This window comes from Scatophagus argus, chromosome 11 (assembly GCF_020382885.2).
Source record: "Scatophagus argus isolate fScaArg1 chromosome 11, fScaArg1.pri, whole genome shotgun sequence".
Taxonomy (NCBI): domain Eukaryota; kingdom Metazoa; phylum Chordata; class Actinopteri; family Scatophagidae; genus Scatophagus; species Scatophagus argus.
This window is the reverse complement of record NC_058503.1, coordinates 17,280,400-17,568,757: the sequence shown is the minus strand read 5'-3', so window position 1 is coordinate 17,568,757 and position 288,358 is coordinate 17,280,400. Positions and strand designations below refer to the sequence as shown.

Sequence of the window (288,358 nt, the reverse complement as noted above, 5' to 3'; positions counted from 1 at the left end):
ATGTGATCTGGACCAGGAGCCATCCTCATTTCCCTGGTCCAGAACACATTTTAAGAGCTCTCTAACACATTTCTGCCCAATGAAAAAAAAAAAATATTTTCATGATTTTCAGTGGGAACTTGCAAAAGCCATTAAAGCTCAGTGCAGTGAGAACCGCCTGCAGGACGTCAGGGCCCTTTTTTTAAGGTAAAAGTTGCTGCTTTTCTTTGACAAAATCCTTTATAAAGTTTTTTCAAAAAAAATGCTGCTGAGTAAAAGTAAAAACTAACGTACAAAATTGGCCCTTACAATATTAAAAAAAAACTGGAGTAATGTGGTCTCACAGTTATAACGTTGTACTGCACATCTGGAAAGACACTGTGAAAAGCTAATGATGTAATCTTTAGTACCTCAATACATTTAAATTATAGCAATAGACCCAATAAAGAAAGACCCACAGCTGCAAAAGGAAATGTAATAAGATGCAAGGAGTAACAAATGACATTCAAGCCCTTCTGGCTGAGATATAGCAGCTACAATCCATGGGGATAGGTGGGTGGGCGATAATGTCTTCCCACAGGCCCCAACTGAGCCCAGCACCCAACTCCCCATAGGAGAGAAGATAGGTTCAGCACACACACACACACACACACACACACACACACAAACAGCGTAGTTATTCACCCCAGAGACTCCTGAGCTGTACAGGTGAGACCACACATGTATCACTTCAATTTATCATTCTCACAGGGCAGGCTTTACAGAATACGCCGTAGCTGTGCAAGATCAGCTGATATGAAGCATGGCCAGATGCTGGCATCCCAGCCAGCCTGCTGTCCTGAGATGGCAAAGGTGCAAATCAGGGATTAAGTCATTGTGGCTTGCAGCAAATATAAACAAACATGGCATCAGTATGCTCCAACACAACTTTGCTATCTCTGTCCTGAAAGGCACAGAGTGACTGCTTATTTTACATTTCTAGGCACATACTTGAAACGGGTCTGTTGGTTTTCATCTTGGTGCTTTTATTTAAAACTTAAAAGCAGCTCACTAATTTCAGCGTTTAATTGTCTGTAGCGGCAGATTGGTCAAGTACCACACTCTAATATTAAGTTTCATTTAATGGACATTAATGACATGCTGCTTGCTGAAGTAAAGCCCAAAAACATGATGGGAAACTGTAATATTTGCTTCCTGTTACTGTCATTTATAACTGTAACATGTTTGCATATTTAGATGTTAATAAAGTTTACAACAGTTTAAATCGCACATCCAGATGTAAGATGTACAGCAGAGAAATGTTTGGGTAATAATTATTAGCCAGAGCTGCCCGAAGAGTCTTTTTGTCAGTGCACTGCAAGCTGATCAGCTAAACGTGACAAAATTGAGTCTCGTCAAGTATGCATGCAGTTCAGCACAATTTCTTCAGGACACGCTAAAATAATATCATGAGAGTTTTTAGCTTTTTCTGAGCTCTCAGCTCATTTCTTGTTACCATTTGATCAACGATAATGTTGATTTAGGTCACATGCTTTCCATTATCACAAATGAACACATGCATTTAAATGCTGCAAGAAAGCAGGAAGGTGGATCTTGAGTTGAAATTATATTGTCATACATATTAATTTTATAATGCTGTGCCAATCAATGAATATACATTTCATTCACTAACATGCTGTGAGGTCTTTCCCTGGGTAGGCAGTGACCTTTCAATGTGGTATAGCAGTAAGTACACTATAATTCAAAAGTTTAGGGCAGGGATGGGCAAACTTTTTGGCTCAAGGGCCACACAGGGTTTTAAAATTTGACAGATGGTCTGGGCCAGTAGTAGATTGAGGGGGGTGGACTAATATAAATTACCTGTGAAACCCATTAGCTAAAAAAAGAAAACTTTTATTCAATTTCAGTGGGAACAGTGTTGTTGGTCACCCTTTTTTGCCAGCACATCGAGGTTTGGTGTCAGTTTAGTTGTCACTTGGCCACATAGTGTCACTACTGAGGGAGTAACTGAGCATGGAAAGCAAATAAAACCCTTGCTGCAGCCACACAGCCAGTCCTTCTTTTAAACAGGACTGGCTAAAAGTTTTAAAAGTTTATGTAATCTTTTGCTTCCACCACTGGGTGAGATCCTGCAGGTCAGGTATTGGTTTCCAATTAGTGACCACGGTTTTCTTTATAGAAGAATGCTGTGTATGATAAAGCTATTTTTATTCTGATCTCTGACATTATTGTCATTCATTCACCATGGAGCAGTCACTGAGGTAAGGAAAATAATATGAAAGTGCATGAACTCAGCAAGGAGAAGACCAAAAGCTTGCCTTTAGATAAATTGATGGATGATCACTTTAACAGAGGAAGCAATTTAAAAAGCACTGTAAGAAGAGAAGCCAAATCTATGGGAACTAAATTCCAGACGGCATTAAATTACATTTGGTTTGGTTCCTAAAACCTGTCCTCATAGTTTAAATCTTCACAGGCATAGGGCAGCACTAAATTTAACTCCACTATATTAAAATCAAACATCCAATACTGCATGCACCAAATGAAACAGTACAAATTCACCCTGGCTTCAAGCATTGTATCACTTTAAAGTGAGAGACAATAATTGGTTGCAAAAAGCTGCACTGGTCTTCAGAACCCAGTGCTCAAAAAAGTGGATATTGTAGCTGTGGATAAACAGAGGTGCTGCTCAATACAAATGCAAACACAGCACATTTCTGTGGTGAGGATGGACAGCCAGAGAAGAAACCTATTTAATCCAGGCAAGGCAAATCAGGAGAGGGAGAGATATGGTGGCCTTTGAACCCAGACACTAGCTTGCCTTAGCAGTTGTCACCATCAGCAAAAAAAAAGTCAACTCCCAAAATAGGTCACACTCCATATGCGTCAGCTTGCACCACTGTACATAATGACCACAGACGCTTTCTGTATCAGCTATAAAACAAACACTGGTGTAGATTGATGGAATCTTATGAGACCATGGACCATCTAGTGCTTTTTCCAGTGATTACTTTGGACTAGCTGTAGAATAGTAAAAATGTATACTCTCACTTTGTTCAATGCAAGATGCACTAGTAGTTCTGAAGTCTCTAGATAGCTGTGCCAATGATCCTTACAAATACTGTTCAGCTGAAGGGAGTATATCTTACAAAATGTACTTATTTTCTAACATGAGGGAAATGTGAGGCAGTTAAAGTAAATGGAGGGTGATCACTGTGTGCCTTATCTACTTCACACTGCAAAGTTATTCCCAAATTTTGCTTGTTTTCATTTCATTGCTCCCAACTGACAAAGCCTTTGCTCTCTCAGTCTTCTATTGTCAGACACAGCTGAAGCCGTGTCTCGCCAATTAGAGGAGGAAGATACTCGGGAAGTCATCCTGCTATGTCTCTCTACATTTCAGACTGGATAATAGCTCGAATATGCCGGTGGCTAGGAGAGTCATATAGGGTACAGTCTGTCAAGAGAATATGTGCACTGTTGGAATTGATCAATAGTTTGTACTGTGCTATCCACAGATGGTTGCAGTCAGAATAGCTTACATATAGAGACATCATCACATGATGGGCTTGTTTCACTATCAGTCATCAGTGTTCTTTTTTTTGATTACGTTATGTTGTCACTTGCAACAAACATATTGGGACACCTGACCATTATACCAACAGGGACGTCAATGGCATTGGGCTCTAAATACAAAGACATTAATATGGAGTTAGTTCCCCTCTTTGCAACAACAGCAGCTTCTGCTCTTCTGGGAAGGATTTCCACAAGATTTTGGAGTGTTTCTCTGGGAAGTTTTGCCCATTCATACAGTAGAGCCTTTTTGAGGTCAGGCACTGATGTTGGAGAAAAAGTCGTGCCTTGCAATCTTTGTTCCAGACTATCCCAGAGGTGTTCGTTGGGGTTGAGATCAGAACTCTGTGCTGGCCAGTCAAGTTCTTCTGCACCAAACTCATCCAACCATGTCTATATGAATCTTGCTTTGTGCACTGGGGCACAGTCATGCTGGAATAGAAAAGGGCCTTCCCTAAACTGTTGGCACAAAGTTGGAAGCATAGCATTGTCCAAAATGTCTTGGTATGCTGAAGCATTAAGATTTCCCTTCACTGGAAGTCAGGGGCCAAGCCCAGCCCCTGATAAACCGTCCCATATCACACCTGAATTCAATAATAAGGACTTGTGTCCATATAGTGTATATACTGTCATCATTCACTCATTCCCCACTCAGCAAATAAGGTGTAAGTACAAGTACCTGTGCTTCAAACTACGGCACTGTACTTACCCCTCTAGTGTCAGTCAAGTTAGAAAAGATGTAATGTTGAATTAGACTTTCAAAATAAAGCTTGCTGAGAGACATCTTGCATACTATGAGTTTTGAACTGTTAGCATTGTGGAACAGACACACACACAGTTTGACAGCTCATTCTCATTTCAGTCCTTTCCCAAGATGCATCAGGCAAGTGTTTTCAGCTGCTTTTATATGTTAAAAACAGCCACATAAACTAAATCTGCTATATACACATCTCCACCAAGGCAGACAAAGTTAACTAGCTGTTGAACATAATGAAGAATTTTGCAGCTAAAGAGCAAAATATTTTTGGAGACCAAACCAGAGTTACGAGGAGAATGAACATGCACTCATCAGGCGACAAAATCTTACCTTGTGTCTGCTGAATGTGGACATTTAGCATCTGTTGGCCAACCCGTAATGAATTTAAAATATGACAATAGGCCAGTTTTCAGTTATCAGTTTAACCATCTTAAAGATGGCCTTTTGGTTCTAAAAGCTTAAAATACCATAATAAGTTCAGTTCTAAGTATTTTCACTTTCACTAGATAATCTAAAGTAATGTAAGTAGTAAGAGAAACCCTTGCTGTTTCTATGATGCTAGCTCACACACAAAAAAATACAAATCGCACACATATGATCTCCTCCACAGACATTTTTCCACAGTTGATATAGATCAAACCCTGTGTTACATTTTTCTTGTAAGACTCTTGGCTAATCAGTTTGGAGCTAACAGGTAAATTTTTCTCATATTTGCAAAATTCTTGACCTTTGACTCCTCCCCTTTTCGAATATTCTGAATCAATCTCACAATCCCCTGCTTCTTCCCATTGCCTTGAGAAGCCATTCATTTGTTTCACAGTGAGAATTAATATGGGCTTAAATCTAATGTGCTGCTCCATGGTTGGAGAGGCTTCACCCATAGGAGGAGTCTTCAGTGCTGCATAGCCAAAATGTCACCATATCTTTGAAGGTCTTGGTCCTTTTCTATTAATCTTTTCAGTCAGATCGAGGGCTGTTGGAATGTCTCTTTCTTTCCTGATGGTGCTCTCATTTCAAATGGCATCTTCCCGACTCGTGCAACCAGAGCGCCTTAGAACGCCATCTCACACTTTGCATGGCTTTATTATGCGTGAACTCTGGCATGATTGGTATGTTGTGGGTCAGCTTCAAATGACAATATACGCAGCCATTTTATCCACTGTTTAATGTCAGCAACCATGTAATAGATGACTCCATTTCTCACCACATCCTTCTCCTTCTTCATGCTTCTGTCAGACCTGCGTGAATGTGTGAAGTGTGGAAATCACTGTGTTTTGCAAAATGTGTGATGTGTGTTGTCATCAGCAACTCGTTAGGATGCTGTATCTGTTATCACTGTATTTCTGGGCTTATATTAACAAGTGTAGCACTTTATCGCATGTTCCTTAGTCACATAATGAGACAAATAGAGAGGATTAATCAAAACAATATTGTCCTCAAAAATAGTGTCTGCTTATTGTTAAATGTGGTCCAGTTTTTAGCTCAAGCATGTTCTCAAAGATGAATGATTTAATGAGTTAGGACGTTTTGTGATGAATAATTTAATACATTTTGATAATTGATCAAATAAGTTGATTGCAGTCATCTGCCTGCACAACACGACCTTAGTCTCATTCCAGTCATTTTAAAGCTACAAACACTTAACTTGAGGCCCAAAATGGATCATTTGTTCAGATTTTCCTGCCTCCTCCCACCCCAGCACATGTCACTCATCTTGACAAGCTGTCTACCTTGAAGCAGAATCTACCCTGAAGCTATGGTAACCAGCATTCACAAGGCCTCCACAGTTGCTAGAAAAGCAGTCAGTGCTTTCAATCTGCAGTGAACACTTCTGATATAAAGGAAATCTTAAAAAAAAAAAATCTGATTTATTAGCTTTTAAGTTTGGAGCCTATACATAGGCTATATACACTCCACAACGTGATAAATTTCAGGTGAATTTGGAGTAACTACACACAGAGATCTAAGAGAGGGCATAGATAATAATAATGGATTCCATAAACAATTCACAGCTGACTGTCGGAACAAACTGTGATATAGCAAGTCAATGTCCTAATGCGGAAAAATAAAGGATAAAGGTCCATCAGTGTACACATCTGGACATGTTGCTGCACCTTACACTTTCCATAGAGGATGCAAAAGTGGTTGCCGAAAGTTAAGCTTTGTGAGTGTCCATTAATTATTGATTAGTGGGTTTCTCAAAGTGTCGCTTTCCCCCCATCCCCCCCAACCAAGAAACCAAAATTGATTCTTGGTGAAAGCAAAACAAACACAGAGACACACACTTCGCACACTTTGTTTACCCAACTATCCCCAAGAATGATTTGTCAAACTATAGGAATAACGTGTCTCACCTTTGCAGAGAGAACAGTTACTCACACAAGAGGTCTCTTGATAGGAAAACCAAAATGACCAATGCAGCCTTTTTATGTTTAGGGCACCTTCCAAGCATATTGCATAATTTATATTGTGTTAGTGTGAGTGTTTTATGAAACATCATATTTCTGTTAAAGACCATTCCGTTGACATTCAGAGTCTCGTATTAGAACAGCGTTATGTCCTCCATGAAATATTAATGTTTAATCCCTTCTAATAAGCTGCAGTTAAAGGCAGCAGCATGTTAAATCAATTTGATTGGCTCCTTTTGTCTTGTATGCTCATTACTCTGTGATGCTCTATGACTTTTTTGAGCTTTGGTGTTAAGACAGTGGCTCTTTCAGGAAAGTTGTGTGGTTAAAAAGCATGAATCCAAGCACTCTGCCTCTCCTTTGTTCCTCATGAATATAATGGCTCTGCCTGTCCTTTACCAAGTCATGCTCACTGGGAATAAGAGGGAAGAGGAGGCTTTTATCTGTTGATAATCAGACCAGTAAGCTCTCCTTAAAGTGCTCTTTTGGGATATTACTCATTTTTAAGCACATGCTTTATGTGAAGGTAATCTAGCAAATAATACAAATTTTAATCACTAGCATGATCGTGGACATGGGTGCATAGGTGAATTAAAACAGAGGCATCAAAATTCAGTGGGGGCTTGCTGGAAGAAGTGGGAGGTGGAGGCAAAGACTAAATCATTGAACATTTGTATGCAGAGGCAGATGCTCTGCATTTTAAACAAGCAGGGGTGTGTTAAGGTTAAATATTCAGGACCAAATACTTACCCTAGATTTCTCATAAACAAAACAGACCTGCAAACTTAAAGGGTTTTCAGCTCTTAACTACAGCGGATGTGCAAATACAGCTTATCCGAAGAGATATAATGCAAACAAATTGTAGTTCTGTACAGGTGCACACCACTTGGATGTTTTGTACTTTTGTACTGTGTTAATTGTAGTTTGACAAAATATATAATTCATTTCAATTTTTTGCAGTATTAGATACTTGTGGCAGTTTGTCCTTGACAGTGTCTCTCTTGAAGAATAGGAAATCAGCGTGGGTGAGATCCTCTCAGGGTTTCTGCCTGTCTTTGACATTTTACCCACTGAGATTGTCCTGCTTATCTATCTGCCTAACTGCAAAATATGGCAATTACTCAAGAGTCTTTTAAATGTGAGGTGATTTGGATTGTGTATGCCACTGAACGCAATCACTCCCAATTCTATTACGATCTCTCTCTGCTTCTTTTGCTCCCTCAGTCTTTCTCACACACATACTTTCATGCACACACACACTGGGTCATAAGCTCTGAGAAACACCTGGGAAGACTGTGACAGAAATTGTTGTTCTGCCCCGCATTTGCATTCCTTTATTAACATAAAGTATGTTGACAAAAGCTAAGAAAGATGGTGTTAAACCCCAGGGACTGTCCTCCCAGGTGAGGCCAAAGCTGGGAGATAACCAGCAGCTCCAATGATGAAATGACTCCATCTGAAATCTAAGTTGAACGTTTAATTTATGAGGGATGTAAGCCCCGCTAACTTCAAAAGGACATGGCAATTAGAGGGAAACTTCAAAGCCTAAATAACTGCATGCATAAGCAAATATTATAAGGTGGATTTCAGTGACAGGTGCACAGAGCTGTATTTCATATTTTATCAGTAAAGGTCAAATGGAGAGTGTCATTTATGATAAATTCTGAAGGCTTTATGTCTGATTTGATGTATGCTTTGAGATAAATGGCACACCTGCAGTATATGAACTTGTACAATTCTCATGTTATGTGATCTGATTGGATCGGGGTGAAAAAACCTGTGTGGGGATGCTTGGTAACTAATAATAATGGATAATCAATCCAGTGGCCTTTTTAGCCATTGCAATGCTGTTCAGTCATTCAATTGATACTGAAACATTTGTTAGCTCTTCATTAATTGGCTTTTAGTCCCTTCAGCAACTTTATTGGACAGTTTTACCAGATTCTGTGAACAACAAATAACTGTGAAAGACCCACAAGTAGCTGGTGAAACCCAACCTGGATCTGCAAGTCTTTCTGAATGCTGAGGGGACTGCATGTGCCCATGTAGGCTTGGATTATCCATGCTTTAGCTTAGCCAAAGGTGTGAAGATTAAATACAGCAGGTGGCCCGAGGCCGGCAGACTTGACCTGTGGGACCAAACAAACTGTTATGTTTAAGTCCGGAGGCTCAGTCAGATCAGGTTCAGGTGAGATTTATTCCTCAACCTACCGTGGTTTAACTCCAGGGGCCACCCTCTAAACCTGCTATAAATCAACACTGCTCCTTGTGTGGAGCAGCGCTTGTTTCATCTAATTCTTAATTTATTATTTTGTATTGTGACTTCAGGCTAGTGGTACATATATTTGGGAATATCAAGGATTGGAGACAAATGGTTCCCAAGTCATTCAGCACACACACGCACACACGCACACATATACACTCTCTCTCTCTTTCACTCTCACACACTCACACACACACACACACACACACACAGACTGCTTCACCCTAATTAAACATGGACAGTCATCCAAATTGTATAATTGACTTGGCATATGAAAGGTACACATTGGAGACAGATTTATTCCCTATAATTCTTGTCACCTTGGTGCAATTTCTCAATCGCTTTGGACACTTGAACCTGTAATTATTATGTAACAGAATATTGTTTTTGTATGAATTTAACTCAGAAACAACAGCTTTGAATTTACATATACTACAATGTGTGTTATCACTTGTCAGCATATTTGAACATGCTTAAATTCAACTTTAGCACAGCCACTTTAAGTCATCTTCTCTAGAGATATAAAATCTGTTTTTGTCTATACCACAGGGAAAAAATGTTAAATTGGCTTCGCTCATGTATGTCTGTTACTTGAATCACTCTGCTGGACGGTAAAATAATTTAATGGGGAACTGTGATTATCTGTGGAAAGTCATGCTTTAGTCTTTCTTTGCTGCCTTTCAAGTAATGTGATCATAGGCCAATATTTAATTTGCCTGTTAAAGCTGAACAAGGTCAGAAAACTGCATACTGTGAGTGCTTGTTTGGTGCATACCCTTTTCTGCTTTCTGCGATGTCAAAGAAAGACTGGATCTAAGCAGTAAATCCAGCTATTTAAAGCAGACACAGCACGCTTTTGGTGATTTTCTCTCATTTAGGGTCAGGGTTTCTCAAGGGCTCAGCTTTAGTCTTAAGTTGTATTTAACGTGAGTTGGAAGATTGAGTTTTTTCTGCAATTTTAAAAGATCTGTTTAAAATAAAGCTGTAAATATCTAGCTAGACTCAAAGCAAAAAGAAACTGCAAAAACCTTGGGAAATATGGACGGAAACACACCAAGCCAGTACAGTGTGACAGTGAGCCAGTACAACTAGAACCTACTGAAAATGCCTTTTTTGTTTCCATTTTCAATGTCACATTGTGACAATGATGTGCTCAAGGTCTAGTCAGGTTAAGGCACACAAACCCCTTGGGTAGACTCAAGAAAAGATCAGTTTATGTTTGATTTAAAATAACTGGGTTTGTCATGGGGCAGCACTGTGGTGCAGTGGTTAGCCCTCACAGCAAGAGGGTTCTAGGATCGAATCCCAGTCTGGGCCCTTCTGTGCGGAGTGTGCATGTTCTCCCTGTGCCTGTGTGGATTTTCTCCGGGTATTCTAGTTCCCTCCCACAATTAGGTTAACTGGCTACTCTGCATTGCCCCTAGGTATGAGTGTGTGCATGTGTGATTGTCTGTCTTTGTGTGTCAGCCCTGTGATTGACTGGTGACCCAGTCCAGGGTGAACCCCACTTCATGCCCATAGTCAGCTGGGATAGGCTCCAGCCTATCCCGACCCTGACGGATAAGCAGTGTAGAAAATGGATGGATGGATTTGTCATCACAAACATGGCTGAAAAATGCTGGTCTGTTTCAAAAAGCATGGTTTTGTTGCTGCAAAATGTCTTGATGGTCGCTAATATGGCCTGATTTTGTTTGTCTATGTGGAGTTTGCATGTTCTCCCTGTGCCTGCGTGGGTTTTCACCGGCTATATATATATATATATATATATATATATATATATGGACCCTTCATGTAGTGAGCAGCTCAGTGTTGAATATTTACTCGCTACCAGAGCTGGAGATCAGCCCTAGCTGCAGCCTTGAACTTCCTCACATAGTAAACACGACACTGATGACATGGTTCACTCTCTGTGGAGTTGCCATTGACCCTGCAATAACTGATTTTCTTGAGGGGGGGACTTCTTTGGTCATATTAAGTGTAGATGAAAAAGAAATGGAAAAGATGCAGCTAAAATGGACAATATTAAAAGCCGAAAAGAACTGGAGGAAAGTGTGGCTGAAAGCTGCAAAATTAGTTCACAAGCATCAGACATGGATCATTAAAAAAAAAAAACGTAGCATGGATACCTTCATTACTTGTATAGCTACTTGTTTATCATCTTTAAAGTACACCAAAATAAAATGAATACAAAATATATTCCTTTATGTCAGAGTGAAAATGTTATTAAGTTAGAAAACCTTCTTTGAAAGTTTGTTTATGATCACAATAGAACATCAGAGTGATGGAAAAATTATAGGCTGTCTTTACAATTGGCAACACACTCAAAAACTGTTAAAAACCTTTTTGTACAATATGAATGTCATTCTTGGTGCAATAAAGAAAGAAGAATATGCATGCTTGAGCAGCCTCGAGATGATTCAAGTCACAAATCCCAAGTGTAATTAGCTCTTAAGCCATCCAACATGACTACAGTCTTCAAATCCTGACAGGTGTGATTAGTAATAAATTATGAAATGAAGATGTGACCCCACTGTCTTGTCTAAATAGAAGCAAATTTTGCGTTTGACATTATAAGGACTTTGTTCACAGGGATTCGTGTTAAAGCTCCTTGATTTAGAGGAATGAAAGTTGGATTTGTGACATCAAAGTTCAAGTTAATTTTACTGAAATACCATTGCTGTATGAAAAAGATCATGCCTATCTCTGCTGACAGGATTTTTTCACTGCTCGTTGGTAAAACCATTGCACACAGTAATGTAATGACAAAAATGGTGATTTGCCCCAGCGCTGAAGTACAAATATGTCAGCCCTGGCTCTCTTCCACAGTTTCACTTCACTACAAAATGTTACCTTGAGATTAAGTCCTGAAACTGTGGCATTAAAATGAGAAATCAATCAACAACCCTGACAAATATTATTGCCTCCTCTTGGCAGAAGAGCCGCCGTTGCTTCGATCCTAAACCTCACCACAGTGATCAATCATCTATATGAGCTCCTGGATAAGTCAGTAGCCAGCAGTATCAACCTGAATTTCCAACAGAGAGGAGTAGGAAATGCTTTGATGTTTTCATCAAGAACTAAATGTGTCATTATTACAATGCACACTCCTCCATCTCTTTAAATAGAGGGAAAGCAACAGAGCTACAAATGTACAAGGGTCTGATGCACCTCACACTGCATAACACATGGGAAACTACAAACGTTCTTAACAAACACAGATGTCATAACCAGCATGCTGTTGGCAGACATTTCATGTCAAATGCAGATAACATAATAACAATACTTTCAAAACTTGGCTGACAATAAATGGACGATGATTGAGTTCCAACAGACAGGGACTGGAAAGATGGTCTTCATATAGTACAAATATTAGTATTAGGAAGATCCATATGTATTCTGCCAATATCCACAACACACACAGAAAATGTTTTTACTTTGCTCACCATGTTTTTGAACACCGTAAAAGAAACTGAAGGTTGTGACAAATGCAACCAAAACAAGCTTGTATGTTCTTCAGAAGAGTCATTCTCTCAGGAAATTGTACACAAACACGGGAGGAAGCTTTTTTCTGAATTTGTGGAACCTCAGATGGTGGAAAATTGCCCGGCTGACACACAAGCACTGAGGTTCCATTTTATGGTCTGATGATTACCACCAAGCTGGATATCATTTTCCATTGCTCTCCCTTGTAAAGTCTGTATTCCTATATTCCATCTAGGCAGTGCTTATATCTGTCACCCATTTTCCAAAATCCCAACTCATTCATATGAAAATTATATCTAATTCTATTGTAAAGCAGTAACAAAATATTTTTTTTTCCTATACAAAGTGGTGTTTTAGTCTTCCAACTGGTGTCCCAAAATAAGAGCAAACACAGAACCATGATAAAATTACAGTGCAGTGTAAGTTTTGAGTTTTGTTTAGATTGATCAATTGGTCAGCATAGCCATGATTGATTTGGCAATGTAATGTATTTTAAACTAATCAGAGTTATAGATGTCTTCTTTTTGGACCAATAACTGACCCTGTTAGGTATAAAACAGCAAATGGTTTCAGGAAAACATCACAGACTTTAAACCCTGTATAGTATTGATGTATAATGGCCTGCTTTAAAGTACATACTATATTGGTCAATGTTCTCACTGTGGCCTGATTTTCTTCTTTTATTTCTTACTTCTCCTCACATATCGGTTGTTTTGGGAACAAAAGGATTGATTTTTCAAGGTTTTAAATAAGTAACTGTTGTAAATACAGCATTGAGAAAAAGATTTGATTGAGACGAGTGAGTTGTATTGCATGATCCATTGTGATATGTGGCATTGATGTTACGTTTATGTCATATGGCTTTGTGGGCATTTAATGCAAGTGTCTGACAAATGCTAGTGCCTTGATCCTGTTTAGTGTGTGTTGCAGGTCCTTGGCTGGGTGCAGTTGAAGTTATTCAAGCCTGCCAGCCTTGATGCCAGTGTGTAAATCCCTTTCACCTCTAACCAAGCTCTGTTTGTTTTTTGAATAGACAAAGCATGCTGATATTTGCTACAGTCATAACACATTCATCCATCATTGATACTGACTTTCACACCTCATTACATTTATTATTACCCATTTTAATACCTTTCACGTTGTAATTGCTGTTTGGCAGGCATCTTCCTCCTTTGCTGTGTAACAATTCAGGATTTTTGCTGTCTGTTTTGAGGACAATCCTTGGAATTCTGGTCAACTAAACCAAATCTGGTTTAGATGAGCCCTTTCTTTGACCATAACTCAAATTTTATTGGCTGTGCAGGGAAAAATTCCTTTAAAAGGGAGAAAGGTCCTAACTGCATAACTGATTCCCTCTTGTCACTGTCACGTAAGATTAATATGCCAAGTTTGTTGCACTTTAACGTGTTGAGCTTGTTTATGTTTGGCAGCCTGTTTTTCTTGGTGTTAGTGGCCAAAGAGACTGTCTGTTGCACAGCTGTTATCTGGCTGCGGATATTGGAAAATAAGTGTTTGTCCACCTGTGCATGTGCATTTCCTGACAGCTTGATTCCACCAAGCACAGCTGCGTCGTGTTCCGGCTGCAACATGGCTTGTGATTCCACCAGTCGCTATACGCGGCCCAGAAGCAGCTCTGCCCCTCAGAGAATATCAGTCTAGTCAATTTTTGACAGAAGGTCCATCAAGTTGCACAGAGCAGATTGAGCCAGGCAGGAAGTCAAACAAAGAGAACGACGTAGAGAATCTGTTCTATTTTCAAAATAAAACACGCCACGCAGACTTTTAAATATCACATTAAAACAGATAAAAATAGAAACAGTTTAACTATGTTGCCTTCTTATCCATGGTAGAAGTATAACATTTAAATAAGAATCAACAAGATATGAGCAAGTCATCAAAACGGGGCAGGTTTTGATGACTTGATTCCTCTCTTCTGAGACGAATGAAGCTGTGTGGAGGACACATCAAAGCGTTTTGCAGCCAAAAAATAGATAAAAAGATAAAATTATTGCAGATAATGCAGTTATCATAATTATTCCATCTAAAAGGTTGTATCTGTCTCAAAAAGAAAGATTCTTTTCATTACAGCTTAGGTATTGTTATCCTGGTTTTGGCCATAGTTTGTATTAGTTCAGTTCTAAAAGCAATTAAACAATACAACAATTATACTTTATATATTGTTGAGATCTGTAGATTTAGTAGATGTTTTTCTTTCATATAAGTTGGCTAACTTCAGGGTTTGTTCAAAGCTTGAATAGCTTTAAGTAGCTGTTGCTAAGAGTTCTGCAGTGGCCACTCATAATATTGACAATACTTAGAAAATATGCACAAAATACCAGCAGTTACGATTAAATTTGTGCTATTTAATGTTAGTTCAAGAAACTCAGAGGCCACCAGATTTTCTGGTGTTTGCCTTACATGCATTTTAGTCAGTTTCAGGATGGTGTTTTTGTGCCATCATAACAGCAATTCAATTAACATCCAACAAAAACAAAACTCCATTTTAATTGCATTGCAGCTAACCAGAGAACTAAATGATGTGATGAAATTTAGAGATCCCTCACAGGGTTGGACAGCGACTGTCCTAGTGACTTAATTGCCTTGAAGAATATTAATTCTGGCTGTATTTCTACACCTGAAAAAGCTCTACTGTTTGATCACAGTGACCTATATTCCTATAGCTCTATTGCCAATGTGCTCATTGTCACATTTCCTGTGCAATGGAGCACCTCAGGTGACTTTTTCTTAATGGTGTGGAGTCCCTATTCCCTTTCATCTCGATGTGGCAAAGACATGTTCTCACGAAATTGTTCAAGATCATAGGACTAATAGGGATTCTGTAGACCATCCCTCTATCATTATTTCTTCATCTTGTTGAACTTGGATTTGCTTTCCAGTCTAATTTGATCTGTTGTAAAGATATAGTGACATTGAGAATGTGTAAGTCCAACCATCACATGTTAAATTAAATTAAATTCAAACAAATTATATTGTAACAAAGAACGAGAGATGTCATGTTCTTCAGGGAGAAAAATGAATTCTTCAGCCTGTCAATGATGGTAACTGGTGCTGATGAGTTACTTCTCTGTGGCTTATATACCCAGTCCTCATTTAAATGCAACCAGACTCAAAAGCAGCCAATCGCTCATCAGTCCATGAAGAGGACATGCTATTTTTCTAACCAAAACGTTCATCGCTATATATAATTTCCTTATATACAGCAGTCAAAAACACTGAAAATATGGAAATAGGTATGCAGTTATTACTGACAGTGTATGTGTTGTCCTTTGCTTCCAGCAAAAAACTACTGTTCACTACAATGATTCATACATGCTCCTTTTCTGAAACATTTGACCCTTTTTCCTACATTCCCTGACCCAAAACTCCACAGCAAAACTTCTATACAATATCCTAGACTCTCTCTAATGTCCTTAGGAGGGCTCTGAGCGGTTCAGGCAGTCATGTGTTACCATGTACAAACAAGTGCTGTCAAAATTCACACAAATAATGCACCAAAGGAAGGAGTGGGAAGTCAAGTTCTGTCAAAACTGAAGAGATTATGATAATGTTTTTTATGCACTCATGCCCTCAAGACACTCTAATGGGGAGTAAGTGGAGTAATTTACTGCTAACTTTTTTTTCTTCTGCATTTGTTTTGGGATCATATTTGTGTTCACAGAGATATAATTGAATAAGAATTCACCACTTATTTTTGCTGCTCAAGGCCAGAACACAAAGCTCAGTTCAGAGTGGGTGTAGCTGACTCAAACTGAATTATCATATGGAGCAACCCGCTTAGAAAACAGGGTGGGTTTAGGAGTGAGCCGTTATTATACATTAGCAATTGGTGATATTGAGGTAGTTCAGAGGATAGTAGTATGACCAAACTTCGTCTTGATCCTTTAAAGCAGTCCCCTCCTCCATCATGATATACTACAGAGATCCAGGTTTCCATGTGTTCTGTCTGGACCTACTGCTGTGGTCCTGTTTGGTGCCCACTGATATTGTTGTTATTATTATAATAATTATTCTTATTAGTAGTAGTAATAGTGGTCATATTTCTAGTCATCAGTGGTTCTTTTTGAGACAAGCTTCTTAAGCTTCTTTACCCGCGATTTTCAGCTTGATCATTTAAAGTTAGCTTGAGCCTAATTAAACTGTCTTACACTTTTTAAAATGTAAAGCACAGTATATTCAGATACAAGAGTAAACAATCATTTGATTGTTTTTAAATAGCTCAAAATGCATCCTTTTCAAATATTCTGAATTTTGTTAACCTCTTCCATCTTCAGCCTAATTAATAGATTAAGAACCACTCAAGCATACTATTTCAACTCTAGTAGTCATGTATGAATTTCTACATAATTACTGATATGAATTTATCATAAAGAAAGAATCTACTATTTGTCATAGAAATTTAAATACGTCAGAACCCACATTGTATTAGCAGTAGTTGAGTTGAATGTGATTTTTCTTTTTATCATATACATTATAATTTCATTTCATCCAAAGCAACTTGCTACAAGTGCATTAAACACTGAAGATAAAAATTATTATCGTTATTGTTGTTGTTGATGTTTATGTTGCAGTCTGAACAGGTGGGCCCGTACAGTCGGGGAGCAGCAACTGAAAGGGCGGTGTAGAGCATAGTAGTTTTGCTGTAGTGTGTGGTTTGACTGTGTCTTGAATGTAGGATGGGTCTCAGCCATATCAGTGTCTGAACTGGGTTAAAGCATCCAAAGGTAGCAAGTGCAGAGTGCAGAAGGGTGGTGATCAAGTATCAGAACCAGATTCCTTGCACCATGTGTTGGGGACAAACTAGAATCTCTATGGTAATGGAGATGTCAAAGGCAGAATATGACTTCCCTATAAGGAAGAGCAGCTCAGCTGTGAGAGCAACAGAACCAAGTGACTTGGTGTAAAAAGATCATTTTAATGCACACATTTACCATTGAACTACATTCAATTTTACTTTAACATTTTGTCAATATCAAACCTACACTGACAATGAGCAATTTTGAGTCAAACTGTAAGAAAAATAAAACATGGATAGAAACTAATTGGACTGCTATTGAGATAAACAATGATAGTGACATGGAAAATCTATTCCCATTGTTCTCACATCTATCTCCTTTCCACCACTAACCTACCATATTTCACAGATTAATCCGTTAGCCCAATACATAATGTCCATCCTCTCCACAGCGATCAGTTGTCCCCATTTTTACTCAACTGTGTGTCCTGATGTATTCTCATGAGGATTTGTCCTGCTTCGGTTGAGAAAAACTCCCAAGACTGCATATCAAGCTCACTTTTCTTGAGTAAAATGCTCCCTTTGTGCAGCTCCACTAACTAATCAGCAAAGAACATGACATCTTCCTTGTACAGGGCCTTGTCTTTGATTTGGCTGCTTGTATTACTTGAACTGTCTGCTTGAATTTTAGAACCATTATATTAACTTTTAGAAAAGTAAAACAACTTGGTTGTGTGCTGCCAGCTAGCCTGTGAGCCTTTGATGATGAATGGTGTCAGGAAGATGCTGGCTGGCTTCTCTCCATGAAATTTTATATTTTTAGATTTTAGATTTTAGACTTTTAAATTCTATATTTTTCCACTTGTTGGGTACCTCATCTGAAGACTGATAGGTGGCTCGACTCTTTTGATGAGTGACGCTAAACAGAAATGACATATTTTTGAGTGACATTTTCCTTTCATGTTGCTTACCTAGACATTTTGTTATGTCACAGACACCATTACATCGCTATGGACACCACACCAACGATGACCTCTATTCAGCATCTCTGTCCACACAAGCAGCTTGCTGTGGGCTGCCAGGGGCCAGCCAACCAGGCTGACTGACAGCAGAAATTTACTGCACCAAAGTATTTTCAACATTAATTTAATTTATAATTCATTGATTTCGTTTCCCAGTCCATTTTAGCAAGAGAGGAGAATCTGAAACTCGTCGACAGTGAGTGTAGACATAGCTAATGAGTTAAAAACATATATACAGCCAAACTGGGTGATTTAAATAGCTGTGCAGATTAAACTTTACTAAAGGCAACACAAATACACTCAGATCAGAAAAAAATGTAGGGTTTCTGTGGTTACTGACCGTGGAGATAACTTAAAAACCTTCCACTAAAGTATAAATTGAAAATGATGCGACTGCTAAATGTTGAGGGTTGAGCAACATCAAAAGTGTTAAGCGACCTGCCATAAATGAACCTGAAAAATCCTCTCTGAATGCCAAAGTAATCCTAATTTTCAAGAAGTCTTCTTCCAACTTAACTTCAGGTTCTCGGTTTTAATGGAAAAGCATATTTTTTTCATTTCCTTTTTTAAAACATGACCTTGATTGTTCCATAATTCAAACTATTATTGGTTATGTAACCAGTTCACGTAACCGTGATGACCTAGATCTAGCAATCACAACAAAGCAGTCAGTGTAGCCCAAACCATAATTTTCTCCTTGAACCTAACTTATATAACTGAATCTTAACCATAGCAATATGCTACTGACAGTGTTTTGTAGCTGTTGTCATCTTCATGATAGGGGCATCAGATCAGAAAAAACTTCTGTGTTCTTATAGAGCATGACCAAACGACATAGTACACATAGACATTTGTATCCAGACAAGCCTCTGAACGGGGCTGCTTTTCAGGATCTGGGCTTGGCCCCTTGCTTACAGTGAAGGGAAATCTCAAGCAGCTCTTCAGCATACCAAGACATTTTGGACAATGCTATGCTTCCAACTTTGTGTCAACAGTTTGGGGAAGGCCCTTTTCTATTCCAGCATGACTGTGCCCCAGTGCACAAAGCAAAGTCCATAAAGATGTGGTTGAATGAGGTTAGTACGGAAGAACTTTTGTTTTCTTTTGTCTATATAGAGTATTTTGTCGTTTAGAATCAGAACCAGAATCAGGATTTCCTTTATTTATCCCCGAGGGGAAATTCTTTAATTTAAATTTGGTTTAATTTAATGGACAAATTGTCTTCTTTTTTCCTCTAAAGCACAGGTAAATGTAAAGGTCCAGTGTGTGGGATCTGGGGGACTTTATTGGCAGAGTAGAATACTCATTATTTTGTTATCTATAACCACCTGTAGCTAAAAATTGTGTTTTTGTTATCTTATAATGGACACTTCATTCTGGCATTGCACAGCATGTTTCTGCGACCACATTCTCATCCCAGCTCATGAGATACCAGCACTTTGTCACGGGGGCTCATCCCACCTCATAAGGTACCATTTGGTGCCTGTGGCAGATGCTTAAAACCTTCCCTTCACCATGGGGTGTGCTGAAGTAGCGTTTGCCTCGTAATGACACTAAGTTTGTTTCTGGTAGGTAGACATACCAAACTCCTTAAAAAGGGAAAGGGTATTCAGTTGGATAAATTCTGCAACCTCAACACTAGATGCCACTAAATCCTCTATACTAGTCCTTTAAATATATACACTGTTATCGCTGTAAAAGCTCTTATAAACTATTGATAATCATTTTCTGGCTATCAAAGAACTGAATTTACCCAAAATGGCCAGGAACTACACATATTCTGCTGTGCCTCATTCAGCACTGCTGTGTCTACACTCCCATTTATTCATGGGTATTCTCACATTGTACTTGTAGCTTCAATAGTCTTATAATATATCCTGAGACCTCAGTCTAAATAAATTTTTCATCTGCCCCATCTGTGCATTGGCCCACTTTGTGTCTTTTTCTGACACAGTGTTTATGTGTAACAATAATCTTGAAGCTATCATTGATCTAATTAAAACAATCTAATTAAAATGGACTTGGCTCATCTGAGATTTGTGTTTTGAGTTTGTTTGAGTTTAGCTCTGAACTCTATGGTTACACAGCTGGGAGTAAGCTTTGGAGGATATGATTAGTTTTGTTTCATTAGAAAACTGGGTGCCACATTAATGTGCGTCAAAGTGTTTGTTCTTGCTCTCATTAACCCCACAGGCATTAGCGCTGTGATGATGTTGTATTATAATTTCCACGTATGAAACAGGGCTCAGCTGTGATACACTCAACCAGTGTGCAAACACCAGAAAAGCTGTGGTTTTCATTGTCATTAACCCGAAGAAGGAAAGAGTAACTTGGGAAACTGTTTGGTATTTCCTGTCAACTCTTCCTCTAAAATCTACATTGCTTTGAGGGAAGTTTTTGCAAATGTTTTCTACACAACATATAAAAGTATCATCAAATATAAAATGACAGCGAAGCATGTTTTTAAAGTGGTCTCTGGAAGTGTGCTAAGTGGAGAAAAGGACAATAAGCCATTTCAACTGCTAAGTCCTAAATTCACAGATTTTATCTACAGACTTCTAAATGTCTTCATATGTCAGAGATGAACACAATGTGCTCCTGATTAAACGTTATTGCTTTTTATGTCTGACATAAGTCATCAACAAAGGCAGAGCAGTAAAAAAAAGAAAAAGAAAAAGCAATTGATATGGTTGGCGGGAGGTCTGAGCTCAAGCTGAAATTGGGCATTAAAATGACACAGTCCATTGCTCCTACTCGCAATATTCCTCATCATGTCAAGGGAGTGAGACTGTGAGACTGTACAATTAATGCTTACGAGCAGAGACTCGGCTCATTCAGTCCCCCCACTCCTCTTGTATCCCAGACAACCCACAGTAAAAAATAACCCTATTTAATTAGACTCTTGTTTTTGTGTTGTGTTGTGTTATCACTTACATGAAAATTAGGTGGAAGTTATAAAAGACACAGTAATTGATTAGATAGGGATTATACAATATACCTCATTGGAATGGGAAATGAAAGGGCAGATTCCCAAAAGTTATTTTTACCAATTTGTACATGTCAGCCTCCTGCACATTGCTGTGACAACTTGGCATGTCTGATTATCATCAGTGCTTTGCTGTGGGCTTCAAATGTGCATCTATCCATGTCTCATATCATAGCATCAGAGCAGTCTATTTCCAGAAAGTCTTTGGTCACTTCCCTGAGTAGTTTTTGGTTAAATGAACCTGCCTGTCTTCAGCACTGTCTGCCATAAACTACATCTGTCTGTTCCACTGTTGGCTTTGACTACAGTTTAGCTGTCACTCGTCACCTACTGAGTGAGACCACTCATGCAGAGAGACACTTTTTGAGACACAGCAGCTTTAGAGACAGCACATTTTGGACTGAAGGGCATTTAAAATGACTGGAAGGAATTTGGTAGTTGTTTTTATGGGCACCGGGATCTCCCAGTATATTCTCCCAGGATGAGGTCAGATGACTTTCCGATATGTGCGGCGCTCATGTGATACCAGTGCTTTTGTTTATCTCACACCGCACAGAAATGTAATTTCTTTTGCTTTCGTGGTGATAAATTATGTTTATAAGAATGTGTGGAGAGAATTTATTATCTAGCTGTTTTCAATTCATTTACACAAAGGGAGAAAAATTGACCTCTAGTCCTTTCAGACACAATAACAAGCATTTAGTAGCTCATAATACAATACAAACAGACATGGTGTTCTCACGAAGGTTTTTGCAAATCAAAACTTCAGCATCAGGAAAATACAGTTTCTAAAATCATTTTGCAATGCAATCAAAACTGCAACTAGGTCAGAGAAAAGAACCGGAGACATAATGTAATGCAGCTTCTTCCTAAACTCAGTCATAATGTGAATATTTTGGCCTAAAGATATCTGCATGCCTTTACTTCATGTTTTGCTTTGTTTGTTTGCTTTATTTGTTTTTGTTTGTTATTTTGTTTTTGTTTTTTGTTGCATACAAAGGACTCTTTCTTGTTGAGTCCTACTTTTCCGATATGTAAGATTTTGGTAAGGTTGGAAAGAAAAGAGAGAGCATATAAATTAAATCTGCACAGTCAAATTGATGGTAAACCCCTTGACTGCCTGCCTGAACAGATGGCATTACAATATGAGGACAGCACTATTAACAGATCTATCCATTTTGTGTCTGTGTCGAGAGAGTATCATATCACTGCAGAGGGGTTTACCGAGCCAAGATTATCAGATGGGCACTCCAACTTTCATGTGAAAAGGGAGTTGATCTTTGCTGAACAGACAGCATACACAGTTACATTCTGTGTTCTGCTGTCACCAACTGGCTACTGTTTTATTTTTATCTGTTGATTATCACTAAGAACATAATACAAAAACCTCGCCCCCATCCATGCTATGAAGACTGCAGAAATGTGCATTGGATTTGTATTTTGGCATTCTCTCTTTGTCCAGACTCCAGAACCACTTTGCAGTGAAAGTTAAGTGCTGCATGAATATTTCAGATCCCCATTGTCTAATTGCACTTAATTAGAGTTATTAAGAATTTAAAGGTTGTTTCTCAGTGAATCTAGAGATGAAGTGGTAGCTGTCATTTTTGTGTTGAAATTTAGCAAAAAGACTCTTTGTTGTCAAAAGCCCCTTATGCATTTGCATTTAAAAGTTGCCCACTGGAACATTACATTTATAGGAACACTGGTAGGGAGGATGAGAATAATTTTCAAAATGGACATTATTTGATGGACCTCAAATTGCTCCTTTGTACTCTAGCCTAAAAGCTTCTCCAGATATAGCTAAATGCCAAATATTAATCACATACTAGAGACATTAAAAGAAGAAAAGAAAAAAGGTTTAACTCTAATAGTATTACCCACAGACACTTACTTATTTTAAAGTGCATCTGCCGAACAAAAGGCTTTTGTGTGTTTTTGAGATGACCCCTGTTCTATGTAGCAAGTTAAAAAAAATACATAGAACTGATAAGGCTTTTCAATTAAATCAAAGAAACACATTTCTTGATTTTAAATCTGAAGATCAAGCTTACATAAATTCCACTCTCACATCCGTGCAATATTCAAGATGTCACAGGGGACAACAGCCTATTAGCTTACTGTAGCTAACTTAAACCTTAAGACTGAAAAAACAGTTCTTTTCAGGGTAACACAATCCATCCAGCAGCACTTCCAAAGCTCAGTAACTAACACTAAACTAGCCGACTGCTAGTTTAGAGTGGTCTGGTTTTGAGGCATGTTTACAATGATAATAACTTCATAAAACAAAAATTAACAAGATTATACAGCATGTAATAATAACGAGGCACATTCAACTGGTAATATAACTGAACAAAGACAGCAAGCTTAGCAACACTATGGCATCTACGAGTTAGACAACCAAATATTCAGCTGTCAATAACCATCAAACTCTGTCCCTGTACCAGATTACATATGTGTAAAATTCACTTACATTTCATAGTCACATGCCAGGTATGGGATAGGTAAAGCCAAGAATTGAAACTATCTAATATTCATATTGTTATGGTTTTGATGATTGAATGAAAACTGTCATTTAGTGTCAGTATGATGGAGAAGTAAAACATGTCAGCTCCTAAAGACGTCAAGTCTCCCTTGTGAGCAGATAAAAGCAGATTTAAGTGTTTATTAATTATTATTTCTTAACATTTATGACTCCCTGTGTGGGCACGTGTTAGTGGAGTGTTCTTATAGGAGAGTTTTAGAAATGTGGAAGAATTGGGCATTTTGGGTATTTTTACCGTAGCTTAACAATCATCGGCATGCGAGCTTCACAAAGAACAGAATAAATGTCAGAAGAGAGAAAAATGTCTTTACAAGCTTTCAGTAATGAACGCCAAAATGCCAAAGCGCCAAAGCGCCAAATAAAGAACCAAATGTTTTTGTCATCACACTCTGAACAATGGAGTTAAATTGAATGCTACTTTCTTGATATACACATTTTAAAAATGCAAGCCAAATACAAGATACACAAGCCACACTCCAAGGTTGACACGAATGCAAAACGTTTGCTGGCTGTGGTGTACTTCAGCACCATAAGTAATGATTATTGCCAAACAAAGGCTTACAGTATACGTTTTGTTTTTTTGTTTGTTTTTTATTTTACTGCAATCTGTGGTCAGCACATTCTGTCTAAATAAAGTTCACTGCAAAGGGCAGTAATCTTTTGAGAAGGTAAAGGGAGTCTTTGCCTGGTTACCAAGGCTCTCACTCCTTGAGACAAAATGTTTAGCCTCAGAGGTATTTCACAATTCACCACAAATTTCTGTACCTACATTGAAAAATAATTTTCACACACAATAATAGTAATAAGAATAACTGAAATTCTTTTTCTCTCATGTCTGCTCGAGCGAGACCAAAGACTAAGTCTGCTATTTTTTTAGAATAGGATACTAAGGATCTGTCTGGATATAGAGATGGTCCTGGCCCTGTAGTGTCAGTGAAAACACAGAAAGTCAGGATGACTAACTTTCACTTTTTAGCGTAAACCCAATAACATAGGGCTCAACAAATAAAGAGCAGAGTATTATCAAAGTGAAAATATCAACCTTTCAAACTTCAATCCACAGATATATTGAAATAAAAAAACAAAAACAACATTGGGACTTCTTGGCCACTGATGACATACTGGGGAGTGCTTTTAAAGTTAAACCACAAATGTCGTAAAACAACAGAAGGAATTAGTGTCAAAGGAAATCAACAACTGAACTCAAATATACTTGGTTAACCGATACAGGCACACAGAGGCCATTTTAGGTCATTTTATTCCATTTCTATGCAATCTAATTAATCAAACTCCCCTTGAATAAAAGGCCATTGATTATAAGATGTTCCAAAAACAAGCGTGCCATTAGGCAAGGAATAGCATTATCATCATATCAGCTTATCAAAGATTGTTTTGCCACACTCCTCAGCATCTCATACAGATACACAACATATCCTGTAGAGTCTGTATGTGATGCAAAAAGCCCTCCTGCCACAAAGCTTTTCTAACACATGGCTGACGTGAAATACTTGCCTGGATGAGGAGATTGACCTCGGCTCTTAGTACCTAAACTTACTCTGGTGTCAAGAACTATTTTGAGTTGTTTTATACAGCAGTATACATATATTCATATAAACATTTTCTGATGTTTCTTTTCTTGTATCAGACAGGTTTGAGGTTTGACTAGGTAGCTCTAATACCAAAAATACAAAGAGGTGGAAGCAAAGACTAGCACTGTGAAGGAGAGTGTAGTGTCAAACACATTCAAGAATAGCTGCAATGACATTTGTTGCTACTCTGGACACTGAAGAAAAGCCACACCTCCCAGACACTAAATTCATTGACATTCAAACCACACCATACAGACTCCTGCAATTTAAAAATGGCTTGCAACAACTCCACTCGTTGCTTCACAGCAGCACTTTAAGAGCTTGAGAGAAAATAAAAACTTTGCTTTAATCTCTACTGGATTCAAAAACTGTAACATCGCATTGTATCAAAAAACACTAACTAAGTAAACGTCAACATCATGTAGTGTCTATAGACGCCCTCAGGGTCATAAGAAAAGTCTTTTTGTCCCAAATTGAGTTAAGAAACAGGCAAAAGTGAGTCACTTGAGAAGCTTCTGTGACAGGGCTGAGCATTTTGAGGTAACTTTTACAGTATAATGAGATCATTTTAATTTTTGTCAATGATGATTGTCAACTGTTCTGATCCCCACGCAGACACCTTGTAGAAAACGTTCATTCTACAGTAATTCAGCAGTCCCTGTTGAACCTGCACTTGTTGGCCCAGATACAATTTCAAATTTGTTAAAAGCATCAATAACTTGTGAGGGCACATGAATCCAAACCAGACTGTATTGCTCTGTGTTATTGTGTTTATTTGGTTGTGTTGTTTTTCTTTTGTTTTGTTTTTTCTTTCTTGAGTTTAACTGAAAACTTATACAGTTTTTCCTACTTGATCGCACTTTTCTGAGGAGAAGAAAAAACATCTCAATTGACAACGAGCTGTGTTTTTGCAAGAAGGATAGGTTGACCTCATTAACACGGTGCATCCCAGTGTGTTATTAAAATCCTCCATACCCCACACTTGCAGTCTTAATGGGCACTTCAGGACTGCAGTTAATTACCAGAAATCTGTAACACAAGTACAAACCTGGAAAAAATCCACAGAGCGCAAGTGTGATTATTGGGACAGAGCCAAAATTTCCATTTGCTGCCGTCAGTGATGTCTCTGGATGTTCTGTATCGCATTACTATAAGTCTTTTGTTCAACATTTTCCTTTAGTACTGAGGACAAAGCGGAAACTAATACAAAGTCACCCTCAATTATTGCTGACAGGACTGGAGAGTGCGGAAACAGAATATATTTTGCCATCATGTGATAATTTGTCTTTGTATTAAATACATTTTTGCAGATTTCTGTGTGATGTAACCCAGCTTTAAAAACATGTTTTTAATTATTAGAGATGCCTAAAAACATCTTGCAATGACTTAGCTCTTTTCTGCTTAGAGATGCTTCGGTCAAAGTCTTCATAGAAATAATATAGGTTGATATTTATATGCCTGTAGTCCCTAATATAAATATTGACTACATTTCTCAGCACATGCTGGAGATAGCAGTGCCTCCACAATGTCAGACAACTTTGTTAACCCTGTTCCATCTCCCTCTGGTGCCACATCAAGTAAAGCAAAATTACCATCTCCAATACCACCAATGGTCCTTTGCTGCATATCTCTGCAAGGTTGTCTTTGATTTATTGTATTTGTCTTAAAGCTGAATGGAAATAATTATTTTTATTTTTTTTTTATTTTTTTATTTTTATTTTTTTGAATGTTGATAGTGGAATGATAATATTCCCTTGTTCAAATAATAAAAGTAAGACACTCCGGGCAACTAAATTTCAGAATACATAATGCCATTCTCGCAGTCGTGCATTAAATTTTCAAATAACCTGAAAGTATAATTAATAATTGTTAGCAGAGTTTTGTCTTTTCCCAGATACACTCACAATTTTATGCTACCTTGCTAAATCTGCCATAGTTTTTCAATTCCTTATGGTTTTTCTGTTTTTTCTGGATTTTCATAAGATGCTAACGTGATTCTGATGTCGAATGTATTTCTCAGAGGAGCTCTTGATCAACTTCACAGTTTGTCATCAGGTTACAGAGAGACCTTGCTGGTTGCTGTATGATGATAAATGAGGCTGTATGGCTTTTAATGAGACTATATAACCCTTCTAATGTCAATATTTAGCAGCTTTTAAATATGTTCTGTTCAGATTTCTCAAATATGACCCCCATTTCTCATTGCTATCTTTGCTTAAAATATTAGGCAAATTGAATTAATGTTTACAGTACAGAACTGTCAAAAAGCGACACTGAAGGGCTGAACCCCAATGCAGAGTCACAAAAAGGCAGGAATGCAGAAGTCCAAAACAATAGCCTTTTAAATTTCAATCAAAAACTCAAAACAGCACACATTTTCTGTGGCAACGGAAAAAATACTGTGGAAACAAAAAACATGGCATGACAAGACAAAAGCAATTCCTGGCATGGTGACAAAGCAAATCCTGACATGAAGACAAACAGCAAGTACAAATTCAAATGTAACAAACCGACAAACATGGCTGGGAAGACAAGAACTAAATAGACAAGACAATAAGACACAGGTGCAACACATTAGGGAGGAGAAAGAAATCAGGATAAACTAAAGCAAAGCTACACAGGAAACAGACACACAGGGGAAGTGAAACTTTCAAAATGACATGGGACAAGACATGACAAAAACCTGGAACATAATACATGAAAACACATGACAAGACAAGCATAAAACGTGACATGAGGTCTAGAAACCAGAAGACAAAACAACCAAAACACAAGGCGTGACAAGTACAACAAAGCAACATCAGCAATGAATTTATCTTTCAAATAAGTATTTTCTATGGAGGAAATTCTGGTGTTCTGAGGGTTTTTTTTACTCTTTTGCCACCAATTTGTTCAATATTAAAGATGCATCCTTTGTCTGCCTGTTTAGTCCTGCAATATAAAGAGACAAGAACAAGTAAATCTGAACCCATGGCCTTTTAAATACATTCTGTGCCTGGAAGAGACATGGCGTGTTGATGTCACAGATCAAGTGGTTTAACTGGCCTCATACGTAAATGCAGACATGCATGACTTCATGAATGACTTTATTCTTTTTCTTGCATTTAGTATTCCATGATGTATCTGAACTGTGCAAGAAAGAATGCGTGCATGCATTAATGCATCAACAGTATGTTAATGCAGGCAACAGTTAAGTTGTTATTTCAATCATCATGATTATTGATGATGTTCATGTCTTCTTCATAGTTCACCTGTAATTAAAAGACAGGCCTAAAGATGATGGTCACAGATATCCAAATCCACGATTTGACTTTAGATTTTAAAATCCTGATTTTTAAATTCCTGATTCTACTTTCTATTAAAACACTTCAGCATTAACAGCTATAATCATTGCTCTAGTGTGTCTCAAGTTGCAAAAATCAACAGACCATTGGTTTTATGCTCTGACAACTGCCATTTACATTTTCAATTAGAAAGATATTATGTAAGTGTTATATAACCGCCATACTTGTACTGTAACTGGGTTTGACACTGTTTAAATGAAGAGGGGTGTGACTCAGCGTCACATCTGACAGACAGACAATAAAGAAAACAGCTCTATCAAATCACAGAAAACAATGAAGCAAACAGCAACAAAATATACGTCACCTAAAACCAGCACCGCAAAAAACTCAATTCATCATCGCATAAAGAAAGCAAATCAATACTGATGTGTATGTGAGTGTGTTAATCCCAAAGTCTCAGCATCCAATCCAACCAGTTAAAAGTCAGTTTTGTTTTCCCCACAAGCACAAACAGTTCAATCCAAACCAGTTCATGACCTCAAAAAGAAAGACAAGTCTGGGGTTTAACTCTCATCCCCAAAAAGAGGAAAAAGTCTATACATACTCAATCAATCATTTTGATCAATTTTTAATTTAAACTTAAATCCTATATTTCAAGTCCATTTGATATCCTGATGTTATTATGTAAGATAAAGTGAAAAGTAAAGACGGTTCTACACTTCTGCCATCCCATGGTGTTTTTCAGGATTTTCTCATAACGCAGCAACAAATAGAAGGAACAGAAACCCATAATGGCCACTCCGTTATATTCGGTGTACTGAGATGGAGGTGATGTTGGCAAGGCAGCTTTTTACTATCTCTCCATTTAGAGGGTGTGAAGATCAAAGTGGGGAGGGGGGAGGTGGCTCATTCCCATCCCACCCAAGTGAGATTAAAAACGTTGAATCCCAAATACAGACACCTTCTCTGAGGAGAAATCCCTGCGGAAGAAGTTCATTCCCCAGAGTGGCTGGATGGTAGGAACCTCACCCTTTGATAAGCTATCATGAGCTGCCTCTGCTCTCAATCAGTACATATCCACCCTGCTGCATGACTCCTGCGCTCTTGATTTTCTGCCTCAGCGATGAGAGGCAGCATCAATACCATTTCCACCTCACACTGCCTTGAGAGAAGGTCTATTCGCTCTGAAATGAATTGAGAATTCTTCAAAAGAAATTGGAAATACTCTAAACTGTTAAAATAAGTAAAAATCCATGAACGTTTTCATTCTTTATACAATAGGATTTGTCCTTAATATCTCTAACATTTGATAACTTCCTAATAGAAAAGCTTCTGGCAGGAAAGCAAAAAAAATATTTTCTTAACCATCCATTTTGCTAAAATTGACATGTTTATTTGACTTGTTTGGTAAAAATGTCTTTTCAGAGGCTGCATCAGTCGCCACATGGCATAAAATTTAATGAGTAATAATTGAGTTTAATAATTGAGTGTTTAAGGCCAAAGACGAAAATAGTTGCATTGAGCCAGAAACAGCACTAAACTAGTTAAGGTTGCTTTTCACTAAGAATTCTTTTTATGCTTTTTCCTTTTTTTCTCAAATAAATCTTTAATCTGAATAAACCTCTGTGGGATGAGGTATTGTGAAAATACATGGCAGTCAAAGTTACATTTTCCCCTGTGTATATGAGGTTTTATATACAGTACAAAAGAGGAAATACAATAAATTAAATATTTTCTAAGCAAAGCAAATATGGGGCTTGATTAATACATATCAATATCATTCCTCAGAGATGACTACCACACTTTTGAACTGAAAACCTGAAGATGACAATCTAAGGTTATCCCTGGGGGAGAACTGGAGCCTAACATCCACTGACTGTTCATTAGCAACACAGTTTCTATCTTACAGCATCTGCAGCATCATTTCAGAATAACAGATGAGAAAACCATGCAGCTGGAGCTGTAATTTTTATTTTCTGATCTGTCAGTAGCCACACCACCTGCCACTGGAGGCAGCTTCATCTGTCACATACCATTTTCTGTGGCTTAACCATTTTTAATTCAGCATTCAATTAAATGGCTTTACTTGTCCTCAGTGGGGCAGTTAGAAAACACTGTCCTCAGTATGTGGGTCATTACTGATCTTTCCATAATGATAAAACTATATTAGTTTTTTCCCACCTATACTGTCAAATAGGCCAATATATGAGGGAAGATTAATTTTCTTCTCATTTTGTGCTTTCTTTCTTTAAAAAATAACACTGCATGTACAAACACATTGTGTTCGTTACTTGTACAGAATTCAGCTTATGACTTTAACTGTTGCCCTAGAGCTACTTGTACCATGTAGTTCTGTCACTGCCCATCAAAATATCTACAATAGTAATTATGGCCAGAGAGTTCATGCTTATTTTTCATTACTTTACAAAATAAACAAATTAATTATGCTTTAGAAATAACTCTCCTAGTTAACAAGTAATAAAGCAATAATTTAAATTCACATCCAGAGTTCATACAAGGTGCACTGCACAGTTTGCAAGAGAATAGAAATCAGGACATCAAAGTCAGGCGTTAAGTCTAATTTAAGCAGACACCGAGGAAGATCAGTGAAGGAAGATGTTTCACGGAAAGTACATATTTTGAATTAATCTACTGTGCAATAAAAGGAAGTGATCTGTCATTACAATCTACCCAGAGAAACTTAGCCTCTGAAATTTGATTTTCTCAGCAAGTAAATTATCAGTGTGGGACTGAGGCATGCAGGACAGGACAGCTGACAGTCCTTGAGTGTCCCTCCTCCTCTTATGGCATACCTGAATGAAAGGAATGGACATTTGCTTATGCATACTTATTTTGTTAATTATGCCTCCATTATGTGTAGCCATGCCCATAATGATTCAGAAGTAAACAGATGTCATACCAAGGACACTAGAGGGGAACTGTGGGTGTGGTGCCATTACCTGAAATGACTTTCCGTCTGATCATTTGTGTCCCATTGACTTTGAGGCATAGTGTGATAAACTAATATAATGTGGAACTGAATGGAACCATTAACCCATTATATGTAAGCAGATGTACGATTGGACAGATGTTGCTTGTTAGTTTCATTCAGATTGAATGAATGTGTTACTATATACAAGCTCTTAATAAGATTACTGCAGATGTTTGGGGGTTTTTTTTATTTTTTTGTAGATGGATGGGGGACATTTATAGGATTACTATTGACACCGCAGGAAAACTTCCAAACAACTTCCTAAAAGATCATAATGAAATTATGAATAAAATGAGTAACCTAACCTTGTATGTGTGCAAAACTAGTAGATCAAAATCTGACACCAGGGTTCATGGACAGTATTACAAATCGATAAACATATTCTGCTGGCTAGTAGATTATAATAAGCTGCTCGTTCATATGTCAGCTTAGAGACTCACTTCATATTCCTGTGGCTGTGAAATAAAAATCATCTCCTTATGAATTGGAAATCAGACCTTTCAGACCCTATGTGTTTTCAGAATGAAGCACAAGCCAACCTCTAACCACTGCATATGTTTGTGGAACCATAAGCCAGCACACCAAGAGATTCACCGTGATATGGGTTTATCGATAACAGATCGTTTTACTTCGGTTTTTAATGTGTGTTTGTTGTATTCTGCTTTGTTTATTTCCTTTCGATCTAGGAAATTGTTGCTGGGTATCAGTATAAGGCTTCCACCCCCTGCATGAGACTCTGACGACACTGGACAGCACCTTCAGTGGCAGGATGCTTCACCCCAAGTGTGTGGAGGAACGTTACAGCAGGTCCTTCCTCCCTGCTGCTGTGAGACTGTACAACCAGCACCAGACCGCATGCACTCCACCTCTAACTGAACTTTGGTAAGCCATTGTGCAATAATCCCCCATCTCATTGTAATGAAGAAACATAATTAATATGGAATAAGCTGCAGTATGTAAACAGCAATCCAATCAATTCATTATTAGTGTTTTTGTTGACAATAAGGAAAACTTAGAATATTGCAAGCTTTTTTTAATATTTACAGCTATGTCATGACTGTCTGCCATTCTGATTTAATTATCTACCATCATACTCATAATTATCTACTACTACACATAATTAAAGTGTTAAAATGACTTCAGCCAGAAAAACATTTTTTTAATGCTTCATGCTTCAAAGACTGGACACAAAACTGGGAAACAAAAAAAAGAGAAAAACAACAAAAGAACCCAAAATTGTAGGATGGGCATGTACCCTGGACACTATAGTGATGGCTGTGTCTTGCACTATATTATGCAATCAGATTAATTAAAAATCATCGTCATCATCATCAAATGAGTGACAAATATATGGCTGAAGGGTTCCTGCTTTAGACTGCCTGAACATTTTGCAGGAAAGCTGAAGAAAATAAAGTGTCTCTTTGATTCCTGTGTAAAGAATGAGGATAAAGTGTTAGAATGCGTAAACGAAATGATCAAAAATAAAATAAAAGAAATTTGTAACTTTCAGACAAGAAATGGGATTCCACAGCAGCAATGGATACAGGGTGGGTGTTGTGTTGATTGTGTGCAAGTAATTTCTTCCTTTGTTGATTTTATGTTTGGATTTGCATTGCAAAGAGAATTACCTGCTCATTGTTTGTTCTTTATCGAGATAATGCCTGACTCATTTTATCAAGGGCCTGTTTGCATACCATTTTTGAAAAATAAAAGCAGCAGAAACCACATCTGCTAAACTGTATGCCGTATAGCAAGTACACTCTGAAATATACTCCACAAAGTGGCATCCGAATGGCACCATTAGTACTTGATATGCGATTTAATGAAGATTGCATCTATGTAGATTGCAGATTAGTTTACACAAAATCTTATATAATCACTCAAAGGGGCTAGGTGTTAACAGAGAACAAAGAACATGACCAATCAAAATGCAGATTTTTGAAAAGGCATCCATGCCGAAAGAAGATGTGTAAACAATATTTTTTTTTCAAATACTATTTTTGGATAATTTCAAGGGAATGAATGACAAATTAACGTGGGGGATAACCACTCTCCACCACTTTCAGTCACCTTGTAAATGACATATTGTGTATTCCTCTACCATAAGCAAAACATCTTGCCAACAAACAAAGGGTTCATAGGGCTCCATTGTTGTTTGTAGTTATTGAATCATTTTGATCATCAAAATCATCCACAGTGGACTTGATTCCACGACTGCATATGATAAAAGAGGAGCACCAATAAACTGATCTAACACGGCAGTGATGGCATTACAATTCACGTGCTCAGTACAATATACAACTTCATATCTACTTTGATCAGATCCTCTTCTTGTTGATTCTGTCTGTGTCCATTATGAGGTGGAAGCATCCTTTTTGGGCTTAACAATTAGCCACTCGAGCTGAAACACTTGCATTCTCTCATTCTCATTCTCTATGCCTAAAAATTGAACTCAAATGAATGGCAATTATTGTTATAATTAGGAGCAACTGATGGCTGGCAGTGGTGCTCAACCAGTTAGCCTTATTTATACAGTACATCTCTTTGGTACAGGGAGGACAGTCAGAAATATCCCCAGACCTCTGAAGCCTCTTTTTGGTCTGAAGGCTTGCTATCTTTCATACAAACATAAAGGGGCTGAATTTTGAATTTATGTATTAAAAAGCTATATGAATCAATTGTACACTGAAGGTAACAACACTAAGCAGTGGCTCAGAGGCCCAGAAGGTCTTTAGCTTTTGTAATATAACTTTAATTGCAAGAGTTCTTGAGTTGTTCCCAGAGCAATAGTGTTTGTAGTTATTGTATTTGCTTATTTCCAATTGTGCTTTATTATATCAGAGATAATCAGCCTAAACGTTTCCTACTATGAAAATGAAATCACATATATAGCAGAGCAGCTATCTTATGTTGTTTGACAGAAATGATTGCATATCAGCTAAGCAAAGTTTATGTTATGAACTATGTGAAGGAAACAATATGGACTGTCAGAATAATCTGTGGCATAGATGTGCTGAGCTCAATAGGGTTTTTGTTGAACATAGATCTGGAAAGTTGTTTTATTTTATCAAATACTCTTTCTTTTTTTTCTTTTTTTTTTTTTTTTTGCATATTACCAACACCAACTGTTGAGTGACATAGCATGGGATGCATAGATAAGCCCATTTGCGTTAGTACAACAGATAAAGTGACAGGATGTCTTGGTGGCTGATGAGGTTCAGAATGTTGTAATCATTCCTGGTTTAAGTGCAGCAGGGAACCTACATTGTATGTATGCCTTCTTCCCTCTCCCATCATTTCTTGCCTCATTGCTACTTTCCACTATGAAAATAACTCACCAAATCATACAGAAGAAGTAAATCAAATATCTACATGTACGTCATAATGAGAAAGGAATCAGTCAAAGTCACTCACTCAGACAGAAATGTTGCCTACTCTGCTGCTCTGCAGAGATTTATTGCCTCATCTAGCTTATTGTTTCAGTTTTCTTTTTTCTTTTTTTTTCTCTATTTTTCTCAAACTGGTGGAGATCAAAACTGAGCTAACAGTAGAATGACTTGATATTGGGTGTACAGATATTTTTTTTTTTTTTTAATCAACCGGTCCAACTTTGTTTTTGGTTGAAAATAAGAGAAAAATAACTAAGAGAAAAAAATCAGAAAAGAAAGAAGTTTATATAATAATAAATCAGGGAACAAATGAGAAATGAATGAGGAGCTACCTGCTAGGTAACCATTGGCTAATATAGAATAGCTAATGATTAGTTAATGATTAGCTAATTAACAAACAAGTGAGAATGAACCAGGTATGACTTGAAAGGCAACGAATAGTTAGTAAGTACTTCCTCAATAATTTCCAGCGGAGGACAATATGGTAGATAATGATGTGTTACTGGAGATGTGGAGATTCTACTTAATAAAAAAAATACCAGCCAGTGAATGGCACAAAACTTCTATCAGCTCATTCCTTAATAATTACCTAAATATTAGTTACAACTTTTGTTCACTTCAGTTAATGATACGTAAAACTGAGTAGTTCATCATTTCTTCATCATTATATTTTTATTACTTACACTATTTGTATCCCCTTATGTAAAGTGATACATCATACTGAGTGGTTACTGAGTATCGAATCATTACTCTAGGAAAAGAAAGAGATAACCTAGCTTAACGTAAAGGCATAGTTAGTGCATTTTTGAAGTGACATTGTATGAAATTGTGTTATCTGCAGTAGATTCATCTACTGTGATTGTGTACTCCTACCCACCTCAGAAAAGGGATATCCCCTCAGGTTAAGTTAGGCTGTGTTTTTCACCGGCTTTAGAAAAGATTCAGTACTCAGTAACCTCTCGGTATGGTGCACCACTTTACTTGAGGGAAGTAATATAGAGATAATGATGAAGTAATGATCTACTACGTAGTATCTGCTCAGTATTATGTATGACTATTGAGATGCACAAGAATAGTAACTAATAAATTAATAAATAAGTCATCAGTAGTTTGTTATTAACTCATTATTAGTTATCAAGCAGTGAAATTCTTATTCATTGCTCACTTGTTTCCTGGTAACTGCTCAAAATTTTGTGCAACTTGCTGTAAAGTGTTATCCCTTTTTTATTTATTTGAAAGCAACAGAACAAATCCATCACAAGTCATTGCATTAGTTTTTCAATTTAATTTTGCAAACTGCCTCAGTTGTATTTTACTGCCAAACTGAGAGTTCTCAGTCATTAACAACATGAACAACAATGAAGGCCAAAATCAATTCAGCAGTCCTCTGAAGATGTAATCCCTTCTTACCCTAAACTCTAATCAATGTAACAAGCTTGCTTGCTTTGGGTCCAAGTTAGCTCTGTATCCAGTTGCGCTTATATAACTTTGTCTATATTGTTGGCCTTACACTTTCTGGTCGAAAACAGCAATAGTTGTACTTCTAAACATCTTAAGTTTGTTAATTTGTCAATATGTTCCCCTGGCTGATACAGTGTGGAATACACAAAATCAATACAACAATCAGTGAGTTTTAGAAATGACAAGGGTGGAGCAGGGAGCTGAAAAGATGACATTTCAGCTCTTGCTGTTCCAAGAATTATGTGGCTACCTGTGGAAGAGAGATGATGTTTTTATCATCCACCTGATCCTGCATAATAACAAAGAGAAGAACAGTGATACCAAATAAAAGAACTTGGTGTGACAAAGCCCTAACTATCCAAACAGCATTGCTATGATCTAATGAAACTACTGAAACGATAACAGCTTCACCAAAACTCAGACCTCAATCACTGTTAGTATAAAAAAATTCCATGTCGATGTGTGCAGCGTATCACATATTTCCTTGGCCCTATTCCAAAAAGAGAAAACCACAAAGGACCAAAGCAGTACACCACAAGAGAAAAGAGCACACACACACACGCGCGCACACACACACACACACACAGGCTGAGCCTCAAAAGGAGGGAGAAAAGCTCTTTTCTTCTTTTTCTTTTTTCTTTAATGACGGGTCACAACCAACATGGTAGGCACAGCATGACAGGCAATCATTGCTTGTGATTTAAGGTGGTCATATGTGATATGTGCACATCCATCTGATATTCTGATTAATGGTTTCATAGTACAGCATATAGAAAAAAATATGATTCAATATGCTACAATGAACTGAAAATATATGTATGTTTAAATGCATGCTAATGTATCAGACCTTTATAAATGCAAAACATATTACCATTGCATAGGCGTGAAGTCTCAGGAGTGTGCCTGGGCTGTTGCAGCAGCCAGACTCCTGCCCTGAAGGTGGTGTGAATTTCCCTGGCAAAGCTCGGTGATTGGCACCGGATGGATGAGTGCAGCCTAAGGCAGTCCAGTGTTGCTGGATATCAATCACTGTTGATAAATAGCCCTCTCCACTGAAAACAAATGCCTTCTTTTACCGCTGATTTAGATGAAGCAGCCAAGGGACATCAACATCCCATTGGTCTGACTTGGTCTCTCTGCCCATAAAAAGTACACCTGTTAGACATCTTTTAGTATCAAAACAAATGTCCTCTGAAAAGCTGGCAAGCTTAACATTACATTTCCCATCTACGCCATCACCCACATGAAATGACAGTTTTTTTACATGTGTTAGACAATGGCATATTAATTTCTCTTGAGTTTATCACTGCCTTGGACTGCCCCCCTCTTTCAGTTCCCTTTTACTATCATTCACCCACAGAGGCTCTTCCTCACTCGCAGTAGAAAGGCAGGGTTAAATCTAAATAGGTAATTATCTGGCTTATGTATAGCAGAGAGAAGGAGCAAGAGAGGCAGGTCCAATTCAAGCCCACTTCTCAGCACAAGAATATTAATTGCTGTTTCACCTTGTGTCTCGGGCCTTTATTGGATCCCCCTTGTTTTCCCAAACAAGACCAAATTAGGGCAGCTTGTTCTCTTCCCGCACTCACCCATTGATTGTTTATTTAACAGGTTAGCATTTTAGAGGGGCTTCATCTCAGGCATTATTAATTGAGTCCCTAAACTGACAATAAATACTTTTTTTTTTCTCCTATACTTTTCCTATGTGTGTGTGTGTGTGTGTCTCTGTGTGTGTGTGTGTCAGAGAGAGAGAAAGACTGGTTGCCCTATACTTATCCTTGCCTCTCACTAGCTGAATAGACATCTCTTTCTGGTGGCTTACTGCCCCCAGTAGGCCATAACAGTGAAAACCAAAACCAAATGAATGAGGATGGACTCAAGCAGTTGTCTTGCTCATTAAAGGCACTGGCGTGGAGCAAATATTATCTTGTACTTGGCATAAATTCAAACAAGTGTTCAAAATAGACCTCAGATTTGTAACTTGTAAAAACTTTCAGTTTCTAAATACAGAATGTTGCATGTGTGTGGGTGTAAAAACTAGTCATTTGGAATAAATCTATAAAAGTGTCCAAAATTAATTTGTGGCATCACGGACTCTGCAGTTTGTTGTGCCCTGATTTACTCACTTTCTATTATTATAACATGGCAACTTTGATTCAGACAGGTATGTCCACAAAGAGACATGAATTAATTAAAAACTACACTAAATTACAATCAGTGATGGGCGTTACTTGCACACTTGCATAGAACAGAGACATTCTTAATGGTACAAGTAAAGCCTTTTTCCTTTTCCTCCTGTGATAAGTCTGTTACAGCCTTCGCTGTATCACTCCAAGTGACAGTTTAGGAGGGCCGAAAGTCCTCAACCTCATTTTGCCATTAGCTTCTTTATTTGTCTGTATATTAATTTGCATTACCTCAAATGCTATTAAAATCCCCAAGCTGGCACATAGGAGGTGCAATGAACCGCAATAAATAGACTGCTGAACAAGTTTAGTGAGAGGATGCGTCTGCACAAAATCATATATGCACCTTAATTGGATTAAAGATATGCAACCCTGACAGATTCACGATTTTAGTATTTTATGGTGCACATGGACAGTTCAAACACATTCTTCTTATTGATCACACATCACATCTAATTTCTCTCTCAGCGGGTGTCTGATTTGCCTGAGGTCATACCACCTCACCTCCTGTCTCAGTTTGGTTTGGAGCCTCTTGACTGACTAGTAACAAATGATCATCCTTCTGGCTGCTCTCTGGATGAAATAACCCACCGTGGCTGGCTGCAGCTCCCATACAGACCTAAAGGAGGGGGAGATGACTGGAGATGGATTCCCTCTGTCATTCTCCACTCGAGCATGCCAGACTCTATTTGAAGAGATGAGCCATGTTTGAGTCCACGTCTCTAATTAGCCACATAGGCCTTTTGCCTTGCTCAGAGAGCTATTATACTGCCTAACATCTACTGCAGAGCTCTGAAAGGAAATAACGAACACTCTCAGTTTAAATAAGCCATTGTCTTCAGGTCCAAAATAAATGAGAGCACAGAATTGCATTTTGTAAAGATTTGCAAGTATGGTAATATCATTATAAGGAGATGTGGTATGTGTGCATAATCTAGAGTGTCCCGTAACAATGAGGGAAATGCCAGAGAACTGGGTCTCAGATGATTAAGGGCCGCCTCTTTCCCCAGGCGTGTTCGTCTCTAGAGACACATCATCTTCCTGATAGTTTCCAGGCTGAGCTTCGGCCCTCCGACAGATGACAGAGAGAGGCGCCCAGTTACTCTTCCCTTGTCTGGTTTAGAAGGGTAGACCACTGCATCCAGTTTTATTTATTTTACAAATGACTCTATCTCTAGGCGTCGGTGTTTGACTTCACAGCTGGATGATTGAGAGGGTGTAGAACTGATCTGATCTCCCTCTCTTCCTGTCCTTCTGTTGTAATTTTTTTCTTTGCAGATGCTTAAAATTCACAAAGCCTCCTCCCATTAGTGTCAAAACAGGAATTTTCTTCACTTGCCAGCTCTCATAGAACATGCCGCTAATCACATTTTATCTGGTCCTCGTTTCAGTTCTTATTCTATTAAAAGATACCTTTATGTAATCAAGAAGCCTCTGTTTGTTTCTGTCTTTCATTAGTTTTTTTTCTTCAACAGACAAAAACATGATCCTTTATTTTCTAGTTAACCAACACAGGTGCTTGCGGTAGTGAAAAAATAGAATGAAGCATAGATTGTCCCTGCCTAGAGGCAATTACCAACTTCTCCTTGGCAGCACATAACATCACAGGATAGTTATTTCTAATTGTTGCCCTGGTATTTGTTTTTCTTTTCTTTTCTTTTCTTTTCTTTTCTTTTCTTTTCTTTGCTTTGCTTTGCTTTGCTTTGCTTTGCTTTGCTTTGCTTTGCTTTGCTTGCCTCCTATGGAGACTGACCAATATGGAGAGGAAATGTCAAGCGTAAGGCAGGGAACAGATGAGAGAAACAGCAGAAAAGAGAGACAAAAGCAGCACAAAGCCTGCACTCAGACCCACTCATGCAAGAAATGGAAAGAAAAAATAAGATCCACACTTTTTTCTCCACGTTTCCCTGGAGAGGTCACCTCTTCTCACAGTTGCATGGTGAAAGCGGTCAGATGTGTGTGAGGTGTTACATCCTTGTTCTGATTGTTAACAAGATCAAAGCCTAATTACAGCCAGACAGAATATGTTATAGATTTATTTTTTAGATTTTAGGGCTCCAACTGTACAGCCCCAGGTTGCAGAAAGACTTGAACTAAGTTTTCATGAGGATTTCCTGTTATCACTTGATGAGTGCAGTGGCCTTGAAACACATGAAGTAAATACAAGCAGCTACACTGTTACATGTTATTAACTTGCCTGCCTCATGGTCTAATTACTGCTTCATTATATGCCAACTATTACATATTATTTAAATATAGATTTTGCTACAATGTCTCTTGGAGGATGCTAAAATATTTCAGAATATATATATATATATATATATATATTACAGAAGTACACAGTACAACGTGTGATACTTCAGATGTAAGACCACACCCTGTTTGGCTCAGTGACAAGGGCCAGTAAATAATCATTGAGTTTCAGAAGATTTGTGTCGCTATCATCGACATCTGCAGCAGGAACTCAACTGCTTTGCGTAAGTAGTGCATAAGTACTACAATTAACATAAAAATAGCCAAGGCACAAAGCTTTTGCTGTTCATTTTATTGTGTCAATCAAACAGCATGAGCAATTTCTCAGGAGATATGCTGAGGTAACAATTTATGAAGACTGACAGTCTGGTTGAGATGATGTGTGAAAGGAATGATGGCCACATAAGAGAAAAAGGTGCCACTTGCACCTAAAAATATACATGATTTCCACTGGAGAAAGAAAATGTTTGACATTCGTGTCATTTATCCACATTATAATATCTCTGGTGGCCTCCTTTTGGAGATCACTTTCAGTCTTTAGCAGCATTTTAAAGTCTCTTGTAGACTTCACCATATTAAAGGAAGTATGTCTCTCTTTTTCCTTTTTCTACTAACAAGATGATGTTACTGTAAGCATTTTCATATGAGTTGACAGGGACTGAATGAACTGACACAAAGCCTCTGGGATATGGTGTTCTGTCTTTATTCTTTGAAGATTTGGCTTTGATAACATGCTGGCATTTATCCACAGTAAACACAGGCTTCTCAATACTAAAATGTACATGGCATCTAAATAAGCCTCTGGCTGAGATCCGTTGTGAATATGCAATGGACAAAAAGACTCAGTGTCAGACAACAAGTCAGACTGCTAGCTTAATTATAAAGGGAGATCTTGGTGATGTATTGGCGTTTTTGAGGTAGAAACATGGACATCAAAGGTAGATTGAGCACTTGCAGTTTGACCTCTTCGAGACCTCTTTTTTTTCATGGGTTTTTTTTTAAATAAATAAATTGTAGTTTTAGCACAACCTGCCCTGCTGAACAGATACCGACTGAATCAAAGTATCTTAAGATTGACGCTCCTCTGTGATGAACTCTACCTTCCTTCTCTCCCGGTTTCCTGCCACAGTGGCGTTCACCGTGTGGTCACTAAGTCTTTCTCTGGTGAAATTGCTTTGGATTCATTCATTTTAGGCTCCAGCTGCTACTTACAGTAGAATTGATGGGAGTAGGTGTGTGTGTGTGTGTGTCTAACACTCATAACAATAAAATGAATGAAGCTCAGGCTTCCACAAATTGCCTGCAGCATCTTATTTTCTGTTGTTATTTTTTTTGAGCAGATCTTTGTTAACTCAGGGACTTGATCACTGCTGTAAGCGCATCACGTGTCAGTAATAAACATATGTGACAAAAACAAAGTGATGCATATAGTTATATATGGATTTAAAGTTTAGTGCAAAGAATTCTGGACAGATTTGGTTCTCATGTTGACATCATGGTTATAGCCTTGAATAAAGGTACTCGCATGGACAAAAATCACAAGTGCCAGTACTCACTGGCCTTATATTCTAATAATTTTTTTTCTCACCAGTTTATCAGCAGCAATAAATCTTACCTTCAAAGGTTGCTGTTAGTCTTTTTCTGTGGTGCTGCTGTGTGGTATTTTATTAGGTGTTTGGTTTACACTCTTTGAAAAGATGGGGTGGATAAGATATTACATTTTCCAGCACCTCACCATTTTGGGGGGCGCAATTTTAGTTGGATAGAAATCTGTAGTGGTTTGGTTTAAGTCCCCCGGGGCTTAAGTGAACATAATTTCAGAGATATCATAGTCATGTCTCATGGGTCCAAACAGAAGCTCTTATGCAGGCATACTGACACAGCTCTGGTCAAGACACCAAGTTTTCCCTGTGTTCCTTTTTGCTTTCCCTGTTTCCTACTCTCCTTTTTCTAAGTGTGTGTGTGTGTGTGTGTATGTTTGTTTGTGTTGTGGGCGCAGCTTGCAGACACCTGGCTCATGGTTAATCTCCACACCTGTCTACAATCAACTCATCAGATCACAGCGTAAGCCACCAACTGTTCCACCTATAAACTGAAAAATTCTCCAATGTCACAAACAAAGCGCAGGGGTCAAGTTCAGTGACACGAGTTAGCTGTCTAATTCGAGTCACTGAAGCCTAGAAGACAGCTCACTGCTACGTCACTCAGGGCAGCCATGCAATTAAGTATATGTAACTTTAATTATTGATATAATTTTACTAAGTATGTTATGTAAAAATTCGTCCACCTCCATCTCCATACAGTTGCCATGGCTATAAAGACCAAAACCTTGTACCAAACTGTAAATGTGTTTATTTCTGCAGTGAAGTCCAGTATTGTAACATGGAGTCTTATGGGCAATGACTCACTTTTGAAGCCAACCACCAGTGGCCATTGGAGGAACTTCGCTTTTTGGCACTGTTGGCTTGTTGCTTGGTTCCGCCTTATAAGTGGTGGTCACTCTCTTGGTCTCTCTGTTTATGGTATTCTTGAAATTGTTTTGCTTGAATTTCTCGTCTTGTTTCTTTGTGCCTTTTGCTAATTGTCTCCAGTGCCTGAGATCACGGTGCCAACTCCATCATTCATCCATCAGCCCACATGACTCCAGCCTTCAAGCTGTCAGCCTCTGTCTTTCTCCTTCCCCATCTGCCTGCCCACCCACTGGTGTCATTAGCCTTATCACTGGCATATTTCATTGTAATAAACTCACTTTTATCACGCTGCAACTGTATATGTATGCTTTTGGGTCCAGTTAAAACTCGGACTTAGCACATACCACAACAATAACGTTGACAAAAATATTCTTTGAGAATTTTTTTAATTAATAAAATAAACTCAATATATACACTTATAGACAAAGTGGTAAACTAACCCACTGTCCACTTAAGTTTTGACAATACTGTTTCCTCTTGTTTGAACCTTTTCTCACATTCTCTGAAATAGCCATTAAGCAGATATTGCAAGGTCATGGCCAGTTTCTACCTGCTGTTACTGAATGTATTGAGCAATGTGTAGGGAGCAGGACCTCTGCAAAGGTTGCTTAAACTCCACTGAGACTCTATATTTCACCAACGTCTCCTGGAGAAATTTCTCAAACTGCCAGGCTGTAACAACACTTTGTCAATTTGGACACTTGAGGTCAAACATGTATGTTTGTGGCTCCACAAGGTGCTCTGTTGACGACGGTGAAATTCACCCCTGTGCCAATAGCTCCTTACCAAGTCTGAACTGGCAAGAATGTAAATTCAAGCTTTGGAGGGATAGTTTCACAACTGAATATGCCTATTTGCTTTCTCTTTTAGAGTTTGTGCATTAAATATAATGCCTGAGCCAGGAGGCTTTCAGTTTAGGTTAGCATTGGGATTGGAAGCAGGGCTGTAGCTTTGCTGTGGCAAAGATATACTGTATTTCTTGGCAAAAAGCTGTGGCTTTTTGGAGTCTCACATGCTTGTCTTAAAATCTTAAGTGGTGAGAAGAATTAATTACAGCATGTAACCTCACCATAAAAACCAAAACATAGTATTGTTCCTTTTCTGTTTTTGTCCTCCAAATTAAACAGATGAAATAAAAAGTGTTAGAGAACTTTACAGATGATGTATGGTTATTTTTTACTTTGAACAGAGCCAGGTTAGTGATTTTTGACTGTTTTCAGTCTGTATGCAAATTTAAACTAATCATTTTCCCGTTTTAGTCAGGAGTGACCTCAGTCATTGGTTTGTGGACTAGAGTTTTAAAGCCTTGAGTTTGGCTTTTTGACTGCCACCGTCTTGGGTTTTTAGAGCCAACAGACTATTTTTTCACCAGAGAATGAAACTGGAGAGGGTACGTATTGCTGCACCTCTATCCTTTTTGGAGCTGAGTGAGAACCTGAGGACATAACATGGTAGCAATTAGTCTATCACAAGGTAGCAATGTCTTAAAGCATATCCAACTTGATCTTCTACTCCACTCTTAATGGGACCATAATTTACAAAATGTATACATTGTATTGTAATGGAGAACACTTGAAACTAGTGACTGATTGGGAATATGTTTTCTGAGTTAACAAATCAAGTGATAAGTGGGGTAATTTTTCCATAAGCATACATAGAAGCCAGTGGAGTTGCTCCCAGCTGGACATCAGAAAGAACGATTGCTTCACCTTTTAGACTCGCAAGCTCTGACCACTACTATCTTTGGTTCATAGTCTGATGTTACTGTAGAGAGAGATGTACCAACCTTCTTTTTTGCTCTCAGAAAGAAAGAGAACAAATAAATTTCCCAGGATATCAAACTATTCCTTCAATCAGCAACAAAATAGCCAACTGGCATTTTCATTTTCTCAAATTCTGAAACCTCATCTTGTTTGCTTCCTCTGAATGGTGGGATATGTACAGACTTATGCTGAGAGCCTTTGCCTTCGTTAGTGGTTCTTTTCCAAATGACAAAGGCTGCCGTTGCTACCTGTGGAGAATAGAAAGTCCATACAAACACAGAGATGTGTGAGTCTATCAGTTAAAGGAAATTCTGAAAAAAAAACACTGCTTTGAAGAAGTGAATAGTTCTGAAAAAACCCACAAACATTCTTCTCAACCATAAGCAGCAAAGTACAACAAACATCACCTAGCTGGTGTAAACTTCTGCAGACATTACGTGAAATAATAAGGGTGCTACACATAACCACCGATTTCTCCCAAACAAGCATTACTTCAACATCAGATTCATATTTCACATATCATTTAAGTCTCTCTGGCCTCAGTATTTTAATGGTATTCAAGAGATGCCTTGCAGTGAAAGCTGATGCACTAAATTACCTAGCGATGCACAGAAACATTGTCTCAAATTGTGAAGATGAGAATATTTTCAATGCTCTAATGATGCTTTTTATACACCTGTATACGCATTCCCTCTCCATATCGCTTTCTTTCTCATATGTGTAAGTAAACACAGAGTGTAGCACAATTTTCAAAAGAATACCTCTGCTGGTATTGATGTCTGCATATGTTTCTATCTGTCTGTATTTCTAAAAGCAGTCCTACTGCGTATGAATTGCTTTCACATGCAACTTATTTCATTGGCCATTACATTTTGGTGGATAGTCAGGGCTGAGAGCCAAGGTTTTCCAGGAACATACAATGGTTGTAAAATCTTCTGGCTTCCCAACTTGGAAAGTTGAAAAGAAAAAACAAACTCCTCACCATTAGTAGCCTCAAATACATCTTCATTTCCAGAGGTACAGTCATCACAACTCTCCAACATCAAAGAAAATTCTGCTCTGTGGTGATGGGAATAGTGGGGAACCATCTGCAAGATATCCTATCTGCAAGGGGCCAAGAAGAGATGTTGGCAAGATCCCTGGAGTAAGTTGGATTGGTCCCAAACACATGAGCCACTGTTGAGAATGGGAGGAGAAAAACTCCCCTGAGGTCCAGGGCAGGTGTGAAACATTTTTTTGCTGTTTTGTTGTGCTCTAGTCTTTGATATCAAAACTTCACAATAGGTGTAAAAACACCATACGATACAGTTCATCCAAGTTCAGTGCAGTTAGAAGGTTGAGCGTTCCTAAATTGTGTGCAGGAAAAAGCATGACCAGGTGTCTGTTAAAAGCTTCATAAAAATCTCATAAATGTCTACTAAAACACAAATAAGAGCCAAACTCTGTTTAGCGGTACTCAATCATTCAGTTTCACCTAACATCAGGTAATAAGACAATGCAGATGGAGCCACTTCACTAGTAGAAGGTTAACAGATGAGACTGGAGTTCTGAAACAGGATAAAGTTAATTTATATATGTAAACGTCTCGTCTCGTCTTCCCCTACTTATCCAGCGTTGCAGGGAAGCCCAGACTGTTCTCTCCTCGGCCACTTTCACCGACTCGTCTTCCGGGGGATACCAAGGCATTCCCAGGTCAGACGAGAGATATAATCCCTCCATCATGTCCTGGATCTGCCCCGGGGTCTCCTCCCGCATCAACATGCCCGAAACAACTCCCCAGTTCCTCAGCAACTTCCTCCCGAGTGATGGGAGAGCCTCCCCCCCTTGCCCCCTGGCTCTGTTTCCACCAAGGAATGCATTTGGTTGAATTAAGGAGATCCTCGATGTGCTCCTTCCATCCTTAGTTGAGGTCAGCAACTCTCCACTCACACTGTAAACAGTGTGGCCAAAGGGCTGCTTCCCCTTCCTGAGTCACCGAACAGTTTGCCAGAATTTCGTTGGGGCCAACCGAAAGTCTTTCTCCGTGGTCTCAACAAACTCCTCCCATACCGGGGTTTTTGTTTCCGTGACTGCCCGAGCCGTGCATCGTCTGGCCTACCGGTAGTTGTCATCTGCCTCAGGACTCCCACAAGCCAGTCATGCCCTGTAGCTTGATGCCACCTTTCACCCACAGTGTCCACCAGCAGGTTGGAAGATTGCCGCTGCGACCAGCATCAGAGATCTTCTGACCACGGCAGCGAACTGCCGGCTCTGCAATGGCATCGTGGAACATGGCCCGCTCGGACTGCATGTCCCCCACCACCCCTGGGATACTGTCAAAGCTCTGCCACCTAAGGCAGAGTTGAAGACCACTCTGACCGGGTCGTCAGCCAGACATTCTCAGCAAACCCGCACTGTTCGTTTAGGTCTGTCACGTCTCTCCGGCTTCCTCCCCCTCCACATGATCCAATTCACCACTGGGTGGTGATAAGTCGACAGCTCTGCTCCCCTGTTTACCCGAGTGTCCAGAACATATGGCCGTAGATCCACTGATGCAACTCCAAAGTCAAACATCGACCTGCAACCTAGGGTGTCCGGGTGCCAGGTGCACCTGTGGACACCCTTATGTTTGAACTTGGTGTGAGGTATGGACAAACTGTGACTAGCGCAGAAGTCCAATAACTGAACACTACTTGTGTTCAGATCGGGCAGGCCATTCCTCCCAGTCACACCCCACCAGGTCACACTGTCATTGCCCACATGAGCATTGAAGTACCCCAGTAGAATAATGGAATCCCCGGTAGTTGCATCTTCGAACACCTGTCCCAGGGACTCCTAAAAGGGTGGGTACTCTGAACTGTCATTTGGTGCATAAGCACAAACAACAGTCATCATCCGTTCCCCACCGTTCTCTGTTTTCAGAAACATGCATCTGATAGTCACCTTTAGAGGCTGTTAGCAGAGGAACATTCTCACATTGATCTGCTCCCACTAACCAGGCATAACTCTGGCCACAATAAACTCAGAAAAAATGAATTTCTGAAAAAAACAATTCTGAAATCAGTTAACCTGTCTCATCACATGATAGCTGCCTTACAATGTTGTTTACATCCAGGTCAATACTAAATTTTGCTATGGGACAAATGTCTTGAACTACTACCCCTGACTTTTCAATCCTTTAAACATTTTATCTTTTCTCAGTAATGCAGATATCTGAATCCAAACTGATTGATCAAAATTCTTGCAACATGAGGTATGTTCATCAAGCTGCTGCTGGAGTGGAAGGAAGACAGGTGTGCTCTGTTTTCGCAATCAGCCTGGCAATTAATCCCTCTATACAGGACCAACAGCCGCAGCATCCTTAACAAGCGACGGGATTATTGAGAGATGCAATTAAGATCTCGATGGGAAATCTTTGTCCGACTCACACAGATGGGACTGTGGCCACACCTCTACACATACATGCCTTATACTCTATACTTAAACTGTGAAGTGGAAAGCTCACCTTGAGTCATGAGAGATGACTTTGTCATCAGTTTATTCGTTTGTGCGTGTGTCAGAGTTGGTTACTGGCAATTACCTGCTGCCTATACTGCTGCAAACCAATTATCACATGCAAATTAATAAAACCGGTGTAGGATTATCTTTGGAATAATACACTGAAAAATCACAAAGATTAAGCAGCTCTCACTCTCAGATCCTTCAGTGCACAAAGCAAAGGATCCACAGTTCAAAGCATATTTCTCATTTTATATTCAACATGCAAACAACAGTAGAAAAATAACCAGTATACCTCAGTTAAGAATAAGGTCAATGATGTCTCATATCAGATTCATTTTAAAATTATCCGGCAGAACATTGTAGTTGAGTGTTGAGCAAAGTAAGAACAGACATTGCAAGGTCAATTTTACTCACTATAGAGAAAAAATGATGGAAATAATAAGAGCAGCAAGCAGTATTTAAAAAAAAAAAAAAACAACAACAAAAAACAAAAAAAAAAAGTGGTGCATGAGGGGTTTGCCAATACAGAGGGTTCCAGCAAAAAGAATGTGAAGTCATCCTGTAGAAAGGCTGAACTAGACTCAATCTTTGCTGCAACACATACAAAGTCATTAGCAAGACAAATCAAATGCATACTAAACTCATACCTGGAGGATTACTTTGCAGAACAACCAAATCAACCAAACTACTGTTTACTGTCTGAGAGTATTGCAGCACTTTGGAGTCTTTTCCGTTACTCATACTGGGCTTACTAGAACCCATTTAATGTCTCTCTGGCATCTGAAGCAATGCGCTCCCATGGCACAGCCCCATGTTGTTTGAACAGAAAGCTGTTGTATTGTAGTAAGGCTGTAGTAAGCCAATAGTATTACACAAGTGGAAAATTGGTACCGAATTTGTACCAGGGTTTGATCAATATGTTAATGAATAAGTTAACGCATGCATATGTTGAAAACGGTTTTAGTAGGTTAAACAAAAGCAATAACATGAGTGTGAAGATTTATTGCAAAGTTAAATATAGCTGACCCATATTCAAGCAACTTTAACTCAGTCCACTATACGTACATGCATGCACTACATAACACATTCTGCAGGAGTACAACAGTCCTGTAGTGTTGCATAATGTGCTGATACTAGAAAGGCATTGCAGTATGCTGCCATTAACAGTACAATATATGTTATTTAATTAGTACCAGTACTTTAAGAATGTGTGTTTTGAGAGATGGAGAGTCGTATTATGAGTTGTATCGACAGTTAATATAAGGTAATATACAAGTCAATGATATAAACCATGATCACGTGCCCTCAAATTTAAGTCTAACAACTGTGATTTAGTTTGTAACAAGAGAACTTTTCCTCTTTTTTGTCACCATTGGAGTTTGATGAAGCAATTAGGGGCAATGACAACCGTTTCATCTGGCTTTAGCCCTTCAGTTGTGCAAGCTCAGTGTTTACACAGATACAGCTTTACAACTTTCAGGCTGCTAAAAATCAGGTATTTAAAAAACATCTTTTATAAATGTTGAATTTAGACTCAATCAGTGCTAGTAACGATAATCATGGCGTGTACGTTTTTGTCAATAATTATTTCTATTTCTAGAAAGTGAGTTCAACGGAGCACAGAACCACATCTTTGATTTGCCTTTTAATTAATAATTTAAAAAAAATCGAAGACAATGTTCTGTCTTTTATAAGACATACAGTATATTATTCCCTTACTTTACCTGATGTTTAACATTTGTGACATGGTATTCTTTCAGACCGAAATTGTAGGTATTGTTTTGAAGATAAGAACTTTGCTATTGTGACAGTACTGCAGTCTATTATTTGGTCATTGCTTCTTGCAAACAGCTGAGTGTTCACTGGTCAGCAAGTGGAGAGTAGGTTTCAGAAAGCTTTCTTAATTGCTCCATCGGTCAACCTTGTAACTCTTTTCATGTCCCCTGTGTTCTCAATGCTTTTATGTGTATCTCCAATTATGGCCATCTGATTCCCCCACACACTCTGTAGACATACTCTCTACACACTCACAAATCTGTCCTCGCTCTTCTGCTTTCCTCTGTCAATGGACCGTCTTTACAGAGTAAGGACACACCACTCACTCCCATTGTAATGACCTCCACAGAGACCCGGTGAAGCTGTTTTTAAATCCCCGGTTGTTTGTTGCTATACACAGTAAATAAAGACTTGTGACACAGTCTGGGGTGAAGATCAGCCCCTTCTTTTCATTTTCTATGCCAGCCAGAGATGCCAACTTCTAGATGAGGGGTCATTTGCAAATACTACAAAGGATACAGCAGCGCTGGGTCCCAAAACATTTTCAAAGACCCTTTCAAGCACTGTTGAAGCTTATAATTAGTGTGCAGCGACTTATGCCACATTCGCATCACATACAATCCAGTGTGTGCACAAGCTGCCAGTGAAGAAAAACATTTACCTCAGCCTCATAGCGGTAATTAAAAGTGTGATGTGATAATTTCCAAGGCCCTATATCTCCCACCTGGTGTCCAATATTGCAAAAGTGTGTCAACACAATAAACTCAACCATTAATCAAAGAGTGTTAGCCATCCAGGGTAATGGAAATCAAAAATTATTGGTGATAATACAAAACATTAATACAGCAACTATTTATGGCAACAGAGCCAATGGTAGAGTCTTGCAGTGATAAAAATTCTCTTGCAAGGATCCAACATATTACACACATCATAGAGCAGGGCTGCAACAGAGGGCAACATCTCCCATCTTCACATGCAGAACTTAGATACAAAAATGAAAAATGTTTGTAATTGTGCTGTGGTAGACACATTAAAGAACAGAATAAATAAATGTTTAACTACATTCAAACTTTTAACAAATAGATGTTCTTTTTTTCCAAATTCAGTAAATATTTGATTAATCTCCAATATTAACCATTCTCTTTATTCAATAAATGTTGAAAATGTTCCAGTATTTACAAAATGTGTCTGAAGTTCTGTTCATTTAATGAATATTCAGCCTGATAGCCAGAATAAAATGTTGGCATTGTACATTTCTGCAAACCATGGATATGTTTAATTTGAATGTTGTACAACAACATTCCTACAATATGTATTCTTTATATTCAGATTACATGCAAATGAGCTGATCATTTATTCGGTTGATTTGGTTGTTAATATTTTTAGATTTTTCTTTGCATTATTAGTGCGTTTTTGCAAAGGGTGAACTCCTCTTATCCTCCCTTTCTGATGTTCCTATTCAACAACAAATGGGTCGTGAATTTTAGATTTAGAATTTTAGGAATTTCTACATTTCATATATTATCTTTTAATTACATTTCATAGTATAGCAAGTGTCATTCTGTATAATGTTCTGGTGTCATCTGGTGGAGTCAATGGAAATAATAGTCGAGGTAAACCTTTGTCTGCTTTGTCTGCTGTTGTTTGTAGTTGCAAGTCATAAAACCAAAACAAAAAGCTACAAGAAGCGAATTTTCTGAGCGCTTTTCAATGACAAACAGTTATTTCATAGACAGTGAATATAGAAACAGCTTTAGCCAAAGAAGTAAAAAAAAAAAAAAAATATTTCAACTATTGCTAATGTCTCCATGTTCAATACTCATTCATACTTTCAGAATATTCACAACAGTGCTTTTAAAAAAGCAATTTAGACAAAGAGCATTCTTCCCAGGGGTACCTTTTAGGTTCAATAAGTCACCGTTCCTGTGGTGTGTATGAAAAATCTGTATTGTAGAATGCACTTGAAAGTTTCCTAAAGTGGAGAAAATTGGCCTTCTAATGACATGCTGTCAGTAATGAATGTCAGTGACCAGATGCTTGCACACAGGCTGAAAATGAAATTGGCACTTTTCTAACAGCATTCCAGACACAACGACTCGCTACCTCACATTTAATCTGTCACACACAGCCATTATATGCACCAGTGGGGATTATGACAAAAAGATCTGCATCCTTTCGAGCGACCCTGTGCTCTGTGGTTGATAAAAAACAAATCCCAGGAAGTCATTGGGATCCATTAGAATCACTTCTGGGCTGTCATCTGTCTGACATATACTAACTCTCACTGACAGCCACAGATTCACTGACATCTTTGGGTAATGGAGGAATCAGCACTATAAGGCCACATTAATCCTGGTTAAAAAAATAAATAAATAAATAACCGGAGACGTTGTCAGTTAACCCTGGCTTAAATTGGCCAGTGCTCAAGTTAGGAGAGATAACAGAGATGATAAATGCTAAATTTTACTTTACCAGCTGACTAATAGCATCCAATCATATTCATACAAGCATACATCTAAGCTCATATCAGTGACATTTGCTGCTGAAATTCCCTTCACTCCCCAAACCCTTCTGAAACTTAAATGACTGAATAGCACAATTAATGACTCCCTAAACAACTTAGACCATGACAGGTGTAGCAGGCTTTAGCCGAGACATGGGTAAAGTTGAAAACGGTTGGTTAGGTTTACGCACCAAAACTACTTGGTTAGGTTTAGGAAAAGGTTGATTTGGTTGAGGAAAAGATCCCAGTCTGAGACAAATATTACTTTAGATACATAAAGTTAAGTATTTAACTTTGATGTTAAAATAACTATCGTGTTGACTTTTAGTTTCGCATGGGACAAAATAGCAGTTGCCTTGATGAAAGTCCTGCTTTTGTTTGATCCATCAGTTCATCCTGACTTGTCTGACTTCCTTCTTAGCTACCAACACCATCTAATTACTACACCCAGCAATAAAAATAAGGGCTGTACTAAGCTACTTGCACAGTTGACCGCTATGTCCATTTTTCTTGTGAGAACAGGCCACCTATTGTGTTTACTATGATTTAATGATTAATGTTTAAGACTTGGAGCAGAGTCTTCGTTGCTGCTCTGATTCTTTGAGAGCTCCTTGAAAGAGCAGAATGTTTTCTGCACAAGGCCATTCTTATTAGTGAGATTTACCATCGAGGTTTGGCACTTTGAGTGACACAAAATATTGCCTGGCAACCATTAGCAGTGACCTTTCATTTTGGTGCTGGCTTTTATGGTTGCCATTATGAGATGTTATCATGATCATTGCTTTTATAGCCTCATTTGCTTCAAACTTATTTGAAAAGATGAATGTAATTTCAAAGACGCCAGTCACCCTGCAAATACTCATGTTCACCCTTGTAAAAGCATAAGACACTGAATCTTGACATTGAATCTTGACTATAATGCGCATTATTACAATAAGCAGGCAATTAGAGACTTCCACTGTCCACTAAAGATTAAATTTTACTATTGAGATTTGAAGAAATGCTGTATCACTGCTGAACTAAAGTATCAGAATCTTAAATATTCAGGAGGATGAGGAACAGAGTAACCCCTCTAGGCCTCATAAAAGCAACATTGAGCTAATTAGGCCTAACTCTCTGCTTCCGAACTGCAAGCAAGGTTTCAGGAACATAGTAAAGCCTCCTCAGGGCCTCCCTTAGCCTGATATCTGTCTCCTGCATTAGCTACACTCCTGGAACACTGCAGGGTGCAACAATCAATAAAGAGCAGCCTCATAAATTGGAAATATCTCCTCCATAAAAATCCATACCAGTTATTGTTTTAAAACTGGCTGGTCATGGTAGAACTACTTGATTTAAATGCATTAAATGCTAAATGACACCACATCTTACAGTTGGAAAGGTAATGGTTTTAATCTTCTATAATGGTCCCAGGGGGCTAACTGAGTCCCACCAATTTCCTGATAAATCACACAAATACCTAAGTGCTTCAAATAATGTACACTATGTTTGACTGGAGAGAGGGGAGACTACATGTTTTCCTTACGTTTCATTACATTCAAGAGAAGTACTGGAGCAAAGAACAAACAAAGACCATTACATGGTGTTAAGCTTTCTAAACTCTTCATCATAATTTTTTGACTAATGACATTTAGCCATAGTCAGAAAAACACCCCCTTAGAGATTTCTGAAACTAGCTCAGAAGAGTTGTCTTCTCTGATAAATTTGTTGGCTTAAAGAGACATTGTCAGGATAACTTGATTACACATTTTACATGTGAAACATCCAAATTCACATGGGGCTAGAAATCAAAAATCTGTGGAAAATATGTAGACTTAAAGAACCTTAAATAACTCCTAAATCCATTTTTTTTTCTTAGTGTCTTGTCTTTTGTGCAATGACCTTCAAGTGGCAAATGAAATTACTGAACGTAGAGAACAGGAGGCTAGAAAGCATCTTGACTTGCAGTCTCATATTGTGCTGCCGGGTGCTCTTTAGCTAAAGAACAGTCTTAATAATGCGGGTCAAAACACAAGCACTGAAAACTCACCCTGAAATGAGTTCAAATACCAACAGTAGGTCTCGGGCACAGCTTTCAGTGGCCTAAAAATGACCCAAAGAAACAGAAGAAATGTGGCTACTTAGAGCAAGAACAGAGAAGGAACTCCACAAAAGTGAGGGTGAAAAGATCATCACTATATCTCAGTGCCAAATGCTTGAATAATCAAGCTGCTTTATCAATGTTTGTGGTTCTTTTGTTTCCAGCAGGAGTAAAGTGAGTGGAAAACTCAGAAATTCAGCAGTGAAATAAGTAACTGAGTCTCTGATATTGATCACTGACCCTATTAACCTCTTTTTCAGTTAGATTAATCCGGGTATCTGTCCTTTAATGATCATTATGGTTTTATCGAGCATGGGAGGAAGAGAAGTGTCACTGCTCAGATGTGCAAGTTAAGGTGATGTGATGTGGTACATCCCCAGAGACAAACTCTTTCCTATCTGGTTTCTCCCTCTCTCTCCACTCTCATGTCTCCATGATGTCTCCATCTCTGCTGCTATCAGTTAATGAAGCCCAGTCTGGAGCGTGGAGCAGCACTAAACCAATCAGCATGACATACATGAAGAGCGGTGGGGACTGTGGAATTTGCAGACAGTGGGACACTTGCAGGCAGTCAGCTTGGTTGCATCCGGTTTGTGATCTGATAGTCTATCTTTGACTCTACTTACCAAATGGGAAAACCTAAATATGGTAATAGTATATATAGCCTCCAGATTTATTGTATGCTATGTGGGCACCAAGGAGGCATGTTGCTGGAGTGTAAAAAAGCCATCTGTAATTGAGTGGGCAGCAAGACCTCTAAAATGAAAAAAAAGTGAAAAATGACAAAGATAGCGGTGGAGGAATATTCCCTAACGGTGTCTGCATTGCACCAAGAAAGAAGACTCAAGCCCTCTGGGTGGAGGGTGCAGTCAGGTTCACCGAATTCCCCACAAGCCTATCAGTCTGAATATGACTTCTCCAGAGGTAGTGGATCCCCCACGCTCAGCTGTCTGCGGTGAGCTGTTTTTCTCTCCGGGGGTAATTTGTGGCACCACATAGTGAGACATCAATTCTTTCTGACGTGTTGCGTGGAGAAAATAGGAACGTTTAAAGGCCTTTATTTGTCATCGTTTTTCCTCAGACAAATTTATTACCACAGAGGTTGCTGGCCTTGAGGCACCCAGCTCAGGGTTATTGTATATCTTTTTCATGCTCATGTGAGTGGGTCTCTCTGCTCCGGATTGGACTTTGTAAACGCAGTACTTGTATGCTCTCAGTTGAATGGAAGTGACACTCTGTTGTACTTTCACTTGTGTTATATGGTGATAATGCAGATAACTGCACAACGCAGCTATTTTGATGATCTGGTTTAAACAAAATGGTGTATGGCACACTGGACAAACTGTTAATACGCTAAGTGGGCTGCATGACAAATATCATAAAAGTGTGAATATCGCTGCGTGCAAATTAGCAGCACTGTGGAATATATTAAACACATGATACCTAATTTATTCATATCTTTGATATCACAGCAGTTCCAACTTGCAGCAGCCTCCAAAAGGTTGGCATCAAAGTTAAGAACGAATATCGGGTGCAGCCAGCTTCCATGTCAATTTGACTTGGTTTCTCAAACTTCTCGCTTGAATAAATACTCCATCTGTCTAAGCTGATCTCATCACCAACATTGCATCTAATCCTCCTCCTTAGACGTCAGACTGCACCCACTGATGATTTTCCTCCAAGTCAGCCTGGGTCTCTCTGTGGAATCTAACCTCACCAAGAAATGAACAGCTTCCAAGGTGACATTTTCCTTTGATCCCTCTCCACACAGTGGACTTCTCATTCTATGCAGAAATTTTTCATTGTTACTAGATGTGGTGCACAAATCCAGCCTCACGTGGTTTAATCTATTTTTGCCTTGACATATGCTCATATGTATGAACAGTCACGTACGCAAAGCTGTGCACATGTGCACACACATAAACATAACACACTTAATGCTATCATACACAGTCACATATGGATGTAGATATACAGACATGGACAGAAACAGCAACGATAAACTTAGACAGAAACACACACATTTTCCAACCTCTTCAGTAACTGAGAGGAGTAGAGGAAGCTCACAAAGGGAGTAATGTAGCACCAGGGAAAATGCCAAGTGTCTTATTAGTGGTTTAGTAGAGATGGCTGGGAATCGATGAGCGACCCCACTGGTCACAACACAGCACTCCCAGAGATACACATCACGGCACTCAGTCTGTACAATCCATCATAGCATGACAAAAAAAAAAGAAAGAAAACTCTTCCACAGCTAAAGACTTTCTCCCTCATCCCTTCCTTCTGTTCATCGCTTTGGGAGAGACGTGAGAGTGCTGCCAAGCAAAGGCACGAGCAACATAAGGAGTCCCTTATTTTCTGCTTTGGTCCTTGGAGATGACTCCTTTATCCCACCTCCATACTACAGACAACTTTTCTTTACAAAAGTTGTTTTTTTTCATGTTGTTCTAGAAACACTTTTGACCAAGAAAAAACTTTTCTTTGAATCCTTTTAGTGAATGATCAAGGAAATGCTGTTCCTGTTTCAACCCTGAAGATGTACACGTGTATATCAAAGTACCGAGTTGGTACAGACATTGTAGCAGTAATGCTAACAGTACAAAGCAACTGCCTAAACAGTGATTTGCAGTACTCAATGGCAGAAATATGGCTGCCTTCTTTGTGCAGTCGAATACTTCACATTGAAAATATCTGATCCTTTCATAGATGCAGGGGGGGTCATGACTGTCACTCTTTTAAAGGCAACTAATCATATATTGGCTTGTCACAGACAAAAGCACTTATCTTCACAATTATCCAATCTCTCACTAAAATATCTTCCCACAATGCATCATGGGTTAATTTTTACTCAATAAACTCAAATTAAGCAGACATTAAAAAAGAATTAATTCTGTCTCATGGCCATCGCATTTTTCCCTTCTCATGGGTTTTCTTGAGTCTCTTTCTCTTCTTGCCTTGAAGCTGACTTGATTTTAAAGGCTGGTGCTCCATGCAGCAAAAATGACACCCAGTATGATTAGTGAAAGATTAAAATGGTTACAGACCAGTCAATATGACATATTTCCATTTTTTTCCCTCTCATTCCTATGTCTCTTTTACATCATTAGGCAAGCTGTAGTGAAGTTAATGAAGATGGGATGAACAGAGTAATTCCACATGAAAGGTGTGCAGAAAGCATGGCAGAGGTGTACCAGACAGAGAAACAGCTGGTAGAAGAAGAGCTGCTGTGATTCTTGTCATCTTCCACACTGCACTGACACTTAAACGAGGCTCGGTCTTACCATGACTTCCTGATTTAACTTTGTCCATACCTGCACTCAGACAGAAAATGAGCTCTAAAATGCCAAGGTGGCTCAAGGGACCCATTGTTAAGTGTTACTCAGTAGAGCCACTGAAATTGCTGCCTGCCATAAACAGCACAGCAGACACTCCACTGGCTACTCCGAAGCCCTGCTCACCTGGGACAAATATTATTCGGGAATGTGAAGCGATTTGTCATAATTTTGTGTTCTGCTGGTGATTTCAGTCTAGTGTGAAGGTGCCATGCGGTTTGAGAAGTTAAAATTCCCCTGCAAATTATGCATTTCACATTGCTGAATAGTAATAATAATATCAACAATAAGTTTCATTTCTGTGACACTTTGCAGTCAGCAATGCTAGAGAGTAACATGGGGGTTTGTTTACTACTGCCACTTGAATGCACCTTGAAATCCCTGTCGGTGCTCACATGCTCTGCCGTATACAAACCAAAGTAGATTTCAGAGTTAACGAGGTGTACATGAATGCACTGTCATGATGTCTCTGTACCCTGTATGAGGATCAGACTCCAAAACGGACAGAAGCTCACCAGTGAATAACAAGACAGTGCAGCTTTTTTTTATTTATTTTTTTTATTCGCTGGCTACTTTAGTAGAAACATTTACCTCCCAGTGTAGCAGACAGCCTTCAGAGGTTTACTCACCAAACTGAAAATCTGCCAACATTGAGAGCTTAGCAGGTGTTCATTTTGAAACCATGGTGTCACCATTAGTTGATTCAGAGAATGAAGGGGGGGGAGTATCAAGTATTTTCTATTTGAAAGGCTAACGGTGTTTAAGTCAAAGTTGAGATGCAGGGGTTTTTTTTCTTTTTTGTAATTTGTTCAGTTCAAGTCCACACATCTGATATAAAGTAGTTAAAACTGTACATTTCTACTTGTCACGAAGCATTTTTTTTACATTGTTGTATTGGTACTGTTTCTTAAGGAAAGGATCTGAATGCTTTTTTTTTCCACCCAGAACTCAGGATTATCAGGATCTAATTGAGGATTAAGAAGGTCCTGCATCTTACATCTTACCATGACCTGGTAAGTGATAGCATCTTTTTATTTTGTACTTCTTTTTTTTCTTTCACTAGTACAATTCTTTCCTCATTGTGGTGTTTATATAGAGAAACTTTTAGCAATCAGTTTTTGTACAGTCTCAGTCTTTTCCTAAATTAGTCAGCAATAATGAAAACTGAGGAGTGATCCATTCAACATACAGGAGGAGGTTCCTCAAACATATTATCAGACATGAGCACTGACATTCCATCATAATTTCTTTTTTGCTGTCTATGGTATCTGCTCATAACACCACCATATGCTAACATATAAGGAAAGACTGGCTGTGGTGAAGAAAACAATTATCAGGCATAGATTAAGGTAATGGAAAGGTTATGGTTGTAGTTACTCTAGGTCCATGACTGGACACAAACTTCTGCAAATTCGAACTCTCTACACATCCATCTAGCATCATTAGGGCCTTTAGGAAACACAATATCATAAACATACACCTCTGGAGGGTGTGAAGTGTATAAATTCAGATCGTCGACACAACTGTAAGTGGATCTTCAAGGTGTTCAAATAAGCATGCAACTAGACAAAGAGCCGCTGCTTGTCAACTTAAAGGTTTTCAATGTGTACCATTGTGCCAGGATCTGGATCTATACACTTCCTGCTATCTTTACCATTTTTCTACCTTTAGAAATATTGCACAGCAGCACCATGGGACTCGGTTTTCCGGTCCTCCTGCATCAAATAATGATCTTGGCTGAAGAAATGCCTGCAGTAAAAATGAATAAATATCCATCAATTCTTTGTCCCATGTATTTTATTTCCTTTATTTTCAGTAATGAGAATATTTTGTCACTTCTCGTGCCCCACCTTAAGGTGACAATGAGTTTCAACTTTTCTTAACAGAAATCCATCTGTCACAGTTATTAGATATACAGACACTATACAGAGCGAGATCAATAGAAGAATTCTTCCTGTGCAAAAAACTTTCTTTGTCAGTGTGTTTATGATAGCATTTGTGTGGTTTTGAGTTTCCCAATGGCAAAACACATAAACATTTAGTCAGTTGAGTGTTTTGAATTTCCCTCCTCCATCTTATGTTTTTTTTGTTTGTTTGGTTTTTTTTTGGCAGCTGCAGTTAAAGAAACCCACACCGCAAACAAAAACGGCAGGTAAGGCGACCCTTGTGCTGTAAAAGCAAACACCTTGTAAATGCTGGGTGACTCGCTGGTCTATAGATTGTAGATCTGTTAAAATACACATTTACTGATCTGTCTACACATTTCCAAATTTCAGGACGCTTCCAAATATAAATGCAGACTGGTAGACATTTTAAGACATTCACAAGTCTGATTATGCACGCACACATCCTGAATACATGTTTGCATGCTCAGTACACATTTAAAGATTCTTTATTTATACAAACACGGATTGTAATACAGTTGCACAACCCTCTACTCACATTTGTAAACAGTTTTGCTTTAATAATGGCCCCTTAGCCCAGCGCTTTCCAAAGGTTACAAAACTCTCCAGCTGCTACCTTTGAAGCTCATAAATTCATTCAATATGTAGAAAAACAGTTTGGGGTTTGCATGTCAGTCTTGGATGTGCTGTGACTTTGTGGGGTCTTTTGACACCAAGAGGTTGCCAAGCAGCTGGCTTAGATAACTATATCCTGGTTGTGGATTCATATTTACCGAGCAGAGTCAATATTCTCGTCCGACTCTCCAAAAGAAATTAATTTCATGAAAGCAAAAGTATTTTGCACTTTTGACCTAAACATACCTTAAATGTCCTGATTTTATTTTTCCTGATGTTAATCAGTGTTACAGCTTTCAATGAATAGCTGTAACACTGATTAACATTTAGAATATTAAAAATGCTGAGTTAAAGATATAATATGTATCTTCTTGAATTAAAATGCTCTTAATAATGACTGGACCTTTGTTACACATTTTGTTGAGCTGTGCACTTATATTCTAACAAATGTTTTTGACAATGTTCATACAAACCCAGCCACTGTAACTTGCAGTAGAGAGAGAGAGTGAGGAAGTAAGTGTACAAAACATGACTAAAACATAAAAAATACCTCCTGTTATCCCACAATACTTCATCAGACTTGATCATTGTTTTAACTGAGACACAACAGCGGCAGAAATTACATTCTGTACATTTAACATCAAGCTTAAAGTGTGAGATGAAATCAAGTATTTGATAAATGGAATTTTTTTATCTGTTGCTGGTGTTAGACGGAAAGACAGACAATATCAAAGTCCCGAGGATTCATGCTTTAGGGAACCTGAATGTCTGTGCAAAATTTCAAAGCGATCCATTCAGTAGTTGTTGGGATATTTCACTCTGAAGCAATATGTTGCGCTACAGACCAGTAGTCAAACAGATGGACTACCAGACTGACATCAGCATCCCTAAAGCCATGCCGCTAGCGAGACTAAAAAAGAAAAAAACAAACAGCACACAGCCATACTGTGACAAAGAGAAAGTCACATCCCAGGCCTAACAACAGACACAGGATGGAGGTGGTAAAAGGGACAAAAGACGAGCTCGTCCCTGCCATGAATCCAACTTAGGTCAACTGTCTCATCAGTATTCTGCTGAGGCCCTCTTTCACATGTATTTTCATCTTTTATGGAAACCTTCAAATGTGTATTAGAACATCTCAAGTGGAAAACTTGTGGCGCTTTCCCTTGTAACCTCACTGAAATATTTTTTTGTATTTGAGGCAGTGCCAATAAAGACATCAAATAATGTTTGATTTCACAACTTCTCAAGGATGAAGAGTGTGCACAAATGTCAATACATATATATAATATCAATATGAAAAAATGTTTGTGAAGAGTTTTGCCTCCTGAAATTAGCGGACAGTATGTTGCAAACAACAAGAGGCCAATAAAGAAATTATTAAAACATCAGGAGAAATCAGAACATTTGAAGCATTTTTTAGTTTTTGCACAAGAACAGCACTTCTTTTACTTTTATTCTTGGATACTGTGTATTTTAGGCCACGTGACTACATTTGAAAGTACATATTTTTCTCTTGGTTTAAAAAGGAAACATTACAAAGCAAGTATTTTACTTTGGTGAAAGCAAGTATCCATCCACGTTTTTGAAATAGTCACCCAGTTACCAGATGATGGTGGAAACTGTCAGTTTGTTCATCTTCTTTCAGTTCCGGTCTCTCAGCTCTCAGGTAATTGTGATTCTATAGGCGAGCTGCTATTGTATAACAGGTATACCTCATCAGCCATTTATTCCAAGGGAGCTTTACTTGCCCTCACTCCTCACAAAGTGAATACTGGTTCTTAAGTAACATTTGTCATTTGTATTCAGTGATGTGTCATTTAAATGCTATTAGGCATAGAGAAAGCGTCACTGAAAGCACGTTACATGAAAAACACCAGTGAATCATTATGTGTTTACAGGACACAGGCGTAGTGAATCATATTCTGCCTGTGAGGGAATACAGATGTGACATGTCCATAATTATCATGTAGCAGAACACCAGATAGAGAACAACATTTTAGAGGCTTTTTCTTTTTAACTACACGGAAGCATTTTGGTCCATGGTTGGGTTTGAGTGGCAGTGACGCGGACGTAGATGCAGGCTGTGCAGGCACATCTTGGACTTAATCTCAATCTTTGAATCATTTGCAGACCACAACGCAGTGCAGCCGATGCTTTTTACAACAGAAAATATAAATCACCTTGGATATCACAATGCGAACTGGAGCAGAGGCTTGCCTTTTCTTTGATCAGTCCTGTGAGACCTGGATGGATAGCACCTCGTCTAGAAAGGAGCAATATATTACCTGAATAACTGCTTGATTTCTTACTTATACATGGCCCATTGTTACATAATTGCAGTGTAATTTTCCAACCCTGGTGCACATAGTATGTAAATGTTGTACTTCTTTGAGTCCATCCTAATACCTAAGGGACATTGCTATGTACATGTACAAAAGGCCATCCAGCAGTGAAGCAAATGGGAAACAGAAAGCCTGCTGATTAGCATGGAGATGGAAAATGCTGCTGTGGAGCCAAACTTCAGCTAATCCCACAGCGGCTGGTTGGGTCAGCACCTCCCAAACAAACACAATGAATGGTCACATTGCAAGAAGCCAAACAACGTCCATTTAAACATTTCATAAGATGCATAAAAAATGGATGAAACACCAACAGTATGGTTGGTGTTATCCACCAAGATAATTAAACAGCTGTAAACAATAGATGAAGCCTGCAGTGCAGCTTCCCACCAACACATCAGATAACAAACCCTTTGCAGCAAGTATATGTCAGAGGCCACAATGCCAGAAGTGATGAGGTGCAATGTCAACCCAAAGGACCCACATTCACAATCTGTTATTTCAAATTTATGTAAAAACAGCAGCGCAGTCTGTTCGGTGCTGATGATAATCTTGCAAGACATAATTTCACAGAGCGGTTCAAAGAGCAGTTCTACTACAATGAACTACAGCTCAACTTTGACTTACACATGTTTTTGAAGTTGGCGCAGGACTAGTTTGCAATATTACTCATATCATACCTGTCAGAGACAAACACAGCAGCAATACGCCCACAGCATGGAGGCCTGCTGTGTTGAAGCTTCTAACAACACATCCAAATGTGCTTCAACTGGATTCATTCATCTTTAATGGCACACACACAACTTAAGTTTCTGATGCAATTATTACCCGCACACCTCATGCAGATATCTGAGCAGTAATTTTGACCGTATCCTGTTGTTCACTGGTTTACGTAATCTCTAATGGATCGTTACTTTCAAGCCTACCAGTATTGACATGAGTTATGAGTTATGACTCATCAGATGGGGTGATTATTGCCTCTTTCGTCTTAATCTGGCTTGGCCACAGCCTAAAATGTTGCACTGAGTTGTTTAGAATTGGGCTGTTTTGTCCTGCTTTTTGACTCACCAATCTGGCTAGTGTGCTCTGTTTTTATATATGTTATCTTGCTTTATATATTAATATACTGATTCTAAATCGTAAGACTGTCTGATAATCAGCTGCTCATTTGTGAACATCCCGTTTTTACTCCTCATGTTCTGGTGTTCTGGAGATTTTCAAGGGGGATGGGAAGATGAGAAACAGGATATGGAAAATCTAACTATTCCCAAGGGTATAAAATCATATTCAAAAGTAAACCAAAAGGGACTCGACCACAGGCAGACTTCACCCAAATAGTTCTGAGGATAATAAGACCCTGTTGACCTGTACAGACTGATTATACCACCAATTAACGAGCAGTCAGAAGAGCCAGGAAGAGTAACTCACGCCCATTCATGAATTCTCACTTCACATAATCTTGCTTGCACATACGATCTAGAGAGTCCACTCAGATCTAATTGAGTACCAAGACCCAAGACCCGCCACAGTTACTGCTGGAATCTACCCAATCTGATTAAACTCAACATAAGCTGGACCTGGACCAATTCAGGGCAGGGTTCAGGTCTCCAGTGCTGTGAACCTAGTGAAGCTACAAAGACCTGTAATCAGAAATATCTTCCGCACTGGACTCATCACAAGAGGCTCTTATGTCCTCAGCGGGCACGAAACAGACATTTAAAAGTATCTGACTTTCACACATGAACTGACCTGCTTTTTAGAGGCATGTCTTCCTTTTAAATATAGATTTAATTGTCTTGCATTTCTTCAAAGAAACTGCATGTCTCCATCGCTCCTGGTAATTTTTAGTGCATGTATTTTTTTTCTTTTGTTATTCTGCAAGAGACTTAGATTCAGATTCATTTTAGACACTCAAATTAGAGGCTGCAGATACCTGGTGGCCGTATAGGCAGAAAATCAGCTGAGATCCCTCCCAGGCCCTCATATATGCAAAGCTGTTGTGTATGCCGGTAAGAATCAGACATGAGTCTTAACTGTGACACATCCTACTACCATCATCATCAACAACACCATTTAGCATTTAAAAGCATTACATAAACAACTATATAAAATAACATTGTATGTGGTTATATAAGGCCTTAACAATATTCATCAAGAACCATAACTCCTGTTGCACAGATAATGAAGGACAGCATAGTAAAACACAGTTATAATGACTTAAACATATCCTTTTATTTGTTTATAGCTCTATTATAGTTTTAAACATTAATTAACATTAATTAAAAGGATCAAATCTGAAGTTGTGTTGTTGTGTTGTGTTGTGTTGTAAAGGATATTTTAAAAACAAAGGTGAATATAAGCACCACGTGAGAACATTATTTTGTTTATTCTGCAGCGCGGTTTGAAACAGCACGGCTACAGATGGTGAGAAAACTCCAGCTTAGGATGAAACACACAAGGTGTAAAACTTCTCAACTGAATGAAAAAAAAAATTGTGGTTTGTTAAAAAATATGGAGCACTCTCACTATTATCCTGCTTTAAAAGTGGTCAAAAAAATGATTTAAGCTGCCAACAGAAGAGATTCCAAAGTAGGCAGCTTTCATTCAGTAAGTAGATGTTAAATTTTAAATAATGACATTTGCAAATATACTCGACCAGCTCTGATGTTGCCTGTGATATGCATTACAGCCTGCGCCACAGGTACATGGGAAGACTTCATACATCCACTGCATATGAATAAACTGCAACATGAATCACTGAGCAAAAAAAGAAGCACAGAGAAACAGACATAATTGTGTGAAAATTGTTACCATTATTACTTCCGTTCTGCTTTCAACATTTCAAACTGTCATCACGCTGAAGATGCATCACAGTTCACTTTGGGAAGCAGGTTTAGTTCTTTCTAAATTACAGAGAAGGTGTAGTGAGCCACAATTATTTTGTAAATTACAAAACAACAGTAATTATAGTACCTTCAACAGTGTTCCATTTATAAATGGAAATACTTTCTGACAGACTAAATGGACATTCCTTTCCAGAAAGATTCGGTTGTCAGGCTGTTATTGCTCATCCAAATACAGGTCTGATCCGCTCTGTTGGACATGTGATGGGCTTTACCGAACGCATCACCTGCAACTGTAGGAGCTTGTGTAGCGTACTGCGTGACGTGCTCTAATTCTCACTGTTTGCTTTAACATCAAATCAGCGTGACCGGCCTCTTTCATTAATTCAAGCCACAATGAAGAGGCACATCAGATCCTGCTAATGAGTTTGTGTCTCCTGTGTAACTGACAGGACAGGGATAATTTGTGTACACCACCAGTCTCTCTCACTGCGTAATGTGGGAATGAGATCTGCACGCCCATTAAAAACTGTCACATGTTTATGTAGGAGGTTGTTCGACAACACTGCCTCACAGCTTGGTTTCCCATTTTCTACATTGATCGAGCATAATTAGATCACAGGTGCAACACGTGGATTCTGACATTATTGACTGTTTTTAGCCATCAAAAGGAATAACCTGAGCTTTGAAAGCTAGTCTGTCTAATATTATTCACTGGATTAGATTATTTGGGACATTTTATCAACTACATCAACCTGTTCTTATTTTCTGCTCCATCAGTCATCTCAAGACCCCTAGAGATTTATTTTGTGTTTGGATTTGGAGGGAGGGCTAACTCCTAGGTCAGGATGCACTTCACTATAAAAGGATGCTGCACTTTCCCATGCAGAACATTCAAAATTCAAAAAGTATTTCACCAGAATACTAGCATCAGTCAGGGAATATAGTCCTAATAATAACAATAATAAAGGATGCAAAACATATATATTAAAAATAAGTCTCTGGGATCAAACAACTTTGGGAAATTTGTAATTTCAATGTCCAAATTATATGGAATGGAATTATATGTCCAAGTTTATATATTCATTAAGATGAACACACACCATCTGTGTCATCTAATTCTAATGAAAAATACTCTTATTTGATCATTAACATTTTGTATCTATTCTTTCGTTAAAGAATTAACAAGACGTTGAACGTGTATGAAAGGGCTTCAGCTTATTACACGGAGTGCTGAGCCCACTGACAGACTCTTCCATTACACGTTAACCACTGTGGATCTGTTGTACAGTAGATGTCCTGATACACCGAGAATTTGCTGAGGGAGCACCTTGCTGTTTTTAAAAGACAGAGAAAAGAAGAGTTGGCTCAAATAGACTCTCTTTTCGCCCACTAACAGTCATTTGTGCTGCAATGTGAAGCCGCTGAAAGTTTGGCTATTACAGCCGCACAGCGCAGGTAAGAAGAAGTATGGATTGTTGCTGCCTGACAGTCCAAATAGGTTTGCTTTTTTCTTCTGACAGTGAAAAAAGAAACAATACACTGCTTAGCTCTAAAATGACTAACATAATACCAAGTACGTCAATATGGCCAAATTCAGTATTTTCCAAAAAGATCCGTGTTATAGTTGAGAAAGTTGACAATAACTGGTTATGTGTTTTTGAGTTTCTTTTGCCACTCACATGTCAGTTAATGTGTTGGCACTTTAGATTGAAGTGCTCAATTCAGGCTACAGGGTATTTCTTCCCAATTTACAGTGTAATTATTTGTACTGAGGATGTGCCACGGTACATAGAGGTACATACAGTTCTGATTTTAACAAGGGATTGGAACTGTTTATCCATAAATGCATCACAGCCCTCTGTGCACTGCTGCCCTTATTATTATTTTCCTCACCCCTGCCTATCAGACAGCCTCAGTCTGCCATTGCCATGACCTACTATGCAACAATCTGCTGTTTGGGAGGAATTTAAAGAGAATTTATTCAATACATATTTTTATTTACTGCTGGACATTCATTCCAATATGAGAATAACCACCCATGAGAGCAGCACACAGGTCACAAGTGTGAGAGTTTCCTCCATGGAGCAGTTATTAAGGGATCCTACAGAGTTTTGTAACAATAAGATGATTGTTTGTGATTTGGCATCAGGTCTGTTCAGTGTTGATTGAACGTTAGTGTTAGGAGAGACATACTGAGTTAGGAAAGTTAGGAAATGACCCACAGTTCATTGAATCATTTTTTAAATTTGATACTGTGCATTGACTCTGTATTTTTGCCCATGAATGCCCAAATCAAGTGAACACCACAAAGACAATGACTGCCACAAAAATCACTTTTATTGAGCTTGTTTTAGTGATTACTGTGATGTAATAGGCTACTGTCATCTGTTGAATGTAGGCACAAACCACAACGAAATACAGCACTGTCCTGCTGCAAATTGTTGTGTATGTTATACCAACAGCACACAGTCCTGAGGGATCAGTATTTACATACACATTGGTGATAACATAACAACATAACATCTATATATATATATATGTATGTACACATTATACACACTGTATGTCTACCATGACTTGGTACACTGTAAGAAATGATTCTGTGGTCATGTAGATTTGAATTAATCAGAATCAGAATTCCTTTACTTATCCCCAAGGGGAAATTCTTTTTTGTACAGGCATTGCACGTGCAGTTTTCCCAACCAAGAAAGAAAGTGAAAGATATAAAAATAGGATAAACAACAAGATAAGTATGAATCTAAAAAAATACAGGTATTTACATGTGTAGTATAAATCTAAAAATACAGATATTTACGTGTGAAACATATATACATTGTATATATGGGCAGTCGTGGATCAGCGGTTAGGGTGTCGGACCTGTAACCGGTGGATCGCTGGTTCGATTCCCCGTCCCGGTGTCCATGGCTGAGGTACCCTTGAGCAAGGTACCTAACCCCCACTGCTCCCCGGGCGCTGCACGCGGTCGCCCACTGCCCCGGGTTTGCTGTGTGTGTGTGCACGTCACTTGGGTGGGTTAAATGCAGAGAACAAATTTCGTTGGAGTGAGTTCCCTCCAATGACAAAAATATGTCACTTTATATAAAAGTATGTGTGTTAATGTGGTTAAATATATTCAGTATAATTGTATTTTTGATTTTGAGGCAAATATTGTTTGGAATGTTTGGAATAAAATACACCCATTATAGTTGAATAAAATATAAGTATTATGTTAATCTAATTCCAAATAGAGAGAATATTGAGTGAATTGAAATTAATATAATCAGGCAAATTTTAACTGAAAAGCACTTCCTGTGAAAGTGTGCTTTTTTAATGCAGCAAGTTATTATCTACATACCCCAGTAACACAGGATATCTCTAAATAGGCTAATCTTGTGCAGCGCATGCGCATCAAATCTACTCTTACTTATTTTCCGGGTGTAAATGATTGACGGGTATCATGTTCCGCCCTCTTCATTTACTGACCATTTGGGCAGACTTCATGTAGCCCACAGGCCGATCGGTTCTGACCAATCAGCAGCGAGCTGGCGTCGGTGAAATGATTGACAGGTGTCGTTTCACGCCCCGTGATTTACTTGTCATTTGGGCTGATTGAAGAAGAAGAAAAAGAAAAATGGCGGGCGCTAACATGAATGAGGAGGATCATCTTCTTAATAATCTGTTTTCTTCAATGTCCTCTGAAGAAAAAAACATGTCAAAACGGTGCGTGTGTGTGTACGTGCGCAAGCATATAAATATACGTATATAAATGTAATATATATATTGAGAGAGAGAGAGAGAAATGAGAATGTTACTTTTACTTTAGCTTGCAACTCTATGGCTATAATATATTTGTTAGCCCACCCAATCATTTTCAGCACCAGCCGCCACTGATCTGTCCACAACACATTTTCCTAAATGTGGAGCTTGTTTTGTCTTCCCGGGCAGGTAACATAACTTCACTTTGTTGTTTCGCTGTTTTGTTGCAACTTGCAAATGTGACGTTAGGTTACCTAAACGGTGTTACATTTTAGAGCCGCAGTTTTAGTTCTTTTCATGCGTAACTGCTAATTTTAGCGCGGTTAGCACTTAACGTTAGCAGGAGGGGAGGAGGCTTAGCATGGCACAAACTTTCTCATTTTACAGCTAAACAGTACACTAAAGACGTTTTTGAAAACACGTTAGGAACAGAATACTGTTTCATATCTGATTAGCTGTGTTTAGTTTGAGTTTCGTGAGTCGGCCCCCGAACTCCATTGGAAAAAACGGACATTTAAAAAAACAAAAACAAAACACGACTGGTAATGAATGGCTTGTTCACTCGTCATTTAAGTTATATTTTTGCTCAAATACGTCCACAATTACCCGCAAAATAGTTGCCGAATCAAACAATGTCTCCTACGGATACTTTTTTTTTTTTTTAAATCATCATCATTTTGTTCGTCTTGAAGGCTTATTTTAACTTGTGTATTTTTATAGGGGAGTTCTGCATGACTTTAGGCTTTGGGGCTGTAGTTTGCTTTCGGCGCCTTCGGCGGACACTCCCCCAGCGTCCGGGAGCAGATTCTTCTTTTAACGATTTTGAAACATAATTTTACGTACTTTAAAGATTTTTTTTAAATCGTTATACGTTTGCTTAGTGGTTAATAGCACATTTCTGTTAAATTTCAATTATCTCATTAAAATGCTTGAAATTTCACCTACTCCTCCTTATTTGTCTAACATGGTTTTCCACAAAAAAAGTTTCAATTATGTCATTAAAATTCTTAAAATTACATCTAACTCTCCCTCATTAAAAAAAAAATCCAGAATGTATAAATATGCAAATATTTTGGAGGGGAACTTCAAGTACTCTGACAGTGGCAAAAAGTATTGAATGTTAGACAGTTTATACGAAAGAGTTTTAAGGGGCTAAGAACTGATGTGATACCTTTGTCTGTTTTGTTGCCTTTGTGTTTCAGATCGATGGAGAATTTTAAAGAACCACTGCTGTACATCTGGAGCCGAAATTTATGTCTGCATTAGACCATCACACTCCGCCAAGCTACAAGCTACTGAGACTATTTCGTGCCAAAGGTGGAGCACTTGGAAGAAGACTGGAGATCATAATGAACCCACTGGAGGTACAATACTTTTCAAAATTAGAAGTAGCTTTGTTCCATAAAATTTCCAAATGATATGAGTAAGGACATCAAACTGGACGATAGACAGTTGTCCTCCAGAAATTAGCTGCTGCCCTAATACAATGAATAACTATTCAGTGGGGCAATATTGAATACATGAAACATTTGGTGGTTATTTGTGATTGGTGATTGACTTGTACATTTGTTGCATTCCTGTAGAGATTCTCACAAATCTCGACAAAGAATTCAATGTAGGTGAACTTAATTTGCATTAACTTAATTCAAGGACCATAATTCCTTAATTCCTCAAGTAGGTGCTGTGGTCAAGTAGATTGACACAGATCTGTGACCTTTGCTTTTGTTGTATCTTTTTTTTAATAGCGTCAGTGCTCCTTGTCATAAATTCTCCAAATCTCTGAACTCAACTAGAGGGATGAACACTATCAGAATCAGAATCAGAATCAGAATCAGAATTCCTTTATTAATCCCTGGAGGGAAATTCTTGTTTTTACAGACATTGCACATGCAGTATTCCCGACTATTCTTGTAGACTATAAAAAACATCAAAATAAAGAACAATTTGAAACCAAGGACTGGAAAATAAAATGTAATGAAATAGATTTAAAAGCTATGAAAACAATAATGAATGTATTGTCTAGTAATGCAATATGCTTGCAATATATTTCTGACAGTTTTATACTAAGACACTTACAATTTCATGTTGCAGGCCACTGAGAACTTGGAGGAACTTGAACGGCTCATAATGGCAATTACTGTGACCCAAAAGCCTGGAGGTTCTACAAGCAACAGTCCAAAGAACATTGGAATTGTCATAGAGAGCGTGGAAGTCATCACAGGACTTGGAGGTATTGCAAGGGCTTTCTCTGTCCTCCTTGGTTTGACCTATGCGCAGAATCTTGATTATCCCAGACAGCTGAATTTCACCTTTGAGGTATTCCAAAAGCTTTTCTTGGAACTAGATGATTCAAAGCTGTCAAACAAAGTCCGGTCCCTCAAAAGCAAGCTTCTAGCTTGAAATGAGACTGTAGTTGCTGTAGTTGGAGTCTTATTCCATGAATGTCAGTGACATTTCTATTGTGGTTAGTTCAAAGTACAAATGTTTTTTACTTCGAACACATTAGACTTTTCTGCTTTTGTTTTGGTACATGCACTTCTGGAGGATTTTTCTTTAAGATCATTATTGATCCAATTTAGTGGCTAAGTGAGGTGAGAAAGCATGTAAACACATGTTTATGGATTGTGGTTTTTCAAGGATTCAAGGAGCTTTATTGTCATTTCACACATGTAGAAACATGAGGTGGAACGAAATTAGTTTCCCTGGTCCCAGTATAAGCCCAATAACTTACAAATATGTAATACTATTAATATAAAACAAAACTATATACATATTAAAAACAACCAGGATAAAAAAAGATATAAACAGTGGCAGGGGTGGAAGCAATATTTACAGTGGTATTGTGCAAATGAAAGAGTAGTGCAAATCTGAAACGAGTAGTGCAAAGAAAATCGTTTTACAAAATAGTTTGAAGTCGGCATTCTGTCCTTTTCAAATTTCTGGTTTGAAATCCAAGATCTAACTTCTGGCTTGAAATGAGACTGGTTGCAGTGTACACTGTTGTGCTACAATGTGTCGAAAGCACAAAAGTTAATTGTTAAAAACAAAACAAAAAAAAGTCTTACTTGAGTATTTGTGTAGTTACTTTCTAGGCCATAGACCAGTTATCCCTAAGAAAGAAGAATATTTAGATTTAATTCATTGCATTGATTGAATTCAAATTAATGTACAGATTAATGGAGATGATTATTACTCAGATATATATTATTGATATGTATAAATTAAATTAATTTTTAATAGTATTATTTGCACATTAGGTAGTTTCTTTTTCAAATCAACTCAGTATTTTTGTTTAGGTTTTAATTAATTCTGTACTGTTTCCTTTTGAATCTACTGGATAAGGGTCTCATTTAATTAATATTTACTCAATACCAAACATTGTGAAATATAATTAATAATATTGCTTGTAATCTGTAGCCTCACAGTGTATGCATCATGCAGTGTTTACTTTTACACACCCAAAGAAGTAGTTTTATTTATGTATTTATTTATCCATTAATTAATTTTTTTGATCAGCTTCCCTGCGTTTGCTTAATGTGTGGGCGCTCGAGCAACAGATCACCCATGTGATCAGTGCATTTAACTGTCCGTGCCTTTTTTACACCTTGACAGGACATAAAATCGATAATTTTCTACCTCTTGGCTGTGAGGTGAACACTCCTGGTTTTCACTTGAGCTGTACTTACTGAGAAATCTCGGTATAACTATACTCTGTGGCAACAATGAGAAGCAGCCTGTGTACTTACAGCGTACACATAAACCTGGACCACCAGGAAGCTGTAATAATCTTTAAGTACAGTGTTTGCACCCCATACTGCAAGGTGGCCTACTTTAAAACACACTAAAATGCAGTATAGGTTACAGGCCTACAGTATGTTACCCTGAGCCTTTGCTTGTTCCAAAAGTAAATATACACTGAAGGTTTTTAGGGACTGAGTTTGGTTTTTCATTGTTGGGAAGTAGCTTGTTGTCATTTCAAAATAAATCACAGCAGATTCATAAGATGCAATGTAAAACTCATTACCCATACTGATTACTCATACTGAACCTTGTAATAAAATATCAATTATATAAATTAATTTTGTGTTCCCAGATTGTTATCCCTTTATCATCTTGTTCCCTCCTGCCTATATGTATGTATTTATATATGAAATGCTACTTGTTTTTATCCGTAAATGATAGAGATAAGCTTTGCTCTTCATTAAATCTCGAATCTTTTATAGATTATGTTAACTTAGTAAAGCTGTTAACATATAAAAGTTGTTCTAAAAACAAACATACAAATAATTGCAGAAACCATTCAATAATTCTTCAAGAACGTATTCAATAAGACCCGATTCGTTTTGTGTCATCACCAGTGAATGAAGCCTAGTATAGTGAGAGCACAAGACTGAGTGGTTGGTACAGAATACCAAGGCTGCCATCCCATGGTCGAAGAGTGAACGTGTCTCCCCTGCGAGACGCACCATGCAGACAGCAGGATATGGCACAGTCGCTAAAATAGGAGTTATTCTCTGTCCATTGCATTTATCTTACAGGTCGAGCACAATTCCACCGAGTCTGTTTCTCTTTCTGTATAATGAAGGACTGTGATGGTGCTTTATCACTTGAACATCCTCATCCCCAACATTAGCTCAGATATAATGAGGGTTACTCCGAGGACGGGGGCCCTCTCTACAGAATGATAAAAGACCCAAGAGTGCACCAGTGACACTGCATCGGTCATTAGCCTGGCTCACTTTGCCCTTTCATATATTTCTAAATAAATGCCTTCCTGTGGGTTTAACAGACCACCTAATCTGCCTACTTAGAGGTACAGGGGAAAGAGTGGAAATCCAGAGAGGTAAGTGTCACGCAGGTAAATGTGCTTATCAGAGCTGTGACACGTTTAGCCTCTCTGGTGGAAATGCAGCCACAAGCCACCAGTGACCTAAACTGCCGAGGGATTTATGTGTTTATGTGGGGCATGCAATAAATGTGGAACAGTAGTTGCCATTAATGTTACAGGTTTAAATCCCCACAGCACTTCTTTCTGCACTCACCCTTTTAAAGGTGAACACTGAATTTAAGAATTCACCTGATGTTGGCCTGTCTGATCAATACTTGTAAATAAACAATTCAATCCTAAAGGCCAGAGAAGTAACGGTCTTATCTCTGATGCTGTTAAGATGCACAGCCGGGAGCTGCTGCAGAGCCAACAAATGGGCCATTGATTTGAAGACATCAGGGATATTTAAGTGTTGACACCAAAGGGGACGTAAAACCACAACAGTGCAGACAAAGATTAACTTTCAATTCCCCGATTATTCTGCCAAATAGAAATATCACAGTAAACCGTCCATCCCTGCAGGAATAATGGAGACTTTAAAATAAAGCAGAATAAGGTCACTATAAACTCCTGAGGATGAGAGACACAAATAGGAATTCTGCAGGAATGTAAAAGCATTAAGTTAAACCATCTCGGCACACAAACTGCTTTCTCACATTTAGTTATGGAGGACATGAAGTCTCAGTGAAAGTCAGTGGTTCTTCCCTCCTCTGAGAAAACAAATAGTAAAAACACATCTACATATTTTCAAAGTGATATATTGTTGGTCTCTGGCCATTGATGCAGTCAGCTCCGTTTTCCCGATGGGTTTTAGTGACCCAGCCTATCTGTGGGGGTTCAGCAAGGCCAGCTCATAACTGCTTCATCTTGAGGGTGAAGTTTCAGTCATCCTGCCATGTAAGATAAGCCTGGAAGGTTAATAAAAAATGGTGCTGATAAATCACTGTCAAGAAAACAGGCTGTTGGCTCTCTTTTCTAAATGGCAGAAGAACAATCAATGCAAAGTGAGTAACTGCTGGGTTATTTGACTAAACTGGGGCACAGAATGTCCCAAAGGGAACAGGAAAAGACAACCGTAACATTTCACTTCTGAGGCTAGTGCCAAACTACTCTGTGTCCATACAATAAGTAAAGAGAATTGTTCCATAACCTCCAGCAGCCAGCAGAGGGCAACATGCAGCACTAAAGCTACTGCTGAGAGCCAATTTTGCCAATTCACAACCATGCATGTCCAGCATTTACAAAGAAAAAAAGCATTTATTCAGCAACACTTGCTACAGGGATAAAAGCACACTCACAGCTGTAGGAAGTAAAGGGGGGGTTGTTACAAAGGATGGTTTAGGCAGTGGCAGAAACATCATTTTCACTGTAGCAATTGATTAAACAACAGTTGGCACACTCGTCAAAACTTCACTCACACAAACACAGAAAAGGTCCTAGGATTTCCTGATATATGCACACACTCGGTAAGATAACACACACTGTACATCCACATAATTTGACTTTGTGATTTTGTTGGCACAAACTGTTGAAAAAGCTTCAGCATGACTCAAGTCAACGTTGTAGCGATCTGAAATGTAGTGCATGTTATTCAAAACAGATAAAAAAAAAAAACAAACAGACTTTTTTAAAAGATCTTATTGATTATAATGCAGGGACCAGAAGTGTGATGGCCTCTTGGATTGTCAACACGAGTCTAGAAGGGTGGGAAAGGTCTGATTACATGAACATGACAGAGCACCGTCAAGACAAAACAGGTCTGGTCTCTCCTTGCTGCTAAGTTATCAACACTAAAATACTAGCAACCAGATTTCATCCTTCTTCTCTAACAAAGCCCTGTGAGCTCCGAAAAATGATAAATTTGAAGTTCTGTAAATTTGTTAGTCTGTGATTTACAGTCACCAAAGACTGCAATTTGCAGCAGCTGAAAAAAAGCCAAGCATTTTAGGATTGATTTGTAGTAATCATAAGAGGCCTGACAAAAATGTAATAAAATAACCCTGTTTGGTAACAAGTCCGCTGATTGCACAGGCTGATTTTTGTGTGGTCGGAAAATCACATATCACTGGATGCCCACAGCAAAACTGTGGCCTCAAGGGCTCAAAAATGAAAACTTCTGAAGCGTCAAGTTTCAAATTCCAAACATGCTCTGAAAGCATAGACATCAGAGACTGGACAGATGAATGAACGAGGCAAACAACTTCTATAGGCAAGAAATTCAGCGAAATCATAAATGATTACAAATATGACAAACAGCAGCATTAGAGTTCTTTGTAGATTGATGGAGTCTGTAATAACAGACTAACAATTATGAAGGTTAAGATTAAGAGCAAGTGAAGACATTAAGAGCACTGTTTACTTGACGAAGACTCAACAATTCTGGTGTAAAACACACTGAACCAAAGTCAAAGGCAGTACACTCGCTGAGTTAAACTGGAAAATGTCTTGAGCAGCAGAGTTAGTGTCAGTGGCAGTTTGGTCATTGGCTTATTAAGAGCCATCAAGTACTGCAGTCCCAGTCAGAGCAGTGGTTACCTTCCAATGAATCGGCAACTCAGCTTCATTAATTAAAAATGACAAAAAAAATTGCTTGAGATTGTTCTAAACACTAAACTACTACCAGCTATTAAAAACTGAATTTGAATGGCAAAGGCAAGGACGCTCTGCTTTGTTCCCCAACTTTAATTATAGTGTGGGTTATTAAGGTCCATGAGTTCAAAGTAAACAGCATCTTTCTCTGAAGCTCTTCTTGTTCTTCTTGTTCTTTCCTTTTCCGTTTTTGTCTTTGTTTTCTGACATTTTCTTGCCTCGTACTTCACGCATGAGGTCAAAGAATACCTGGAGAGAAAAAAAATAAGGAATCCACACTTTTAATATGGTATTTTTAGAATGAAAATCTGGTATAACAACAGAATAAAAATCTCATATTTCAAAGTACATGATTTTATAGTAATGTACTTAATATGATATTTTCTGTGTGAACACACCTTGTCCACATTGGCTCTTGTTTTGGCTGATGTCTCTACATACTGGACGCCCCACTCCTCGGCCTTCCCTCGGCCCTCATCCACGGACACCTGCCTACGCTCCTCCAAGTCCGACTTGTTCCCTACGAGCAGGAGAGGGATCTTGTCCTCTTCCGCCTTAACCCGCAAGATCTGTTCCCTGTCAGCACAGCAGTCAAAGTCTTTTGATTGTTATAAAATCTAAGAAAGACTAACAGTTAATTCAATAAAATTTTACATGTGTACTGAGAAACAGAACCTTGCTAAGTTTTAAGGTGTGCTTCTTGTCAAAAATGTCCCTGTGCTCTTTTAAACTGCTTGAACTGTTTCCTAATTAACAACACTAAATGTGTCAAATGCTTCTGACTGACAGCAAATGATGACAGACATTTTAATTGTGGTTCAGCAATGTTTTGGAGGTATACATCATTCTACAGTGCTATTACTGAAATCTACATCTGAGCTTCAGTATTTTGTTTGTCCCAACAATGAAGAGAGGCTGTGCAAGAACGCCTGTCTCAACAGGTCCACACCGACACTCTTCTCTGTCTACAAATATTATGTAACACACTACAGAAAATCATTAAAGCAGAGCTGAGGTGCAGGTTAGATTTTGTAAATGCTGAGCTCTTAAAAACAATCCTCTTACCTGGATTTACATTACAAAACAAGTATGTTTTTGGTCCCACAAAGAGAGAGATCAGTTCAGGTGCAGTACCTGAACTCCACAGTGGCAGAGAAGGACTCATGCTCTGTGATGGAGAAGACCAGCAGGAAGCCCTCCCCGCTGCGAAAATAGTTGTCCCTGATGGCAGCATAGTCCTCCTGGCCGGCTGTGTCCAGGATATCGATCTGGACCTCCTCCCCATCCAGAACCACCTTCTTCCTGTAGCTGTCTGCTTTGGTGGGCTCGTAGTCCTCCACAAACTGGGGATTAAAAAAAAAAAACAAAAAACATAAGACATACTAAGTAAATTGTATTTGCACACCTCAGGCATGAAACATCAGTAAAGTAAGAGCTACTGCATGCTACATGGGTTAAAATGGAAGCGTGTCTGGGCCATCTAAAGGATATCAGACGGATGACTGAAAAATGCAACTAATTTGCTGCTCCATAGGACAACCAAACCATAAATACTGTCACACTAAACAACATCTGTGGACTAGACAAAAGTGTACTTTTTAAAAGAATCTCTAAGCTAACCTTTGAGTACTTTTGTAGCACCTTTGTGATGTAGGAGCCTTGTCGCCTTGAACCCATGGAAGTTTCAAGTTGTCTACAGGGGTGTGCTGACTCACCTCATCATACATGAACTGCAGGGTGAGGGCTGACTTCCCCACTCCTCCACTGCCCACCATTATCACCTTGTGCAGTGCCAGAGAGCTCTGGTTTTTACTTTTACTGGTCGCCATCACTGGATTCTTCTTTGCGTCTCTTTCAAACGGGCGCACAGACAAACCCACGCATACACTCTGTCTCCAGACACTCTGACACAACCTGTGAATGACAAAAGTGGAAACATTTCAGTGCCTGCAGTGAATAACCTCCGTATGGACAGAACAAGTGTGTGGATACATGCGGGTACAGATGGCAGTCGTTATTCAGCAGCTTTCACTACGACAGTAACTTGCTGTGCCAAGGCGCTAGGCTTTGCTCCAACAAATCTCGAATCCTAACCCCCACCCTTCCCATTAAAGTGCCAAATTGCCCACTTATGAATCCTAGAACTTTATAAAGTTCGCCATCAAAAGGTCATCGCAGCTGATCAGAAGTAATGAAGCAATCATTCTCCACTGCAAGACGGCATTTAGGAATGCATTAAAGTAGGGCATCATGTGCTAACCTCATCATAATGAAGGGAAACGTCACCGGACATCTATCTGCACGGTGTGGGCCCTGCCCTCAGAGGCTGAAAGCTCAGTCTATCGCTTTCCCTGGACTTCCATCTTCTACCTCTTGTCAGAAACAACTTCCACCAGAGTGCAAGCTAACTATGGTGTAAATGGCTGCCTGTCATGTCATTACTTGCCCAGTCTTTGGATGGACACGAAATGACTGTATTGAAAATGTGAGGCGTGTACAGAAGAATCAAAAGTCAAAACAAGCATCAATCGGTCGTTAGCAGCCACCTACTGGCAGGATATATTTCAATTAAGACTATTTTGGTTATTGTATCTTTGACCTGAAGGTCAACTAACCCATTAGATTAGTCTGAATTAGGGAATGACTGCTTAAAAAAACATATCTAGTGTACCATGTTTGACATTAAAATGATTCCTCATATTATGCAGACATTTGTTTTATATTGTGACAATTACCAGTCACATTTGAAAATATAAAAGTTCAGTATTTATTAATTTAATTAATTTATTTAAGAACTTGCATGATGACACAGACATTCTAACAGTTACAAAACCTTGCTGTCATCATGAGTGATCTTGTAGGGAAGTATGCAAGGGCCTGTTTCTATACATAGAAAATATGTTTTCATGTAGTTCATCTGATTATCTTCATTTACTGACTGCAGACCATCAAATCTGTGAGGACTTAACTTGGGGTCTCACTGAAAAGAAATTAAAAATATTCTTTATCATAATTGCTGACACTGGCAAATAATTGGATATGGCAGAAATTAGATTACAATAATACAGACAATGATGGCCTTTAAAGATGGTTTAATCCCTCAGAGACAGAGCCTTGCAGACACAAAATGAAACAAAAGTGCAGTTTAGCCTGCTGAGACTATCTCTGGGGGATCAACCAAACAGCCGGTATCCTTTGTTCTTCTGATGCAGCAAAAATCCAAGGCCATCATTTCCTGTGTACTAACCTACTGACACACTCTTCTGCCTTCTGTCTGATTAATGGTAATGACGCTTCATTTTCGACTGTTAACCCTTCTGCACATTCTGACCTCTGGGTTTTAGATGTTAACTCTTGCCTTTGTTATCTGGCCTCCACCCTCAGCAATCATGTTGATTGTTCAACAGTAAGTACTCAGCAGAAAGCCAATACGCAGCCACTTAATACCTTCACTACCAGCTATGAACAGTCAAATGCACAGTAAAGCATCTAACCATAATGTCAACAGATGTCAGATTACAGAAATACAAACTGTCATTTTGAAGCAACAGAACAAGAGTTGTGACAGAAGCTTGGTATCCTGAAATTCTGGCTGTCGGATGACTCAATGCTGTTGATGTCACATCACATAAGCCGTTGTCTTCATTTGCCTTTACCATTTTTTCCCTCTTATAATTTTATCTGCATCTGTTCAGAGAAAGATTACTCCCCTCCTTTTCGGATGTCACACTAATGAGAGTACCGGGCTGATTCATAGCACAGCAAAATCGGCTCCACCCCAAAAGTAAACATTTCACTCGAGCTCATTCGGTGAGATGAGTCTGCATGGAGTTAAACTGACAAGGCTTTTAGGTTTTTTTGTTTTTTTTTTTACATTAAGGTTTTTTAAATGTACAGAAAATGTCACAAGCCCCACAAGAAACAGTTTCCACATTCATGTGTAACTGTGCATGTGAGCACTTGCAGCATTTCCTCATTTTGTCAAAAAATGCAGAGGGGTACATGTGCTTCACATAAAATATACTTGAGTACGCCAGCTACAGTGTGATGGCTATGGGTGGTGAGGAAGTGGCATCATGGTTCCACTCTGCTTGACTGAGAAGTGAAGCCTGACCTGTGCTCTTCCTGTCTTTGTTATCAGTAACCAGGCCAGTGAAAGGGCTCATACGAAGGATATCCACACAAACATACACACGCAGAAAGAACTAACGCCAAACTCAGCACTTATGCATGGAGGTCACTTTTTAAATTATTCACTTGTAACCCACTTCCCTGCACTTGTACACACAGAGATCCCAGAGCTATAAATAAAGCAATCATAGTTAATAAACTCAAGGCAGAGTACATATATGTACTATATATGCCTGGCACAAGAAAGAGCTTAGTGTAAATGTTCTAAAGGAAGTTCAGACCTTAAAGGAGGAGCAGCACCATATTTCCATCAGCAGTAGTTCACCATAAGGTAGATGCAGGGTTATAATTGAGGGCATTGGCAAAAGAGGAATTAATATTTAGGCTTGACCCACATATGGAACCGGAGTCTGCTGGGTACTGGTCCTTTTTCTGGGGTGTAGGTTTAAGGGGTATACTCTAACAGACCACTCTGGATGCAAAACCCATAAAATATAGATGACACCAGTGCAGTGTGGGTTACAGGAATTCATTAAGATTTCCTTTGGAGAGTAAGCCAGTGTTCCCTAAATGCTTGTCTTAACACTTGAGAATGGATGTGCCAAGGATTGCCAGAACTCCCACAGATACCGATCAAAGATCACAGCAAACAGACAGAGCCAAAGAACCCACGTTGATGCTACCAAGCCTTGCAAATAGGTCAGTTACCCGACATAGGATGTAACCACCAAGCACCCATGCTCTTATGTGTGATTCAACTGCTTAAGCACCAATCATAATCAGCTGATGTCCATCGCAAATGGTTTTTCAATCAATTGGCTCATTCTAATGACATTAAAATTGTAAGTTTTGCATGCATTCTTATTTTTCCTGCTTATGTGCAGATCTTGTTCTTTAGGTATGATCTGACACTGAGCCCTCTTTTAACAGTACAAGGGTTAGCATAGTGATGATCAAATTCAACACGATGTATTGAAATTCCTCTCTCAGCAAAGCAGAATCAGTGAATTAATGAGCTCGTGTCAATTCAAGATGTCCGAGCCATAGTTTCAGTCTCTTTTCCAGAGGTCACGGGAGTGAGGGGGATTTTCTCTTCCCATCTGATGGAGAAAACAGACTTGTTGTAGCTGAATTACATCTCACCTAATGCCAAAGACCAGAGGGAGATTAGCTCAGTGTGGCTGTTTCTCTCATCAGCAGTACTGTACAAATCAGTCAGCCAAAACAATCCGAGGCAGCTGAGAATGGGTGTGGCAGAACTGGAACATTGATATTGCGCTAATACTATGTAAATATCTAATAGATGTTGCAGGATGTGATGTCACTGAAGGAAATTCACTGAACAATATTGCAATATTTATCCTACTTGCAAAACTTGATGTGCCTCTCCATTTTCTCTCTTACAACACTAACTCATGTCATATCTAAACATGTCCACAACCACAACAACCAAGACAGTACTGCTTCCAGCAATACAAAACTCCCTTACAAATGCACAGGCTGAAAATAAAAACTCTTTGCTATGCCTCATGCAATTTGTACCACTCCTTGACCGAAATGTGCTTCATTAGTACTCCTGCAATTGTTAAGGGTCCCCTCGCCTGAGCTGCCCATCTAACTAGACATATTACAACTAACTGTGGAGAAAACATAATCCAAATGAGTCACCTCAGTCATGTGTAACACAAACAATTAGGATTCAAGATCTTAAGGTTTGTCTATCAGAGAACAACTAAAAAAATGCAAGACATAACAGTTCTAATAATAATCAACTCCAGTGGTAAACAGGAAATGATTTGGTCTACTTAAAAAAAGACGTTATAGAGCAGCTAGGAAGAATTTTCCAAAAAGCACCCCGGATGCATACTAACAACCCTTGGTCAGGAAAACGCACAGAGGAGCTTTTGACAAAACCATGCAGCGGTGAACTAAATCCTCTCAGTGGTACAATCCTTCCTACACCAAGAGCTTTTTCAAATACGTTTCTATTCCAACCCCGTTTCCCTTTCTTATTCATATAGAAAGTATTGTCAAGGTGCAAATGTAGTGCAGTCTTCACCTATTCCATTCAGCTGTCAGAACAATGACAAAACATGACACTGTATTGTGGTACGGTATATATAGGGCAAACACATTACTACACTGTGACTGTTTCAGAAGTTCTTTTTTGGATTTTGTGTGTTCACACACAACAGATATCTTTCCTAACCTCCTTGCAGCTAACACTGATGATCTTATCCTAACACTCATGTCTTTGCCAATACTTAAGCATTCCACTGGGCTGATTCAAGGTGGACAGGAAGAAAAGCTCAAATCTCAGCATGCATTCACTAACAAATGCATTCATTCCTGCTGAATAACTTCCAACATCTTATTAATTATCTACAACTCCAATTTTTTAATTTGCCTGAAAGTAAACACAAAAGGCTCAGTTCCATCCACTGATAGGGGTCTTCTGTGTTGTGGTTTACAGGAGTCGTAAACCATGACAGCACCACAGAAAAAAAATCTGTCACACCTCAGACAACTTGTTCATGGGTACTACGGTCATCATTCATGGTGCCTGTTAACCTTCATCCTTGGTGCTTTCTGTACCACTTTGAAGAGCCTGGACTGTCAACATCATTCTGCAGTGCAATACTTTCATACTGTAGGCTATAGCTTAAACACAGACACGAGGGAAGTGTTGGGAGGGGAGACTATTTGGTGAAAACTTTAATCTTATCACCAACTTAAACATAAATGGTTCAACAACAACACATTTATAGATGGAAACATCCCTGTCACTGCATGTTGGTGTAATTATGGTCTTGTCTGGAAGGGCATAGTGCACATCCACAGTACAGTATCAGTGGAAAGAGAGGATGTGGAGATGAGTGGAAGAAAAGAGGCTGACTGAAGCGGTGTAACTGATGAGAGGGTTTTCAAATCATCCTCAACACGTTTAATAGACACCTGGCTACTGAATGCCATAGGATGTGTTAAGGGGAACTGCTGCATCAGAAATGTTGAATTATCATAATGTTGTGCAAAGAAATATTTGCATAAATTGTTCCTCTTTGTCATAGGAAACAGGATGCACATTCATAATTGGTCCCTCATACACTACACAGAAATCCTATCTACTGTATGGAGGTGTGTCAAATTGGCTGCCCTGGGAAGAGAAAATTCACTCTACCATTACAGTGATTCATTCTCATCCAAGCGGAAAAATGGCTTGTCTGATTCACATATCCTGGAGAGGAACTGGGGGATATTTTGTCAAACTTTCATTGCTCAAAGTCAACAGGATATTGTTCAGTGTCTACCTCTCTAATAAGATGTGCATTAGAGCATATGATTTGTCAGATGACTAGGGGATATGCAAGTATCTGCTGGATGAACAGATGCAATAAATGTCCCAGTTAATGGCACTGACAATGTAACATGGGTAAGGTTTTTAATTTTCACCACAAGTATGGTTCATATGGTATCTACCTGACATTTACACATTTAAAAGCCTCCTTTCCTCCCTGCTGACTGAAAGCAGATAATTGATTGGAGCTAGTTATACACTCATCTACATCTCCATCTCCTGCACATAATCACTCCTTTCCAGGAGCAGAAGAAAAAGAAAAGCAGCCTTACACCAGCCTTTCCCTACACTTCAACTGCAAACATCATTAACATTACACACCAAGAACCTCATCAGAAAATGAAATGAAAAAAAAAAACAAAAAATGATCAGAGAAGCAGATGTGGCTTTTTGATATGAGCCAGGTTATGTCCATCTATGCAGGAAACTGTATCTTTGTCCAAACTGATCATGGTCTAAATGCTGACTCTGGTACTTTCCTGAAAAAACCTGAAACATTATAAATTAGTAATTATAACTATTATGAATATACTCATGAAAAAGACCTGCTATTAATAATTCCACAATGAGACCATCTGCACCTCATTTTAAAAACCTAGAGGATACGGGTGGAGCCCTACAAGACCGCCAAACAATTCCTGAAATTGTTTCCTCGAACAAGCTCTGACTGTGCCGTAGTCATCACTGTGCTCATGAGTTGTTTACAAATGTATTGACTGCATGTCATTCCAGATGTGTTAACTGTGACAATCGATGACACTTGCTGACTCGCAAACTTGAACTTAAGCAACAGGCTGAACCTGTCAATTAATCAGCTGAGAGAGGATTAATTGTCAAATATTTAGATAATTGATTGAACATTTTCAAAGCAAAAATGTCAAACTTTTGCTGGCTCTAGCTTCTTAAATGTAATGATTTGCTGCTTTTTGTTGTCATTTTTGATAGTAAATGAAGAATCTGGGTTGTGGACTGGTTGGATAAAAGAAGCAATTTAAAGACTTTGGGCTCTGGGATAATGATTGTGATGAGTGTTTTCTATTAGAGTAAAATGTGCCACATACCATGCATATGTCATGGTGAGTAATCTCTGGATAGGCACTTTCAATTGCACATAGACACACTCTCTGATGGACAGAGAAGATAAATGGTTTGATAATATGATAATATGTTATTAACAAAAATGTCCCTCTGAATGTTGGGAGAGGAGAAGACTGGCCTCCAATTCACCGAGTGTATGCTGACTGTTGATTTACTGATGACCACCATCAGTAAATCAACAGTGGGTACTACTGTTTTTGTCTACTTTCAACCCTCAAACATAATGTCTCAATGCCATGAAATCTGTCAAAAACAATCTGAATTTCTGAAGATCTCACCTAAGGGGTTAGTGTATCAGATAAAAGCCAACAAGCACTGACAGCACGAATTACATAAATAACTGGGAAAAACTGAAGTGGAGTGCATCTCTAATGCATTTCTTTACGATAAAATCCTGTGTTTAGTCAGTAAAGGAAAGTTGTGGAGAAAGGAAAACAGCCTATTCAAGTATTTTTTGGATTGATAAAACTAGGCCTTATTCACCCTTGAGACACATGAATCTAGAAGATAAATTATATTTGTCACTTTTCTCTGAAACTAAAAGACGGTTTAGTATTAGTAGTGAGGTGGAACACGTCTGCGGTGCCAACACTAGTCTCAATCCCCCAAACCTGTCTGCAAACAAAAAGGCTAATAAGAGCTGTAAAAGTTACACCCATCAGCAAACTGGAGCATCAGTAAACACAAGTCACAGCTGAACACAAAATACACACTGTGTATCCCATACTCATCTATTGTATATATATATAAATTATTTTCTTCTAGCCCTTAAAGTTGCTTCTGCCTTAAAAAAAATGGGCTCAAGAGACCACATTTTTTAGCTTCCTTTAAAGAAGGAAACAGCCCTCAGAGCAAAGTTCAGGGAACAGCAGAGGCCCCCCTTAAGTGTCTCAACAGACCCCCTACAAGTAAGACATTTCACACTATGACTTCATTCAGTAGATTGGACATAGAGGGAATAATGTGTGGTAAAAACCCGCATTAAACCCCACAGAATCACCTGACGCATGCCAAAATTGTGGGGTGGAAAATGTTAGCCTAACTAAACAGTTTTTTTTTGCTGACAGTTAGGATTACACCAACGTTAGCCTGAAGAAACCACGAGCCTACTTGGGTGTGTCATCTCCACGGGGGAAAACTTTTCAACACAAACCAGACTGCGTAATGAATGTATTTAAGTTACAACAGCTAATTTAATAACTCGCTAATCATAATTAGCTTAACTAAACCTCTGGAAAATTAGATATGTTAAGCACTTAACTTATCTAGTTAACGCTTGACTTTAACTAGCTTCTACAAGCTAATGCTGGAGCTGACCATCATGACAAAAGCCCATAAACACGGACTTTGGCAACACGACTAAGTTACGCTTTTGGATACGCTTAGTACCACAGTACTGCAACATTGGTTAAATTAATACAAAGACAATAAGATACGTTTTTTAAAAGCGGAGGGACACCGCCGGGGTGCCCTCAAATAAACGCAAATTCAGTCCAGACCACAAACGTTACACATCACAGAGCAGAGGCTAACATAAAAATAACTTACCAGCAACTGTTAACGTAACGTCTAATGTTAGCGTTATGGTACACCCATATGACACAGGTTTAAATTACACGTAAACTACGACACTAGCGCAGATATTTGAACTATTCAGCTAAACCCGAAGACTGATTAAGACTTTATTTGCACCTATCTTACGTTAAACGGTCACCCGTTCTGAGTCCATTGGTTGCTCGTCCTCCCTTCCATAAAACAGGTGTGGTAACGTTACTTTGTTAGCTTTACTCTCTAACGGCCATGTGAGCAAACACCCAGTTATTCCGCTCCTTTCAGACATTTATAAAGCCTTACCCAAAGCAGGATTTGTACGTCTGCCCTCGGTTGATGTTATCTTGATGAGTGCATTAATAGAGCATTTCGAAGCATTGGATCTCCAAACACAAACCGCTCCTACAACAAAAGCCCCACCCTCCGGATGTAAAAACTACGGATGACAGGATGTTACGTCACCACGGCCTTTCATTCAGTCCGGTCTGTTATTGTTTATTGTTTGACTGATCCGATAAATGCAACAATTGACTCTTGCCTATATATATATATATATATATATATATATATATATATATATATATTTATTTATTTATTTTTTGGGAAATTCACACACAGGCACATCTGTGGTGCCCTAAAGACCACAACTGTTGTTTCAGTTTTCAACTACTTATAATTACAAATTATCCTTAATAATTGCTGACCATATTTTTGTTGATGTTTGCCTGCAGTTCCAGGCAGCCATTTCCCAATGCAACTTTGTCATTAATTAATTAATCAAAGCTGATGCATGGCTACAATTGGATTATTTTATTATCAGCTAAAATACTGATTTTTTTTTATTGATTGTAGAAAAATGCTGCTCAAAAATATCTTTTGTTCCACCAAAATCTGAAGATATTATCACTCATGAAAAGCCGGGCTTTTGATGCTGCATATTTAATTCAGGGTTATAATGGAGTTGGCCTGGGGATAACTGGATTTATATTCTAAAATGACTTTAAAAATCTCAGTGTAAAACGGTTAATTGCAGTCTATCAATAGCTGATGACTCTTAATATTGGAGCTACTTTTGATAATTGCTTAACTATCCTGCTTAACCAATTTGAATATTGCATGTTGATTATTAATGGTCAGCTTAATGTAGTGATGGATCCATCTGTAACCAGGCAGACAGCTGCATTAGGCACAGGAACATGTAGTTTTTTTCAAGGTGAAACTTTTTTCAAATAAATGTTTTTAAACTGGATTGCATCACCTGTCATTCATGTCAGACTGAAGTCACTGTGCGCACAGCTTGTTGGTGGTTTATTTGGATATCCAGACAGAATGCCTCTACCATGAAGTCCTTTTGAAATGCATATTAAAATGGAGTTTGGTAAAGCTCATGTATAAATGTGCAACAGTGAAGGCAGCACATGCTTTCTTTTTATTATTATTACTATTGCAGTGCATTAATGGTGCCCTCCATGAACTTGAATGAGCACATACAGCAAATGGAAGGGATGGTAATGGTATAGCTGGGAGCTTTTACACGTCATATTTATAGAGCGGAATAAAAACTTGTCAGTGAGCGTTCCCAACAGATTTTGTTAGCACATATACATATACACTGGCCTCAAACCTGTAAAATAAAAAGGTCTGCACTTCCACTGTGATTATCTTTCTATATTTATTACAGCAGGGGAATATAGTGCACATATAGACCACATCCATACAGTAAGTTTCAGGTCTCAGCTCTCTAGTATGGCAATGATGAAAGAGCACTCTGGAGGATTTTCTCAGATATTCTTGGATAAAAACATTAAAATAGCACAAACCACACACTTGATGAAATATGTTATTAAAGAATGTATGTTATATTTCCTCCCAGTCTGAATAACCTCCTTATATCTATAAAATGAGGAGCTCAGCCTATAATAGGCTTCACTTCATAAGCAAATTTGAACTAATAGAATTAATAAGATAAAAATTTGATACATGTAGGCAAGATATAACACTGCCTATTTCTAGACATAATCATAATGAACAAATTAAATATATCAGGATTGAAAGCCGCCGTTTATATTCAATGGCCCTTTGGCCTTTATCAGGATTTCGACCTCGTCTCTGCTTATTTACCCACTTAATTAATGGAACTGTTTCAATTTTATGCTTTACTTCAGTGAGCTGTTGGAGGCCAAACTGAGAAATGAATGTCACTACAGGCCTGTATGGCTCTACTTTGATTTTTATTGTCTCTGTGGAGGATGATTTAATACGCCTCAAGATTTAAATGTTGAGAATGGCTACGTGCCACGCCATACAAAAGCTGAGACCTAAGACACGAGGTGGCAGGGAAATAAACTGAAAAACAGCATATTGGGAACACAGAACTTTATGTTCTTTTGCCTGTTTTAGGTCATATTATGCCCCACCGACATGATGGATGCTTTCGTAGAATCCCTGAAGAACCACTCACTCTAACACAAACAGCACTGAACCCAACCATGTGGAACCACGTGTTTACAGTTTTATTAAATACCTCTTGGTGAACAGAAGCAGACAGATGGGGTGTCTCACAAAATACAGTCTCCCTACTGTAAACAGGCAGCCAATGGTGATGAAGATTTGCTACCATAGCCAGATAATGATGAAGGCCCTTAAGGTGTACACCTGGGACAAGACATAAACCAGACCTACATTTCAATATTTTACATGCCGTTACTGTTCACTGGCAACAAAATGTAGTACTTAAACATCTTGTCAATTTACAAGTGGCTTATCTAAGGTAACGAGGACAAGGTCAGTAAACACATCTTAATTATCTCACCAGCCCAGAATCTGTTCATAAAACACACAACTAAACTGTATGAATGCACCACTCTCAAAGTTGCTGTTAATTTATGCTGTTCTGAGTTTATTTTGTATTTCTAAATTAAAAGCAGCAAGGTCAGTCAAACTTTTTACACTGAATGAAAAATACTGTCTTCATCCTTGGTCTTTTCAAATTTTCGACAAGGCGCACATCCAGCTTTTTATAGATTAATTTATTCAGTTGTGTTTTCTGCCAAGGAAAAGATCTGTAAAATATAAATTTGGTTTTCTTTACTCTTTGGTGACGTTAATAGCTTTGCTGTGTTCATAAAGTTCTGCTGGCATGTGTACCCCCATTTGTGCAAATTGTACCTCCAATCAAGTGTAAATACTGTATATCTGTATACTGATAGCACTGACCACAGTGACTCTAATTTCATGCAGAGACAAAAAATGTATGACTTCTGTTGTGTGCACATATACAGAAAACAAATATCCAAGGCTTTTCCTCTGCAGACGGGTACATAGGTTGACTAACTGGTTTAGATGAAACCTAAAAAGCACAAAAGTCAAGAGTCAAGAATCTGCACATGCATATGCACAAATAACGCTGGTGGGCTGATGCGAGGCCGTAACTTAACCTCGTCAGTCTCAGTGAGGGGGAGGAAAACTGAACCGCTGTATTTGCACAGATGGGAGGACTGTCTTTTTTGGCAGAGGATGATAAGAAAGTGGGCAGCAAGAACACAGGCTGCAATAAAACTAACCCTTTAGAATCAATTTTAGTGCACAGCCCCCACTCCTGAGCCTTCACACTTTCTATGGACTGCCAGACACCTGCATGGTTTCGACATGATGCCACTTGTGCTCTTAAAGCTCTTTCACTAGACGTGAAAAGCCCAGAGCTAAGGCCACCATGCCTACTGATGCACCCCACTGCCAGTGTGCTGTGTTCATGCGAGCACTCACTCATATTCAGTTATAAAGGAAAAGATTAACACCTCTGCTTCCACATTGCCTCTGCTGAGGACATTACAGATAATAAGGTTGGAAGACTAATTTTATGTTCTCTGAGAAACAATGAACAGTCTGGAACTCATCGAGTGCATTCATTTATCAACTCCACCAGGTGGAGCCAGACATATCATCAGAGTCTTAACAAGCTGCTCAGTTTCCCCAGTCATCACTGGGGAATTAATTTAACATTACCACAAAAGCCCCTTCTTGGCACAGCATCTGCAACACTGATGGCATTTATCCCTCAAAATGACCTAATTCTCAGTACCAGATGATTAATCAAACTGATTTTACTTTGCTGTGCATAAGAAGTGGCATGTTATGATACTGTAATACTGTTTTAAGAGAGTGGAAGCTGTGCACCTAACAGCTCTAATATTAAACATTTCACCATGCGTGTGCTGTAGCCAGAAGAGGAGTGAATGTCTGAAAGCCAAAGTCTCATAATCTAAGGCTTCAGTGGGCAGGAACAACACAAGCTCATCTAACTGCAACAATAAGCAATTGTTTCCTCATTTGACCCATTAACTTATGTTTTAAATAACGATTGAGTCAGAGCCTCATATTTCTTAAAATTAGTGTTAACAGAACTGGTCTTTGGACCTGTTCTGTTAACACCATCTTACATCTGGAGCACTGGGATGCTTTGTGTGCAAAGACTCTTAACATCCACGTAATGTGCAATCATCAATACACTTAAAATTTGCATTTCATCTAAGCTTCCTTTCAAAACAGAGGAATGTTTCATATACTGAGCATAGCGTAACTGGATGTGTCATAAACCTGCAGAGGCAAATATATCATCTATGTCATCATGACTGTCATGCTCACTGGTGGGAGATGCTGCCTTATATGTAGTCCTGTTTCTCTGGTTGTCCTCTGACAGTCCAGACACTGATAACTCGGTCCTTTTCCTTTGTCTCTTCTGATTTTTCTTCTTTTTGACACCACCCCTTACTGCTGAAGACTTAAATTGACTCCTGAGTGAATGAAAACGAGTTCTCGAGCGAGCTTTCCTCTTCATCACAGCAGGAGACCGACAGGTTCTTGGCACTGACCCCTGAGGAGATGAAGCCCAATGAGCTTCCTGTTTGAAGATATGCAACTTCCTCTGGACACTGGAGAGGAGGACAAATTATAGAAATATGCAATTGAATTAGTATTAGCAGCAACTGCGGCACAAAATACTTAAATATGGAGTTTCACTTCAGCACACAGTGGTCCAATTTATTAGGCACATCTGCAACAGCGTCACCCGAAACTGAACATTAAAAACTGGGTAAAAGTAGAATTTATGGCAGAGCTGTTATTTTGAATTGCAAGAGATTGCACAGCTAACAGAGTGACTACTGTGTATACTCTGCAGTATTGCTCTTACTTGTAACCTGCTGCCTCCAAGCACTTCATTCTTTGGCACTTCAAAAGCGTGAAGTTCAAGAGTCGTTTTTCCTTTTTCATATTCTGGGCTTTGCACCATACGATCATTTCTTCGAGGTGAGAGGCCATTTCTTTGAAAGTCGTAGCCTCTTTCACTTGTTTCTGGAATGTCTGTTTCCTGTTAGTCTTGTGTGTTTCCTGTGGGAGGGATTTGATCTTTGGTACCAGAGGGATGCAATCATTAGATAAGATGATTAGGTGACTTGACACTAAGCAATTAAATATTCTTTAAATAATAACACACACACAAATATATATTATATAATTCATTCATCTGCTCACATACCTTGAGAAAAGACTTCAGATCAGTGTCCAGAACCACACCTGTAAGTAAAATTTAAAAAAAAAGCTACATAAATGAATTATTATTGTTCTTATTATTGTTATTTATTATAGAGAGCTGATAAAGGCACAGATTGAGATGAAAATGATAAAAAAAAACGCACACACACCTCTTTGAACAGCAACACCCAGGTCCTCTTTAACCTTCCTTTTCTGACCCTGCTTCTTGACTTGAAGACTGACTGGAGTTTTCTTTCTCCTCAGCTGCTTCTCCTTGTAGTGTTTGTCATGGGGAATGTGTGCTGACTGTTTGGACAGTAAGTGTGCATCAGAGGGACACAGGAACTCAGTCATATCTCCTGGCAGGGAGAAGTCTCTGAGGAAGGGCATGGGCTTTGCATTGGCTACTTCTCTGAGGAGCTGCAGCAGCTGCTGATACAGAGTGGACAGGCTGACCAGGACACCACGGCAAATCACCCTGATGGAGCACAAAGGGGGGCAGATTTAGACTGTGGAAGCTAAACAGAAACACAAACCAAACTATTTCAAATACAGATCTTAACTCCTCGTCTTCTTGCACTCCTCAGCAGCTTTAGATGTGATGGCGAAGAAGAGCGGAGGAGAGCACTCACCAGAGACGACTGAGCATGCTGGTAATCACCACATTCAGGACAACAAACTCCTCCCATTTCATCTGCTGCTTTGTGAGCCTGAAGCAAATGTCTTTTAAGGTCCACAAGTACAAAGGAATATCAGATTTCTGTCAGATTGCTCTTCGTGTCCCTGAACACGTTGTGAAAAGGATACGAGAAAGCTCGGCTGCAGCGATTTAATGTGCAGCTCATCAGCTGGGCGGCTCCCAACACTTTGAGACAGAGCCACTCCAGCAAGGGCTGACTGGGAACATCGCACTCCCCGGCCTTGATGCTCACTCCTCTAAAAACACACACACACACACACAGAGTGGATAAACAAAGATAACTGCAGCCTCCCATGTAAAACTTTAAAGAATATGAAGCTCCAAACTAACACAGTTTAAACTGCAGAGTCAAGTGACCTTCCTATGGCTCAATAGTCTCCAGTACTTCTTTTTCATCCCTACAACCTCTTGCCAGTGCTCTTATGTAAATTAGTCTGTTTTCTCTTCAATACATAAGATACTTAGAAAACTTAGGAGACATATATTTTTTTCTGTGTTTATACATAAATTGTTTTATTGTTGTTTTGTACCCTTTTCGATCTTGCTGACGTGTTGACCACATGTGGAAGTTTGGTGCTTGAGCTCATTGAGACAATGTTGGCGTGCATTGGATATTTGAAGCATGACCAAGTGGGGTGTATAAGATAAACAGTAAACGCTTTGTTTGATTTGCACCATTTGCACTGTTTACCTCACCTACTTGCATTACTTCAATTCTGTACTACCTCCCTTTTGTACTACCTCCAGAACCATATTTATTTTACTTATCTTATTTTGTTTTACCTTATTCTATTTTATTTTATTCTATTATTATATGTTACTCGTTCTTATGTTCTATGTATGCACCAATCACCATGACAAATTCCTAGTAATGTGAAACCTCTTCACTTACATGGCAATAAAGACAATTCTGATTCTGATTGATACTGGCTTGTATGTTCTTAAAACACCTGGCAAGCACAGCGCATCACACTGAGCCAATAAACCTTTCTGCCTACCTCTGAATCCTATTGGGACACAGGTCTGTCAGCTCTTGCAGAGCAACATCAAGCTTCATGCACTTCAGCCTGTTTATGCATTGTTCAACCTGCGAGAGGAAGACAAAGTGTGAAACATAACATAAAGTTCTTTGGTTTTACTCAACCTTGTCTTTAATACACAGCAAATTTACCATCACCAAGACTAAAACATATCAACGATCACACATCCTGATGATGTGGACACTTTATCCACACTCCTCAAAGGAGGAAATGTGCAGATCCTTAATGAAAATACATATACCACATTGTAAAAATACACAGAGTATGTAAAATCTTACTGAAGTATAACAAAAATGTATAAGCATTAAAAATATTCAATGCAGAAAAATGTTAACCTTTCATATTATTAGACTATTACTAGTAATGCGTTCATGTAAAAGCAGGATTTTACTGTACTGTTGTAGCTGGTTCAGCTGATTGGACTGCAGCTAATGGTTAGCCTTCATCATGGATTTACCTGCTTACTATCCGATTGGTTTATAAAAGCTTTGGGAAAGTTCACAGTTACGCAGTGACACCTTCACAATGCTTATTTTGTTCAGCCTAAACCTCAAAACTATAACAAATTAAATAAAGCAAATTCTCCCGTTTGAGAAGATTTGCACTCAACTCCTACTTTGTTGAGTAAATACTTCCGCCACCAACCCTCACCTGTTTCAAGCCTTTGAACGTCTTGTTCCCTCTGGAGCTGTTATTTAGGATGTACAGCAGCTCGTACAGGACTCGCACCTCCGTTTGAAATATCTCACTCCGAATGAGTTGAAGCGCCTTCTCGTTTTCCACCAACAGGGATTTAACAGTCGTATCTGCAGAACAGCAACAATGCTAACACATCACAATGCATTCACGTTAAGGTCAACGCTGCTGGGGGGCACAAATACGCTCTCCCACGTGGTTTGTTTATACTCCAAAGTTTTACCACAGAAATGACGCTAACAAAAATCGACATGTTCAGCTTATTGGCGTCCGTACCTGTGCTTGAGCTGTAGTGCACACGGACACTAGAAACGGCACCGGGAAAGGGAATGTTTACCCTGTTCCACAGCTCTTCTGCCATGCTTTGCAAAGCCTTCCTAAGCACTAACACAATATGCGGAAATCAGCCAGCCAATTGGGGTCGAGTAAATATAAACGTCACGAGTTCGCGTTAAAGGCACAGCGGACAGCGCGCGCCTCGAAGCCAGTTCACACTAACCCGGAAACACCTGGAAACTTGTAAGAAAAATGAAAAAGTGTAGTCATTTATACGAGATCCCAGCGTGCAGCTCATGAAACTGACAAATACGACTGTGCAGAGTCTCAACAGTCCAACACCGCTTCTGAGTCAATGTGCTAATGTAGTATTGTAGTATTGTAGTATTATTTATATCAGATTTTGTGCACAGGTGAAGAGTTTCTGGCTGAGGTGACCAGCAAAACAGGCCTAATGTTAAAGGTGGTTAAGAGTTATTTTCTTAGACATTAATGTGTTTGTGGTAGCAATGGATAGTTTCTGCCCTGCGACAGACTGGCGACCAGTCCAGGGTGAACCCCGCCTCTCGCCCATAGTCAGCTGGGCTCCAGCTCCCCCGCGACCCTGATGGATAAACGGTATAGAAAATGGATGGATGGATGGATGAATAGTTTCTCCATTTAGTTTAGTTTAAAATTTCTGATAAAAAAAAGACAAAACTATTTGCTCACATTGTGTAAAAATGCTATTTTTATTTAATGAACAAAACAAAGAAAATGAAAATAAAAACAGACAAAACAACATAAGTTAATCTATGTTCCCTGCTTACTCAACCAGGTGATCACTTGTAAATTCACTTCCTCCAGCACAGAATCCTCTGACCTTCCCTTCACTGTCAGGCCATGGCTGCCTCCTTTTAGCCAGAAAACATCAACTTGGGCTTTCATTTCTTTTACTACCCCGTCCAAAAGAACCTGAGCAAAGGCAGAAAACAAAATTCAGAAAACACTACTGTGACACTTGTTGGGATATGAAAGAACAATACATTATACAGACTAAGACTATAGAATAAATACAATACTGCACATGCAATATTGTTGGATATTGTTCACGCTATACAAAATAGTAGAGGACCAGACTTTATGATCAACAATCAATCCTGTATATGTGAGTTATGAAAATATAAACATTCCTGTGATACCTCACCAGAGCACAAACTCTACATTTCAACTGAAGATATGAGAATAATGACAAAAAACATTTGTAATTTAATATGCATAAGCTAAGCATCCTCACCCTGTCACACATGTTGTCCTCAGTACCTGACACAAACAGGACAGGCATGTGTTCAGGTAGCTCCCTGAGATGTTCGCTGCGTTGCCGATGGGTGTGTGTCTGTGCTGGGGGGTGCAGGGGGAAAGACAGGCAGATGACTCCTCGCATTGCATCCTCTGATTCATCGCTCAGCTGTCTGGCTAAAGCTGCAGCAGCACGACATCCCATTGACCTGCCTGTGGACAGAACAGAGACATCTTGCTGTATTTTGTGATGCAGTATTTTTTTTAAGTAATACAATATGGACAGTTTTGGACAAGAAAATGTTTATAGTCAGATTTACGAACACTGAATCTTACACTGATATGAATTCATCCACGAATAAGCATATATTTCTAGCAATCAATGAGGTTGCTGAGGTACAATATTGAATACACTGTCTTTGTACTGTACTGTACTTGTTTTACCCAGGGCCCCAATTTTTTGGGGACTCAGGGATGCAGTTTTTTTTAAGGTAATGCAGATAAACCACACACAGAACAGTATTTATTACACTCAACAAATGATCTATGTGATGTGTTTCTATATGAATTTATTTCAAGTGATATACAATAAGTCTACTATTGCTGCTTACCTCCAACAAATATATGCTTTATGGTAAACCTCTGTAGTGATTTCAAGTAGTCCTGGGGAGGAAACACAAGTGTGTACAGCTTCTTATTGGCTCTGAACCTGCTGTAACAGCACAAAAACACTCCTGTATAGGTAAGACTGACTGATTCCTTCCTTACCCACACTGCACGGTACGCCTTCACTCTGTAACCCAAGTTCAAACCTTTGCATGTGAAACGCAGACAGAGGAAGCCATGTGAAGCCAAGGCCTGTGCCAGAGAAACCAGATGTCTGAAGTTCATGTCTCCTCCGGCCCCATGTGTGAGAATAACGGCTGTGTGGACGCGTTTTGCTGAGGCAGGGAAACACAAGACAGCATCCAGACATTTTGTCCCAAATGGTACCTTCACTGTGTCCTGAAAATCAGTGAGCAGTCAGTGAGTAGTATCTCTACACTTTGGTTAGGGTATTAAGCGAGGCAATTTCAAGATAATGTTAATTATATTACAATTGTTGATTTACTGATGTTGTGTATGTATATCCTGTATATACTGCTAGTTTAATTGTTATTTTGAACGCTTCAATAATTCATTGTAGCCGTGGAAGCTAACAAAATGTAGCAACTAACGTTATCCAGTAACATTTAAAACTGGGCTTTTTAGAGCATTTTTGTTGTTTTTGTCCGAATTTCATACGGACTTCGCTAGCTGTGTGTCTTTCAGATGCGTTCTTGTTTTAAGCCTGAAATTTCCGGTGATGTTTCAGGCTCTTGCTTCAGTTAATTCTAACCTTAACGTTACTTCGCACGTTATCCTATCAAAGACTTTAATTTGATTTACAGTTGCCCACGTTTATTTACCTCGCCAAATTTGTCCATAACTACAGCTCTTCTCTGGAACCCTCAGAGTGGGACCTGACTGCTGGTGACTGCCATCTAGTGCTTCGGAGGGGTCATTACAGCTTTACACGGCTGGGTACCCCGGAGGTGGAGGAACTACTCAGATCCTTTTAAATTAAAATACTAATACCACGGTGTTAAATTACTCCACTACAAGTAAAGGTCCTTGACATTACTTAAAAGTAATGTAAAAGTATGGAATATGTATGTAGTACATATATACATATATGTAAAATCAGGAAAATTTACAAAAAGTATAAAAAGTAAAATTAGTCAATGCAGAAAAATGGCCGCTGTGACTCATATCACTGCATGAATATGAAACTTTCACTGACATAGAGCTTATTTTGTGTTTTGTATGGAATTGCAACTAATTTGCTGAAATGTTTCATTACACGATTTGCTTGAAAAATGACTGACATGATTATAAAATTTGTTGGCAATTAATTTCCTGCCAATCTTTTTAGGTGTACTGGTATATACTGTTTGGTAGTTTGTAACAAAACACCTTGTATGTTTTATAAACAAAAACATAATTTGTAACGTAACTAGTGACTAAAACTGTCATACAATTTTAGTAGTATTAAAAGTACAGTATTAAAGTATGAAACAGCATGAAAAAAATACACAGATGCTCAGATGCTTGATGACATTGATTTTGTTTGTGTTTGTGAGTGTGTATATGTGATATGTGATATAAAAACAGAAAAAAAGAACAACCACTTTCAACATACAAAAAGACAAACATTTATTTAAAAAATTAGATAAAGTGATATCATAGTTACATCATTAATTGACACTGAGAAATGATTTGGCAGTATATCATATATGATGGATTGCTCTGTAACTGGATGGCAGATCAATCAAAGTTCATCCTTTACCTGAAACACAGACAAAACGATTCACGTTATGATCAGGATGTCATGAGAAAAAACAGATACTTATCTGGCTTTGTTTTAGCATGTGGGAACATGTAAAAAAATCTAATTTGTAAAATCCATCATAAATCCTGTGTGGGTGTCCAGACTTTAACATATTCATGTTATTGTGTTCAAATTTAGTCAGATGCAGTGGTATTTTACATACACTAGGGGAGCCACACTCGGTAAAAAGTTTCTGTTTCAGCTTCTACTCAGCACTTTTTAAAGTTATTATTACTGAAAATGATCATTTTAAATCCTCCTCTTAGTTTGCCACAGTTAGATGCTTTGATGCTTCAAGCTTGCTATTTTGGAAGAGACCTGGTGTATATCTGCAAACAATGCAAAATTTGGTTTCAGGAAATCACATCAAATATTCAGAAGAACACAAAGCAACAACATTTTCCTGTCAGGTGGTGTAATCCTGGAAGCTTGGGGGAAACAATACAAAGTCACTCTGGCGCGATGGATAACACATAACAGTGTCTGTTACCCGAGTCCTGTGGCAGGAACATGGAAACAGGTCGTCACTGGGCTGCTTTACAAGCTCCATGTCTTCACGGATCTTTGGCTCGGTTACCTGAAGCTTGGCATAAGCCTACAAGAAAAACACTGAAGTTACAGAGAGAAATGCAACAGGCCGGTGAAGTACATCCTGAAAACAACGCATGATGTGAAACCATTTTATCTGAAGTCACATAAATAAGGCCAATCAGAGCCAATGGAATATGCAGTGCTTTGACTCCTGTGTGACTGCATGATGATGATGATCAGGATAAGAAATGCACACATTAGTGCTGGTTAAACTTTTTGCAGCACCTCAAATGTTCCTATGTATCAATGTAGAAATGTTACCTGGAAAAGTTTGTAGTAGTAACAAAATATTCTGTCTCCCATAAGATGATTGCGGGCAAATTGCTGACCACCCAGTGCAATTTTCTTAACCTACAAGACAGTAAAAAAGAAGTCAACAACAGCAACAAACACACAAGAGAACTGACTCAGTAACGACAAAATGTTACAAACATAATGATGTAATGTCCACAATCATCATCATCACCTCTTCATCATGGCTACGAGCCCACTGGATCTTTTCCAGCAGGTCTCTGAGGTCGGCTCTGATTGGGATGTAGTGCTCCCACGGCCGAAGCTCGTTGTAGAAATGCTCATAGTAGATCGAATCCTGTTTTAAGACCACACTGTCTCCTGCCAACAGGTAAGGTAGTCGATACGCCGCTACGGTGCCGTCAATGTTTATTTGGTACTTGTACTGGTGATGAACACAGAGCAGAAATAACAGCAAACTGAATTTCTTCAAAAACCAACTTCTGTAAAGCTGCTTATTAATGCCAGTTGACATTTTGACTTGAAAACAGTACAAACACAGTATTGAATATATAACGCTTTACCTCATCAGCTTAATTCATTTCTGTTAATATATTCTTATTACGAATTTGAAACAAACAACAGATATCAGGTGACAGGATCACGACTGGGCGTGAAAGGGGCGTCCTCGAAAGGCTCAGTCGTTCACAAGAGCTTCACTACTTGGTGAAATATGACTGTGTAAAAGGAAAATATACATTAGCTGTGGAACACACAAAATGAAAACGTTTCAAGGCAGAATAAATAGGATTTTCCTATTGGACGTGTGTGGCAGTGTTTGTTAGCAACGGAGACCCTGCACTCTGGCTACATTTACTTTGGGCATCAACCTTTGGGCTGTGGTTGCGTGATGTGTGTGAGGATGTGATAAAAATGTAGTGACCAGGTACCAGATCGTAACCAGATCGCTTCATGTTCAGTGGGGGAGCAGCAGCCAGCTTCGCCGCTTGCAATGTTTACAAACTGCAAGCGTCAAATCCAACTCATTCTGCTTTTAAGGCCTGCATTGTATTTAATCCCTATAAGAGTTAAGTCTTGGTATACTATGGCTGATTAAGTTATGTGTTAATGTGTCAGTTAACACATGCAGTAGACACACAAAGCTACATGGGCATCCCAATGAAGGTCTAGCTAGCACTCACTTGGAAACCTAGATAATAGGTCCAGTAAGGTTCAGTACTCACTGGCCCGTGAGCACTGGTTTAGTCCATCACATTCTGAGAAAAATATGGGTCTTTACTTGCCTCACCAGACACCAGATTACTTAGGCTCTCTGCTCTTTCATGCTGAGCAATCGACACTCAGCTTGTCTGAGCTTGTTGGCTGTAAAGCAATTAGCTGCAGCTAATTGCAAATTCTCACTGGATCTGGCAATAAAAGGATTTCCTTTCAATTACTTGGTATTACTTTAAGTTATTATTGGAAATAAAATGCACGATTGCATAATTTAATTACAAAAAAAAAAGTACCTAAGATGTATATTAATTAAATCGGAAACCAGCTGCTCTCACCTTGAAAAAGTCAAAGAAAGAAACATGTTTGACAAGCGGCCCATAGAGGCTCTCGTCATGTTGGAAGAAGAAGAAGTTGGTGAAGGCAGCATCTATCATGTCGGGGTGAGCCCTCGAAAGCTTCACCAGCTCCAGACGTTCCTGACGACTGTCCCGGCCCCTCCAGAAGGCGGTTGCGTTCTTGTTTGGCCAAGGAGGCCCCGTGTTGGCCTGCACTGACATCATGTCCAGACTAACTCTGTTCATTGGATGCACAACATGTTGCCCAAGTTATTCATCTCAGGATCTGTCAAAGTTCAATCATGCATATGAAAGTAATGTCATTGTATTATTTTACCCATGTGAAGGACTGACTTCACACTGTAAGCTAACTGTAGCCTGGCGCACATACTTTGCACTGGAAAACTGTTTTACTGATTCATCCATCCATTTTCTATACCGCTTATCCGTCAGGGTCGCGGGGGAGCTGGAGCCCAGCCGACTACGGGCGAGAGGCGGGGTTCACCCTGGACTGGTCGCCAGTCGATCACAGGGCTCTGATTCATCATTGCAGTAAATTAAATATAGTTTGTGACGCAGAGAGCTCATGCTGGACACACCTGGTGAGTCAGTATCAGTATGTGAGACAGGCAAAACTTTTGCTGGCAAAACTTCTTGAATGAAGCAGGGAAATAACGAGCATTCTGACCACTTTGCTTTGGCTGCATTGCACTGCAACACTTGTTACGGTAGAGTCTGCACACACAAGCTTACTTATCCCAACTGTCATCACCTTGGAGGAAAGTAATAGATATAAAGGTATAAAATCCTGCTATTGCGCGGCTCCAGTGCGTGACTGACTGTGGCTCCTGTCCTCCACTCAGTCACAAGCCACAAACGATTCAGAGCCAAAAGGCTTGCCCACCAAGTTTGTGTTATGGATGCTCGGCCATACCTTCCCATTGTCTCCAGGACAGACTCAGTCAGGTCATAGGTGGGCATGACAATATCTCTGGTATTGTTAGAGCCACACCAGGAAAAGATGGGGTGAATTTTCTCAGTGGGTTTCCTTTTCTCCAACGGCCAGTCACCCAGGTTAACGAAAAACTCCATATCAGGGAGCTGCACCTGAACCCAACACCGAAGAGAGTGTGCTCATTTAAGAATAATGTTATTGAGAAGAAGCTCTGCTGCCTATTCATGCTTACAAATTCAAAAGTGACAAAAGCTATCTAAATTTCCGCCATGCCCTTTTTCTAGTTTTGTAAAATGCGTGCAATGAATAAAATGTAGGAAGTGTGTATTAAAGACTAAAAGTGTGCACATGTTTCAGTATCACACCGGTACTTTAAGAAGAGCTTACCTTTCTGGTGAGCGACAGGAGGATGGAATCCATAAAGATTCGGAAACCGACATGCTCTCCAAAGGTTTTAACGTAGACCTAAAAGAGAGCGAGAAGCTTTATCAACATAAAAACGTCACAGGAGGGTTCAGAAGTTCGAAACTTAACTTTTATGCTGAGCTACAATTGGCTGATGAAGTCTGTGTGATAAGTTTGAAAGCTCTGGAACGCCACTAAGTAGATTTTAACACTAGGGGTAATGTCACAGTTATGTAAAGAATGTTGCAGAAATGTGTTTATAATTTGCAATTACAAAAAAAGTACTGTTTTTTTTGGCACAGAACTAACTTTGTAAGTGTACACTCAAAAGCATAAATAACAATGAGACTGTAAATCACTGACAGCTGATAAATCACTGGATGTTCCCAGGTAATGCTAGCAGCGTGACAATAGAGCTTTAGACGTATCACTATTACAGGAACCTGGATTGACGTCCACAGTGGTATTTTGAGAAGATCGTACCCTTGAACACCTGGTTGATACTGTTCTTACAGGTGTGTCACACAGCTCCAGGCTGTGCTGTACAACTTTTCTTTATTGCACAGGCCTAATTACTATCTGTCCTAAAGAAATACTATCCTTTACTACTACACTACTACCCTTTCATTGTGATGATATTTGAAAGAGAACCTGGGAAATTTCTGTACGATTAGTTATGTGACGATTTTCTGTTGCATCAGGCTAATACTGGCTGTTTGCTTGATATTTTTGGTTTATTTCTTCCATTTTGGGTGTTCCTGGTGTCACGGGTTGGGGGCACCTTGTTGTCTTTAACAGTGTAGTGGCAGAGGCTTTGTCTCTGTCCAAAGCGCTGTGGGATCTCCTGTGCATTGCGATCCGGGTCAACACTTGCATAGAGGGCCAGGTCGCTCTCTATCTGTGGGAAGGACTGAGGACAGTGCATGTGAGTCTCCCATACAGAACCACTAGACTGGGGACAGTCACAGCCCTCGTGGTAGACCGGGCCTGTTGAGGGGCAAGAACAGAAACATCTTCAAAATCATTTTCTTTCACCTGACAAACACAAATCTCATCCTAAAACATAATTTGTGGGCAGCTTGAATTGTGCTCTACCTTTAAGAATGAATGGTGACTTGGCAACATGCTTGTTCTTGAGCAGAATGTGGATGTGAATGTCCCTGTAGGTGGCGTACATTCTGTAGCGAACCAAGAAGGAGCCATCCTGACGATCCAGAACCTGGATCCAAATCCTGGTGAACTGCTCCACTGGAGACACAATCTTCACTTCAAAGGTCTTCTCACCTGGTGATGATGTTAAACTGTGACAAAAAGAATATGGAGAATATGGAGAATTCATTCCTTTCAAAGTTGTTCATTTTTGGAAGAGTCACGGTTAGACATTAGTCCTAAAACAGATGAAACTTTTCAAATATAATTGTCTGAAGTTAATCATGAATTTAAAACTTACCACAAGACATTCGACAGTTATTTAAGTGTTAAAAAAGGATAAAATTTGATTTGAAATAAAGCTTTGACAGTGTTTACATGTACTTCGGCAGCTAAGAGCAATAATAAGGATGTAAACACCATAAAACAAACCTTAAAGCATAGCAAGTCTGTGCTTCAATTGTAGTCATAGTTTGATTTCACAGTGAAAGTGCAATTTAAAAAAGAACATATTATTTTCCCAACACCTTCTGACAACATTATGACAAGTTGCGAATTAAAAACAGGAAGTATGCTGCACGCTGATATAATTTCATGGCTTTTTGATACTGGCCTGCTTTTATTGTGTCTCTCCTGTGTAAGAGCAGACAACATAAAGTAGTTCTTTGTTGTATGAATGTATGAATAGAAGTGAGAAACAGATATCTATCTCGAGACACGAAGTGTGTGTTAAAGTGACACCTGGTGAGAAACTGCACACAGAGTTTGATGCCTTCATTGGTCCCAGGGGAGCTTTTGCATGAAAGGGGTCATTGAAGGTTGTCTATCTCTTCCTCCCTGGGGGCACAAATTTTCATGTCTGCTCGCTCACTATTGACGAGTTTAAAATTTCAGCGTGGCTGAAGACATTTACTACGCTGTCCTTTCTTTGTAGTCATGCAGACTTCAGGTGCTCGGGTACAGAAATCATCCCGTGTCAACAAAACTGGAAGGTTATGTTTTCATCCATCTGTGATTTTGCACAGACAAAAGAGAGCATAAAACAAAAACATACTGACCCAAATATTCACATGGGAAAATGTGGGGATTGTACTCTATCTGAATACACTCATACTGATAAGAAAACCATGGGACTTTTCAAGATGAACAAAATCTCACCAGCTACATCTATATCTATACATGATTTACTCCAACTGACCTATACCACCTACGTAGGGTACTTGAAAGCAGCATTGCGTGACATAATCTTACAAGTTGTTGCTATCATGAACCCGGCTGGGTTATGACTAGAAAAACGTACCGTTATTGGCTTCAACAAAAAACTATTAGCAGGCCTGTGCTACTGTACTTACTTTCTCCCGGAACTGTCCACCGCCTGAATGTAGAAAAACCGAGCAGGGAGGACTATGTTTGCCTCGAGTCCAGGTCCCCATACTAAAGTTTTTGAAGCACTGGGTACAGAGTCTGCCTGAGCTCCTGGGAGTTCATGTCTGAATAGTTGCAGGCAGGAGAGCAGCAGCAACCATGAAAACAGTCGAAGAGACATAACTGTCCGGAGTCCGGTTGCAAGCCCTTTGAGGTTAGCCGTTACTTTATTCCCTACAAAGGTTCCCTGCCAACACTTGCCATAATTAGTTAAAACAAATCAGAAACATCAACAGCGCGAATAGAAGTCTGTAACCTAATGTTAAGCGTTAGTTCGTTCCGCTACAATTCGGAGTGACACCATTCAGAGGCGGCATTGCTAACCGTTAATATCTGGCTAACATACACATATGATTTTATTATTTAAATATGACTTCAGTGATACGAACTGTGTTGCTAGCTGGTGTCAAAGCCCCCGTACAGTTTACTAAAAGTATCTGCTGAATGAATAGGGGGCGGGATAAGCACGCGCGATGTAACGATACGATTGGTCAGCCGTCCACGGAATTTAGATTTGATTGGCTAAACGAGCGTTCGGACACACGAGCTCCTCTGAATCTGATTGCACAAAAATACGGAAGTTTAAGCCCTGGTATGTGCTGGGCTAGCTTGATGCTGAGGGAATGGGATGGGGTTAATCCAGATAATATATAATACATTATTACATTTTTATTGATGATGCATCCACGTGTTAGTAGTATTTTATTGTTGTAGCTGGTCGAGGGGGAGCTAGCTAATTAATGTAACTGTAACAATATTATTTTGTTTTAGTTTTGTGTGTAAAATCGTAAATGTATTTTTCAGTTTAAAGCACCTTAGCTGTCAAATAAATGTGGTTAAATAATAGTACAGTATTTCACTCTGAATTATCATGGGGGGTAGGCATAGAGAGGCTTAAATTCAAATACTGAAATACTTCAGAGTAGTTGGGAAAATGAATGAAATAATCTCAAGTGTGTACATCAATCAATGTTTATTTCAGTTTGCTTTTGCATCAACATATTTTCAGCTCTTTTTTGTCAAGTAGTTTCTATTACACTATTATAATATCAATAAGAACAAAAAGTGGTTGAATCCATTTAAATAAGACAAACTTTGCTGCCATCATTGAGAAAACCAGAGAAATGCTTTTTTTCAGGATACTACAGTGTGACGAACTACAGAGTCCCAGTGATTTAGACAGAGCCAGAATACCAGATACAGTACCAGCAGGAACAGGTACAACATATACAGAGAAAAAATATCCCAAGAATGTCTTTATCTTTTTTTAGCATTTTTTTGTTTCATCTTTCTCCCAGGATTGAACTGTACAGTTAATATAAAAACCAAAAACGTACAAACCAAAAACATACTAACAAAACACCCTGTCAGTAGAAGTCTGATTTTTTTTTTTTCCATTTTTGGTTGTTTTTTGTGTTTTCTCTGCCACTGAAAGAACTGCACTGAACACAAATCTCATTGACGATACAGAGATAGGAGAGAAATGTATTTTTCTGACATGTTTAAGACACCTCCTCTTTGAATCAAATCGTGTAATTCTTGAAATCCACATGATTTCACGGCTTCAGGATTTCAGGTGAGTTGAGGTGAAAACAAAAGGGGCTGAAGGCCTTTTAAAGCCTAAGGAATGCCTCAGAAGCCTGACAGGAAGCAGGCTGATCGATTCAGCTGTGTCTGTTTTTTTTTGTTTTGTTTTGTTTGTTTGTTTCTTGTCTTTTTTTAAGTTTTGAGTGCATGTGTCACTGTGCATACGTCAACACGATCAAGGCGCGATGCTTTCTATGTGTTACTGCTTGTGTGCATAAAGGCCTGATATGTGCGAGATGGATACCAATAATCCTCTGTTTGGTTTTCAGATAAATTCAAAGTACAGACAAATACACAAGTACAAAATATCCTGCTCACTTAATGCTTGTTTGCCTGTGCCATGTGGCTACCCATTGACACATACAACACAATCACAATATGATACACAACCATGTATCATGAAACATCTGTTGTTTTTAACATACAAGAGCCTTCAGTTGAGAGGCCACCACCATCAAATATAGGACTGCGACAAGGATATTATAGTCATCAGGAACAATATTGAACAAAAAAAAAACATTTGCCTTCAGCTGAAAATGTTTTACACATGTACATAGTTTCTTCACTGACTCACATCTGAACATCACTGAAAAAAATACTGTTACTTCTGCTATACCTTCTGTCGATAGCGATCAAACGGTGTAAATGTATCCAACTTTGCGCTTCATACTAGCTAAGACAGTGACAGTCGTTAAAAGTATTGTTTGTGATCGTGGAGAGAAGACAGCTCAGGTAAAATACAAAGAACTTTTAAAAGACTGAGGTGGAGAGAGATGGGAGGGTGTCATTCATTTCTGATTGCTTTGGTAGAGAAAGAGTCCAGTCATTTTACATTTGTGGCACTCTCTCTCTCTCTCTCTCTCTCTCTCTCTCACACACACACACACACACACACACACACAACCCAACGTCTCACTAAACTCGTACAAAGGCAGCTAAAGACTCAAATGTGAACCAGCGACAACCAAGAATACATGAAAAAGAACAAAAAAAAAAAAAAAAACATCCTCGTATATTTTTTTTCATAAAGAAAACTGGCTTGTTTGACTTTAATAAACGCCCTCCATGGCCAACTCCAAGTACGATGTCTCATCTGTTCTAATCACACAGGACACAAATGATGACGACCACATATTAGCTCTTAGTTAGTTTACAGCGAGCGGATTCACTCACCTCCTATTTTAGGGCACATAAATAGCATACACGTTCATACTACAGATATAAACACACTGTGTCCAGAATTTCACCCATTCAGCCTTTTGCAAACGTGAGAGCCTGCACTCTGTTTTCATGCGACTGTAGTCGGGGAGTGAGATATTCCTCATCATCATTTAATGCGTTTGTCATTGGCAGCAGCCATACAGTGAAATTAGAGTGTGATTAGAGTGTGATTAGGCTGTGCAGAGGTAAGTGTAAATACTACAGATCTGTTTTTAGACTGTGCAGCCCAGACTAAATTGTAAGAATACAGTTTTAGCATTATTCTAAGTGTGTGTAGAGAAAGCTAACTGCGTAACTATATTTTGGCAAGTAATATTTGCCAAGAAAAAAATAAAAAAAAATTAAATGAACCTAAAAGAAAAATTTAAAAAAGGGAAAAGAACAGAAGTTTTGGCTTAATAGCAATGCAGGTATACATTTTTCTTTTTATATAGAGTTTTCTGTCAATATTTCAAAAAATATAAAGTATTTCATAGTCTCTGTTGTTGGCTTACATCATTAAATAAAACTTTTTTTTTAACTTTCGTATCTCCTGTTAAAGTAGCATGCTGCTTTATAATATGGCAGTTGGATATTTTTAATAGTCATCCATTGTTGTTTCATGCATTTCTTGTTGGTTTCTTAACGCTGGAGTATCTACACAGTGAGGTCAAGAAAACACACACACACACACACACACACGCACACACACAGACTTGTCAGATATTTCCAGTTCCATCTTCAGCCCTTCAAATGCCGCCATTCTCTTTCCCTCCTCCTCCTCACTACACGTCTAGACAAGGAACTCGCCCGTCCCCATCCTTCAACAATGTGACGGTGCCGTACATATAGCCAGTCTTCAAGCCGTAAAGACAAAATCACTCCTGAGTCTCTCTTTTAATTGCTCTCGTTTGTAGAGTGAAAGTCCCTGTCCCGGCATAAGGTTCCCAGCAGTCCAAGGGGCAGCCTCCACCCTCCGTCCTGCTATTAGAACTGGTACCACTTCTTGTCCTTGCACTTGAGCATCAGCTGTAAAAGAAAAAAGTCATATACTGTTGAATACCAAGCTGTCATTTCCTGCATGGAGCAGATTTCTTTGGAATGGACCAAATAAATGACATCATGGTGGATAAGTGACACCACATGAAAACAATGCAGCCTATTCTTCTCTTTTTACTTCATTACTTTAAAGCTTTTACATTAATTGTGTGATATTTTCAAAAAAATCTTACTTGAATTTTACTGATGTTCACAACATTATCCATAAACAGATTTTTATAAAACGTAGATCATGAAAGATTACATTTTTCACATCACACACTTAGTGCTTAGCAAACATCTTGCCTCAGAATTTTTAATGATCTTGTTTTTACCTCATGGGCATGTTTGGAGAAGGTCTCTGCACTGGTCATCATCAGGGCGGTTCGTTCCTCCAGCTCCCCCAGCCTTTGGCCTCTCTCATCCAGAGCAATGCGGGCCCGGGCCAGCTCACCCACCGCTCCACTGGCTGCCACCTTCATGCCCTCCATCCCCGCCTGCCCGGGGATGTGCTGGGCTAGGCTCCGAGACGCCTTCCCAGCTGCTGCCTCACCAACTGTCGACGCCATCAGGTAAAAAGTAAAAAAGAAGGGGTGAATATTATGTCTGCAATGCATTTTTAGCAACTGGCTTTTTCATGTGGATTTGTGCGCACCAGAATCAAACTTCATCTAAATGAAAAGAAAGAATAAAAGATAAAAAACACACAAAGCTCTTCTCTGTCGAAGGTGTTGGCATTTCCTCCAAAGAAGCCCTTTAGAAAGCCTCTGTTCTGGGCCTCTGGTGTTTCTATTGGTGTAAACAGCTCTCCCAGCATCTCCTGAAATCAGTGAAAATGAAAAAAAATTCTTAGCCCTCAATAACGTTATCCTTTAACAATTCTTTCCAGTTCTGCACAAGGGACATATTCCTTTCATTTGTTAATTGTTCAAAGTGGCAAGTTTTCTCTTCTTTCTCTTGATTTCTTTTGCCTTTGTGAAAATTGCCACAGTGTTCCTCCATACATTATATGGATAAAAGCACTGGGCTATGTGACATTACACCAACAGGGACCTTGCATTCTAAACACACAGACAGCTTTGCAGCCATCACAGCCTCTTCTCTGTTCTGTAAAGGCTTTCCACAACATGTTGTGAGTGTTTCTGTGGGAATTTTTGCCCATTCATGCAGTTGAGCATTTGTGAGGTCAGACACTGTTGGATAAAAAGGTCTGGTTCGCAAACTCCGTAAGAGGCAGAGCTCAACCCCTGAAAAACAGCCCAATACCACACCAGAATTCAATAATAAAGAGGTGTGTCCCAATACTATTGTCCACAAGACCATAATCTGAGTTAACTACTGTTGCCTGTAGGTGGCACTATTGCAGCATCACACTACAAACTCCACTGACATCTGTGATTAGTAAGTAAGTATTCCCATGTCCACACACACACACACACACACATACACACACACACACAAACACACACCCCCGTCAAACCAACGCCATACAATCAGCGCTGTGTAGTTCAAACCACATATGAAAACTGTGACATTTCACTTCTAAGGCCTGACAGAGGCCGGGTTTCACCAGGGGTGAGATTAATAGCGCCCACTTATTTACCGCACCCATCCTTTTTTCAGAGCTCTGAAACCAAATGATTCGGACGCAAATGATCAGACAAGCTAAATTAGAGCAGTCTCAATTTGTACATCATATATAGTACGTGTGAATAACCTTGCATAAAACCTTTCAGTTCACAGCTGCACATAAACAGAATGATAAAGGTAAGATATTGATGAGACTGACAGAAACACTGACAGGTAGAAGCATGCACACACACACACAAACTGCAGCGCTGACCTGCAAGTTGTCACACATCTCCTGGCTGTACGTAATTCTCTGGATCTCTGTCGGGGAGCTGAGATACAGTGCCTGCCCCCCGTTGGTGAAGCAAAAGGTTCTTGCAATGCGCATGTCTGTCAGAGGCAGGTAATTTATATCCATCAACGGCCTCAGACTTGGCAAACTGTGAGCAGAGTGAGAAGAATGAAAGACAACTTTGACACGTAGGAACATCTGTATCATAAAAACTGTACCCCGCATAGTAAACCAGACACGAGGTCACAATGTAACCTCAGGATTATTTATCACCTTTTTTTTGTTCATCTTTGGTCATGAATCAGTTTATTATGTGCAAGCAATCGACGGATAGAAAGCTGCCTTTAAACTTAAATTGTACCTTCAACTCCCATGAAATGTACAAATCACACGAAATCAAAATGTATTTTTCGAGGTAAGAAATACAAATAAAAGAAGACAAAGGTGCCACCAGAGGTCACCCAACCAAGCAGCAAGGTGTTATTCCTACATGATTTGTGTAGATTATTTCTGCACTGAAAACATTCCTGTCTCTAGCCAGAGGTGTCTTTGAGAAACTGTTAGAGTCACAGTGTGCTCAAATCAAATGTGCAGCCCTGGTCCAAGCAAAATATTAACAGCAGGAAAAAAATACATCAAATATTGTGTAAATTTCATGTAAAACATCAGAGATTTTGTAGATGTTTTTTGTGCACAGACTTAACACAAATATCTGATAAAAGACAGAAATGGCTATACCTGAGTGTCATGACGTGTCCGTTAGCACAGAAGCAGGCCAGACACACACTGTTGGACACAGATACCACGTCGGCCCTCAGTACAAAGGATGACTCAGTGATGTTGTGAACAAAGAGGCAAGACTGAGAGGGCATCAAGAATACTTTGGCCTGCCTCTCAGAGCACACCACGGCCAGATGTCCCTCTCCGCAAGTGTCCTGAGAGGATGATGGTGAAAAGTGGACCAGTTTGCGCTTGCGCGGTCTGTCGGGGTCCTCGGGGGCATTGGGGTCCCGCCAAACCTCGTAGGGGCTCTGAATGAGTGCTCCCATGCAGTCCAAGAAGCCAAATCGCAACACTGAGCCTTTGAGCATCAGGATTGCTCCTGGGAACCAACAGAGGGAAGAGGAAAGACATGAAGTCTAAAACCAGAATTTCAAAACACAGGGCAAAAAAACAGCAGAAATGAAGAGAAATAAAAGCATCTGCACACTTATCTTCATTGCAAACACTGAACTTCCTATCTAAGCTGGCTGAACAGACGCACACAAAGATCAATAAAGAGTCTATTCTTGTTGTATTTTCACTGCATTTGCATGTGATGCTGAGTTAAACTGAGAATGTCAGTATTAATGCTTGACGTTGTAGAACAATAACAAAGGTTCACATATTTACAGCTTGGAGCCTCGTATAAGCTGCTGTCTGCTGTTGGCTGCTAAGCACACTATTACTTACACAGAGACCGGAGGTTACCTGTGCTCTCAAAGGAGAACTTTGAGAAAACATAAGCAGAGTTCACCAATACTTTCCTCTACAAATTTCAACACTTCTGTTCACCAATATTTCTTTCAAGCTGAATCTGTGACCTTCAAGTAATAACCTTGCCTCTTGTACATTCAGTATCAACACCTGCTGCTTGAAAAGGGCCTTGATTTCTGGACCTATTGTTGTTTTCCCTCTGTGTGAGAGACCTTCTTCCTTCCACAGCAGGGTTTCTGGACTGGTAACACATTTTGAGTGGCTCAGTTTTGATTAGTCTGAATGCAAATACAATGAGGCTGCAAACTTGATCCTTGTTCCTGACTACAGAAGAAGTTAGTGCAAGACCGTGCACAAAAATGCCCTTTCGATGTTCACCACAGCAACAAATTGCCCTGTCGTTCAAACAAATAAGGCTTTATGAAGCCTTAGGTATCAGTAAAAGCAGGGTTCAGCTTCACACAGTGCACTTAGGGAAATTACCCACACTTATTTTAACAGCCTTACACTGCTGTTCCCCATGGCACAGTGCACATGTCAGAGCTAACCGTCCTTTATAAGTGTAGCCTGTATCATTATTTGTGAAACTGCTGGCTCACATCACAATAATATTAAAAACAAAATCATTTTAAAAAGGCTAACTCCAAATGCAGCCAGCAGCGGAAAAGCTCGGGAAAGCTTCAGTGCACTACCTGCTGAGTACAGAACCGCCGACAGGAGGAGGCGCAGGGTTTGGATTAAGAGCGCCGCATTTTTTTGGGACGATCACTGCCCACAGCACAATTCGCCTGTACAAACAGAGCAGTCAGAACGTCCCGCGAGGAGAGGAAACGGAACCAGGATAGGGGCAATGCTAGTCTGGCATTGGACTTAAGGCCGCTCCTGGCTAATGTCTGGTTGCAGGAAAATGAAATGGACAAAATGGGCCAAGCAAAAAAATCACAGACTGTTTACCCACATCTAGTCTGCTTTCTGACAGTCAGAGCTTACACCAACCGTCTGCCCTGAATGTCTAAGGCAATGCAAGTACAGCAATGCAAATGTTAGAGAAAAAAATCCAAGGTTAATACATGAACACCTTTAAAGCAGAATGCAACAGAGCAGACCCATATACATTAAATTCACTCGACGTTTTGATAACATACAGTATGTACGCAACAGCTGGCGTGTAGCTCTCTTTTATTCTGGGGATGTGTCCTTACACAAACTGGGTATACTTGAATTGAGATGTAACTGAGGTATAACTTTTTTTCTCACTATGCCTTTTCTGGAGCTCGCAAAAAACACTTCATTTGGTGGTAAAACCAAAAGCAACTGCCCTGGCAGTGTTGGTAATGATCTCTGTTTGTACAGGAAATTGTGTGTACAGCTATGGTTAAGGTGACCAAGAACCTCTGTAAGGTCTGTGACATGACAGCCGAGTCGTACTGGGACTTACCGCTTGGGCCAATTGTCACAGGTTCCTCCATCCTCTCCTCCTGGTCAGTGGGAATGGACATTGGGATGAGCAGGACTACGCCTAAGCTAGTGCCCACCCACAGACATGGGGTGGGCACAGCGTCACTCTTGCGGCCGTAGGACTCGCCGAACTGCAGTGTGGTGATAGCCTCTTTGGTGTCCCGGTCAATGCTGGACACGCTGGAGCTGCGCGAACGGCTGAAGGAGTTTTCACGACTCTCTGTGGCAGCACCCCCCAAACACAGCAGCACAGCACAGGCAGAAATGATACAAAAGGAGAGAGGCATGAAGCAATGGCAGGAAGGAGGGGAGCGAGAAAGAAAACAGGAAAGAGGAAGGCAGAGTTACAGGAGTTGTGGAAGGGGACAGCAAAGAAAGAATGGAAGGAGAGTAATGAAGAGCAAAGATTCTAAAATGCCATATTGTCTGTAGAGTGTATGTAAGGTAAACAAAAACTTGAACAAAGGGGAAAACGCCATTGAAAAGATGTGATACACTGAGAAGGAAAGTGACCATTACAAAGGGACAAATGGACAGAAACATACTTTCACAACAAATCCTGCACGCACGCTCACGCACACACACGTACACACTTCTGTCTTTGTTTACTCAGAGTGCACTTCAGCAGCTTGGTGACACACTCAAATACACTGCAAGTATGTATACGCACACACACGCACGCACATAAATGTACACAAACACACACAAGAATGCACACACATACACTCACTGGCAGTTGCACCAAATTCAAAAACTCCTTTAACTCTGTTTGAGTGCTACCCATTCAGGTCCTCCATTGAGTACTTAAAGCCTCCATCATAAAAGTATTTCTGTATTGCTGAATTATTCAGAGCCAGGAAATGTGCAGTGCTGCATTCCCAGCCTAATGCCCCACAGAGTGCAGACTTCAGTATGTAACAATGGCTACAGATGGGTGCAAAGCCACAGACTAAATGAATAAAATTTTGACAGGTGTTCAATGTATGTGATTTTCAGGAAAATTTCCGAGGCATCATGAGAACCAAAATCTGCTTAAATAAGACATACACTATTTACGTGTGTGTGTGTGTAGGGGGGGGGGGGGTATACAGCGTACTGTATGGTAAAATTTATGCTGCCTGCAAAACATACACTACCCCACACCTACATGTCGGGACAAGAGCAATTCTACGCAAGGTTTAGACGAAACAGGGCCACAGGACGGACTGACATACCGACTGAAGGACGGACGTGTAATAATCAGTGGGACAGCAGCTGATGGTTGTGTGGCCGAAGCCCCCTTACCTCTTTCGCTCCAGCAGTAGGGGGCGCTGGTGTGGTGCTCATCGTGGGAGTACATAGTGACTCCATGTAACTGCTGAAGCATTGCCCTCCTGGATGCATAACCTACTCATGTCCCACAACATGAATCCCATATAACAAATCCCGCCATGCCCCAAAGAAACACACGCACACACACGAGCGTAGCCACCCAGCCAAAAAAAAATGGACGAGACAGACAGATGAACAGTATTACCAAAGAATGACAGAAAGGGAAAGAGAGAAAGATGCAACTGAGTTTGGAGAGACTGCTTCAAATATATGCAGAGACAGAGACAGAGTGCACGACTGAAAAACAGGACGCTCATCTGCGTTTCTGGTCGCCACACAACCTCTACTCGCTTATCCCCTTACTCTGCAAACCCCTTTCTGCACCCACTATAAACTAACTAAACACTATTGGCAAGTGTAGCAGGTTTCTATGCTTCTAATTTTACAAATAACTGATAAAACATCCCCATACATTCCAGTGAGGTCAGTAAAAAGCTACTGTACAGCACTGTTGCACAACAACCAAAATTTTGATACTGCTTTCTTTGATACTACTGCAAGTGTGAAAACCCTGAATGAATATCAGTTCACAGACTGGTTACAAAATTGGCACGAGGAGAACCAACTCAAGCCAAAGCTAACATGAAAACTCCTGCACAAAAGGTGCCATAAAGCTGCAGAAAGATAATTCTGGTTGCTGGTTGTGGTTTTTTTTTCTCATTTACCCCAGTATACGAGTAGTATCAATATTTGTTTGTCAAAATTCTGGTATCATGACAACACTGTTGTACGACGCCGCTGGCATCGACGAGCACAAAGGCAGCCTTTTTGCTGTAAGTCTGGTTAGCAGTGGCTCGGGTTTGCTGCGTGTCGCTAGAGTGTGTTTACGCTGTGTGACAGAACCTGTGGGGTGCTGGCTAATGAAAGTCAGGCACAGTGGTACTCTGACAGGACGCAGGGACTCGTGGGGGGGAAAGCAGACAATCTGAAGTGGTGAGACAGACAAAGTGCCAGGTTTATAGAGTGGTACATGCACACACACACACACCCACACACAGTGCAGAGAGACAAGGACAAACACCCAAATACTACACTTATCTCTCTCTCTCTCTTCATTTCTGTGTACCACCAATGGCTTGTACAAAGTACGTGCAAAGTTTAGTATTAATGTGTACCATATCAGAGGACTTTTCCTGAATTTTAAATGTGTGCTTGATTGTCAATTTAACAAAAATTAAGATTCATTTGGGGCACATCCTACAGAGACATATTTTATCACTAAGCCATAAAATAGCAGGCCTGCTGCTTTGGCATTTGGTTTTTACCTCGGAATTAAACATGGATGTAGGTGTGTGTGTGTGGGTGTGGACTCTTCAGTATCTGGTCAGGTAGACATTGAGTCATCTCACCTTTGTACAGTGTTGCAGAAAAATATATTCTATAAGTGTATTTGGGCAATTTATAATATGTGATTCTGTACTAGATGGATTATAACATTTATATATCCTGTTACTTTTTTGTCTTGTTCTTAGACATAATGTTGCCAATTTTATGACCACATTTGCCAGTCTAACTATCATACAATTCTGTCCTCAATATTTAATATATTGATATTTAATTTAAAGGTATGCTGCCGACCCAAGATAGGAGGTACCACTGCAGACTGAGTCTGGCTTCCCATGTCATTTCCCTCCTCTGTCTCCTCGCCTGGCATGCAGACCTCATTAACATCTGCCTCATCTCTCGCACTGCTTGTTGACCTTTAATTATTCCAGTGATCCTGCTGGCTCTTCACTGTGGTAACCCAGTGAAACTGATAAACAACAATACCAAAGGTAGGAAACGGAACAGAATGGGCAACAGTCTGCTGAGAAAAGTAGCTGTTAAAGCATATTAAAAGTCTGCTAAAGGCTATGGATACCCTCAGTTTTTCAATGAATCTCCTCCTTGTCCCATGTCTCTGTGAGTGAGTGAGTTTTACATCTTATTCGTGACTTCGAGAGGTTCTGAAGTGATGGATGTGCCCCTATAATACTTTGGACTAAAGAATACTTTTTATCCAGAACAGGTTCTTCTGTATAGTCCATTAAATAAGACTGAATTGCTGTTTTAAGCATGTGTTGCTACATACAGCGCTAGTTTCAGGAAGGGGAATATTTGATTGATTCAGGACAAAATGTACCAAACAATCTGAAACATGGTCACAGGTTAATCTGCAGTAATTCTGTTCATAGGAAACTGTATCGCTAACTGATACCTTCAATATTGTTATCAAGTTATCAAGTTATGTCAAGTACGCATTTCGGTCTGAGGGTGGTGTGTCCATATAGGAAAAGATTTATTCAGCGATTTACAAATGAGTGATAAGACATATTTGTCAAAATTGTAAATTTTGTGGGGTAAAATTAGATATTGTGGACTTACTGAACTGGATGTGTATAGATGGCAAAACAACTGTTCATGTTAAATTTCTCAAGCACTCTGTTAAACGGTTTCTTACAGGTATTTTCAGAGGCTACAGATTCATTGAATTGACTGCAGAAAAGAGCCATTTCTACCATCGTCTGCATCGATTTGGCTGGTAGTGCAGGTGTAGCCCAGGCAGTGGCTTGAATAAAATATTATGCTTATGCTAATGAAAAACTGTTTTCCTCTCGGCTCTCCAGGTCACTGTTGTGTAATGAGGTCGATGAAGATGGCAGCGTGAGTCCAATTGCAGTATTGGCGTAAAGTCAGTACGTTTGTATGATACTAACAAATAAAAAATCTTTATAACTTCATAGCACAGCACAGATTTAAAGAGACTGTGATTGAGGAACATGGCCATACTTTCAACTGCAAAGATGTGCAACCATTCTGTGCTACTTTTTGTCTGATGTGCGTGCAGAGGTGGCTTCAGTAGCTGCGATATTTTGGGAACTGTCAGAGTGTTGAGTCTCCTATGGCGAGATCAGCCTATCGTGATCTGACAGAGGCTTTCTCTTGATCTGAAAGCAAATAAAGTCTGGACTATGAGTGAGCAACCTGCACAGCCCCAGCTTTCCAAAACTGTTTATATACGTGTGACGCACCAGCACTATGTGAAGGCAATGCAGTGCTGGTGGTGCACCAGGCCTAACAACGTGATTTCATATGGATTCCCAAACCCGCAGTGTCTTCAGCCATTGTCCACCACCTCCGGAAAATGACCCAGCAAAAAAACAAAATGATGAGAAAACATCACACTGCAGTAATCTGTATTAGTTTGACAGATATTGAAATTGCAATACCAGTCACAATTTAATTTTTTAATTTAATTTTCATTGATCAAAAATAGAAAAAACATGATGTGATTTTTGCTGGGGCCTGTATCAAAATGTATACCCTTACATGTAGAGAGCATGACATATCAACGCATTTCTATTGCAGCGCAATGATTAATTTATACTGGTATGCTGCGACATCAAAAAATGCTGCCTCCTGTGATTCTGATATTGATCTTGGTCATGTTGTGATTTTAATAATAATAATTTCAATAATAATCATTTCAGTTTTTTGTTCCACCCTACTGAGCAACTTTATAAAGGCTAAGGCTTTTTCCACAACAAAAACCTACAAAAAACATAAAAAAATTAAAAATATATTAAATGACACAAATATCTGATAGTTCTGAGGACAAAGAGAGAGAAATAAAAGGTCTTCACGTCTGTCGCCTGGCAGTGACATACAATGGTGATGAAGGCCATTTTTCTGTGTCAGTTCTGAGGTCAATATTTCAAAATGACACTGCTGTGAGCGTCTGTTTAAGTCCTTACTTGACTTCTTTTATCTGCATTTTTGTTTTTGTGTGGAAGAACAAAATGGCAAAACATACCCAACAAGACTTTTTCTTTTAAACAAATCAAATAATCAAATAATAAGTAATCAAATCTTCAAGGCTGGGCCAAAGTGTTAGGAAGATGAAGAAGAATCAAGGTTTAGTTCAGCTTAACGAGCGACAATGTAGAAATAAAGTAACTAGAAAACCACTGAAATTCCTCTTGGCACTACACACACATAGACACAGAAACATACAGTGTTTACACACCCACAAAAGCTCAGATTCTCTTTCTATTACACACACAAAGGCGTATGTACACACCCACACACACACACACCCTGCTGGGTCAATCTCTTTTTAGATGGTGCAGGTCAATGTCAGGGTCTGAATTGAAGGAGTTCAAATGGAAGAAAATAAAAGTCAGAAATTTTCAAGTAAGAATGTCAAAATACCAGAGTGCAATTCATGCTCAAAAGGTTATCTTCTCCTACTTATTCCCCCATTTTATCTGTGTGAACACTGAAAAGGTCTGCTTGAAAAACAAAACAAAAAACAAAAAAAATTAAGTAAATTAAAACTGATGAAATGTTTCCTTCAGCAAAAACATTTTGTGGATTATGAGAAAGTCGGTGTGGCCACAGTGAATATACCCCATGTGCTCTGTTAACAAGTTTTCAACAAACAAAAACATCCAGAATCTACTTACAAGAAGAGAAAAAAATACGTAATAATAGATTTTTCCCTGGAAGATTCATTGTTACTTTTAAAATTAAATGGATGTCACCGGAAATGCAATGGCAAAATATGGGGAAAGGCGCTGGAGAAGTAAAAATCAATTGGTTAAAACACATCCAGTCATATTGCACCAACCTTCAGGCCTGGGACATGGTCAACACAAGCAACAGACTTAAGGGTCACAATGCAAGGGTCATTTCTTGCATTCAAGAGAAGCAGAACCTGTTGTTCAAATGTTTCACAGTGATGCTAATGCAAGTTGCATTGTCATATGTTTAGCACAGCTAAATGCAAACATTGCATTGTTGTTGGTGTGAGCATACAGCAATAATACAGTCATCTGCTATCTGGGTGTCAACAAGTGTTGGCTGATCACCAATTATTTTGTTACAATATCTTTTAAAAATTAAGTTCATGTACAGCTAATTTCCAGTGACCATTTATATTTTGAAGGGTATAAACAAAATTAACCACTCAGTCCCATACCCTGTAACACAGGTGTGAAAACAGCTGTAGGCAGCTGTAGCTAGCTAGCTAGCTACTGAAGCTAATGTTGGGACAAAGAAAATGCTATCTCTGGTTAACAATTTAATGTTTCCAACTGACTCATTTTAGAATCTTATAATTATACAGTGGATTCTACTATAGCTGACTATTGCAGTAAGCAGTTATCATGTGTTAAAAAAGACACCACACCCAAACTCCATAGCATTATGTACACTGATTCAACCTGTAGAGAAATCTAATGACTGACAGACTGCAGTACCCAGTTATGTATACTAAGCCATGACTGGACAATCACTGTTTTAAGGAGGGGTTTAGCGAACAGTCAGACACCTTCCTGGAAACTAAAGCATGATTTAGATTTTAATGCTGCTAACCTGCATTAGCATACGCTTGCCTTGTGTTAATTCTGTATCAGGCCTCAGTCCATTTACTCCAGGGTGAGAGGATGGCATGCACTTGTTAGGAGTGAGGGTATGTTAAAGAGGTTTAGGGATGGGAGTTGGGAAGACAAGCACACACCTTCAGTGTGGGACACAGGCAAAGAGATCTCCATGCAAGCGGCAGACTGGGCCTTGCGGAAGGGCGGTCGGCCAGGGCCTCTGCGGGTAAGCCGTGGCCCCTCGGGACCCATCGGGACGCGAGGCTTCCCTGCCGAGCACGGCTGGGAGGTGGGGCTAGTGCAATGTCCATTGACATGATCTGTAACAACGGCAAAGCATTAGCAAACAATACAAAGAGGGAAATAAAACTCAAACATATTGTAATCCACTGCAATATCCATCCTCATAAGTAATTTAGTCTAATATTAATTTAATCAAGAAATCTTCAAATGAGGGCAGAGAATTTACTTATTGACAAAGCAGTTTTATCTGTTTTAAGTTTTCTCACCCTATTTGGAGATTTTGCTCTCTGTTGATTTCAGATGTAATATTTCAGATCAGTATCATACTACATGACCTATTAAGATGGATATTTTCTGCAGTGTAAGAGGAGCAAGCTGATGTTGAGAATTAGATTGTCAAAAATAAGGATGGTAGTGAGGGGAAAAGGGAAAAAGAGTGAGAGTTAGAGAGTGGTTTGAAGTAAGTATGAGCAAAAGGGAGAAAGAGATGCTGGGGCAACAGAATAGAGAGGGAAATATTAAGAGGCAAATTGTGACTGCAGTTTCATCCGGTCTGGGTCAGGAAATAAGATATTTAAATTAAAAGAAACAAAAACAGGCTTGTTTCAACTCCACTTTTATCCCCATTTGAATTATTTGAAGACCCTTTTTTTTCCAGGAGAAATAGCTTATTTCTTTTTAAGACCAGAAGCTTCATGACATTACTGGCTATGGTAAAAAGCTACAAACAAATATCAAAGGAATGGAAAAAGAACAGCAAAATATATATCTTCTTTTTAATTGCAATGCAAATGAGTACTCCAGACAAGATTGGCTGGGCCACACAATCAGCTACAGATGGTGGTGACAGGTAGCACTTGTTACTTTCTGAAACAGCAGCCTTACACGGCCTCCTCTCAGGGACTGAGTTTGTTGGAGGCTTTATCCTTAGACAGTTTACGGTGCTTTGCTGGTTGAGAAAAATCATTTGCTTTGAGCCAAACCTTATTAAAAAGACAAAGAAAAGCAAAGCATGATTGTGTGTACTGGCTGCACTCTGCAGTTTCTTGGTGCCTGCAGTTTAGTTGGAAAGATTAAAAAGCTGCCAACACAGCAGTAATTAACAGCTTCATGATACCTAAGCCCGACTATCTTGTTCTCATTTGTCTTGACAGTAAATAAAACAGTGCCCTTTGCTTTAATGACAATCCTGTGGCAGTAAAAGCAAAGCTAAGATGATTTGGGGTCGACAGAAGGTCTGACTTAAGCGTTCCCTAGTTTGTTGTTAGTTTTCCTATCTGAAATTCTCCCATGTAGTGACTCGTGAAGCACAAGGACGATTAACATTGTGCTAATTAGTACAAACAATATAGACTGTCTTGTCTCTGTCCTCTTAGTATTTGGCACTGATCCTGTGTCTGTCATATCAAATCTAAGTCTCCTGCTCATCCAGTTGATGCCCGATGATTCAATTTCAAAGTGAAGATGAAAAACGGCAGGGTGCCACCCAGTCCACGTATAACACTCGCCCAGTTTCACAGCAGGACGGAATGAGGCAACGCAGGGATTGAAAGCACAGGTGATACTGAGCCAGCCGATAACTACTAGAGCCACATGATGACACCACTGTGCATCTGTCTTAATGTCTTGTTTTCTGTGAATTTCAAACAGGAGAACATCATTTCCCCCAAAATGTTCTGCAGGAAACTGGTACATAGGAGAAAGAATGGCACTGTACCCTCACACACACACACACACACACACACACACACGCACACACACACACACAAACAGTAATACAAACCGCTCTGACAAAATCATTTATTGTCATAACTCACAGCTTTAAAGAGGTTCACTGTAGCTAGTTTAACAAAGTAAACATTCAACAATATATAAGTATCATTAAGTAAATATTTTTATAAAAAATATTATTATGTAAATAACAACTAATAAGTATCTTTCCCACTTTTGCTGACAACATGAATCCTACAGACACTTCAGGGGTGCATTCGAACCTCACAGGAAATTTAATCAGCCTAAAATGTTCACTTTTCTATCTAACTAAATGTGTGTCTGGGCAACCAAGTATAAGGGTGATCTTTTCAAAGTTTGAATTTTCAAATTTGACTTGACATTTTCACTCTCCCTGTAGTTTCAATTAAATATAACAGAGGGATGGCAAAACAAGAAAAAATACCTACCTAAAGAAAGGTTATTAGATAAGGAAAGTCACAGGAATAAGTTGGCATTGGCACATTTTGTGTTAAAGAAGCAGGCGTTTTTAAAGGGGACAGCATGTGTGATACTGCAGAAGCAGAGCAAAAGGAAACCTGAGATTGTGATGCGTATGTACAGCAGTTGGAGATGTATGAGGGGGAACGATCAGTATCTGAAATACAGATGACCCAGTTAAAATGGAGAAGAGACCGTTTAAGAGAGAAATGATCAAGTTACAATGAGAGGCAGCGAGTGATCCAGTCACTGCAGAGCAAGGCTGTCAATGGAGGAAAGGTTGTGTAAAATCAGAAGATGGTCCAATCATGATAAAGCCATAGAAAACCTCAAATTTAAAAATGAGCATGAGTTACAAATCACCTTTATAAACACTTGCAAAATGTAGAAGAAACAAAACACATTAAGGGGCAAAATGGACACAACACTTCAGCCGGACAGTCTCATGGGCTGGTTGGACAGGAGTAAAGAGTGACAAGGAAACTGAAAGAAGAAAGTCTGAGTGAGAATAAAAACTGCTAAAAGAACATAAAAGCCTCCAAAATATGATAAAAGCAGAAACTAAATGACTCAAAGGAAATCAAGTGAAAACTGCTGGCTTTCGCCTACCGTACCAAGATCAGTCTTAAGATCTGTTGGCAGACTTAACTTTCTGCCGGGTCCCTTAACTGAAACAAAAGAATAGGAAACAAAGCACCAGTTAATCCCTTCAAACAAAAAATAAATACTTAAATAAATAAAAGAAATCATAAAAAATAAAGAAGGTGTAATCTAAGTCAAACAATGACAAACAAAAGAGCAAAAAGACCTCAAACAAAATGGAGACCATTCAAATGTACAAAGAACCAGAACATGCAAACTGGTGCAATCGCAAAGGGCAGGCATATCTCAAAATGCATTCTCCACTGTTGTCCCAGGCCAGTGTTCCCATCTTGCTCTACAGTATCAACAATAGCTATACTGGGCCAGTGTAAAAAAAAAAACAAAAACTTGTCTGGTAGAATTAACAAGCCAAGTTATCCACAAATAGAGTTTGATATTTCTTACAATTAATGGTTAATGTCTTGTTGGGCTGCAACAAGGCAAGAAGTACAAGTTTAATACTGTCAAACTCGACTTCCACTCTCTAAAATGTGACTGACACTGATAAAGAACTTAATGGAAATATATCAGTTTTGCATAAAATCTTTGTTTTGCTTAAATGTCCCAGTAAAATCAGATTTTCTATGGCCTGGGATTTCTGACACGGAAGCACAAATAAACAGGATGACACCACTGGGTGTCAATACAAAATCACAGTCTGACACTGGTGGAAACAAAATAACTTGATAAAACATTTTGCAAGCATTTTGCAGTAAGTAGAGAACTGCAAAGGTCATACTGAATACATGAATCAGTTTTCCCCCCTCTAAAAGAAGGCAATATTTCATTGTTTCTTTGTGTTGAATGATTAACTTGATGTGACACAAGATGGTGCTTACATTTCATGACCATGAGAACAACAGCATGACCATGAATTTCTGTTCTTTTAAATTCCGCCCACTTTCTTTAAATTTGGAAAATTCATCAAAGGAATCAATGACGATTCCTTTGTTGATTCAGGTTTCATTCCTTTTGCCATAGAGTACGATAAAAGAGAAAAAGTACAGCAGAGGGCATGGAGGAGTAGACTGGAGAAAATGACTGATTTTTTTAATGTTCTTTAATTTAATACAGTTTATTCCATTTATTCAGATTATTTGCTATGAAGAACCATGCACGCATGACTCAGTATCAAAGGTCATTTTAAGGAAAATATACTTCCTGTACTGCAGAGGAAATTAGGGTTTTATGGTGCTCTAATTGAATTTATCAGTCAATGAATTTCTGTTTCCACTGTTGTTCAGGAACAATTAAAGCCTCTCAGATTAATGTTGCAAATTAGACAACAGATGAGCTCTCTTTGTGTGTGTGTGTGTGTGTGTGTGTGTGTGTGTGAGAGAGGGAGAGAGAGAGTGCTTGTTTGTGTGTGTTTCATAATAAACTGTAGTGACCAGATGCTACTGCAACCATATAAAACGTGCAGTGCCAGAGATACAACGTTAAAGAAAATGTTCCCGCAATAAACCCGTTACATGCACCTGTTCCTCTGTTGTAACAGCTCAGTGGCTGCATTAACACTTCATATAAAAGTTTTTTGATTAAAATAAACGGGTGGCATTTACACGAGGCCCAGAAGCGTGGTGTATTGTGAACATAGACAATAACCAATCAAACCCTGCATGTATTACCATTCATTACCATGTTTTTCTTTTTTTGTTTTTCTGCAGTTACAGGCCCCACTTGCTCACTGAATCTACGCAGGTTGAGCAACATCACAATTTAGTGTCTAAATACGACATCAATAAGAATAAGGTCATTTATCATAAAACCCAGATTCCATAAAATGTTGGGGTGGTGTATAAAACATAAATAAAAACAGAATGCAATAATTTGTAAACAAACTGTGTTTACAGACAACAATTAGACAAGACTGAACTAATGAGCATTTCGAGGGTGTCCCTTTCATACCCAGCTCTGATTCTATCACCTGTTACCAATGAACTTCCTTACCTGTGGAATATTACAGGTGTTTTTTGAGTAGTCCTCAACTTTCCCAGCCTATTGTTGCCCTTGTCCCGACTGGTTTGAAATGCCTTGCTGGCAGGAATTTTCAACTGTATATTTATGAAAAACTACAGTAGTAGCAAATAGGCGAGAAGCGGGGTACGTTGTCAGCTGGGATAGACTCCAGCCCCTCCCCAACCCTGACGGATAAGCGGTATAGAAAATGGATGGATGGATGGATAGTAGCAAATGATCAAACTCTTTTTTTATTCATATTTTACACAACATCACAACTTTTTTGGAAGCAGGGTTGGATCATTATTTTTCTGTAGTTCTTAGTTTTTCGTCAAGTGCTTACTTTTTTATGACTGGAGTAGCTTTTACTCCAAGTCAGTCTTGCTATTGGCATCTTCACATGACATTATTATTAACGCTTGTATGACAACAGCTTTGTCAGACTAAGTCCATTTGTGACTTCAGCAGAGTTACTCTACGATTTGGTCACGTAGCATTTCCTTCACAAATATAGGGAAAAATCTAAATGTTATCTCTTTTTTTGCCAGCTATTCAGTAGTGTGTTGCATGTGTCTACCATCTGCCTAGAAAGATGAAACCTTTGCCACCATTTCGACAGACGGTGCCGCTTCGCTCTGCTCCTCTTCTCTGCTGCACTAGCCAGGGATATACTAGATTCTTGGTCTCGGTTTCCTCTTGGGCAAACACTTTATAATTCAAGGCAAACAACAGATGCCTTTGAAATAATGACAATAATTTTGAAATTGTTAGACAAAAAGGTAAACAATAATAAGAATCTACATCCATGCCAGCAGTTCTGTGGGACAGTGCTTTGAGCTAACATGCTCTTCACACTGACAATGCTAACATGCTAATGTTTAACAGATATAATGTTTCATCATCTTAGTTTAGCTTGTTAGCATGCTAACTTTTTGTAAGTAGTACTGAACACAAAGCACAGTTGAGACTGATGGGGACATTTTGTAGGTATTTGATCTTAAACCAAAGTATTGTAGGAGTTAATATGGTGCTAGATGAAAGATTAAAAGAAATCCATCCAGTTGTTGTTGAGATATTTCATTCAGCACCAAAGTAGTGGACCAACCAACCATTTACATCCAGAGAGCAACACTGTTAATGAGGTGAAAATAAGATTTAGATTTTTCTCAAGGTTTGCTTCAGGAACTTTATGTGTCTGAATCATAGCAAGGTACAGAGTGCTCAAATCACAAATGGGGCTAATTTTTCATTTGATTAGGCCACACACTGATAAACATACAAAGCAAGCTGAAGTTAAAATCATCAGCACCGCAGCTGGCCACGGAGTGGGCACCATGCAGTCAGATGAGAGACGAGACAGTGATGAATGTTAGTCGAGGTGACAACAAGATGAAATTTAGGCAACACAGTCAACTAAAAGAGCATGTTGCCTTTTGGTGAAAAAGATGTGTGGTTCCAGTGGAGGCTCAATGATTAATGTCACATAAGCACTAGAGGCACTGACGAGTGAGGAGGAGAAGTAGCCAGCTGGAATACAATCCCTTCCTCGTTCCAATCCTGCCTGCCTGCCTGCTTTGCAGCATTGCTGAATGATGAGGGATCAAAGTTCAAAGACCAAATCCAGCACATACAACAGACATCATGATGCCTATTTCCCCTGATGCTGGGGCATAGAGACAATGAAACACCAGCAGTTGTTGGCACAAAAGCATGAAACACATTGGCATAGCGGCAACAGACAGTCTACTCCTAGAAACACAGTCCTTGACAGCTTGTTTACACTGCAAGCAACTGGGCTGATGGGTCATCCTGTTGTGACCATTTGTACATGAAACTGCACCTATAACATTCTGATCATGAAAAATCAGATATGTATTATTGTAATTTCCAATATTCACAGTGATTTTGTGAAAAGCACATAGCTTATTTGTGCAATACTGCCTGCTTTTCACATTGTCACCTGCGCAATGCATCCTTTGTATTGTTATTATTTTCATACTTTCATATCATGTTGGTAGCCAGTGTGGCTTGGTTTCAAACTTTCTTCCAAACCCTAAAAATGGCTCCATTCATTTTCCTACCAATTTTCTTCTGATACGTATCCTTTCAAATTTAAGGTGAAGTGAAACAGGGAAGCTTTGAATCGTTGCAATCAACTTCTCATCCATTCTGCAACTGACATGGATATATGTTCTTCAGTAAACTTTGGGAAACAAGGAAGCTAAAATTAAATCTGCTTTACTTTTCACATTTATCAACTGATTTTTTTAAAAAACAAATCTACCATAGCCAGCCTTTTTAAAACAAATTTAAGCAAGTTTAATACCCAAAGTTCCCTGTTTTTATTGCTATGTAAGGTCTGAATGTGCCTGTGGTGTTTTGCTGATACTGTTGCTCACAGTGCGGAAGCAGAGTTAGCATGCAAGGTGCAACACTGAATCAACCATATGTCTAAAGACAAGCCAATCATCCCATCTCCCTCTTTTGTTGCATTATTGCCACACACTAAAAACCACAAGCAGATGTCCATGAAGAGGCTGATATCTGTGAGACATCCCTCCTCTTACCATTGTCCAGTAAGTAAAAGACTGGACTGCAGTGGCTGGCTCTCAGACTGGCCACAGGCTCTGGCAGGACGCGTGGGTCATTGTGAAGGGAGGTTGGGTAATGAACTGGAATAGGAGATCCAACAGAACAAACACAGACTTTCAGGGCAACAGGGGAGAGACAAACACAATGGGTGAACTGGAGAAAAGAGAGACTTGCAGCTAACAGGAAGGAAAACAGTTGAGAGGTTATGAAAACAAAAGGGTTAATAAGAAGGTTACTATTCCAGCAGAAATATAGCACTCAAAAGGTTGAACAAGAACATTGCTATCACGCACAACAACAGCACCACAAGTACTACTGCTATAACTACTATTGCTACACCTGATCATCACTACGGACTACCAACAACACAGCTACTGGTCAAGTGTTTCTAACCTCTGAATCCGGCATCATTCCCTTTTTTGTTTGCATTTCAAACAGACGATAAATAATTCACCCACTGATCATTTTAAAACAGTATTCTCTAAATTTTGGTTGAAACATCAAACTCGATGGAGAGCTAACTCAAAGCAGAGTGCAGGTTTTCTTTCTGTTTGGCTCTTCTTTGTTGCTCAGCACCTGAAGCTGTGGCTGAAAAGCTTCTGACAATAGAAATGTGACTGACTGGAAAAAGTGACAGAGGACTTGCACTGCTGATCAGCTGTTGGGGTTAAAGGACCATTGTTGACTTTACTGACTGTTGCTGCTACCCATACTATCACAGCAAGTTGAACAGAAAAATGTGAACACTTTCTGTTACTACTCACTACAAAATTACAATACTGCATTTAAACTCAGTATATCATCATATTTTTGTATTTGTTTGTACAAAACAAGCTGGCTGGTTGTGACTTCACAGCTTAAATTTACATAATGGAAATCAATAAGAGCATTGAAGATTTGTCCAAAAAGTAAAGATGCTGCTACTTATCATACTGGTCTGTGAAGAGTAACACCCAAAACACGGATTTATGAGTAAAAATACAATGCATATGTATGTATTGCCGGGGTCTACTCCGAGGTTTTTGCCTTCTGAAAGGCAGTTTTTCCTCACCACTGTCGCCAAGTGCTTGCTCAAGGGGAATGTTGTGTTCTCTGTATTACAACTTAAATAAAGAGTTTGGTCTAGATCTGCTCTAATTGGAAAGTGTCAAGAGATAACTTTTGTTGTGAATTGGAGCTATATAAATAAACTGAATTGAATTGAATTGGATGTATTACAGGTATCACTGATCAGTGTATAAAGTGTACCAGTGAAAAACTACTGACAGACTTATTTTAAGTTTTATCAACCACCTTGAGTTGTATGGAACTGAGCAGGTGGCACCAGCTGAGCACACTTTAAACTTTCAGCCATCACCTCCTGCCTGTCTCCCGTGAAGTGCTCACCGCTAAATATATCCTGCCGGGTCAGACACGATCAGTGGCATCTCAGCTTGTTAGTCCATCTCGTGACTGGACCTGGGCAAGAAAGCCTGGCTACAGACACATGTGGCATGAAGCTCCCCCAGGAAATGTAACACATAACCCCAAACCAAAACAATAGACCCCGAGACATAAATACAAGACACTGGAAAGGATGTGGAGGGATACAACTTTTGGACAGGAGAAGGGCCAATTACAAGGCCTAAGAACAAAAGGATGATAGAAAAAAAAAGAGAGAGAGAGAAGATGTAAGAGGTGAGAGAGACGTCTGCAGTTATTGACACACAGGGTGAATCAGGACGATGGCTGATTTAATAAGCTGTCCACAGTCTGTCTATGGCTTTGAAAAGACACAGCACACCTGGTGTGCCAGTGATGACCAGCCTCTAGAAGAGGATGGAATATTCAGCCAGAGGAAACGAACCATGAACTGTTCGCCTAACAAGCAGTGCACACCTGTGCTTCCTCATTTGTCTCCAGCCACAACCACTTTAAATGTACTTTACATCAATCTTGCATCGATACAAAAGATTTTTTTTTAAAGCTGACAATTTTTTGCAGTTAGAGCACACTGGCATTAACCATTGTTAACATATCATTCCTGATTGCAAATTGTGATTCTACTTAACTCCACTCAATGTAATTAAAGTTTATGATACCCAACTTGTATAAGAACAGGTGTAGCCGCCTACTGGACATTATCAGTAATGCTCTCCCCTATGATGACCATGTATTCACCCACTGAAATTCATAAAAATGTGCTTGCAGAATCATGGTTACAATATTAAAATTATTTGTTCCATCTCCCACAGACTCCACCCTTATCTGGACTCTCTGGATACAATGGGTGGATAAATGGCCACTCTGCTGCAATCAACCTCGGCTTAACCTGACCAGTTAAGAGTTTGCTGCCACAGCTAACCTACTTCCTCAAAATCCAAGTCACTTCACTGGAGAAGTACAGGGCGATGGTGACAGGAGGAGAGCATTACTCATACAGTCCAGTAAAGAGCAGAACCTGTGTGAGACAGAACAGCTCCACCATCCATCTGCTTTTTTTGCCCTCTATAGGTAAAGGTTAAAGTGAATTAGATTATCGGTCATAATGTGCTCTTCATCCATCTTTCTATAATTATGCCTTTCTTCCATCTCTCTAGTGAGCAGAGAACAGACCTGCAATTGGACAGAATGACCATGACCTAGTCCACATCGTAATGCTGAAAGACTCCCTGCCAAGGTAGCTCAGAACATCTTGTCCTGGTTTTGTTATTCTTTTGTTAAGCTCTCTTTAAGACGCTCAAAAACATGCCCATGAGTTCTTACAGATGTGAAAACAGACAAAAAGGACAGCTTCAAAAAGACAAGCTCAAGGGTGAGTTTATTTCCAGTGCAATATTGACATGGAAAAAAAAACCTCAACAAACATCACACAATTTAATTTGTACTGAATTAGTATATGTATATGTAAAAGCTACTCAAATTTGTGACTTTGGAGTTCTAACAAGGGCTCGCTAGCAAAAATATCTTGTCAAGTCAGGTCCAATTAATCTGTATAGCCCACAATCACTGCCTGTAAAAACTGCCTCACAGAGATTTATTTGCCACTGAACAAAACATAGACAACCTTTCCATGAGCGCAAGAAACCTCAAAGGGAAGAACTTGATATTTCTACTTCGCCATTTAATTTGTCATTTTATTTGGCTTGATGATGCATTGTACCTTCATGGCTGAAATGCAACAACACCGCTCACTTGCTCGTGGCGCAGTCCTCCATCATGAAGCAGCTGAATGTTTTGAAAGACAAAAATATCAGGACCTAAAGGAGTAATCTTTGTCTTACTGACTCATTGCTGAGTCACGCTTTTCAGCCCCCAGCGAATACAGTGCATTGTTCTTCCTATGCTACTTGGCAACAAGATGCTTACTTATGTGTAATACCTGTAAATAAGCATCAGTTGGAATATTAGGAAGACTTTATAACACCACAGGGAGACGTCTGAACAGATAAGGTTATATCCCAAGCTCCTATTTGATGACTGAGCTGCTTGGCCGGAAGGAAGAGCACGCACAGCATTCCCTGCAGGTATTGTCAGGTTGTTAGGGGGGAAATGTGTGTGTCCCTGTGACTCTGGGAGCACTTCCCATGGCCGTTGTCTCAGAGGAGTGACTAGAATAAAAGTCATTCAAAGGTCTGGACTCACGTGGGTACAGTCTTACAAAGCAAAGTGGGACCAACTGGACTCATTACTAGTAAGGACATGAATAAAGCTCTGGGGCACTGCCAGCCGGGAAGCAGGAAACAGCAGGGGTCAGTTGGCATGAATACTGTCAAATTATTTTTTCAGAGCCACAAGTGCCTTAGTGCTGGCAAACGTCCCAACACATCAGGCTAATTGAATATTTGCAAACAATAGCACCTCTCTGACAGCCCACCATTCACACACTCCTCAGCATAAATGTATGAATGAATCACCAGCAAATGATCAGTGGCCTACCCTTTGTTGTGAGAAAGACAATGCACCTCTGTTTAGCTCAAAGAGATAATATTTTGAGTTTTCAAAAATCATTCAGTTCCCCCTTAGGATTACATTTTCCCAGAATTTGTCTTACTGAATTGCAAAGAGTTTCAAAATTTCAAATTGTTCTCCTTCTGTTGGCAGGTTTAACAGACTGGGTGCTATTTCTGGATATTCAAAAAGATACTGATGAAATGTTCTTAAATGTTCTGTAATTTTCTCTGAAAATTATTTGAAAACTAAAAACTGGCTATGAAGACAAACATGAGACAGAAATCGTTTAGGCCTGTGTTGGTGAAGATATTGAAATGGGCTCCTCTAATCTAGCTGTCTTATGAATAACTGCTTGGAAACTAAATCCCAATAAAGAAGAAAGAGGCTTGTCTTAAAGGGACACTTTACCCCAAAATCAAAAATGATATATTTTGTCTTCTAAAGTGCTATTTATCCATCTAGATTATTTTGGTGGAAGTTGCAGAGTTATTAAAGGGCGTTATTAATGTTTACATCACACATCATCCATGAGCTGATGCATGTTTGGTGATATAGCACATTTCAGAAGTAAGAAAACAGTTTTAACATGAAACTGCTCATAACAAGGTCTATGGATTAGCATAAGTAACAGGGTCATCATTTCCATTATCCATTATATTCGGGAGAAGGCAGATATCTCTACAGCTCTAATCTTCACAACCTGGCAACACATACCAAAACAATCAAGATGGATAAATGGCTCTACAGGTGAGAGGAAAAATAAGCATTTTTGATTCGGGGTGAACTGTCCCTTTAAGCACAGGTTTAAACACTTACACGCATTCTCCATTTGATTTTTAGCTTAATTTGCTGAGATAGTGTTTTCCCACAACAAATACAAAAGCACCTGATGGGAAATGTTCTCATCTCTCTCTCTCACCATTGAGCATTTCTGTTTCTTTGCTGTCATAAACAAACTCTCTTTTCATCTACCCTGTCTCCACCCACACAGACTTCATACTATGAAAAATCCTGTTGTTTAAACTCTGATCTATGGAGGCCAACCTTTACTCAGTACCCATAAACCTATTATGTTATCTTCTGATCTATGACATTCATCACCTCGAATCTCATATTGCAGCTTATCTCTCGCATTCCCACCATCATATCTACCATCATGACACATTATTGGGCCTGCTCTTTCTCACCATGGCAACATTGCGTTTTCTTTATACTTTACTCTCTCCCTGTCTCCTAAAATCAGGCTATTTTATGCCATCCCAGGTCCCTCAAAACTGTGGTAGGATGTATCACTCAGTCCAAGATAAGAAAAAGAAGAAGAGCTGGACAAACAAGTTTGAGAGGCATAAAGAAAGAGGTAGACCAAATGAAAAGCGTAGTCTTTCCTTACCTTTGTGTAAACACACGTTACACAACATTGGAATAAAGGAAAATCAAAATGCATCAGATAGGCCACAGAGGGCCCTTGCACTTTTTCAAAACTCTGAAGGTGTTATGTCCATAGTACAACATCAAACATGAGTCAAAGCTACCATTCTGGTCAGGTGATGATGCTCTGGTGCAGGCTCAGGTGTCCACGGGCCTGCATACTGTGGGTAAAGCTCATGTTTAAAGACAACTGTATCACAGTGCCAATCACAAAAAATGCACTTGGCAGTGCGTGTGTGTGTGTGTCAGCAGGTTACCTGATGTGGGCGACTTGCTTCTTTCCATGTCAATGGACTGCTGGTTGTCAGAGAGTTCAGTAAGGCCTGCCGAAGCCAATGGCAGCCAGGAGGGAGAAAAAGCATTGTATATTCCGTCAGATTATTCTAACCTTGTTAGTCAAACAGTGATGTCAGCCACGCAGAGCCCCACGAAGAGCTTAAGGGTGCAGCTTATCAACAATTTTGGGTTTGCAATCTCTGATAAACCTGCATAATCAATCAAAGTGCTTTATTATTATTTGACATTATGGGTATCAAGGTCTTGTAAATAAACGTAACTAATATTTGACATTTGATGTTTACATTTTCTTTGTTTTCCCTTCATTTTGTCTTTCGGGTGCAGAGTGGCTGAATCCTGATGTGATCTGCACTACAGACTGTTCGATGCATATAAACCTTTATTTTGAATTTAAAATGCGACCACAGGTTGTGTGTAGTGCAAATCACATGATACAATAAAAATACAAAACAGAACAAACACAAACTTGATCAGGATCTGATCACATGCACCAAGCACAAGCCAGAAAGAGAAGTCATACCTATTCCCTTTTTAAAAACCAAATGCCGACATCTGTAATTCTTTTTCACTTTAGTCCTCACTACAACTGTGGGGTGTTTAAGCTCTGTTCATTATGGCTTCATTAATAGCTTCACTGGGTCGTCACAGTTAAAAAAAAAAAAATAAAAAAAAAATTGATTAAATTTCTCTTAAGTTAAAGTTTCCAGCAAAACTTCTTAATGCACATTTCCCTTCATGGTTTTACAAATGATTGAAGACTTTAAAAAGGGACTCTGATTAAACCTTTATTGTAGTATGAAATTAAGAATTCCTTTGTAATCATCAACTAATGGCGTACATTTTAGTTTCTCTCAGCCCAGTGGATGAACAAGGCTTTATTCACCCCACTAACTATGCGTCAGTTAAAATATACATCACATCGATCATATAATATTTATAGCTGCCCTTACTTAACAGATTCAGAGGAGTGGCGCCCTTTCTGCAAAGGACATACTGATGGACATGACTGGAATAGAACAGGCGTGCTTTCTATGGCAAAGTACTGAAACAACCACTTTCATTCCAATCATCTCTTTGAACTGTCCCTTTGCTTAAAGACCACTTTGTCCTTTTTCTAGTCCCTATGGCAAATATCCCTTCAAACCCTGTTGTTCTAGTGCGTTCTGGCCAAACACCCACGAAATCCCACCCCCCCCCCCCCCCACCTCCCGCACACAAACACAGAGTCCCCCAGCCTTTGGCAAGGCTCGACTTACTCTGATAGGATGTACGGATCCTTTTCTTTGAATCTGAATAAAAGTTAGACAGGCCACGCATGCAAAACTCTGTCAGGCAGGCCCACATGCCCACATCAGCAGCCACAGAGTCACCAAAAGGTGGGAGGAGGAGGAGGAGGGAAGGAAGGAAGGAAGGAAGAAAGGATGAAGGGCCAGAATAAAGAGTTAAAATTGTAGGCAGAGATTGAAGGCAGGGAGAGATGACAGAGGACAGGATGGTGGGAAAGAAAGAGGTGGAAGAGAGAAGTGTAAACAGAGTGGGACAGAAGGAAAGGAGGCAAAAGAAAGTAACAACATAAGGAGGTGGAAAACAATGTGAATGGCAAAGTAACGGAGGCAGGATTGATGGGAGAGGAAAAGAAGAAATTTTAGGATTGAGGGATGGGAGGGGAGGGGAAGAACAAGGAGGGAAGGGGAGAGAAAGAACACACAGGCTTAGAGTTGAAAAGAAAGTGAGAGCAAGCAGCAACTGAGTTAGTGTCATGGAAGGACAGAAAATATACACCCCTCTGTGCTGCAAATCCCAGAGAGACTGATGTGATTGGTCATTTATACAAGAGGTAAACTACTGTGTTAGCAGGCAACATATCAGTACTCTCAAAGCAGGATAATATATAAATCTCTTTTTGCATTTACATCGCATTTTGTTTGATACTTTTGTCATGGGCCTACTGTCCTAACAGGCGGGTATTAATAACACATCACACTATACTTAGATAAACACACCTAAATGGTCAATAATTAGGCATTATTTTATGAAATGAATACTCTAACTTTGATTTGACATATATATACATATATACAGGTACACGTATGTGTGGGGACAACAGCTAAAAATGTTGTGGAAAGGACGGAAAAATATCCTCTATAGAGATGAAATGCAACAAAAACAGAAGAGGCCAGCAGCTTAAAGATTTGGCCTTTGGATAGTGTTTTTACAGTTCAGCCTTCAGTGTTCTCTGAAGTCCAGCAGAGCAAGTGCTCGACACCAGAAGGCTACCACCTGGGGTACAGAAAAAGGGCACAGTTTCCCATTTTTTATTTCCCTTTCAATCACCAAATTGATTTTAAAGACCCAACACAGAACGACTTTTACAAAAGAGGAAGTTGAGAACAAAAAGTGTTGTGGTAGTCAATGAAAGCACTTATGCTACAGCAAAAGAGTTGGTTCTAAAGCCCAAATCTATCCCTCCATCTACCTTCATATTCTCCTTCACACAAGTCCTGAATACGTAAAGCACTTTCTGCTACACTTGTGGGAGTTATGTAATAAGGAAGCTCATTATATTGGATTGCTTAAAGAACCTTAGACATCTAAAATATTAAACCACAGCAGCTGCTATGCCCTCAGATCCAGAGGTTAGAGTTGAGTAAAATACAAAAGGTGTTTTAGCAAATAATTTCTGGACGGTGGGGCTGAAAATCTTTACAGTAAGTAAGTGTAAAATAAGATTCTTCAGGGACCATCACCGGCCAAGATCAGAGGCGGAAAAAAGGGAGGCAGGGGTCAGGAAGAACAACAAGACCTCTGTGGCTTTTGACTAAAGATTTATGCTCAAGCAGGACTAAAAACAAAAAGGACAGAGAAATCAAACGACAACATGCATAATAACGTCCACGTGGAATGACACGCAGCCTGTTAACATGCACTTCATGTCACAGTGCAGATCAGTGACAGGCATACTGAGATGGACACATGTTTTTGTTTTTGTGTGTTATTGAGCGAGAGCAAAAGAACAAAGAGAGGAGAGAAATAAGATTGGACTGATACAATTTGACTGCTGATAAAGCTTATGGTGTATATATTGTCTGTTTTTAATTTCGATTTATTTAATTTCAAATTTTTCCAAATACTTAAATGTTTTGATGCTTACCAGAAATATTTATTTCTACAATGCTGTCTTGCAGAGTGTAATATCACTGTGTCTGTTATATCTTACAGCCAGTGATGTAAGCATTATTTAGATCCTCTACTTAAGTAAAAGCAGCAATGCTACAAAAAATAATTCATTGCAAGAAATGTCATGCATGTATTATGAAAAATACTTAAATTACACAACATGTGCATTCATACCAGTAGAAACATTAAATAGCAATATTTTTATATATTGTGTGTAACTCAAATGTGTTCTTGAAGTATTTTCTCCAGGAGCAAATGTTTTAGTTCCCTTCCAAAATAGGATAACAGTGTGAATAATAATAATAAATGATATAATAATATAAATAATGATATAAATCATAATAGTATGTCATCCTTGTGTGAATAAATGGTCCCTAATGTTTAAGGGAAGCTAATTAAAAGACTCTGATCAGGTCAAGGATTTGATATTGATCAATTATACCAGAAATATAATTAAACCATGTGCATCATTGATGTAGATTATTCATGAAAGATCGGTCAGATTTAACTCATAAATCAGTCTAACCTCAGAAAGAAGAGCGTATGCAAAGGAAGGTGAAGAAGAAAGAAGAAACAGGAAGAAGAAAAACCAGCAGAGACAGAGGGAGGACAGGAGAACAGAGAACAGATGACAGTCCAGGTGTAATTTCTGACACTTCATGGTGGGACTGTGTGAGAGTCATTTATGTACATGCATGTGTGTGTGGCAAGATTCTTAATGTATGTGTGTATGTGTATATGTGTGTGTGTGTGCGCGCTACCTGAGGTGGACTGTCTGTTCCTGCGGGGGGAGCGGGTGAGACGCTGGTAGGGGTCGGCGGCTCCATACAGATCCAGTGTTGACATACACAACACGATGGTTTTCTGCAAGTAGTCCACCACCGCTATGCCGTTACAGTTCCCAAACGCCAATCTGGACGTGACACAGCAAAGAGGCACGTGCACATGTGCGCACACACACACACACACACGTATATTTACATGGAGGAGAAAGATTATTATTCAGCTGAGACACTTACACTGTTGGCAGATTTATTTCACCAGGTTATTCTCTCTGACGCTGAAGGTCAAACAATGTCGAATTACGTGTGACATTTTGGTATGATTACTGTCAACAAAAGTCTGTCTTTATCTCACACAACTATTGCTACATTCTTACATATAAAAAGCAGATTTCCCATAAGCCCCGCTGCCACCTGCTACCCACTGGCTGCTTTAGAGCCTCCAGCTTAAACTCACTGGCAGTCATTTTTCTCTTTGTCTTTGTATGAAAGATGTTGATCAAGCACAGAACAGAATTAGACAATATTCACAACAAATGACTCAATTCAGCGACCAGGGAAAGAAGAAAATAAGTGAGTGCGTCAAATACATATATGTCAGTCAAACTGGCTGCAGACCATACCATTACTGCTCTCCCATAACCTTCAGACGTCTGGCTTCAGATCGTGACAACAGAAACCACAGTATTGTCAAAGAAAAGAATTGTTTCAAAGATCTCTTTGTCACATACTCTGTGTAAACAACATTTTTGATACCACAAACATAATGACACTTTTGAAAACATTTCACTCAGAATACATTAGAGAGACAAAATCCTTTCCAAGCCTTGCAGTACAGGCGACAAGTTAAACACAGCTCGGCCGTCACAACACCGCAAATCTAACAGCAAAAGAGACATTACTCGGAAACCACAACATTCATGGGTCAAATTTAAGGCACCACAACTGGAGAAAATGGCAGTTAAGAGTCCTGTCATCAGTGCTATCGTCGTCATAAATAGCTACTTTAAACAAGCTACTTTTTGCTCGCAATTTCAGAATTGTACTAAAGGAATTGCCTCAGTTGAATGCAAGCAGCACTACTATCTTCATTAATTTGACATGTGTAGCCAGTTAAACTCATGCTGTCATGCATTATGCAAATGACCGGAGGAGACAGCCTTGTACATTCATGGTGACTTAAATAATGTTTAAAGACACATGATGTGACAGCGATTTATCACTGTTGAAATTTTTCGCTTACTGCCTTTGTGTAATGTGTTGTGTGTGATTCTGCTTACAATGTAATGCTGTACTGATAGAACCTCAACAGATGTCAATGATGCACAACTATTACGTTCTCCTTGCACCAGCAACCGTTACTGTGATGCAAGTACAGCATATATTATAATTAAGTATAAAGAAACATCAAATATTTTATTTTTCTTGTGTGCGAGTCTAAATGTTAGCGTATGTGTGTCTGTGAGTGTGTGTCAAGCGTTTCATAAGTGCAGAGGGAGGAAGTGAAAAGAATAAAACAAAATAAATCAATTTCTGCAATTCAATTCAAGCCGTGAGCAGCTTTAGAGAAGAGAGGGAAATGACTGCCCTGCCTTGACCCACAGAGGGCTTTTCAAAAAGAGTGGTGATTTTATTGGTTTTTTGCTACTGAATGTCTATTCACAGCAAAACCATACAAGTGGTCTTAAAACACTCCAGGGCTCAGGAAGTAATTCAAAATGTTTTAGTAAATTTGAAAGTAAAATGTATAAACAATGATGACCCAGACTCAAGTCAGCATCACATACTTTACCAAGTATTAAAATTGATCTATCCAGAACAAATAAATAAATAAATGAAAAAAAATACTGAAAGGAGGCAGAAGACGGCAGGCAAAAATGATGGCATTTTCACTCGTGGCATTCGTACAGACTCAGACTTTAAAGATCTGACCGCAGGCCCACAAACAGTCTAGATTAAAGCCCAAATGCTGGACATTTCTGGCTTATAAATATATAGATAAATATATTAAATATATAAACAGAAACATTTGAACATCACCTGAAGTTATCTCTATATCACACTTACACACACTCACATGACAGACTGGCCTATCCAACCTTCCATCTCCATGTATCACACTGCTACAGCCGTTGACAACTGGTATTTACTGGCCATCACCCCACCCTTCATTCACTGTATTTAGTGTTACAGCCATTTTTTTCTGACTGGCTGGCACATTTTAAAATGTGTATGTCAGGATGCCTCTAACCCTGTTGCAGCTGAAATATTGTTCTCTAGCTTGTGCTTGGGGATATATTAACTGCAGGCAATAACCAGTACCAACCCTTACCATGTGGGATTAAAGGTAATACAAACTTAATATTTTCCCATCTACTTTATCCATTATATCTGTGTGCCAGAAAGAGCTTATTGTGATTTATCATTTGCTAAGTGTTTGCTAAACTACTAATATTACTGTATTATCTGCTTCATATTGCTAAGTGCTGGTGGTAGCTTCGATTCATTGGTCTGCAACCACAGCGCTATTATAAGACATTTAACTATGTTTATAATACTCCAGAAAAAAATAAAAGCCTCAGCCCATGCAGACACAGCTGCAGACACAGATACACACAGATGGCTCAGTAGAACTATACATACACACAATCACAAGCATGTTGTGTGCTCTTTAGAGTCATCCTTAGCTATGGTTGTGATGTATGTCAGCCATCATAATCTTTTTCTCGTTCCTAATCAATTTGTACAAACTCCTCTTAACTATAACAGGGACTGCTGTCCTGAGACATGGATATGGAATCAGCACTGTGGATTAATTATGGATAAATGCCTTCTACATAGTCTTAATCTAGACAGACAAATGGACAGTCAAACAGATGAATAGGTACACTGCCATGCATTTGGAGACTTACAGGCCATAGGCAGAGTTGATGTCCAGGCTGGTGATCTGTTGTGGAGGTTCTCCATCTACCCATAGGAGCTGAATGACCAGCTCTGCCTGGTAGCCAGGAGGGACCCGAACCATCCGGTCTTTCACCCTGAAACATAAAGACAAGTTTCGGGTGCTGCATAATTTACTTAAAGTTCTTAGTAAGAAAGAGGCAAACAAACATCTTTCCAAGTATCTTTAACTAATAACTGTAGTTATGCAGTTAAAACTGCACACAAATCTGTCACAGCTGCACATGTGCAATCATACATATCTAAAATGGCGTAGGGTATTACACATGGCAAGGACATTAGACGAGTCAAACATGGTGGTGTGTCATGTGTTGTTGCCTTTCATAGGCTAACCACAGCACTTAGTTTGAATCTAGGGAACAAATACCTGATTGTTCCGGATTTACAAATAATTGCATTCTGTTTTTATTCAGGTTTTACACAATGTGCCCGCTTTTCGTAATTTATCACACTGACTATTAATTTATTTTCCCAGTGTTTCCCTGTCCCAAGTGAAACTGCATTTGATACAAATATTCAGTTTGGCTAAAATGACACTTGAAAGACGGTCTTCATCACTAACTATTTGTTTTGAAGTTTTAATGTTTTAAAAAGTAATTTCTGGCACACTGCAAGAACAAAAGATTTGTTAAAACATATATTTGTTGTTCCATCTTGCAGAGAATCCACGGTTTATTTTGAGAAAATCTTACTTAAGGCAGGGGACGCTGTCTTTGACACCCTCAGGGGTCCCACTGCTGGGGCTGGCTGGGTGTTGGTGGTGGTGTTGATGGTGGTGTTGGTGGTGGTGGTGAGGCTGCGGTGAATGGGAGCCGGGCTCTGAGAAGCAGGGATTGTTTTCATTCTCGGAGGGAGAGATGACATCTTCCGACTCACACTGTAGACGCACTTCTAGTGACTGAGGATTACACGGACAGAAAAGTACGGATTAATCATAATCACCAACTGGTCACTTATCCACTGAACAGGTGTTATGCAGATGCAGGTTTCTGGTAATACTGGATGAACTGTGATAAAGTATAAGCAGAATTTACGTTAGATCTTCCTCTAAAAAAAAAAAAAAAAAAAAAAAAAAAAAAAAAACAACCCACACATGGCTCTTTGCGTAACACATTTTCAAAAGACACTCAAGATTTCAGAGTAGCAGTTTGCAAGAATAACACTGTTACTTGCACTCCTAATAACACACCAAATTATCAGGATGTCACTCAGCGTAATCTGACTGTAATCTCACTCACCACTATCTGAGTGTTGGCATCATATTTGCTGAAGCGGTACAGGATTATGTGGGCTGAAATGCCAACCACGCAGAAGATGCGACTCTGGGGGCACCAGCTGACCATCTGAATAGCAAAGGGATCCTCCTCCACCAATTCAGCTGCCCGGCCTTCACCTGGCTTTGGCTTCTCAAACACTTTGGAGGTCTTCAGCTTGTACAACATCTGAAGTGTGACTGGTTAGAAAAATTGTTATTTTGGTGAAAATATTGTAAATGCACAGTATACTGTAAAGGCCAAAATGCAAACACTGAGAAAAGTGTACCATCGACATCACAGTGGTGAAAGCACCTACGCATTGCAGGAATATGTCACCCAGTGCAATGATAGAGTGAGACTGTAGCGTTTGATGGCAGTGGACAGTGGTTATCAGAAAACAATGCTATTTTCTATGGATACATACACCCTCATAGTTGGTGCACAGTTAACTTTAAAGGTATGTTGATCAAAGGGGGCTGGACTTGAGTCAATGATAGCAAAAATCTATATTAAGTCAATTTCAGTTATACAGATCAAAATCACAAATCACATTGACTGAGAAGGCCTTACAGTCTTCATGACACCCCTCTGTCCAAAGACCTTTGCAATATAATGATAAGAAATACCAAGAAACCAAGAAGAATTATAGAATATAAGGACACATTATTATCACAGAAAGTTAGCATATGAGCTAACTGACACGGAAGGATCTTGCAGCTTTAGGCTGCTGTTGTTAGTTTGCAATCTGAGGGTATGAGACTGACATGATGTTAATGTCATCCACAGCCCACAAGTCAAATATTACAAATACTGTTTGTTACAAAACATTTTGAGACAAAGCATTGGGTTTTTAGCATGCAACCATCTGTAAATGTGACGACGGGGCATTTGCCTAAACTGTTATGGAGCATCTCATATCACAATGGTGCTATTAATTTGCTGCAAGTTTAGAGCCCAACACAGAATTCATGAAAAATAGGTGTTTACTCAAGCATGTAGTGTAACAAAAGCCAGAGCTAAGCAAAATGTATCACTTGAGTATCTTATGATGAAGACAGAAATGCTTAGAAAGTGGACTTACTTGCAGATGCATCCCAAAACTTAATTGATCCGTCGGCATGTCTGATAGATAGATAGACAGACAGATTAATGCTTAGCTAGTATGTGGATAAGTATGCTGAAATTACAGCTGAAAAGTGTAGCTGAATCCCTTGAGTCCAGAATTTAAGCATTTGTAGGTGTGCTACAGGGAAAATATCTCCTCATGTTGGCCTCATCTCATCTGCCGCTGATATCAGTACATGTTGCTTTAAAGCGAACACCACCCTGTGTGCATGCTTCAAAACAAATTAACATCTCTGTCAAGCCCTTACAATGCAGTACAGTCCCAAGGCTGTGCTGTCTTGGGTAGGCACAGACTCAAATCGAACTTAAAAATCACATATCACCACAAAATATGAATAGCAGCCATCTGGTGCTGTCATGGTATGTGTGAGGACATGCATATAATAGTAGATTTCCTTTTAAGGGTGATGGCTTTGATGTTGAATTTAAACGATATATTACTGTGAGTATTTCTGACTTACCCTGTGATGATTATCTCTGGGTAGGTGTGGGAGCCTAATGTCCACGTTCCTCCACTGATCGGCCACTCCTGACAGGATCACAGAGCGTGTTGATTATAATGAAGACACAATCACTTCATCTTGTGTTTTTCCTCCCACTGTGCTCTCTCCATAAGATTTCATTTTATGACGCAAATCATGTCATCACCAAATAAGAAACTAGGCTGATCAAAATTACTCATATGTTAATAACCCATAATTTGCTTCAGGTTCACAGAAGCAATTATTTTGAAAGGATGATTTTTTTTTCCTTAATTCTGAAGATCATTAACATTACAGTTGGTGACCTTGACAGACTAGAAATAAATATATTTCCTATAAAAGTGTCAAAAGAGTGGGATGCACAGGCATATCGTTATACAAGCACCTTTTTAACTCTTCATCTATTAAGAACGAATGAAAATAATCACTTTACTTAAAGCAAAAACCTTACCAACAGAGGACATTCCTCCCTCATATTTTCCCTACATGCTACCTTTTGGCTGTAGCCGGTCTTCTTGTGTTTAGCTCCTATAGAGTAGAGGATGGGGATAATATCGGGCGGACACTCTGCAAAATAGGCTGTGCAGGTAACCGGAGACTCGTGGATGTCCATGGGGTAAGGGTTCTCAAAGACAGGGAAGCTGCAAGGCACATGCATATAATAAGCAACTGTAAGACTAGAATAAAGTATTAAATGAAATCATTATTAAACAACATTTGATATGATCAATAACAAGAGTTAAAGTCACATACATTTTCTAGATTTTAAGATTGTGGTGAAAAACCTGAATGAATGAAAAATGAATTCACAAATTAAAATCACTAAAATATATGATAACTTGGAAACTCCCTTCTTCGTCTATACTCTTCCTTAAGGGCATCATGGCATACATAATCAGATTTAATGTGCCAGGTGTGCTACAGCAACAACTTTAGGAATGCATTACAAATACAAATTATTTCTTGAGTAATAAATAATTACTCAATAATCAGTAAATTGTGTGAGAGTGAGGATACATGCTGTGTTTCAGCTATCAAATTTACTTTACTTTACTTTACATGACTTATTTATAATGGACAATTTAAACACAATTAAAAGTGAATCAATGAGCAGACAGAATCAACAAAGACAATCTGGACAAATTAAAAACTACATTAAGCCTTACCAGGAGATATTTATATCTAACGGCTTTAATTAGGTTACCTATTTAGCTAAGTGACCCGATTCATATTCTTCACACTGTAGGCTTAATTTATAGAGTTTTGTTATTTAAATGTTTTCCCTGGTCATAAACGCTAATCTGCCAAAACTGCCTCATGTCACTTCTCACCTTCACTTTTATTTTCATTCCCATTCAATATATTGATAACAAGGTCATTTAACTGGAGTGGCAACATTTTCACCCTGAGAGCAGAGCGACTTGAAAGGTCAACATCTTGCATCTACAGATTCAAGTGACTCTGGTAAGTTTGGTTACTCTTTCACTTTGTTAGGTGAGTCAACACCGGATGATATCATCTGATGTGAAAACTTGACATGATGGTGGGACTCTTATACCGCCATCAGTCACATGAAGCTTAGCTGCTGGAAGGGTTGTTTGCATATCTGAAACATACTTGCTCTGCGTCAGATCCACCACAATTAAATCCTTCTCCAAAAGCACCACCACTGCGTAAGGCTCCTGGACCTCTGTAAGATACAAAGCCAAACTGAAGATGATAATCTCATGCTCATATTTACATTAGTGACAACCACGCATGTAAATAGAATTGTGTTTTCAGGACAAACACACAAGAAAATATGCAGAAAATATGTGACATAGGTTTTGTCTGTATCTGTTCCGCACTCACCGTTGTTGTAAGGAGTCTCGCAGAGGGCCATAAACTCTACAATAGGATAGTCCATCTCTAGCACAGTGATGGCCTTGCCGTGCATGATCGTTAACGTGTGCCGTCGTCCTGCCTTGTCATATGAAAGACCCCCAGAGAAGATAATAAAAGGCTCGCTGTTGTGGAGGAAGAACAGGACTTCAGGAAGACTTGGTCTGTATCAATGCCGTTTGATGAAACTGAGCAGCCACGCAATTAAATAAATGACAGAGTGTAGGATCAAATGAAAGAATCTGGATCTGAACATTTGTTTAAGAAGCACACACCTGTTCCTCGAAGTCTTGTACTCTACTTTGAGTATGGGTTTACACGACTCCTTTCTCCCATCCTTCTGTATCTTTCCTGAATTAGAGGAAACAGAAAAAGAACAGACAACATTTCAAAACAATTCCACAATTTCTATAAACAGCTAGGATTTCTAAACTGCAAGGCTTTCAATGCTCCTGCATTTACAAAATGGAAGACAGCGATTTCAAATATCACCCTCCTGTCAAAATAAATAATAAATGTCAACAAATGAACAAATACAAAGCTTGTCTTGATCGAGCGAATAACGCACCTACGCCGCATCATCTGTCATCCATATATGGACTGCAGTGAGAGCTTCAATGCATTCTTTATTTCTCAGAAAGGAAAAAGTGGATGTGAAAAAGCATTTTTAACCTAATTTTTCACTAAATGCAAACATTTTGGCTCTGTGATTAAAACACGACTGCATGCGGTTTTGCTTAATATGTTTTGGAGGAAAAATGATTTCAGCACGAAATCCATCAGAGAGCAGTCAGGGTGGCTTGGTGGGTGTACAAATCACAGGACTCTGACTCTGGAGTCTGCATCCCACACACTGTGAAGGCTGCTAAGACATTTGATTGAGACTGTGGAAAGATCATCTTATTGGTTAAATACTCATTAAGTCTCGTAATTTAAATTAGGTTTTAGACATAGCAATCATGTTTAAGTTGCCTGAAAGGGAAAAAAATCTAAAACAAAACATGCTAATACCAAACCTTTTGCGGATATGTTGACAATACATTTTCAGAGTTGAAAAGCCTACAAATATGTTTGATGTAAAAATGCTTGTCATAATGAAATACGATCTTTGCAGCGTTGCATTTCCTACATTTAACTCCATATACTTTATGTACATGTTATTTCTGATTATTGACATTAGTGACAGTGTTACTTGTTACTTATCATCACTGAACAGGCCCAAAATTAAAAGATTACAACACACACTGAAATGTCAAGGCAGGCAATGATAGAAACAAAGGCTGTGCAAAGACTGACTAAACTAACTAAACAGGCCACAGCGTGGGTGAGCGTGAGTTTCTGCTTTACATGCAGGTCAAATGCACAAAGCCTTAAACAAAAGTGGACTTTTAGATTTATAATACAAGTCATTCCATTAATTGCTCGGTTCTTACACATTTGACAGAAAAGTCACATGAAACCTAAAATCCTCATCTTCTTTATGTTGTCAGTGGTAAATCAAGACTTTTTCACTTTCTGTGCTCCCTGACTGTCACATCTGACTCTGTTTTTGTCATCATGTTTTTTTCAAATGTCTCTGTTCAGTCAGCTGTCCTTGCTCTTAAAAGAAATGTCTCTGTTCCCTTCTCTGCTCTCTCCACCTTGTGTGCCCTGTTGCCTTGCACCCATCACTCTCCTCATTCTTCCCATCAGGTTATAGAACAGTCTCAGTATCAGCTCAACCAACTGCTTGTTCATTTATCTCTCAAAGACACACGGAAACTCATACCTCGATTGCAGTGGTCCAATATCGACCCCAAAGGCGAGTCCACATTAACCTGCTATAAATGCACCATAAATTTGCCTGGGGTAACAAAATTGCTGCCGGATATTTAACCACTCAGGCTTTTCATTTACAACAAAACATATTCAACAGATGTCTTAACAGGGCAGAGAAGATAACATACATTCATTATCTCATCTGGTTACACTGAGGATAAAAAAAACAACATCTGCCTACACATATATGATAGATATTCTCTAATCTAATCTAAATTTAAATGGTAACAAGCGTCCTGATACATGAGAGTGGATGATTGCTAAGGTTAATAGCTTTGCTGTGGCATTATCAGTGTTGTTAGGGGTAACATAATTGTTATACGTTGTCGGCAGACAGCTCCTACAGCAGGTTCTTCCCAAAATGGACGGCAGACCTCCAGTCTTCATTTAGCTCACAGCATGACATCCGAGCATAACAAATAGCACAGCCAGTGACAGCAGCATCCAGCAAGCAAAGCAGCGAGCTGAGCTGGATCTGGTGCTGTGATGATCGACTTACGCTGTCCTGCCAGAATCAGCTCATTTATCTATTTTGTAACAGAATAATTTAGTTTAATTACTACTAGAACAGATGGAGACAGTTTCATTCCCAGCAGATGACATGTTTATTGTTCACTCCTGTTTTTCATAGTCACAGTTCATCTCTATTCCTTTTCAGCTCCCTCTGTCCTCTTCCCTCTCTTTCTTTTCACCCACATCCTGCTTAATATCAAATATGTGAAAAATATCTGGGACATAAAATGTCTGTGGTATTTAGCCACGTCCTAAGGCCTTGTGCCTAACATTCATCACCCATGTTCTTTACTCTTCCCTTCCTGTTATGTGATTTTGCCTGAGACCACAGCTCACAGCAAAGGGACTATTCACCACCAAAGATCTGAGGTTGGGATGCCATGCCAGCACAGAAACCACACCAGAGAAAGAAACTAATCTCAAAAAACACAAACATTTGCAATTCTACAACTCAGAGCCAAAATAAACTGAATAAACTGTAAATGTTTTCAACTCTGCCTATAAACCACCTATGAAGCATTAAATAATTCTATAATCAGTACATCAAATCAGAGGCTTTTCTTCATTTGGAGTGTAAGTAACCCAGTTTTCCCAGCATAGATTTATCAAAGTTTTATGTTTGGTAATTCAAAAAAAGGTAAGCAGTGGGTATTCTTCTCACCATGAGGGAAGGTGACCTGGAATGGCTTGGTGGTGTTTCTGAGGTTCCACATCGTCAGGCTGCCGTCTGAGTGACTGCACATGAACTGCTTCCCTTCATGATGCCAGCTGACTGAATGAATGGCCTGTACCAGTGAGACAGATGGGATGGATTATTACAAACATGTGATATATATGTCAAAATGTTTAAGAATACAGAAGAACAGTTAGAATCTTGAAAAAACATTCTAATGTAATTGATGGTTTTATCTAAATACAAATATGTGCTTGAGAATATTCTTATGCACGCAGTTCTAAAGCTGCAAAAAACATTTCTGCCCCACAACCTGTTGAGCTCAAGCATAATCCAATAAATAAATTCTCAAAAAAGCTGCTTTGTGCAATTCCTGTGTGAGAATGGAGACCACACAGGGACCCCAAGCAAGATTTCTACTGCATGTAAGATAAAGTGACAACATATCTATGGGGCTTTGATAAGTTATTAATGGCTCTGTGGTCGCTTTCTAGCTTTTAACTCACTCTCAGCGCTGTACTGCTCAGTGATGTGCAAACTGAGGCACCTCAGCAAGGTGCAGGCAGAAAAGGTCATTTTCAAGCCAAAACAAATGACAAAGCAGTAATGGAGCTCAGGCTAACTCTCACTTTATTGTCTTGCGACCTCTGCCTTTCTGCTGTCTTTTAAGCACTGAAGCTACATGTCACTGTTATTCGTCAAACAGCCTGATGTCCGATTATCCGACAATTTGAACATGTGTTGTTGATGAACCCTCGTCTCCATACTATCGGGGTTGTTCTTCAGTACCATTCCCCTCAACAAAACCCACCACTATTATAGCCATGTCCCCAAGAGGGATGGTTCAAGCCCCGTTCAGATGTGTCATTTAGGGATACGTCACGAAAAACTAGAAACAGCTAAGATGACTTTCACCTTCACTGCAGCATGCAGCAGGAGTGAGGACCACATGTGAATCTATTTGCTTTTGGAAATATAGTTCCAGTGGTGTAACATTTACGTAAGGTCTCTATTTCTGCCAGACTGTCTGTAGCTCTGCATTCTGAAACCAGTCAACCATAATTTTACTTTTCTGTAACATGTAATTAAAAAAACATAGCAGTAAATCCACAAAAAACTAAACCTGATATTTGACCAAAGTTGTCTTAGACATTGCAATAGTATAATTATTGTCAGAGGTACAGAGGGCCTTTTTGGTTTGCATGGGCACTCTAATGTCAAAGCTAATAACTCTGATGATATTTGGTCTTAATTCTAAATTAACCGTTCATGATTTGCACATCCAGCGTGAACCACTTTGCAGTATTTGGCAAATGGGATGCAGCCTAAATTGCATGTTTTCATAGGAAAAAAGAAACATCCAAACAGTTTGGATGTTTCACTTTTTCCCTTCCACACAAGGTTAAAGATCACTAAATCTGAGATTTCTCTTGGAAATTATTTATACTAGTTGGATTCTTTTTGAATCATGTGATTCAAATATGACTATCATTTATGTTAAGTAAAGCACATGGGATATTTACAAACCGTATGCTTGAAAAGGTCACAAACTGCTTGAAGTCTCTCTAACTACACCATTACAGAAAGTTTCCTTCCTTTTCCTTCATAATGTATATGTGTGAATTTGATGCACTGCTTTTGAAGAGATGTGAGAGAGAGTTGTGACTGCTGTAGGGGGTTTTTTGTACTATACTGAAGAGGTGTGACACAGAGATGCAATGCTGGAGGTGATGTACATGAAACCACATTAATGAATCTGAGCAGGCTGTGAATCTGCACAGAGGAGGGGGCAGGAGATGAGCGATGGCAGCGGATGCAGAGGATCATCGCCACAAGGTGAAAATGTCTACAGGGCAAATTGGGTTTGAGGCCACAGGGGTTTAAAAAAAAAAAAAAAAAAGCAGATTAAATACAACTGATGTGTGTGTTTGAGAGATTTTGTGTCTCTGTGTGTGTGCAATAGAAAATCTCAAACTGACTTTTGTTATATTGTCCAAATATACAGTAGACTGTAGGTACTGTATATGGTAAATGTGATCACTATGAAGATACTCTAAAATATGTTTATTCTACTTTTGGCTGTGATTTTTTGTTTTTTTTTTGAAGGCATTCATTGATTTCATTCATTCATTGCTTCTCCCTGACAAGTGCGCTAAAAAAACTGTGGATGGTATGAAAGAGTTACACTACATTTTACACATTATTTTATTAATGTAGAGCGGATCAGCCTTTAATGAGTGCAAACCTTGTCAGTAGGAACCCACAGACCAAACATGTTAGACACAAAGAACACTCTCTAATGTCTCCACCGCTAACTTCACCTGTGTGAGCTGACAGTGCTGTGCGAGCTGTCAGAGGCAGACTGGTATCAGCATGCCTAAGTCCTCCAATTACTGCTACTTGCTCAAAAAGCAGTAATTGGTTGGAAGGCAAATAGGCATGGAAATACAGCACTTGATGACAAAGACACCTTGTTGAAAATAACAAAAGTTGGTGCTGTTCAAACACGCAAATTGCTCCCTGTTCTGTTGAGAGCGTCAAAATATTGGCAGAAAAAAGGCCAATTTCTGTCAGCGAATGGGATAAGAGATGGGACGAAGATGAAAAGACGGAGGCCCCAATATGCATTCATGTAAGAGCACCTTTTCCTTTTTCTATTTAAAGTGATCTATGCTTTTATCATTAGTGGATCTCAGCTCTCTTGAAGATATCTGCTCACATTAGTATATTGGTGATGAATGCATGGATCAGAGTTTGTAACTTTTGTATTCTGTATTTATTTTAATTACAGGTCCAAAGGCAGAAGTGGCAGAGCTTCCTGTAAATGGTCAGAATAAGACATTTAACGCATTCTTTTACATTTTCACAGACTTTGCTCACAAAAGAGTACATGTTCACTCACTTCAGTCAGTAGCCCGTCTATGCAGACATGATGCTGATTTGCTGTAATTTCTCTACTGTCACTACCAGCCAGTGGCAGACAGACCAAAGCATTATTCTGGACTCTGAGGAGTGCGTGGTGGAGCTCACCTCATCGTAATAGATTCTGAAGTCGGCCTTCTTTCCCCGGAGGTCCCACTGCACGATTGTCCCACTCTCAAACCCTATAAGCAGCTGCAGAGGGAAATGACAAGGAATGGAAAATAAGATATTTTAAATATATTTCCAACTGCCTAATATGACATGATGAGCACAGGCTACACAGACAGCACTAACGTAATTAACATAATTCCACTCTTTGCTGTAACGAAGGGCAGCCATTTTTCCTGTGGTACCCCCAAAAATGAACGATCCCCCTCCTTCGTCTTCTAAGCCTTTAGTTCTCTTCATCAGACCAGATATTGGCTGATATTGCTGTATTCACCTACACTGACTGTATTTTAACACATTTAAACACACACAACTAGATCTGATTTATACAATACACATGCAAACAAGTAAACAACAGCATACGTAAAACTTAATACACCCGCAATCTCCTGCACAAGCCTTTTCATCCACGTCAAGGTTAGGGCAACCTGTTGATGAAGACAGGCTCCCAAATGTACTTACAATCAAAATCAACCTCAGCCACACAGCGACACAGCCACAGACTACAATACAATCACACACACACAAGAACACAGAGGACAAGAGGAGAGAGGAGACGGGAGTCGACACAATCTGATCACAGATCAGAAGACATGGGGAGTGATGTGGAAGGAGCACAGCCTTTGAGGCAGAGTAGAGGTAAAAGCTCTCCTGCTGAGAGGTAAGAAAGTGACATCTCAAATCATAAGATGGAAAGTAGAGAAAAGTAGACGCAAAAAAAAACAAAACAAAAAAAAAACTTTCTCTCATAAATTTTTAAACCTGTTGCAAAAGTTTGTAAAGCTTTGTATTAGTAACATCAACAGTCACAAATGTGGCAGGTAAGATGAAAGGAGATCCAGAATACTGTATATACACATATCCTAAAAGACTGCTGCAAAATGATTTGTATAATTATGACATGCTTTTTGTTTTGTTTGTGCAATGCAAGATCAGACTCGTATTGCAAAACTTGCAGTACAAAGCAAAATTGCATAAAAAGAAAGGTATTTTTCTGGTCACCAGACCCACGTAAGCTCAATGGTCTCCTTTTTTTTTCTTTATCATGAACTAAATGTTACTCAAAACTGGGCAGGGAGTCTGTAAATTTTGTCCTTGCACTGTCAGGTGTCGCTTTCCATTGACAGGGTTAGTGTTTCTTATCACTGTGACAGTGAAAACATTTGTGTTGTACTCAGCATTAGAACTTTAAATTATGGTCATTTTTCCAAACATTCACCTAGCAAACTAGCAGGTTATCACCTTTCATTTTTTTATACTTTTTATAGCATAGAACTTGAACTTCTCTAAGTACAGTCAGACCTGTTTTTTAATGATGTTGCAGAAGGCTAAAATAAGGTGCTTGCAATAATGTCCATCCCCTGTTGTCAGATTTACTTTCTTAGTGATAATTATGTATTTGCAGGCTATTTACTTATCACAACCTGGAGTGAAAAATAAGAACAAAAACACAAAGGTTTTAAGAAATAAAAACTTCATGTAGGATCCATTGCCCTCTCTCACTGTACCCTCGCCACTGCAATCTAAAGGTAAAGTTCCTCATTTTTCTTCAGCTAACATCAATACCTCCATTTTTAGAAAGGGCTGCACAGAACGTTGTCTCTTCTTGCAGCCAGTGATGGCAGCGTGTGTGACAGTAGCTGTAAACCTCATGTCTCCTTTTTATGTCTTCACAGCTTGTCAAGTCTGGTTTCACACTGAGGCAGCAAAATCCATTGGGAAAATCAATATGCTCTTCAATGACCTCCCTTTTACAGCAACATCCACCTGTCACTTTTCCTACCAATTTGACTGCAGTTTGACCCTGAAAGGCTCGGCTCTCTTCATGTAATATATTGTCTCCAAGTCCCTCACACCTCTGTTCTTCTGTGCGTTTATGTGAAAAGCTGAAAGACAGCGAGAAAGAGAACATGAGAACAAAAGGATAATGTATAGAGAATGGTTCTCTCGGCCTGAAGGCCAGGCCGAGAGAGTGAGGGATGAGAAAATTAGAAAGGAAGAATGGAAGAAAGAAGACAGAAAGCAGACAGAAACAAATACAGATAGGTGACAGAAAAAAGCGAGGTTGAACAAGAAGTTGAGAAGTAGGAAACTGAAGATAGCCTCTGCAGATTGTGCTAACATCAGAGCTGGTGCATGACGAGAACCAGGAGAGGTTGCTGATGCTTTATCGCCTTAACTCACCTTGCCTTCATCCTTTGGGCTGTCGCTCAAATGAACCACAGGTCCTGGATGAGTTTTAGTTGATCTGTGACAAGAAGGAAAAACAATTTACTTAATATAATTTAATATTACAAACTAACATTACTGCTCACAGATTCATCATGAGTCATAAAAGAGGATGGACTCTGTGCCTCTCTGGTAAAAAATAAAAATAAAATCATACCTTGCTGTGTACTTTTCACCGTGTATTTCTTTGATACGTCCTTGTCACACAGCAAAAAATTTGACTACTCACAGAGATCATTAAGAGCTGAACAAAAAAATCTTCACTCCACTGCACCCACAAGTTCATTGACTAGTTTATATTAAAGTCAATCTTAATCCTCACTCTTACTCAAAACCTACACATTACGCCAAGTAAAGATCACAAAATGTTCTTCCCTTTACTGCTGTGTTGTACTGACCAAAAGAAAAACATAACTTGCCGCTGGATTTTACTTTCCAGCAATAAAAGAAATACATAAAACAAATATTTAACAATTCTGAACACAAGGCTGGGAGGTCATGGTTTGCTGATGAAATGCTCTCCCTCTGCAGCTGTAAAACTCATCATATAACCATTTTCCACTCCATCTCAGAGCTGAACGACTCAACCAGGGCTAGTTGGTCACTTTACTGTTGCAGCTGCAATCACGGTATTTTAGCTGAAATGTGAACTGATTGGGGGGAAGCTGAGGACCGACGCATTTAGATGGGCTCATCTTGTTATGCTGGCTGCCAGAAGGAGATAAAAACCTAAAACCATAGCACGTCCTAAATACTTTTCCATTCAACAGTTAAAGCCATAATAAGCCACAGTATCAGCAAAGCATCTACCTGTATAATCACTATAGTGCAACAATGAGCAAATGCCCACACCTAATCTTGCTACAAAAAAAAGCCATTAAGTTAAACTACACTTTCTGATACAACATGCATATGTACTTTTGACACCAAGCCTTTATTTCATCAACAAACCCACACTACACACACACGAACACACTGTGCCATGGAGGACAAATAGCTTCTCATTGAGTTTTGGTATAAAAACAAGTTATTAAGAGGAGAAAGTTTGAAGGCTAGAAAAGTTCACAGTAGTTATAGGATTGTAGACTGACAGGTCTGTGACTAAGAGTGAAAGTACGCTATCATATGTGGAAGGCCATTTCCTATGGTTGAAGAAAAGTTTTTAGACTGTGCAGAAAAAAAAAATGTGATCTGAAGAGAGTTGTTAACTGACTTAGACTTGACTCCTGATGTTTTCCTTTCAGCCAACAAGGACAGTCTTTGAATTACACACTAAGCGAATTAAGATGTTTGAAGAAAAAAATGAAAACCGTGATGAAAAATGTTTTGGATAAAGCAACTTGCCAGCCATCAATAAGTCTGAGAAGTCGTGATACTCAATTGTATGAACCATAACTTTTTACATTTCCTAAACATAGAGACTAGTTCTGCAAAAGAGACAATATTTAACAATGCACTGATTGTATTACCAATGTGTGCATGCAGGAAGGCTCCAGCATACACTATATTGCCAGGTGTGTATCCACTCTGCATAAATGAAGCAAACCGAATAGAATGTTTTAGGGAGAAAAAGAGAGAGAAAGAGAAAGCAGGACTTTTTATTGCAATCAATCTCTGATTCGGTGGTCAGAGATTGACTACCTGAGCTCGAGCAGGACCAGCAGAGCCATGGTAACCCATTAGGCTTAGAAAAGAGTAAATAATAACCGCATTTCCTCTGCTGCAATCGATAAAGGGTTATCTTATATTAGAAAGGAGGGAGGCATACCAGGACACAGGAAGTCAGTCGCAGAGACATGAAACATGTGAACTGCACAGTGAGATTATTATACAATGGCATAGTAGGCTTCTAATGAAATATCTGTGCAACAGCTAAGCATACAACAAAAGTATGATGTGGTTGTATTTCTGTAATATGAACAAAACTGCCTTTTGTGTGTTTACCTTTCTCTTGTTGGTCCTGCAAACTGTAACCGCTGAGGAGTCAGCCACAAAATATTCAGAAGTATGCAAATATCTAATCAAGGTTTGAAAGCCTTTTGCTGAACTGAGTCATGCAGTGAGTTCAGTCTATGGACGCGTAAATACGTGTCCCTGATCCTAAGTCACAGTGAAAAAAGCTTCAATTTTCATTTGCATTCCCTCTTAAAGTGAGATCTGAAAGGCAGCTCTGAAATGCCTTGTTACTGTAACTTATGAAGTTTTATTGTGTATTTCTGTTTGTATAATCACCATCCGTTCCCCATTAAGAGTATTCCCACAATGTTTCCTGGTTCTGTGAAAGGAGCATTTCCTCCCTGCATTTTGCTCTAATGTAATCCTCCATTGCAGTTTATTTTCTTCTTATTTTGAGAATAATCTTGAAAGATTTGAGTGTATGATCCTAAAATATTCAAAATGAAAACTTTGTATTCATGTTTCCCTTTGGTACAACAAGCAACAATACATCACTACAGAGCTTAAAATGTGGTTCCTCTTCTTCTTTTGTCATCCTTTTCCAGACCAAATCTGTAACAGAATGCATAATTTATGAATGGAGCATTTCAATCCTGCTTCAACCGGATTTAAGAAATCACAAACTTTATTTTGAGGATTAGCATTGCTTCAGCCTTACAAGATATTGTCCCTGAAGAGACAGAGAGAGAGAGAGAAAATAAAATTCATAGGGTGTCTGTGGACTGTGAGGACACATAGAATTAAGCCTGCTGATAAAGCTCAACATTGTCCTAACTATGACTGATGAATCATATAATCCCCACCAACATTAACGTGTATAAACTGAGCCAACATCTACCTGGTAAGAAGGCGGTTAGAAAATAACTTTGTGTGAAACAATGGAGTCCAGTATCAGAGATTTCACATTAGCATTAAATTTAATCAAGAACACTTGACTGATTACCTTCATATACGATAAAATATGCTGCAGTTTTACAGATTTTGAGAACAACAGGCCTCATAATTCCAGAAAGCTCAAACCATATGAAAACTTCTGCTCAGTTGGGCCAAAACTTCGGCGAAAGTTGCAAAGTCATAGCACGTACAACACGTCGTAGTGGAACGGATGTACATAGTTCTTGATAATAAAGTTGAAAAATATGAGTCTTTGTTTATTTTTAGCTAAATTAAATAAGGAATTATTTAAGTGAGACTTTTCAAATTATAATGACAGGTTTTAAATTAGACTGATTTTTGTTTGTGGTAAAACAAACTGGTGGGGTATAAGGTGGGGCACTTGGTTATCTTAGATTGTAGTAATGCAAATTATGGATTTGAAAGTAATTAAAGCATTACAACCAAGCAGTTGAGTATGGAAATTTGACTTGAAAAGACACACACTCCACATGCGGTTAGAATCAGAGTACCAAAAACATCTTAGATATAGAAAAAAGTAAACAATTCTTGTCTAATGTCAGCTGTGCTTTTTCAGTATTTACCCAAAATAATGGTCGGTCCCTGATGTTAACCAAGTGCTCTGAGTTATATTATCTCTAAAAATGCTGATCATGATTTGCTTACCACAAGTGAATACTGTAGAAAAACAACAAGACTACGATGTGAGTGAACAATCTGCAGAAACATTTTATACATTCATTAAAAATGTCTCATTATTGTGTTGATAAAACACCAGCAAAACATACACCCAGGTGACATTACATTGTTTTCAAAACTATTTGCAAAAAGTGGCATATTTTGCTGTTGAGCTGCTGTTGCCATGTATTTCTGTTGCCACGTATTTCAGGAGCATTAAAGGCTGCTTATTATAAAATAAATGCGGGACCAGGAGGACACTCAAGAAATTCCTTGCTTATTTTACAACCTAAACAGCAGAAATATCCAAACATGCCAATGTTGATTACAGCCAACATGATGCCAAGCGCAAACACAATCCTGTTCATTCCAGAGGTCTATAAACTGCAGCACTGTGTGCACTGGGCTGCTATGTTTTCCCACTCCTCTATGCATCTCATTTTGGAATGAATCCTGAAGATGAAATCGTGTATTAAATATGTTGCAAACACATTTGAATTTCAATGAGAGCCCGGCCCTTCCTGTTTGGGTACCCCGGCCCCTCTTGAATTGTTGCTATAACAGATTCTTTTCATGAGAGAATACTTTGATTTGTATTAAATTATTTCATGTGTGAACGGCTTGTCACACAAACACTATGAGAACACAAACGCACACGCGAGTGTAAACACACACTAAATACTGCATGATTCACACTGTGCTGTTCATACACAGAGGAAATAGTAGAAGAGTTCTCCCTTGCTCAGTCAACGTTCTACTGCAGAAAGAACAAAAAGTCTCCCCTCATCCCTATTCATGTTTAGTGGGAAACCTCCCCTGCCAATCTATGAAATTCCCCAGTCACTCCAGTGTTGATGAGAAGATTCATTCTCTACAAGTACAACTTTTCATGAACTCAGCTTCAGAGAACTGCAGAGTGCTGATGGTTAGAAAATAGAGTACATTATAGGGTATGTTCAAGCAGAACATAATATGGTGTGTGTGGAGAAACCTACTGTCTTCTCTAGTCACTTCAGTCAGAACAGCATATCTACTGTCCAAATTCTTTCAACTGCTATTGCATATAAGTTTATCTTATAATACCAATCCCAAAAGGTATTTAGTATTTTCAATGCACGTCTCTCTGCCTAGCCTATGACTGGCAGAGAGTGTAACACAGTGCAAATTAAAAGGAAAAAAAAACATCATCAATTTGACAAAACATGCCCACATGGACTGCACATAAATGCAACACATCACAGAAAAGCCCTGCAAATACAGACAAAGTCAACAGACGTGTTTCCAGAGGACACAAGCACTGAACACAGCTTGGCTTGTTGCTACATTTTGTGAATCATGAAGTTATTCACCCTACTCTGCACCCTACTCTGCCCTGACTGGCTAGTACTTGTTGCCTTCACTGGAGGAGTGATGATTGCTTAGGGTAAGAATATCAGGGTAAGCATATCAGAGGCAGAGTAGGGAGGATCACTCCTTTGCCATCTTGGAAAAAGAAATATGGCGGTGTACGCAGGATTTGCGGGATAGAGTAGAGCAGCAGCACAATGTTAGTCCCATAAATAAACGACATAAACATGAATGGCTGATACCAAAGTTATAAACCATAATGAAATTCAATGTTATATTTCAAAAATATGTATAATATTTTATTTTTAGGTTCGGAACTTAGATTTTAAGTTCAGAAGAAGTTTAGAAGGAACACATTAATGCACTGTATTATGTGTAGTAATTCTTATTTCACATTATTAATTTTTTAATGAACAAAGCAGAAACGTTAACACATCAAAACAATTTGTTTCATGTAGTTTTAGGATGAAGAAAGTTCTAACATGAAAAATGTCTTCCTGTTGACTCCCAGTGTGGTGATGAATCAACAACCCAAATATCCTGTTAAAATCACAACCACTGTCTCAGCCTCCAAGACGTCAGCAATGATTGGCAGACAGCCCTCCCACACATACACATCAGTGTTATGACTGCTCACAATAGTGTGGGTTGTCAGAAGGCAACAAAATGGCTTGGTATGAGAGTGACTTGTGACTGACACTGCAGCAGGGGGACTTGTCAGGGTAACACCGGAGGAACAGCGCGTAGGTGGGTGAAGCCAAGAGAAACAAGCGGGCATACAATGCAACTGAGCATCATTCGTTTTTAATGGCACTTGAAGTTGTCAATCTGCAGCATATGTCAGCTGCACAGTCAACACGTGCAGCAAACAAAAGTGCATGTCAACAAATCAATAAAGGCTGCGAAGTAGTATTACGCCCATAAGCAAGACATTATATTGCATGAATGCTTACTGCCAACTCGTAGCATTACCACAATGGAAGATAAATGCTGTTGATGTAATCCAATTATGTTGTTTTCTTCATAGTCTGTTTGTGATTCACTGTGGAAATATTCATCGTGTTTTCTTGAAGTTATAAGAAAGTTGATTCACTATAAAGTTTTGTTTTCTTTTTTATACACATTTATGATGCAAATAACCAAATACATCTTAACAACGACCATCGCAGCCTGGCTTCTGCGGTCTAAGTGCTAAGTGGTGCACGGTTCGGTTTGCAACAGCACCATGATGTTCAGCATGAATGAACAAGGTTCAATCTAATGAGTATACTTACATGTGGCTGAACACTAATATATAAATAAAAATGAGAAAAGGGCGACCCCAACATTACCAAGCCAAAACAACAACAACCTAATAATTTTAACCGAAGGTGTATTATTCACTGTGTGTGGTGGTGGTGGTGGGGTTGATCATACTAAAACATCACTGTTGATTAGAAAAACTTTACTATTGCTGAGCTGCAAAAATTCCAATGACTAAACCTTAAACAGCGTGTGTGATGAAACAATTCTCAGTTTTTGTTTGTTTTATCTTTGTTTATACTGACTCCTGCGTTTGGAGCACAGGCAACTTACAGTTCTATGGCCTTGTTCCACATGATGACGTATCCGGACAAAATGAAGGACTCGATGTTGACGATGTGTGTGTTTCCGCGCTCCGTCCCCACATACAGCCATTTACTCTGAAAGGGAAGGTGGCAAAACGTGATCCTGGAGAAAAAGAAACAAAAGGGGGAAAGGAGACCTAGTATTAGAAAGTGAACAGACACAAATAGGTCTCTGCTGCTTTTGTGCTATCAGTGGATGTGTGTTTCTATCCAGTGTATTCTCAAACCTTTGCATGTACATATCGACCTACATCTGTCGCACTTCACCTCTATTATTAACGGGCACAATTTTGCCTTCAGATGAGCCATGAGCATTTCAAGCAGCTTATGATTATGATTAGGATGATTTAAGAATAGAACATCATTCAAAATAGACTGATTCCTTTAAAACACAAAAATGAAACACTGAGGCACCTAACTGCAATGGTGTCTTTAAATAAAAATCAACCATGGGGGAAAAACTCAAATCAGTTGAACAAACACATTTATTCAGTGACGCAACATTTGGACAACAGATAGCGATTAAAACTGCATTCTAGCCATGCTGTCGCCTGCTTAGCAATGATGTTAGTTTTCTGCAACTGCAGAGAACTGTACATGGCACCAGACAGACCACCCATTATGTCACTCTCAGATCCATAATCTCAAGCCAGTGTTCAACTCTAATAAATGTCAGTCCTTAGTGACTGACTAACTCCCAATCAAGGTTTAATTTAGCACTCAACTGGAAAGTGAAAACAGTTTTCCCTCAGCAATGCAGTGCCAGAATGCAGGCAATATATCCCACAATTGTTGCTCCTGCCCAACTGCTGCTTCTCTCTTGACAGAGAGCTTTTGCACTCAGCCTCTAAACTTGTTCTATGCAGGCAGAAATAGTTGTTTAAAGTCTCTTCAGCATTAATTCAACTGCATTAAAAGGCTGAACTTTTTCTGTTCATTGTTACATTACACAATAGCCTATAGACATACGATATGCACTACGGGCTCAACTGGTAAACCATTTCACAAATACTCCCTACTCCTCTCTTCAAAGCTTTAAAAGTTAGGAAATCCTAATTATCACTCAGAGTTCATACACATTTTGACCTATAGATGTTCACGACTTTTCATACTGAACCATTTCATTTTTTGTGTTTGTTTGAAAAGTAATGAATTAACCACAATGATTCAAATTAACATTTTTGAAACTTTTGCAGTCCAAATTAACAATTCAAAGCAACCTAAACTACAAAAAAGCATTAAAGGTTGTTGTTTCCCACATTTCAAGAGTTTTATCTGATAACAGTGGAACACAGTTCACTGCACTCTTTTGCTGAAGCAGCCTGGCCCACATTGGGATGCATTCACTTCCGAGTGAATTAATAGTGGTTTTCAGCTTCAGTGTGTTACTCTCGGAGATCCATCACACTTGAGATATTTTTTTCCTATTCTTTTCAAAGGTCAAACGGTAAGCATGCTTTTCATGTAGAGCCAGAGAAATGTGCACTGGATAACGCATGACCGACACCCAAAAGTAAGAAATAGTGACCAAAACCAAGCACTGATTAGTTTAAAAGCTCGTCTAGAAGTCATCTAAGCTGCATTTTTCAGTTTTCTGTCTCACACACATCTCATCAAACAGCTCCTATTTTAATCAATAAAGCTGTCTACACAGGCTGCATAATAGATTGCATTTCACTCATTACATTCATTTGGCAGACAGTGATGTCCAAAGTGAATTACAATATGTGCATTCACATCATGCAGGGGCTAGAGCTAGATATCATCCAAAATTGGAATAGGTATCCTGATCCCTTTTAAACAAATGCCTAAAAGCATGTTCGGTATATATGTGGAAAAAGTTTTGAGCCTGCCTCAAATGATGTGGAGTGTCAGAACATCTTTAACAAAGATACTTTTTATAATCTTTCAGTTCACAGTAAACCCACAATGTTAACATGATAAATCCAAGGCTGTCTCTCTCCATTTTGTATGGTCTTTACAAAACTATGGTATATAATGTGGTGCTTAGCAGTGTTGCCTTACAGCAAGAGGGTTCTGGGTTCTCGTCCAGGTCTGTGCCCTTCTGTGTGGAGACTGCATGTTCTCCTTGTGTCTGGTTGGGTTTTCGCCGTGTACTCTAGCTTCCTCCCACAATCCCCAAAACATGCTTGCTAGTTCAAGTGGTCACTCTACATTGCCTCTAGGTGTGAGTGTGTGCATGTGTGATTGTCTGTCTTTGTTCACCAGCCCTGTGATTGACTGGTGACCTGTCCAGGATGTAGCCCATGTCACGGCTGTTGTCAGCTAGGATAGGTGACCCTGATAAATAAAGTGGTATAGAAAATGGACGGACAGATGGTATAAGACGTCCATGTGCAGAATCATTCCAAGCAAAATACAGTTGTACTGTAGTTGACTGTTACTTTTTTAAAACTTTCTGGGATTTAACAAATTTCCAAAAAATAGTTACCAACTATTCTGACAAATGCTTTTGGTATTTACAATAGTAAATGAAGGGTTTTTGGATTTCGGGACTGTTGTTTGGACAAACAAAGCAATCTGAAGACTTGGATTTTGGAAACTGTGATGAGCATTTGTCACAAATTTTATGGCCAAAAATATCAACTGATTAATTGTGAAAATAAACAGCAGATCAATAATGAAAATGATCATTAGTTTCAGCTATAGCAATAAGAGAATTAACAATTAACTATAAAACCCAGCAAGGTATTAATGTGGCTTATAGATGTAATCATGATGTGTTGCAAGGCTGCTCAAACCATTATGACTAGGCATTAGCATCTACAGCAAATCATCTTACAAATCATCTTAACCAGAGAAGAAAGATCAGCGAACACTAAGTCACTCCTGTCCATGCTGATTACCTTGCAGAGGTGGGGAGATTATTGGGCTACAGCCCCACAGCCACCCGCACAGCAAGCGGCAGGATTATTAGATAGAAGACAAATGAGATGGCAGACAATTCAATAAGGATTTTAAGGGCTTGGGGAGATGACAGTATTCAAACTGGCGGGGTGGGGTGGGGGGGAGTTGCCGCAGAAGTGCTGTAAGAGCCAGAGAGGATTGTACGTTCTCCTGTCTTTTACAACATGCATTTACATTTAGCACACCAAATTTACATATTTCTTTGTTTAAGGATGTGTCCTGATTAACTTTGTAGATCATTAGATCTAATTCTTTAACATGTAAAGTAATAACTAGGATCCAGATCTCTTCGTGAAGTTAACATGTAATTCAGTCGTGGAATTTTCCCCGTGGAAAAGTGAAGACCTCTTTGTGCTTCGTAAAAAGTTAACCATAGTGTCACAGGAAGGATCAAAATAAAGACAAGGGTTTAAGGACATAAATCAGTGGAAAAAGGATGAAAAAAGATGACATGAAGGACAAGGAGGTGAGTGGTGATGCAATTTGGAGAAAGTCAAAGGTGTGGTTTAGACTCCACACAGAAAAGTCAGTGCCTTCAACAAGCCTTGTCATTATCCATCAAAGAGAAGTGGAGAAGACATGGGTTTACCTGCAAGGTGACCAGTCATTGCGAGACCAGCTGAGAATTAAAAGATGCAGATATTAAATGAACTGGTTAAATGACTGGCGGAACTGGCCTCCCTACTTGCCTCTGCAGGAGATGTGACATAAATGTTGAAGGAATTCAACAAAGACTCTATCTATCAGCAAAGATCACATGATTATGTTAGAACCTTTTTTTTACTGTGGAAAAAAACTGCAGCAAGTGTCAGACTTTGATGTGTTGTAATGTGCATTTTGTTTGTACTGAAAGTCTTCTTTTCTCAGCAGCATGAGACGAGGAGAGGTGGCAAGCACGAGATGCTGAGTGACAGTTATCACAAACAATTCTCTCCACCGGTTCCAGTGATTTGTGCGTTATTCTTAAGGGATTCTGAGGGGGTGTTAGGGTGCTAATTGTCAGAGGTTCAGTTAATAGACACAGAGCTAAATAGCAAGTCACTGCCCAGCCACTGACGGATGACTCATGATGCCTTTTTTCTACTTTTATCTTAGAGCATGATTCACTGCTCTGCCGCTGAGAGCTATGGTTCTGCTTCCTACCTCATTGCATCATAAGATGGTTAGAGAGATACTGAAAGAGGTTTTCATCACCTGTAAAAAAAAAAACCTTCACCTCTATGTGTCTGTGTGGGCATGTGCACCACACAGTGACAGGTATAGATACAGCTGCTAAGCTGTCAAAGAATCATTTTACAGTGACTAGAATGTGATGATTTCACAAAGGATTAACGTATTTAGGTTGCTGCAACATCACACTTAATATAATTAACTAATCAATATAACAGCCAAAATTGATAAACTGTGAAGTTAACCAATACACTTACATATCAGCCAACTTGGCTCCCGCATGTAAGATGGGCTGGGCAAAATATGGTCATGTGGCTTCAGAACAATCACTTTTCCAGACTGGCAGAGAGGCAAGGGATGCACTGAGTAACAGATATGAGTGAAACCAAATTTGGTACATAAACAGATGATGCGCTTCTAAAGTGTGTACAGAGGAAAAAGCTGTTGCTGAGAGACTGTTTCTGTTATGTTTGTTCACTACAAAAAAAGGGGTGTGTAAACAGATGCATTTCTGCAACAAATGGTCTTTCTGTCCCAAGACATTTAAACTTCCTGTCTGTATCCTCCCAATCATTTATACCATCTTTGCTTTTCTCTGAGATGTTTTTATGGTTTCCATGAAGCACAATTTAACTTTTTAAAAAGTTGTACAAATAAAGGTTATTGCGATTGTTATTGATAATATAAGCATTACCAGTGTGCTCACGATAGTTGCATCTCTGTCTTTACCATGGCTTGCATCATGCACCATGGCTTGAGGTGCGAGTCATAGACAGTCTCCATCTGAGAGTACCTTTAGCATTTTCAGACTACACATGTCCTCATTTAAAAAGTCAGTAAAATTTGAATGTGTTTTGATTCTGAAAAAAAAATTCTAAAAATGTCTTCACACACTCTGCAAATGACTTGAACCATGCGACTGCATCACAGAAAAAACAAATTCAACACAAATTAACAAGTTAACAATCTGCAGACAGCAAATGGATTTAACAAACTCCACTGTATTGTCCTTTAAAGCTCTGTTGCATTATAAAAGGTCCACTTGTCAAGTTTATGTTTTACGTGCTTTTTATAGCAGGACAGAGATTCTTCTCTCTCTCTCTCTCAGGGAGAAAATTTATTGCTGTTTTGTGATGAAAAGGTTCAGTGGAGAGAAAACACATCCTGTGACTCAGCCAAAGTCCTTGATTTCTAGGTCTAATGGCAACCGGACTGAGTTTGCTGTTACGTGTCCTCATCAAAAGCAACACTCACCCTGCATTTTTATGAACAAAGAAAAATTTGTGGGAAAAATAAAGTGCGCTTCGCTTCATGTTCATTTTAAATGCAAATTACATTCCATCACATTCAGTGGGAATAAAGTCATATTCATTAAATATCACTGGCCATGACACAGGTGTCACAAGATGGAAATCAGCTTTTAGTTGGTGTATGAAAAGAGCGTTTTACTTGCAGGAAGACGGAAGAAATGAGCAGAAACAGAAAATATCTCAAAATCCTACATATTACATAAGACAAACTTAAATATGAAGCAGTTCAACATTTTCAAAACGTACAGGAAGAAGACACTTCTTTTGCGGATGAAGGGTTTTTTCACTAAATTTCTGTCAGCAAGTCTGAGCTTTTATTATTGTCCTTTGTTTGAAAGTATGGCTGTAAGTCAAAGCCAGGAGAATCTTCCATTTTTATCATAGAAATTCTGTTATATTTGAATCTTACAGCTTAGAGCTAATACTGTTCTCCAATACTGTTCTGCTTTAATAGCTTTTTGTTAAAGAATTTTAGCCTAGTTGGAGAAAACGTGAGGAGCTTTCAAATTTCAGGGCAAGAATCAGAGTGAGAGAGTGAAATCACAGCACAAAACAAACTTAGGGGTTTCTTAACTTGCTAACTCTCCCACTGGGCCTTGTCCTCCCACAACCTGACAGCCAGAATTCAGCAGTGGTCATGTTGTTCCCAGTCTACTAAGCATTTGTCTACCATTTCTTGAAATGATGTAGCAGGTTGGACCTCGGCTGTCAGGGAACAGCAGCATAGCAGCAACCAACAACCTCTCCTCTGACCTCAAGGACTCTAGAGTGATGTTCAGCCATATCTGCAAAAAAACCTTGCAATAAAGTGGACCGTGATACAGCTCCTGGCATTGCAAACACCAGGTCAACTGGGCTGCCACTAATAAAGTCTTGTTAAATATTCTACCAGCTCTCTCCGGTGATGCCAGTTTTTAATGACATACAGTGGTGGTCAAAAGTTTACATACACTTGTAAAGAACATAATGTCATGGCTGTCTTGAGTTTCCAGTTATTTCAACAACTCTGATTTTTCTCTGATATAGTGATTGGAACAGATCCTTCTTTGTCACAAAAAACATTCATGAAGTTTGATTCTTTTATGACTTTATTATGGGTAAACTGAAAATGTGACGAAATCAGCTGGGTCAAAAATATACATACAGCAACATGAATGAGCAATTTTGGAGACTTAGAAAGTTGTGTCAATGACATGAGCTTCATAGCATGACCTCTTAACTTCTTGTGAGTGATTATGAGTGACTACAGCTGGTGACTTCTCTGAGGCCATTTAAAAAGGGCTCATTGGATAAAAACACCCACAAACGCTACAATGGGAAAGTCAAAGGAGCTCAGCACAGATTTGAAAAAGAGAATCATTGACTTGAACAAGTCAGGAAAGTCACTTGGAGCCATTTCAAAGCAGCTGCAGGTTCCAAGAGCAACAGTGCAAACAATTGTTTGTAAGTATAAAGTGCATGGCACTGTTTTGTCACTGCCACGATCAGGAAGAAACCGCAAGCTGTCACCTGCTGCTGAGAGAAAACTGGTCAGGAGGGTGAAGAGTCAACCCAGGAGCACCAAAAAGCAGATCTGCCAAGAATTAGAAGCTGCTGGAACACAGGTGTCAGTGTCCACAGTCAAGCGTGTTTTGCATCGCCATGGACTGAGAGGTTGCCGTGCAAGAAGGAAGCCCTTGCTCCAAAAGCGGCACCTTAAGGCTCGACTAAAGTTTGCTGCTGATCACATGGACAAAGATAAGACCTTCTGGAGGAAAGTTCTGTGGTCAGATGAAACAAAAATTGAGCTGTTTGGCCACAATGCCCAGCAATATGGTTGAAGGAGAAAAGGTGAGGCCTTTAACCCCAAGAACACCATGCCTACCATCAAGCACGGTGGTGGTAGTATTATGCTGTGGGCCTGTTTTGCTGCCAATGGAACTGGTGCTTTACAGAGAGTCAATGGGACAATGAAGAAGGAGGATTACCTTCAAATTCTTCAAGAAAACCTGAAGTCATCAGCCCGAAGGTTGGGTCTTGGGCGCAGTTGGGTGTTCCAACAGGACAATGACCCCAAACACACATCAAAAGTGGTAATGGAATGGCTAAATCAGGCTAGAATTAAGGTTTTAGAATGGCCTTCCCAAAGTCCTGACTTAAATCCCATTGAGAACATGTGGATAATGCTGAAGAAACAAGTCCATGTCAGAAAGCCAACAAATTTCACTGAACTGCACCAATTCTGTCAAGAGGAGTGGTCAAAGATTCAACCAGAAACTTGCCAGAAGCTTGTGGATGGCTACCAAAAGCGCCTAATTGAAGTAAAAATGGCCAAAGGACATGTAACCAAATATTAGCATTGCTGTATGTATATTTTTGACCCAGCTGATTTCGTCACATTTTCAGTTTACCCATAATAAAGTCATAAAAGAATCAAACTTCATGAATGTTTTTTGTGACAAAGAAGGATCTGTTCCAATCACTATATCAGAGAAAAATCAGAGTTGTTGAAATAACTGGAAACTCAAGACAGCCATGACATTATGTTCTTTACAAGTGTATGTAAACTTTTGACCACCACTGTATGTGAAAAGTATAATGCGAAAACACTTGTGTCTCACAAGTATAGGTGACGACCAGAGGAGATTGATGCAGCTGCCTAAAGCATCTGGAAGTCAGCTCTCACAGCCTGTACTGGTGGTAACCGGGGGCGTTGCCAGCTGAGACACAAGAGAGAGCTTCCAGACAGCAGATCCTCCTTCTCAGGTTTATCAGACAGGGTGAAAAATGATAAGAGGCAGGAGAGAGGAGCTGGACTCATCCTGTCAACGTGCCGCTTCACTGTCTAACAGAGCTGATTGAATGTGATTAAATGCTGCCTGTTGCCAGTGCTGCAGCTAAGAGATGGAACTCTAAGGGTAGTTGGGATGTGGTGTGAGAAGTGGTCTTTCTTCTGGAGCACAGAGGGTCTGTCTAGAGGTATCAGTGATTTCTGAAAGAAACTCTACAAGTAATACATTTGTTAAATGTCCAGCATATACATATATATATATGAGGACAATCACACCATCTTTCACTGGTGCAAGCTGCACAGTGTGTGTGAATGAGGTGTGTGCGTGTGTGTATCTGTGTACTTGTGTGCAGATATGTTTGTGTTTTATCCAGTGGAATCTATACCTACCTCTCTCTGTTGAATTTGAGTGAATGCAGCACAGCTGGCCGCCTCTGACGGAGATTCCACAAATGTAGCGTGTCATCTGCGCAGGCTGTGACAAGCGCCCCCTAAAGACCAAAAAAAGAAACATGAGTACTGAGTCATTACAGAGGTTCCTCGCTTTTTGGAATCAACTCGTGTCCTGTAGTCCTTGTTGATTAGACTGTGAGCACAAAAGGCAAAAATACAATACATACCAGCTGTAAGGCAACCAAAAGCAGATCTAAGTTGAAGAATTCACTCAAGTTTTAAAAGAAAAAATATCTTTTCACATTTGGATTCTCCGACACTCACAGACTAAGACTGTCGTGGTATTTCTTCTTATGAATAAGATAAGAGATGAGATAATCTTTTATTGATCCCCAGAGGGGGAAATACAAGTATTGCAGCAGCTCAGGACAGAATAAGTACAGGAACGAATAGGTAGCAAAAAACAGAAATAGGACAAGAATACATAACGTATTAAATACTAAGAAGAAAATATACATACAACATAGAGTAAGCTATAATTTATTAAATACTACAAATAAATACCACCACCACAAAGAACAGAAGGAAGGGTTGGCAAGATGTTGGGGTTCTGGGCCCTGGGTGTGATGAGTAGAGAGGAGTTAGAAAGTAAGGGTCGGGTGGGGTGAGGTGAGCTGAGATTAAGACGTCCCTGCACAGTGGAAGGAGTCACACTGCCCTCTTTTACCTCTACTCCCCTCCCCAATCAGTCTTGCCCTCAACTTACCTAAAACAAACAAATTTCAAACACTGATTCTGTTCATTTCCCAGATCGTCCTTTGACAGTTGACAGAGGGTGTACTGGAGCTGCACCTGTGCAGCACATCCTTGCACTGAGAATAGTACAGGGACTAATAGGCAACAGTGCAGAAACAACAGCCTTAGTTCTGAGGGTTGTAATTACAGTGAAATTCCCAATGCGTCATTGTTACCAGGGCTTCACTGTATAAACTGGAGCCCAGGGAGAATTAGCTTCAGATCACAAACTTAATCATGGGATTAAAGACTGCTGTTCAAGGAAGAATAAAAACATTGTTTCTCAATGATTTCCTTATCAGTGAATGTGTTCCCTTCCTTCACTGAATTTCGCACTGTGCACTGAAGAAAACTGTAAAGTGCATAATCTTTCAGGTAGGTAAGGTAAATAAAAAGGGTAAGTAAATGTAAGAATGGATAAACACAGAGTAAGTTGATCATTCTGTGCACCATCAGGCCGTTTTAATGCAGAACATACACATTAATATACTGTCCAGTGTCAGTATATATCAAGTTTAAGCATTATTTTTGAGAAGAAAAACAATAAAATTATGAACATTCTCTGGCAAAAACACCTTACATCTCACTTAACAACATGACAGCTACTTCACAAAAGTCTATTTGCAAAGTGAGCAATGAAGCCTTGTTCATGAGACAAATACCTGAAAGAAACATTTAATGAACAGAATAATTATCTGAGCATTTTCCACCTACTGCCTCCTGTTTTGGTTAACGCTCTATACATAAAAAAGGAGATGCTCCTCATTAGTGGTGTCAGCTTTGACTGATGAAGGATGTGGTAATGATTACATGGCACTTTCAAGAAATTAGAATGTCCAATACAGGATTTATTTATTTATTATATTTTTAATGATACCGATTATTTTCCTATTTTTCATTGACAGCATTTTGCTGTCTGTTTATTGGGTTGGTGTTTTCCTTTTCTGGTGGCACAATCTTATATAAAGCTCATCTGAATAAGGAAGTATGCATGATGGCTTACGGTCAAACCACCCATGAAGTATGCATGATTGTTTTCTGATAAATTCTGCCGCTTGTATTTGTGATCAAACGGTTCTTTTTTTATTAGTTTTTCTTCATGTGACACACGGTGGTGCAGTGGTTAGCATTGTTACCTCACAGCAAGAGGCTTCCAGGTTGAAATTCTGGGCCTTTCTGTGTGGAGTTTGCATGTTCTCCCTGCACCTGCGTGGGGGTTTCTCCGGGTACTCTAGCTTCCTCCCACAATCCCAAAAACATGCACGTTAGGTTAATTGGCTACTCTACATTGCCCCTAAGTGTGAGTGTGTGGTTGTCTGTCTTTGTGTGTCAGCCCTGCGATTGACTGACGACCAGTCCAGGATGAACCCCGACCCCATCCTGCAACCCTGATGGATAGGTGGTATAGAAAATGGATGGATCTGGCAAAGTGGTCATTTAAAATGCCAAAGGATTGGATTAAATTAAAAAGATTAATGAAAAATATTGCTTGGCTCAGACTTAAGTACGTTATTTACAGAGCAGACAGAGCTTTTACGAGTTTGTTGTCACAGGCTGAAGTTAAAACATAATACAAAATTAAACTGCTAGCACTACTCAACACTGAAATCCATAATCATTTCTATTACTTCTAAATCCCATCTGCACAATTATCAAAGGATAATTTTGAAGATTCTTTCCTATGATGGTGGAGTTTGTTTCTGTAACCTGGAGTAGTGACAGGAGGTGGAGCAGTAACTAATGAAGAAATCATACCAGACAAAAAGAAACAACAAGATGAAAGGCAGGCGGGGTGAAAGCCTGGTCCACAACTCCTTTATGATTTAATTGTCTTGATGTCTCAGTGGCAACAGAAACAAAGTGACTGGCATGGGCAAAATGACAATCAGCTGGGCAGAGATAAAACTGCAATGCAAAAGACATCATCAAAATGACTTCAGCAGCATTTACACAATATAGACAGAAGTATTGGTACAACTGTTCATTATACCAACAGGGACTTTGATGACATCGCATTCTAAATACACAGATGGCATTGCAGCCATAACAGCTTCCAGTCTTCTGGGAAGGCTAGAATAAAAAAGGGCTTTCCTCAAACTGTTGCCACAAAGTTGGAAGCATAACATTGTCCAAAATGTCTTGGTATGCTGAAGCATTAACATTTCCCTTCAGTGGAAGTAAGGGGCCTAACCCCAAATCCTGAAAAACAGTCTATACCAATACTTTTGTCGAAACATTGTATGTCTATTTAAGGACAAATAACATATGATTAGTGTGATTTTCACTTACATGTACCCCCACAAAGTGAACAATGTCTTTGATTACTTCTGTATAGATTTGGTTAATGGGAATGGGATCTGATAGTGATGACTTAATATGTCAGGTGATAGGTGTTTCTTCCTAAACTGAGAGGACAGGGTACAGTATCAGTAAATACCACATCACATGTTTTAAGTGAAAATCCTGGCTTTTAATATTTTCATTTCTTATATACATTAACATCTATGCCATCTGTCATCAATAACAAATTTTTCAAGGGCAGTGTAGACTTTCAAATAATAAAAAAATTTAAGATGTTTAATATTTGAACTTTTCCTAAATTGTTATTTAATAGTCTCATTTATAATAGACTCCTAAAAACATAAGAGACCCACAATGATGACTGGATACTTCACCGGATAATACTTCCCACTCATCAGTTTTAAAGCAATAATAGCTCACATTCTTTTGATAGTTTTTCACCAGTCTGTGTCTGACCTTTATTTTAATCTAAAATCAACTACGTCATATTTTATTTTTAGTTTTTTAACATTAGTTTTAAGAAACACATTTCCCACTAAATAGAAGACCACAATAGAAATGAACATTGTTACAGTGTTTCTCTGAACCCATCCCACAATGCTCACCTTTTCTTTCCCTAAGCAGTCCCCATGTAACCCCATCCAACAACAACCTTCAGCAGCCTCTTCAGCCTCTTTAGTTGCATTATTCATTAAGCAAAATAATGAATTCAGAATAGGCAAACAAACACATTAATTAGCCTATTCACACCCTCCACTGATTCAAAGACAAAAAATGCTTCTCATAAAATAGAGAGAGAAAGAGAGGCTCACAAGAATGACAAGGTATTAGACTATATCAACGTAAAAAAACTGCTGACATCTAGATATGTTGAAAGGTACAACCTCAGAGTGACATGAAGATGATAGCTACACATACATAAGCTCACCATTTACAGGTACAAGCAATGCAAGCAATGTCCTCTTTTCTCAGTTAGGTGCCTAATAGGAAAAAGTCATTACACCTCAGTGAATGTCAAGAGTTTGATCTGAATATGCAAGTCAACCATTAGCAGGGCAGCTGACAGCCCACACACTGAATGCGAGGAGGCACTGCTATTAGCCACTCTGTCAAACGTTGAGAAAACCTGTGAGGGCTCGTGAATATAAGAGTGACCAGCGGGGAGTGTGTTTGCACACAAATACCCACAACTGTACTTATATGTACTGAATGCAGAACCCATGTGATAATGCTCAAACATAAACATACAAGTCTGAAAAAATGTATGGCAATACTGTAAGCAAATATATTGAAATAACTGTCAGTGGCACACCTGCACACACAAACACTGCACACAAAGTCACTATAACTTACATAGTGTTTTCCCCATAGTGTATTTTTAATACACTCATAATACACTATTTTTATTTTAATCAAACAGGCCTATTACTGGCATTCTTTTTATCAAATAAAAAGCTAACTCTAATTAGCGCAATTTCAGAGTCTAATGCGTCAGTATCGTTTCATTACATTCATTAAAATGCATTTCTCCTCTCCTCTGCGACGGGCGGCCCCCCCCTCTCTCACAACATACACATGTGCACTCACACAGGTAGAGACACACCCACCTACACTCAGAGAGCAGAGGAGAGAGCATGATGTCAACATTACGATAAAAAAAAAAAGCAAATTATTAACAGATGACTCCCCAAGCAAAAATCTCAGCATTTTTTAAACGAACCGTACATTGCGAGGTGGGAAGCACAGCTAGCACACACAGCTACACCCACAGGCTTGTAGACACAAAGTCAGTACCTGTCTCACAAACACCTGCACTCTCCTCATCAAGCCCATCCACCTCCATTTGCCTCAGACACATCACAAGTAGGCCAGTGAGTGATGGAGAAGTGGGGTGAAAGAGCCACTGAGCTTTAACAAAGTGGGTAAAGACAACCACGAAGAGTGCACAAATTACAGCATAATAAAGAAAAACAACAAAGCGAACCACAGCTTGGTGCTCCAGATCCGTGCGACTCGGCTTTAGACCTTTTTTTTTTTCCTCAAATACACCTCCTGTATTTTCTAAATAAAAAAGATGTGGCTTCAAAGTGCTGCGCATCGACAAAGCTGCTGTTTCAGTCCGAAAATCATTTGACACAGACTACTGACATGTGTCAGCCCACACAGTCCTCATCTGTTAGTAGAAAAGTGAGCAGTGGAGAAAAATGGTCTTTAAGGCAGAGAGGAAAAAAAGAGAAAAAGTCCATGATTAAGTAATGATTATAATCATTACTTACTTCAGCACAGGTACACCTCCACATGGTTAGAAAACTACTTCCTAGAACTGCATGTTAAGTTGCACACAAGCAAAGAAGAAACTGCTACAAAGCCTTTGTAGCAACACAAAGTGTTTTCCAACTCGTGAGCTAAGACCTTTTATATTGATGTGACTTCAATAGTTAGGCAATCTTGTTTTCAGTGGTCTTGATTCCTGGATAATGGGCTGCACTGAACATCGAATATCACTCACATTTACTTGAGATACAGGTCTTAATGTAATATCCATTTTCTGTCTAATTTACTAATTTACATTTGCATATCGTTGCAATCTGCATGAACAAAGAACTTCATGGAAAATCACATCAGTCTAAATCAGGATGTGGGCCAGCAATTATAAGGAAGTTTACATCTGCCTTAGAAGAGAAGATTTTCACATTTGGTTAAAATAAAGTCTTTGACTTTATTATTATCAACAAACCCCATTAAAATATCCAAATGAAGTTTAAATTTTGAACTTATTCCACAATCAAATATACTTGATTGTGGACAAAAGTTCACTTTTACCCAGAAAACACAGTATGACACGCAAACAAACAACTAAGTTTAAAAGCCACAGAAGGAAAAAAATAAATAAATCAGTTTTAAAAAAAACACAGCTTTACTAAAGCACTGTAATAGATGCCAGCTTACCTCATTGATGAGAAACTGCAGCTGAAGAACAGCTGCTCCGCTCTCATGCTGACAGTAGCAGTCCACCCCGGGTCGTCCCAGTCTGATGACATCACAAAGTCAAGGAAGTGTATGAAAGAGAAATGTATCACAGCAAAGACTCTCTATAAGAAAAGATGATGCGTTACAAGTTGCACCAATGGTATAATAGGGTAGATACTTCCTCCTGAGAGGGCATGTTCACCTTGTCTCACATTCCCACTGGGCGTTTTTATCACATTACTGAGGGATACTGCTTGTTAAAACAATGCCAAACGCATTAAAAAATGTTCGCACTTTGGGCCACTTGTTTTAATCTGCTAGCTTAATCACCAGATGTTGCAAGAGTGTGTTGCTGAGGCCAAGACAGGCCATAAATAAATTTAATTTTTGCCTGATTTGCCTGTTTGAAAAATGCCCTTTTTTTGTCAGAATGTTTGGAAGATATGCAGCTGGTGAAAAATGGGTCAAAATATTTAGTTTGGAAACTATGGAGCGAAATAATCAGTTGGATCAATTTGTGCCCATATTTACTTGCCAATAGCAATGGCAAAACAACAGACAGATGAAGAGACCCTTTAGTGAGCTGTATGGCATTGAACCGTGTATGAGCACAATGCAGGCAAAAATAGTGCATATTCATGTGTCAGTGATTGTGGTGAGGCAGACAAGAAGGCCAGCATCCAATCAACACTTTATGAAAGGGTAAAGGGCCAGAGGGCATATAATTAATTTTTATATCTACGAACCTACTATAATTATTGTGTTGTAGTCTTTTCTCTGATCTTTTCTGTATTCAGCTTATTAAGAAAAAGAATTCATATTACTGTGTAGGTTCGATGAGGATGTGCCTGCACAGAAACTGAAACATCACAAAACGCTACAAGTGACTTGTGCCACGGGTCTGGAATGAGCATGCAGGTGGTGCAATGTCAAATCCGGTTAGAAAGGGTGAGTGGATTTGAAAAAAAGTGTATTGTGATGCTTGATGATTGCTGACACACCCCCTACTGTGCTTCTTCCCCCACCTCGGGGAAGTCAAGTTCAAAGCAGAACATCCTTGCAAACACAGTTGCTAACGTATTTCACCAGTGCAAAAGGCAGAAATATAAATGGTTTAAGGTCGCTTGCTAAAATTAGCTGTGTTTTTAAATTACCGCAAGTATTCAGTTCTTCATACCATCCCATTTACACCATGCTGCTCTGATTGTAGAGGTGTTTCCATTTTGTCCACCTTGTTCATGCCAATGACAAAATATTAGAAACACCTCTCAGTGTGACACAATACAAAACAACAACCCAAACTACGACCTCTAAAGTAATTAAGAGTTAAACCAATAGATCTCTGTAACACATTCAACTATAGGTTGGTTCAAAGTATTTTAAGTAAAGCTGAGTTCAATACATTTCTGGAGCAAGCATCATGAAGTGCCTCACAAGTCAATAAAAAGCACACTAGTACAAAATATACAGTACAACATCAGAGAAGATGTCTATTCACCCAGTACCTGTACCACCGGTTTGGTTGTTCTATCCAATAAACACACCCGTTGGTCACGTTCCAAATTTTTGAAAGGTAATAGCCTGGAAGCCCTCAGAAGGCATGTCAGTATGACCGGTAGAACACTGAGTTTCAACACTGAACGCTAAATTTTTGATTCCTGTGTGTTGGCCTGTCCATTCTACGAGAAGTATATAGTAATAATAGAAATAATAATCATACTGCACATTCTGATAGGAAGCTGATAGATGGAAATTTCCAAAATTTGTGATTTTGTTATTACATACATGTGCATGCATGTCCAGCAATGCTTTGTTGTTTCTTGCAATTTTGTAACTCTTTCGTAAGTAATTTCCCAGTGTGTAGTGAAAAGGATATACTCATGCTCAAGAGTACTACATTCACTGAGTGTGTACAGGAATAGTCTTGTGATCAGCAAATAAGTCTACGTGCAGCATGTTTAGAAAACAGGTATGGTTACCAGAGGAAGTCAAATCCCCAAGTGCATCCTTCAAAGCAGGTGGAAATCAGCAGGAGGGGGAAAAGACACAACATGAAAACACAGCCACTTGGACTGCTACTGGAGCACATATTTAATCACTATAGGCTGTTCAGAATTAACAATGTTGTATTCGTCAAGGCACAGAACAGAACCACATATCAAACTAAACTACACAGAAATAAGAAGTCAGTTCATGAACAATGCAGTTGGTATCCTGTGTCCTAGCAGTGAACCCCCCCCCCCCCCCACTGCCAGTTCTCCCTTCAGGGATTTCTGTCCACCTCACTAGGCGTCAGTGGCTTCTCACACCTTGCAAAGAGCTCAGAGCAAGGTGACTGTGTAACAGCTATGAGCCATGAACAAATAGTTGCTTAGATGTCCGAAACTGCAGAAACAGAAAATTTGACTGCGAAAACAACAGCTCAGTTTTAATGAAACACAGCATGAGTCATCATGAAGAGTTGGAAAAGGACAGAGGTTTAGCCTGCTACAGAGTAATCAGGCCGAGAGAGAAATAAAAAAAGAATGTTTTGGCTCTTCAGTGTGGACACAGACATGTGGAAGTGAGATATTTTCACACAGAAACAATAGTGTTCTCATTTTTGTCTATGTTAGTGTGGACAACAGTCTGGTTGCAAATTGTTGACACAGATTAAAAAATGATCATCTTTTAAATGAAATATGCACTACTCAATGATTAGAAAAGCACAATAACTCAATGATAAATGCACATAAAGCTTGGATTGCACACAAACAACACTGTGTTCTGTAGTGTGTCACACAGCAGATATGCTAGAGGACTCAATCAGAAATCCAGCAGATTGACGGTATGCAGAGTGAGCACATCTCATTTCAGTTTCACAGTGTACTCTGAAATCAACAGGGCAGAAACCTCTAGACAGTCTTGCTAGACTGACTTATCACATCTACAGCAGCAGCCACGGAGTCCGATATGGCGAATTGTTGAACCAAGCAGCAGATCTCAAGGGAGGAAAAACTCACACAGTTTACTATTCAAAATGCTGCTTATGACCTTGGGAAAAATTCGCGTTCAATCCTCCTTTGAATCAAATTAATTAAGTTTGGAAAAAATGTGCCAAAATAAACAGGTTTGTAACAATAACTTTTCTGGCTACCCTGTTAGGGTGAGGTCAAATTCACACATGCAATTTTGGTCATAAAAGAAGGTCTAGGAACACACTGAAAACATAATGCACTGTCGTAAAAGGAAATGCAGAAATGCCCCGTGGCAACAAATTAAGTCTGAAGAATACAAACAATCTCAGCAGACACTTGAAGGTGGACCATAAGTTCTCTTGTTAACTAGACATAAAAAAATGCTAAAGTCAGGTCAAGGTCAATTCAGCTATCGGTGGAGATTCTGTTAAATGAGATTAAATCATGTTTACTTTAGGTTGTTTGTTGATGCAGGTTTAGTTTTAAATAAGTATGTTAGTTTTATGTAGCAGATTTTAATATTTATGCAGACAAGATCTGTGCAGAGAACACTACTATTGCTGGGAAATTTTTCCAAGTAATTTCCACCCCGTCAACTCTTTTTCACTTGCTCTCATGGAAATCGACTGGACTACATTTGAGGGAAAAAAAAGTCAAACACCAAATATTTAAACATACTTGAAGGAGAGAGGCCTTTTGTCCTCATGCGCCCACATTGAGGCCCAACTGAAAGAAAAATCATTTTTGTGACCTGTGGCAATACACTGAGCACAAGGAAGGGGCCTGTATGCTTAGTCAAGCAGTTTTTTATGTATTTCTCCTTTGAATACCCACACAGCGAGTGACTTCTAGTACAAAAGGCTTAAATCAAACCAAGTCAGAGGTGGCTGCTTGTGAGAGTGTTACAAAGTGTCAGTATTGACAATGCGGGTTAAGTTTGGCGCAGTGGATGCTATAACAGGTGCTGTATGATACACAAGCCTGCAGTATTGTAAAATTCCGCATTTAGTGTACCAGTTTTCAGTTATGCCACCAGAATTATGTGAATAATTTAATCTATTATAATGTTACTGTTATAATCTACATTTTTGTCCTATGCAGTCTATTCACTTTGTTTACATTATCGCAGTTTGCCAGTCCCACAGGAGCAGTTTGAGCAGCATTTTGTTGTATTATTGGGGATCCTGCACCAGAGTTAAAAATCCTCTTGGTGCAACAAGAACAACATTTTTAAGTATACAGTGTACTGATATATTCCTATCTGAAAATACAAACTGTAATCTTCTGTATTCTTTTGCTATGGGCTGAATCTTGTTCATATTTTCACAGAGGGGAAACACACTGATTGTTGGTGGAGGGCTAAGATCAACAGACCAGCACTCTGGCCAGAGAACCTGGTGGAGGATGAATTAAAATTCAATGCCCGTCCATGAGTGGAGCCACTCAAGGAAGAAGAAACAGCGTATGTGTGTGCGGGTGTGTAATTCAAGGGCTGATTTGAAAGGGAATGGTTGGCAAAAGACTTAAATCATCTCTCTGTCAGTCTGGATCATTCTCTCCCTGACAGGCGAGTCTTTGTACACACCCAATTCAAATTCACATCACACTCACATCAAAACACATAAGACGCTGTCAAAACACAAAGCTGATGTGGAGGTGACGTCGCCTACATCCATACAGGAGACAAACACTGTATTGCTGCCAGCTGACAGGAGAAAGTTCCAGTGAGAAACTGTTGGACCTGCTTGTTGTATTTGAGGGTTTTTTTTTCCTTCTGTGAAAACAAAAAGTGACAGCAAATAAATGTCATGAATTTAAATTAAAACAAATGTTGTTTGGCACACACAACTGCCTCTGGGGTAGACAGCTGATGCAGATGAACTAGAGTTTTATTTCCTCAAAACATCTCAACAGTGACATGGTTGTAATGTCTGTGAAGTTTTAGAGGTGTTCATGTAAGTAGAATGGGAGACAGGGTCGGAAAGCATTTACTGTCAAAAGAAATGTACAAGTGAGACCAGCCATGTTCAATATTTTGAATAAACTGGATCAGCTTTGCTCATCTTCATCTTCCTTGCATCAGAATCTTAGTGGGGGACACACAGTGAGAATCATCATGTCTAAATCTGAGGTTATTTTCTGCTTAGCTGATTTCATAACTTGAGCAACAGGAAAATCAGTTACAGCATACACTAACATTTAACCAAAAAACAGTTCTTGTCATTTAAAGATTTAGTTTATGTGCTGTAGTGTTTCATTTTGATTTAGTCTTAGAGTTCCAATGGTCAGCTACAGTGAAACTAAAAAAATGTAAAAATATAAACTTATTAGATATGATATGCACATGAGGCACAGGGGTTTTGCCTGTGGGTATTGTTCACATTGCTAAAACAACAGGGCTAAAACATGTTAAATAAATTATCACCAACCGAGCCTGCTGTGGATAAACAACCAAATTGGTTTCATACATGGATACAAAGCTGTACACAATAGGCTCCAATTACAAGCACACATTCATCTCAGCAAGGAAGACAACAAATACAGTAAGTCCACTGCTATGAACAATGATAAACGTTTTTGTTTTGCTTGCAACGCAACAAGCTAAAACAAGAGCGGTAGGGACAAAGAGAAAAACATTATACTTGCAGCTCTTTGTGGTGAACTAAAAACACCCATAACTTAATTACTTATGTACAAATTTAAAGTAGTACTATGTAGGATTTTCCAATAAAACTACACAATGTATAGACTCATACATCATCACCTCCTAGAAATGTGTGGCATGTCTGCAGAGATCTTGCCCTCTTCATGTTTTCTTTTTCTAATATGTGATAAACCAACACCCTAACAAAGCATGAGGGCCTTTGTACAGTCGAATACTTCAAGCCAGTACACATTTCTCCACATATGAAAACAAAACAAAGTATGAATGTTCCCCTCAGCAATACTTTGTTCCCTAGTTTATACTTTTCTTTCTATCATTTTTATATTTGTTGGGTGTGAAATGCAACCTGGGCTCCTTTTCTTGCAGGTGGTTTTGCTTACATTACCCATTCAGAATTTTAAGTATGAGAATGTGGAATTATTCCTTCGTTCACCACTTCCCAGATGTCTATATAACAGACTGTCAGGATTTTACACTATAATGAGCAGTAAATAGAGATTCTGGACACTTACCCATCATCATTTTGCATCATCACTGACAGTGTAGTCTTGCAAGGCTGTAATTTTCCCTTCTATCAAATGGTGCATTTCATAGTGGTGTTGCTAACAGAGTAGTGTACATTCTAATACTTATGCCAAACACTGTTTGTCACCACCCTAAAAACCTTTACTCTTGTAATGTTACAGCAAAAAACACAGGAAATATGCATAGTCCAAGTCCAAATATGTAAGCTGAGCAGCCTAACATGTTCACATTACAATAAATTACAGGCTTTATCATACCGGTACTTAAAATGCTAGCACTAAAGAGCTCTGTCCTGCAACACAAGAACAATTTTTAGCAATTGGAACAACTTACATCTTACAAGATTTTAAAGTAAGAAATCTCCTTGAGTGAGACTTTTCTGGTAAATTACAAAGATTTTACTCTGTCTCTGTGCAAATGATTTCCATAATTTGTCAAGCACTAAGAGTAATAATCTCGTGACCACGTGATCTACAGGACCAGTTCCAAAACTTTTGGGAGGTATGAGTCATTTAAACATCGAAATCTGTAAACACAGGGTCCTAGCATTCCCCTATGTCTTTTCAATTTTAGTGGATTTATACACATATAAACCAAAATGACAAATTTGCCTCAGTCTTTAGAATTTTCACAGCATATGACATCCTCCGTCATTAGACCCTTCATAATAGAACAATGACTTTTTGATATTGCTACGAAAGCCCACATCCTTACTTAAAGGCAAGTTTGTTGCATCCAACTGAAAGCATCTTTCACTTCCAGCTGAATCTTTTTCCTTTTTAATATAATGAACTCATTATGTTCTCGCAAACTTTACTACGCAAAACTGGACATATTCAAGCCCACAAGCTCCACTCAAGCCCTTGTCAAGCACATAAAAGCTAAAAATACATGATGATGTTGATAATGATGACTAAGTAAATAAAGAAAAAAAAAACACTTCCTTTATGTAAGATTTAATTACTGTAATAACACTAACTGAATCAGATTAAATAAGACAATGACATACCGGTGACAATGGACACATTAAAGATAAGATAAGATAATCCTTTATAAGAAAATAAAAACAGTAGCTGAAAAGAAACGGTAAGTAGAAATAGTGGTGGTCAGGACAGTGTCGATTCAATATTAATCTTTTCAAAAGTCATTATCAAAAATGATAATTTCATTTAAGACCAAGCAGGCTCTGTCTTTGTGGCTGAACCACTGTGGCTGACTGTGACAGACTGCTCAGCACCTGGTATTTTCATCCTACTCTTACAATTCCAAAACCCCTATATGCTTTGTTTTAAAAATAAAGTGGATGGAGGAACTGATGGAGGAAGGACATTAGAATGTTTGATATTCACTTCATCAGTCCAGATACTTCATGGAAAAAAGCTTATAATATCACAGCTAAAATTAGCTAAGTCCATATGTTCCTATCAGATGATTCAGATGCAAGTGAAGAGCAAGAGCACTGCATATAAATACATCTATTTTACGTCAAAACACCTTATGAGTATGTGGTGTGATATGATGGCCAGCAAAGTGTTTCCAGATTCATTTAACACACTGATTAGCGTGATAACACATGGCGCACATGCAGAAAATCTCCCATGTGGACAGTGTTTGAGTGTAAATACGTGTCTGTTCTTTATATCTGTTCAAGGGTGTGCTTATCCATGCCTTCTGTTCTGTGTGTAGGTGTATGTTTACGTGTGTGTGTGTTTGTGATTGCGTAGGGGGGAGGCATCACAAAGTAATAAAAATCTACTTCCTTATCTGTGAAGCACCACATTTTTGTAAATTTTCTTTTAGTGACTTTCCTTAGTCACCTCTGGACTAAAGATTAACCAAAGGGCTTTATATGAAATAAACTTTTTGACTGTTGACATACTTGCCCTGGTTGACAAACTAATTTTGTCATTTTGCTTTGAAAATCAATTTCATTTGCAGTTTCCAAACCAAACATAATAGAAGATAATAATCACAACCTTCTCCGTTCATACAATTTACTACTTTTTTTCACTATTATTTTGTCTTATGTTTAACAAAGGCTAGGGGAAAAAATGACAAAACACACCAGTGTACAAGTAAAAAATGGACTGAGATGTGCTTTTGAAGTGGTTAAGAACAGCTGCTACAATTACTAATTCAGAGATTGTGATTGTAACAGCCAACTTACATTGTTTTGTTATGACTTTACACTCTTTTCATCCTTGTAATTTCATTTTCAAAGAAAGGTTGTTGTACCTGCAATAAATAGACAAGTAAAAGCCAGTGCATTCCCACTGTACTCATGTGGGTTTGATTAAAATAGATTAACACTGGATTAACCTTTCCTGAACTCTGATATCCACCTCTGTTAATTTTAGTTTCTATCTGCTTCCAAGTGTTTACTGTCACTAGCAGGTCACAACACAAAAGGAGGCAATCATTAACAATAGCGACATATTAAGAATTTCTATGCTTTGTGTGGATGACACAATGTATAAATCAATCAACTGTGAGTCTACTTTTAACCTTATCAACAAATTTAATTCACATCCATTCAGCCAATACTGGCTACCATCACAGCTGAATGGTGAAGTGAAAGCTGATATTTCTTTAAGTAGGAAGTTCTTCTAACAGCTGCATAAGTCATAAGTTTCTTTTTCAGATGTGTATTTTACTGCTGTATATGTTTAAGGTCAAGCTAATCTTAACTGCTTTATATAATGTTGGCTAGTTTAATCCAAAGCAAAGGATCATATTCCATAAAATCATCATATGTTTATGAGTGTCCCTGTCTGTGAGAACCACATATGTCTAAAGTCAACTTTTTATGAGTTCAGAAAAACAGGTCTGATTTCAGCTTCGTGAAAACACATTTTCCAGCTAATCCAAGAGGCTTTAAAAATAACTTATTTATTTAAAAACCTAAAACAAGCCTGTTTTTCTGAGTGGAGAAGAAATATGAAGTACAGCATTTAAGTAAATGTATTTCACTACATTCCACCACTCCCCAGGTGCCCTAACTTTGGCCCAGTGATGGATTTTCTGGCTCCATGGTGGAAGCTGTGAACATGAATCCATGATTCAACATGCCTCAGAAACCTCTGGATGGTATGAAAGATGCTACAACCATGTTTTTCTACAAGCAGTGGTTTTAATACCCTGGGCTGGGCTGTCCATCACAGTGCTGACGTTTAAGCTGAGTCTCAATTAAAGCCATGCAATTCCTTAAAATTACACCACAGTGGTTTTATCTTAAATCGATCCCAATGTGAGACCTGGTTCTTTCATTCTAATTGACCTACTATCCTTTCATCCTCTCTGTATCACTCCCATCCACACTCATAATCTCTCCTTCATCCCGTATGAATTACTCCTGCCTCCATTACTGTTTCTCTTTTCCTCTCCTCTCTCGTTGTGTGTGTGTGTTCATGTGTGTCAAGGGAGTGTATAATAACTGTTTTGTGTGTGTTTAATAATGCTGGTGGAGCAGAGGGGACACAGCTGGGCAATTCAGATTTGAGTATAAACATCTCACAGCAGAGTGGATAAAGGTAGGGGTGTGAGTGTGTGTGTGTGTATGTTTTGCTGAATGTGTGTGTGTTTGCGTGGGTGGCTGGCTAGCTGTTTTTGTTGGTATATACAGAATTTCTAACCAACACATTCAGCTGACAGATAATAAAACCTGAAATGGCCTTAATATCTTAAATGCAGGTGATGTAAACATGAAATACACAAACAGTCGAGGGTTTACTCCAGCTACCTGATCATGCTGTATGCTGACAAATGTAGACATCATGTTAAGCTAATATTCCATTTCATACGCTCAGCCAAACAAGGACAGCTAACAGCTGAAACTCCCGTTATTTTCTGCTGGTGGATCATTTATGCTGTTTTAAAATTCATGTACATGATTTAAAGGATCGTCTTAAACAGGGTGTGAATGTTGACGTAATTAACAATCCATACTGCTCACAGTTCACGTGATCTGTTGGGAAAGAAATAAATCTATCACGCCAAAAAGCCCTTGCTTAGTGTAAAGATCGGGTGGTGGTTACGTCTTTTAACACAAACAGATGCCTCTTTTCACTGCTCTCCTCTGATGCAATAAGAGCAGAGAGAGGAGGCATCTGTCTTGCTCAGGCTCTCATAATTTAAAGATATGTGCATGTAATTGGTTGTTTGACTGTCTCACTTCATTGTGATTAAAATGCCAAAGCACATCTGCTCTCTGCCTACCCCCTCATCCATCCCAAGGACACAAGGCCACAGTCTGCAGTGAATGAAGGTTCAGCTGATTTTCATTGGTCAACACTGTTGTTTGGCAATTGAATCTCGAATAAATAAAATTAATAATGTAAAATTCCTATTAAAAAGGTATTTTCTTGTGCATTTGGAAGGTTAGACTCCCATTCTTTTGTTATTTCCTTTAATAATCTATTAATGCCTGAGTGGATTCACAGCTTCAATTCCTTGCATTGTCCAATATTTCAGTAGTAGTCTAACTGTTCAGTATTTTTGCTACATTTCTTTTTTTTTTTCAACATCTAATTCTATCATCCATTATCACACATTTTCATGTCAATTGAGTATTTTCTCCAAAATATAACTCTTGGTGAACCACATCACAAAGCCAATTAACATTGTGTGCAAATGAGAGGCTGCTGCAAAACAGCCTTACAAATGCAGAAGATGCAATTAAATCTTCAGTCTTCCAGTTCCCACTAATTTTCTTTCTCTTTCTCTCTCTCTCTGTCTCTCCCTCACATCAAAAACACAATAATCCTGTTTGGACATACTTCTCAGCTTACAAAGGTGATGTTTTTAATTCTTAGAATTTGTTTTTAATTAAGATGATGAGATGGTGAAGCAAAGTTAATAATGTAATAGTGCTGGATCAGACATATAAACCTCTTCAGGTGACATTTCACCCCAAAATTAAAAAAATACATATTTTCTTTTCTTTCTTTTCTTACCTATAGTGCTATTTATTCAACAATATTGCTTTGGTGCAAATTGCTGAGTTTTGGAGATACTGGTTGTAGAGATGTCTGATTTTTCTTTAGATCACTGCAATCAGTACAATAAGCATACCTACTGCTACAAAAAATATGAAATTATCACAAATAATAATTCAATAAAACATGTAATGGATGATGCATGGTTAATACTAAGGATGTGTATTTCAAAGGTACTACTACTCTTACCAGTGCTGTTCAGCTTCACCTTGAACAGAGTTTTTGACATTTTACATTGTACGACATGTCCACATTCCCCCCTAGCAACTGATGTGTTGGGTATTTATACGACCATCACTCAAAATGATGTGTGACATCAATATCAGATTACTATTTGCCCATGATTTATCTTGATTTCAATATAAAATGCGAACCAAAAGCTTTTGTTAGCGTAATGTGTTAAGCGGAAACGTAGAATAGCCTGCAATCAAGTTTGGTGAGAGATAAAAATGAGACTGGAGGATCGTAAATAACCGCACGTCATTGGAGGGCATAGTAAACAAAAATGCTTCCGGAAAAAACAAATTTTGGAGATACGTTTTTTTCACGGGGCAACGACGATATGCTCTCGATATTAAAAGGTTTAAGGCTTTGGACTTATATTATTATAGTTTTTCACACTTACACATTGAGATATAACCTGAATGCCTGACATTTTTGGATGGATTTTGCATTAAAATGATGAAACAAAAGAAAATAAATATGCATCAGGTGCCAGTGTGCTACTGTTTTACAACACTGCCAGGACTATTATGTATAAGCGATTACACACACACTGGAAGCACACCATTTGTACACTTTTGGCTGCATCTTAACAAGCAGCTCAGTGAGTAATTAACCTGCAGATAACCTGCTTTGAGGCAACACAATTGGTCCTCCAGACGCTGGAAATATTTCTGCAGTATGGAGAGTCTTACAGGTCAAAGAATAAGGCAGCAAATGCACTAGACTGAGGTTTCTATCAAGCCAGAGAAAAAAAGAGTGGGATAAGCCCGGAGCAATTCCACCGACAAGGAATGTAAAATGTGGCACTTCTTGCCCTAAGAATGATTATAAATTATATGTATGGAAGCACTGTGGGGGGCGGGATTGTTCAGGGATAGACTGTTGCTGACTCTCAGTATGTTTTGATAACATAAAGCTCTGTGTTTATGTAATTACGTACACAAAATAACCGTCTTTGGGGAAAACAATTTGACATGCACTTTGAGTTTAATTTTGGTCTGTGTCCCCTCTGCCATCAAGGAGGGGGAGGGGTTTATGACTTGTACTGGAGCCAGCCACCAGAGAGCGATAAAGATGCCTTGGCTCAACTTTTGGGGAGCTCTCTTGTTGTCCACCTTTATATACAGTTAATGGTTTGCACTAGTTCATCAGTGGCCTACTGCTTTCCTGAGAAAGTACCACAATTACTCTGCAGTAAAGTTTTGCGCAGCAGACACCCTATTTTTCATGATTCCATGCATCCACTACTGTAAAATACACATGGATATGACTGTAAGATATATCCCTGTGTGTGTGTTTAATCCAATGATGTGATATTTCTTCCTTCAGACAGCATTAGTTATGACTTTTTAATGCACAAAAATCTGTATTTAAAAATAAAGAATATCTCCACAATTCTTTACACAATTCGTTAAAGGCATGAATCAACTGACTTCTTAGTGAAAAGGTAATTAGAATCTGGGCTTCTATTTAGCTGAATATCTGCCCAATCGGGAAGATGCCGAATAAAAGAGAGAGCATCTAACGAGGATTCAGTGAGCTAATGTAATATTGATAGTCAGATGCGTACACACCTGCCGAGCAATGCAACAGGTGATGAAATGGAAAGCCATCAGACAAATTTACAGTTTCAGAGCAGTTTGACTTTGGATACATGTCAGGCCAGATCAAACAGTATGAAACAGCAAATGAGCTGGCAGAACTGCTTTGTGGATTTATAACGTACCCGCATGCGCGCACACACTGTGGTGCCCAATCTGTTCACTATCTGTGTTGCTGGAAAAATCAACAGTATTAACACGACATGCCAACAAGAATCTATGAAATTATGTGTATAGCACAAAAAAATAATTTAGTGTGGAGTGTGTGGCCTTTCCCTCATGAACACTACTGCTTAAATAGATAAACACCACACGCTCAACAAATCAGCTTCTCTTTCAAGCACAGATGGTCAGACATGGCTTCCTGCCCTTGAAGTGAACCCTCAAGATTCCTGACAAAGCTAACCCAGGGGTGCACTACTAACAATGCAGTCACAATACAAGACTCTAAATTACTGTGCCAACACAAGCTGAGCTAGGCATGTGCACGTACATATGACGTGCACATATGACGATAAGATTGTCGTTAAACGGATTATAAGAACAGTGCAAAATGCACATTCCTTTTAAAGGGCCCCTTCACTATTAAACACCACATAGGTGTGTCTGTTACAGGCCTGTGAAAAGCAAGGCTGAGCTGTTTGTGAAGCACCATAATGACAACCCTGAAAGATTTTCTGCTCCATAGAATTAAGTGCGGCTGCTAAAACATGTAAATATGAGCTATGCTGCTGCTAAGGCTCTATGGGCCTCAGCTCTAGTTCCCCTACCTCGGTCGTGCTATCGGCTGTTGAATCTAGGGACTTCACAATCTCTGTCTACGATTATACTGTGTATAAAGGCCAAAGAGCTGCACCTCTGGTCCTTCTTGGCCACTTCTGCCGTGTGCTGAGTGTTTGAGCACCGTGAGCTAATTCATCAACACTTATTCCTTAGCTTTAATGACTGTTGTTGTTGTCAGTTTATTGTCAGACAAGGAGTGATTTTGTGGTTAGATTTCACTTAATTAACAAATAATTTGGATTAGTGTTACCTGTTTTTTTCTGTTTTAACAACTAAGTCTCGTAGGAGAAAATTGACATTTTTGTCATATTCCTTTCTCTTTTGTTTTCTTCTGTTGATATGAAGTTTAGTTCGTAATTGTGTATAAATACCAAACAAACTGACTCCTCATATTCTCCATCTACTCTTATGTTACTTCCCTCTCCCGAGACTACCTTGGGATCGTAATAACGGCTAATATGAGGTCCATGCACTCCCACTCAAGAATCACACACATGCAAAAACATTATAGAAAGACAGACATGCTGAACTCAGACACCGCAGCAAGTAGGTTCTATTGTCGCTCTCTCTGGGTGAGGTGCAATTTGACAACAGGAGATATCGATTCAGCTGCCTGCAGACTTTTTATAGAAGCCAGCACCATCATTACAACTCGTAACCCAGACCAAGCCTGTCTCCTTGCCTGCCCTAATGCCTCCCCATCTAGGCAGAGACACTGCATGGAGAACGAAAACAGGGCTGATAGTGGGGGTAAGAGAGGGCAGGATAATGATAGATATCAAAAACTTAGTTAAATGAAGGGGAATGGGAAGGAAGAAAGATACAAATGGAGGGGATCAGGAAGGAGAGAGAAACAGAAAAGGTAAGGGTACAAAAAAAATGGAGTGTGAAAGAAGGTTGATGAAAAAACAAAGGCACGGGAGATATATTGTAGAAAATCATGAGAAGGTTAGAGAGATAAAGAAAGAGGGAAGGGGAAACATGAGCCAATGTGGACTGTTTGCACAGTAAATAAGGTGAGAGAAGGAGAAGAGGGCCATGGAGCAAAAAGAAACACAAAAATAAACAGCAGAAAACGCATTGCTTGTAAATTCCAGGCAGAAACTCTTGTGATGTGCTCAGGTATTATAAAAAGCTTAAGGTTTTAAAACCTAATGTTAGGTAACATGAACATAATCGCTTCTCTGCCTCAGTGTTGGAAAAAAGAAGAAAATTAATATGTCTTTAATACCTTTCAAGACACAGCTTAGGGGTCTCTTGCTACTACTTACATTTTTATGTAAATATACAAATCTAATCCTAAATGAAGGGCCCTAAGCTTAGTTGATATGTGCATGCAAAAAGGTGCAGGGCACTTTGTGTATGGTTACATTTATTTGTTTTTTCTTTGAATGCACATTTAGCTAGACATTGTTGTTATACTTGCTGTTAAACAAGAAACTTGTTAGCTAACTGATGTTAGCATAACATTTGATGAAGTTGTGAGACTGTATGAGTCACACAAATTGGATAATTTAAATATAAATATAATAAAATATATTAGTTATGATTAAGCCTTTAATCACTAAATCCCTGGTAATGATATATCAGCTTAACAGCATGTAACCACAGACATGATACACATTAAACGTTTTCCCGATCATTCTTTCCTAAACTGAGTTTATGATATAGCATTTTATTAACTTGCATGCTACGTTGCTACCTGTACTTATCTATGTCTATTTATCTTACACATCTGATAACTATACAAGCCCATTCCACCATAACTACTTTTGTCCTCATGTTACTACAAAGAAAGCCTGTACAAATCTTTTCGGAAAAATAAAAAAAAAAAACTTCTTCTACCCATCTCTCTACCCTCAAGCGACAAGGTAAATATCTTGATAATCACGACTGCATGAAGCATATTCCTCCACTGGCTCACTCTTTCTGAGACTTCTTCTGAGAATTTTCCCGTGATTGGTGCGCTGATGAGCCAAGCCTATGGGAGTGCATATTGACTATCACTTTAGATGTCAAAACTGCTGTCTTGTTCCAGTGCTGAGTTTTGCTGAAAATCTGCAGTGTTTTTGCACATTATCAGGACTGTTTTCTGTGGCACTGTTCCAGGGCCAAACAGCAGTGTGAAAGCTGTTTGTGGCACTCACAGAAGCTCATGCTGTCAGTAATGCTTGTTGCCTGATGGAAGAGCTCAGCCAGTGACTGAGCTTGTCCAATCAGATGCCGTTTTCATCTGTGCAATTGTGTATATATATATATATATATATATATATATATATATATATATGTGTATATATATCACAAGCTGTCTTTGTTTTCCTCACTTGTGTGCACACCTGTCTGCGTATAGTTTAGTCATACCACGAGCAAAACCTCTGAGCGCAAAAGCAGTTTTAGTTTGAGGTCTTCATTACATGTTTTCCCTGTAAATTCACAACACAGTCACAACTGGGTAGGTTTAATTGATAAGCCACTGTAAGGTTTGTTGTTGTCTTGTGTGCCTCGATAAAGCTTATTAACAAAACCCAGAGTCATCATCAAGTCTGTACCTTGGTATGTAAAAGAACACCCACTCTCACCTTTTAGCTTAGACCCACTGCTCCCTTTGTGTGGCCATGAGAAAGAATCACTTTGCATATGTGAATAAGCTAAACAACCCTGCCAGTGTGGGGCAAATGGAACGGCTATAAGAGGCAATCATGTAGCAGATGTCATGCGTTTGTGTTTCGTGACATTAAGTGTTCTGTGGTGCCCATCAAGTGCTTTCAAGAGTCAGATATGAGACACTGAGTGGGGGGAAATGGAGAAGTAATCAGGCACATATGAAGACAAAGGCATAATTGTGTTGGCATATACACAGCAGTTAGTCAGAAAAACCTGATGTTACTATTCCATATTTCGACCACTAAGACATAAAGCATATCACATACAAACACTCCGATACTCAGACAATGCACGTATATGTTTTCAGTGTACACTAAACATATACACCGGCTTAAACCTCTGACGCCTCTGTCAGTCTTGCACACATGTTTACAAACCATACTACTACATCAAATCTTTGCCAGGTATTTACTGTACACATTTCCAATAGTGCCACATTATTACTTGGCTCCCACAAGGGTGATTGCTTAAGGCAGCCGCCCAAACACTGCAGTCCTCCCACACATATCGTCACACAGCCATGTGTAACAGGGTTACGTTAGGCTCTCTGTACAGTCCTAACACTCCGCTATTGGATCAACAGTCTGATGTGTGAGCGTGTTCTTCATCAAGTTACATCAGAGAGAAGAGCCATGTAATATTTACATCCTGTCAGGGATTTGTAAAACCTCATAAAGCTTAATTTAGAAAGACTTTATGTTAATGGTCTCAGTTCATTTTCACACATCGGATTAAGACTCACTGGGCTCAGGATGCCCTCAACCAGCAATCAAGTCAGCTTACAGTGAACTCAACCTATTGGCGTTCGGTTTTCGACACAAACTACTAAAGTCCACAACTAAAAACCCTGAGCTATCATTTTTATTGAAATTTTACAGTGCCGTTTTTGGCTTTGTTATTTTAGCAAGCTACAGCAAGACACAAAAGTTGATGCCCTACTTTCCACATTCTCTTCTGAAATCTCTCTCACCTCTTTTCTCTCACTCCCCCGTCACTCTTTCTCCTGTTCTTTTACCCCATTCCCTTTCTATCTCTTTCTTTGTGCCTTTTAGTGTGCTGCTTTCAAATGTAAACTGTATGGTTGACAAATGGTGAGTCACAATGTGGGAAGATAAATCAACCCAACTTTACAAGGCTGCCAAGAACCTATCTCTCTTTCCATTCTCTTTCTCTCCTTGCAGGCGTCTTTGCGTTCACCCTTGTGTTCACACATGCACACCTACACCAATCGCCTGCTTACACTTAGAGGCGTGCATCCTTTCCAAAACACCCCTTCCAACCTTCCTTTTGCTTGTTTTCTCACTTGCAGGCACGGTTCGGCATACAGCACAAGCAAAACATTTTCCGAACGTGTGCAAGGCTACACATAAGCATACGGACGGAACAATGAGATTTTAACATGCATGTTCTGCAGTCTCTATGAAGTTGCAGGCAGTATTCCAGAAGAGATTAGAGTGTTGCTGCACTGAGAAATAACTCATTCAACCCAGAAACTGCAAATGTTTCCAGGAACAGACCCAATATCCTATTGAAATGGCAGTGAGAGGGACAGAAGGAAGAAAAGAAGGAATATTGCAGGGAATAAAGAAAGAAGTGAAAGTGAGATGAAGGTTGTCAACAGTGACAAAGATTTGGAAAAAAAGAAAAGAACATTTGACAAAAAAGAAAAGGGAGGGGAGAAAATCATATACAGTTTCAATAAATTAGTCATATTCAACATTCAAAAGAGAAGATGGAAGATAACAATATGATGGTCATGATGAATGATAACATCTTACAGGGTAATTATGATGAATATCAGCCAAGATGGTAATGGCAGTGAGTCCAGTAGCACGGACAGCTCATTATGGCCCAGATGGCCTTGCTGAAACAGTATGGGAGAGCACATGACATTTGTCCTTATCCCTTACAAATGACATGCTGCTTAGAACCATGACACCAAAAGTCAGTCAAGTCTAAGCCACGTGTAGGATATCTGAAACACGCATCGATAAAGTCACAAGGGTTTCTATTTATTACTTGTTTTTCAGTCAGAAATAATCAGATTACTGCCCTAATTAACAAATTGACAATTCATTCAGAAGACAGGAAGTTGATTGGTGCAAGAAACAAGTGGATCAATATTTGTCCGTGTGCATGCTTGTTGTGCTTCTGCGCTATGGGTGCACACAATCATCACCTCCGATCTAATCAGTCGACAACATAGCAGAAATTTCCATTTAGAAGGAATTCACTCTCACTCTGAACACAGCTCCACTGCTGTTTAACGCACTCTGCCCACATCGTCCACACCTCTGTTTTGCCCTCTTGCTCTCTTTTATATCCTCTTCTTTTAAGTTTCTTTTCTACATCCTCCTCTTTCACAGCCTGACACTGTAGTATCCTCTTATCTGTCACTGGGAATTTGTTTCTCCCTGATCTGCCTGTTTCTTTATCATTCCTCCTCATCTTTCTGGGGCCAGAAGAGCAGAGAAAATATCCACCTATGGGCCCAAGCACGAGATAAGAAAGCCAGGGGAAATAGCGGCAATTGCCATGTGTTCTTGCCTATCTACGCTCTGGTCTGAGGTGTGACCAGCATAAACGATGGCGCGGAATAAAGTTGCAAAAATCACTTATTCAAAAGGTAGCGCATGCACAAGCTTAATTGAGGAAACACAGATGGGTAAAAAAAAAAAAAAAAAGGCCAGTACAGGGATCATGCACATACAGAAGAAGAGCATAAAGGAAAGAATTCTCCCTCTGTGTTATTTCACTGTGTTTTAGAGCTTAGTCCCAAATATTTTTAAATGTAGATCTGCAGATCAGAGGAGCTCTGTGACCAGACCCCCTTTAGTGCTGGTTGGCAGACAGACGGTAGGCAGCCATAAAGGAACAAATCAGTGTCACAGCAGTAATCTGAAGCTTTGCTGTCACTCAGGTTTTGCAGCAAATTCTCTCCATTCCACCGCACATATAAAAGGTTGTCAACAAAGGCATTTTCAACAAGAATTGTCAGTGTACTTTCACCAGTACACTTTGTAAAGTTCAGAAATCAAATCAAATCACTTACTGGTGTCGCTTGAAAAGGCATATGCATACTTTTGTTCAATCAAATCTGTTCTGAGGTGACCACCTAACCCCTTCATTAAATAAAACCGCATTCAACTTAGTTGGTGTCATAGCCGCTATCAGAGCAATACCATGAGTTGGAGGTGTGGATGTCTTTAACTTTATTTATGTTTCCAAAGAGCGTGGTCTAATTTATTCATTTCTCCTACATTCTCCGCCTACTGATAGAACAAAGCAGGTGGGGAGGTGTGGGTGAAGGCCAACAGTCCAGTACAACTGCACTGTGGGTGGTATCGTGCTCCAAATCACTACGGTTTTCCAGATGCCACAACCTCACTAAGACAGTGTCGAGTGATCACAGAAATCTGATGAAATCCCTCAAAATTACACCTTGCCTGCATAATCAGTTTTGCTCAGAAATAACAGAATTATTTCTTTTGTACAGATAGTTTCAGAGCTTTTCAAACCAGAGTATCTTGTGGAACCTACTGGTAAGAATGGTTCCACAATATGTGTAGCACCATGTAGCATCCTGGAGGAATGCTGTTTCCTTGCTCTGTGTACTTCACATACATAGCTGTTATGACAAATAAAGCTAACTGAATCCTTGAATAAACAATGTCATTTACTAGCTGACATACCGAGTTATGACTTAAAGCTTTTAGAAACTACAATCTGTGTCAGTTGCAGGCTCCACCCTCTTTTCAAATGAATTCACGCTTCTTGTTTTTTTCAATATCATGTTTTTTTGGGTTTTTTTTTTAGCTTTAGCTTGCACCTCCTCTAACACTGAGCCCCTCATTTCACTCACTACTGCATAATTTCCCATCTCTGTCTCCTTTCCTCTGTCCTTGCCTTGCAAAGATGATGAGAAAACTGTATCCATCTCTAGCACCTGCAGTCCATCTGGCCAGAGCCCACAAATACACACAGACTTGTGACGGAGAAACAAAACCAAAAACACAACAGAAGTCCTTTTGTCTTCACAAACAGATGTCTAGACAAAACGCCTGGGCAGCTCGGTGGCTGACTGCTCCAGGCCCGAGCGATGAGGTGAGGAATCAAATTAACAAGGGAGGCAGCTGGCTTCAGTAAAGCCCTTTGGCTAGGGTCTGCGGTTTTGATGATAGACAGGATGAATTAATGAGATATGATGTGCTACGCTGCACTGTCTCACCTTGTTGCACTGTGATGACGGTCACAGCACCTTTTCTGTGCTCACCAAGAACACATCTTTTGTATCCTGTTCATTTGAGCCTTGACAAGCAACAATATTATATGTTCAGAGTGCACGTCCTTGAAACATAAACAAATGTATCCTCCTTTGTTTTGATCCATGTCTATTTTTCTTTGTCTTACCATCATATAGATGAACACATCCTTGGTTTCTTATGTACTGTATAAAATGTAGTCTATTACAGTGTAGCAGGAAGGATCGCTTATACTACGTGTTATTACACTTAGTTACAACATCAGAGAAATAACTTCTCTTTTTATCTCATAAATGAAATAGATGGTAAAGATGGTAAAACAAAAACTGAGTAGTTATTTTTTTGGTTTACAATTGCTGACTCATTTATCTACAGTTCATTTTATTAAAAACTCGTTACATATTTCTCTTCATACAGTTCAGCACAGCAGCTAACTCTCACCTCCATGATGCATTAATGTAACTAAAATACTTCACACACATTTCTGGATCAGTTCTTGTAATCACAAATGCACTGATAAGTGCATCACTTGTCTTGTGTTTGTGGGTTGTATGTCTACATTTGCACCACTTTAGGTGACCAGCATGATGATCTCCTAAAATTTATTAGATTGCTTAAAAAGAGGAACTGTTCAAAAGCTATCCCTCATTATCAAGTCATACACTGCATTTTACATAATACAACACAACATACATCTACAGTCACATCTTCCATTGTGTTGCAGTGCCCGCTCATTTCCATCTAACATCAGTGGATGCTGAGATAAGAATGCTGAGTGACTCCAAAACACCAACATCCTTCCATTCTTTTCAGTCAATAATTCCTTATGCTTTCTCTGTCTCCAAAGATGTGCGCTACACATTATGTAATGTGTCTACACATGATGACAAAACCATGCCCAGTATGCATAGATGCACACACCTACTCACAATCACGTGGAAAAAACATACACATGCCAATTCAAATAAATCAAAGGGACATTTAATCTTATCTAATTAAAGACCTCAAGATTACATGTACCACAGGCACCACAGCTAAATGCATCTGCACAATTTCTTTGTGGTTAGTGATGACAGCATAACCACCAACCAGTCAGACGTTGGCTGCATTTCCATACTTCCCACTAAAATATAAATGTGGTTAAGACACTTTGCCATTAAAATTGAGGCAGCTTAAGTATTAGCATCCTAGTGGTTAACTATGTGGATATTCTTGTAAATGGATTAAAAGAGGTTCATCACACAGAAGCTATATAGGGGACAGCAGAGAAGTCTGTTGACATTAATTGTCAAGCTCTATTTTGTAAATTACGGCTTGAGGCAAGTAGTGCTGTCAAGTGTGCTGTGTGCATTGTGCCAAGGTCATGCAGGTGTGCTAATCATATTATTATCATACATTAAATGATAATAAAGCATACAGTAACAACGGCATTCATATTCACTACTTTTAGCTCATTTTAAACGCTGCTGTCTATGCAATCTATGGATTCAGGTCAGCATCAATATTCATGTAACCACGCACATGTATATTGTGGGATTTATAGGTAAATCGCACAAAAATATATTTGGCTGTTGTTACATATACAGACTGAACCTGCTTGCCAATGTATTTGTGTTTGGGAGCTTTGAGACTTTCCTGCTATGCCCGAACTCACAGATGTATAAGTTTTTTTTCCAACAGGTAATTTTCTGTGGCCAATCAGGCGGCTCCATCCATTTGAGGGTATCATTTAATTTGATCACTTAAGTCAGCCTCAACATGAAGTCTGGTAGCTGCTCTCAGTAGGTAAGTGCTAAGTTTTGACTGCGTTATGACTGCTCACTAAGTTAGTGATATGGCATTTCACACCAGTGTTAGCTAGCTAACTATGCAATGCTGATAGATAACTAAGATCATCCACTAACTAGCAAGCTAATGAATTCATAACTCAAACACATTTAATCATGCACAACACAAGAGTTATGACTGATCTGTGGAGAGCAGACGCCAAGCAGCTGTTCGATGTTCGTTCCCTCCTTGTGCCCTAATTCATATTTGCAGACTAGGCTGATGCAATACTATGTGATCACGTTAAATCACACCTTTATATCTAGCTCATGTAATCAGATGAAAAGAAGGGAGCAGCTATCTGATTGGTTGAAGATAATCTACTGTTGAAAAATGCATTTGTAAAGTAAAATTAAGAAATAAACACTGATTAGACTGCTCTGACTCCATATTAATCCAGTGCTTTTGGATGAAGACACCAGAAGAGGATTGGTGGGTACAGATGGTCTTAAAGGACTTACTGAAAAGAGAATATTATATTTTTCTATACTTTTTCACTGAAATGTATAAGTGCTTTCCCTGTGTCAGTCTGCAACACTTGTGTTTATTTTCACTGCAAAAGACCTTGTGAAGAATGATGTGGACACACAGATGTATGTGTGGTTATTCTGCAACAATCTGGTGCTGGTGCCACAAATTTAGCCAGCAGGTCTGCCATGTACAACTGCACCTTGACACTGTGCCCCACTCCAATTAAAGACTGCAGATGGTTCACAGACCTGCCGTTAATCAGCTGAAAGGGAAAGGCCTTCATACAGCACTGTAACTGTGAAAATATCATTTGTGCAGCACCTTGCGTGCCTTCATGAAAATAGAGATACTGCAGTACCTTCGTTTCATTCTCTCTTTCACTGTACGTTGTGCTTTCTACCCACTCAAACCCACCTGTTACGGTACAATACTGAAGGCTCAACTGCATGCACAGACGCATGCACACACCAACGTATGAAGACACACTGATGTATACAGGCCTCTTTATACATTTCCTTTTGTTTCCATTTCAAGTTATTTTCAGCTGAAGGGCACAGTTCAGTCCATAGGATGCTATGGAATTCAAAGGCCCTGATATAATATATCTATAGAAAACATCACAAGAGTTTCACTGTTTGTTTGTGTGTAGGCAAATGTGAGTGTGCACAGCGTCATGAGCCAGAGGGCTGATGAGTAACACATCTCAGCAGCACTGTTATTTTACTCAGAAACAAAATATTATTTTTATTTACACAAACAGTCCTCATAGCTAAATAAAATGGCCCACTAGTCAGTGTCTTGGAAAAGGAGCTGTGTTTCAGAAACAAGTCATGCAAACAGTCAACTAAAAGTTAGGTGGTTGCAGATATGATAAAATGAATTTTGAATGAAACTTTGTCTCAGCTAAGAGATAAAATGTTATCTCCCTTTTGCAGGTCAGTTATTCTCCAGCAGTTACCCCTGTGCCACTCTCCTATCACCACTTCTTCTGACTTTTCACTGCCACTAACTCTAGTGTGCGGTAATCACAGAAGCTTTCAGTGACCTTTTTGTGCTAAAGGTTAGCAAGCAGTCTTTACACATCAGATAAAAGCAAAGGTCAGCCTGCATGCTCAAACTTAGACTGCGCCCCTTTTCTTGAAAAACTACAAGAAAAAGGGGTACACCTGAAACAGAGCTAACAAATAATGAGGATGGTAGTACAAACCTGTTGTACTAGCAGCACGAGTGTTCAAACATATAGCTGGCTCTATGCACAGAGTGAGATTTGAACTACCTCAGTTGTTCAAACAATAGTTTGTTTATTCTGCTGCTGAGTTCTGTAAAGCTCAGCAAGCCTTTCAAATTGTTCTGCTTTTCTATGATGCTTTTCTCCATTTATAACTGGTAACAGTGAGTCCATACTATTTGTACTGTCTATTAGGTACAAATCTATCTAGGGACAAATAGTAAAATAAAACTAATAATAAAACATGACTTTGTACTGATGCTGTACGGTTGACCGATTTTTCTGGCATGATTTGAAATATTGTCTATGTTTTGCAATATATCATTTACTGCTAAATGATATATTGGAAAATATAGACAATATTTGTGGACTGTGAATGTATACTAGTGGCATTTCCTAGATTTTTCTCAGGGCTGCTATTAATAGGTGGTTGACCTTTAATTCCTCGACTACCTCGCCATCCCTGGCAGAATGGACGACAGACCAAACAGCAAAGACTGGCAACCAGGGGAAAAAGAGGATAAGGAAGAGGAAAATGAGGATGTAAATAATTACAGAAACCATTTTATAGTCAGACATTTGTCTCAAGGGCAAAATTCACAATTGTCCAAAAATAAAACGTAACAAACATATTTGCAATGATTGCAAATCCCATAATGAAGGACAACAGAATATAAGTTTGGTCTAGACCTGTACTAATTGGAAGGTGGCATGAGACAACTGTTGTGATTTGACGCTATATGAATAAATTGAACTGAAATTGAACTGAATTGGACAATGACCTTACATTTTAAATACTTTCACTCCTCTAAGTTTTGGGCTTTAAAGTTTGAACACAATGGGGCTTTCAGCCGCAATTTAACACCTCAGCGGCTAAAGATGGAATTAATGCAATAAGTCTCCACTGAAATTATTTTCACACACAGAAAAACTAAGGATTTCCTGTTCTACTTCACACAGCTTCCTCAAAACTGCGTGGCAATTCTGTAACATTTTGTGGTCAATACATCTTTGCCACTCATATCTGGTAGGAAATCTGAGGTCCTGTAGGGAGGCACGGTGGTGCAGTGGTGAGCACTGTTGAGTCATAGCAAGAGGGTTTCAGGTTCGAATCCCGGTTTGGGCTCTTTTTGTGGGGTTTGCATGTTCTCCCTGTGCCTGTGTGGGCTGGGACACAGGTCGCATTGACAACCCACATACTTCTCATTGTGTCGTAGCAATTTTAGACAAGCTATCACAAATTACAGAATGGGATAAAGATTATTTTGACAGTAACACACTGTACAATGCATCACGATACATGAAGTCGAATCTTTACATGCTTCACAAGAAGATTTCAGAGCTCGAGCACTTGTGATTGTACTGAATGCAGTGCAGGCGTCCAAAGACTTTCTCATGCAATCTAGGCAGATTTTCAACATTTCTTCAAGTCTCTCTCCCTCTCTTTCTCTCCCTCTTGCATTACACACACACAAACACATGCACAGACATAAAGCGAGAACAGAAAGATATCCACAAAATACCTTTAAAATTTACACTCAACGGGAGGCAGAGAGAAAAAACAACAACATGGGCGTAAGGTGCTTTTCCTTCGCCTCCTCTGACTGGCACTGTAAGGGATCATCATATACCAAGTAGGAAATGAGTGGTCTTCCAAAAAAAACTAAAATACGTGGTTTAATGGAACCCAGAGAAAAAAATGAGGACTAATTAAAGAGGAAGAGACAAAAAGACAAAATGACACCACTAAAACACTACAGCTGCCAGTTTACGGATTCAACCTATTAGCAAATAGTAGGAGAACATGATGCCAAAACAACAGCAGCTATGAAGAACATATGATGTAAAATTATAAAGCGTTGGTAGTAAGGCGTATAGGATAAATTCAGGATGTAAAAGAGGAGAAACAAGGTTGAGGGACGGTTATATGGTCAAATTTTGAAGACTTTTTCATGATCCAGTGTCAAACTTTGCACTTGGGTGCATTTAAAAATTAACATGAAGAACATCACCCGCTTAACTGAGCAACACAGAAATGTGTTCAGACCGACTTTAGTGTTGCGTAAAAAAAGCCCCCTCATTAATTAAGAGGATATTTATGATCTCACAGTACGTTAGAGTTTTTTGGGCTACAATCAAGATCTGCTGTTGTGTACTCACAGAAAATGTTGCTATATCAAGGGATATTAATCAACATATTGTTTCAGGCCATTTATGACTCCAAAATGCAAATGAGTGGAGATTTTCAATTTTGTTTGTTTCAAATTATTTTGAATTCAACTACATAAGAACTGCGTAAATAATGATCCAATGGTGTCACTCTGGGAACTTACAATGTGCATTTTATGAAACAAATCGACAACATGATTAATCACTGAATGAAAAAACAATATCATTAATCAATATTTAACTAATAAAACATTTCACTCTGATTTACAACAAACTGGCACAGTCATATTACTTTTTCTTTTATTCAAGAGATAAGCTACAAGGTACAGCCATTAATTCTATTATTGTGCACCCTACAAGAGTTAAGTAACGATAGAGTGCACTCAGTGTGTGGCCATGAGTGGCTTGCTGCTTCATCCCTTTTCTGTCCTGCTATCAGAGCAGCACTTTTGCTTGCTCACCTTTGGCTGTAGCAAAAACTGCCATTACTCTTGTTTACAAATAGAGGGCTGCAAATCCTATTACGTGTAATTCAATCAGGACAAAGTGAGTCACTAGGCACGGCTGTGCATGTCTCGTTGTGATTATGTGGGCATGCGGTCATATTCATGACTCTGGGTGTGTTGATAATGAGCTCAAGTTTGGAAACATAGCTTGTGGTAACAACGGTGACAGAAATTATGTAATTAGACCATGTTGTGTGCAAAAACACCCACCACTCGTGATCTGGATAGTATCTGATTATAGCACTGATCACCTTCTGTAGTAGTTGAGCTACTGATGGCAAAATAGTCATTATGTTTGTAGGCCTGCTCACACAGTCAGCAAAGCAAATGACACAGTGTGACAACGATGAATGCTTAATTGATGACAATCTGATGGTATTGTTTGTCTAACTAACGCTGCAAAGCTGTCCTGTCACACACACTGTTAGACTATGTGATTAATAATGGACTGTAACAGTAGCTGTGTGTTTACACAAAGTGACCTCCTCCCAATGCACACTCACACTCCACTGCCCAAATTAGGTTTACTAATTGCTTTATGCTGGTCACTGAATGAACATGTGGCTACTATTGACAGAATTCATCACCCCAAAGTAAAACTGCAGTCTCTTTACCCAGCAACAAGCAAAGCACTCTAAGCAGTAAGCACAGGCAACTCAATCTGATAACTCAACACCGTCCACAAATCTCTGGCAAAGCAAAAGTCAGTCATGTCAGTGCCTTGAATTGATAGAGGATGACATGCAATACCAGCTGAAGTCTACTGATTTACTCTGAGTTGATATCACATCCAGACACATTACAAATCAGGTTCAAAGATATTTATAAGTATCATGTTCCAGTATTACTTACTCTTGGTTGTCAGCTTATTAGGTACACATACAAAGAGGCTAAAGACAATGTAATCTAATGTGACAGCCCTGCAATGGATCCTACCTTCATTAAAGTCATAAAGTTTAGTTAAACTGTTTTAGAAAGGTAGTAATTTAATTTTATGGTCATTGTACCACTTTACCTGATAAACTCCCAAGTGAGTGTATATTGAGACACACTGAGCTTAGTGTGTCATGACTTACATCAAGATCAGAACCCAAGAGATATAACCATTAAGAATCTGCCTAATTTTTGGAGCACGACATGTGACCCTGAATTAAATTATCTGCGGTATGTTGTTATACATTACACCATTAAGAGAAATATAATATGAGAAAATACGTGAAAAATTATTTTGTTAATCAGAAATTGTTTTATTGACAACAGAATATAAAGCAGAAACACGTGATGATCATATCAGCACAAAATGATACAACTAAATAATAATACTGAATTGTCACACAATTCTTGTAATGTCTCAAAAAGAATCTGACAATGATTTATAGTATTGCTGCTTAAGTGATACATGGATCAACTGGCCTGTGTGTGATAGAACTATCTCTGTGTCCTCCTCCCTCCCACCACTCCTTCCCGTTCCTCACTCCATGTCGCAATTCATTCTTGTTCTTCTTTTCTCTGATCTGATTGACTGTTATGAGAAGTGACTGTCAACCAGCCTCTGGGCAATTCTATTACCTGAACCCTTTACTGAAACTGAATCCACTTCCACTGCGCTGTCACACACACACACACCAACACCAATAAGACATCATCCACATACACACGATATTGACACAGGTAGGTGGCACACATGGATGCACACTAAGCAAGTAAACACACAGGTTAAGGGGCAGAGAACAGAGAAAAAAAAACACATGAAAACACACACACACATTCACACACTCCGACACATTCGTCACTCTATTTCTCTATTCTATTTGCTCTCACTAAACCAAATCTCAGCATATTTTGGTAATGTCACCCCAAGCCGGGGGAGGAGTGTCCTAGGAGCCCACTGCAGAGAGCCTCATTGCCAACACACTGCGCCAGCCCTGACGACATCGTCACTATGCACCATTCACCAGAGCAGGACCTGTCATACTGTGACTACCTCAGCTGTTCAGATTAAATATGTGACATTTAGACACCCTGCAGGCATTAATAACACTGTCCAAAACAAATCACTATAAAACGGATTGTAGCAACAGTAAGAATGCTCATGCTTGTTTGTTGTTTCTTGATCACTGGGGGGTTTCATTTCCACCCACTGCAAAATCATGATTGGGCCTGGCATTAAATTTGAAAGAGGAAGTGATTTGTCAATTAGGAAATGCAAATAACAACACAGGGTTACATTACGTGGGCGCTTACTAATTCGCACCAGGTGAAATCATGTAGGATGAGGAGGATGAGGCCACACATGAAGCCAGAACACAATTCCCACACTGGTGACTTTGTGGCAAGATTTATGCTGTTGGATTTTTCTAATGACATGGCAAATGCATCTCATGTGGATTTGTTTTTTTTAAACCAAATAGGCTTGATGATCAGGAAAGTTAGCATACAAGCCACATTTTCTCTCTTTCAGCCAAGCCAAGCTGTAGCTTATGTAGTGATACTTGAAGCCTACGATGACATATAGGAATTTTTTGACAATCAGTTGCTATGTTTCAGAAAAAAATTGCACAGCACCACTTGATGTTAAGAGCATAATACATATTTCTTAGATATAAACTATCCTACTCCAAAAAAAGCAAGAGTAGTAGTGAATATAGTTGCCTGAATAAACAAATGTAACTAAATGTGAGTGTCATGTAGCGTTTGTGGATTTGTGGGTGAGTACTGTTGAGTAATAAAAATTTAAGGATGCTATAATCATGACATTATTATACAACCATTGCTTTTCTGATCACACTAGTTCAGCTCCTTTTTGCTATGTCCTTAAATCACATCACACTTTCAACAATACAATCCTGTTGCCGTCCTCCCTCTTAGTATTTCAATGATACTTAACGCTTCCTTCCCTCACTCACTTTTCTGCCAGTTGTTTTTCTACCCCTAAAGGCATACCAGAGATGATTTTAGCAACTCCTCAAGCTAATGAAGTCTCGACAGTTTCTAATGTCCTTTGACCACTAACGTCTTACCACAGACAAAAGCATTAAGTGTTTGTTACTCTACATCCTCTTATTTTCAAAACTCTGGAATGAAAATGTACATATAAAACCATAAAACAGAGACAAAGGAGGTATGTAGTTATTTATCAGACTGCTAAATTATCAACCAGATAATGGAAAAATTTACACTATTGCATATCAGCTGGTAATGAAATTACAGCTGTTAAACAGAGACATTAATATGAAGCCAAATTGTTGTATTTGTGGTGCAGTTACATACATGTGCAGACAGGAACAAAATGTTTTCTGATTTAAAAGCCAGACTACACAGAAATTCAGGTACATTGATCACTCTTCTGCCTGTACTGATGCACATAAACACCCAAACTGTACATGCTCTTAGCCACTCAGGGAGTCATGCATGTCTACACAGCACACACTAGCAAAAGCACCTCCTACAAAGAGCCCACATAACCGCAGTTCAACACAGTCGATCAATAGAGTCATTTAAATGTTTAACTTGGAGTCTGCGGAGATCAATACAGACTTCTTAACATGAACAAAATATATTCTTGCCATATGATAATGTGTTGCTACTGTAGAAAGCAGCGACTATGGTATCAGGTCAGTCGCAGTAGAAAAATAGAAGAGAAAGAGACAACATACTTGCTCTAAATTGCTTGTTTTTACAGGCTGCACAACCCTGGAGAGATTGGGTGAAATACCCTTGGTTGGTTGTGTGTGCAGCATTAAGTGAATGACAGCAAGACTAAATATTGTACCACCTATGAAAGAAAAATAGAGAAATTCCTGCCGCCACTACCACTGTATACAGTACTAATACAAAAACTGCATTCAAAAAGCAATCAGGGAAAAAAAAATAGAGACCATGACAGCAGATGAGAGGTGGACATTCAAACACCTGGGAAGAAAAGAAAGAATACTCAGGCAGGCTGTGAAGGACAGAGGAAGGGTGAATTGAATAAAAGAAATAAAGAGGGGGAAAAAGCATCCTCTAGACAGAAGGAGATGGAGGGTGAAGCAGAATGAGAAACAGCCAAATAGAAAAGTGTGTGTGTATTTGAGAGCATGCAATTGAGTGCGAGAGAGTCAGTGACAGGCCACATAGGAGCAGAGGAAGGTGTGTGCAGCATGTCAATACCAATGCTAAGTCACTCAAGGGCTTCCATCCAGGTGAAATCTCAGCCTTGCTTCACAGTCAGGCATTCATTAGAGAGATATAGAGAAAATGGAAGGATTAAGAGGGAGGGGGAAGTAAAGGATATCAAAATATCTCCATTTGGCTGAGCTTATCATGTAATCAAGTCACATTTTGGTCTCTTTTCATCAGCTATTCCCTGTGACATCAAAACCTACTGTGCACCTTTACCTTTGTCCTTAACATTCAGATTCCTATTCTCCGTTTCTTTGCCTGCCTTTCAAATATTCAAACAATGTCACATCCCCCTTTGTCACTATCTCATTTTTCCCTATGTTTCTTTCAGCAGAGAAATCATTCTGCCCGTCCATCAATTACCCCAGCAGGACCAGCAGTGCAACAGCTGCAGCATCAATAATTGTTTACTGCCTCGACCCTACGTTCCCTGAAGGCAAACTGGGAACCCTGGCTATTTATGAGAGTGTAATCTCCTACCTGGGTTGCGCTCACATGTCCTCTTCCATCCCTGTGACCAGGTGACCCAGGGGACAGGCCACTGGACAGACAGTTCTAAGTCTGCAACATGACAACCGAGCCACATGAATTGACAGAGATGGGAATTAGGAAATGAGGGGGGAGGGGTGGAAGAAGAAAGACCCTGCCTGGAGATCCACTAGCAGTGCCACAGGTTTGTGAAAGAGTAGACTGCAGCATTTCAGTGAAAAGAGCTGCAATTTCTCCTTATACTAATAAAGTTTATGAATTATTATTATTATACAAAAAATGCTAGCAACAAATATCTTAATGTTTTGTGCCTTGGATTATGTTTCACTGTTTTTGTTTATTATAATGTACGATTATAAACAGTGGCAAAGGTCAGATAATGTATTTTCTCTAAGTCTATGTATTTTGTAGTGAGTCTCCAGAAAGAGGAAGGGAGGCAGTGGGGAGATGAGGGGGCAAAGGATACATCCGTACACCGCCTGATCTGGAGCCTATGGCCAGGATCTTCTGCACAGGGTCAAAGGCCAAAGCAGTGGGCTGGTAAGGGAAACCATGACGTACTGTCTGTAGGGACAAAAAAAAAGAAGTACAGAACAATATTTTAATTACACAAGAAAAATATGAGCATCATATGGTAATTAAATGATTTTTATCCTTTAATGATTTTGCTTGCCTCGATGACATTCTACAGTGTGGCGAATCCAGCTGAAGCTTGGTCATTTTGAAATGCTAAATGCCCACTTTCAAAAACTGTGACCTTTAATTCTGTAAAAACAGATAACTAAATCCTCTGAAATGTTATTGTCCTGGGATTAAATGGTTAAATGACAAGGTAACTGCAACAAGTGTTTACTTATAATTGTCAGCAAACAATTTTTGTGATAAATGTCTATATGACTTTTGAACACTGACCACTTTACTTTCTGTTAAATGAGGATGACAGAAATCAAAAGCTTTTAAGTGTTAAGAAAGATATTTTCAGCTGTCTGCTGTGGTGACAGGCTAATTTTTTATTAATGCTTATCGTCTGAAACTACAGATTCTGGCTGATTTATAATGCTTAGTATAATGCTTCAGTCTACTACTGATGCTCCAGCAAAACATGATGACTGTGAACAACTAATGCATTCGCAGATAATGTTGTAAACACACATCTTCCTATTATTTCTTGTATTTGCACATCATTTTAACATTTAGGAACACAGAACACATTTAAGATGTACCTGAATTTCAATGAACTAAAAGCTAATTGAAATTCAAAAACCTAAAACATTTACAAGGTCAACAGCCTTTTATTAATAAAACATGAAGAGTTTGCTCTGCGTAATTAGCAAAGAGAAGCTGCAGTGCTGCATCGGGACTGAACTGAGAATGAACTAGCATCAACATTCAGATGCCAAGGCCTGACTAGGCAAAATGACACCATTTCTCACACTCCCATTCTGAGGCGCACTGCATTCACTGCAACTGTCCGCCGTTAGCCGTGTTAAATTTGCCAGCAGTGCTTCAATTACAATTAACTGCTCTGGAGGGATGTAGAAGACATGGAAATCAACAGGGCTGAATGTAAATGTTGTAAACTGCTTTACCACTATTTGACTGTTTGAAACACTAACACTGCTACATATTTGCATTAAAATTTTATAAAAGATCAGATCATAGTTTCATTTTTCTTAAAAAACTGATGACTACACATAAGAGCAACTGTCTGTCACAGAGGCGCTGCTTTTGCAAAGCACTGTAAAATAACATAATTCCTAATTTCGTACCATAAACGTGAATAACAAACTTTTCTCCTGTCAACCTGTCTCTATTTCATTCTAAAATAAAGATTTTTGCTAACAATCTCATAATGAAGACCATCTACAAGTGCCTGAAATCTCAAATCTCTTTGAATTTTGGAGTGTCTGATTACTCTTACTATTAGGCGTGGTGAATAGGTGAACAAGGGACAAGGCACAGCCAAAGAGTCTGGTGACTTTATATAATCCCCAGCTAAGCATTGCTCACCTTCAAACTGAGCAGAGGTCTCACCAGCCACCACCGTAAAGATGTTGTAAACAATGTGCAGGGCCTTTCATGAGAATAATCAATGCAGCTTACTACTGCACGTAACAGTACATGATGTGTCCTTGTAGTCACTAAATCTGGTCAACATTAGTGACAATGAAGTGCCTCTGGCTGCACAATGCACAGAAAAACGCCCATCAGTTCCCAAAGCTGATGGGCAGGCACTTGATTATTTACAATTTGAAAAATTCTTGAAAGACCTCAGGCATTAATAAACCTGCAGTTATGAACCCACAATGAAGTAATCAGTGGCTTGTTTGTTAATAATATAATAGCCATTGCTGCCTGGTCCCCTCCCCCACAACACACACACACATACATCATCACTGACACAAACACCTTTGTCTGGCTACCAGAATTGTTTTAACCGGGGCTTTGTGCTATGATTAAACTGCTGATGAATGAAATGGTTATGAAACACACGACAGAATCACTCAGTGGTGATCAAACTCGACAGAGGAAAATGAGAAAACAACACAGACATGAGCTGAATTCTAGTGTAGCAATGGGGCAGAGTGTGAGTCTGTGTTATGTGCTATATGCATGCAAGCTTTGCACATCCAGTATTTCTCATTCAGTAAACAAGAGCTCCTGTGTGTGAGTCCATAAGAGCTAAATCTTTATTACTGTTAATAGTTAGACATATCGCATATTTATGAGCGCAATTATATGGGTGTATGACATGTTAAATTCATGATATATTTATTATAAAAAGGTGTGTGTGTGCGTGCGCACTGCTATAGCATGCCAATTAAGAGTACCTGACCTTCAGAGGTACATATATCAGTCTTTCTACTAATACGTGCACAGTGAGGTTCTGCTGCTACATTTGGGCCAAGAGTGCCTTGCATACAAATAGAGTAGTCAACAATTATATAGATAACCTTTATTTAAGAGCTAAAAACAGCAAAGCTAGCATCATACAGTATGTGGAATCTGACTTTCTGAATAAACACATCCATAATGAATCAGCAGCCACTCAAAACAGATTTCAAAAGGCTGGCTTCAATATGATTAATATATTTGCAACGTTCTATTTCATTTGCTGTGAACTCTCTTTTGAAAGTGCATGATGTACACTGCCTGGGCTCGCACAGCAAACAGCCATTTCTAGCATTCTCCTGTCAGTTATTATTTTCAGTAACGTCACCTCTTTTACCCCAGATTAGCTAGCAAACACTGAGCAGAAATCTTAGGCATTGCAATTGGTGTAATGCTTGTTGCTCTTTCTCTTCTACCGGTGTTCTTCACACTGACACTTCAATTTAAACAAATGGCCCAAAAAACACTGCACAAAAGGGCTGGGTCAGGTATTTGAGCTAGTAAGTGTTATAAAAATTAAAACATTTGATACTTAAAAATTTCCCAAGTAATCACACCTTCCCTGGTGGCCATAAGAACACTTAATAAATGCAGAGTACATATGGAACTCTCTCACAGTTTGCACCAATGTATGTGGAAGGCACTTCATGCGGAAACACACACATATCTAAGGAAGAACCTGGTTAGACACACATAAATTCACAACACTCATCCTTCAGGTCTTGCCACCAGGCTCCTTTCGATTCTCCAGCCCAGCTCTGGTGCACTGTTGCTGGGATACAGGAGAGCCACCCTCCACATATACATACAAGAGAGTCAAGAAGTGGTTGAAAAACACATTTACTCTGGTGAATCTCAGAGCCGCTCATATATATTTTAAGGCTGAAGCCATAAAGGCATATTTTCCTGTCTTTCAGTGAACGTGTTTACATGGAGCGTGTGTGTGGTGTGTGTGTAACCAGGTTCGCCCATACTTGCACCTTCTATATATCTATATTTTATTTATCTATCTAGATTAATATAACTCCACCTCATTGTGGTTTTCCCTTGACTGAAATAGAGGGAGAACATTTATTCAGCCAGCAACATTTCAAAGTCTGATTCTGTAGCGGTTTGCAAATGTTATCAAGCCACGAGCCATTCATTCTGTTGCTGTGCAGCAACTGTTAACCTGCTGCAAACGACCTGCGTTATGGCTGCCACCTTAATTTCAACTCTGCTCTCTATCCACCTCCTCCCCTTTGTCTTCCTCTTTTGTGTTGCTTTCTCTTCCCCACTCATACACAACCTTTATGCACACAAGCCCAATGTTCAATCAGATAACCCCACACAGACATCCCCAACCCCCAAAGACTAATACCACCTCATGCCACCCACCATCCTCTCTCCCTCTCTCCACACAGCATTCAGCTGCAGAGCTGGTCTAGACCCCTGCTTCTATAAATAGCAAGCAGCACCCATGTCTGCCACCGCCAGCGAACTGTGCAATGAGCAGGTACTGTATATCTCCAAATACAGATCGACGCAGTGAAATATGACATTAAATTCTCATATATGTTATGTGATTACAGTAAATGCCTGTAACATTTTAAGTGATATGAAAGTACAAAAGCTAATACTAATTTAACACTATTTAAAGATCTTACATATTTGCTGTTACCATATTGTATTAAGTATAAGCATTGTATAGCCTGTGGATTTTTCTCAAAAGCGGGTGCCTGAGAGTGCAACGGAAAATGACTTATGAGTTCTGTCAAATACCCAGATTTGCTAAACCTGAGGCTAACAAATCAGATTTGAATACTCTATCTTTTCTCATGCTTTCTTATTAGAAATCACTAATGTACAAAATGTTAACGTAGCGGGCTTGGCATATTTAGCCTGCACTTTTTTTTAAAATCACAAATGTGGTCAGTGTAAGATTATATTATACTGGCTTTAGCTAAAAAAACAATCATTTTAAGAGAAGACTGGCAAAAAGCCAAAATATTTGCTTTCTGACGGTTATGTCTGTTTGACTACAAACTGTTTGTTAGGGGGAAAAAAATCCTCTTTTAGGGCCACTCCATGATCAAGAATGGACTGCATGTTTTAATAGATCAACGAGATCTACAATCTTTTGAATCTTCAAAAGAAATCTCTTATCTCAGTAATAGTTATTTCAGCCAACTAGAAATGCATCACAGCAGGATGACAGGATGTATGACTGAAAAGGTGTTGCCATAGTCACACTGACTTACCAATGATTCCTGAGAAATGCAGTGTAAAGACATAATGACAATGAGCGCTATTGGTACCAAATGCATACAAGTGGCAGCCTTTCAAATAGCTGATGTCCCACAGTTGATATCACAGTCCCTAAACCACCATAGAAAATATGCTACTGTTTGTCCTGTTAGAATATAACTAGATGCATTCACACTGACTGCTTAGTGCCTGTTTCCTATTTTCATCCTGTATATTCTTAATAAAGACAATTTTCACTACTTCAGACACACTGCACAGGCACATATCAAACGCTCAAACCCAGAGTTAAGTTTTATCACTTTTCATTAAACTCAACACTGCCAAGATTTTTAAAAATGTAGATTTATAGATAACAGCTAATAAAAGGGCCAGAGTGAGAGAGAAAGTACGGTGTTTTGTTTTAACCTGTTCACAAGGACCATTTTGAAAATTAAAACTTTATGGCTCAAGAGACAACAAACTAAGCTACTCATTAATTTACTAGAAAACCAGAAGGAATCACTTAAGGTTCATTACACCCAAGGTGGTCTGTGGTGTCATCACTGAAAACACATTTGGCTGGTGTTGGTGTCACAAAAAAACTGTGCAGCAGGTGCAGTCTTTGCCATATTGAATAATGAGCGCAAAAATAGCATGTAATTCCCTTTTCTACCCATTATGTGTACTCTTCAGAGCTAGACAGGTAGTCAGCGAGTTGAAACTGGTCCAATTTAATGATGGCTTCACAGCTTCAGCCCCTCAATTTTACACGTGGCACTACACGGCAACATCAGTTGGGACACATGAGTAATCCACCGAGCAGACTCTACAGAGTGACCTTGATGGTGCTTGGCTACATTTACCTACACATCGACAAAATCACAAGGGAAGCATTGTGCACGCAGAGCAATAACAAATGGAGGAATGGATGAAGTTCGCAAATGTAATGTAGTTTGAAGCAAGAGTACTGACAAGTGTTAAATAATGCATAGTGAGAGTGGTATGCGTGTGGACAGCGCAAAAAAGCAAAAAGAATGGAAATTTACTGTATATGGGAGGCCACAGGCCTAAATGTGCATATTTCTTGTAAAAAAAAAAATATGAAAATTACTTTTTTATCTCTACATAACTTAAACTTAAGACATAGCAACAAAAGCAAGATGGGCAAAGAGGGATGTCAGACTATCATGCACTTCATAAAATGGGTTTGATACACAACAGCCTGTGTTGGAAGAGTAATGTAGAGGCAGGTACATTTATTGCAGGAATACTGGAAAGAGGTCACTGGAAAACTGGGTGACTTGCTCAACACATCCTTTCCAGAATCTCCTCAACTTTGTCTACTGGGAGACAGAGCTGAATTACCAGCCGGCTTAGCACCGGCGGCATTCATCACTGCAGTGAGAATTATTCTTCGCCACTAAAAGAGTCAGAATCTACTGACTGGGGTCAGATGATGACTGATAATGCTTCCTTTGAACTGAAGACAGTTAGGTTAAATGAGCACAAAGGAAAATGCTGCCAGGTATGGGATCATTTTTTTGAACTTTATGAAAGGTGTAAGGTGTCTATAACATGTAAGAGGAAGAAGACTATTATTTTAATTAACGTCCTTCACAGCTGAATACAGTATTGAGCGTGCATTATTATGTTCATGTGCTTACATGTATTTTTATCTCTATTTAACATGGATGTGATGTTTTATATTCATATTTATGATGTGTGACTAATCCAGAGCCTAATAAAAACTCGATCATCACTCAGCAGACATCAAGCAAACTCTCCACTGCAACAAGCACACAGTTACATTACATTGGTCCCTAACAAATAAGAGACTCCATTTTCAATTTCAGTGGGGCGGACAAACGGACAATGCACTATGAAGTAATTCAAATGTAAAGTTTTTAAAATAAACAAACAACAGGTGCATTCAGCTGTTAAAAAGTCATTTTCAGTAACATGAATAGCTACCGTTATTGGCTGAAAACCACCACATATCAAACAAGAAGCTGACTGAGAGCGTTTGTTTAACATCTTTTGATAAAATGGGAACGTAACTAACCTTAAAAATTCCTGAGAGATCAGCCTGTCAGTCCTTTGAGTGCTTGGCTTCAAAACGCTGCTGGGACAGCTCTGGCTTTAAGCTAACTTTAAGCTAGCTCTTAGCTGTTGACAAACATTTAGCTAGCAGTTAACATTACTGTCTCGTCCATTCCCGTGGTCAAGATCTTGATAAACTCCTTCATCTATCAAAAACAGCCGCGTTTCTTTTCCCTCGGTGGCAGAAAATAATATAACAAAACCAATGGCAGGACATAATATACGCTATGAACTCCTTTCTAACGATCCCAAGCAGTTACTGGGCGGGTCTATGCCTGTGTAACACCGAATTTTGTGACCGTTGAATTTTGTGACTATAGGCACCGCTTTTGCTGCTGGCCGCCGTTAACTCACTCAAGCAGACGAATTCGTAACGCAAACAGTGTAAACTCAAACACAAATGAAATGCGCCATGTTTGTGTAGAAACACCTGTTATTCCCATCGTAAACTTACCCTTAGCTCAGCTTGACTTTAACCCTAACCCGAACCATAACTGGAGAAAAATTTGTGTGAGACAACGGCGCGCTGTAGCAACAGCGCCCCCTAGAGTCACAGAGTTTGACGGGTCACAGAATTTGGAGTTACACCTATTACAGCAGGAGTGACCAAATCTAAACCCAACGGTGAGCTGTGTACAAAAACGAACAGTGTAGTATTGTGAAGATGCATAATGGTACTACTTGACTTAATTTCTGTGTAAAGTGTGTCATCTGGCCATGCTCAGATTGTGGAAATATTAACTGGGGATCCTACATATTCACAGGACATTTTTACCTCAGAATAAAATGTGAGCAGTGATGTGTCTTGTCTTGGATTTTATTTTAATAAACATAAGAACTTCAAAAACAACAACAAGAGGTACAGTGTACTCTTAACTGCATTAGAAACAAATCAACATAAGTGTGCTTCTCAAAGCTTGTGTTTATCTGCATTACTAAGTGAGCGTATTGTACATACACTTTGTGTGTGTTATGTGTTGCATGTGTGCACACAAACTGTGCCGCTGCATCACCCAGGTGTTTTAGCACCTGTTCCCTCAGGCTAAATGTCAAGATGAGAGACAGTAGTGCCATGAAAAGTGGAGCATTCCCTTCACATACGTCTATCCCAACTCAGAGAGACTTAACAAAGTCAGAGCACCCATGAAACAAACAAAGATACGCAAGGCTTCCCCCACCAGTGTTTGAAGGGAGATATTTTGAGGTTGCTCTAAAATCCCTTTGATCTAGTCAGGAGCAGCCCAAAATCAAAAAAGAGGCAAATGTGAACATTGGGGTAGAAGAGAAGACGTTTGGAAGAGGAGATCAGGGATTTCTGAATGTGAAGCACAAGTTGAAACTCAGTGGTTTCGCAGCACAGCAATATTATTAACATCACATTATAGCAAAGTCCATTTGTGGTGATTTACTGTGAGCAAAACCTTAAGAATAGCCTTTTTTTGTGGTACAAAACTGAACAAAAGCAGGCATCAGAGAAGAGTTTGCTTATTTTTGCGGTGGAAAAAAAAATCAGGCACAGGAAGTAATGTGATATTCATTAAAAACAATTCATCTAAAAACACATTGAATAGTTTAAAGTGCACTTCGAACCGGTACGGCAGAATGTGCAAATAACGTGCCAAAAACAAGAACTTGCTTCATTGATAGAACACTCTAAGAAAAACATCCCTACTGCTTCATTGAGAGGTGATCTGAACCAGCACACAAATGATTGACTGGCACCAAAATCTGAGAAAAAAAATGTTTTAACAAATGCAGGGTGTAAGTACGATCACATTAAAACTCCTCTGAGTGTTTTTTTTCCAGTGCGATTTGATGTTTTCCAGGGTGCGATTCTTTATCATGCTGAAACCCAAAGGATGATGGGACTTTCATTCATCACTGGGGCTTAGGCTGATCTAATAAGCACTTCCTCCATGCACTAGCCGCACAACACGTGAATGCACACACAGACAGAGAGAGAGAGAGAACAGCACACGAATGTGAACAGGGTGAGAATGCAGTGTGAGAGCTCAGAAGTATGAAAACGAATGAATGAGCCTGGATAAGCTTCCCTCCCTCCTGACTTTAGTGGGCACATTTGTATGAGAGCTGCAGACACTGTGTAGTGGTGTTATGTGTGTGGCCAGGGGGAGTGGGGACACTCATTTTATGTCTCTGTATTTATATATATATTGTCTGTAAGAATTTATGCATTTAGATTGCATCAAAATAGTGTCGAGTGAATAATGAGCGTTTCTGGAATGTATGTATAACCACAGAGACCCTTGAAAATCCTGCACAGATGCAGTATTCTATCTGGCAGCATGTAACACGAACCCATTTAGGGTCAAATGTGATTGCTGTTAAGCATCTGTCTCTTCAGATGAAAGCATGAGCTCAACAGCTACATATACACCATTTTTGTTGTATGTACACATGCAAAGCAGGGCTCTCTTGTTTGTGAGTGTGTGGAGGAGGTGATTGTTGTGACTGTATGCTCGAGCTTCATGCTGTGCTTTCATGCAGCCATGGGATCAGAAACCTGCTATGTGTGGTTGTTGTGTATGTGTGGTTTAACCTTTTAGCCACAGTAGCGGGCATGTCAGTAAATCAGCCACGGCATCGGCATCATGCCTTAGGCTCAACAAGAAAAGTAGGAGTGAATGGTCACGTGTTCCTACCCACAACGCTGTCATGTAACATGTCTCTCTGCCCCCTCATGATCACTGAGATGAACCCACATTCACACATGGCTGATTTTCAAAATGAAAGCGTCTTGTCTCTATATGCGTTTCCTGAATTTCTGGTTTTTTTTGTATGTGTTGAAGAGCTGCTTAATTTGTTTTATGACAATGAATTTGAAAAACTGATTTAGATTTCATCCGTAGCCATCAGTCTGCAAGTTAATGTGATTAGTTTGAGTGATTAACTTGCATACTATCATGACACTGTTGTCTTTGTGCATGTTAAAAGTGAATCTACAAATGAGTTAAAAATTTTCTTTGTCAGTTAAGCAAAGCTGCCTATGTAAAATGCTGAGTCACTATGAAATAATTTGATGAATACCTTAAAAGAGACATTGTGATCTTTGGCATCTGTTTTAGCATTCTGTTACAATGCTGAAACACTAGGAAAACAACGAAAACAAATATGTTCCCTCTTCAATACACTGCAAGGAATCTTGTAGATGCTTCTTGACTGGTATAGAGGAACCTTGAATAATCTAATGAGGTCTGTTTCTATATTAGAATAATATATTTTTTTTAAAAAAAAAAAAAAAAAAAAGCTCCTACATGCTTTTCTCAGCTTCGCGATACTTTAAGAGAAACATTCAGTAGATGAGGTTTGTCAAGTGCCTGAGAGCCTTGAAAGCACCACTTAAGAGACGAGGGATCCACTAACCACTCAGAGAGGCACAGAGAAGAACTGCATGTTGGTTTAAGGCTTTGCAGCAATTCCAAGTGGATTGTTTTCCATAATAAAGTTTCAACAAATTTTAGTCATGCACTGAAACATTGTGCTTGCTTTGCTTTTGCTCAAATTTTCCCCCAGAAATGGCAATAAATGTGTGAAAGTACATTAAATGCATTAAGTAGCAACATGATGGACAAAAATTAAAGAACACAGGAACAACAGAAGACAATAATAAAGCAACATGTTCAATAATTCTGGGTGTCATGCTATGATTGGTCAGGAGCAAATGTATTGTCAGTCAGTCAAGTCATGGCAAGAATTTATGACTCGTCCAATATGACAAAGCATCCCCTCTTAACAGACAGACATATTGTGCAATCTCAGTTTAAAGGTTTAAGTCTTTATTGCCTTTTGTGATCCGTCAGTATAGCTTTAACGGCATGGGTCAACAGAGGATTTAAGATGACTGATTTCCACAATCTTTTTTATTCCCCAGGCTTAAACACTTATGTAGCCACTGAAAGACAAGCAATGATGACATGATAAACCAAGTAAAAATGTTTTGCGGACAGAGCATTTTAGAAAACTGTGAGGGCCTTGAAAGTCTCCTAGAGTGGTTATCCTTCATAGCATTCGTACTTAGAAGTCCTTAGACACTTTTCTATCATTCTCAATTTGACAAGAATTTTGTTCTCACAAGGAGTCGTGCATCACCAGAAATTATTGCAGTGGTTGATCGAGCACCACAACATGAAATCAGACCTCATGAGAATGAAGTGATGTAAAATTGACTGGTGCTGTTAGAAAAGCTCACTCCATTATATTTGCACAGCATGGCGTGAGGCAGGCAGTCTGCCGTCACCTACAGACAGAATGGACAAAGCATTTTGAAAGCCCACACAAAATCAAGAGGCGGCTATTTCTCGCTCTCTCAAACACACAGAGAAAGAATAATGTAGAGTAGGATTCAATGGCTCATGTTTACACAGCATTTTTCTTATCATACAGATCTGATCTCAGTTAGTTCTACTGCTTTTCCACACATGCCGCACGGCCACTAACGTTCATGCCAAATTGATATTTGGTCACATTCTGATGTAAATTAATTTAAAATAAAATAAAAAATAGTGAGGAACGTTGATGACTCTCCAAGCATAACAATATTAAGATGGACACTGCACACACACACACACACACAGTATTCCTCTTGAAAAGCCCTCCTCATCTGTCTCACTTGTATACAGTTTACTGAACATCTCTCTCCTCCTATTGCTTTTTGCCCCCCATCATCTCTTCTTAGCCTGACATCAACTCCTCCTTAATTGATCCCACACTGTGGCTTCTGACAGGCAGTTGACACATGGTAATGTGAGACTAGCTGGAAGTCGACCCACTGAATCATCGCAACCATGGAGATCTCGCACGGCGGCTCTGGTGAGGGAGTCAGATGATGTCATCTTCACAAGCCCATGTATAACAGTGTCAGAGGAAGGAGACGAGGCGGGGCTAACCTCTTAACTCCAACCATGAGTTTCGCAAAAAAAAAGCAAAAAAAAAAAAAAGTTTTCCTCAGCAAAATATGTGCACCTGACTGACTGAATAATTACTCTAAAGCCATTTTGCTTAGGGTTAACATACATAACATACTGATGACAATTTAAGCAAATAATATGAATTAATGAGAAAAACCCCGAACAAGCTAATATTCAGATAAAAAAGATTCTGCTGAGATTTATAATTAATCAGATAAATAATTTTCCACTCAAAAATGATCATTTAGTAATATCTAACAGCACAGAGGAATAATAGCATGCAGCCATGCCAGCTTCACTGTGAGACTGTGAGCTAAATGCTAACATCTACATGCTACTTGCTCACAGTTAAAATGCTAACATGCTAGTGTAGCAGGTAGAAAGTTTACCACGCTCAGTATTTAAGTTTGGTGTTTAAAAATGTACAAGTGAGGCTGACAGGAATGTCATTTAGCAGTTGTTGGTCACAATCTAAAGTAACGGACAAAATGAAACTTTGACATGACGGTAGCACTTGACGAAATGGAAGTAACCAAAGTTCATTCATCTTGTAACAGACATAAGTGTGTCTCTTGGTATTTGATGAGTCAACATAGTTGTGGCACTAGAGGACAACTCGCAGGATCACAGGAATTATGATTCGTCCTGTGGGAAACACAAACGCGTCCAAATTTTGTGTCGGTCCACAAAGAACATGATATTTCAGAAGATAAGTGGTAGAAAAGAATGTCTTTATCAAAAGTGGTTGGGATTATTTCAGTCAGGAACAAAAGTTGGCTGACCGACTGACTAACATCACCATCCCTAAATTCATGCTGTCACCACAGCTCAAAGTCCCCATAACAACCCTACATTAGACTTTTATGGACCGTATCTCTTAGCTTTACACTGCCATTACTTTTTTTTGGAAGGATCAGCTTACATCAGCTTACATTTGCCTGTGACTGTGAAGAGTATATTCAGAACTTCAGCTATGTTCTTCAAAGCAAGAACTAGAACTTTTAATAAATATGGAAATCGTCACTTTTCATTGAAATTCTACAGTCAGTACTCCAGTTTAGAGAGGTGAGGAAGTAAAATAACAACAGTAAGAAAAAAAAATAAATGAAAAACGGCACATGAAAAATGAATGAAAGCTTATAATTGAAATATTTTGTTAAAACAATTTTTTTTTTTATTCAGCACTGGCAAAATTGCCGTAGGGATTTAAGTTGGCAGTATTCACTATCCTGGTCTGAGCTGACTCCTAGGGTACATCCTAAGCTGATAAATTCTTTATTATGTTGACCAGCTTGCCGCTGCCCATCTGCCTGCCTGTTGATGTTCAGCAGGTAATGTACAGTGATGTTTTCCCAGATGTTTTTGAGTGAAATTAGCAGGCTGAATACCAAAACAATGAGCTCAAAGATGCTATAAAGAAAAGCCGAACAACCTTAATAACATTTACTCCAAACCAGCTATTAGTGAAACCAAATAAAGACCAACAGTCACAACAGCACAGTGAAAGTGATGTCATTTTGTCTCCTCCTTGCAAGATTAAATTGTCTGAGGCATGCATCCAGCTAGCTGCTGACTCTCATGTTCGCAGACTGTTTAGCAGGGCAATCATGCAACAAACTGTATAATCCACTTCTTTACAAAGCGCTCTTCTAGTTCGACTTCTGGATGGTGCTGTTGTGTTGTATGTTGGCAATATCTATTTGAAAGGGAGGGGAAGAAGGGATCCACGTGGTCAGAAACCTTCAATCCAAATGAGGCTCATTTGGATTGAAGCATGCATCATTACACCACCATCAGCGGTAGCTTGTAACAGTCACACAAGACAGAACGGATCCATGATTCAAGCTGTTTACACCAAGTCCTGATCCTGTCATCAGCATGTGGCACTAGACCAGAAGATCAGGATTTGTTGGTTTGCGCAGTGTTTTTCTACTGCTTCGTCATCCAGTTTTTATGACCACGTCCCCATTGTGGGCTTTTCTTCTTGTTCAAAGCAGCAAGACAACACAGTTGGCCTTTGCTGAAATGTCCCACCCCCCCTCTGCAACTGACTTCTGTTTTGGGCTGTTATGTTTCGCACACTTGTCAGCCTGAGCATGTCGGACCATTTCCTCTGACCTCCCTCAAAGTGTTTTCCAGTACCTGCTACTTACTGTAAGTGTTTTTCTGTTCTCTGTAACTTCAGGCCACTGAATGATCACACACTGTGTCCTTTTGGGTCTGAAAGTTTAATATACAGAACACTGCAGCCACTCAACCCCAACATGGTGCATCTTGTGTCCACAGTTTTGTTAATCTAATGGAGAGGACGGCTTTTCGTTTTTTGTCCCTCCATGTTTGGGTTGTGACTGTACTGTAGTAGTAGCAGTAAAATGAGAACTTTAGATCTCCTGTTCATGTTTGATCTTTGTATGAATGTTTGAAGTGTTTTTTTGTGTGTATGTTTGTTGCAGACACTTTTTTTTTAGTTTAACAGCAAACAATTCTACCTTTATTTTAAGCCAAGTCAGCATGTTATGGGCTGTTATGGTAAATAAATAAATAAATAGATAAAATTTAAAGAAATAGTGTTGTAGTTGGAGGTAGTTGGAGGTGTGGAATCTGTTGGCTTTTCAATGAAAACCGTGTCTCAGTGTCTCAGTGTCTCAGTTCCATAAGACTGAAAGCTGTTGGTCTGCTTTGTGGGGACTGTAAACCAGGAAAAACATAAAACCTGCCTGACCTACATCATCATTTAACCCCCTGCCTTCCTCCAGTCCTTCTCCTCCTCCTCTTCCTCCTCTTAAGTTCCATTAAGCATAACACCAGTACAACACTGCTGGGGTTGGTGTGGTGCATCGTGTTTGGTCACACGAGTGACTTATCATTCCGATAAATTATTAAATTATTGTATTTATCGATTAATTTAATTACCAACCTGCAAAACACAATTCAGCACAATCTCTCTGTCCCTCTCCATTTCTAAAACTCTCTCTGTCCAACGCAAAATGAACCCAGAGAATCACTGAGGAGGCCAGCAAGTCCCCATTCCCTCTGTTACTCATTCAGTCTGAGATTTCACCAAAACCTTATTTCAGCACCTCTGCGTGCTACAGCACTTTTCACTATAGGCACATAAAGGTACTGTATAATCCAAACAAAAATGAGTTGTTGCATCTTCCCACACTGCACAGTGAGGACAGAAGTCATGACTAACTTTGAGAAGTTAGCCAAGATGCCAAAGCCTCCCACGCATACTGCGCCAGCTCACAGATTTATATCTCTACTAGAGTGAAGATCCTATTCAATAATATTTGGGGAAATGAATGGAAATGGAAAACTTTAAGTGATTGCCCTGCATTACCCTCTGCTGTGTTCATATCAAATGAAAAATGCGTTCTAGTGGTATTAGCAAGCAAGTTTTGGAGTGACGTGTATTTGATTTTACATTCAGGAAACGTACGTGTTCACTTTAATCCATTTAAAGCATTTTTACATATATTTCCTATCAACATAATCCAAGAAACAATCGGTTTCTGCAGTGTATGATCTGCACGTAATTTGTCTCTTAAATTCATGAGGAAAAGTCAGGGCAGACACACACGAGAAAGCAGTATCCTCCTCAGATGATGAGAGAGCACACTCAATATCAAGGCACACTTCTTTTGCGCACTCAGTCTTCCAAGTATTTACTTCCTTTTCCCGTTTCCCGTTTCATTCTTTCTATCATGTTTTAAAGCTTTGCCTGGATTGAGTATCATAGTCAAGCATGAAGTTGCCGTCAGATTTATGCCTTAACCATATCTTTAGAAAAAGACGATTGATTTGTGGTGGACATTAAACAAACAATATCATGGACCTTACACATAGAACCTCTCCAACCCACCTTGAACCTTGAAAAAATTGACAAAAATAACTGGTGTAACTACTGCCTCTTCCGCCCTCTGCCTCTGCGCCTGTCTCTCGTTCCCTTTCATGCATACAGACATAGACATACAACCTGCACCTGCACAAAATTAAATAAAAAAACACTGGAGAAGTGGTGGGAGTGGAGGGCATATTTGCACACTCGTGGCTTTTCGTGAGCGGCTCTGTTGATTCAGTGCGCTCAATAACAACCCTGCATTAAGCCACTTGCTGAAAGAGGAGCAGCTTCCTGCATGGGACCAGGCAGTCATGCTGTTCTTTTCCAGCACTTTCTCCTGCCTGCCTGCCTGCCTGCCTGCCGAGGGTGCTCTGCAGCATCCTTTTCAGCTTGTGAATCAACCTCCCTTCCTCCTTCTCCACCTCCTCCTCCCCTGGTCCCTCTATATAGAAAATCTCACCAGTGTCACTCTGTCCAATAATAATATAGCTCCATAAAGAATCCGGTCTCTCTAGGGTTCTCAATGAATTATTCACAACCTTATCCAAAATTCCCCCCTTTCTTTTAGGTTGAGAAATAATCCCTGCAGTCAGCTCCAAAATGCATCCAGAAAAGGGCTGCAATGGGCGGCAGAGGCTGCTATAAATACTCCCATCCCCTCCACCCCCCAACCATCCACATCCCTCCCTCATTCTCCCTCCTTCTCGGTGAAAAGCACATCAGCTAGGACAGTACTACTGCAGGGTCCCTCCGCTGGCTCGCTGTACACTTTTTCATAGAAGGGAGGGACACCAGTTATGTCATCGTTCCTACATAATTCGTGCCTGCTTGCTGATGCAACGGGGAGGCTGCTATTCATCGGCTTCCTTGGAACTGGTTTAGATCACATGTATGTAGGCTACTGTAGCCTGTACAGCATGCTGATGACGGGGCGTAAATACTGCACATACTGGTGGGAGCTGGAGTGTACCCAATACTGCACACACACTCTGACACACATACATGCCAGCTTCACCCGCGGTGCACACGTGTCCGCGGGGGATAAACTTCACGCAGATGAACAATGGAAGAACCGCAATTGTGTGCGTAAACCATACAAGCCACACAGGCTGATAAGAACCGGAAACTTTCTAGGTTTTGAATGCGTTTCTCTGCTGTTTTGTCTAAAATTACCTCCACTCTCAAGGGGGAGCTACCCGAGGTGCTGAACTTTCAACATAAACATAGCAAACAGGCCCCCAAATCTAATGCAGCAGCTGGACTGTAACTCAAATTCAACTTTCTTGCGTTGCGGGAAGACATAATTTAGTCTGCATGCATCATATATGTGAATGCGAATCTGGAGAAGGCAGAATACAAGGTGTGCTAAGTGTGACTTCGAGTCCTGTCTGGGATGTTGGCCTCTTATCTACCCACCTTACACAGCTGAAAGTTTTCCGACACTAGCGTCTCTTGGATGTCGATTTCCTTGGGAGTTGGCGCTGCGGTGGGAGTCCCTGCCGCGCTGCCGCACGATGGGGATCCGATAGTCCCTCCCGGAGAGGAGGTGGTCAAGCCGTCCAACACCTTCCTAAACTTCTTCATTTTCTAACGCGGTTTCGTATATTTTCAAGGTAGCGATAGAGAGGAAGAAGACCACTCTGCTTTCTTTGTTTTAACAGAGTTCCCGGTCTCCTCTCGGGATGCAAGAATCCCAACTCGTTTAGGCTGCCGAAGAAAGAAAAACGTTGCTTCCTGCAGCAACAACAGGGTAAAGAAAAAAGATCCACTCACTCTCTCTCTCCCTCTCTCTCTCTCTCTCTCTGTCTCCCTCTCTCTCTGTCTTCCTCTCTCTTAGGTGCAATTTAAAAAGTCACACAGACACCTCATCTTGCTCTCTGGCTGTTGTCCACGAAAATAAAAATGAATGCGTCTGAGCCACTCTGATCTGAGGATCACAGCCAATGTTGCAGATGCAGGTCGCCTATCTCATATCAGAGCTCGCGCCGACGGCTACTGAAAGTACTCAACTTCATCTTCCTGCTGCATCCTGATAAAGTAACATCAACTGCCTTGGCTTGGAGAAAAATCCCACACCTCAACATAATCAGGGAATCGAGCAGCGATGGTGAAGCGGACAGATCACAACAAAAGAACTTTGAGCAGGTCGATCCACTCTCCCATCCTCCCCCCCAAAAAACACTTTCACAGCACTGTGGTTGCCATTATCAGGAAGAGAAGGAGAGGAAAACAGATTGAAGACGCAGAGGCGATGCAGTCAGACGCGGTTCGACTCCACTATCGACAACTCAACTATCGAGGAAAAGAAATGGGAGGAGAAAAAGCTGCAGTGGGTTGGAGGTGTGAACTGGAGGTTCATCTACAAAAGGATGCCTGTCGCTTTTTTTGTCTTTATATCATCCAGCTGTGTTTCAGCGTCGCTTCCCTGCAGTCCAGAGACAGGAGGCGGGAGCTGTCCGCGGTGCTGAAAATCATAACCAGCCAGCCCCGCCCCCCGCCTCTCTCCTCCCTGCTCTCCCTCACCAGCGATTGGGTGGAAGCTCTAAATCAAATATAGTGAATGATGAAGGGAAGGAACCTGGAAAACGGCAATTAGGCAACAGTTCACCAAAAATGAAATGAAATGTAATTCATTATTCATTCTCCCATACCTTTGTGGAGCTATGGCTCAAATAAAACATGGCAAACAGAGGTCTGAGAGGAGACTCAGTGAGAGCATCCCAGATGTTACATCCTCCTATGTGGATTGTTAAAGCTTTTTAAGACCGCTGTGTTGCGGCTTTTGTTAACAGCCTGCGTTTGCAGCTGTTAATTTCCTTCCAGGCGTCTCCATCGTCAGGATCTGTAGAGTGAGACAATGTCCATGCACTGATATCCATACCAGCAATAACTGGTACTGTTTCTGTAAACAAAAAGCACGATCTAGATGCTCCACATCACACTATTTCCAGCCCATCTTCATTGGATGTTGATATTTTATTTTGCTTTCCAACTCAGGCCCTCTGTACTCATCAAGCCCATCAGTCACTGTTCTAAATCCAGTCTAAAACCTCTTCAACAGCTGTTCTAGAAGCAATAAGGAGGCCACACATGCATGTTAAAACGTATTTGTTATATCAGTGTCTTTACCCGAATTTCATACTTTGCACTTTTGTCTCATTTTTATTTCCTCCTTTAAAATTTCTTTTCTCTCATTTTGTAACCCATCATAAGACTTCTCTTTCCAAAGGTGCAGCCATGCATTGTACATACATATTGATTCCATGTTAGTTAGAACTACTCAGAGATCTGTAGGTTTCTTTGGGGCAAAAGTCCTCTAGCCCCCCCCCCCCCCCCCCCCACTGCTTACAAAGAGCCGCCCCCACTACATAACAGTTGTGTTTGCAGAAAGTTGATGGAAAAGCACATTGACAGGTCTGACTGCAAGTACTGACTGACGAACATGAGTAAATACTAACCGAATTGTCATGCGAATTTGTCTCTGGTTAACGTGGTGGTTTCAAGGGCAAAGAATATCCCAATGGACAATGAAGAGACTGAACCCAGTGTCCTGATGAAAAGACTGCTGATATCAGGCATTTTCATGCATTTTGAGTAGTTTTTTCCACAATGCATTAATGGACTAAAACATGGCTTTGCATGTTTTAGACCATCAACCACCAAGAAAATATGCTTTACATCACCACAAACCATTTTCCAAAACCCATCACAAGTGTTTAGATTGATTTTCTACCTTCCAGGCAGCTATTGATTTCTATTCATTTCAGAATATTATGAAAATGACCCAAATGAGACTTGAAAAAAGCTTAACAGAAACAAGGACTGTAGTCCTTAATAATGTAATTTAAGTTAGGAGCAGCTGAGACATTGATCTCTCCAGTTAATGAGCCCTGATGCTAGAAAAAAAATGTTAGAATTCAAAATATCGCAATGAAAATAAAATAAAGTACAACTTAAGACTAAATGATCTAAGTATTTACAAGAAGCAGAAACCGTAAACCATAATTACCTTATTTGAATGCTCAGAACCAGTGATATTGCATAAGAGCTTACATCACCAACCTCTGCCCCCTGGCAATACTTGACGTTATGGAGTCAGAGCACAGCACACATGGTCTGTCTGTCCCATTCTCCAATCTAAGATCAGAAGATGCTTTGTGTCACTAATGCTGTCCTGAGCTCTGACAACACTACTCGCCCTGCAGATGTCATGAGCTCTACCCAACAAGTGTGCTTGACCCTTTTTGTCGAGAGTGTTGAGTCTCTGCATTTGGGTCTTCTTTCATTATTTGTTTTTCTACCTTCCAAATCATTCTAAAAAATAAATTGAAACCAGTGCTTTTAATAAAGGCTTTCAGTATTATATAAAATTAATCAAAAATGATGCCATATAAGAGTTCATTTGGAGTACCACCAAAAAACAATACACAAGTTGCGTATTGAAATGGCAAGGGCACTGCAACTGCAAAATATGGTGAACTTAATCTTTATTCTGCTTAAACACTGCAAACTAGATTACATTCACTTTCACAAAAGAGGTGCTCTTTGCTCAGACTTAAATTGTGGTCATTTCAGTGTGCTGATGGAGAGGTCCCTGCTGGGCAGGTAGAAGGAAAGAAATGAACTGTGTGAATCAAGTAAAAAGTAAATCAGAATATGCTGAAGTGAGCTGCAGAAATATTATTACAGTCCTTTAAATGTTCCATAAAACTGAGTGCTGTGTGAATTTTGATCAATTTTACCTGTTCTTTAAAATACACGCTAAACCTAAATGGGGAACCTGCATCAACGTGCTAACGTCGTCATTGTGCTCACGTTAGCATCGGATTCACTGTTTAATTTAATTTATGATCTTTCCATTGGTTTAATTCAGAGTGAGAATTAGCTTTAACAAACGGTGCTTTAAATTTTAGTTCTTGGATCACCATAAATGACAAGTGTCAGTCAAGACCAGAGAAATTAGAAAGGTGGGAAGACCTGACCTTAACTCATAATGTGCTATTATAAAAAAGTCCTGTCCATTAGTTGCATCTGGTGTGTTCATTTGGACTTATGGTACAGTTTTCTCTGTAGGTAGAAAGGCAGGGGATGTTGAAATGACCGTGAAAATGTCTATGATGTTTGTGTACAGAAACACACCAGCCTATTAGATATGTTACTTGCTTGTTACCCAGCACACAAGGACTCTACCTCAGGGGGCCTTTTTGCATGCAATGTTCAGAGCTGTCCACTTAACGTGGAGCAAAGCTGCCCCCCAAAGCAGTTTCCATCGTTATCGTTTAATGTTTTGTGTCGGAGAGAAACAAAGAGGTGGTGTTTGCACGCTGTTCACAACACCTCAAGCGCTTGGGAACAGACACAGATGCAGAAAGTGAACTTGATCATGTGTTTCGTTCAAAGACAATGGTGTTCGGCACAAACACGCACCCACAAAGAGCTTTGCTTTGGATGGTTCTTGGTAATTAGGCTGCTGGCTAATTCATGGTCAGAGATAATTTATGGCTTTCATTGAGGGAAAAAAATAAAAATAAAACAGAAATAAAAACAAGAGAAAACAGGAATATGATGATTTTGGGGAGAGATGCTGGGTGTTACTCAAAGCCACTGATATAGCCAACGTGCAGTTACTTCACTTGGCATAAGATGATTGTGACTGCTCAGTTAGGACACGACTTCTCTGCTGCTTCCTGTCCGGTTCCTTTGCAACAAAAATCAAGAACAATTTAAGGATATTTTAAAGGCCATTATGATAATTACAACTCACTAGAGATTGATGAAGGAGGGCAAGTTTGAACAATGGTTCTACATTTGACCTCTGTTTCATAGGGAATACGGGTTCTGTGTTCAGTCAGCTTCATCTCAGAGATGATTTGCAGAGGTGGATTAATTTTTAAGAACAGATGTAATTAAAAGTTTGTTCAAATGAGGACACACACACACACACACACACACACACACATGCACACACACATTTGGTGCAGACAATTGTGTACAACTCAGGACTGATAATAAAAACTATGGTAACAATTTACTGTTTTCTCCAGTGACACCATTAGGCCAAAATTGTAATATTTCCAGTGACCTTTCAATCACTTGTTTATGTCTGTATCAAAAGTCATGCCAATCATTTTGGGGGTAATAGAACATCCCAGTTGTGTGTTTTGAATTTTTGATGGTGGGCAGGGCTGACCTTTGGTTTACATTTGGATCACAGGTTGAGCCTTTAAATTATTGATGTCTTAACCTGTATGCAGCATTTTTAATGTTGTCCGGGTGGTACTTAAGTCAAGCTACCTCATATAGTGTTGGGTAGTTTGGTGTTTGTAGGGTCATAATATATGTATGATTTATGCAAAGTGTTCATCTGCAAGTAAATAGGAACCATAATCTTCAGCTAAATGTAAAAAAGCAGTGCAACATTGTTTTCATGTGAGGTAACAGAACCTTTAAACTGCATTATTTGGTTCACAAAACATCCATCATCATATCCCAACATACCGCATCTAATGAGATGACTCTCCAATCCTGAGATAAACACTTCACTTGGTGTGTAATCAATACCCCGTCCACTTCTGGGAGGATGTTTTGAGATAGTCTGTTTATCGATTGAACCTCCCACATGCACTACCTGTACTCTCTTGCTTATCAGTGGAAGGTATGAATGTTTATCCACGTGTCATCTTTGATAAGAACATATTTCATCCGGACACAAATCTCAGAGCTTGTTTGTTGACCATTATAGGCACAGAGCATTTCAAATCTTTTTACTGTGATCTCAAAGAGCAAAATCACTGAGTGAAACTATGTGAACATAAAAAATAAACTGAACACGATATACCTGAGGGAAAATAGTACTTTTCGAACTTTGAAATTTGATTTAAACTTCCCCTCTGACAGGAAAAGCTCAGATGGTAGGTGTCACTGAGGACCTACAGGCCATGTCTTTTGTATGTCCATATTATTTTATTTCTTTATTTATTCATTTTTTTCTGAATTTGGGGTTTTAGCAACATATAAGGAGTGTGCTACTGTATTTGGACTTCATACATTTACATTTGACTTGACTAGATTAAATAAATTATATTATAATTCTGTGTTTTTCCACCCAAATTATAAACAGCAACCAGACCTTCATGTGCAATCGAACAGTTCAAATAAAATCTGAATAAAAACAAATAATTAAAACATTCCAAAGATTTATTTTTCTGAGTGTCCCTCATGTTGTTATGAGTAACTTTATGGTCATTCTGTTGCAAACAAAAATCCCTCCTTATCTATTCACCATAAAATGTGTAAATATAAATTAATGTAAACCTTTTTATGCATTTAATTTACTTGTACTTTTACATGAATTCATTCATCCATTGATTCTATTTCACAAATTTAAATCCATTGATTGGAGGAAGCTTCAGTGGAAGCTGCTGCTGCTGCACTACACTGAAGGCTGCATGTATCCTTTCGCTAATATTCAGCTTGTTGTTTTCTACCATGTACTGTACACCTAGTAAATCAAAGATATATGAAATATAACTACATAAAAATAGAAATAAAAATTGCTATGCCGTGACAGATGACCCTGCACCACCTTCACACTCTGTGTTTTAGCTTGCAAACATTTTGTGTGTGTGTGTGTGTGTGTAATTGAATTTTCAAAAACGTACCTGGACTGAATACAGCCTGCCTTGTCTTTTTGTGCAAAAAGGAAACACTTTGACGTGTTGGAAATAAGCATGTGAAAACTCGCTCTCATTAAGATTTATTCCAGAGTTATATGTAAGCTCAACTTTTATAATTACTTCCATGTACCCCATGGACACTCCTCAGTGCCCAACCCCACTGAGCTGATTAACACTGACTTAGACCACCCACCAGTGTGTTCAGTCACTTTGGCCCAATTAATACCTGCTGGGTGATTTGATAAAAGTGCACAGAAGCAGAGTTTAGAAGCAAAGTGAAGCCACAAAAAGTTGTTTTTTAATCAATTTCCAATTAAGAATTCATTCCTGTCTGTGGGACCACTGGTAATTGAGTCAAGGTGGAGGAAGTGAGGGCCTGAGAGGCGGGGTTGATCCTTCAGGGACTGTCATTTCCATATAAATGAGCTGGTAAATGCACGCCTGATTTTCAGGATATATTATTGATAAAAAAGACAAAGACGAATAATGACCACTTTCCTTTTTTTTTAACTTTAGAATCAAGATTTATTTGTCATGTCCTACATTATAGAAAACGTGTTCAGTATTTCTCTCAGAGAAGGTGCAGATGATGTGTTTCTTATAACAAGCTAGTGCAGAGTGGTTACTCACCACCACCACCACCCCCAGAGCAAATGAAAACCTTTAGTGGAAGAGATAGTGAGAGTCACAGTCAGCCTAAGGACCCAATGACATTTCCTCTTGGTAACTATCCACTGAAAGGAGTGTCAATACTTTTAAAAGAGGGATATTTTCTCATTTCCTCCTCAGCCTACTTCAGACTGCTGATCAAACAGAAGACAAGCCTCTTGTGTTAGTTACAGCACAAATATTCCAAATAAATAATTAAATATTCATTACCCTAATATTGCGCTGGCAAATAAACAGCATGAAACAAATACAGATGCAATCACAGAGTGTGTCATACTGGCGTGTACTGTGTGTTATAGTGTGTTATTAGTATTTGACGTGTATTGATCCATTCAGTCTTTGTTGGATGGATCAATACTGACCATGTCCAGCGACAAACCACCATCACAGCTATCAAAGTGACAGCTCTGCATTTTGCCACAGGTTTTAGAAGACAGGGCTGCACATTTTATAATTCTGTGGTAATGTTTACTTGTTTTATGAGCAAGGAAAACTACCTGCGAGAGCACCTGGTTGTAATGGATATATAGCCCTCCCTCTTTAGCTTCCAGCTGCTCTGTGACGTGTTATTTTGTGTTTGAGTGCAGCGAACCAGATACCATAGAATGCCTCATTGACATATTTCTGATTTATGTATTTATTTATAATATTGAAGGGAAAGCAAATCTAAAGGGAACTGCAAGCCACCTGCTTATATTAATCTGTATGTTGTGCTTAATGCAGTTATTTGATACATGAATATAAAGCTACATCAGTAAAAAATGTGTGTAGATATTTGGAGAAAATGGGAAGCTGGTTTCTCAGTTGGATTTCTCAACTTGTCTGCGTCTATAAAAGGTTAAATCATCATTTAAAAAAATTATGAAATTGAAGTGAACTGTTTTGAAAAAAAACTCTGTTCACCCAGTGTGAATTATAGGGTGCGTCGTTCATTTTCACATGTATTTGTCATGGAAAATGTGATTAGAAAAAAACTGCATTTTCTGCAGTAAAAATACCACATTATACTGTATGGAAGACCAGAAGAGTAAAATCAACATAGTCTCATAATGATAATTTAAGTGGAATAATTATAGAATTCGATTTACAGGACATCACATCAAATCAGAGGATCATTATGGATAAAAGTTAACTTTCAGCAGCTAGTCTGGTTACAATAATCAAGTAATCCTCCACTTTTATTTAGGAAATGCTTGCTGGGATGTCGCAATGATTGTTGATATAATGCTTCTGTTAATATAGGCCTTTTCATTACCTCTTACTGTAAACACCTTTATCTCACATGAATAAAGACAATGTCAGATATAACAACAACACCAGAAAATGTCATCCCCCACGCAAGCAAACACAGATTTATGGTATTAGGAAATAAAAGTCAAACAGCATGACAGCAAGAACAAAAACAAGACAAAAACATCAATCGATCTCTTCCCTCTTTGCCACACCCCCACTGTGTTCACTGGTCTTATCCTGCAGGGTGGAAATGTCTGCAAAACACGATGTGGAAAAGAATATAAGATAAAGATTTTGGTATTCTTTTCTTTTTGGGTGCTTTTTAAATAAACTACATCCAAATCTAAAAAATTTCACATTTACAGTAAACACAGTGTCACCCAAAACGTTTCCTGCTTTGATCATGTGGTCAGAGCCCATATATTTGCTCTATACATTTTGAATGATGAGCCTTACACATAACACCATCATAATCCCAATATCTTATTTAGGAGTCTAATAGGGGAAAAACTTTAGTTGATATTGGTTCTACCTACATTTTGACATTGAATTTGTGCATTATATAAAGTCCTACACAAATCTTATTTATCCACGTCTTCCTGTGATGGGAAGTGTCATGCATAGCTTTTCTTTCTTTAGTTATACAACATGACAAGGCTGATTTACTTACTTCATCTTTTCACTATTATTTGCAAATTATTGATTGCATCCTATTCAGTGTATTGTGGATCACAGATTGGATTTTCACATCTGTGACCTTGACTACATCAGCAGAAACTGACACAGCAGGAAGGCAATAGCCAGCTGTGACCTTGATCCACCATCACAGCATATCACTCTGTCACCTCTCAAACGTACATTCTAAATCAGTTATAGATCAGAAATCTAATACTACGTGACACAGAGTCAAGTACATGGTACATTTTTAAGGCAGAGCAAGTCAGCAGTGGCTACTGCTGAAATGTTAAACCCTTATTATGAAAAGTGACTGTTTTTCTCCTTGGTATGGTCTTTTGTTTTTAAGTATTTTAGTATATATGTGTCTCTAAGTCAAGATCAGTGGGTGGCAGAGAGAGGGGAAGCCACTTGTATTCTGTTGATGTTGTCAGCTCCTCAGCACTGTTCATGTGTAAGCTTTAGTGTTTAGTGGCAACTGCAAACAAAGCCAAAGTGGAAGTTCTAAAAACTGCAGTTCCTTGAATGGCCACTTGAGGCTGGCTCCAGAAACGAGTAAAGCCCATGGGACCCCAACCTAATTACCTGCGTCTTGCAGCTACGTTGTCTTAAATTGGTCTTGTGATAAGGACGCGCCGGCGCGTCTGTCGACTCCAGGGTGTTTTAACCAACTCATTTTCAGTCATCCATTCATGCTTTGTGGTTTTTTTTTTGTGACGGTCTTGTTGTACCAGTAAATAACTGGAATCATCCCACCATCACTGCTGTCTGCATCGGGTCCGCTTTTTACACCGGAAGTGCTCTGCTCACTGATGGCTGTTTCCACATTTTTCCACACTGGGTGGACGAAATATTTCTTCTATGACTGTAGACAAGCTCGCTGCTCTTACAACCTTCCAAACAGCCACTATTTCTATTAATACCACTGTGCGTGAATATCAGCCTTTTTCATTTTAATCTGACCATGTGTATTTTCTCATTTTGAGATAAAATGAATCAAACTGATTATGTTTCCTGTAAAAAAAGAGACCTAACTGTTATGGAACTTTAAAAAGTGAGCAATAAAACTGGGTCTCGTTTAACCAAACACAAACTCATACTTAGAGTTGCTATAACACAAACAACCACATCCTTGAAAATATATTTACAAATTTTATTTATATTTATTTATTATAGGATATAATATATATTAGGATATAAAATTTAAAGTCACAATTATATTTATATTATAAAAAATATTATTTCTGTTTTCTTCTTTATGTATAGTTGTCCTCAGAGAGCAAGCCAAATGCTGCAACAGCACAGGACCATCTCAACAGCAGGATGAGAAATCTATGAATTTAACTGCTGATGAAATCAGTCTGGTTTGTCCTGGTGTTCAGCAACTGTGGGGCGACTGTGGCAAGGAAAAACTCCCTGTAATAGGAAGAAACCTTGGGAGGAGCCAGGCTCTCTGGGGGGCGGTGGCCCTATCCTCCTGTGGGCGTGGTGATGGTGGTGGGGTGGTGTGGTGGGAGTGGTGGTGGTGTGGTGGTGAGGTGGTGTGGTGGGGTGGTGTGCCTACTTCTTCTTCTTTGGTCATCCTCCGCTGGTCTTGCTGTTCTTCATCCCATCCCTTGTCCAGCACCTGCAATGACAGAATAAATGACTCACCTCCGTGGCCCTCAGGTCTTCGGTTCTGGACCTTCAGACGCGCCCCCCTCCGCGTCCTGCTCTATACCTGAAAATACACACGACATTATTGTATACGCTGTGTTTAGAGGTGCACTGACTGTAATCTTCCTGGCTGATTCTGGTTTTCGATTATTTTTGAAAGTGTGACCTGCTGACACCAATTTTTACAGATTCTGATTGTCTTTCTAAGAACCATGAATGACAGCATATGCAAACAAAAATAAACTTTTCTTCAATGCAAAATTTTATTTTTACTTTCATAATAAAAGAAGCTATCAAACTTGACAATTTCCTCTCAAAATAATAATGAATGTCAAAATGGTGAAACAGCACACAGAGGCTGTGCTTGGTCTTGAGAAGTCGTAGCGGTTATTTACCGACTGACAGTGACTTGCACTGGACATTTACAGTGGATGTGACGGTGTTGCCTTCTTACCTCTTGTTTGTAAAATAGGATGTATGCTGACTCCCGCCGCTGCTCACAAACAGATGTGCTGGTTGTCTTGTGGACCATTGAGTCGTTGAAGGTGAGCCAGCGGTTGTGCTCATCATCTGGACTGTCGGGGCAAATGCCATCACAGATGTAGTGTCCTAACAGGAGACATATTGTTGTTACTATATGAACACAGTGTGGATGATGAAGGCTCACTGATAGCAGACAACAGCGATTTAGCATTTAACAAAGTCAGAAAAGCTTCTGGATTTGTGTCCTTTCTAAGTGAAAACAGAAATCTGGTACCTCTTTCGAACAATCCATCATGTCCGCAGGCACAAAAGGTTAAGTTATTAATTAAGGTTTTACAAATATTAACCTTAGAGAAACTTCACAAACTGGCAACACAAAGGTTTTCTAGATAAGGACACATGCATGGATAAAGTGAGTGATTAGTGAGCGATTAATTAACCAAGCTCAAAAAGTGTAAGTAAAACGTTTCTGTATAAATCGTATAAAATAATCCGTTATTTTCATCATTAACTGAAACATTTCCACAACATGTCTGAATTCAGCCTGCTTACCTGTTCTTGAGACGCCAAAGTGGTTGATGACGCTGACCAGACTGTAAAAGCCAACATCCTGGGGGAAAACACAGGTAATCAGAGTTAGACTCAAACATGCTCACATGTCCACATGTTTAAAAAACCATGGAAAAAGTGGGAGAGAGAGGAGGAGGAAGAAAGAGAGAGAGAGGCTTTGGGGGCAGCTGTGGCCTAGAGAAGCGGCGTGTGATTGGAGGGTCGCTGGTTTGATTCCCCCACCGGACAGGCAGGAAAAATTTGGGTGGGGTGGAGTGATTAATGCGATAAATGCTCTCCCTCTCCATTAGCCGGCTGATGTGCCCTTGAGCAAGTCACTTAACCCCCAGTTTGCTCCCCGGGCGCTTGATGCTGCCCACTGCTCCTGTGTGTGTTTCACTGCATGTAATTTGCCGGGTGTTGCATGTGTGTGTGTGTTCAACTATCAGGACTATCAGGATGGGTCAAACGCAGAAGACGAATTCAGTGTGTGTATGTAAAAATATATATACTGCCAATAAAGCTGATTCTTCTTCTTACTGTCACATGTGTCTAATGTCTGTGATTGTTCTGTTTCTCTTCACCTGTTTGCAGGACACTTTCAGATGACTCAGTAGTTGGACGGGGTCTTGGATCTTCTCCAGGGTGTGGGAGGGAGTGAAGCAAAAACGCTTCAGGTGTAATATGAGCACTCTGTAGGGCAAGATGAGACACAACTTGTTGAATCTTGAGAAAGGAGGGGTCAGGGGACAGGGGATCCCCATTTGGGAACCACTTGGGTCAGGTGATCATGTATGATGGCTGTGATGTGGCTTACCTAGGCAGGGTCGCGAAGGACAATGTCTGGCCCGACGACGTCCCTCCGCACTCACACTTGAACTCTAAATCTGTCTCCTGCAGGACAGCACAGAGACAACAGGCTGAGCAACACAATCACACCATCATGTCTTCTCGTCACTTTTGGGAACATTACATAAACTTACATGTCCACTACTGGCCCAACCATAACCCTTAACTTACACCAAACCTAAACCTGACCTTGAACCAGGACTTCACCATAAAACTTTGTCCACATAAGGATGGCAAGTCATCACAGTGTGACTGTAAACTTTCAGATTTATGTCCCTACAAAGTGAGTACACATCCGCACACAGGAGGACGCGTGTGTGTGTGTGTGTCTGTGTGTGTGGGGATGTGTATTCCTGTAGTTGTGGGGACAAAAACTTGTGACTGGCCTTACTCATGGGGACAAAACTCAAATGGCCACAATGTAAAGGGTGAGGTTAAGATAAGGAGTAGGATTAGGCAAGTAATGTTTATTGTTATGGTTTGGGGCTTCAGGAAATTAATGACTGTGATGTCCCCAAAAGTGATGGAAACAATACTGTATTTGTGTGTGTGTTTCAGCAGACTTCAGATGAGTCTGTGATGATGTGACTGAATGAGGACAGATGGGTCTTACCTTCAGATATCCTTCAAGCATTTGTTCTATAGAGCCTCCAGAAATCAGGTCCAGAGACAAGTTACAGAATTCTTCTTGGCTCGCTGACTGGGACCCACAACTGCACGTTAAAGGGACAGTACACATTAAAGCACAGTGCTGTACCACAGCTACATCACAACAGGGCCTTTTCGGCATCTGATTATTAAAGGGAGCAAGTGGGGCAGCAGGAAAACTTGTAGCCTGACTGTCCGACAGACTACCTGTGTGTGTGTGTGTGTGTGTGTGTGTGTGTGTGTGTGAAAGAGGAGTGTCATTGACCTGTGCTATCTTACCTCTTGCATGTCCTTGTGCTATCCATACTGAATACCAGGTGGTCTTCCACAGGGCAGGTGTAACTTATGCCCTTTAGTGCTGCTGTCTCCTTCAGCAGAGGGCCCAGACTCCTCATCTGGCTAAAGACTGCGGTCAAGAATTCATGAGCGTCCTGAACACACAAAAACACACCAAGCAGAGCAGAGTTTATACACAGAGCACAAAGCATGAGAAGGAGGTGAAACAACAAAACATCAAATCAGTTGTCTCACTTTTTGCTGATTGTCTCTGAACTCGGGAGCCTGGATGGAAATTGTCTTCTTAAATGAATGCAGGAGGCTGGATTTTATCTTTGGGTCTGTAGAGGCGTGAACATCCCTGATCTTCATCAAACTTCTGCAGAAGGTGTGAAAGACTAAGGTTAGATCTTTGATTTCATTCCTCGGGGTCGTGGACGTGCGTGTGTGTGTGTGTGTGTGTGTGTGTGTGTGTGTGTGTGTATTAGTGGTGATAGCAGTGGGCTGCTTTACCTCATCAGATTACCCTGAGGGACTGAACTCCAAACCTGTTCCATGCGGCTGATGTCCCTCACGAAGTCCTCCAGTGCCAGTATACTCTGCAGGCTGGAGTTCATATAACAGCTCTGTCCAATGTTTGGAAACCTGACAAATACGAGTCAAAGCACATGTCTTCACACCCTCACTGACCGAACATAAAGTGGAGCTCGTTGTCTCCCAAAGCATATGTTTCTGTTTGATTTGCTGGGTTCACGTCTCGCTCCAGCTTTGCTTCCTGTGCAGATTTACTCACCCGAATGGGTCAACGGTCCTGCTCTGTACAACCTCTGTAGACTGATTTGTTGTGTTGCTACTGTGACACAAAAACACAAAGGCATGGTTCATAAACATGTCACAATGAATCCAGAGTTCATGTGTCAGAACGACAGCAAAATACTTTTCAGCTTTACCACCGTACAGGAAGTTGATCATTTGTTTTGAAAGTTGTTACAGGCTGCCATGACGGAGAAGGAGCTAAACAAATATTCTGAGAAAACATCTACTGAACACAGTGTGTTAACAGATCTGATTATGTGTTTTTCTGAGGTCACAGTTCAGCCCTGATTAACACCGAATGAAAGACATCGACAGCTTTTGACAAATACAACCACAAACTTAACAGTACAACTTAACATGAACAGCTACGGCGGACATTTCGAAGACTGGAAAGCGTAGAGGCAGTTGTTACTTACTTGCTGAACATCGTGAAGAGTAGCTGCTGGAGGAGCAACTGCTCAGTGAGTTCATTGTCGAGCACTGAGTTATCTATGATTTGGATGGACTCATCCAACAGCATGTTGATGGCGTCTGTAAATTGCATCTCTTCTGTATTGTCCATCTCGTCCATCTCCTTCATCTCCTCCATCTTTGTAACTTTTGCAAAGCTGATTTTGGAAAAGAAAGAGATCATACTCGTCAAGAGAAGAACAAAATGACTGGCAGGTGAATTTATATTAAAGAAAGAATTCTTTTCATGACAGACCATCACCACAAGATTAAAACTGAAGCAACTCAGATTACTGCAGAACTGGACAATGAATCATCATGTCATATTATTTATGGTTAAAAATCTGATATCATGTGAGAATAAGTAGTCTGTGTGTGAATGTATTTATGAAGTGATCACACCTCACACGCTCCTGACAGACAGTGAACGTAGCATCATTACCTTTTTTTAGGCGTTGCCGAGTTTTTCTGCTCTTCTTCAGAGTTGGGACATGGAGCAACCCGACATGTCTGTTGGTGGAAAGACAAACAGTCATGGATCAAAAATGCAAAGTCAGAATATTGAACAATACAAGTGTTCAGGTGCTCTCGTGCAGTTGTGACACATAGGTGGTTACATCAGCTCTTTCTGTGAAACATACCCTACATTTAAACATCCCACGCCACCACTTCTTGCTTGTTTTCTTTGCTGATCTGGCAGTTTGGGCCTCAGTTGTGCTGAAAAGTGACACACGGTTGGTTTTTGATTTTATTGTGAACTTTTCAGAAATATCACAAGAATAAACGAGTTAGTCGAAACCCACGAAACGTATTCGGATTGGAGTGTCTTACCTTTTCTCTGGGGCTGGCGGCTTCTCCTCGGAAACACTTTTCTGCTGTTGAGAAAACCAAAACAACATGGAAAAACTACTTCAAACGTTATTTGTGCTCACTGAAAGAAAAACGTTACAGGCGATTTAAACACGGAAAAAGTGAGGCTGTGACACTTTCTGTCTAACATACCAGAGTGTGACCGAAGAGACGATTTATCCATTTTCTTTTCTTTGTCTTTGTGTCTTGTCCAGCCTCAGCTGGCTTTGCTGAGGCTGGACTGGTGCTGGCAGCAGGTGTGTCTGAGAAGGCCACTCTGGTGTAAAGAAAGTTGGTTGGTTTTTCAATAGTGGAATAATTTTTAGCCAGAAAGAAATCAGTAACAAGTTTTGTAACTCTCACAGAATCACAAAATGATTATTCCTACACTTGCACACCAAATATCTGTGACTCCAACATTTGTATTTCAATCTTCTTGACTCATGTGTACTCATGTGTCCCAGTAAGTTTTTTTACTGCCCCAGTATGTTACAAGGTCAAAAGTGCAGAAAGATTTGTCACAGATCTCAGGTCAACTGATGTGGTCACAACACTACATGAATGTGTGTGTGGATCCCCACTTAAAAACTACACTGAAACTGTTTTCACTGAGTAAAATCACCTGAAGACTAAATAAGGTAAACTATAATCTAACAGCTAAAATGAAGAAACAGTTTAGGCAAGAGTAAAATAACTGTTCTCGATCATCTTACCTCCTCTGAGGGATGGAGGGCTTTTTCCTCTCCTCTGCTGGCACATTTTCTTGAGGTGCTTTTTTTGTCTGCTCAGAATAAAGAGAAATATGGCAAAACACTGTCTGAAAAACAACGTGCCTTCATTGCAGGTACAGAAAATATCACAGGTAGTGTCTACCAAACACAACTCAAAGTCTGAAGAGTATTATGTTTTTGAGTCCACGAGGTCGCATTAAAAAAAGCGACCCCCAAAGAAACACATTGTACATCTGAGAGACTAACCTTTCCTAACAAACGACGTAGTGAAAACATGTTTGTAGCTGTGACGATCTCTTCTGCAATTCGGTGTAAACCTGTTCACTGTTGAGAAGTTGAAGTGAAACTGACCCTCTCACTAACAAGAACTCAAGTACCAGATCAGTTCTAGAATGTGTGCTTTGAGGTGAACCCCTGACATTCTGGAATGGAACCGCATGTCACAATTCTTACCTGAGCCACACGAAAGCCATCTTCAACTGGCTTTATTATTTGACTCTTTGATTAAGTCAAATTAAAATAAAATCACAACTCAGATCTGAGCGAATCAGACAAATCAATAGTCTAGCAAACACCGGGCGACATCTTGCACGTCTTCCTTCATCAGATTCTATTGCCAGCAGGTGTTTAAGCATTCAGGTGCTGATATAGTGGAGAATCCCATTATAAGTACACTACAAAAAACTCAACAACAACAGGCAACAGTGTTTTAATAGTCAGTAAGGTGGGGTGGTTGATGGTAATGTGTAATTTTCTATTTCAGATTGATGGAAAGCACTTTCTCCAGATCTGCGAGCATGGCCCCCCTCCTAATTTAAGAACGGGTCAATCAATGCCTGCTCTCTCTCTTCCTCTGTTATTTTCTTTTATACCTGCTCTTTGTCCAACAGATCAATGCAAGGGAACATTTTCTAGGTCTGAAAGGGTGGAGAACCTGCACACCTTGCCTGATCAAGGCTGCATGCTAATTGTGACATTTATTACACATTCTGTCTTCAGACAGGCAATTTTTGAAACTTTGTCTGTTTTCTTATTTTGCAAAATATCAAGCAATGATATGTTAAATCTCCTTGTCCTGCAGTTATTTCTGGATTGTGGTCATGTATTTGTGTGCTTGAATGATAGGAAGTTGAGCTGAAATGTCAGCTGGCACAGCAAAAATGATCAAAATCTTACTAAACTGGCCCGATGTGAAATTACACTGTGTTCAAATGTTACAGTTATTAAAGAAATGTGTTTCACCTTTTTTTCTCTCTCTTGTAGCAAGGCCCGAAGTGATGTGCATCACATCATCACATATGTGCGTCATTACATATCACATGAAAGAGACATATGCTGTCTTTATAAGAAGTTAGCACTTACATTATATAATACAAGATACAAGATAGGTTTATTTGTCACACACACAATCATACACGGTACAATGTGCAGTGAAATTCTTTGTGTCCCTGCTACCAAAAAATAGGTAAATAAAAAATTTTAATTTAAAGAAAAATAATAAAATTAAAATTAAATTTAAAAAAGTGAAAATGTGCAGTATTTACATGAGTGGTATTTACATCTAGTGCATGTAGTGCAGGTGGGAGTGGGATTGTCCAGATTAACGCTCACTGTTGAGCAGACGGATGGCCTGGGGGAAGAAGCTTCTCCTCATCCTCTCAGTGTTGGTTCTCAGGCAGCGGAACCGACGGCCTGATGGCAACAGGGAGAAGAGTGAGTGTCCGGGGTGATGGGGCTGCCTGAGGATCGAGGTCCTGAGGACCTGCATCGTTTGGTGTAAATGTCCTGCAGGTCGGGTAAAGCTGTTCTGATTGTCCGTTCAGCTGAGCGGACTACCCTCCTAAGGGCCGAGAGGTCCTGCTTTGTACAGCTGCCCATCCATGTGGTGATGCTCCCACTCAAGATGCTCTCAGTGGTGCAGGTGTAAAAGTTCCTGAGCACCTTGAGGGGGAGCCTGAAGTCTCTGAGGCGTCTGAGGTGGAAGAGACGCTGCCTGGCCTTCTTAACAGTCCTGTGAATGTGCAGTGACCAGGACAGGTCCCGTGTGATGGCCTTCATATCCCCCCGGACGAGTTGGTGGAAGTGGCCGGGGGAGAGGACAGTCTAGGCTTCCCTGCTGAGGTTGCTGCCCCCGCAACCCGGATTAGGATAAACAGAGGAAGACGAGACGAGGCGAGAGACAACGGCAAAGAGACAGATGCTGGCGTTTAGCTTAATGAGCAAATGTGTTAACTGGCATACAGCTGCATCAAGTTGGCAAGCTTGAGCTGGAGGACAGAGCTGTAGACAGGGCCTGGAGTTTTAAGAGCAAATAAATGCCTGGAATCAAGGAGCGCACAGAGTTTATATTTTAAACTTTAGGGTTAAAAAAGATCAACTGATCTTTACCCTTGGTGTTAGAGATGTAAGATGGAAAAGAGATGGAGAGAAGATGAAATGGGAAAAAGAAAGGACACTGAACACTTCAGCTCCACCCATACTTATTGCTAATTTGAGCTTCACATACAGCTCAATGGGTGACTCACAGTTGGCTCCATGCCCTATTTAATAAACATTCTGTGGTTTAAGTACATATAAACCTGTGACATGAAACCAGGATTTTTGTTTCAAAAGTAAGAAAAAAACTCACATTGATGTTCATATATGATATTAATTTCTCTAAATACAAATGGGGACAAATTTTTAAAAGGTGAACAAAGCAAAGCTTTGGTGGAGGTGGAGGTATTCCAAAGTCTAATAGCAAGTGCTGTACAGTAAATGCTAATTTAACATAATGGTAAATCATAGGAACACATTTTGGTTTACAGAAGCTTTGCGAAGAGTTGAAATAAAGCTTACTTAAATTACTTCTGTGTTTGCATCTGTGCTGCCTGCGTGTTGAATGACGTTGGCTGGGTCAATAACTGTCGATGTAGTCAGCAGCAAGCTAATGTTGTGTCCCAGGGGTTTGCTGGAACAGCCATATGGCCGTCTGGTGGAGCAGGTCTGTCTCCAGTGACATCAGGCCTTCAGCACAGTCAGCATTGGCCCAGAGGAGAGGAGTGTTCAAGGTTCAGTCGTGATTAGAGGATTTTTGACAATTATGTAAGCGTGTGACAGACAGTCTAATCACAAACCTCCAAGAAATGACATGTGCACTGACGGAATGTAAATGCAATGTTCACTATCTTTTAGCTATGTTTTTGGTCTATACAAACTCCTGAGTTCTTCGTCCATCAGCTAGTCACTATAACTACACCTGTCTGCTGCCTGGTGCTGAGCAGATAATGTGCAGTTGAATTTTTTAACAATTTTTTTAGCTGAAACTTTATTGGACTGAACCAAAACGGTAAAGTTGTGGACTGGACAGCTGAACAGTGAGCTGAGACTTGCTATAAAGCCTCTTAAAGCCAAGGGAAGGCTGCAGATCCAGCTGATAATTTATGACTGCAAGGTGGCCATTTCACAATGTTTATTATAAAAGAATCGATTTTATCTATCTCTGTTTTGCCAAGTGAATGAAATAGTAGGTTAAAGTGTCAAAAACACATGAAGTCGAGCTGTTTGTAGCAGACCATCCGTCTGCTCTTAATTAGAATAGAATTATTTGATTCAGAGAAAAGCAGCAAGTAATTGCAGATCAAGATCAGACATTTAACATGCTGAGATGAAGATCATCTCTTAATAGCATGACTATCATGATTCATTATTTCCATGAGTACAGATGAGTGACTAGATGGCTTGACTTGATAGGTGAATCTTTGTGCGAAAGACAGTGTCAAGACAGTGTCAACTTGTGTTCGGGAACAGTTTTTTTTCTCCTTCTTTTAATGGACTGAAGCAAACTGAACAGAGCCCTTGGTTAATGTGAACACACTTTACGAGGAGACTGAGTCACGCACTAATGAATAGTTGGTTTCCTGAGGGGCCTGAAAGTTTAATTTTGCCAGGAGACAGCGACAAGACTTTTGTTTGGTGGCATAGAAACAAGTCCCTCTGTTGGACAACAGTTGGCATAATGAGGAGGGGAGGGTGACGTCAGCGCCAAAGACTCATGGGACTTTTCCCGTAGGGTCTGGATGTTGGTGGAGGATGAGGAGGAGGACGAGGGGGAGGAGGTGTGAAGCCAGACTTGGACCAGACAATGAAAAAGAAACAAGAAAGTGAGATGAAAGAGATACTTTTTCACAGCGAAGTACATATCAAAGTGCCTACATTTTCGGCATTCGATGGCCAAAGACAAACAAGCGGAATGAAATTGCTGATGACTGAATTGATGATGACTGGCATCATCCAACATCACGTCCATCCTGTTGGTGTTTGGTGCTTCTTCTTCCCACACTTTCTGTTTCAGACACGGAAACTGTGCTGTATGTCTCACAAATATCCTGGCTTGGTTTGATTGGACTTTTGCCACTGATTAATTTATGCTGTCATGTATCTGTAGTGCTGAAAGTGACAAACTCATACCCACATATGCCCCATGAGGTTTTACTGTTTGGATGATCCAGAAATGCAACAAGCTAACTGTTTTGCTTCTTTCTCTCTTCATTAGCTCATAAACTCTCCCCTTACGTATCGCACAGCTTCCCTGTGAACTGAGCTCAACACTGTCGTGGTTCACACTTTCAAATAGGCATACAAACACGGAAGCGCAGCTCATTAGCAAAAGCAGCTCAGAATAATGCCTTACATTTTGCTACAAAGACAAACAAAAATTTCATTTTGCACAGTAAGGTAAGTCAGTCATGGACTACTGTCTCTCAGGCAGAAGAAGAAACACAGCTTGTTTTAAATCCCAATCAATGTTGTCATGGTTCTCTTCCTGGAGAACAAAGGTATTGGAAAAATAATGGAAAGAAGGTCCTGGGTGCCACTAGAGGAAAGGCCATAGGATCCTTAGAGTCAAATAGTTTAACCCTTTGGAAGATGTCATAATTATCTGTCTGTTATGTGTATATTTGTATTTTTGGCCTGATAATTACCTCATGGAAACTAACTAACTACCAACTAACAACACCATCCTTGGGCCACACAGCCAGAAGTGAATGACAACCAGCTTCTTTGTATGAAAAAATAAAATAATGTATGTTTCTGTTCTGTTGTTTTTTTCTTGTTGGAGATCATTTGAGAATTTGATCGAAACAAGAACAAATGCACTGGACTTCTTGTTCAGGGGATGTTATGGTAATTATTTTGTTTGTCCTCTTCCTGATGAGAGGTAGGAGAACAGTCAGAGTGAGTTTCCATTTAAACCCCTAATCTAACTTGTTAACATGGTCTTCATTCTGCCTTGGCAACAGTTTTCAAAACAAAACACAAATTCTGTCTGATAATCAGAACACACAGTGTCCCTGTTTGTGCATCAGGACTAATGTTTGTAAAATGAACCTCTGCTAATGTAATGGGGATGTCTGGTCACCCTCAGTGCATGCAGGAAACAGGAGCACCACAATAAAAGGTCTGCTGTTGTGGGAACAAGATGTGCTTTTTATTTCTTCTTACAAAAAAATCCAGCAACACATTTGAAGTGTTGATCTCACAGTAAAGCTCAGCCTGTGGGTTTCAATGAAATTTCATTCTAAACGCTCAAATTGTGTCAGTAGAACAGGAGTGAAAATCACTCAAAAGCTAATCAGCCATGAGACTGGTTGAGTGATACTCTCAAGTCCCAATGGAGAAAAGAATGATCAAAGGTCCTGGAAGGTCATGCTATTGGTCTTCCTGTCAATAGTCCACTCAAACTGACTCTCAGCGGTCACTTTGCTTGGGGCACAGGAGCAGCGACACATGATGACAAATAAACACATGTGAAGGACAGGAAATGAAGCCGAGGCATACCTTTAAAACCCCCCCAATGTATTCACTACAAACAGAGACAAATAAAAAAGGTATCCATGAATTAATCTCAGTAAGAAGTAGCAAAAGTACAATTTCTGAGCTGTTGCTATAATGCAGGCCAAAATACAAGTGTAAGTGATTCAGCAACATGATGGATGTTAATACCAGGTGTAAAGAGGCCCACATCTCAGGCCAAAACAAAGCCACCCTAACCCTCAGAGATGCATTACTGTCCTTGGCTGCTGAGGATGAGTGTGGTGACTCTCATGAATAAATAAGGTGAATAATGGTTGTTCTTTGCAAAATGGATGTCAAATGCTTCCACAAAAGGTTAACAGCTTCAAAATAAGGACAGATGTTTGTCATGGCTGCTGCAATACGAGCTCTGAATTCGAGCCTCTCTCTGATGTGGTATTTAGTGTTTTAGTTATGTTATATTTCTTGTTTACTCCTCCACCTTTTCTTTTTCTTATGATAAGATACATAAAAAGGAGAACTAAGGATAAGGCTGATAATTCATCAGAACTAGACCAATAATTTCCACCTCAAAATTTCCATGATTGAGGGAACGGGAGCAGCATGTGATAAAGGCTCCTGGTTTGACTTGAACTGGATGTCGAGATGTCTTAACAACTCTTGTATGAGCTGCCATGAAATTTGGTACAAACATCACAGTGGAAAATGTGCAAAAGTGTAAGGGAGATCAATTGTTCCAAATACCCAAGTCTGGAATAGTTGTTTCTCCACATGGCAGTCAGTGTTGCAGAAAACTCCCCCTGTTGGCCATGTGGGGGTACAGAGAGCCATGTGTCTTTTTTCTTATTTTCTTTTTTTACAGACAGCAACAAACTTCTTCAAACTGGTGTAAAATGTTTTGTGCTACCTCAGTTGAAGATGTAGCAGACTCTGTCATATTTTTAGCTGTTTTGTGGTTGCACCGCATTCAAAATCTGGTATCTAGAAATCAATAGCATTGAGGAGAAATTTCGGATGAAGGTAAAAACCGCTCATTGAATCCAAAATGTCTTAAGCTGTACCTTCCAACACACATAAAGACAAATTGATGGATAGATTACATAGTCTTAGCTCGCTCTCAGATTTCCAAGTCGGCGACAAAAGAGAATTGCAGGCTGACTGACAAACAGACAAACAGGATCGATCATTAAGTTGTTAATCTTTACGCTTTATTGGATGAAGAGTGACAGAGACACCTCAGAGCAATCAATCCTTATGTAATCTCCTTCTGGGGAAAACCTCGTGAAGCATCAGTCATTACAACCTGCCTTTGTGAGTCTCCACCCACACTCATTAAAAAGCAGCTCTGCACCACACCCTCCAAATCCTGTCCCAGTGAAATTCCGCTCGCTCCCTGGATGTCAACCTTAATTCCCTCTCTGTTAAATTATTCTCTTTCTTACCCAAGCATATGAGCTGTGCGCACATGCATTTGTGTCCTCATCAATATATATTAAATCAGGGAAGAAAAACACAAGACCAATGTGCTCAAACTACAGTGTCATTGTTTAAACTCCACGCACAACAATTCATGACCTCCTCTCAGGAAGCCATATCTGATCTTCAAGGTCCCATGATTTATTATAGCTTTGTGAATTCCCTACTGAGTTCTGTTCACCCTCCCTGTAACCCACCCTATCTCCTCACACTCAGGCTTGCCTTGACAGATCAATTGCACAGCATGAGGTTAGGTTTTTAATTGAGCTTTTCTGATGGGTGGGGGATGTTTTAATGAGGCCAGGTCCTGTTTTCATCCTGACCTTTGAGTCTCTGCCCAACAGGTGTCCATCCTCTAACTTAAAAGGAATGTATGGGCTTGTAGGGCTACCCCAGAGGTGTCAGACCTCATCGAGCTCTGCAGAGCTTGACATTTTCACCTGAATCTAATATGCCCAGTAGATTTTTTTTCTTAGCCATTACACAGGGTCTGGTGTACCTATAGTCAGGGCTGTCCTCCAGCAAGATGAACAGGATGTTCTGAGGTCACACGTATAAATGATGTATATCAAGTACACCATCCTCACATCTGTTTCACCAAATGTAAGCTAAGCTCAACCTTTTCTGCAGATTTTTAGTCAACTTCCATTTGTCTTGTAGCTCAACTGACCAGTGTTAAGCACTTGTTGCCAGTGGAGCAAGAATCTATTTGCCAAAGTGCAAAACCATTAACTCCAACCTCAATAGTATGCACAGTGCGCGAGTGAGTGGGTAATGTAAAGTACAGAGGTAATAAAGATGCAGCGTTACGTTAGAGAAAGAGAATTCATCAGCTTATAAAGCTAAAGAGTCAGCTAGCAGGTGTTCGGACAGTACCAATCTGCTGCTTTTAATTAATTTCTGGCCTCTACAGCAGTTGCCTTCTTACACATCACACACTACTTACACAGCAGACGTGCAGCAACATCAGCATTCATTAGAAACCATGTTTTAGGACAAAGGACAAATGTTAACTGCAGCCATCACTGGTCTGTTATTCTATCATGGTTGTCAGCAGCCCTGACGGATAAGCGGTGTAGAAAAAGGATGGATGGGTTGTCACCAGCGCCCGAAATAAATGTATTTAGCTGCTTGATGCTCCACTATGTTCACCAGCGTTATTATCAAAAACACTGATTAATATAGATGGAATATATGAAAAAATATCTGATTTCAGTAACATGAAGAAAAACTCTGTAGCAGACAGTAATGCATGGCACAGATACGATGCACTGACGTTTGATTCTGCAGCAGAACAAGTCCACTGAATTCAATTCTCTCACATTTAGGATTAGGAAAAGCTATTTTGTGGACTCCATTAGCGGTTGTCTAGTGCAACCTGAGGGCCAAATACTTGAACTTGTGTCAATGTAATGAAATGATTTTCCTTAAAACTGGTGTTGTCATTCATGCTCTCAGGGAATAAACCCTTTTGGTTGAAATGGGGAACGAACACCCCACATTAACATACTGAGTCAAGCAAAATTTTCATGTTTGCTTCATCATGCTCATATTTGTTATCAAGGAATGTAACCACTATCACAACCTGAACTCAATGCCTGCAAAATCACGTACAAGACTAGTGAAGATTCACACAAACCGTTTACAGATTCTTAAAATAAAATCTGGTCAATAGTACTTTTCACTGTGGTGAGCTCCATGACAGGTGCAACATTTAACATTTCATTTGAAAAGGCCTGTTTTCTGTAAATGCCAGGCCCATGTCAATATTCAGACTTTGGCTTTGAGGTGAAATTGCCCCCGTTATGTGAGGGTGACCCAGTACTGTGGGTCACAGTGGTCACATCAGAGCAGTCATTATTTAGAAAGGCACATAACAAAATACCCCCATATCCTGCAGGAACACATCTGAGGGACAACTGGGAATGTGTTTTACCCACAGAGACTGCCTCAGTGTACAACTATCACATGGACATGACCAAACAAGACAGTAACGGTCTCACAGGGACGACATGACCGCAGTGTGAAAATGAAATTCATGTTATTCTTCCCAAAGCCTGTTTATCTTCCCCTGTTGTGGGATTTTTCTCTTCTATTTTTTTTTCTTATTCACGAGAATGTGTATAATCTTAAATATGTCATCTATTTTTGCATTGAGCTGCACCATCCTTGGTGACAGAATGAACTGACAAGCTGCTCTGTGATGTACTTGCAACACTTAGCATTTGTTTTAGGCTGTAGATATTTAATGTTCATAATACATTATTTAATTTTTCAGTACAAATCCACCTCCAGTCCACTGATAATGTATAAAAGCATATTCACTAGCTCCAGCATCTGGATGGCAAATATATGTCAGGGACAAAAACCCAAGAGGTTATGCAAATTCAGTGCATTAGATGGAGAAATTAAAAGGAAAACTAAAAAGAAGTGAATACTATGTAGAAGAATGAGGAAAAACTGAACAGAAAACGGTGTACCCCTGCTGTTTCATTCAAGCAGGTCTAACTGTGTCAGTGACACGTATTTTGTTAAGGTTTCATACAGGTTATTCAACAATCATTTCAAATGGCAGTAACCTTTTTAGTCGTCAGATCTTATAACCGATCTAATATGCTGTAGTTACATGAGAGTGTTGTGGAATGTTGAAGTCCTTCACTATCCGAGAAGACAAATGTCTCACTGTGCACCCTTCTTTTTATATTCTGAATTGTTCGCAAATGTGAGCATACATAACATACATAACATTCATCATAAAGTATACACATTATTACACGTCCACACAAATTGCTGTCCTGCAGTTTTGTTTTGTTTTTTGTTTTTATTTCTTATTACAGGTCGTTCAGAATAACAAATGCTTTCCTATAAACCCCAACAATTTACCCATATCTTCTCATTTTGCTTGCCTGAAGCTGTGGAATCTAGTCTGATCCCGTTTCAGAAAACCAGAAAATATTCGACCAAACATCTTGTCTACACAGGCTGCCTGTCACGTCAGCAGCACAAAAACAACAGCAGCAGCAGCAGCTTCAGTCCTTTAAGCATCACACTGCTTACAATCAAACCACAGCACTGCTATGGCTTCAGACGTCTTTTGGCAGAGCTCCCAGCCCCATACACAATTAATGTGGATATACATGAGTTGGAAGAAAACAGACATGAAGCATACAACATGAGTTTGTGTGTAGACAGCAGTACTGATTAAAACTGAAGCATATCTGTTCTGTCAGATGCATGAGAGACGCGCGACTGAAGGAAATGGCTAAAACGTGACTGGTGTAAGACAGCCTGTTAAACTCAAAGAGACTAACAAAAAACAAGTTGGCAAACTCGAGCTGGCTCGCTCCCTTCTGGTTTGGTGACTTCAGAATGAAAAAATACTTGGGCTGAAATACTATCGGTGTGATCGCTTGTCAACACTGTCAGAGTCCTTAGTTCTTATGAAGAAAACTGTAAATACTTTTTTCCTTGAGCAGTTTGTGTCCACAAATTGGATATTGGATATCACAACTGACAGGGTGAGACAGCAGAAGTACTCAAAGTCCATCCTTCCAAACGGTTCATTGTGTGTGTAAATGTATGAAAATATACGTGTGTGTGTGTGTGTGTGTGTGTGTGTGTGTGTGTGTGTGTGTGTGTGTGTGTGTATGTTCAGTAGTACATGTCCTGGAAGAGGTTTTGTCCCATTTCAATGTAAGCCTCCTTCTCCTGTGCAGACATCTGCTCCACGAGCTCCGGTCTCTGGCTGACCTCTCGGTATGTGCACAGCCGGCCTCCCACCATCACCATCGGCTCATCCCCGACCTCCTCAAACTCATCGTCGTCGTCTTCCTCCTCCTCATTTGCCCGATGCTGAGCAGCAGGTGGAGGATTTGAGGGAGTCTCGTCATCTGATTCGCTGGTGTCGCTGTCCGAGTCGCTGGCATTGGCTGTGGCGGAAGCGAGCCCCCTGGTAGCGGCACTCGCTCCACCTACACCTCCACCTGCCACACCTCTCTTCTCATGGATTAGCAGGGCGCGCATCACTTCCTCATTTTCATCTGACTGACTAATTCCAAGACCTGCTCCCTCTTGGGCTCCAGGTACAACATCTCCATCTGGGGAAACAAAACAATCGACTGGTTAAAAACTGAAATATTTTCAATACTGAAATCATTCTTGGAACTTTTCTGGAACGTTTAGTTAGACAATTTTTAAATAATACTTTGAGCAAGACCTTTGATCTTAAGATCTAGGCTCTTATCTCATTGCAGGTCACGATCTGAGCAAAAACTTTATTTAAACCAAGTCAACTTTGGATTTCATGTCTGTTTCCAGCCTCCAACGGGCAACAAGATCATTCCAGACAGATGCACAGAGACACACCTCAATTTCCACAGGAATAGATTTTATTAATGAGCAATCCTTGCTCAGTCATGCACTAATCAAGCCACTGATTATTTCAATTAAGCAATTATGGTTCAGTGAGAGTCTGGCCAGGCCTGATTGTTTCTCCACCCAAGGGCATGCAGCAATGTCAGAACAAGACAGCTTTGAGAAGGACCGTTCTGACAGAGGGACATTCCCAAGGTTGACCTGTGATCGTCTGTTTTGACTTCAAATGGCGTATGGATTGTGCTCAACTCTGTCCATTATCTTACAGTGTTCTGAAAAACCCACTGCACACAGCAAGCCTTACTGTGGACAGCGAGAGCATTTGTGATTTATTTCAGTGAAACAAGCATCTGAGAGTGGGCGGGAATTTAATGTTGAATTTAATGTCTTCTGACTCTTGGAACTTGTGATTATGGGAGGGACAGGATTTGCTTGAGATGGAAAAACAAGTGCACTAATGTGGCACCGCTTTGAGTTCAGCATCTCTATAAGGACAAGTCGTGATTTAATGTAAGAAAGACATTTAAATTATTTTGAGCAACAAGCATATTTTGAGTCTGAATTAATTATGGAAATTTATTTTGCTATCAGAATAGTGTTAGAGCTGCTAAGCGACTGGGTGTTATGGAAGAAACTTACGGTTCCTGAGGATGTCAGGCTCATTGTAAGCCCCCTGCACGGTGCTCTGGGTCAACCAGATGGGCCTCTCCTTAGATGCCTTGCCCTCATTGGCCTGCTTCTGCTGTTCTTCCTGCTCCTCCATGCTGATGACCACATTCTGGGTGTAGAGGTCTTCATAGGATGAGCCTTTGTTAGACCAGGCTTCACGATGTGGGCCGCTTGCAGAGTTTCCTCCAGATGCTGCATTACGTTCACGACTAGAGGCAAAGTAAAGTAAAGTAAATGTCTCACAGTGATCTTCAGCAGTTGACTTAAATACACCACTAAACATGAAAAATTGAGAGTGTGTAATGTACTGAAGTTAAGAGACAGAAGCAGGTATATCACAAGCTAGTTTTTGCTTCATGTAGCAGCCAAAGTTCAGATACTGCATTTTTGGTTTTTGGATATGCTTTGTAGTTAATGCAGATTTTAAATGCTGTTGTCACACTCAATTCATAACTCAATGAGGACCAAACACGTAGTTACTGCATTTTGCCCTCATATGGCAGTTATGTGGGACAGACTGTGGGGAGGGGGTGCTCAATTGGTCAGAAACTGACCTCTGTTTGAGGGCAGGAATCTCAGCTGGCTCAGGCTCAAGCAGGTCATGGGACAAGTTGACATCTTCGGTCTCACGCAGCAGCGCATAGATGGGCTCAATCTGCTCGTTGAAGCGTGCCACCAGTGTCCTGGCATCGGGACACACAGACTCATCCTCTTCTACCTCTGTCTGGCAGTAGGTGCAACGAAATGTATCTGTGGGTTGAGAAAATAGTAATAATAGTAATAATAAAAGTAAGACGAGATGTTCAGGTATCTCATCTGGCCAAAGAAGACATTGTGTTCCTGCTCTGGTGGGACATGCCAAGATATTGCCGTTGCATTTAACCCTGGCTGTAAACCAACTCTGCAAAACACTCTTGTGGAAATGAGTGCTGGGTAAGTGCTGTGGTTTTGCCAATGTGTGTGCTGGTTCTCTCATTTAAATGGCTAACAATGATGTATATTTTTATTTGTATTTTGCAGCAGCTTTACTTTACTAAGATGCACACAAAGGGCATGACTCCGGGGTTTAGTCATGAGGGCTTTCTCAATGTCTATGTTGCTTTTAAATTCTATATGGTATTGTTTATCACACACTATAACATGAGGCTAATAGGGGTACCACAGTACTCAGTGTGATTTTGGGGATTTTATGTGCATGCCTACTTTTCTGATCGACATTGAGGATTTGTAACCAAATCCTGTTTCTTGATTAGCTCCACATGCCATTCAACATCCAGCTAAGAGATGTAACTTAGACCCAAAAATCGAAGAATCAAGAAATACATGTTGACAGAAAATTGTAAAATCCTTGCACATATACAAGACACCTTTTACTACTTCTCACCCAACACTTCCCCAACAAAGCACACACACAGAATAATAAGTACCAATAAACAGAACAAAGCAACAAAACAAGCATGTGGGTCAGTTATGTCTGAACAAACTAGATTTTGAAGTGTAACAAGTTAAAGTTTCTGCTTCCAGCTGCCTGGTGGTGCTGTGACGTGTGGTCCAACCCAACAGTCCGGGAGCACAGTTATCAGGCCTACAATAAACTAGCCTCCACTTTAAAAACCTTGCATGTGAGTGTGTTAGTTAGTCCTGGAGTCTCAGTTAAACAAAACCATGACACTGACTGAACTTTTCTGCATATGTCTAATTTACACGTCACATGCAGTAAAGTACTGTTCAGTCTCAAAAGTGCATCTTGGTGGGTCTTGAGAAACTGCATTTTCTTGTTGCTGTCATATCTTGATTTTTTTTTAAAGACTTAATTGCACTTGCATTGACTATTACTACTTTCATTTTGTGCAATTAAACTCCATAGGTGTCAGGTTAACCTGAATAAGTAAGGAGAAATGTAGACCCCAGGGCCAGACCATGGGATGTGGTAATGCACTCTACTTGCTTCATACCAGTCTGACCAGGAAGTGATCAGACATCCGCTTCTCTGGTTGATTTCAGCTTCAATAATAGCAACGGTCTGCATTCTGTGTATGTGTGCGAGTGCCAGACAGAGAGATAGAGAGAGATCACAGAAGAATTGATAAAATAAATTAACATTTTATGCACCACTAACACAAATCAGCTATTTTTCAGGGAGAAAAGTTGGCTGGGAGTTCATGTCAGGCAGAATGAGTAAATCAAATGCATGCCTTACAAAAAACCAGATTGTACACTCATATAGCAAAGTGTGAAAACTCCCAGCTGGAGGGATTCCGGTTCTCCTTTGTGGGTCAGAATGAGCGTAAACACCAGCGGTAACGTCATTTCTGATCCCTGTGAGGTGAAACTGAGTGTTGCTGGCCCTGAAGAAGCAACCAGTCCATCAGACTACCACTGTGTGAGCTCCAGCTATTCCTTCTGTCAGCCTCCGACAGGATGCAGGGTCACTGCATCCACAGCACGATTTTAAGCGAGCTGACACATGATGAAACAAGAAAGTGCAACGCAACTGACAAGATGATTATAAATGTGTCACCAAGAAGATGCTCACCAAAGTACCAGGAAGCTGCGAGTGTGGACATCTTCCAGTATGTAATTTACACTGGCTATCAAACGTTTTTCTCCAGTGCGAAGAGGTCTGGACTCTGCCGTGAAACATGAAATGAACTGTAGTGGTGCTGCTACAAACCACTGTTTACATATTCATTGCTTTTTGCATTATTTATATTATTGCTTATTTTTTTACGTATATTACTTACATTTTCCTTGCTTTGTTGCACTAATGCCTTGTTGCACAGCTGTTTTTGGTTTCTTGATTAATATAACTACTCTATGTGACTTCAAAATGCCCCCTGGGGACAAAACCTTCGCAAATTTTACATTTTTTTGGTTCTCTTTAATGATCAGTCTTAAAAGTGTTTTCCTCGGGACACGTAGCTAACCAGAGGGCAGCAAACCAGAACCCAATTGTTCAGATTTCCATCACATCAAACAACTTTTACAACAACTAATTCACCCAGTGAATCAGAGATTTAACTTTCTTTAATTCTCACCATTGGAGGTCAGCAAAGACCACAAATCAATGCTCTTTGACTCATCTCCAATTCATTTCTGCATAGAACAAACAACTGAACAACAGCAGTGCCAGCATTTGACTGTGGCTCCTTAGTAAGAGAGCTGTCTTCATCTTTACCAGCATTAACACATGCAATGTGCAACACACCTGAGTATTATTTTTTTTCCTCATTGTTTACCTGTCATAGGGTCAAACAGTTGGTTGGCCTCTAGATCTGTGAAGGTGGAGAAGCAGCAGGGGCACCGGAAGGAGGCACGGTTGGTGGAGTCTCGCTCATCTGTTTCAATGCGCCGTCGCATGTGATCCAATTTATACTTGACCACATTGACCAGTACCCTAAAAACAGAATAAGGTTGATAAAACATGGGAGGACTTGTATATTAAGACAGATATTTTTTTTAATCAAAGAATAGGCAGCATATATATCTACTATCACTTGTATGTAAATTTTTTCTCTAGCTTCTCATGTTCTAGTATTTATACATGTCTCTTGCAGATGCGTACAGGGCTTATCCTCTCTGAAAAGTGTTGAGGGCTTAGCCTAAGCGAATATTGCTAATATGCAACATTAACAATGCCATAACCTGAGCTCTACTGCTCCAAACTTGGCTACATCAAACCTCTACCAATTAATGAGGGGAAGTTATTGTGTGTTACTGTGTGTAAACCCAAAAGAAAATAACCACCTGTAGTTGATGAAATAGTAGTTGTGTCGTGTTGTCTTGCCATCAGGAGCAGTCTCCACTCTCATGCGGCACTTGACAAACTTGTCTGCCTTCAATGTGTTCAGTACTGAGCGCAGCTGTTTACGGTCAAACTTGAGCAACTCCAGCATGTCCTCTTCACGTACACATGGGTTGCGGATCAGCACATCCAGGGCCAAGGCATGTTCAACTCCATAGAAACCCCTGACGACCTGCTTGGCTAGTCGCTTCAGTGCTGCAGGGACCTCGGTTAGTAGCTCCGGTTCTATCATCGTCTGCTGTGAAGAGAAATATGAGACCTCTTGAGTAAAGATCTGAGGCAGCAGCAAGGAACTTCAGGGTTGCAGGGCAGGGGAGAAGAGCCAGGGACATTACATATAATTCAGCAGGTAATCAGCCTTCAACTCAAAGACTGGAAGGGAGATAAGGTGAAATTTAGAGGGAACTGAAATACACATTGAGTATCATGAATACACTGATGGAAACTAGTCAGTGTTTGATCTTATTTGATAAAGCCCTTTAGGAGGGTCTCCTCTTCCGCAATAGCTCTGCTAAAGTGGTTACAACTTTTAAAATAACACCTCCTGCTTTAAGATAGCTAAGTGCACATACTCATTCAGTTGTTTACTGCAAGACCTCGCTGCTAGCTAAACTAGCTATTGGACAGTGGCAACTTTAGTTTAACGTTAGCTAACTCCGACTAGGGTAAATAAACGAGATTAATGCAGCAAGCTGGCTGTAACTACTGGTGTGGATTGTGTAGTTAGCTAGTAACGTTACATTCGCTTTATTAAGTTATTCGGGATTATTCCGGGATATTAAGTTAAGCCACTGTCTTATAGCTCGCCGATGTTGCCCCACGTTAACTAAGCCATCGCGAAGTTAGTTTGCCAACCTTACCCGTATATTTAACCTTATGTTCCACCAATACGCTAAAGCTACCGCTTTTTTTAAGTCATTTCAGAGCACGCTGACTCTGCCCCTAAAAAATACAGCTACAAGTCAGCAGACATATTGGCACTTCTCGGTCTTTAACTGTTGGACTCGCTAGCATGCTTCACGGCTTGTATTGAAAAGAAAACCCCGGAAAGAAAACCAAATCTTCAACAAAGGTTTTTTTAAAATTCCAATGGCAGAGCGATACGAGTTGCATTCAATAGCCAATAGAAACAAAGAATGTTGATTGCTTTAGATGATAACGAATAGCTATGCAGTCTGTCTGGTTGAATTTTTTTCTTCAACCAATCAGATTAAAGAAGTAATATTAGCAGGCGGGGTTTCTACTGTTTTCTTCCGGGACGCCGCTGTCACCAAAAATGGCTTCTCTTGACAGAGTAAAAGTATTAGTTTTAGGAGATTCTGGTAAGTTAATTGCCATTTTCGCTATTCAGACTCTTTTATGAAACTTTCTGCTTATTTGTAAAGGCACTTATGTAATTTGGACAACTGTCTTCCGGTTTGCAAGCTTTTTAATGTTTATTTAAGGGTCTTTAAACTCATGTCATAAAACTGATTAAGTGGTTTTGTGAACCTGCATAACTGACGCAACATAGTTGTCGATTGTACCGGTCAGTTCGGGTTCGAGGAGGAACGGCACATGATTGTAAGAAGACTGCTTAACTTAAAATGAATCAGCCCCAACAGTTTTATGAAAATGTACTTGCTGAATTAAATATTGAGACCCAGCAGTTCGTTAAAATTATTCACTGATGTTCCACAAAGTATAGCTTTTCCTTTAATGGATTTTTTTTGTCCTGTGGAGGTTTGCTTTCATATAAACGTGAACCACGTCTTTGTTGTCATAGCATTACATTAAGAATGAAAGCCACATATTATGATGTACCAGACAAAATGTTTGTCTTTATGCATGTGAGCTATTGCTTACTTTTATTCCTGTGTTTTTCAGGGGTTGGCAAGTCTTCCTTGGTCCACCTGCTATGTCAGAATCAGGTGTTAGGGAATCCATCATGGACTGTTGGTTGTTCTGTGGATGTACGGGTAAGCATATTGAACACCTCTTAATTTACAAAATGTAATTGAGATAAGATCTAAAATGATACTGCTGGCTTTCTAAGTTAGCCTCCAAAACCCTATATATGTGTACTTCATACAAAACATGTTTGAATGACAAAATTTGTAAAGGCTGACATGGTACAAGAAGTCCAAGATATTTATTTATCTACAGGTCCAAGACTATAAGGAGGGAACCCCAGAGGAGAAAACCTACTACATTGAACTCTGGGATGTCGGAGGATCTGTTGGTAGTGCCAGCAGTGTCAAAAGCACCAGAGCAGTCTTCTACAATTCAGTTAATGGTATGATTATTTAGAAGAAAGAGAAAGAAATTATTGGGATTGCTATTATTTAGTTACATTATCTTTTGTTTTTTTCTTTCTTTCAGGAATTATGTTGGTACATGATTTAACAAATAAGAAATCCTCTCAAAATCTCTACCGCTGGTCACTGGAAGCTTTAAACAAGGATTCTTCTCCAACTGGAGTTATTGTCTCAAACGGGTTAGTAGACGTGTCTTGATATTGTATTGGTGGAAAATTTATAAACACCAGCATGGTTTTCAACTGCACTGGGATACTTTGCAGTTAAGTCATTTTGTTTTCTTCTTGCAGTGACTATGATAGAGAGCAGTTTGCAGAGAACCCAGTACCTTTGCTGCTGATTGGCACAAAGTTTGACCAGATCCCAGAAAACAAACGCAGTGAAGTTCTCACTCGGACGGCCTTCCTGTCTGAAGACTTCAATGCAGAGGAGATCAATCTCGTAAGTCTGCTTTTTTCATTCCTGCTTCGCTGACCTTAAGCCCCTTTCAGACACTCATGTTTGCAACGATAACTACACAAATAAATCTGCAGTCCTTGGGTGGATTTTGGCATGTGGTCTGCTGGAGAATAGCAGTGTGTCACAATTTAATAATAATTACATTTAATAAATATATATATATATATATATATAAGAATAAGACTGTTCTCAGCTCTCCCACAAGCCCCCACATCAAGTACATTGATAGAGACATGTCCTTAATTCCCACTAATCTTAGCAGCCTTGTAGACCCCCTCCCCCTTTACAAAGTTAAGGTTATGTCTCAAAGATTTAGTGATGGCTGGAAAAAGTTAGTTAGTACACACTGTGTTCCTAAATTTCTGTCCTGTTTATTTTTTCTTAATTCTGTTGATATATGAAAATGCAACTTTGGTGACATCTAGTGGTAAATTTAAAGAAAAACGCTATAATAACATTCATAGGGTACGTGTAATGATTTCAGTTTTCACCTGAGAATAAAAAGACCCTTTTTAGGGCTTGTGGCATAAGTGCTACTTTGTTTTCCCAGGACTGCACCAACCCGAGATATCTCGCTGCCGGCACATCAAATGCAGTGAAGCTTAGCAGGTTTTTTGACAAGGTGAGAAACCCAGAGTTCTGTAGTGTGACACGCAGTCATTTTCTGTTTGTGGTGGCGTGTGTCTTGACAATAAATACAGTATGAAAAGAAGACTTTTGTCTATACACCCTGTGGGTTAATGGGGAGGTGGGGAGGGTTGGGGGCCAAAATGTAAGCAACTCATTCAGCCTTCTCCAATCTGTGAAATGTTAATGGTTTAACATACAACAATTTGGTAGAACTCAAATCATAGAGGGAAAAATGACAACTTTGGCTTTGTCAGGATGGCCTTGTTACTTTATTATATTAAAATGTAAAATAAAGTATTTAAAATGCTTATGTAATTATTTTATCACATACTGTATATGAGAATTGTAATTAAATCATGCAATTTCCTATATTAAATTGGTAACTTGTTTCTGACACTGAGTTAATTGACAGTCAAGTGAGTATCTTCAAAAATTAATCTTTTAGTGTGAAGTTCCCTCTTCTCACTGTACATATGAGTGTGTGAGTTTTGTATTTAAAAAAGACTTCAAGCCCCAATCTCAACTTATCTCTGCACAGGTAATAGAGAAGAGATATTTCACAAGAGATTCAAGTCAGGTGAGTCAGTTTTGCTTTTCCAGATTTTATTTCTGTCATATAATCAGCCTAAAATCACAATGTCCTAATCATTTTTGGTAAAAGTACGTTTTCAGACAAATTAAGTTTTGACTGACGACAGTTTCATTTGAAAGTGAAATGTTCCTCTGAATTTACACATCTCTTTGCGTCATCCACAGATGACTGGGTTCACAGACAGGAAGCGGTTCAACTTCAAGAGTTTGCATTATGACTGAAAGCTAGTGGTCTGTGGTTTGATTATTTTGAACTTTCACAGCTCAAGTAAACCATCACACCCAGTGACACGCTCTGTACCTGCCCCTCCACCCACTCTTTTTTTTTTTTCACTGCTCTTCAATTTCAAAGGCTTCTGATCAATTTTTTTTTCATCTGACTTTATATAAGCACTTAAAATTGTGCTGCTAAAAATAAAAGAATATAAAGCTTGGTGTGTACATGTTTGCACAGGAATTTTGCAGAAGTGAGCTGAACACACTTTAGAGATGATGAGACAAGCTATAGCAAGATGATGTGAAAAGAAGTAGGCAGTAAACAGATGCCGTAAATGTGAGATGCTGTGCTGAACGTCAAAACACCAACTTTTAAATGACAGATTTTTTTTCCACATCTAAAGCTTCTTTAATTCTTTCTTGAAAGTAAGACCTAAACCAGTAATGCATCCATTTTATGCATCCAGTGGAGAAAGGGCAATATTCTTGGCCTCTTGAATAGACTCTCAGGCAACATTTCCCAATCTCTGCATCTCTTTCTTAATCCAAGGGATAAAGAAGGGGACTTTAGTGAAGACATGGGGATATTTGGGATCATTACAGTCCTTTTGGTAGGTGTAAGCTGTGATACCCTGAGGCTTGGTGTTGCAGATAAGCGGTCCACCAGAATCACCCTATGGAAAGGCAACAGATAGACTGAAAATGAGTAGTCTGTTTATAAGAAAAAAAAAAAAAATAAAAGCAGATTACACTCAGTTTTCTCCATGTTTGCAGGATTGTTGATGTATTATGTTGGATATAATGGTTGAAATACATGATTTTGATTTACCTGGCAGACTCCTCCGTTCTTTTTGTCAAATTTGGTGCATACCATGTGATCAACACTGAAGTACTTTTGCCATATGTGTTTGCACTCATGGTTGAATTGCATCTTCTCTGTGGTCTCCTTCAGCACATTCGAGAGAGGCTTGTCCATTCCAGTTTTGCCCCAGCCAGCAACTGTACACTTTATGTTGGCTGGGATTTTCCCATCTTTCTTAGGTAATCCGATTGTCTTCACGTACCGATTCAGTGTTGCGTTTTTTTTTAACTGTGAAAGAGAACAAAGTAGAACTGGAAATCCATTGTAGCAGTTGGTTAATTTGGAAGGCTTTTTTCATGTAACATTTTTCTATCCATCATTCAGAAATTTCAGTGTGTCTTTATGTCCTTTCTAAGCAGCACTAACTTCGGTGCAAATGTCACCTTGTGAAGCGTTGACACAACAGAAGACATGAGAAAATGAAACTTAAGTGATTGCATCAGCTACATTGTACAAGTTTTCTTTAAAGTTAAACTTTTGATGGGAATCTCTACGATTTTATTCACCTGAAGTAGCATAATGTCATAATCCATGCCTCCATTGTATTGTGGATGTGGAATGTACTTAGCCACTGGGATCCATTGCTGACTTTTCTCTTTCTTGCTAATGTCATGTGCTCCGAGTACTACTGTCATTTTTCGATCATCTCTGACAAACAAGACAATAAACAAAGTAAAGACGTTAGTTCTAATGTTCTAATGACGCTTTTGAAAGGGACTGAAAACAATTATGAAATCTAAATAGAGCAACTTTAAAATACAAAGGACAATAAATGACATATTTAAAGCCCCAGACAGCAAATTTCATTGTCTTATTCTTCAAATGAGGCCATGACTTTATCATTCCGCAGTGATCCATAACAAACTCACTGTTTGCAGTGTGCAGCAGTTACAACAAAGTCCTTCCGAATAAGTATCCCGCCACATGAGTGGTTTTTGTCAAATTGGAGTGATGCCATGTAGGGCCTTGAATGGGGCTTTGCGACTCTTCCACCCACTATGCCGCTCTCAGAAGCCCCTTACACAAAGACAGAAGGTACACAGATTGCAAAACGCAAAATCATCACCAGTCGATTTAAAATCACTTCTCCACCAGCAATCGCATTGAAAGGAATTTCATGTCATCTTACCAGTGAGGGAGAGCAGCTGAGAGAGAAATATGATGCAGCATGCATGGATCATCATCATGGTTGCATCAAGTAACACTGTCTAGTAGCACTACTTCTACCACCTTTTGTAGTCATCTTTCCACCTGCCACAGCGGAAGCTTTGTGGGCAGGTGTGAAAATCGTTTTGCACAGGAGAAATGAGGTTGCGCCTTGCAACAGCAGCGAGACCCTTTTACAAAACCAGCTAGAAGACTCAACTTGTCATTTGATTTGGCCCACATACATTGTTGTTCCATCACCAATAATCCAACTGTGCAGCACTTCGCTGTATTGTACAAACTATGTCTCCATACGCCTCTATACTTGGGGTTGTAGTTTTATGTTACAGCAAAAAACAAACAGTACATTTTGAAAATACATCCTTGTTTCAAGGATTTAACTGCGCTGTGAAGAGGAGTTTAGGTTCTGTCTTCATATTAAAAAAAAATTGAAAAATCAGTTAGGTTTATTGTAAATAATCACAAATCCATTCACGCTTGACTTTTTCTTTTCACCAGGGGATGCATTTTCTCTAAATGAAAAGTGTAAAATGCAAGTGCTCCAGTATTAAGACCACACTAACCATGATAAGTCACAACTCAACTACACACACACACACACGCACACACACAACTGTTTTGTTTTTGGTTTTTTGGGGAGAGCTAAAATTAATTTGATTGTTTTTTTAAAAAACAGACTCACGTACACTCTAAGGCTAAAACATAGTTTTAAAAGTCAGTGTTAAGATAGAAAGGGTGATTAGGAATCTGTTGAATTGAAATTAATTTTAGTTCATTTTTTAAACTTTCAACAACCAGAAAGTGAACATTTATTGCAGAAAATATCAGTGGGGGTTTATGACAGATTAGGATACTCGGTTTATTTTGTGAAGTGTTGAAGAATGACGTGTGTTTAACCTTTTAGGTATGTGATTTGGCGAATGGTGAGTGCTGTAAACTGCTGCATAACTCAGCAGAATTTAAATGATAGAGAAAGATATTTTATTACAAAAAGCTGCAAAAATCTAATCTAATGGAGCTATATCTGTTGTTACTTATACAGAAAATAATAATAAAAAAATGTTTTACACCATAAAAATTACATTTTTTTCATTCATTTTGGACTACAAAGGAAGGGCACTTACAATGTGAGAGGTACAGCTAATGCTCTACAAGTCCTTTGTATAAGCGAAGTGGAAACAGGCTTTAATATTTCCAATATTTTGTGAAGTTGGACCAGGATGGCTTGAGAATTTCCCTGCTGCGGGACTAATAAAGACCTATTTTATCCAATGAAACAAGAATGGCTCAGATGGAAACATGTCATCTGATACAAATTAATTTGTGAATCAGTTGGAACTTCTGATGTCAAGTACATTTGAAATGACAATTATGTTAAATGTAACTCAATGAAACAATGAAAAGGGAAAAATTATGTAATTTATAATCATCTCTTCCTTTACTGCAGAGCTTTACACTTAAAATAAGTGGCTTCCTTACTAACAGGAAGATAGGCCAATACTGCTAGAGCTGTGAGGTTTCTACTAGCAAGACCCCAATGTCTGCGAGGCCTCGAATACCACAAAAGCTGCAGTCATCGCAGCATGGGTATACCACAAATGAGTATGCTGGTTTGATGCCATCAGAACGAGCATTGTTTTTAAACTGAGGCTACTGCAGAACTTTGGCTTGTCTATTAATTATATTTAGCTCTCCTCTTACTGTGTATTCTTCACAATAAGAAAGAATGAAGGCTGTTTGTGTCTTTAGTAGCAATCAGAGGGCACAGATTAGCATCTTAAGGTCTGGCATTGTTTCATCGATACAGTAACCTAATGGCAGACGGCAGTTTGTTCTTGGCATCTGAGGAAGAAATACAACTTGAGCATAAAAGTGAGCCAAACACGAAGCACCTGAAGAAACAGATAACAAAAAACAATAAAACTAATTCTGAGAGAGCATGTCAGTATGTGGATTTGTCTTGCATGGTCGGGTACAAAATGAGGTCATATAAAACACAAAGTGAGAGCTGAAGATACGATATGACACAGTATGATTGTTATTGAATTTTGAGTTTTATTGAGCTTCAGATTAGCTTCAGATAGATTCACTGAAAAATAGATCGTTTTGTCATGTGTTCTGGCTCCACCCTCAGGCCAAATGTGATCATTTATGTCAGAAGTTTTCCTGTGGATACCAAACTTAACTTAACATTCAACAGTTTTGTTACGTTTACTAAAACTACTAAAACTCAGTTTGGCACTCACTGAGTAGAGAGCACCTACTTTAACCACATAGTATCTCCTGCTTTTTTATTATAGTCAAACAGGTGGAGAAAATGAAGACTGTCTCCAATAAACGTTCTTCTAAGGCAGGTTAGCAGCCTGTTGGATGATGTGTCTCCACAGCTTCGGTTGCTTTGGTTGTTTTTAGGTGTTTTGAGTCCAGATGACATCTTGACTAAGATATAGCTGATACATTCCAGTTCCCTATTTGCTCCCCATGTAGATTTTTCAAACATGATTGTTCAATGGTATTCACACCATAAACATGACGACCAAAAATTTGCTATGATAGCGGAATCTGTTTATAGAGATTAGTATTTATCAGCCTCCAGGTGTTGTATTTATCTGAGGGAACAATCCCACAAGATGATGACATGAAGAAGAATAGGCTGTCTGTGCACTGTTTCAGTTAAACAAATGGAAAAGCCAAATTTAAATATGTGAGTTCATGAAATCTCTTGTGAATTCAACAAACATTGTAGTATCCTCACAGTTTTAATAATGATATTTGAATTACTGGCTGAAAGCCCCTATTTTACATGTTGTCAGCTTGTTAACTAACAGACTTCAGCCAAAACAATGTTAGACTATTTGGCTGCTGTTGTTAGCTATGTGTTTAAATCAGATATTATATTACTGTGTTGCAGTATTAATATTAAGAACATGAGGTGCTGTGTTAAAGAAAAGTTAAACAATGTTTCTCACAACCAGTGGATGAGACCTCACAAGAGACCATTTGGCAGTGAAACCTCACAGTGAGAAAATGTCTAAAGTGGGTTTCTGAATTTTTCTTCATCTGTTGTAAATCATCACAAATGATGACTTTTTAAATGAAGTTAAAAAGCAAATTTTATTTGATTTTTTGCTTAACAGAGGATGGCTTCAATTAAACACTGCCAGCATCATGTCACAAATGTATTAAACACACAAACATATGTAATAACATATACTGTAAACCGTTTTGAAACCTGATTGCAGTCCTTCAAAATACATCAGAAGAATCAACTTTTTATTGACAGTATATATATTTTTACATACACATACTGAATTTGACTTCTGCATTTGACCCATCCTTAGTTGAACACACACACACATGCAACACCCGGCAAATTAGATGCAGTGAAACACACACAGGAGCAGTGGGCAGCATCAAGCGCCCGGGGAGCAAACTGGGGGTTAAGTGCCTTGCTCAAGGGCACATCAGCCGGCTAATGGAGAGGGGGAGCATTTATCGCATTAATCACTCCACCACACCCAAATTTTTCCCCCGGTGGGGGAATCGAACCGGTGACCCTCCGATCACAAGCCGCTTCTCCAACCTCTTGGCCACGGCTGCCATTATGCACCTCATTACAGAATTGGTAAACCTAATGAATGCTGCATTAGAAAGCCTACTCCTTCTTTTTCTTTGCAGTCCCCTTCTTCAAACACTTGCGAGTACAAAACAAGCAGCATTTTAGCATCACCCACAGAACAGTTAGGAGAATGAAGACAAGAAAGCCGATCACATCCAGGCAGTGGTACTGAATCCAGTTTAAGTCGTGTGCAGCTACCCTGAGGTGTGCGGCTCCTTTGTGTCTCATGACGAACTCAGTCCAGAAAACAGCCAAGTCCAAAGGCTGAACAGGACGGTCCAGGTGTATCTGAGACAGCTTCACTATCTTCTCTTTGTAACTGGGGAGAAGTGATAATTTGACAAGTTAAAATTATGATCTACTCTTTTGATCTATTGTATACAGTATAATCTCACAGAATAGATTAATGAAACTATGTTATCACCTACTCGATAAATGTGGTACACAAACCCCTTAAACTTTTTGGTGAGTATTTTTATCTCATAAATAATAAATCAGCATATAATGTAATTAAATTATTATTAATAGTATTATTATTTGCTTGAAACATCTGGCAGACTTCGAACAGCCCTGATTTATGTTGGTCCAAAGATAGCGTAAACTGCAAATAAAGAGATTGATTGCCTTTGAACAGCAGCAATAATAAACTGATAAACTTGTGAATTACAGGTTATTAAATGAGCACTGAGTACACAACAGTACACATTAATGTTTGCAGTAGTGAAATGATCATTGAAATGATTAAAAAGCATAATTATAGGGTAGTATCCAAAGAAGCAAAAAGAAATTATCAGTAATTATTATTGACAGAGGCCCATGTAATGTAAATAATGTAAAAAACTTGGATTTCCATCTTACCTTTTGTCATGGATGATTTTATTCAGTGCAGCCAATAGCTGTTCAGTCGTCACATCAAAAATACTCAGTTTCTCTGCCACACCACGGGCCGTCATGCGGTTCACGTTGTCCTTCTGGTCTCCAAACAATGGAAACATCAACATGGGTACAGCATTACAGATCCCCTCGTAGACTCCGTGGATACCTCCATGAGTGATGAAGACTTTAGCTTTGGGGTGGGCTGAGGGGTACAATAGCCACAGTCAGAGGTCCAGTGCACCACAAACCAACTGTAGGTGATTTCATTAGAATATACTTTGCTTAGGTTGAATAGTATGATTTAAAGCATGACAACAGCACATATATACACACCAAGGAGGTCATTCTGAGGTAACCATTTCACAAGTCTGACATTCTTGGGTGCATCTATGGGTGGCTTTCCAGTGTATCTCCACACAACCTGAAATATAAAACCTCTTCATTTTTAATATTTGATATGCAATGTATTCATGCAACAAAATGAGCTTGACATGCTTTTTATAAGGTAAGGCAAGGGACAAAGTCCTGTAGTTCTAACTGACTGGGGCTTTAACCTCTATGCAGAGTCTGATAAACTCTTGATTAATGTGTAAATGACTGCTGTACTTGTGAGAAAGTTAGCAGAGTTATTTGCACCCACTGATGTAGGATATTAAGTTGAGTAAAATGATTCAAGCGATTTTATTACCCTTTGAGGTATTTGCCGAAAGGCATCAAAGAACTGTTTAGCCTTCTCCTCAGGCATGGAGGGCACCATTGAACCCAGGGCGAAGACAATAAATCCATCATCTCCTGAGCCATCCACAAACTCCTGCAAGTCCTGCATGGAAGTTGAAAAAGGCACAAAAATGACTCTAAGAAATATGTACAACAAATTCTCAATTTGTTGAGTGTGTGGATGTACACTATATTGACGAAAGAAAGGGGTTGTGCTCAACCCCTTGCTTCAAGTGAAGCAAAATCCTAATGCTTCAGCATACCAAGACATGTTGGACAATGCTATGCTTCCAGCTTTGTGACAAAAGGTTGCGGAAGGGAGTTTTCTATTCCAGCATGACTGTGTCCCAGTGCACAAACCAAAGCTCCATAAAGACAAGGTTGGATGAGTTTGATGTGGAAGAACTTGACTGACCAGCACAGAGCACTGACATCAACACCACTGAACACCTTTGGGATTAACTGGAATGGAGATTGTGAGCCAGGACTTTTGTCCGACATCACAAATGTTCTACTTCATGAATGGCTGAAAATTCCCATAGAAACACTTGTCTTGTGGAAAGTGGGGACACTTTCCACAAGACAGAAGAGTGGAAGCTGTTACAGCTATAAAGCTTTTTTATGTATTTAGATTGAAATATCATTAAAGTCTTTGTTGCTGTAATGGTTCAGTGTCCCAATGCTTTTGTCTATATAGCGTATATTCTTAATAAAAGGTGGTATCTACTAGGCAATGACTAATGTTCATTTTAAGGTCGTGCCAAATGTCACTTCCACCTGAAAAGTGCTGTCCTGCATTTTTTGCAAATTATTGAATTGAAATATATGGAATGGACTTCATTTCATCAACACTGAATTCAACAGAGATTTACCCATTTATGTAATGTTAGAGGCACAATAATTTTTTTTTATTTTATTATACTTTATTAATTCCAAGCTGGGAAATTCTCTGCATTTAACCCATCACTGATTGAAACACACGTCTCTGATTGAAACGCTTCTCAAACCTCTTGGCCACAGCCTTTATAGAGTATTTTCAACCCCCATTTGATTTATTAGATGCTAGTCCAAGTTCATTTGCTGGCTCAAATTTCTACACTGAATCTTCCTGAACAACAGATGATCCTAATCTTTTTTTATATATATTGTATTTTTATATAATATTTTTATATTATTTTGTACAAAAATCATATATATAAATACAAAATAATATCATTAATATCTATCACAAATAGCAATCTCTTTGACATCATACATTGTCATTGGTCAACTGTTCACATAAAATTATCGATTAGGGGTTCTTTTCCAGTTTGCAGTGTAGTGTTAACTATATCAGAATCAGAATCAGAAGTCTTAATTGTTATTGTATCGTGCATGCACCGAAATTGGTATCCTAAATTTAATCCTTTAAATACTCACCGCTGGCAGAGGAGCTTTCTTTGCACAGCTGATACCTCCAATAAAAGCCATGTTTGGCATGACTGGTTTGGGCCATTCAAAAGAAAAGTCATATCTGAGGAGCCAGAAAGCACCATGACTAACAAGATTCTTGTAAGTCATGTTGTCTCCTAAATAGCTGATGGCCAGATCATCAAAATTGGCATAGATTATTTTGCACAAGTAGGACTCCACAAAAGACGTGACCATGTTCTTGACTCTCTGTGGGAAGGTCATGACGTCTGTATTGCCAGAGAAGAACACAGGAACATAGGAAGGAGGAGCGGGGCACTGGTTAGCCTTTGTATCCAGTGCACATGGAAGTCCTCGCAGGAAATAAACAGCTGGAATGGAAAGGATGTGAGCCAGGATGGGGCCGCATGGAAGGAAAGGGTCCGTAAGCACAAGGTCGAATTTCTCTTCCCTCAGTCGGCTCATTAGAGACTGGTTGTCCAGCAAACTCTTGCAGCCTTTTACCTGCAGGGAAGAAAAGTAAATCAACCGCTGCACGTTGACAAACAGATCTGTGATTTCTGGTTTCTTGACAAACATTCCGTCCCTCAGTTCACTGAAGTTTTTATCCAGCTCAGCATTGGTATAGGGCACTTGGAAGGTCTCAGTCTTGTAGCTCTCTGAGGCTTTCATCAAAAAGCTGCTTTCAGGCACCAGCACCAAGATCTCATGGCCTCTGTTTCTGAGCTCCTTCAGCAGTATCTTCATACTAAGCCAGGGACTCCCATCCAGAGGTGGAACAAGCACCTTCCCCCCTTGAACGGGCCCCAGACACAGCCAGGCCACCAGCCCCAATGTAGGAAACCACAGCCCGTTGCTCATTGCCTCTTCTCTGTACTGCAAGCTTGTTTGTTGTAAGAGCTAGTGGTAGATCTTGTTGTGTCTTTATGTGTGTGCATGCGTGAGAGAGTATTTACTTAAATATTCTAGGAAGTTAAGGCTGCTTTTTGCAGACAGGCTATTATATAACCAGCGGAGGGCGGAGAGAGAGTGGAGACTGCCAATGGAATTTGTCAGGAGGCCTTGCGTTCAAAGTTTGTCTCCAGTTAATCATTCTCTTATTGGAAATTGGATATTTTCCTGTCGAGGCTTAGTGTATTCACTTCAACAGATTTACAAATGACACCCTGTAACCTTCACTTTTTACATTTTCAAGTTGCGAGTCAGGTCTGTTCTTTTGTAAAATAATGCATTCTAGGCATAAATACAGTATATTTATTCACTGATTTACCCAGCAGAACCCTCTGTTCTTTTTGCCAAATTTGGTGCATATCATGTGATCAGCACTGAAGTCTTTTTTTTCCATATATGGTTGCACTCCTGGTTGAATTGCATCTTCTCTGAGGTCTCCTTCAACCTGATTCATGGATCATAGTTGCGAAGAAAAATATGATACAGCATGCATGGATCATCATGGTTGCAAATAAGTAGCACTACTTAGTGGCACTACCCTACCACCTTTTGTAGTCATCTTTCCACCTGCCACAATAGAAACTTTGTGAGTGAGGGTCAAAATGTCATGCACAAAAGAGATGAGGTTGCACCTTGCAACAGGAGCAAGACCTTTTTACAAAACCAGCTAAAATTGTCAACTTGTTGTTTGAATTGCCCCACATACATACAGAGACTCAGCCTTCAGAGATGGTGAGGGGGCTGCCCTAATAACAGCAAGGGCCAAACTGTCCTGGGTCATCAGAGTGGCAAAGCGTACGTGCACCCAGAGAATCCACAGCCACTTTCAGAACAGCGATGACATTCAGCACATGTGGCAGGACATCCAGATCATCACTAACTACAGGAGGACTCCACCTGTCTGTGACAGTGATGCCTTCCTTCCGGATGCGCTGAACCACTTCTATGCACGGTTGGAGGCACAGAACAACACGCTTCTCCATGTGTCCAGGTCCTTTGTCTTTCCACCGATGATGTGAGGAGAACTCTATGTAGAGTTAACTCCCAAAGGCTGCTGGACCAGACAACATTCCTGGCAGAGCGCTCAGGGGATGGGCAGACCTTCTCATGGATATCTTCACTGACATCTTCAACATTTGCCAGAACAGTATCATTGTTCCCACGTGCTTTAAAACAGCTACCATCGTTGCTGTGCCAAAGAGGTCTCCAGTGTTCCCTAACCCTTGAATCACATCAAATATGCCGATGAGACAACTGCGGTGGGTCTCATCAACAAAAACAACAAGTCAGCAGACAGGGAGGAGTTGAAATTGCTAACAGCTTAGTGCACAGCCAACAACCTGTCTCTGAACATAGTCAAAACTAAAGAGATGGTTGTTGACTTAAGTGGATTGGAGTGACCATGCTCTGCTGAAAATTAAATGATCCTCCATGGAGATCATCAAAAGAACCAAGTTCCTTGGTGTTCACCTGGTGGAGAACCTCACTTGGTCCCTCAACACCAGCTCCATCACCAGGAAAGCCCAACAGCATCTCTACCATCTGAGCAGGCTGACAATTAAGACATATCTTTCACCCCACATCCTGACCAGCTCAAATACAATTCAGTGTTAAGAGGGGCTGTTAACTCACAGATTTTTCTGAAAGCCTTGACTGAACCTGAGCACTTGTTTGCTTTTATTGTGCTCACACTCTGTGGATTTCTCTTGCAGAGATACCTGAAGGTGTAGGGATTAGAAATCAGTTGAACTGAGATTAATATTAATTCTTCATTTTTAATTTTTTAACCTTCAAAACTAGAAAGTGGGCATTTAATGCTGGAAATGGCAGTTGGGGGTTACGACATATTAGGATACTCATTTTATTTTATGGAATGTTAATAAATGATGTTTGTTCAACCCTTTGGATAAGTGATTTTGATAAACAATTATAGTTTTAGTATAATTAAACATATGAAACAAAATAGCAATGGACCTGCTGTACAGCATATACCATTGTGTCTACTGACCACTGGATGGAGCTATAGGCATATTGTGTGCAAAGAAGAAAATTAGCAGCCCAGCTTTGATAGCCTTCTCACCTCACTTCTGGTGTATTATAACTGCCAGTATTCTGTGTAGAATCAACTCTGCTACCAAGTAGCACAATGACAGATCACAAAATACAGCCCACTTGACTTTTTCCCATTGTTATCGCTTAAAAGTGAGTCTCATGGAGAAGAGTTTAGCTTAACTAATATCAATTAGGATCTCAACTCACATGTTAAAAATATCTTGCACTTTATAGCCAGCACTTAGAAGACACTCTGGGTTATTAAAGAAAGAAGTTCAACAAACCATAAACTCTCAGTTGATTTACTCTGAGATGAAAAAATCTGACTTTCTGGTTACAGAACAGCTAATCTGAATTAGTTCAATCAAGTCTGAGTGGCTTGAACCAAGGAAGAAAAACAGAACTGCTCAACTAAGAAGTTATTAGGACGAGACAAACAATCAAGTCTGAGCCTCAAAATCCTCTCCCAAAGTAAATGCAACTCCCTGCAAGCTAAATCAGCCTCCTCTTCGACAGGATCCTCAATTAAAGGACATGCCATTGTAATAGTGATTACTCGGTCAGTCTCCCCTAAAATGTACATGACTGAATGAATGAGGAAATGAAGCAGCGGTTTGGCTCTGTAATGGGGACAGAAAGAAATTGAGGGTTTAAAGAGAAAAAAAGAAAACCTGCTCCTGACCAGGTTATGTTCACAGACTAAGTTACCATGATAACTTATTCCAAGTATAAATTAACTCTCTTTCTGAAATGGGCTTAACTTACTCAGAGTTTTCATTAAACCTGCTTTCTGAATAATATAATAATACTGAATAATAATCTGTAATAATTCATAAAGAAAATCATTCAGAAAGATAAACTGGGCAGCTGGGAATCCAGATAGCAATTGTTCAAAATGCAGAAATAATCCAAAAATGTAAACATGGCGTACACATGGGATCAAAAGGAAACATAGGATACATGGGAATGACGGGAGCACAGAAGGCAGGACACTGAACACAGGGAACACAGACAACCTGACAAGAAACACAAGGAGGAACAGGTGAAAACAATCTGGGTGGGGCAAGTAATCAGAATAGGAAGGAAAACAGACAAGCTAAAACATGCTAAAACAGACACTGGGGGACTGCCACAAAATTAAACTGGAAATAAACCAACCAAATAAACCAAACACCTCAAACTATGACACTTCCTCAATAACAGGAGGATATACCAATACTGCTACTATCAAGACCCCAATGTCTACAAGGCAGGCAGAGATGGCCTCCAACACCACAAAAGTTGCAGCTATTGCAGCATGGGTACATACATGGGTGTACTGGTTACTCAGGCCAAATGTGATCATTTACAGTGGTATGAAAAAGTTTGGGCACCCCTGATCATTTTCAGGATTTTCCTTTATAAATCATTGGTTGTTCGGATCAGCAATTTCAGTTAAATATATCATATAGCAGACAAACACAGTGATATTTCAGAAGTGAAATGAAGTTTATAGGATTAACAGAAAGTATGCAACAATTACTTAAACAACATTAGGCAGGTGCATAAATTTGGGCACCCTTGTTGTTTTATTGATTTGAGTACCTTTAGCACTAATTATTGGAACACAAAGTTTGTTTGGTAAGCTCATTGACCCTTGACCTACATACACAGGTGAATCCGATCATGAGAAAGGGTATTTCAGGTGGCCAGTAGCAAGTTGTTCTCCCTTTTGCATCTTCTCTGAGGAGTGGCAACATGGGAGCCTCAAAACAACTCTCAAATGACCTGAAAACAAAGATTGTCCAACATCATGGTTTAGGGGAAGGATACAAAAAGCTGGCTCAGAGATTTAAGCTGTCAGTTTCCACTGTGAGGAACATAGTGAGGAAATGGAAGACCACAGGCACAGTCCTAGTTAAGGCCCGGAGTGGCAGGCCAAGAAAAATCTCTGATAAGCAGAGGCGAGGAATGGTGAGAACGGTCAAACTCAACCCACAGACCAGCTCCAAAGACCTACAACATGATCTTGCTGCAGATGGTGTCACTGTGCATCGTTCAACTATTCAGCGCACTTTGCACAAGGAGATGCTGTATGGGAGAGTAATGCGGCGGAAGCCTTTTCTACGCACATGCCACAAACAGAGTCGCTTGAGGTATGCTAAAGCACATTTGGACAAGCCAGCTTCCTTTTGGAATAAGGTGCTGTGGACTGATGAATGTACAATTGAGTTATTTGGACATAACAAGGGGCGGTATGCATGGCGGAAGAAGAACACAGCATTCCAAGACAAACACTTGCTACCCACAGTAAAATTTGGTGGTGGTTCCATCATGTTGTGGGGCTGTGTGGCCAGTGCAGGTACTGGCAATCTTGTAAAAGTTGAAGGTCGCATGGATTCCAGTCAGTATCAGCAGATTCTTGCCAACAATGTTCAAGAATCAGTGACAAAGTTGAAGTTGCACCGGGGCTGGATACTTCAACAAGACAACGACCCCAAACACTGCTCAAACTCTACAAAGGCATTCATGCAGAGGAACAACTACAACGTTCTGGAATGGCCATCTCTTACCTGGCAGGGGAGATACCATGATCACCAAGGTGGTTCACCCAGGGCGAGGCTCGGCCATTGCACTCCGGTTGTGCTGACCCCTGCGAATTCCCTAAATGTGGGAATCTCGACTGCATAATTTCTGGTAGTGGGGGACTGCGTTCGCGCTCTCCCCTGATTTTTGAGGCTCTGAACAGCTCCTTCAGTGGCAGACTGCTACACCCTCAGTGTAGGAAGGAGCGCTACCGCAGGTCTTTCATTCCCGCTGCTGTTAGGCTGTATAATTCTATGGTCTAGTCCTCTTTCTTCCCTTATGAGGACTTGTATATAGCTTTATAGTGTACTATTTTTACTTACCTTGTAAATTGTTAATTTATTTCACCTCTATATTTTTTGTAACTGTTTATGCACACTTTTTGCACTCTTCTTGTGTTCTTGTGAGCTGCCACAACAGGTGAATTTCCCCACTGCGGGATCAATAAAGTTCATCTTATCTTATCTTATCTTATCTTATCTCAGTCCCCAGACCTGAACATTATTGAAAATCTGTGGTGTGATTTAAAGCGGGCTGCCCATGCTCGGAAACCATCAAATCTGACTGAACTGGAGATTTTTTGTAAAGAAGAATGGTCAAAAATACCTTCAACCAGACTCCAGACCCTCATTGGAAGCTATAGGAAGCGTTTAGAGGCTGTTATTTCTGCAAAAGGAGGATCTACGAAATATTGATGTCATTTTTCTGTTGTGGTGCCCAAATTTATGCACCTGCCTAATGTTGTTTAAGTAATTATTGCACATTTTCTGTTAATCCTATAAACTTCATTTCACTTCTGAAATATCACTGTGTTTGTCTGCTATATGATATATTTAACTGAAATTGCTGATCCGAACAACCAATGATTTATAAAGGAAAATCCTGAAAATGATCAGGGGTGCCCAAACTTTTTCATACCACTGTATCTGTGGTCCTATGTTCTCTTGAAGCTACAATATAACCACACACTATCTCAGGTGGAGAAAATGAAGACTGTCTCCAATAAACGTTCTTCTAAGGCAGGTTAGCAGCCTGTTGGATGATGTGTCTCCACAGCTTTGGTTGCTTTGGTTGTTTTTAGGTGTTTTGAGTCCAGATGACATCTTGACTAAGATATAGCTGATACATTTCAGTTCCCTTTTCGCTCCCCATGTAGATTTTTCAAACATGATTGATCAATGGTATTCACACCATAAACATGTGAGGAGAAACAAAAGATTACTATTTATCAGCCTCCAGGTGTTGTATTTATCTGAGGGAACAATCCCACAAGATGATGACATGAAGAAGAATAGGCTGTCTGTCCACTGTTTCAGTTAAACAAATGGAAAAGCCAAATTTAAATATGTGAGTTCATGAAATCTCTTGTGAATTCAACAAACATTATAGTACCCTTGCAGTTTTAATAATGATATTTGAATTACTGGCTGAAGGCCCTATTTTACATGTTGTCAGCTTGTTAACTAACAGACTTCAGCCATTTGGCAGTGAAACTTCACAGTGAGAAAATGTTTAAAGTGTGTGTCTGAATTTTTCTTCATGTGTTATAATCATTACAAATGATTCCATAAAGCTAAAAAGCAAACTTTATTTGATTTTTTGCTTAACAGAGGATGGCTTCAATTAAACACATCATAAACACAAATGTATGTAATGTCACAAATGTATTAAACACACAAACACATGTAATAACATATACTGTAAACCATTTTGAAACCTGATTGCAGTCCTTCAAAATACATTATGCACTTCATTACAGAATTGGTAAACTTAATGAATGCTGCATTAGAAAGCCTACTCCTTCTTTTTCTTTGCAGTCCCCTTCTTCAAACACTTGCGAGTACAAAACAAGCAGCATTTTAGCATCACCCACAGAACAGTTAGGAGAATGAAGGCAAGAAAGCCGATCACATCCAGGCAGTGGTACTGAATCCAGTTTAAGTCGTGTGCAGCTACCCTGAGGTGTGCGGCTCCTTTGTGTCTCATGACGAACTCAGTCCAGAAAACAGCCAAGTCCAAAGGCTGAACAGGACGGTCCAGGTGTATCTGAGACAGCTTCACTATCTTCTCTTTGTAACTGGGGAGAAGTGATAATTTGACAAGTTAAAATTATGATCTACTCTTTTGATCTATTGTATACAGTATAATCTCACAGAATAGATTAATGAAACTATGTTATCACCTACTCGATAAATGTGGTACACAAACCCCTTAAACTTTTTGGTGAGTATTTTTATCTCATAAATAATAAATCAGCATATAATGTAATTAAATTATTATTAATAGTATTATTATTTGCTTGAAACATCTGGCAGACTTCGAACAGCCCTGATTTATGTTGGTCCAAAGATGGAGTAAACTGCAAATAAAAACTTGGATTTCCATCTTACCTTGTGTCATGGATGATTTTATTCAGTGCAGCCAATAGCTGTTCAGTCGTCACATCAAAAATACTCAGTTTCTCTGCCACACCACGGGCCGTCATGCGGATCACGTTGTCCTTCTGGTCTCCAAACAATGGAAACATCAACATGGGTACAGCATTACAGATCCCCTCGTAGACTCCGTGGATACCTCCATGAGTGATGAAGACTTTAGCTTTGGGGTGGGCTGAGGGGTACAATAGCCACAGTCAGAGGTCCAGTGCACCACAAACCAACTGTAGGTGATTTCATTAGAATATACTTTGCTTAGGTTGAATAGTATGATTTAAAGCATGACAACAGCACATATATACACACCAAGGAGGTCATTCTGAGGTAACCATTTCACAAGTCTGACATTCTTGGGTGCATCTATGGGTGGCTTTCCAGTGTATCTCCACACAACCTGAAATATAAAACCTCTTCATTTTTAATATTTGATATGCAATGTATTCATGCAACAAAATGAGCTTGACATGCTTTTTATAAGGTAAGGCAAGGGACAAAGTCCTGTAGTTCTAACTGACTGGGGCTTTAACCTCTATGCAGAGTCTGATAATATCTTGATTAATGTGTAAATGACTGCTGTACTTGTGAGAAAGTTAGCAGAGTTATTTGCACCCACTGATGTAGGATATTAAGTTGAGTAAAATGATTCAAGCGATTTTATTACCCTTTGAGGTATTTGCCGAAAGGCATCAAAGAACTGTTTAGCCTTCTCCTCAGGCATGGAGGGCACCATTGAACCCAGGGTGAAGACAATAAATCCATCGTCTCCTGAGCCATCCACAAACTCCTGCAAGTCCTGCATGGAAGTTGAAAAAGGCACAAAAATGACTCCAAGAAATATGTACAACAAATTCTCAGTTTGTTGAGTGTGCGGATGTACACTATATTGATGAAAGTCCTGGGATGGGAATGTTTTCAGGGGTTGTGCTCAACCCCTTGCTTCAAGTGAAGCAAAATCCTAATGCGTCAGCATACCAAGACATGTTGGACAATGCTATGCTTCCAGCTTTGTGACAAAACACTTTGTGTTTCTAGTCCAGCATGACTGTGTCCCAGTGCACAAACCAAAGCTCCATAAAGACAAAGTTGGATGAGTTTGATGTGGAAGAACTTGACTGACCAGCACAGAGCACTGACATCAACACCACTGAACACCTTTGGGATTAACTAGAATGGAGATTGTGATCCAGGACTTTTGTCCGACATCACAAATGTTCTACTTCATGAATGGCTGAAAATTCCCATAGAAACACTTGTCTTGTGGAAAGTGGGGACACTTTCCACAAGACAGAAGAGTGGAAGCTGTTACAGCTATAAAGCTTTTTTATGTATTTAGATTGAAATATCATTAAAGTCCTTGTTGCTGTAATGGTTCAGTGTCCCAATGCTTTTGTCTATATAGCGTATATTCTTAATAAAAGGTGGTATCTACTAGGCAATGACTAATGTTCATTTTAAGGTCGTGCCAAATGTCACTTCCACCTGAAAAGTGCTGTCATGCATTTTTTGTAAATTATTGAATTGAAATATATGGAATGGACTTCATTTCATCAACACTGAATTCAACATAGATTTACCCATTTATGTAATGTTAGAGGCACAATATTTTTTTTTTAATTTTATTATACTTTATTAATTCCAAGCTGGGAAATTCCCTGCATTTAACCCATCACTGATTGAAACACACGTCTCTGATTGAAACGCTTCTCAAACCTCTTGGCCACAGCCTTTATAGAGTATTTTCAACCCCCATTTGATTTATTAGATGCTAGTCCAAGTTCATTTGCTTTTTCTGGCTCAAATTTCTACACTGAATCTTCCTGAACAACAGATGATCCTAATCTTTTCTTTAATATATTGTATTTTTATATAATATTTTTATATTATTTTGTACAAAAATCATATATATAAATACAAAATAATGTCATTAATATCTATCACAAATAGCAATCTCTTTGACATCATACATTGTCATTGGTCAACTGTTCACATAAAATTATCGATTAGGGGTTCTTTTATAGTTTGCAGTGTAGTGTCAACTACATCAGAATCAGAATCAGAAACAGAAGTCTTAATTATTATTGTATCGTGCATGCACCAAAATTGGTATCCTAAATTTAATCCTTTATATACTCACTGCTGGCAGAGGAGCTTTCTTTGCACAGCTGATACCTCCAATAAAAGCCATGTTTGGCATGACTGGTTTGGGCCATTCAAAAGAAAAGTCATATCTGAGAAGCCAGAAAGCACCATGACTAACAAGATTCTTGTAAGTCATGTTGTCTCCTAAGTACCTTCTGGCCAGATCATCAAAACTGGCATAGATTGCTTTTTCCAAGTAGGACTCCACAAAATACATGACCATGGTCTTGACTCTCTGTGGGAAGGTCATGATGTCTGTACTGCCAGAGAAGAACACAGGAACATAGGAAGGAGGAGCGGGACACTGGTTAACTTCTGTGTCCAGGTGATATGGAAGTAACCGCAGGAAATAAACAGCTGGAACGGAAAAGATGTGAGCCAGGATGGGGCCGCATGGAAAAAAAGGGTCCGTAAGCACAAGGTCGAATTCCTCTTCCTTCAGTCGGCTCATTAGAGACTGGTTAGTCAGCAAACTCTCGCAGGCTTTTCCCTGCCGGGAATTAAAGTCAGTCAACTGTTCAACAGAGACAAGCAGATCTGTGATTTCCATCTTCTCGACAAAGGCTACATCGCCCAGTTCGTTGAAGCTTTTATCCAGCTCAGCATTGGTATAGGGCACTTGGAAGGTCTCAGTCTTGTAGCTCTCTGAGCCTTTCATCAACAAGCTGCTTTCAGGCACCAGCACCAACATCTCGTGGCCTCTGTTTCTGAGCTCCTTCAGCAGTATCTTCATACTAAGCCAGGGACTCCCATCCATAGGTGGAACCAGCACCTTCCCCCCCTGAACGGGCCCCAGACACAACCAGGCCACCAGCCCCAATGTAGGAAACCACAGCCCGTTGCTCATTGCCTCTTCTCTGTACTGCAAGCTTGTTTGTTGTAAGAGCTAGTGGTAGATCTTGTTGTGTCTTTATGTGTGTGCATGTGTGAGAGAGTATTTACTTAAATATTCTAGGAAGTTAAGGCTGCTTTTTGCAGACAGGCTATTATATAACCAGCGGAGGGCGGAGAGAGAGTGGAGACTGCCAATGGAATTTGTCAGGAGGCCTTGCGTTCAAAGTTTGTCTCCAGTTAATCATTCTCTTCTTTTCAAGTTGCGAGTCAGGTCTGTTCTTTTGTAAAATAATGCATTCTAGGCATAAATACAGTATATTTATTCACTGATTTACCCAGCAGAACCCTCTGTTCTTTTTGCCAAATTTGGTGCATATCATGTGATCAGCACTGAAGTCTTTTTTTCCATATATGGTTGCACTCCTGGTTGAATTGCATCTTCTCTGAGGTCTCCTTCAACCTGATTCACGGATCATAGTTGCGAAGAAAAATATGATACAGCATGCATGGATCATCATGGTTGCAAATAAGTAACACTACTTAGTAGCACTACCCTACCACCTTTTGTAGTCATCTTTCCACCTGCCACAATAGAAACTTTGTGAGTGAGGGTCAAAATGTCATGCACAAAAGAGATGAGGTTGCACCTTGCAACAGGAGCAAGACCTTTTTACAAAACCAGCTAAAATTGTCAACTTGTTGTTTGAATTGCCCCACATACATACAGAGACTCAGCCTTCAGAGATGGTGAGGGGGCTGCCCTAATAACAGCAAGGGCCAAACTGTCCTGGGTCATCAGAGTGGCAAAGCGTACATGCACCCAGAGAATCCACAGCCACTTTCAGAACAGCGATGACATTCAGCACATGTGGCAGGGCATCCAGACCATCACTAACTACAGGAGGACTCCACCTGTCTGTGACAGTGATGCCTTCCTTCCGGATGCGCTGAACCACTTCTATGCACGGTTGGAGGCACAGAACAACACGCTTCTCCATGTGTCCAGGTCCTTTGTCTTTCCACCGCTGATGTGAGGAGAACTCTATGTAGAGTTAACTCCCAAAGGCTGCTGGACCAGACAACATTCCTGGCAGAGCGCTCAGGGGATGGGCAGACCTGCTCACAGATATCTTCACTGACATCTTCAACATTTGCCAGAACAGTATCATTGTTCCCACGTGCTTTAAAACAGCTACCATCGTTGCTGTGCCAAAGAGGTCTCCAGTGTTCTCAGTGACAACTGTTCCGGGCCCGAACACCTCTCTCTGCAACTGGATTCTGGACATTCTGACCAGTAGACCTCAGGCAGTCTAGATTGGGAACCGCTCTCCAGTACCACGTTGTCAGCTTGTTAACTAACAGACTTCAGCCATTTGGCAGTGAAACTTCACAGTGAGAAAATGTTTAAAGTGTGTGTCTGAATTTTTCTTCATCTGTTGTAATCATTACAAATGATTCCATTAAGCTAAAAAGCAAACTTTATTTGATTTTTTGCTTAACAGAGGATGGCTTCAATTAAACACTGCCAGCATCATGTCACAAATGTATTAAACACACAAACATATGTAATAACATATACTGTAAACCGTTTTAAAACCTGATTGCAGTCCTTCAAAATACATTATGCACTTCATTACAGAATTGGTAAACTTAATGAATGCTGCATTAGAAAGCCTACTCCTTCTTTTTCTTTGCAGTCCCCTTCTTCAAACACTTGCGAGTACAAAACAAGCAGCATTTTAGCATCACCCACAGAACAGTTAGGAGAATGAAGGCAAGAAAGCCGATCACATCCAGGCAGTGGTACTGAATCCAGTTTAAGTCGTGTGCAGCTACCCTGAGGTGTGCGGCTCCTTTGTGTCTCATGACGAACTCAGTCCAGAAAACAGCCAAGTCCAAAGGCTGAACAGGACGGTCCAGGTGTATCTGAGACAGCTTCACTATCTTCTCTTTGTAACTGGGGAGAAGTGATATTTTAACAAGTTAAAAGTTAAAAGCATCATCATCATTATTATTACAATTATTATTATTACTTTGCTTTGCTACACATTTGACAGGCTTAAAAAGGCATGCCAACTCTTGAGACAGACTGCCCAGCTATGTAACATAGAACACAGCAATACAAATTATAGTTAGTTTATTGATGTCAGTTGCAACATTGAAATGATTACAAAGGGTAGGGTGCAAGTTAACAAAACATTTTAGCAGTAATTATTATAAATATAAGCACATGACTTTCAAATAACACAAAAAACAAGTCATGGGGTTTTTTTTTCCATTTTTTGCCATTCCTTGCTGTCCATGGCCCAGCCTGCCCACCAGGACCTGCCTCCATCTGCCTCCATCAGCTCTCCCCTGACTGAACATTCCCCATCTATCCCATATCTCATATTGTTAACTGCTTTCCTGCCTGTACAACATCCATTGCACGCCTGCCGTCCTGGGTGAGGGATTCCTCCTCTGTTGCTCACCCAGAGGTTTCTCACATTTTTTTCCTTGTTAAAGGTTTTTTTTGGGAGTTTTTCCTTAGTTGATGTGAGGGTTGACGGGCAGAGGATGTTGCTATGATGTTACAGCTTGAAAACATAACATGAAACATGACTCCACAGGGCACCTTTAATTTGTACCGACAAGGAATTTTCGGATTTCCATCTTACCTTTTGTCATGGATGATTTTATTCAGTGCAGCCAATAGCTGTTCAGTCGTCACATCAAAAATACTCAGTTTCTCTGCCACACCGCGGGCCGTCATGCGGTTCACATTGTCCCCCTGGTCCCCAAACAATGGAAACATCAACATGGGTACAGCATTACAGATCCCCTCGTAGATTCCGTGGGTGCCTCCATGAGTGATGAAGACTTTAGCTTTGGGATGGGCTGAGGAGTACAATAGCCACAGTCAGAGGTCCAGTGCACCACAAACCAACTGTAGGTGATTTCATTGGAATATACTTTGCTTAGTTTGAATGGTATGATGTATGACATGACAACAGCACTTCATATATACACACCAAGGAGGTCATTCTGAGGTAACCATTTCATAAGTCTGACATTCTTGGGTGCATCTGTGGGTGGCTTTCCAGTGTATCTCCACACAACCTGAAATATAAAATTTCTTCATTTTATATGCAAAATATTTAAGTAACAAAGTGAGACTTTGGCATGTTTACAATAAGATAAGGCAAAGGACAAAATCCTGTAGTTCTAACTGACTGATGCTTCAGCGTCTATGCAGGGTTTGACAATCTCTTGATCAATGTGTAAGCGTTTGCTGTTAAACTTCTGCTGTATGTTTAACAAAGTCTAACAAAATTTAGCAGAGATATCTGGCATGGAGGATAGTAGGATACTGAGTTAAGTGAGATGATTCAAGCTGTTTTGTTACCCTTTGAGGCATTTGCCGAAAGGCATCAAAGAACTGTTTAGCCTTCTCCTCAGGCATGGTGGCCACCATTGAGCCCAGGGTGAAGACAATAAATCCATCTTCTCCTGAGCCATCCACAAACTCCTGCAAGTCCTGCATGGAAGTTGAAAAAGGCACAAAAAAGAAACGTGACAAAAAAATTGTATGTGGATGTTTGTTTATAATAAAAGATTATATCTACTGGGCAATGACCAATGACTACATGTTTATTTTAAGGTGGAGTCAAATATCATTTCCACCTGAGATCTGCTGTTATGCATTAATTGCATTATTTGCATATGCTGAATTGAAATACAGTATATTGAATTCAGGATGGGTTCAGCATGAATTTACCCCTTTATTTTATGTAATCTCAGAGCCACAATATGTTTGCCTTTGTAGAGTATTTTCGACCCCCATTTGTTTTGTTAGACGCTGGTCAAAGTTCATGTGCTTTTGCTGGCTCAAATTTCACACACTGAATCTTCCTGAAGGGTAGGCGAACCTGTTCTTTCACAATATAATGAGCCGACATTTAATAAATCAAAATTATCAGTCAAAACAGTCTTTGTAATCATTTCAACACCAGTGTTTTGCTCCTCAGAATAATCTCTTTATCTCCATATACAATTTAAAGGTACTGGAAGTAAATGATTACTGAATGTGTTATGTGTTGTATAATGTTCATACAATGACCTATAAACTGTGTATTTTTTTTAATTATTATTTTGATTTGATTACATGCAGACAAAGTGCTTGTCTCTCACACAGCTGTTCCCTTCAGAGCACACTTGACAAGTGTACACAGTGCATATGCTCTTTCTCCTGCCTTTTGTTTGCATTTGTAATTACATCCTCTCTGACCACAATACAGTATCTACCCAACAATACCTTCCTTTACCACCATTACTTCACTTCCTTTAATCACCACCGATTTAAATGTCTGGCTCTGTAAAAAGTAGATCATCCATGACTTTCATTGATAAGTTGCCACCTTTGTCAGAGTATTTTGTGTGGAGAATAGCTCAAAATAGTTGCTGCTGCTGAAGAAAAGATGATGACAAGAGCCGAGCATGTGGCCGGTGGAACCACAACAATGAGCTAAAGGAGTGAAATGTTTTGTAGAGGTGCAGAACTGTGACAGTTCCCCACGGGTTCATCACTACAAGCAAGCTCTCTCACATCATACACTGTCATTGGTCAACTGTTCATATAAAATTATTGATTGGGGGTGCTTTCCTGATTTGCATTGTAGTGTTCATTGTATCAGCGTTTTAGGTCTCTAAACACAAAGCAAGTATAGATGATTTGCCTTAAATACTCACTGCTGGCAGAGGAGCTTTCTTTGCACAGTTGATACCTCCAATAAAAGCCATGTTTGGCATGACTGGTTTGGGCCATTCAAAAGAAAAGTCATATCTGAGGAGCCAGAAAGCACCCTGACTAATAAGGTTCTTGTAAGTCATGTCGTCTCCTAAATAGCTGATGGCCAGATCATCAAAATTGGCATAGATTATTTTGCACAAGTAGGACTCCACAAAAGACGTGACCATGTTCTTGACTCTCTGTGGGAAGGTCATGACGTCTGTATTGCCAGAGAAGAACACAGGAACATAGGAAGGAGGAGTGGGGCACTGGTTAGCCTTTATATCCAGTTCACATGGAAGTCCTCGCAGGAAATAAACAGCTGGAATGGAAAAGATGTGAGCCAGGATGGGGCCGCATGGAAGGAAAGGGTCCGTAAGCACAAGGTCGAATTTCTCTTCCCTCAGTCGACTCATTAGAGACTGGTTGTCCAGCAAACTCTTGCAGCCTTTTACCTGCAGGGAAGTAAAGTCAATTAACCGTTGCACGTTGACAAACAGATCTGTGATTTCTGGGTTCTTGACAAACACTCCGTCCCTCAGTTCACTGAAGCTTTTATCCAGCTCAGCATTGGTATAGGGCACTTGGTAGATCTCAGTCTTGTAGCTCTCTGAGCCTTTTATCAACAAGCTGCTTTCAGGCACCAGCACCAACATCTCGTGGCCTCTGTTTCTGAGCTCCTTCACAAGTATCTTCATACTGAGCCAGTGGCTCCCATCCACAGGCAGAACCAGCACCTTCCCCCCCTGAACGGGCCCCAGACTGAGGCAGCACAGCCAGGCCACCAGCCCCAGTGTAGGAAACCACACCCCACTTCTCATTGCCTCCTCTCTGTACTGCAAGCTGGCTGTTGTAAGAGCTGGTCGTAACTCTTGCTGTGTCTTTATGTGCGTGCGTGAGGAAGTATTTGTTTAAATTCTCGAGGTAGCAAAAGCTGCTTTTTGCAGACAGGCTATTATACAACCACCGGAAGGCGGAGAGAGAGTGGAGATTGCCAATGGAATTTGTAGAGAGGTCTGGAGTTCAAAGTTTGTCTCCAGTTAATTATTTTCTTACTGGAAGTTGGATATTTTCCTTTTAATTCAGGTCTTTCCTGTCGATGCTTAGTGTATTTACTTATTTTCAACAGATTTGCAAGTGACATGGTGAAACCTTCACTTTTTACATTCTCAAGCTGCGAGACAGATCTGTTCTTTTGTAAAATAGTGCAGTCTAAGCATAAATATAGTATGTTTAGCCACTGAAATATCTTAGCATAGATGAGAGATATCATTGGTAAGAAAATATATTCTTTATTGCATTTATTCAATATGTTAATGGAAGTTTTTGTTTGTACATGAAATTATTTACTCCAGTAGCTTACAGTCTGTAACATATGTAAGTCACTGTAGCTCTGCTTGCTTGCAGCCTGCAATACTAATGACTGGTACAAAGGTTTCTCTGTTTACTTTGCTGCTCCTTCTCTCCTCGCTCTGAAAAACAGACACATGCGTGCGTAATGGGCCAATAACACATTTTTTCACTCTCTCTAGTCACACGCGAACACGTATACCTATACCCATTGTCAACAGACCCATATCGTGCAAAGCGAGCTGTAACAAGACACCAACACCCTCCTCTTTGGAGGGGGATGATAACATCAAACAACTGTGTAATTCATGGAATTTTACTCTTGGTTCCAGCTTGTATTTCCCTCAGAAATTAAGAGCAACTACTGCACTGGCTGTAAAACTGAGTTAATTGAGTTTCTCAGTTATTAACTCATTCAAATGAATTAAGAAGGAGAATACAGTAATTAGAGGAAGAAGTAAAGTTAGTTCAGATTTATGGGACAGTGACACAAACAACACTACCAGATTCTCTTATTTGGCAATGTGCTTTATCTGTTATACAACTGTGGAATCCTGTCAGGGCGACACATGTGCTTTCACAGATTTAGGTAAATGACTATCTATCTCAAAAAAGACACTGTTACTTTTGAAACACAAAGCTGACTGAATTTGACAACCCATTTCTCTTTTTTTACTCAGAAATTCAATTTTTTTCAGAGCAGATAAAGTTGGAAAATCTCACGCTTAGTGTGGCTGGGGAAAGCTAACTTTTGGGGGAAAAAAATAAAATAACAATAAATAAACGCAGTTGGGGGGCAGTAGTAGTTTGTAGATTAAAATATAAGAAATGTAACTTTTTCATGTTCATCTTTTGCATTGTGGAATAATTTCAGTCTCACTCAGATTTAACCAGGTTAAAGGTTGTAGTGGTATTTGAAACTGGTCTTGATCGCGAGACCAATCTCAAGACCACTTTTTGAAGGTCTTGCTCTTGTCTAAGAATCGACTAATGCAATACACATATTCTACTTACATTAAATTTTGATATCATACGTTTGTCTTTCAGTGGTCTTCACTTGATCTCGATTTGGTCAGGACCCCATCTTGGTTTTGGGGTGCTCTGACATCTAGAGTAGTCATAATGCTTCAACCTAAGTGATTATTGGATGGTCAGAAACAGTGTCTAAAATAACTCCCCCTCAAGCCTGTTTGAGGTCACAATGGAGGCAACTATTTCTGCAACTTTTAACTTATCTCTCTTTTTCTTCATTATTATTTGCCTTATTAGTTGTGTACAAACAAGAGAAACACTGTGAAAGTCGATGGAGAGAAACAGTCCAAAAATGTACCTGACCAGAAAAAATATACGTCTATAACACTTGCGTGCAACAGGATGTACAAGCTTTGTTTTAGACATACAGATAATATCATATCTCAGCTTCCAAAGTGCTCTAGAAAGGCTTGACTGCACTCCAGTGAAACTTGCGCAGCCCTTCATCACCAGTCTGAACCAGGCTGTAATACCTGGACAAACGCGTCCCGTTTCTTTTTAGCAAAGCAAGACCGCAACTGAGAGGAACTGGAATGTTCATAAGGTAAAAGGAAGCTGACCTAATGCTGAACTGTGCGTGAGAGGAGTGGATGAGCTGAGTCTGATTGAGAGGAAGTTTCATAATCTCTAGATGCAGAGTCACTGTGCGCAATCCATAACCTTTTTTCTCTCACGACTTTCAGAGTTTGGCACCTCCTTTCTTCTATACAGTCACGCAATCTGTACCTTTGCAGTAACAGGTTGCAGTTGATCTTTGAGTTAATAAATGACTAGTATGAGAGCTCGTATGGGACTGGTCTTGCTTCCATTCTAAATTTGTAAGTCCC

General features: G+C 39.5%; 12 protein-coding genes and 1 non-coding gene across 28 annotated transcripts; 2 read left to right on the top strand and 11 right to left on the bottom strand.

The window, feature by feature from the left end:
* Positions 1–75,853: 75,853 nt before the first annotated feature.
* On the bottom strand, positions 75,854–87,799 carry ralba (v-ral simian leukemia viral oncogene homolog Ba (ras related)). 3 transcript variants are annotated; one of them, XM_046404157.1, is made up of 5 exons: positions 87,644–87,799; positions 78,921–79,119; positions 78,340–78,548; positions 77,604–77,781; positions 75,854–77,454 (listed from the first exon to the last, which is right to left on the bottom strand). In XM_046404157.1, the coding sequence occupies exons 2-5, from the start codon at positions 79,032–79,034 to the stop codon at positions 77,332–77,334; spliced, it is 624 nt and encodes a 207-aa protein (XP_046260113.1). In that variant the 5' UTR covers positions 79,035–79,119; positions 87,644–87,799; the 3' UTR covers positions 75,854–77,331. The 3 variants fall into 3 exon arrangements, with proteins under 3 accessions (XP_046260113.1, XP_046260115.1, XP_046260114.1); XM_046404159.1 differs by lacking the exon at positions 87,644–87,799 and adding an exon at positions 87,491–87,621; XM_046404158.1 differs by lacking the exon at positions 87,644–87,799 and adding an exon at positions 87,338–87,464.
* A 1,075-nt stretch (positions 87,800–88,874) lies between these two features.
* Positions 88,875–95,920, bottom strand: nepro (nucleolus and neural progenitor protein). 3 transcript variants are annotated; one of them, XM_046404452.1, is made up of 10 exons: positions 95,585–95,920; positions 95,264–95,418; positions 94,571–94,659; positions 93,680–93,808; positions 93,505–93,582; positions 93,043–93,350; positions 92,877–92,914; positions 92,532–92,746; positions 91,985–92,271; positions 88,875–89,995 (listed from the first exon to the last, which is right to left on the bottom strand). In XM_046404452.1, the coding sequence occupies exons 1-10, from the start codon at positions 95,667–95,669 to the stop codon at positions 89,742–89,744; spliced, it is 1,638 nt and encodes a 545-aa protein (XP_046260408.1). In that variant the 5' UTR covers positions 95,670–95,920; the 3' UTR covers positions 88,875–89,741. The 3 variants fall into 3 exon arrangements, with proteins under 3 accessions (XP_046260408.1, XP_046260410.1, XP_046260409.1); XM_046404454.1 differs by having other exon boundaries at positions 89,833–90,689; positions 95,585–95,914; XM_046404453.1 differs by having other exon boundaries at positions 89,833–92,271; positions 95,585–95,912.
* A 51-nt stretch (positions 95,921–95,971) lies between these two features.
* Positions 95,972–98,446, bottom strand: tex30 (testis expressed 30). Of its 3 annotated transcripts, none has more exons than XM_046404457.1 (6): positions 98,311–98,391; positions 97,631–97,803; positions 97,474–97,525; positions 96,861–97,075; positions 96,394–96,538; positions 95,972–96,188 (listed from the first exon to the last, which is right to left on the bottom strand). In XM_046404457.1, exons 2-6 carry the CDS (start codon positions 97,751–97,753, stop codon positions 96,067–96,069), a joined length of 657 nt encoding a protein of 218 aa, XP_046260413.1. In that variant the 5' UTR covers positions 97,754–97,803; positions 98,311–98,391; the 3' UTR covers positions 95,972–96,066. The 3 variants fall into 3 exon arrangements, with proteins under 3 accessions (XP_046260413.1, XP_046260411.1, XP_046260412.1); XM_046404455.1 differs by having other exon boundaries at positions 95,973–96,188; positions 97,631–97,867; positions 98,311–98,446; XM_046404456.1 differs by lacking the exon at positions 98,311–98,391 and adding an exon at positions 98,151–98,301 and having other exon boundaries at positions 95,973–96,188; positions 97,631–97,867.
* A 632-nt stretch (positions 98,447–99,078) lies between these two features.
* Positions 99,079–106,053, bottom strand: poglut2 (protein O-glucosyltransferase 2). 2 transcript variants are annotated; one of them, XM_046403398.1, is made up of 11 exons: positions 105,527–105,659; positions 104,916–105,183; positions 104,121–104,326; positions 103,807–104,012; positions 103,008–103,085; positions 102,600–102,772; positions 101,666–101,903; positions 100,330–100,539; positions 100,125–100,214; positions 99,763–99,867; positions 99,079–99,230 (listed from the first exon to the last, which is right to left on the bottom strand). In XM_046403398.1, the coding sequence occupies exons 3-11, from the start codon at positions 104,200–104,202 to the stop codon at positions 99,213–99,215; spliced, it is 1,200 nt and encodes a 399-aa protein (XP_046259354.1). In that variant the 5' UTR covers positions 104,203–104,326; positions 104,916–105,183; positions 105,527–105,659; the 3' UTR covers positions 99,079–99,212. The 2 variants fall into 2 exon arrangements, with proteins under 2 accessions (XP_046259354.1, XP_046259353.1); XM_046403397.1 differs by lacking the exon at positions 104,916–105,183 and having other exon boundaries at positions 105,527–106,053.
* Positions 106,054–106,555: 502 nt separating this feature from the next.
* stxbp5l (syntaxin binding protein 5L) lies at positions 106,556–225,311 on the bottom strand. 7 transcript variants are annotated; one of them, XM_046403390.1, is made up of 29 exons: positions 224,298–225,311; positions 207,358–207,455; positions 175,341–175,422; positions 169,293–169,393; positions 160,693–160,827; positions 154,198–154,261; positions 151,954–152,037; positions 148,912–149,035; positions 146,195–146,270; positions 145,890–146,044; positions 145,656–145,728; positions 144,532–144,679; positions 144,018–144,085; positions 143,513–143,553; positions 142,414–142,628; positions 141,868–142,073; positions 141,127–141,252; positions 138,194–138,345; positions 134,216–134,281; positions 128,573–128,677; positions 124,019–124,072; positions 121,091–121,270; positions 115,504–115,605; positions 114,200–114,439; positions 112,024–112,387; positions 111,268–111,433; positions 110,133–110,244; positions 109,760–109,980; positions 106,556–109,415 (listed from the first exon to the last, which is right to left on the bottom strand). In XM_046403390.1, exons 1-29 carry the CDS (start codon positions 224,463–224,465, stop codon positions 109,374–109,376), a joined length of 3,768 nt encoding a protein of 1,255 aa, XP_046259346.1. In that variant the 5' UTR covers positions 224,466–225,311; the 3' UTR covers positions 106,556–109,373. The 7 variants fall into 7 exon arrangements, with proteins under 7 accessions (XP_046259346.1, XP_046259347.1, XP_046259348.1 ...); XM_046403391.1 differs by lacking the exon at positions 115,504–115,605; XM_046403392.1 differs by lacking the exon at positions 128,573–128,677.
* Positions 225,312–232,642: 7,331 nt separating this feature from the next.
* Positions 232,643–239,000, bottom strand: LOC124066796 (ubiquitin carboxyl-terminal hydrolase 29-like). Its single transcript, XM_046403561.1, has 12 exons — positions 238,828–239,000; positions 238,389–238,448; positions 238,109–238,240; positions 237,851–237,974; positions 237,599–237,750; positions 237,285–237,384; positions 236,640–236,716; positions 236,407–236,515; positions 235,826–235,883; positions 235,245–235,399; positions 234,788–234,848; positions 232,643–232,713 (listed from the first exon to the last, which is right to left on the bottom strand). The coding sequence occupies exons 1-12, from the start codon at positions 238,998–239,000 to the stop codon at positions 232,643–232,645; spliced, it is 1,272 nt and encodes a 423-aa protein (XP_046259517.1).
* Positions 239,001–250,541: 11,541 nt separating this feature from the next.
* On the bottom strand, positions 250,542–257,611 carry gtf2e1 (general transcription factor IIE, polypeptide 1, alpha). Of its 2 annotated transcripts, none has more exons than XM_046403373.1 (6): positions 257,422–257,611; positions 256,504–256,799; positions 255,996–256,153; positions 253,311–253,506; positions 252,727–252,965; positions 250,542–251,810 (listed from the first exon to the last, which is right to left on the bottom strand). In XM_046403373.1, the coding sequence occupies exons 2-6, from the start codon at positions 256,791–256,793 to the stop codon at positions 251,365–251,367; spliced, it is 1,329 nt and encodes a 442-aa protein (XP_046259329.1). In that variant the 5' UTR covers positions 256,794–256,799; positions 257,422–257,611; the 3' UTR covers positions 250,542–251,364. The 2 variants fall into 2 exon arrangements, with proteins under 2 accessions (XP_046259329.1, XP_046259330.1); XM_046403374.1 differs by having other exon boundaries at positions 256,504–256,796; positions 257,422–257,608.
* Positions 257,612–257,738: 127 nt separating this feature from the next.
* Positions 257,739–261,582, top strand: rabl3 (RAB, member of RAS oncogene family-like 3). Its single transcript, XM_046403376.1, has 8 exons — positions 257,739–257,883; positions 258,428–258,519; positions 258,707–258,836; positions 258,923–259,037; positions 259,149–259,299; positions 259,868–259,939; positions 260,486–260,524; positions 260,704–261,582. The coding sequence occupies exons 1-8, from the start codon at positions 257,838–257,840 to the stop codon at positions 260,758–260,760; spliced, it is 702 nt and encodes a 233-aa protein (XP_046259332.1). The 5' UTR covers positions 257,739–257,837; the 3' UTR covers positions 260,761–261,582.
* Positions 260,530–262,879, bottom strand: LOC124066704 (granzyme B-like). Its single transcript, XM_046403375.1, has 5 exons — positions 262,746–262,879; positions 262,486–262,633; positions 262,123–262,264; positions 261,584–261,844; positions 260,530–261,428 (listed from the first exon to the last, which is right to left on the bottom strand). The coding sequence occupies exons 1-5, from the start codon at positions 262,801–262,803 to the stop codon at positions 261,261–261,263; spliced, it is 777 nt and encodes a 258-aa protein (XP_046259331.1). The 5' UTR covers positions 262,804–262,879; the 3' UTR covers positions 260,530–261,260.
* Positions 262,880–266,260: 3,381 nt separating this feature from the next.
* Positions 266,261–280,527, bottom strand: LOC124066702 (UDP-glucuronosyltransferase-like). 2 transcript variants are annotated; one of them, XM_046403371.1, is made up of 6 exons: positions 279,543–280,527; positions 278,070–278,201; positions 277,715–277,802; positions 277,364–277,583; positions 276,723–277,050; positions 266,261–266,393 (listed from the first exon to the last, which is right to left on the bottom strand). In XM_046403371.1, exons 1-5 carry the CDS (start codon positions 280,392–280,394, stop codon positions 276,768–276,770), a joined length of 1,575 nt encoding a protein of 524 aa, XP_046259327.1. In that variant the 5' UTR covers positions 280,395–280,527; the 3' UTR covers positions 266,261–266,393; positions 276,723–276,767. The 2 variants fall into 2 exon arrangements, with proteins under 2 accessions (XP_046259327.1, XP_046259326.1); XM_046403370.1 differs by lacking the exon at positions 266,261–266,393 and having other exon boundaries at positions 276,636–277,050.
* On the bottom strand, positions 266,388–270,390 carry LOC124066701 (UDP-glucuronosyltransferase-like). The gene is made up of 5 exons (XM_046403369.1): positions 269,415–270,390; positions 267,967–268,098; positions 267,612–267,699; positions 267,261–267,480; positions 266,388–266,721 (listed from the first exon to the last, which is right to left on the bottom strand). The coding sequence occupies exons 1-5, from the start codon at positions 270,264–270,266 to the stop codon at positions 266,439–266,441; spliced, it is 1,575 nt and encodes a 524-aa protein (XP_046259325.1). The 5' UTR covers positions 270,267–270,390; the 3' UTR covers positions 266,388–266,438.
* On the top strand, positions 274,953–275,116 carry LOC124067685. The gene has a single exon (XR_006844793.1). It is a non-coding gene; the product is annotated as a U1 spliceosomal RNA (small nuclear RNA).
* A 1,309-nt stretch (positions 280,528–281,836) lies between the features above and the next one.
* LOC124066700 (UDP-glucuronosyltransferase-like) lies at positions 281,837–286,134 on the bottom strand. The gene is made up of 5 exons (XM_046403368.1): positions 285,110–286,134; positions 283,767–283,898; positions 283,393–283,480; positions 283,039–283,258; positions 281,837–282,338 (listed from the first exon to the last, which is right to left on the bottom strand). The coding sequence occupies exons 1-5, from the start codon at positions 285,968–285,970 to the stop codon at positions 282,056–282,058; spliced, it is 1,584 nt and encodes a 527-aa protein (XP_046259324.1). The 5' UTR covers positions 285,971–286,134; the 3' UTR covers positions 281,837–282,055.
* Between the last annotated feature and the right edge of the window lie 2,224 nt (positions 286,135–288,358).

Excerpts from the sequence above, each read along its gene's own strand:
- ralba (XM_046404157.1), bottom strand. The coding sequence starts at position 79,034 with ATGGCGACCAGTAAAAGTAAAAACCAGAGCTCTCTGGCACTGCACAAG. Across the intron at positions 78,549-78,920 it reads TGCAGTTCATGTATGATGAG|TTTGTGGAGGACTACGAGCC; the intron begins GTGAGTCAGCAC and ends TTTAATCCCCAG. Across the intron at positions 77,782-78,339 it reads TCTGCCACTGTGGAGTTCAG|GGAACAGATCTTGCGGGTTA; the intron begins GTACTGCACCTG and ends CTGTGCTGACAG.
- nepro (XM_046404452.1), bottom strand. The coding sequence starts at position 95,669 with ATGGCAGAAGAGCTGTGGAACAGGGTAAACATTCCCTTTCCCGGTGCC. Across the intron at positions 93,583-93,679 it reads CGCTGCAGCCGAGCTTTCTC|GCTCACAAAGCAGCAGATGA; the intron begins GTATCCTTTTCA and ends CATTTGCTTCAG. Across the intron at positions 89,996-91,984 it reads TAAGGCAGCATCTCCCACCA|GTGTACACCTTAAGGGCCTT; the intron begins GTGAGCATGACA and ends GTCTTGTCCCAG.
- tex30 (XM_046404455.1), bottom strand. Across the intron at positions 97,526-97,630 it reads AGGCGTACCGTGCAGTGTGG|GACTACTTGAAATCACTACA; the intron begins GTAAGGAAGGAA and ends TTTCCTCCCCAG. Across the intron at positions 96,189-96,393 it reads ACAAGTGATCACCTGGTTGA|GGTCGCGGGGGAGCTGGAGC; the intron begins GTAAGCAGGGAA and ends TTTATCCATCAG.
- poglut2 (XM_046403397.1), bottom strand. The coding sequence starts at position 105,720 with ATGTCTCTTCGACTGTTTTCATGGTTGCTGCTGCTCTCCTGCCTGCAA. Across the intron at positions 102,773-103,007 it reads TCCTGTCGCTCACCAGAAAG|GTGCAGCTCCCTGATATGGA; the intron begins GTAAGCTCTTCT and ends TGTTGGGTTCAG. Across the intron at positions 99,868-100,124 it reads ACTACTACAAACTTTTCCAG|GCTTATGCCAAGCTTCAGGT; the intron begins GTAACATTTCTA and ends TTTTTCTTGTAG.
- stxbp5l (XM_046403390.1), bottom strand. The coding sequence starts at position 224,465 with ATGAAGAAGTTTAGGAAGGTGTTGGACGGCTTGACCACCTCCTCTCCG. Across the intron at positions 175,423-207,357 it reads AGATCAGGCGGTGTACGGAT|ACTGGGACGACCCGGGGTGG; the intron begins GTATCCTTTGCC and ends TGATGTCATCAG. Across the intron at positions 128,678-134,215 it reads AAGCAAGTCGCCCACATCAG|TTCATTACCCAACCTCCCTT; the intron begins GTAACCTGCTGA and ends CTCCTATTCCAG.
- LOC124066796 (XM_046403561.1), bottom strand. The coding sequence starts at position 239,000 with ATGGAGGAGATGAAGGAGATGGACGAGATGGACAATACAGAAGAGATG. Across the intron at positions 238,449-238,827 it reads CTCTTCACGATGTTCAGCAA|TAGCAACACAACAAATCAGT; the intron begins GTAAGTAACAAC and ends TTTGTGTCACAG. Across the intron at positions 238,241-238,388 it reads AGGACCGTTGACCCATTCGG|GTTTCCAAACATTGGACAGA; the intron begins GTGAGTAAATCT and ends CGTATTTGTCAG.
- gtf2e1 (XM_046403373.1), bottom strand. The coding sequence starts at position 256,793 with ATGATAGAACCGGAGCTACTAACCGAGGTCCCTGCAGCACTGAAGCGA. Across the intron at positions 256,154-256,503 it reads TACTATTTCATCAACTACAG|GGTACTGGTCAATGTGGTCA; the intron begins GTGGTTATTTTC and ends TTCTGTTTTTAG. Across the intron at positions 253,507-255,995 it reads ACTGTTTGACCCTATGACAG|ATACATTTCGTTGCACCTAC; the intron begins GTAAACAATGAG and ends CTCAACCCACAG.
- rabl3 (XM_046403376.1), top strand. The coding sequence starts at position 257,838 with ATGGCTTCTCTTGACAGAGTAAAAGTATTAGTTTTAGGAGATTCTG. Across the intron at positions 258,520-258,706 it reads GTTGTTCTGTGGATGTACGG|GTCCAAGACTATAAGGAGGG; the intron begins GTAAGCATATTG and ends ATTTATCTACAG. Across the intron at positions 259,038-259,148 it reads GGAGTTATTGTCTCAAACGG|TGACTATGATAGAGAGCAGT; the intron begins GTTAGTAGACGT and ends TTCTTCTTGCAG.
- LOC124066704 (XM_046403375.1), bottom strand. The coding sequence starts at position 262,803 with ATGATGATGATCCATGCATGCTGCATCATATTTCTCTCTCAGCTGCTC. Across the intron at positions 262,634-262,745 it reads TCAGCTGCTCTCCCTCACTG|GGGCTTCTGAGAGCGGCATA; the intron begins GTAAGATGACAT and ends TCTTTGTGTAAG. Across the intron at positions 261,845-262,122 it reads ATGACATTATGCTACTTCAG|TTAAAAAAAAACGCAACACT; the intron begins GTGAATAAAATC and ends TCTCTTTCACAG.
- LOC124066701 (XM_046403369.1), bottom strand. The coding sequence starts at position 270,266 with ATGAGCAACGGGCTGTGGTTTCCTACATTGGGGCTGGTGGCCTGGCTG. Across the intron at positions 268,099-269,414 it reads AGAAAGCTCCTCTGCCAGCG|GACTTGCAGGAGTTTGTGGA; the intron begins GTGAGTATTTAA and ends ACTTCCATGCAG. Across the intron at positions 266,722-267,260 it reads AAAATCATCCATGACAAAAG|TTACAAAGAGAAGATAGTGA; the intron begins GTAAGATGGAAA and ends ACTTCTCCCCAG.
- LOC124066702 (XM_046403371.1), bottom strand. The coding sequence starts at position 280,394 with ATGAGCAACGGGCTGTGGTTTCCTACATTGGGGCTGGTGGCCTGGTTG. Across the intron at positions 278,202-279,542 it reads AGAAAGCTCCTCTGCCAGCA|GACTTGCAGGAGTTTGTGGA; the intron begins GTGAGTATATAA and ends ACTTCCATGCAG. Across the intron at positions 277,803-278,069 it reads TTCGGCAAATACCTCAAAGG|GTTGTGTGGAGATACACTGG; the intron begins GTAATAAAATCG and ends TTTATATTTCAG.
- LOC124066700 (XM_046403368.1), bottom strand. The coding sequence starts at position 285,970 with ATGAGAAGTGGGGTGTGGTTTCCTACACTGGGGCTGGTGGCCTGGCTG. Across the intron at positions 283,899-285,109 it reads AGAAAGCTCCTCTGCCAGCA|GACTTGCAGGAGTTTGTGGA; the intron begins GTGAGTATTTAA and ends ACTTCCATGCAG. Across the intron at positions 282,339-283,038 it reads AAAATCATCCATGACAAAAG|TTACAAAGAGAAGATAGTGA; the intron begins GTAAGATGGAAA and ends ACTTCTCCCCAG.